General features: G+C 38.2%; 2 protein-coding genes and 1 non-coding gene across 5 annotated transcripts; 2 read left to right on the top strand and 1 right to left on the bottom strand.

The window, feature by feature from the left end:
* The first annotated feature begins 13,050 nt into the window (after nt 1-13,050).
* On the top strand, nt 13,051-13,123 carry TRNAT-UGU (transfer RNA threonine (anticodon UGU)). Its single transcript has one exon. It is a non-coding gene; the product is annotated as a tRNA-Thr (tRNA).
* Nucleotides 13,124-80,833: 67,710 nt separating this feature from the next.
* TTC8 (tetratricopeptide repeat domain 8) lies at nt 80,834-123,682 on the bottom strand. Of its 2 annotated transcripts, XM_066188634.1 has the most exons (15): nt 123,490-123,682; nt 115,098-115,127; nt 111,928-112,048; nt 107,719-107,782; nt 107,417-107,576; nt 106,570-106,659; nt 102,788-102,832; nt 96,320-96,405; nt 94,208-94,295; nt 90,502-90,612; nt 87,772-87,911; nt 86,357-86,531; nt 84,965-85,087; nt 83,100-83,183; nt 80,834-81,447 (listed from the first exon to the last, which is right to left on the bottom strand). In XM_066188634.1, exons 1-15 carry the CDS (start codon nt 123,595-123,597, stop codon nt 81,331-81,333), a joined length of 1,542 nt encoding a protein of 513 aa, XP_066044731.1. In that variant the 5' UTR covers nt 123,598-123,682; the 3' UTR covers nt 80,834-81,330. The 2 variants fall into 2 exon arrangements, with proteins under 2 accessions (XP_066044731.1, XP_066044732.1); XM_066188635.1 differs by lacking the exons at nt 86,357-86,531; nt 87,772-87,911.
* An 11,516-nt stretch (nt 123,683-135,198) lies between these two features.
* On the top strand, nt 135,199-231,120 carry EML5 (EMAP like 5). Of its 2 annotated transcripts, XM_066188630.1 has the most exons (43): nt 135,199-135,525; nt 154,622-154,781; nt 157,179-157,277; nt 157,841-157,909; nt 161,112-161,297; nt 168,485-168,620; nt 169,974-170,175; nt 171,301-171,438; nt 172,151-172,407; nt 174,352-174,564; nt 175,490-175,657; nt 176,990-177,096; nt 177,530-177,648; nt 183,240-183,426; nt 185,205-185,310; nt 186,549-186,642; nt 187,713-187,813; nt 189,740-189,942; nt 191,053-191,164; nt 192,135-192,262; nt 193,924-194,065; nt 195,840-195,992; nt 196,817-196,948; nt 198,228-198,316; nt 199,033-199,209; nt 200,070-200,271; nt 201,947-202,073; nt 203,629-203,643; nt 210,791-210,869; nt 211,895-212,024; nt 212,717-212,815; nt 214,686-214,706; nt 217,553-217,726; nt 218,666-218,874; nt 220,850-221,007; nt 222,936-223,050; nt 223,571-223,759; nt 223,956-224,128; nt 225,414-225,576; nt 226,471-226,574; nt 228,069-228,222; nt 229,034-229,134; nt 229,451-231,120. In XM_066188630.1, exons 1-43 carry the CDS (start codon nt 135,329-135,331, stop codon nt 229,485-229,487), a joined length of 5,925 nt encoding a protein of 1,974 aa, XP_066044727.1. In that variant the 5' UTR covers nt 135,199-135,328; the 3' UTR covers nt 229,488-231,120. The 2 variants fall into 2 exon arrangements, with proteins under 2 accessions (XP_066044727.1, XP_066044728.1); XM_066188631.1 differs by lacking the exon at nt 203,629-203,643.
* The last annotated feature ends 4,435 nt before the right edge of the window (nt 231,121-235,555 follow it).

The following is a 235,555-nucleotide window of genomic DNA, read 5'->3' as shown; positions in this document are numbered from 1 at the left end:
ACTGATGTAAATGTAATTGGGACAATCTCGTTTGCCTACAACGCTATAGCATTTTTTAAGAAATACTTTGGTGACTGTTCTCCTGACCATTTAGCTTCTCAGCATTTTTCCAGCTCCAGGTAGTGCAAGCTTACACCAGAGAAGTTTGGAAAGCATGCTAATACCATTGAAACTGTGCAGGGGTCAGCTGAGTGTTTGTACACCAAGCTGGGGTGGAAATCCTTATGACCCCCTTGTTTCGAGAAGGTTTGACTGGCAGGTGCTCTCTCCTCTCTTGCCCTGTGCCAAGTCCACAGCTCATTTCTGGCCAGGTCAGCTTTCACACTGACTGGCAACCTCGCTGGTATTCCAGGTCCCTGGGGCCTCCCCCACACACCCCTGACGGGCAGTCCTGCTTTCAGGTCCCCCTCAACACTGGGAGAAGTGGGGACATGACTGCACCCTTGGACTGCTCCCTCTGGTACCTGGCTGCTTGGTGACTTGGTAGAACAAGCCATTTTTCAGCCTGCCCATCTTCCTGGCTGAGGTTTTCCCATGAAGAGTCCTTTACACCTTTAATAGGAAATTTTGCAGTTCCACTCCATTTCATATTTCTGTTTGAGAATTTAATTTTTTCATGTAGTTATCCAAAAGTAGTTATTTAGCTTCAGGACAGGAATTCAGGTAAGAATGAGTGATCAAACCTTTCATCTCCAACTCCAACTTTAAGCTCAGGTTAACCTGCTCTTGCTGTGTCTGGTTATAGCAATCAAATTATTAGTAAAAATATTAACTGGTCTAATTTGAATCAGTGTAAATGACTGGTTAATACTGTAGGCATTATAAGAACCCAGTGACTCCAGCAAGAAATTTATACGGGTTTTCTCCCATAAAGTACACAGGAAATTTACATGGATTATTAATAAAATAGGGAGCATTTGGCACCTTTCAGAAGACAGTGAGGTTGGTAACAAAGCTCCTTTCACAGAATATGAGATTGATTTGCACTGCAGGAATCAGATTGTGAATGCTTGTTGGCATAATGAACCTGATGGCCTCACATCTACTTCTGGTGGAAAGGTGTGCAAAAGCTGCACTTTGCACACTTGCTGGAAGCTGTACCAAGAAACTGAGAACTGAAAAAGTAAATGAGTGTGAAGGTTCAGATCCGGAGAGGAGCTAGATTTGCCTGCATGGTGTGTTCAGAATTGTGTCCAGTTCTGGGCTCCCGTGTACACGACAGACATGGACTTCTCATGAGCCCAGCCAAGGGCCATGAAGATGATTCAGGGACTGGAGCACCTTCTATTGGCTAGAACTGTTAAGAGAGAGACTCGGAGAATCCATTTGGAAACAATCCTGTGCAATGTGCTCTAGGGTAACCCTGCCTGAGCAGGGAGGCTGGACCAGATGACCCCACTGTGATCCCTTCAACCTGACCCTGAATCAATTCTGTGATTGTGATCTTACCAGTGCATATAAACACCTGATGGAAATGAATGAAAACAAGGGAGCCAGACTCTTAGTAGTGCTCAGTGACAGAACAGGAGACCATGTGCACAAGTGAAGCCCCATCAAATTCAAACTGAACACAGAACTTTTTTTTTTTTTTTTTTTAATTGTGAGGGGGGTCAAACAGTGGCAAAGGTTGCCCAGAGAGGTTATGAGACTCCATTTATGGAGGCATTTGAAACCCAACTGGACACAGTCCTGGGCAACTGACCTTGCTTGAGCGGAGGGATTGGACTAGATGATATCAAGAGGCCACTCCAAACTTCAACCTGTATTCAGCTGCTCTTTAAATTCAGCTGGTACATGCCCTATCATCCTGTCCACATTTGCAACCAACAATCTGAGAATCACTTTGCCTCTTATCTCCTTGCAGTGGTGCCAGTGGAGTGCCAGGAGCCCAAAGTGTGTTGTTCCACCCCATGCACTGCACCTCAAAGGTACCCAATTCCTACCTCTGCTGGTGCACAGAAGTGCTTCAGTACTGAGAAGCTTCAGAAGCTGGGTACAGAAAATCACAAAAATGGGGTTTACACTGTGTTACACTCAGGTTTCAGAAACAGGGATTCTTTTGTTACTCTGTCCTGGTTAAACCTGGAAAGTGACCTGAGAACTACTGTAGGGACCAGCTATGTGGGTTCAACAGCAGCTGCTGCTGTTTTCTATGAAATGCAGCAGGAGAAATATTAAACAGTGGCATGTTATCTCCACAATAACTTAGTGGTTCTCTCTGTCAGGGAATCCGGAAGTTAAATTATTTCCTCAGACAGAGATATTCAAACCCAAACCTTTTGCTGCCCCAAAGCACCAGCTACAAAGCTAGTCTATTGCAAAGTAGAAGCATTCTTCAGTTTTCCTGTTGAAATTACTCAAGGCACTTAAAATAATTCATACTTCATTGCATCAGACTTGGAGGATGACAAGCTGGCCTAAAATCAGAAATTTTTGCTTGGATGCACAGCCCTTATCTAAGAGTTTGTCTTGTAAAGCATCTACCTCAAAGCAGACTGCAGCCATGTTACTGGGGGACTCCTGTGGGAGGCAGGAGCTGTGAGTATAAATCCTAACTGGAAAGACATAATCAAGACTTTGCAGCACCAGAACTGGACCAAACTGCTCTGCTAAGCCTTCCCTTTTGTGGTGACCATGAACCCTGCATGCATGGTGTGAATGTTGCTGCAGCTGTTGAATTCTGCAGCTGCAGGGACTCCATGGTGGAAAGGTACACACTTAAGAGACAGCAGTTGCAACAGTAAATGGCAAGTGCCTGAAGTGTCCTTCTGGATCGTGGCTTTGGCAGCTTTACCTCTAGTATATTTCCCCAGATCAGAGCTGAGGAACTTCATTAGAGATGCCCATGGAGGAAGGAGGGAAGAAATTATATTGCAGTGTGGTATTGCTGTATTTGCTTTTTCAGTAGGCTCTAGTCATTAGTGTAGTCACAACCCTGGAAATTCACTCAAAGAAGATATCTGAAGGAAAACCTCTTCCTTCCTGCACACTAGACATACACAAGCAGAGGTTTTTTTTGATGATGCTTTCAGATAAACAGCCATCACAAAGCCTCAGTTTCATTTTATCTCCATTTTAGCTCCAGGAAAAAATTGCTGCTTCTGCCTGCAGCCTAAACAATTCACTTTGCTGCCAAGTGCCATCTCAAAAAGAGGAACAGTATAAACTAATTTCATACCTATTCAGTTCAATAATAGGTATTGTTCTAACTATACCGCTAGTGATAAGAGACAGAACAGCTTATTTGCCATTGCTAAGCAACTGTTAAAACAGTGTGTAGGATTCAGCCAGCTCTAATGGGCTGATAGAAATCAGTGTCTGAAGTTCTTGTTTGCATTAGGAAGTCAACAATAATTGTCCTTCTCTATTAACATGCATTTAATCTGGCTGCACCAGATTCAATCAGGATTCTGTCTTAATGGTGTTTGGAATGGTCTGCTTTCCCTTAGAAAAAAAAAATATTTAACCATAATGCATTGACCTGCTTTAATCCTCTTGTTTTGTTTTGATGCAGTGATGAAGGCAACACAGGAAAAAAAAAAAAGGTAGTATGAAACACTGTGCAGAAATAAAAGCTGATGATGTGAATGGTATCAAGTGGTAAAATAGAGTTTGAGGCATTTAGGTAGGATTCCATCAATCACAAGACAGCATTTGTGTTTCAGAAGCAAAGACATCTGCAAACCCCCTATACATTTGGAAAAACAGAATCTAGGCAAAAGAGATATGCATAAAACCATGGGATTTTTTTTTCCAAGCTTAATTTATGAGTTCAGATTTTAGTAATTTCTGTACATAATTTAGGAGAAGGGATTTTGGGGGCTCTGATCATGCCTTACTGAGATAAGGAAAGGGCAAATGAATAAATGCAAAGGAAGAAATGTTGCACAAGAGGCTCCTGCATTCATAAGCACTGCTTTGTGGCTGCAGAATTATTTCTGTGACCTAAAAGGAGACTGCATTATTATGAGAGGATGATACCTCCTTAGATGCTCTGTTTCCTGTGTGAAAGTAAAGATGCGTGAGTAAGTAACGTTGCATAAGGAGAGGGACTGGAGACTGAGTGATGCTGGAGGTAGAGATCTGTACTGGTACTCAACACTGCTCCATTGCTTTTACTGGTACATAAACATATGATTAACACTTATGCCTGTCGGCAATCCCATCACATTCATCAGAATCACCACTGTTTCCTGTTAAGTAAAAGCTTAAATGCTCTGTTGGCACAAACTGAGAAAATCAGCACTTTTGTTCCATGCAGGTGAAACAACATTGCCTTGCTCAGCCCACTGTGCCTCACACCATGATTTGCAAGAGACAGATCTTGGTGTAACAAAGCACAGAAGAATAAGTGCTTTGAAAGACAGACTTCAGCCGCTTTCTGAGTCAGAAAACTAACTTGTCACATAATGATATGAAAATGTGGGGTAAAAAGTTGAGCCCGTCCCTCCGCGAAGCTTACGGCAGTGTCTGAGTCACCACAGGACATGAGAAAGCTGCCGGCAATGGCATGCAAAGCAGGCTGGATCTGAATTCTCCTGTTATGTAACTCCTGCGTTAGCATCTTCTCTGTTCCATATATAAACCCAGAAAACATTAAAAAGCTGTTGCTGAAAGCAGTGCTTTTATTTATTCATTCGTATGAGCCACATGTGACTTAAAACATTAGATATTTTCCACACAAGCTTTAGTACAGGACCAGACACTTTCTTTGCTGGTATTGATGAGCCCATTTATTTCTGGACTCATTAAAAGGATGTTTGCACCCCCTAGTGTATAAGAATTTGCAAGCAATCAGATTCTTCTAATAGCGTTAGCTAAATGAGGATGTTTAATATTAAATCATAATAAAATCTCCCTGTTACAATCTTAAGCAACTTCAAGGCAAAGAATCACAAACTCAAACATCATCTTAGGTGTAAACCCTCATGTCCCTGACCTCAACAACTGTAGGACCTGAAAATGAGTTCGACTGAGTTGGATTTTTATCTCACTGGAAGATAGCAGTGATTTACAGTTCAAAAATGAGACTGTACTGAAACCAGAGAATTCAAATCCAGACCCTCCTGAGACTCAGGGATGTTGCATCCAGCATCAGCCCATTACTGAGATAATGTCTGTAGCTGTGTTTCACTGAAGGACAGATTTCTTTGGATTGAACTTTACTCCAGTTAACAGAAACTGTGAAAATGAGAGGCAGGCACCTAGAGAACTTTTCTCCAAGAACTACTGCCCAAATTGTCACAGGTATGCAGACCTCTCAATTCTGACAATGGTCCATATCCCGCTGTTTGGATCAAGGTTTTAAAACACTTGAAAAGAATTCTCACAGTGGATTCCTTTCTCATTCTTCAGATGTGACTTCACTTATGGTGTTAAACAAGGTAAAACCAGTCCCCGAGATGAACCAATTGTATTTCTCTTGCTGGGATCCAAAGTGGCAGTTCAGCTCCCTGTGTCCAGTGTGAGTCTGGAACCTGAGCAAAGCCCAAGTGCTCCTGGAACACCCCAGTTCTGGCTCCTGGCTGTTGAGTGTGGAAAGGGAATGGTTTATGGGAGCACTTTCTGGTGGGACTTGCATTGACTTTAAAGGATTCACTGTGTCACCCAGACTCCTGCAGCTTGGCCTGGTATGTGCTGTTTGCTGACTGTCACTTGTGTGGACAGGCTCTGATCTGACCAAAATGCACACACATGTTTTCAAGAATTCCCCTGCTCAACCCTTTGCTGAAAACAGGATTTCACCATTTCCCCTGAGGAGTCCGAAACCCAATCACTGCAGCCTTGGCAAGTGTCTGATAATCAGAAATGTGATACTGCCAAGGAAAAAAAGCAGTCTGTTTTCATTATCCAAGCAGAATTAAATGTAAAAAGCAAACAAACTGCATAAATGATGAAAATTACATTAGATTTTTAGATTTACTTCCATTATCTAAGTAGTTTCCTATAATAAATGTATTCTAAAATATGACTTTCAGCCACTGGTATTTACTATATTAAAACCAGACTGATTTTATTTACTGTACTATGCTTGTCAGCTCCTCCAAGCCACTTTACTCTGGAATTTGAAATGAATTCTTTGGGCTTCCTTTCAAAGGAAAGAAACTTGGCTTTTTGTCAGAATAGTCACAGAATTTGTCAGTAAGTAACAACCAAGATACTGCCAGGACCTGTGATGATGACTTCTGTCAGGAATTCTTTTCTTCCAGAGAATGGAGTCAGCATGATGTTAATGAAGAGTTCTTTGTGTCATTTGTGTAAATAAATAGCAATAATAATGTAATACATTAAAAAAACATCCAGCATATCACTGCTAAGGGTCCCCAAAGTATTACATTTCAAGGTTCAGTAGTACCAGTGTGATATAAACCAGGAAAATGGTATAATAAGAACATGTTTTAAAAATTACATAAACGAAGAAAATTATACTGGCTAGTGCAGGTGTCAATTTTAAAAGCAACTCTCCACCCATATTTTGAAAATTAAATTGATCTACTTTAGAAGCTGAACTAGTTACTTGTAAATGCCTTTTTTTTTTTTTAATTAAAAGCCCAGATCTTTCCATATATATTGTTGGAGCCTTTCTTTTTCATTAACATTACTAGATACTCAGTACTGTGATTTTTGTGGGACAAAATTTCAGCTGGAAAACTACTGAAGTTCACAAACTCTTCATTGTAATTAAGAAAATGCTAGTACCATGTGTCTGATTTCTAAGAACAGAAAGAAAAAATATTTCCTTCTGCAGATTCCACTGAAGTTGGGCTGCGATGTTACTGCTTGCTCCTGGCCCCTAATTCTTTCAGTGGCTCATGAATATAGGACTGGGGTTCCTGGTTACAGGACACAGAAATGTTGAGTCAGGCTGAGGTTCAGGTGTAGCTTGACTTGGAGATGACAGTCATCACTCTCCCAGCTTGTCCGAAATGAGTTGGTGCAGAAGATACCGCAGTTTTAATGTTGCTGGTGATGCAATAGATGCTGCTATTGATGGTAAGCGAGCGGGAGCAGGAGACTGCTTGAAGTTTCAACGACTGGCCCAAGTAAACACTTGAATTCTTTTCCTACCTAAAACTGAGATGTTTTAGCTGGACAAAGTGGTGGTATTGGTACAGAGTCTGTCACTGGGATACAGAGCTCCTAGGTTTCAACTAGAATGGCCCCAGGGCTCTAGATAAGCCGCATAAAAGCACTGCAGATACGAATCAAGAAGAACTTTTATTATGTATAAAAAGAAGTCTTGTGCAAGCCAGCAAAATAAGCCCATCACACCTGTCATTTTTCACAGGAGGATGACAACATAAAATGTAGGTAGAGAAGTGTGACACACAGCTTTCCAGAGATTCAGATGAAATCAAATGAAGGAATGGAAGATGTGATAATTGCCCTGCTCCAAATAGTGAAAATAACAGGAATTTGTAGCTATGACATGGTTTGCCATGAAATATACTGGTTATATTGAAATTCCGTATAAACTGAAATGGTCTTTCCTAGTCTTCCAATAATGCCCAATGTTTTTTACAAAGGAATGTCAGAGCGAGTTGTTTCTACTCCTTACAACATTGCACTGTGTAAAATTAAAGTAGAGATGAGACAGATTCCTGCATTGATTACACACCCAGGATTGTCCGAGATCATATTCAAGATTTTGATGTTTTTTTTCATTTTTAGGAAACCCCGATCCTATTTGTTGTTGGTGAGATACTGAATTTCATTTAATAACTTGTTCCTGTCCCTTTTGAATATCTAATATGATATTTTATATGAATATTAGGGTGTGTATGAATACTGTTCATATTACCTGCTTCAAGAAGGCTGAAGGATCCAAACTTCTGCAAAGATGCAAATACTTGGTCATATTTCCCACAAGCCTCATGCAGCTATTATTCCAAGACGCATCATCTTAAAGTCCTGAAGAGAAAGCACTGTGGTTAATGCAGTTTGGCAAGTCAGTGTAATATTCCCTGCATTACCTTCACGTGGTTTAATGGAATGAGAAGCATGCACTCTGTGTCAAGGAAAATTACCTGGTGACCCTTGCTGTAGCTTGATGCCTGTTCTTAACTGGATAGCTATGAAATGGTGTGGAAAATCTTATATGAACTCCACTCCCCCTGGCTCTGTCCCATAGGAAACTCATTTCCTATCAGCTTTTCTATTAAAAAAAAAAATCTTGCTTTGGTGTTTTCATTTGCTACAGTATCACACAACAGAGCTCTCTGTTGAGCCTTCCTCCTGGCCTACCCCCCTGATGGAAAGATAGACCAATAATGGAAGTGAATACAGAAAAAAAATAAATACAGGGAAATGCAAAAGATACTTTTTTTATTGAAATGAGAAGCAAAGAGACTGTTGCAGTCCCTTTTTGAAGGAAGCAGTCTTCGTCTGCCCTCCTGAAATTCCTTCTTTCCTCAGAAAACAGATTTGCAGAGTGAATTTTTTAGATGTGTAATATAAGGGAACTCAATTTTACCGCCCTGCATGAATAAATAGATTAATTGTGAGTGACAGCTAGAAAATGAATTTCATGTTCTTGAAAGACACTGGATGATGTCAAAATCCTCTGTTGATTCACTTCAGAAGAGCCATCTTGGTCTTCCAAGAACCTCAGCCCCAACCAAGGGTTCAAACTGGCAAGCAGTGTGCAAGGCAGATAATTTTATTCTTTGGCTCATCTGTTCTGACTGCCCAGAAGATTCCCAGTCAGTGCCAGCCCCGGCAAGTGCACACAGAGATGCAACCATCCAACTTATCACTTAAGAGCTGGTTCTTCCCCTGCTTTGGTGGGGAATGTAGGCACCTGGTTGGGGCAGATCTCTGGAGCCTCACATGATGACGCTGCAAACGCATCCCTTTGCATTTCTGCCAGGAAACTTATTGGTCAGACATCTGCAGCAGGGCTCCTGCAGGACCCTTCTGCTTTGGTACCTCCCTTTCTGTGGGAAAGAGGCAGCTGGGTGCAAAGTACTGGGAAACGCACTGTCACACACTGCTGCCTCCACCCACAGCCTTGTGCTGTGCTCCCAGCCCAAGCCATGGTGAGCTCAGGAGCAGGAGCAGTCCGTGCTCCATGGCACAGGCATGGCTGCTGTGTGGTTAGGTGTGACTAGACCTAGGCTGGAAGCTTTCAAAGCTGGAAAGCTGCATACTGGCACATCCGACACAATAAGGGCTAGCACGCTGCTCATGCACATGGATGCTATTTTTGCAGCATGTTGGACTCATTAGGTGGGAGAGTCAGTGCATGAGAAAGGTGGAAAACAGTGAAGAGACAGGTCCTCAGCACCTCCCTTTGATGTCTCCGATAACATGAAAAGGAGCCTACGCCACTGTTCTGTTACAGTGACATTAAAAAAATCAAAAAAGAAATGGAAATCATCAGCCATAGAGGACATCCCTGCAATTTGGCTGTGCTCCTGATCCACAAAGCTACTTTTCTGGTTTCTCCCATTAGCCCAGCTGCAATATGTGCAGAGGCAGATTATGTATCAGGCCAAAATATTAACGTTCACAGCATTAATGCTTTGGAGCCTTTAAAATGAAGAGCGCCAACAGAAAAATCTTTTCAATCCTTTCATATAAAATCCCATCATTCTGAACTGACAAAAATAAATGCAGTGAACTTTCAGTGATATTGCACCATATAAAAAGGTTATTAAAAATGTATTTGAAGGACTAGCTTTGTCAATACTAATGCACTGAAGAAAGGGAGGGCTTCCCAGTTCAGGCACTGATGTACAGACATAGTGAGGGAGTGATTACTGCAGTAACAGAATCTGCTAGCTTTAAGTTAGACAGCATTTTTAGCCTTCATATGCAAAGAATCGCCTTCAATTATAAAAAGACGAGCCACTTAGTAATATTGAGGCAAACTAAGAATATGTCTTTAAAGAAATTCTGCCAAGTAGATATTGGTTTGGCTCTGAAAATGTGTTTGAAAAATGGGGTGGGAGAGATAAAACAGCAGTGTAGAGGAATATGGATAGGCATGTAAATGATTTATTGGTTTATTTGATTCTTATTTCCACAGTAATCAGAAGGGTTTTTAGAGATGATCTGTACACTCCCTAAAGTGATATGAACATAGCAACAAAGTGTCGTGCATGAAAATTTTAAAGCACAAATGCCTCCACTTTGAGAACTGGGTCCACTCTCTTATCTTGAATTCAGACACCTCTCACCGTGCCACTCATTTTGGACTAAACAACTATTTGATCAAGATTCAGTATTACTACTATGGGGTATTGGTGCTTGTCTTCCAAGACCAAACGAGAACCAGTCAATTTTGTTTCATTGATGTAAATGAGTCTAGAACAAAACAATAATAGAGAAAAAAGGCCAGTGTTTCAAACCTTTACATTCAGTCATTTAAGATGATTATAAGAGGGGTAAGAATTTATTTTTAAATTATAATTGTGGGTTTTTTTTTGATAATGCTCCCTCTGAAGAATACTGAAAACACTCTACTCCTCCCACTGGTATGTGCTGCCACTTCCAGTTTTGTTCTCCTCAAGTATCACAACTGGTGCATTTTTTTTGGTGTTTGAGGGAAGATGAACATCTTTGACTCCAGGAGTCAGTCCCTGATGAAGTGAGAAGATAAGTGCCACAGTCCTCAGCTGTGCTGACAGCTCTCACACAGGTGTTGTACAATCCTGTCTTTCTGAGCCTCAGCTCCTAAAGAAGCTGTGTTCTGCATTGCTTTCTTTTCAGTGCACAGTAGTCTCCTTTTCCCACGTTAACTGAATGAATGGAATGCCCATTAGCTCTTGAGGCCTGTGTGTCTTAAGGATGGAAGGGCTTTAAATAATAAACCCAGTACAATTGTTCTTGTTCAAAGAGGGTCCCTTTGAACTTCAGCTGGAATGTCTGGCAGCTCTTGCCCTAGTGGTGAAAGATCCATCCCCATCAGGACTTAAAAACCCTTTCTGGAATCCTTCCTGGCTCTTCTGCCTTCGCAGTTATGTGAGGCAGCAGAAGAACACAACGGTCATTTAGAGACAACAGTGTGGTAACATGTAATAGGTTTTCATAAAGGATATTTTTGGTTTGGTTTTGGACTTTTTGGGTGTTTGAGACTTTCTAAAAATAATGTATTAGTATGTTCTGGACTTCTGTGCATTGATGCACTTGCGTGACAGTCTCCAGCAAGGATTTCATTAATGTTTCCAAGTTCATAGATGGGCATGTGGTAACTCAGGCTGAGCATGAAAAGTGGCATGGGGGGAAAAAATTGCATGGTCTTTTGCAAGGCAATGGCATTTTTCTGCTTTCCAGGGTGTTGAAACTAATGACAATATTATCTTAATAGCAAATAATCTGCAGACCTTTAGTTTGCTACGATATAGTGCTCTTAAACTTCCACTGCATTACACACGTGCAAATAGGACACGCGCACATCCAGAAAAGCATTAAAGCTGCCGCCACTGGCAGTCATCACAGTTTTGAAGACTGAAAAGTCTGCAACCTGGCTTAGTATTGAGCATATCTCAGAGGAGATGTCCCTAAATTAACACAGCAAATAATGTATGATTAATACATACATCTGTAATTTTAACATGAGTATCTTCGTCATGACAACTAGAAATACAACTTAGACTTTCTTGTTATTCCCAGAGCTAGCAGAGAATAGGGGAAAAGTGCTTAGTGGATTTAAACACTTAATCTTCACTGAATATTTTCACAACACTTCAAATACACATGCATGTAATGAGTCTCATTCAACAGAGAAAATGGACCTGCCCCCTGTTCTTCTGATGACTGTATCTACCCTCCAGCTGCCGCATGGAGCTTTGTTTTATGAGTCAGCTATAATTTTTCAGTGTTTATTTCAAATTTCACTGATGTAATTTATTAAAAACTATCAGGGGGGTTAATGTGAGAAGATACTTTGAAGGAAAAAATCTTTGGGCAGAAATCACGTATTTACACATCTAGTGCCCAGGATACTGCAGACCCTGATGCTGCTGTAGACTTAAGAGGTTTATTTCCACAGTGCAACATTCTTTGTTCCAAGATTTTGCTACGCCAAGCCAGGTTTTATCCCCCATTGCATCCTTTTCCCATCCACTGATCCAAGTCTGAATTCTACATAAAGAGATATTAGCACAAAATGAAGACAGGGCCCCGAATATAGCTTTCTGACCGCAATAATTTTATCCGCCATGAAGTTCTAAAAAAATGTTCAGGCCATCATAAATCATAGACCTCTGGCTAATGTGTGCTGTTAGCAGTGATGATACCCAGCACCAGCACTGGACACCAGCGGTACACTTAGACGAGTCCAACAGCACGGCTGCCTTCCACCTTTTAGCTGTCCGCTGAAGCTTGTTAGAGCTGATCTGCAGGCACCAGGTGAGTGAACTACCCAGAAATCCTCTCTAGGGTCCATACTTCAAGGGTCACTCAACAAGTGATGCTCAGAGGCCCCGGGGAGCACCTTTGCCCCGCAGCAGCCTTGCTCCAAGTTCCCAAGAACACCCAACCTCTGCAGAAAAAACCCCCACTCTTTGTTACGACAGGGATTTTTTACTCCTGGCCGGTACAGATAAGGCTGTATGTCAGACATTGGCCCGCCTCCACACCGTATTTCTTCTCCGGTGCCTTTGCTGGCTGGGCCGGCCGCGCTCATTCCAGCAGCTTTATTTCCTGCTATTGCAGCGGGCCCAGGGACCCTCCTGCGGCCCGGGCTCTCCCACGGAACGGCGGCGGCCGCCGGGGAAGGCACGGAGCGGCACCCCGGCGCGGGCGGGGGAGAAGCGGGGCGGGGCGGGGGGACGGGCGCCCGCGGGCAGAGGGGACAAACAGGGCGGCGGGCGCGCTCCCGGCGAGTTCCGGCACTTTCCGGCGGGCCAGGAGCGGCTCCCGGCGGGCCGCGGGCTCCCCCCGGCGGCGGCGGCGGCGGCGGCGGCGAGGCCGCTGTGCAGGGCGGGCCCCTCAGGGGCCAGCGGAGGGCGGGACCGGCTGCGCCAGGCCCGGGGCGCCCGGCAGGGGGCGGCGGGGAGGCCCGGGACCGGTCGTTAGAGACAGCCGGAATGCATTTGGAGCGGCGGCTCCATAGCTCAGTGGTTAGAGCACTGGTCTTGTAAACCAGGGGTCGCGAGTTCGATCCTCGCTGGGGCCTGAGGGTCTTGTTTTGTTTTTTTGTTAATTTTTTTTTTTTTTTTTTTTTCAGAGTGGCACAGCTTCTGGCTGCACCCACGAGTAACGAGCCTGATTTTGGGTGTTTTGGTGGTGGCGGACTAGAGCATGCGTGCAAGCTCCGGGGGCTTCCTGTTAAAGGAAACGCTTTGGAAACAAATGCGTTCTGTAAAACCTGAATGTTAACATTACTAGCGGTCGCCAAATTAAACTCATGGCTGTGCTTCGTGCCGGCAGGAGGTGGCGGGGGGGGAACAATAACCTCTTTGGGAAGCAGCGTGGGAATGGCTGAGTAAATATTTGCACAGCTCATGTCACAATTTCCCTGATGGCAGCTTTGGCAAAATGCTGTTAGGGGTTTAAAAGGAACAAATTGCCCCTGAGTGGAGAATAAGCTGGACAGGATTATCTGAATCTTCACAGCTTGTCAGGCAAGCCAGGCTGTTGGTTTAGTTCTGTGCTGGAGGCTGGACAGCGGAGGTGCAACGATTCTTTGCCCTCTTCCCCCCGCCCCTCCCCCCCGCCCATTTTAGGGTATAGGAAGAGTTAGAAAGCTCCACACAAACCGCCTTGAGCACAACACTTCAAAGATATGCATTTGGGTTTTTTTCAGATACCCTGTCAGCAGGGTGCTTGGTTTCCAGCACAGCAAGCACGACAGCAACCGTTTTGGCCATCAGAGAGGACAATTAATCCCGGCACTCCGGTGAGGGGGAAGGCGCAGGCCCGCAGCAGCCCCGGCCTCAGCGCATGCGGCGCCGCTCAACACAGGCAGCTGCCCGGGGTGCGCCTCAGCGCGCCGGAGCTGCCGCCGGGACCGTGGGCTGCCTCGTAGCACTGCAGCCCCTGTTATACCCTCACGGCTCCCACGACAGCTTCTCTCCAGCCTCCTTCCTCAGCTGAGCAGAGATCAAAGCTGTGAGGATAGGATGCATGCGGGTGGCTAAGTTGCCATTACTGTGGTGCGAGGAGGCAAAGGGCTGACAGGATATTTCTCCCTTATGATTAAAGTTGTGCTATGCCACGAGGCATACATTTGAATTTGCTCTGCTTTGGGGTACTTACACATAGGGAGACTACACTGCGTCCCCACGCCATCTGTGAAAACAGTGCTTGATCCGAACCTCAGTTTTACCACCTACCATCCTACACAATTCCTTGGTTCAGCGGTCTTCCCAGAGTCCTTGCGACAGATCCGTGGAGGTGGTGCTAAAACCCATTCCTTGGGAGGATCTGTTCTCTCCGGGAGCTCTCGTCAAGGCTGGGTACAGCGTTTCTCCGCTGGCAGGGAGCTGGGTCTCCCCATGACCAACCAGCACATCGCTGGGATGGTACAGATGGCCTGCAGAAGTCACACGTGTACTTCGGGAGGCTGTGCGGACTGCCTCGGCTGCCGCAGGACCCTCCAGAACTAAAATGCAGGAGCTCCTCAAGCGCTGGGCCCGGCAGGGCTTCCGGCACGACAGGGAAGACCAAGCACCAATGCTTGGCTGCAGAGTTCCCCAAGTCCGCGAAGCACCATACGGACAGGGCTCGGCTGTGCCCTGGAACTACACGTGTGAGCTGCCACGGGTGCTTTCCGGAATGCTCGGTGTGCCCTGCGAGGTTGGCCTGAGCCCCGTGTGGGCACTCGAGCGGCGCTCCCCCCCGCCAGGCTGCCCCGCGGAGCCCCGGGCGCTGCCGGGCCCCGCGTTACATAAGCGGCGGAGCACGGCCTATGTCGCCGGAGGCCTCCAGGGGGAGAGCCAGCTCCTAGGAACGGGAGGAAGGGAGGGGAGTCCGCTTCTCCGAGCGGGCGGAGCGCCTCCGCAGCCGGGCCGTGGTGCCGGGCGCGGCGGCGGCGGCGGCGGGAGCGCGCTGCCCGCGGCCCGCAGCGCTGGGCGAGCGGCGGCGGGGAGAGTCCCTGGGGCTCGGGCGCAGCCTGACGCGGCCGCCGCCAGTCCCGAGGTTTTTTGCGGGTGCGATCGAACTTTCATTTCCAAAGAGGTTTCTTCACAATCAAACAGGCCCTATTTTAAGGTAGCGGACTTAAGAGTCCTGGCGGTAGTTCTGCTGCCCCGTGCACACCGCAGCGCGGGTGCCGTGCTCCTGCCCGCAGCCCCGGGGAGGGCCGGGCTGCAGCGCTCCGCTCCAGCCTTCCCCTGGGACCTGGCAATGCTGCCCATGGCAAGAGCCATCCGTGCCGCCTCTCCTGCCTCCAGTGCATCCGCGCACGGGCGTGAGTGGAAAGCAGGAGATACACCCAGGCCTTCCTCCGTGCTGGTCTTCTCTGCCTTCTCCATCCTCCGAGGGACACCTCTATACCGTTCCCTGATCCCAGCCAAGGAGTGAGCCCAAAATCTCCTTCATCTTCTACATGTGGTGTCATCTGCACTTCATTTCTAGCAATAAAGGAAGCTTTATCAGTAACAGTTGCTACTGAAGGTGAGAAATGTGTCAAAGCTCTGCTCAAAAACAATGAGGTGACCTTCACTAGGTCCAGTGATGCAGTCATTAGTCATGTCATTAGAAAATGTCTGTACATTAGAAAATGTTTGTTTCTCCAACCTGTGGTGAGGAGCCTGGATAGTACTAATTATGTTTCCATTTTGGACTGCTAGGTGAGCCCCTGAGAATTACCACGGCGTCTAAAAAGACAGATACCTTGTACTCTGCAAGGCATGTGTACTCAACAGAGATATTTCTCCTTGTTATGTTTTTTCCAGGAAATTTATACCCATCTGCTCAGTTCAACAGCAGGAGGCCTTAGACAAGAAGAGACTGTTTACTTCATGAGTCTACTGTTTTTCTTTCCAGATATGTAAAAGAAATTGATACATCTAAGCATATTTTACTGCAGCGTGATACAATTTTTGACAACGAGAATAGGGAATCAAAGTCAACGGCGGTGAAACTGGTTTTGTCAAAATAACATATAATGAGATAAACACATTATCAATATTCAGCATGCCTTAATATTGTGTAGATGCTGCCAAAACAACATGAATTTCTAAAGACCCCAAACAACTCTCTCATACCCAACTTCAAGCACTTTCTAAACCTAAGATTAGTAAAGAATGTTTCTGTTTGTTTTTTCAAAAAAGAACTAAAGCAATTCCCACTAATGATTCTGTATTTTCTGCAAGTGCTTTAGTTTGATATCAGAATCTGGATTTATGCCAATGAGGTAAAGCCAAAATTGAAAGTTCAGGGTTTTTTGTTGTTGTTTTGTTTTGTTTTGTTTTCTGACCTAATGCAAATACAACCATGAAGGTGGTCTTGAATGCACAGTAAAAAATGTTTATTTCTACTAAGCTAAGGTTTTAACAGTAACACCAAAAGGAAAAATGTGTTTGTCTTCAAAAGATACAGTGTTTAATTAGACACTGCTCTTTTACTTGTGTTCTTCTAGCTGCTAAAACAACACAAGCTGTCCTGCTCCTGGTCAGGCTCTTCCATGATGTTCCAGACTTTGATGCCAGACCTCCCATCTTTACAAATTTAACAGCCCTGTTACTTTGTGTGGAGTTCCTTTCACAGGTTGTCATTAACAAATTTACAAGAGTTGTTTGAAGGTCAGTAGAAAGAAGTCTGCACACCACAATCACCAAGTCCAGTATTGATCCAGTATGGTATATCCTGACCTCCAGACTGAGCTATTTCCTTGAGCATTTTCCTCCTTGTCTACCAAGGAAATTCTCCCTTTTAAAGGAAGTAACTAAGATAGTGCTGTTCAAGATGAGACTCAGGCCAAATGCATCCCCAGATGAAGTGGGAGCTAAATGCAATAGAACTTTGAATGATGATGCAAGGCCATCTTCACAGGGGAGTAACATTAAATAAATCTGTGCTTACTGGTATTCTTGGCAAAGGACTGTGTTTCTGAGCCAGTTAGCTATGGATGGAGAGACAACTAATGAACCCACCTGGCTTCTAGTACAGACATTATTTACTGTGATGTTAGCACATGGAGAAGGATGCTTAAAAATAATGGGGGCCTGTCTGGTAATGAAAAAATGCAGATGAATTAAACCATTCACTCTTTGCCAGCACAGTGACTGTTGTGTTTTAAAGAAAAAATAGTGTTTTCTGTATTTTCAGGAAGCGTTTCCTAACCCTTAAAGAATAGAAAAAAAAGCAAACAGAAATGTCTTGCAATTCCCCAAGATTTTTAACTGACTGCACAATATGTGGTACTAACCTTGCTTATACTTCAATATTGGTGTTTGTCTTTAGATTCTGAAGGTGAACTTCACTAGAGAGATGTTGTCTTAAGATAAAACATGGCCTTTTTCCATGCAGTTTGTAATCTAATGATGGAAACACTGGCTTCTGGCAGTACAGAGTGTAGGCATGATACAATGGGCTTGAATATAAAGAAATACATACAGCAGTAGAGGGTCCTTTAAAAATCTTGTGTGTGTGTGTGTAACTTATTTTGACTTGAGAATGTCTGAAAAAGAGCAAGAGAGTTTGAGTTTAGAAAGGATGAAGCGCTGTTCATTTAGAATCTATGTATATTATGTAGAGACAAAAAGTCCCTCCTGACCTCACTAAACTTACTGGACTCTTCAGGTTATTACAATGTTTCTGGCATTCAGGTGTCGAAAAAGTTAGCATGCAAGTAGAATTATTCTTAGGGACAAGCTGAAGTTTAAATAAAATTTAGAACTGCGACTCCAAAGTGTTAGGAAAAAAGAACAGATAATTCAGCTTTCTTGCCTGCTTCTCTTGGACTGGTTCTCTAAGTGTATCCGTAAATTAATCCAGAGATTGTAAATAGTGACTCTTTACTGTGAAATAAAGCTGAAATCAACTGTGTCAACTTCTGTTCGAAGCAGAGAGGCTGCTCTGCTGACAACAGTGCTATCAGAACGCTACCTAATGCTCCTTATATCTGACTGCCAATCTGCACATATCTGATTACCTTTCAGACAGACCCAGTACATAGGCTTCTCATAAGTAAAGCATATTTGTTCCTTCTGAAGATAAACGCAGGACTTGTTCCTGCTGGTCACCAAATTACAGTCTATTTTTGGACAAGAATGCTGTTGCTTGCAATCCCCTGCTGTGTTTGTGAGGCTTGTTAATGACCATGGTGCCTGCACATGTAAACAAGCACAAATCACAATATGTTTGTTCCCTCCTGACAAGAGGTTATGAACACATCTGCTCATTCCTGCCACAGAAAGAGCCTTAATCCATACCAAAAGCCATTTCTAATAGAATTAGTACAGGGCAGAACCACAAGGATGACTATTTCTCACTGCATGTATAGAGGCATGTCTCTACCAATGCACTAATATTTTGTTTGATTGAAAAAACACATAATTGAAAACTTGTACAGTTGAGCTATGCAATTACATGACTGTAAATATGACCACCTTCTTCTGAGGAGTCCTCAAGGCAAGAAGATTAAGGGGTTTTTTAAGTGTTTTATTTGCAAGTAAACAATAGTTTATAAACTATTTATTGTTTTATTTGCAAATAAACAATCCAGCTATCATTCAGGGTGTTATTTGTAGTATAACTGCTTCACTGCTTTTTGTCATTACTCAGTTAAACTGTAAATGTTTTTAGTGAGTAAAGAAAGTTTTGCATTGTGGTACAGAGAACCTTTAGTAACAAACCCTTCAGCCAGCAGGCTGCTAAGAAGAATTTGAGAAAGCTCTCCCTACTTTTTTGTTTTGAACATATGGGAGTTTTTCTATTTTTTTTATATTTTCCCTTAAGTTTAATGAGTTTCCTGGGCTCTACAGATCCATTGTCCTGTAAAGCTGATAGAAATGCTGGTATATTTTGCTCCTCTTTCAATGAATAATAGACCTCATTCAGTGTTAAACTTTACAAATGGCAGTCACAGTGCATGTGCAGTAGATCTCCAGGGCAGTCAGATGTGTGTGTGCCAGCAGACTGTTCACTTCACCTTGCACAAAAGGGTTGTTGGTTGTTTCAGTCTACTAGATTTTTCTTTTTTTAACTCTTAGTCTGGATGTACTGGGGGAAATATAAAGCTTGTTCAGATGTTATAATTAGCTACTTAATAACTGCAGGCTCCTTACCAGCAGGACAGCAGGAACAGAACTGGAACATGCTGTCATGACTGTTCTAAAATCATCTGGTTGCCCCTTGAAGACATTTCTGTTGAGTGCTGGCGTGAGCAGTGTGTCTTTACAGCCTTCTCTGTGTAGTTAGAGGATAAACATGCCTGTTTAAAAAAAAAAAAAAAAAAAAAAAAATCAGACTTTTCTGTTGCTATCCATGTGATTTCCAGAAATGGTGAAATACCTGAGTGAGTTTTAACTTGTTCACATCAGGTACCAATATCTCGGAAATGCAGCAATCTGGAGTTCAGGAGCTTGACATCTTAGTCAGTGTCCAGCACCGTGGGCTGCTTTTTTTTCAGCTAAGCTTACCCTCTCAACTTTGCCCCAGCTGTAACTTATGGCTATTTTATGGAAGCTTGAGCTTCCTGAATCCAATGTGCAGCCTCTGAGCCCGAGCTGGTCCTTCTGGACTCATGCTTCATGTTTACTTGTTCCAGATCTGAGCCATGGAGAAACCCAAAATGTGGACCTTGTGGATGGCAAAGGAGTCAGGGTTTGATAGAAAGCTTGAGTCCTGAGCAATCACAGCAACAGAGATGTAGCTGGAGGCAGTTCGGTAGCTAAGACATGCTGGAACACCACTGTTGCTTGTTTAGGTTAAAAATGTCACTCAGCTAATTATTTCAGTGAACCATAGAATCATAGCATGGCTTGGGTTGGAGGGGCCCTTAAAGATCATCTAATTCCAACCCCCCTGTCATGGGTAGAGAGACACCTTTCACTAGAACAGGTGTCTCTCAGCCCCATCAAACCTCCCTTGAACACTTCCATGTGTGCAGCATGCACAGCTTCTCTGGGCAACTTCTGTCAGCATCTTGCCATTCTCACAGGAAAGAATTTCTTCTTAATACTTAATCTAAACAAAACCCTCTTTTAGGTTAAAGCCTTGTCTTGTGATAAGTCCCTCTCCAGGCTTCTTGTAGGACCATTTATGTACTCGAAGGTACAATAAGGTGTCCCCACAGCATTCTTTTCTGCAGGCTGAACAACCCCAACTCTCTCAGCCTGTGAAGCTTTTCAAAATGTTTTCCTGTGAGATTATTATCATTACATTGCTAACACAAATAGCCCCCATTCCAAGTTCTGAGCAGCAGAGAAGAAATCTTAACACAGGGCCAAGTCTGGACCTGATAGAAACTGTGGAGATAAACCCTTGACATTAGAATCAGGGATTTTTAATGCCTAATTTTCAACATGATTTTCATCTCTCTGCCCCATTCTGCATAGCATGCTTAGCATAACCGCCTGTCTACTCAATTCCCTTCCAGGCACTTGGGGAAAAAGCAGACGGCTGAACATTACAGGTGTCCTTCATAAACTGGGGGTGTTACAGTACAGAGCCTCACAGAGAATGGACAGGCTGTGTTCCAGCTGTGCTTCAGGGATGGGGGAAGCTTGCTGTGCAGCTGTGCAGAGGAATTAGTAACTGCATTCAAGCACAGTAGCATCAATCATGAAGAATCAATTCCTGCACCTCCCCTCAGAGCTGCAAAGTGCCAGGGGCCAGCTGCCCTCAGAGAGAGTTGATAAACACATCTGAGGGAATGTCAGACTGGTTCAGGCAAACCTAATACTCCTAAAGCACTACTGACAGAAGCCTGTATCTCATCCAGCCCTCAGTGATGCTGCTGTAACAGCTGAAAACCTCTGATCCAGCATGTCTTTTATCCATTCTTCCATTCTGCTCTGGGCTTTCTACACATCCTTGCTCTCTTGGCTTCATGCTGCTTTGACCCTTCATTTGCATTTATCTCTTACTGTTCTAATCTGCTTTTTAAAAGCCAGTCTTTAATTTATACCTCTTTGTTGCTTTATCCCACCACAAAAGCTGTTACATATGCTCTTTCAACACACTCTTACAGACAAGTATGATTTTTTTTAAATGCCCTCCCAAAAGTAGGTAGATTTTTCTGTGATGATTTTTCAGTTTTCTTTTTTCTTCAAGGCATTTATATTCCAATATTCCAGCATTTCCAATGCCATTTAATATTCAGCTTGGCTTTTGTGCTTCCTCAGGGTTTCAATTTCCTTTTGGCTAAGAAAGAGAAACTAGGTGAAGATGTAATGCAGCTGGACAATTAGCCACTAAAAATAGTTTGCTAAAGGTCTGGGCAATGCAGAGACCACTATAAATATCAGATTTGCAGATGATGTGGATTCAGGCTGAGTAGTGTACTTAATCCTCAGTGCTCTGCTGAACGATTCACTAAGGCTGCATTTTAATAAACATTCCAAACCAGATATACTCTCCTGCTATCTGTAATCCTCAAACTTTCAGTTGGACTACAGAATTTAAATTAGAAATAAAATCCTAAAATAAGATTATTGTCTCTATTTTTTTGTCTCATAAAAATGATGTAATATTTTCTTAAGTCAAAATGATGTCAGCATCAGTTATGTAATGGTAGTTGAATTAGAATGTGGTAAAATTAAAGTCCAGTGGAACTTAGTGACTAGGATTAGAGATCTGTTTTGTTCAGCCACGCCTTTTGGTTAATTTCATTCAAATGGAGGCCATGAAAATTCACCTACACTTTGTGCTCTGTGGCTGCATGCTCAGTCAGAATTTTACTCATACGTACCTGAGAACTTCCACCAACCTCCTCCTGAGGAAAGGCTGGCTAGAAGCATCTAGCTGAGGACTTGAGCTTTCAGCTCTCAGTGGTGACAAGTCCATTAGTGCATATGTAAATAGTGTATGGATAGAACTGCACTGACACCAAATGTCAGTGAAGTGCAAGACTAAGAGCAGGAACAAGACTAAGAGCAGGAATTACACTGTAATTCTACTGTAGTTTGACACAAGCTTGATCTGTTAGGGTAAGTTAAAAGTTACTGCTTTTTAGCTTGTGACATCAGAGTGAAAAGTGACAAATTTCTGTTCTACCCAGAGTGCTCGTCTTTGGTTATCTCATGCCCTGAATTTCTGACATGTAGTTTTGTCAAAGCTGCAGATGATTTCTAAAATTGTTTGGATTCCTAAAGATCTCAAATAAAAATAATTTAATTAGTGAAACTGTTGGTTGGGATTTTTTTTTAAAGCAAGGTTATTTTATGTTTCTTAAATAATTCATTACCTTTTCATGCACAATCATTCCTGTTTCACTTAATATTGCATCTCAACTTCCTCTAAAATTTAGCTGTGCTCAAAAAAAACCCCACCCCAATATCCCTTAGAACATTTGCCTCCATTTTCTGATCCTACAATATAAAATCATGTTTTCTAATGCTAGCTAATAGATTTTGTCTTGAAAGAAGCATGAAATTTCTAATACATCAGAGATAGCACCAAGGAATTTTGTGATAGGAAAGAGTGATAGTAAGAAAAAAGGAAAAACAGAACCTTGCAGTGTATTTGCTGAAACCAGGTTTTTTTTCCCTGAGGCTTCCAAAGCCCAATAACAATGCAAGGTGCCACCTAATTCAAAGATCAGACCTATTATCTTGATAAGGCTTAACTACTGAAAAATTACTGAAGGATCTAATTACAGTGGTTGTTAGCTGCATTCCAGATTAATATTTGTGACAATAAATTTATTATCACTTAAGCTTTAAAAAGTCACCAACTAATTAGTTCAGGAGAACTATTCAAAAAACTGTCCTTGAGATTATTAGAATTAAATTCGTAACATGCATAGTCTGCATTTCAAGCTTAAATTCTAGAGTAGCTTACTCCACACAAATTGGCAAATGCCAGGACCCTGCAGTATTGTAGAGAATAGACCAGAGTCCTCTTGCCCTAAAGTTGATGAAATAATTAATTGTAATTTTAGCCAGTCACAGGAGACCACTGAGATTGGGTGGACAAAGAGAAAGTGGTAGAGAGGAATGTCTGATGAATCTGTTACATCCAGACATCAGACACACATTTGCACTAATACATTTCTGAGCTGCATGTCTTCCCTAATGAGGTCTCAGCAGTGGTGTCATCAACAGTGAGCTGTGTAGTGCCTCAGGGGCTGCATCTCTCTATTGCCTTGACATTCAGTCAGTACATAGCACAGTGGGGAAAGCTACCTGTCACCTTTATCAACTTAGCCTGTGGTACAAGCACTCACAAGCCGTTTTTACATTAGCACTTCTGTCATTGCTCTCAACAAATGAGGGAGAAGACAACGGAGAAGATTTCTTCAAAATTCTAGAAGTGGACAAAAGCAGAGGCTTATTTTTTCCTTTCCCCGTGACCTCTTGACTGCTTTCTAATATCTTTCTGCTGAGCTACTGCCTCTTCTGGTGCAGTTCCTTTCTATCAGAGAACCACTTTGGCTGGATGATAACCTGGCATAGAAGTTTTAGGCTCCTATCATTACTGTTCTTCCCCTCTGAGCCCCACAGAACCACTTATATTTTTTGTAAAGTTGTTTTGGTAATGTGGTTTGTACTGCTATGATGAGGGATGTAAAAGCAAGTTTGGTACAATATGTTGCTGTTGATTCAAATGCGGGGAATACTGGCTGTAGTTCGGACCATGATGAAAGTCCTCCTTTCCCTACTTTTCACCCTCATCAAGCTGAGAGCAGGAATGTAAGAAGCCAGAGACATCAGAATACTTACTCTTTGGCATGGGAATTTGGAAACTTAGAATCATAGAACATGCTGAGTTGAAAGAGACCCATCAGGACCATCAAGTCTAACTCCTGGCCCTGCGCGGGACACCCCAAGAGTCACACCATGTGTCTGAGAGCATTGTGCGAATACTTCTTGAGCTCTGTCAGGCTGATGCTGTTAACACTTCCGTGGGGAGCCTGTTCCAGTGTCCAACCATGCTCTGGGTAAAACACTTTTTCCTGATATCCAACTGAAACACTGTTGCCTGATATCCAATCTAAACTTCCCCCAGCTCAGTTTCATGCTGTTTCCTTGAGTCCTTCACTGGTCACCACCACAGAGATGAGATCAGTGTCTGCCCCTCGTTTTCCCATCATGAGGAAGTTCTAGACTGCAATGGAGTCTCCCCTCAGTCTCCTCTTCTCCAGGCTGAATAGAACAAGTGACCTCAGCTGCTCTTCACTTGGCTTCCCCTAAAGGTCCTTCACTGTCCTCATGGCCCTCCTTTGCATGCTCTCTAATATAATGTCTCTCTTATATTGCGGTGTCTTAAACTGCACACAGCCCTTGAGGAAAGTATCTGCCATGACACTTTTGTCTTAACCCATTGCTAATACAGGCATACTTCCTTTGTGTTGTTTGCTTTTGGGTGAAATCTTGCCCATTTTTTTGAGTGTCCTCTGTGGACAAGGCCTTAGGTGACTCTTGCTAATAACCTGATTCCTGTGACTCCACAGAGGCCCCAGGCAGAACCTGTAGATCAGTTTCTACTTGAAGTTAGATCCGATAAGGTAAGTTATAATTTAAAACCCTCCGGAGGGAGACATGACTCTTGCATAGTCTAGTAATTGTCCCTGACCTTGCTTATTGAAAGAAAATCACCAATAAGAAAGCTGACTGAAAAAGAAGCATTTTAGTCACAAAATATTTATTATTATTAAAGATGTAGTTTTACTTCATGGTAAGAATAGAACCTACAATTTGATCTCTGATTTTTAAACAGGAGAGAAAAAGTCTTAACTGCTTTTATTATTAAAAGACTGTTATTGTATAATAATAAAGAAGGTTAGAAAAGTCTAAGAAAAATACATAAAAATATAGTGAACTATATCCAGATGTAATACAGGGCTTAGGCACATGTGAGCCAATCCAATGTGATCCAATTAACTATGGCAGCCTGTCAGCTGAAGTTACTATAGGGGACTGCATGTATGCCTCACTTGCTCAGATAATTGCTCAGTTTGTGTATGTCAGTTGAAAAAGATCACTAACCTAGGAATATAATAAGTAACTTACTGATATTGTGTGTAAACAAATGTACATCTCTTTTAAAACAAATATACAGTGCAAAATAATGTGTGTTGTGTATTCAAAAAATCTCCTCATTCTTCCCAAGTCCTCTATTTTATAGTCATTTCATATATATCAAGATTTTGGACTTGTAGTGAATGACCTAAAAGTATCAACTCAGTCACTGTGGATTTGTATAAATATATTATTGTACAATCTGTGAATTGGTGAGTATTTTGATAAAATTGCAGCTACTTCAGATTCTAAATTGTAAAGACCAGCTGGGTGAACTTACATCAGCATGTGCCTCTGCCATCTGGGACTGTTACCAGACATTCATCACAGGGCTGGTACAACCAGATTGAATTTGTTTGCTGTACCTCAAGGCCATGAGACAGGTATTTGTGTCCTTCGTTTCTACTGACATGTTGAAGAAAATTATTTTTGAGGTGCCCTCTGAAAGAGACATTTTTTTCTACTTGCCAGAATCATGGGATCTTCAGACCAAAGGGTACCAGGGAAGAGAAACTCAAGCACAGCCAGATAGCACAGTGATGTAGCACAGTACCAGTCACTATTTCCTAGGAATAGTTTGGTTTACAGATGGGATAAAGCTGCTAATTGCATTGACAGTCAATGACAATCAGGGTCACTGGAAGACAGTCGTGGCTACTTTGCCCTGACAGCACCAGTCGCCTGCATAGGCAGAGAACTGGCTTAGTGGCTGCTCTCTGCAGAGATTTCTTATTGCTTCCAGGTTGTTGTGGGTGAACCCTCTGCCTCGAGCTTCACTGGTTTGTTCAGTGATAAGCACAGATAACGTCTGGCACACTTCCTCTGCACAGGGCTGCACTTGCTGCTGCCAGGAAATCACCCCTTCCCATTAGAGATGTGCTGGGAACAAGAAAGATTTCAGTATTTCAAACTGCAATTGAGAATAATATTGAAGCAGGTATTTTCCACAGCTGGTGGGCTTATTTTATGGTGATATAATAAAAGCCATATTCCCTGAGTTTGTTTGTGAGGAGGTTGTCTGAGACTGCCACAACTTCAATAAACTGAACATCCATTATGTTTACTTGCCTTCCTCCACCCAAAAAGGCAATTTATTCTGGAAAGCCAAGTTATTCACTTGGAAAGAACTTAGCTTGATTTAACACACTTTATTTTGATAAATACAAGCTGGCTGCTTCTTACCATGCTTATGTCTCTAGATGCTTATACACAGATTGTTTCATATTTTGTTGTGGTATCATTCCAGGTATTAAACTTGGACTGACTAGCCTACAGTTTTCCATCTTTTCTTTTTCCTTTTTTGTGGGAGAAAAAGAAAGTCATACTATAGTCATTCTGATGAGTCCTCTGTGTGTCCTCAAAGTAGTTCAGATTGTTTCAATTATTTCTTAATCTTCCAAGGTGGATTTCAGCAGACTCCGTTATCATGCACATGTCGCAACTAAATATCTGCTATCTGTTCTCTCCTAATTCTAGCTGGTGTTCCACACCACTGAAATGGGTTAAGAATCTGATCACAGATACTCTTTTTATGAAGGCTCAGGCACTGAATACTTTGTCCTTTTACATTCCTTCATAAATTTTTTCACTATTCCTGCTTAAGACCAGTGAAATGTTCTCGGTCTTTTATCCTGACTGTATTTATAAAAGCCTTTCTCACTTTCCTTTATGCCCTTTGGTGGTTGTCTCATTTTATGCCTCAGATTTTCTGGTGTTATCTGCAAATCACTTTATGTTCAGTGAGCATTTGTGTTTCCATTTTTAAACAGTTAATTTTTGATTTTCAGGTCATTAGTAAGCTGTTGATGTTCTTGATATAGAGCATTTACAATACATCTTATCTTTCCTCTGCAGAGAAATAACCTGTGATTCTTTCAATATAGAACATTTCTATTCCAAAAATGGCAAAAGAGTACTTCAACACTGTCTGAACCTTTTTTCCAATTTTATTTTATAAAACAGAAATTGTAGCAAATCTCTCCAGTTTCAGAAGAATGTGGATTTTGACAGACTGCATACAAGACTAAAATAAGATTTCATCAAACTTTTTGCAACCAACTGCTATTTTGATATCAGTGCTTCAAAAATGTACAACATCCGCAGGAACAGGGGAAAGAGGAAATAATAACAGTCTGAATATATCTAACGTGACTAGAACATCAGATAATGCTCCATTACAACAATGCTATTGAAGACTTACTGACAATAGATATCTGGCAGAGAAAGCCCTTCTTGCCTTCTTGCAGGATAAAATTGCATGTGGGAGATCCATATCAAGGAGCAAGAATTCTGCCCTAAGGCATTTCCACAGGGAATGCAGATCATTAGGACTGTGGTACCAGATGGCATAACTGTAAAACCTCTTTTATATGCCCTAGTTATCCCTGATAATCTGCCAGGCCAGGTTTAGATGTGAACTGTGTACAGTTTTTCTGGACAACTCAGAGTTTTTTTTTTCTAGCTAAGGTGGTGAACTTTCTTATGTGAGAAAGTCCAACTAAGAACAAATCAGACAGTGAGAACTGTCAAAATAGTGGAAGATGCTTTTTTTTGGAAAGAGTAGAGCTTAGGCCCAGTAGATGTATATCTGATTTTTACATATTGTCTGTGGAATACTTTCCTGATATTCTTTATTTCTTAATTTGGATAGACTGTAACTCTAACATTTTACAGTCTGTGTTAGTTAGATTGCTATTCGGGAGGTTTGCTCTACTTCTGAACTGAACTGCAGTGATGAAGCAGGCTCTGACCCACAGCAGACCCTGTGTCTTATTTGGCATGGCAGAGTAGTCATTTGCTTTCCCTTGGGTATGTGGAGCCCCACAGTCCAGCTGTCCTCAGCCCACAGAGCTGCACTGACTCCCCAGCTAGGTTAAGGTCATCTGCCCACAGAACATCTCCACCCTCACCTTCATAGATAGTCTGATTAATAATTGCATCTTTCAAAGATTGGAAGTTTCTTTAGGTTTTGTGCATCTTTATAAAAGCTCTTTTAAATTCAATCAATTTTGCCAGTGGATATAGTATATGAGATGGGCAGCTCTAAAGACATCCCATGGCCAAAACCTGCAAAATCACCTCTAAGTTTTGCTGTCTCATTTAAGAGAACTTTTAACTCTCATAATAGTCTTCAATAAATTAGAGCCCTCCTATTCCTTTGGCTAATTCCAGAGGTTTGTCTGAGACTGATTTCCCCAAGGATTTTCTTCTCGCAACTATGCCACTTCCAATTCTCTGGATGGTTACAGCAGATAAGCATCATTAGCAAATCAGTAGACTTTGGCAGGCTGTCTTCATTTTCCTGCTAGGGCAGCATTATGCTGTCACCAATAGTCCATCAGTTTTCTCAGATTTCACAGCAGACACTGAGGCGCAGCTCTCATCTCTTCTAAATGAATTATGTGATCCAGCTGGATCCAGTCTTCTTGGAAGAGCAGATCCTATGGCTCATTTTGGTGACTGGGGGAAGGTGAACACCACCAACTCTTGCTGACACTACCTCAGTCCTGGCAGTGACTGAAGAAAATGAAATATATATGGGCACTTTTGCTGTGCAGCTTGGCAGGGCAGTACAGTGCTAAGGGCCTAGGGCAGTGCACTCTGGATAGCTCTGGCAATGGAGAGCAGTACACTCTGAGCAGGCTCCAATGGCTTATTTCTCCTTTCAGGCTGTACACTGTACGTGAGCCAAATGCTGAGCTCTTCTGATGTAATCAGAAGTATAGGGTAACAAACCTAAGTAAGCTTATAGCCATATGGACAGTTGATAAAGTCAGACCAAGTATATTGGTTTATACAGATAGCTCAGACTGTCAAGAGAACACTGTATGACTGACAGAAAGCAAACGATATTTTTCTCACAGAGAATCAGTTGTTTGATAAAAAATAAATACTTCCAAACCACACAATACTCCCCACAGGAAATACATTATGTGTCTAGCATTCGTTAAAATGTACCTAACTTAACAAGTGAAAACATTTGTATGACTGAGGTGTGAGCAGTAAGTGTTAATGATACTGATGTTTAATTCTGCTAATTCTCAGATTAGTTATATGCTGTGGCTTGTATCTCTAAAAATACAGAAGAGATGTTCTCAGTCAGTTTGATGAGGTGATGGTACATAGCTTCCTGCAATTCTAACAGGCATTCCAGGACAGGATGTGTTTGAGATGTGCTTAGCTAAGATGCTGGATGAGCTAGAGGAACCTGCAATTCCCGCCTCTTCTCCTGTGCCAGTCCCGCCTTCCATCAAAGTGCCTTCAAACTGCTTCATCCAGGGACAGCAGCAGTGACAGCTCCTCTGATAACGACAGGTCATTGGACAACTCCGAGGAGGAATGAGCGCAGCAGTTCCTGGAGCTCCAGGAGCAGGTACCACGTCTGGCATGGGGAGTTGGGGATGTCCAGTGGGTCCTTCTGAAGCTTGGTGGTCTCAGGGTCGCGGCTCAAAGCCATAGACTTACCGGCTGTGTCAGCTGCCAAGGGCTCCAAAATTGTTTGGTTTCAAGAAAAACACAAAGAAATTGGTGCTTTTCAGCCTGGTGCTTCCTAGGACAATGCCTAGGACACAGACATTGGTTCCCAGTGGCAGAAATTTGCTGCCTGCACTTGTGTGTTATCTTAGCAGTTGGACTTGGGGACACGGCTTGGGTGTGATGATTGTGGTGTTCGGTTTATGTTGGACTCTATGGTCTTGAATGTCTCTTCCAAGCCAGATGATTCTGTGATTCTGTGACTCGTGTTATGATAGATACAGTCACTTCTGAGGGTATTTGGTTTTTATTCAGGCACTCAGCCTTGCAGATGCACTTGAGGCGGATTGACATGTGACACAGCTCATGATGTGGTGCGTCTTAACTCTGAACTTTAAACCAGCTGTGTCAGCTCACTGCTCAAAGCAGCTGAAAATAGCAGACTGCCTAATAGTTTAGTCCAGATGGGACTCAGATGAGTTTCTTAGAATCATTGGCATCTCAACTGAAAAAAAGTCTTGCAGATAATCAGAAAAAGATTGAAAGATCAAATTAAAAAAAAAAATACAGGAAGAAATTTGAAGCCTTTTGCATTTCTCTGACTGTAGTTTATTTACTTTTCTGAGATATCTTGGATTGGTTGGTCTTTTTTTATTATACTGCACCCCAACCCTATCATGTGTTAAAATACTTAGTTATTAAAAATATATTTAGATATGAAAGTTAGTACATTGTAAGTGCTCAAGAAAAACATCAAAGCTGCATGCAGAAAGATTCTGTCTGATTGCCAGGATTACACATTGTGGTAGTAAAGCTAACTTGGGGATTAACATGAGAGAAATGTCAGCATAGAGAGTAAGGTCTTGAAGGAAATGAAAAGGATGATTACATAAACTTGGAAGATACTACATTACTGAAAACATTCATTATGCCTGATTTTTGTTCTAGGTCAGTATCTAGAGCTTATGCTGAGGCTGGTCAGGGTCACCTGGTTCTGTGAGTATTGCTCAGTCTTGATTTAAGTAATTCAGTTGATAAATTTCTGATTTTGTAGATTGTTGACTTTGCTCTTAGTTATGCTTGATTATTTTCTAGGAGAGTTTACCTCTGGCTGCAAATACAATTTAATGCAATGATAAAAAGTTTTTTGTGTGCCTCTGCCAAAAACTGCATTGTGCTAATACTAAAATACTCTTCCCTGTCTCCAAACAGTCTCCACTCTCTGAGTGGGTACTTTGAATTAATTGTGATATTAGTACTCTGGTATCCCTGAACAGTAACTGAAGATCAGCAAAGTGAAGGCAAAGGGTTTTGGCATGGTTAGATTAAATACAATGTGCAGAATATGCCACGTAATAATATTTCTAATAAAAACATTGGAGTATGGGTCTCCACTGGCTGTTGAAAATCAGCTGCAGAAAACATGAATAGTGTGCATTCCAGCTCTTCCTGACTGGAGCCATCAGTTCTCCATAAATCTGTATTACTTGTCATGGATAGAGCTCCTCAAAATAAGGTCCCCCAGGCTGTGCAAGTGGTACATAATGAAACCACACCAATTGTATTAAGCCTACAGGTACTTAATTGTATGACTGAGATGTATTAATACCTTGTTCACAAATTTCAAAAGGTCTTGTCAAGGCTCTAAAGGGGGGAAATGATGCCTTAAGTTTTAGCTTTCATGTTTTTCAGATTCTGTGCTGCCTAGGTGTGTAGTTCTGAGCCTCATATTAAATGCCAGTAAGCCCTCTTCACAGAGTAGGTAGACAAAACAAATCCTTTTCCTGCTTGAGGCCAAGGACAATGGTTGCAAGTTCTCAGGCCCAAAAGCATAAACAACAGTGGACTGAAGAGAGAAAACAAGAAGGATGGGACTTCACGATCTGAAGCTGTAATTGGACAATTAACCCAAATAAGCAAATGGACCAAAACTTATAAAAGTGTGAGTCCTCGTGACTGGTCATCCATTTTGTGACCATTTTGGGTCCGCCTTGGGTGTAGCCCTGGCCAGGCTCTTGTACAGCCCAAGGAGTACCCTTAAAGGCCTTTTAATAAATACCTACTTTATTCTCTAGCTCTGTCTAGTCTCTGTTCCATGTCAGCCTTCCTAAGGTTTCAACCTTGAAAAGTTCCATATGATGAGTTTTAAATCCGATGCCCATTGCTGCTGCTCAACTTGATGCTGGATTCATTGCTCTCATGTGCAAAGGGAAAGGAGCAAGAAATAGTGACTGACCTCAAAAATATCCTTCGTGATTTATATATAAACCCTGTACCTCCTTAGTTATCACTAAATTTCACAGGCAAAGAAATAAGAATACTTCAAATGGATTTTGTTACTTGAAAGAACCAAACCTCTAAGGATTATCTGGCTTGGTTGGCTTTCCCTCACTTTAGAATCTCTAGAGCTGATATTTTTTTCAATTTGTAGCTGTTAGATGATTAGCCTTGATCACTTTGGAAAGCAGTGTGAGACTTTTCATCACAAAGCCTGTCTCCAAGTTTTTAGGGTTTTTTTTATTTATAATAAAAGCCGGTAAGAACTGCAGTTGAAAGAAAGGAAGAAAAATGATTACAGTATAAATAAAATAAAAATTTATTCTTTAGGTTGTCTTTGCAACACAAGTTTGAAACAATTTTGACAGAGCATTTAAAGGCATAGGAAATAAGAAAGTGGAAAATATTGAAAATATTTTGTCCTCAAGTTATTTTTGACACAAATGCAAAAACAAGGAAGAAATCTTGTTTATAGGTTAGAAATTAATTTTTACGCTACTATGCATTTCCTGTTTTTTAATAAAAAATACTGAAGAAATTATGCTGAGCTGGTGAAAGGACTTGCTTTTGTTTTGTTTTAAAACGCTGGTAATTTTTATTGCCTGTTTTCAACAGAATATCACAGAATGGGTTGGGTTGAAAGGTCTGGTCCAACCTCCCTGTTCAGGCAGGGTCATCCCAGAGCTCACAGCACAGGATTGCATCCAGGCTGTTCTGGAATATCTCCAGTGAGGGAGACTCCACAGCCTCTCTGGGCAGCCTGTTCCAGTGCTCGGTCACCTGCGCAGCAAAGTTCTTCCTCAGGTTCAGGTGGAACATCTTGCGCATCAGTTTCTGCTGCTGCCTTTTGTCCTATTACTTGGCACCACAAGAAGAGCTTGACTCTTCTTAAACAAAAACATAAAGTTGGGGGAAAAGGTCTAATTATTGTTTTTGTTCTTAAAGGCTCAACACTCCACCCCATAAAGGAAATGCTAAAAAATCTCCCCCAGTAGGGACAGTTTGTACCTGACATCTCGATATGCTCAAGGTTGTAATAATATCTTATACCTTTGTTTTATTTGTTGTGGGAAAATGTTGCTCCCCAGTATTTTATCTTTCACACTTTGATATTTGAAAATTGAATCTTTTTTTCTTCTCTTTTGCAAATCAGTATAAAAAGCCTACACTAGCCACATTAAAATTACAACTGTTTACTTGGCTTTTCTGACCCTCTTCAGCATGAATTAGGTGAAACAAGCTTGCTGGGTCTGGATTCTTGTTAGATATCATTAGATAAACAAGGTCAAGTATGATTAGCTTTTGATTAAGATGCAGTTAAAGAAAATGTAGGATACTGCTGAAACTTTACTAATGTTGAGGCTTTTTTCTCTTCTCAGCATAGTACCAGTTCTCCAGAATACTGGAGAATATACTCCACAAGACACCAGAATACTGAGGTCAGTAATGGCAGGCTTCAGATGAGCACCAAGACTACCTCTCCTTCCCTAAGAGGAGAGCATTAGTTTGATGTGTGGGCCCATTTCTAATTTCTGTGTTTCTGTCCTGCTTGTCTGCACTTCTCACTGTTTCAGTGGATCACAGTATTGTTTTCCCTACCATGTAATGCCTTGTGGAGTGGCAATGTGAGCTCTTAAATGGGCTGTTGCTTTTCATCTCTGTGGGAGCATCATACTAGTTAGATGAAGTTAGTTGTGAATTTATGGAATCCTTTGGGAGTGTAAAGCTCTCAAGCGTTATAAATATTTTTGTAACTTACTGGAGTCTAACATCTCTGATGCAGTTCTGATTATTTACAAAAAATACCTGCAAAATAATATTTCTGTGAATTAGTTTTTGCTCTTAGTTCAAGCTTATTAAAATCGTACATCATCACAGAATTTTATTTCTAGAATTTCTAAGCTTTTCCTAGGATGATATCACTTTTTACCTTGGCAGTTTCTGACACTGCTGTTGTTTCTCCTCTTTAATTCCCCTACTTCTCCAGCCTCTGCTAAAACTCCATGCAGAAGACTTTCAAACAAATTACTGACCAGATTTCTTGAGGCAATATGTCTGGGTTTTTTCGGTTTAAGATGATTTTTTTCCTTAGGTTTATCCTGAAAGATGAATGACTCTCCTATTTTTCATTTGTTTGTATTTTATCCTGGTGGGATGGAGTGATGGGAGAAATGTGCTGTAAAATGCAAGATGCTAATATTTTCTCCACTGGATTTTTATATATACCTAAACTGATGCAAGGAAACAATAGTTTTCCCTTCCAATCACTTCCATCCCCTATCCCTTTCCTTACTAGCACTAGGCTTCTTCCTTGGCAGTGTGTAAGCTGAGTTTCTCAGTGGCTGTGAGCAGCTTCAGGCACTCAGATGGTGAAAGCACTGTATAACCTCCCAAAGAGCCTGCACATATCCTGGCCAATCCACCTGTGGTAGGGCTGTTACTTTCAATATTGTCAGCAAATGCTGGGAAGTACTTATTGACTCAGTGAGAGTTAAATTGTTCCAAAGCTCTATAAGCTGTTCAAAACAGTCAACTTCTGACCTGCTACTGCTCTGAGTGTGGAAGTCTTACCAATATGAGTGAGGGCTGAAGTTTATGAGCCTGTGAAACAGCACTAAGACTTATGAGGGAACTTGTGTATTTCTACCGTAGACAAAAGTAGCCTAGAACATTTTCCGAAGACGTATCCATAACCCAATGCCTCGTCTGTATTAATGTGCATCAGGAGCTGAAGCCATTTTCCTGTGCACTTTGTGCAGTGTGTTAAGGAAGCTTAGCCAGTGCAAGCAGCTGGAGTGAACTACTGGCCATCAAAAGGATTTAAGTTGCTTTAAATAGACTGGTGGGAATCTGAAATACTTTAATTGCCTAGCTTGAAGCAAAGCTTTTGCAGTGTCTGGATTTATTTATATTCTCCTCACATCCTCTGGAGCAAAAGATAATGATAACATTTCCTTCTACCCCACTAACTTTACATAATTATTGAACAAAGGTTTTTGCACATGTGCCCATACTTAAAGCATGGTGACAGGACTGCCTGTGCAGATCTGTTCACTAGAGTAAATAGGAAGTGAAGAGTCAGCATTAGATACATAGTTTATGAATAAGCAATATGTGGAAAACAATTACTGTTGGGAAAGAGTAGGTGGTTCATTTTAAATCTTAAAGTAAAGAATTTGAAACTATCCATTAGCTACAGCATGATAGGTTTGTCCTGGCCTTGGACAAGGGTGATGGCGAGGTGGAAATCTCCTTGATGTGAGGAAGGCACCAATGTATTTGATAGGCATTATGTAATAACTGCCTCTCTAGTGTCTACCCCAGCCTTGTTTTGGTTATTTCAATGACCTTGTTGAGATGCCAGCTCAGTTGCTTTAGTGGTTAGCATGATTTGAACTTGAACTGCCTGATGTTTGCCTGATACAGGAAAGGGTTGGATGGTGCTCTGGTCGACCCAGATTCCAGGTCCCAGTGTCTGAACTCTCAATAAAACACACACTGCCCTGCATCTCCTGCTCCCAAATGTGGACTGCTGAATTTAGCAGCAGGAAAACATGGATGAGGGGCTCTTTTTCTGGGCATTAATAAGTCTTACAGGCCAAAATCTACTCAATTTGGGGTCTCACTCATCCCACCAACAGCCTGTGTCAGCCCCCTGGGGCCATGTCCCAGTGATGCTACAACCCTGCTCTGCTCAGCCGTGGGTCCTGCTGAGCCAAGGATGTTCCTGGTGTCCCTGGTGTCTTGCCTCTGTCTGGGGCAGTGGGATCAGCCCAGGCTTCCAGGCTCTGCCCTGCTGCCCTGGGACCCCCCACACCACAGGGAGATGTCAGCTATGGCTGCACCCCACTGTCTGCTTCCACTCCCACTTCCAGCTCACACTGGGTTTTCTTAAAAAAATGTGAAATGCAGCAAGGTATTTCTTTTTACCAGAAAGGTCAGCATAAAGCACATTTGGGAATATTCTTTCACTCCTTGCATGCAGAGAGATCTCCCTGTAGGATGAAAAAACTGTTTCTCCTGTGGGGCTGGTCCCAATCTAAATTTGCATATCTGTATATGTTAATGTCCTATTTCAAGACCCCCCAACTCAGACCATTCCTCCATGTATTTTTTACTTTAGTGATCTTTAATTTAAGTTTTTCCTTAGTTTATGTCATCCACAAAAGTTTGAACTTTTAATCCCCAAGGGGCATCCTGGAGTGTGACATGTCAGGGTCCTGCTGACGGTGAGGGAAAAGCTGGAGTTACTGATTGTCTTGGTCTATTTTGCAACTTTTTTGGTGACATTTTATCTCATTTTATCAGTTATTGAGACCTAGATATTTCCAAGAATTTTTCTCACTGTCCCAGAGTTGTTAGGTTAACAGAATTTTTAAAATACAGCAGCTAATTGCTTTTCATACAGCTATAAAACCAAATGTAGTGTTAGAAAGGATGAATAGGACTCACATTCAGCTGCTGCTTGCGTATTAATTGGCCATAAAGAAATAAAATTTTATGTGCTCTTACTTGCAACAACAGGCAACTGTGAAAAAAGGCTTCTTAGATTTTCTATGTTTATTACCCTTCAGCCAAGATTTTTAGAATATTCAATGCCTATGTGCATGATACAGCAAGTGGGCTTTGTGATTATCATTAATCCTCTTGAAAGCTGGACATTTGGAGTGTCCATGATTAAAAACTCTCAGTGTTGTCTTGTCTATTATGTTCTGTTTCTCAAAATGGCAGAGGTTCACAGAATTAGTATAAAGAAAGCACTCAAACATCTGCTGGTCTGATACAATCTAGGACCAGTAAGTCCTTCTCACACAGAAGCAGCCATCCCCATTTCTCACAGTTCTGCATCAAATTCAGATAGTTGGTTCTTTCAATGACAAATGAAGCTAGAACTATCAGCAGTCACTCACTTGCCTGACCCATCTGTTTTGTTTGCCCCTCAGTGGAAGAAAAATTAAAATGGCATCGTAAAGACCTGGTTAATGTATTTATTGGTCTCAGATACCTGAAAGCATCCAGGGCACTTCTGGCTTCTGATGAGTGTGAGTTCATCAGTGATAGTTCTTCATCTGGAAATTGGTGTGGGTCTCAGCTTTGTGTCTGTGTATGGACATGTGTGCACATTGCATCTGCAGTGTTATACATGCAGCTGATTAAGCATTTGCCAACATTTCTCAGTACTGAGATTATTAATCTGGGACCATGAAGAATAAAGAGGAAAATCATGGTTTAAAAGCCTCTCAGTGTGGTGTACAGTGCTTAAAATTACCCTCTCACTGTTTGTTCATTGGACATAATACTGACAGAAACTCTCAATGTGATCTGTAACAGAGAGCAGTATTAGGCGTATCACTATAAAAGGTAGATTTCTTATGCTACATTTTAATTCAAATTTATTAAAAAGGCCTGAAAATTTCAAATGCTTCTGCATATGTATTAACTTTTAAGATCAGATCAGAATTCGGTCTGGTGGTTCTGACTTAGTGCATTGAATGACTAATGGGGTGAAAATCAGGAAATCTGGGCTTTCATCCACATTTTGCTGTTTGTTTTTCTGATTTTTTTTTAAATCTCTTTGTGACTTAGTTTCTCCATCTCTAAAAAGAGGAACGTTTTACTTGTCCATATTTGTAAAGTATTTTAATACATCAACTAAATTTGGTCCATCGATGGAAAGTTTTATTTATCATCTCTTGTTCAGTGCCAGCTGCTCATGGACATTTGGGAAATGGATTAATCAGATGCACTGGTGCATTTGTGAGATTATTTTTGTGCAAGAACTAATTAAGAAACCTCAAAATATTTCTGAAGATGTTGAAAGAAAAATAATGTAAAATTTAACAAAGGGCTGAAGTCTCAAGAGTGTAATAAGCAAATCTTGAGGAATTTAAAAAGTTAAATACACATGATAAAGTTGACCAGCTTTGCACCTCAGTTTCTTTGTCTGCAGAATGGGATTAAAGAAATTAATGGCTTCCCTATTAAGTAGTGAGAATTCAGTCATAGCTACCCTGTATGTCAAGGATGCAAAAAAAATTGATAATCATATCTTTAGGTTTTTTAAAGTCACAATAAGATGGCAGTAAGAAACTAAGACTTCCTTAAAAAAAACAACTGGCTTCAAATGCATAAATATTTACAAAACTATTATTGGCTTCTCCAGGTGATTTGTTCCCTTTGATATCCATGACAGAAATAAGGTAGACTTTTCTAGAAAGAGGATCAGTTTATTTTTCTGATGCATCTACATCTAGTGATGTTGGTTTTTGGAATTCATATGGGTAACAGTTGGCAGTACTCAGACAGATTTATGGACCCTGACAACACCCAGATGTACACCAGGAACAGCAGACAAGCAGCAAAGGCTGCAAGTGAATATATAATGAAAGTCAGAGGATACAGTTCATGAAAGCAATTGAAGGTATTTGGATGAAAATCCACTGACCTTCCTGCCATTGGTTCCTTTTGACAAGTGGCAGACATCTGTCTTACCCCTCCTACCACTTTGCTGCATGTCTCACAAACACACTGAGCTGTAGGAATGAAAGTGTCAGGGAATTTCAGCCCAATCCATTTAGGAGTTAACTCATGGGGCATGTGCATTTTATTACAGCTAGTTTCATGTAGTGATAATGAGCAGCCATGTGGCATTGCAGCCTACTCCTTATTTAGAGCATAAAACAGCTTTATTCCTGCAAGGGCAGAGCCAAGTGTTTTACAAGCAGTCTGCATATTGCAAATGAGCTGTTTCCATAATTCCAGCACTTTATAGTAAGAACTGAATAGCATAATTATAGGTAAGGAAGTGGTGGTGTTGGGAGGAGATGATGGAAGTGTTTTTCAGTAAACAAGCAGAGCTGAGAGCTTGCATCCTCCTGCTGCTGGAGCTCCTCAAGGTCCCCTGAAGCCATTAAAGGAAATCTTCAAAACTTAACACATGATGAACCTATGCTGGACAAAAGCATGTAACATAAAATGGAGTTCGAGTGTGCCTGACCCCTAATTAGCTTAGGAGATGTGGACAGGAGTCCTCTGACTGGAGCTCAAGGCTGGCAGATGGCTGCAGCCCTCTGCAGAGTCAGTAGCTCTGAATAGATTACTTTGGAAAATGAAATAAAAATCAGTAAGAAGTAGGGAGCGACAGGGTTTTTCTTTTTTTTGATACAGCAGCTCTGGTTTGGATCGATAAGATAGCTATACTGGGCTGTTTTCTTCTTTTCACACTGAGGAAAATTTGAGGAAGGCTGTTCTGTGAGCCTGCACAGGTGCTATGGGGTCTTGTCTTGTATCCAGTAAGAAATAATTTGACAATCATTTGCTCCTGCACAGTGTATAGAAGGGATATGTAAATACATATTTACATGGAGAGCGTGAAACTAGAAACTGTTATTTGGACATGTCTCAAGATATGCTTTGTAGACAGACAATGTAATATATTGCATAAAATGTTGCACCAGTTGCACTGAAACCCGTGGTACTCCTCTCTGAAATTATTTTTTCTTGTCACCATCTCCTGCCTCATTAGTAAGAAGTTAATATGAATATGTTTATAATGTGCAGAAGGGGCTTTTCAGTGGTGTGAAGCAATTATGTATAATCCACATTGCACTGGGCGTTTAGCCAGCCAGGGTTGTAGGCAAGTGCCGTATGTCATTTCTCAAGTACATGATACATCATTGCTTGAGACCCAAGCATATTTCACCACACACATTGCCCATCCATGTCTTGTTTTTGTCTGTGTTTTCTGCATGTTTCTTATTGCAAGCTCTCTGCCTTCTGTTCTCTTTGGGAATCACTTTGCTGATTATGGATGGATACTATCAGCACAACCAAGAGTGGAAATGATGCCATATCCTCATTTAATGTAAAATTGAAGGTTATGTTTCTGAGATTGATCTGTTATTGTGATACCCAGGAGAGTTCTGCAAACCCAAGAAATAATACAGCTCCTTCATTAGCAGATTAGAAAGAATATCCTTCAAAGCAATTGCTGAAAAGAATATTTTTTTCCTCTGGTCTACATTTTCAGGTGTCTGGTATATTCTATAAGATAAAGACATAACAGTTCTTGTTTATCTGCCTATTTATTCCTTTGCAAATTCCTCTTTAAGAAAGCTTTGCAGTTCATTAGAAGGTTTATTACATTATGAATGACCAAGTGATTATTTACTTCTCAATCACCAAATAAATCCATGAAAATGGACCAAACAAATAGGGCCATGACATTTTGAAATGGAATTGTTTTGCATTGAAATCACAGTTGGATTTCTGCATAGGGTGTTCCACTGAATCTTCAATAAAATACACTTTGTGGATATGCTTCTCTGAAAAAGGTGATGAATTACCATTGCAGTCTTGGAGACAGAAGCCTTTTAGCCAGTAACTGTGTGGTGAGTGTTTTCTGCCAAGATACTGGAAACTCAGAGTTCTACCCTTTTCAACAGGACCAAACCCAGGTTTGCTGGTTTTCCTCCTCTCTGTTCAGGTAAGCCTCTGACTGACCTGTTTCACTTTGCATAAATAATTACCTAGTTCCTGAATCTGGGATTTGAGGTGCCTTCTTGAAGGTAGAAAGTGGTTCTTCCGTCTGGCTCCATGGCTAGAAGGTCCTGTATCTTCACCAGCATCATCCTCCCAGCTGTGCTGTGGATGTAGCCATAGAAATCTGGCCAAACCTAGCAGGTTCACTGGCCATGCAGAGGCAGTCTAGGGAATGGCAGAGAACATGAACTTTCCTTATTAGGTAATTTGTACAGATTTGGTGAGTGCGGGGAATTACCCATGTTTGAGATTGCTGCTGATACTGCCAATTATACCAGTTTGCAAGGTACAAGTTACTTGAATGAAAGAAAAAAATGTTAATGGAGTCTTACTTTGCAGTTTTGAATGGACTTTATATTAATCCTAATATTGATTTATAGTAGTTTTCTACTAAAACTTTTAAAATCAGGTTCAAGGAAAGTACAGATATAATTGGAGAAAGAGTATTATAATTAGTACCAGAGTTTCAAAGCAGTTGAAAGAGGCAAGATTTTTGATCTGGAAGTTCCAAATAATACAAATACAACTCACTTTTAGTAGAAAGATAATTGATAGACCTCTGCTTCTCTCCTTTTTAAGTCACTGTTCCATGCTTTGCAGTAAGAACTGTATATTTGCTGAAACTTTAAAACTGCCCCCAGTCCTAGTTTTTTCCAGAGGCTAAATATGTTCACTTTAGGACACACTTTGGAACAGCACTTTTCCTTGTCAGGGTGTCCGTAGCTGTGGTTTGAGAATGACAGCTTTCCTTTATTTCAGTATTACAAAACTAAATTCCTTAACATTCACTGCACTTGGGCTGGAGGTGCTATAGAAATGCAACCCTTGCCACAGTCATGCTAAGGGATGAACGGTATTTGGTACTGCTCATGATGGGTTTTGTGCATTCTGAGGCTGGACATGGTTCAAAATCTGTCCCCTCAGCTGGACTTGGCTGTTCTTCCTCATCATCCTCTCCCTTCAGGAGTGTTTGGTTGCGAATCCCAGTCTCCATTCCCAGTCTGTATCCCCATTTGCTGCAGAGGAAATGTAGCTCACTGAACTCAGTTTTTGCAGGCACGTGTCTAAACTACTTCACTGAGTGTGCCCTTACATTACATTCCCTGCTAATTTACTGGTTACCATCAGCTCCTTTTCTGGTGTATTGTAGCACAGCTAGGGAGGGGAGGGAAGTAGCAAATCTGAGGCAGTATCAGCCAAAGACTCCAAATTTTATATTGCTACTGCGCAGGAACAAGACACAGCCTTGTTTTAGTCAGTAAAGGTATCTTGCAGATGGAAATTCAGTGCTGGTGATGTGCTGTATTCTTATCCTTAGCTGAATCTTAACTATATAAACTGACATGTCAAAATGTAAGTATAAGCAGGATCTGAGACAGCTGCTGTTAGGTTTTTAAGTCTATCTCCCAAGTTTGAGTTCAGTGCAGGACAAAAGATATCCAAGTCTAAATATATTAATGTTTTACTTGTCACAGATGTAAACGTTAGACATTTTCTTTTCAGAATATGGGACTGTGCATCAGTACAAGTCATTAGCTGTAAACTCCTTTACTTTATGCAGCGTCATTTGCTGCTGGATTTGCATACATTTTTTCTAATAACTCTACCTGTCAGCTGCCATGGTTTCTGCAGTATTTTCATATTTCACTGTTCACAGTTAAGAAGGCTTATGAGATCTTGGCTCACTTATCAGTATTCAGTGTGGAATTGCGTTATTCCAGGATGGATTATGGAGGCACAATCTTTTGTTCTAATGACTTCATTGCAAGTGACTAACAATGTCTTATCAGTGACATTTTGTGTAGCTGTACGGTATGTTTAAAAAATATGATTTGGGGTGTGCAGGGGACAAGACACCAACATTTGTTTTATTTGTATTCTAGGACACAAGGGTATTAAGGAGAAATGAAATGGCAGCTGCAGCTGTTGTAGGCATTCCCCAAAGGGATAGAGCTAATAGGATATATGTCTTCATCCACAGCTGAGTTAATTTTGAAGGTGGAGGATGAAAAATGAAACTAAACGCTTACAACAAAATCTTGGATAACGGGGGTGGGAGGAAGTAGCCGCCCTCACTAATCTGTGACATCATTGTGATAAAAAAGGAAATCTTTCCGCTAGAAATCCTAAAAGAGAAGATTTTGTGAGGCAGCTGAAGTATTAGTCTGCCTGAAAAAAAGAACATTTTGTGGAACTGTATGTCTAATGGACAGTGTTTAAAATCTGCAGATACTGTAATATAGATTACTGGAAAAGCATTGCTTAAAAACTTTAAATCTTTTTTAGGCCTGGCATCAAAGTTGAAAATTGTATTTTCTATGTTCATGCCAAAGATGAAATGTGGTGATAGCTGTACAAAGCCACAAAATCTACAAGAGAAATTTAGCCTTTAGTCAGGCCCTAACTTCATTCTGACTAGATATATATTCTGCCTGTCTTCAAATATGGTGCCATTTTTTTAATGGAGCAGAATGTAACTTTTCATTTTTGTCTTTGAGAAGCTTTCAGTCTGTCTCCTAGATCTCATGGTTTATTTCTGTCTGGAAATTTGCCAGGTGCAATACTGTGGAGAAAAATGCCTCAAACCTTTATTTAATCTTTACTTATCTCTCCCACACAAAGAGCATGATTCACAGCAAAATGTCCTCATGTGCAATGATTTTTCCCCTGCACACTGATGGACTTCAATGTCTTGAAGCTGCTTCTTTGCTGGAAATTCTGAAAAAAAAAAAAAAAAAAAAGTCTCCCAGAGGAGCAGATTCTCTGTCAGTGATGATGTCATGGGTGTAACATAGGCAATACTCTGATTTACCACTTGGTATGCTAATACTACTCAGAACAGGTCTAGAAAAAAGCATGTCCATCTACAGCCTGGCTCTCTGAGGCACAGTCAGTCTAATGCACCATTCAGTTCCTGAAGTTCCTTTTTTAAACAGACTGATACTTAAGGAGCACCATAACCTTGTCCTCTAACGATTCTGACTAGAGGATTTCCTTTTTATCTCCATGCTCTGTCTCCATAAACCTATGGAAATGCCATGTTCTGCTTTTACAGGGAGCTGTCCAAGTAGTCTTGGGTAGAATCAAAGCAACAGATGTGTTTCCTGAATCAAATTGTAGTTGTTTTTGTGAAGTATCATTCCATTTGTTTGCTGAGGTGAACAAAAAATATTTGCTCGTGCTCATTTGATCAAACTATGGGGATTTGGTTTTGAATTGTATTTTTCTGTAATATCAAAAATGAGTTGCATTGATTCAGTGGCTGTTTGGGTCAACTTTCTTCTTCTGTTGGGTCCCTGAGGAAACAGTGCAGAAACTGGTGCTAAGAGCTTATGGAAAGAGAGGTCATGCTGTACCAGGAAGCTCATATTTTCCATTGGTTCCCCTCCAGTCTTGGGAACACGTCATGTTGGCTAACAGGAAAGTTTTCCATTGATATAAACATTTTCCATTCTTTTTTTCCCCCACCATTGTCACTTTCTCCATCAGCATAATTCACTGTACTAATTACAATATAATTACTTACTCTAAGTTCCTTATTAAACCCACTTCCTTCTGTTCTGCAGGAAAAAAAAAAAAAAAGAAATAAGATATGCACCTTAAAAGTAATCTCTGAATATCTGAGGCAATATTCTAATGGATCAGCAGGTACAGCTGCAGAGTGGGACTTACCCAACAGGGAAAAGAGGGGGTGTTTCTGATTTCAGTGAGGCTGCAGAGCTGCTCTGCACCATGGAAACTCTTATCTCAGTCCTTGCAGTGTAAGCAGTGAAGGATGAGGTTGTTAAAATGACACAAATTATCTCTCCATTGGAGTGTGCGGTTGAGTTTTTCAAGCCCAGTGATCAGAGGTTGCAGTAGCTCCGTGTCAGCAGCAGCTTCTGCAGCAGTACTTGACATTGCATGGATAAAAACCTCCCAAATGTACACACTTTCCAAGGTAACCACTTGTCTTTCTGCAGCTGAATCAAAACTCTTTGCAGGGTAAGAAGGCAAGGGAGAGAAACAACAAAGCAAAGAGAGAGAAAGCAATCAGTAATCCTGAAATACTTTCCTTGTATTCTGGTAAATTGCCTCTTGAGTTTAATGGGGCCAGGTCTGGATTCTGGCTGGCAAGAGAATTGTGCCCAGATATCTGAATGTAAAATTCAGTGTCATGTGATACTAAATTGAGAGCAGCATTTCTCATCATGCTGCAATCCCTGTTCTTAAATGTTCTTGTTTAAAAAAAGGATGTATCAAGACCAGTTACTGATATAGCACCCTGCTTGGTTCAAGTTACCGTTTTATTAATTCACTGTAATGAAATAATGGGAGATCATAACAAACCTATCCACTTTTGGCACCTCAGGCACTTTTCCTGTCCTGGTGGAGCTTCACGGGTAATTGATAGTGGCAGTTACAATTTGAAGATAAGTGTCTTCAAACAGTGTCTTTGAACTTGTTCAGGTTGGAAAGCGCTTTCAAGAGAAGGAGTATTTTGATAAAACCTACTAAAATTATTTTTTTTTCCCCTTGGAAAAATGGAGGAACGCACTCACCTTGCTTCATTCCCAGTGCTACACTGTCTGTGTTGCAGAGGCCAGGAACTCTGTCAAACACTATCTGCTACAAGACTGGAGCCATCTGGAATGAAACTGTAGTGCTGGCAGAGAGGAAGGTGAATCCTGCTAGATACTCATAAGATTCTGTAGAATATGGGAAGAAAAGCAACAGGGCAGAGAGTGATTTGAACCTGAATGTGATCTGTTCTCTTCTTTCCCCCACTAATTACGGAATAATTTCAGCAAAGGTTTTAAAGCATGAGGGGTTTGGGGGTTTTTGTTGGGTTTATGGTTTTCTTTTTGTTAACTAGTGACTTTGAAAAGTAACATTTATGGTTAAAGCAATCAAGAGCTGCTCTGCTCTGCTACTGGTTCACCCATTGGCTTTGTGTGTAATGGCAAGCAACAAAACCCATTGAATTCTGCAAGTTATTCATAGTAATTATCATCCTGTGAATAGGGCATAATACAGTATAGCTTCTTGGAAATCATTATGACCAGGCTTTACTCAGAATGAGAACTGATTATTTACTTAAACAGAATATCTGTTGAAGTAACCCGTACAAACCTTTTGTTTTTAAATAGCCTGCATATTATGTTCTGTTTAATGTTTTGGCTCTTCCTTTAGGGAAAATATAAGGAAAAAGTGTTTTAAAAACTGATTAGCTCCCTCTAGTATATTTGGTGATAGCTAAGACTTTCATAGCTAGAAATTATCTTTGTGCTCATGGCAGACAGAATCAGGTGCAGGTAAGCACAGCAGTTGCCAGATTTATCCAGTGCTTTTTCTGTGAATGTTTTTTCAAAAGACAGTAACCAAGCATTATAAAGAATGATTGCCTTACCAAATAGTGCAGCATGATGAGAATGGAAGTTGAAAATAAAACTGCTGATGCTATGGGTCAGCTGTCCACACTATGCGCCTTTCAGGGGATTTCACTCCAGTCTATTTCTAGATCAGTCTCGAGAACTGAGTTTGTGTTGGTGGTTCGTCCATTGACCGTCGAGATTTCAGGTTGTGTGTGCCAAGACAAATTTCTGGTGTGACCAAAACTACAGTAAAGTGAGCATTACTGAGAGTTCCCTTCCAAAGTGCTGTCCTGAGCTGAACTTAAAGACTACACCCTTCAGTTGATCCTGAATTAGCAGTAAGTATTTGTGGAAAGTACCCATTAGAGGACTGCGCCTTTTCTGCTAAGTGTAGAGGAAGTATCTCCAAAAACAGCCTATGCACTCTAAACCTCCCCTAAGGCCTCTGAAGCAGAGGAAATCTGCATTTATCTGTCATCTTGGTTAATTCAAACAGCAGTTATTTGGATCAAGTTGTAATCACTCCTTCCCGTAATGAACACAGATATTCAGATTGCCAGATGGATCTGAATGAGCGACAGCCTAATTATGGCTTACCAAAATAATAATAAAAAGCTTAAGTGGAAATATTTCTGCCCCTCATCTACAGTTAGATATAAAAAAGAACAAGATAGGACTTGATTTCTCAAGGAATGAGACCTCAGACCACTGTGTATCATTTGAGCCATGGATTCCACTACATGGAGCCTTAATATGGTGTTGCAGAAAAGTGTGATATTTGCATAGAAGGTGTATGCTACAGAATTATCTATCATGTCCATATATGTTCAGTGTTTATACAATTTCCCCAAAAGACCTTTGACTCGGTAGCCTTAATTAGAAGTACCTGCTCATTGACTAATTGCTAGTATTTGTATTTAAAACTCATCAATTCTCATAGTGATAAATATCCAAGACCATTGAGCCAAGAGTATTTGTAGAGTATGAAACATGACCCTTTCCTAATAAGTGGAGGTAAAACTGCAGTAAACAAAATATCTTAAGAGTTATCTAGAAATCTGCACACAATCCAGTATTGTTAATGGGTTTGCATCTTCTGCTTTATTTGTCTGATTTGACAGAGGGTTTATTTTCATTGCAAGGATGCAGTTTCTCAGCAGCTTCTGTTTCTGTGTCTGCTTTAGATGAAAAATACCTGGCTTTGCTGGAAATTCTTTGTCTTCTGTCTCTACCACACTCTGAAACATGACAAGAATGAGGAAAGCATTCATACTCACTATAGAACACCATTTATAATGAAGTTTTCAGAAGATGAGAGGTGGAGAAAACCACTGCAAACAATGGGCATTGACAGGAGCCAATTAGGACTTCAGCGAAATTCAACTCTTTTTTTTCCTTATTTTTTTCTTTTTTTTTTTTTTTTTTCCTTTTCCCTAGCTTGATAAGAATATTACTCTGAGAGCAAACTTTCAGACTGATCCAGACATGCAGGATAGGGCAATGCGTGGAAAGAACTTCAATGAGACTGACTGAATATTCCAAAAGGTTTGTATTGTTTTGCAAATTAAGTGTCTGTATCATGAACCAAAGGCAGTAAGTACATCTTAAAGGTGCTGATATATAAGAAGGCTGTATTTAAATGCAGTACTGATGTCTATAGGATGTAACAGTGCATAAATAATTAAATAATCTCTCCATCTTGTCAAGTGGTGCATGTATTGCTCTTGGCTATATTAACAATACAGAGGGTGTAGGCTAGAGGAAACTGCTGTTTCTGGATAACCCTGCTGTATTTCTGAACAGGGAGAGCTTTCCTCAGAGGAGATATTATCACATGCTCATCTCAGCAGACTGTCTTTCAAGCCTCAGTGAGCCCTAAGGCTCCTCAACAAGAAGGAGCTGACAATAAAGCACTGGTTTCTTAGGTGTGCTCTCTTTCTTTCTTTGCTATCTTACTTGCACACTTTAACTGTCTTGTTTTCTCGGGAATAATTCAACTTCAGGTGCTGTTTAGGTATGGGAAGTTGCTGGTGTGTATATATAAGGAAACCAAAATGTCTTCTCTGTTCTAAGATGGTAGAAAGAAATAATGAGTCATTATTTGTCTCTTTTGTTAAACAGAAGTTAAGAACTACTGACTTCAGGGGTTCACAATGATACAAAAGTCATAGCTATTTTTTTTCCTCTTTTTTTTTTCATATTTCTAATTTGTTCTTTTTATCTTAGTTACATGACAGCCACTTTATGCCTCAAGCTCCTTCATGTCTGTAAAACAGCTACAAAAAATTGCAGTCTGACTTTTCTCATCAGCCAAAATCCCCTTCGTCAGATACTACCCTGACCAATGCTCTGAATGGCAGCCTGCAGCCTGGGAGCACAGGAAGGGGGTGAGAAACATGGGGATGTTTGCAGAGGTAGGGTACATTCTTCATATAATTTATCATCCACCTTGCCTTGCTGATATTGCCCTCTCCATACTGCAGAAGACAGCTCTACTGTAGTTTGTCTAACATGGGATGGATCATCTTGAGAGCCCCATGTCCCACGGTCACAGTAGTAACAGACATGAACCAAGAGCTTCTTTTGTTTCTCTGCTGTGCTTCTCAGGGGTGGCTTGCTAATAGAATTTTTTTGTGATTTACTAATGTTTCAACATCCTTTGGAAGTGCAAGGAATGGTGAAAATGCATTGCCTGTAGCCATAACCAAAATCCATGTCTCAGAGGAATTCTCAAAAATTATACATTTCACTGAATGACACACTTCACTCTAAGAACAACTTCAACTAAGGAGACAATCACGCTTCTCTTGCAGCTCTCCCCAGTTTCCCAGTCCTCAGGCATAACAGCTCAGGCCCACAGGTGTGCTTGTCAGCCCTCTTCTCTGCTGTTGTGTGCCCCAAACCTGGAAAACAAAAGGTGCAAAAAGGGCAAATGAACTTACCAGCTCAGTTTCCATAGGGGAGGTAAAAGAAGGGCAGAGGAAGGGGAGCCCTTATAAATGAATTGTGGTTGGCAGTGTTTGTGCTGCTGCTGCTGCACAGGGAAAGTTCTGCCAGCTCTTCCTAGGCTTTATACTTCAGTGGTGAAGAATTGCTAAAGGTCAAAAAATATCAGAAAGCTAAGCCTGCAAGGGCAGAGGTTTAGTTGTAAAATGCACTGTGGTATTATTCCATCTGTACTTTAAGGGTCTCTAGATTTTGAAAAGCTATAGGTGTGGTTCCTTCTGATATACCCCCACCATATTTAAATGAATTTGGAGGAGAGATGTAGCAATACCTTATGACTCATTCTCCAAGTTTAGGACAATCTGACCATGATTAATAATTTTCAACACCCTTTACAATGTATACTGTAATGCCACTTCAAGTTCACAGCTTGTTTCCCACCCAATGAACTGTAAAGTTCCTGATGTTAGAAGATCTGTGCTCTCTGATAGGCAAGACACACTCTTGGGAAGGCACTGGAGAATGTCCATTGTAGCAGCTGGGGGAATCTGAGAAAAGCGTTTAAGACTTATTTGTCCCAAAATTTTTAATGATAATGCATTTCCATTCCTGGCATTCTTCTACAACCCTATCAAAAACTGAAAATGAGGATGCAGTAACAGTTACTGACTGTTTCACTACATACCTTCATGTAAACAAGAACAAGAATGTACTTCGGAAATTTTGAACAATAAAAAGTGCTTGTAATTTATTAGCTATTCTAATGAATTGTGTTGCTATGAAGAGTTCTGAAAAGGCATAAATTGTCTTCTGATTTAAAATCAAGTATATCATATATCATATATCATATATGAAGGCTTGTTAGTATCTGTGAGCACAGGATTTCAAATTGCTTTAAGGAAAGGAAGTGTTAAATCTTTATAAAAAATCTTCAAGGTAGGCTGCTTTTGCCAGTTACTCTGAAAGGAGAGAAACTGAGGAGCAAGAGGGCCATGCAACTTGTTCATTTGCTGAGGTCTGAAGAGAAAGACAGACTTAGTCTTGTATTTTGACCACATGCATTTTCAGCAATTTTAAAGTAGGGTCTGATATACCCCAATAGAGTTTAAGTGTTGTCCTGTCTTAGAGATTCAGGAGGTGTAAGTTAGGGCATGGAAATTCAACTCCCAGCTTTAGCTGTGGCTATCAATTTGTGAAACAGTTGTGGGTCAGAACATTTCTGATCCTTGCTCTAGAGCAGAAAGTCAACCACATCCTGTGCTACGTCAAAAGCAGCATGGCCACAGGCCAATCCAGGTTACTGTCCCCTTCTACTCCACTCTGGGGAGCCCCTGAGTACAGTACTGTATCCAGCTTTGGGACTCCCAACATAGGAAGGATTTGGTCCTGTTGGAGCAAGTCCAGAGGAGAACCACAGAGGTGATCAGAGATCTCGAGCCCTTCTCTGGGGACAGGCTAAGAGTTGGGATGGTTCAGCTTGAAGAATAGAAGGTTGTGTACCTTATAGCACCTTCCAGTACCTAAGGAGGCCTAAGAGATGGAGAGGGACATTTTACAAGGGCATGTAGGAATAAGGACAAGGGGTAACGGCTTCAAACAGAAAAATGGCAGGTTAAGGCAAGATAGTAGGAAGAAACTCTTTACTGTGAGGGTGGTGAGGCACTGCCACAGGTTTTCCAGGGAAGTGGGTGCCCCAACACTGGAAGTGTTCAAGGCCAGGTTGGGTGGGACTTGGGGCAACCTGGTCTAGTGGAAGATGTCCCTGCCTGTGGAAGGGGGGTTGGCACTAGAAGATTTTTGAGGTGTCTCCCAAAGCAAACCTTTCTATGTTTATCTGATTCTCTGCCTTGTGCTGCTAAACCAGTCTTTCCCTCTGAGTGGCCATGCCCCTTTCCCCTTGCAATTATGATGATAAGAAGATGAAAGAAATAAGAAGCATATAGATGAATTTATGAGTGTTTCCAAGTCACCATGTCTAGATGTGCACCTGAACGTGTGTCATCTCAAGTTGACCATTCCTGGTTGTTTGCCAGCAGATTTCCTCAGGCTGCACTCCAGCCTCACCACCTGGGCTAGAGGCCAAATACATATTCCCATTTTCACTACTGCTCTTTTTAATATTTTCTTATTAATTATCCCTGTTTTCCACTAGAGCAAGTGGAAGGTGTATGGGATTAAGCAATATGTTCTTCAAGCTCTAGAGCTGTAGCACATGATAAGAATCAGGTGCATGGAGAAGTGCTATTCATGCTACAGACCATGAGGGATTGGCCCTGATGAAGGTATGGTAAAAGAAAAATTAAAGAAGCGTTGTAGGGGCATCTCATGAAATTATTCTGAGATATCAAGGACAAGGAAAGCAGTCCTACTTGAACCACACCTGAAATTGTAGGGGTGAGTCAAGTTAAGAAATTAGGAATGTTACAGGTCTGTGGTGTTGTTCCTGACCCTGATTCTGAAGGACTTACTCTCCTGCCATGTTATTGTTCACCAACAGCAAGACTGTTGACCTCTCAGTCAAACAGGACTGATGCTTGTTCCTTGTTTCTTCAGGAACCACCACTTGTTAAGGTACCAAGAAAGAGAAAGAAAATTTAATATCACCCTGTATAATCTTCATTCTTTGGAATTGCAGTCAGTAAACATGGTCTGAATTGACTTAATTCCTCATCTGGATGTTCATCTGGATTTCTAGGAGAAATACAAACTCTGATTGTAACAGATTGGCTGGGAAATCCAAATACTAATTTTATATTTCATTAAGATGTATGTCTTTTCTGGTGCCTGGACCAAAGCTTTGTCTCTTTCTCTCTCATTCTTTGAATGAGGAAGTTCTTATTCAGAGCTTATCATCCAACCAGAGCTATACACCTCAAAAATCACATTTTCTCGTGTATTTGTCATCCCAAAATGTCATGAAAATAAGAGTAGTTACTGAATGACAGGTCAGGAAATTAATTCTAGACAAACAAAACACTTTCTTTTTTTTTCTTTAGAGATGGGACATGCTGAGACTGTCATTCAAGTCCTTGTAAGTAAGGAATACTCAGACATACTGTTTACTGCTTATGTCATGTCTGAATCTTCCCAACTGAAACAATCCTGCTTAAGAATTATGGTTTGTATGCCAGTTAGTTCTTATACTTTATTCACCTGGCTGGAAGCACTGTCAATTGACGTTGTGGATGAATAATGTAACAAACTTAAAACCATGCCCTCTGGCAAAAAAAACCCCAGCTTTCCAAGGCAAATGGGATGAATCATCGATAAAAATGTTTAGAATATTTAAAAGTATGCCTGAAACCACCTCTGCATAAGCTTCCTTTAGCAAATCAGAAACTGTGGTAGGATTATTATAGCTAGGCCATGTGTATAAGTTCTTCAAAGTCAGTTATTACTGACTGCTACTTGACTAGATGACATCAAAATGACTTGTCAAATAGATAGGGAATAAAACTAGGGAAAAACTGGCATTAATGAAAGTCTTCATGCCTGCACCCTTGTTCCCAGGACAGAGAGCTAAACAGCATAGAAACTTCATGGTTAGTGCTTTTTGCTGTATTTTGATGGCCATGGGCATAGCCCAGGAACTTTAATGCCCCAATAAACCTCTGTTTCTCATGCACATTTCTACATGTGAGTTCTGCTGGCAAGGGATGAATTCTACCAGGTATCAGACTTCAGCCTGAAAACTGAAGAAGCTGAACTAATTTCTTTTATATTGCTTTGCCTACCTTGCAACACTGAATCAGCTGGTATGTTGTAGTTATCTGTAGGATGAGGCAAACCAGACTGCATGAGTGGATAGGTCTTTTTAAGCACTGTATTTCTGAAAACCAAGAAGAGCAGCAAATACCTTCTCTCTGTATTGTGCACACTTCTGCCTTTGAGGAAAGGAGGAGAGAAGAGTCAACTCAGCATCCACTTTATTAGGTAATCTTATTTCACTGTCAAAAATATTCAAGTCATGACAATGTTACACAGTCACATTAAGAAAAATAGTGTTCGTATTTCAAAGACTGTCTCATGAAGATAATCAATTGTAAAATCTTGCCTGTTGTGTTTTAAGGGAGATTGTCCATGAAAGAAGGAAGAAGAAAAGAGTTAGCTGCACTAGTAGCTGGCTGCAGTCGTCTTTCAGCCCTTTTCTCCAGGAGGTGAAGATGTTGGCAGCGGGGACTGTTGTTTTCTATGCTCCATAGGGACAGTGAGCAGGATGTGCTAAGTGGAGAAGCCATACCAGTTTTCACATATGCTTGACAGAGGTTTTCTTTACCAGCAGAAAATTCTGAATGGTTTTCCTGATGTTCGAAGTTATGGAGAAAATCTCTTGCTCATTCTGAATCTACAAAACATGCACAGTCATGTGCATATGTTGGGCAGTTCATGGCTGCTACACAAGAGCTTCCTCTTCCCTTTGCAGCACAGTTGAACTATGATGGTATGGTGGAAAAAGGCACTGATGTAGCTGGAAGTTCCGGCAACAAATATTGAATGTTCTTTATACCTTGCCCAGAAGAGAAGGTGAGTTTGAGTGTGTTTCTTGAAGCATGTGGAATGCACTTCACTACAGCACCAGTACTCATCATCATAAAGCTGCAGCTTTAGGCAGTACTTTTTTCTTGATGATCATAATTCAAAGCTACAGAGAGATTTTTAGACTATCTGACAACAGTAGCAAAAGCTTAGCAAGAGCAGGAGCTCTTAGATGCCTTAGAGCTTTCTTTTGAGCAGGAAATCAAGAAAGGTGTCATGTCCTGAGCTCCTTGTGTTTGGTGATTTCCCTGACCTTGCAACACAGTCCAAGAGAAGAAATATCAACTGTGTCCATCTGCTAGATAGCATTAAAGGAAATAATAGGGATACATTTTTTTAGCAATGACATGTATAGGATGCAAAATATTTTGATACTTATCAGTAATGCTGTGTCCCAGTGATTCCACAATCACTCTTCTGCCTAAGTAAATAGGTATGATTTCTGGATGTGTCTGCAGACTGGGACTGACCTTCAGACTGTGGGATAGACCTGGTACCTTCTATAAAGAGATACGTGTTTTGCTTGAGTTGATTTGATGGGATTTGCATCAGGGCTTGTGCTGTTGGGTCAGTACTGAAGCAGCACTGTCCACTTTGATGTCCTCCTACTCTGGCCTCTGGGGTTTCAGAACAAATTAATGCATCTCGTCAGCTAGGAGAGATGTTGGTCTAGAGTTTTGTGGGTGGATTTCCTCCCAGCTGCTCTGGAGCTGATATTTTGTGAAATTTGCTGAGTCTCTGAACTGCGTAAAGTGCTAAGAATCACTGGTAAATTCTAAACAAAAAGTAAAAGTGAGGAATCCCCCCAAGTCCCCAGAGTTACAGGGCTGATAGCAATGAGTTCATCATGTCAATGCACTTCATCTAAGCAGAATTTGGTTTTTTTCTCATCTGTGTTTGGGCATGAGAGAGGCTCAGGATTTTTTCTGGTTGTGTAAAAAGTGTGTCATAGCCAAATAAAATGAAAACTACTCTACACGTTGAGCGTGTTGGGGTGCATGTGGTTGCATTTGGAACGTAACCACACTGCATTCATGCTCTGAATACTACCCAGCATGCTCCTCCTTCTGCCAAGAAGCAGCTAGAAGTAATTTTTTTCTCAGGTATTGGTCTTGTTAATGATACTGAAGGTATGTGGATGGTTGCTGAAAATATTTATTAAATCCCATTGCAGTGGGACAATGAAGTTGTTCAATGCCAGTGAGATACGGCATAAACAAAGCAGCTGTGTTGGAGCAGATGATCAACATCCTCGAAAGCTGGAAGCCCAGGTATTCTGTCGTCTCCAGAATGAAACTGTACTCCAGATTGCTATACTGAAGGAAGTGATAATGTACAAATAGGACATCATTCCACATTTTCATCATTTTCCTTTTCAAGCATGTTACAGGTGTTTGTTCTGCAGTCCTAGTTCAAAAGCAGCATATGTCCAAAACCCACCCAAAGAGCAAGAGTTTCCATCTCCTAACTGTGCTGTAGCATATGGCTCCTTTGGGATTTTCATGCACAAAATGCGACTGAATACACTGGGATTCCTGTCTCATGTCCCTTACAGATCCACAGGCTAGGAATGAAGAAGGAAGATATGTGATTGCTCATTGCAGCTCTGACTGCCTTTTGCTTCACTTGTGATGGTTCATGAGGTCTCTCTTGGTGGTATAGTTCTAATCTAGGAGTTCCAGACAAAACCATAAATACTGGCGTTTGGACAACTGACCCAATAAGGAGAGGTGATAATCTCCAGTGCCATGGCAGTAATTGGCAGGTTTTTGTTTTTGGTTTTTTTTGTTTGTTTTTGTTTTGGTTTGGGTTTTTTTGTGGAAAAAACATACATATAGACAATGCTTTCTTTGATGACAAAAGCATTTGGAGACATGCCCAACATGACAACAGTGTTCAGCGTGTTAAAATAAACTCCTTCTATTCTGTAACTTGGCATAGATCTTATTACCTAGTGCATCAGGTCACATCAGTGTGTGCTGCATGACATGATGTGACACAGCTTGAAAGCAACTGACACAGCATTGCCTCTCCCCACCACAGAGACTTATATTGGATGCTCAGGCAACAGCTGGTGGAGTTATTAAATCCTCTCTGTTACCTGCAGTTAGGCAAGTGACCCATGCTCAGAAGCATCTTCATTTAATAGCAAATTGTTATTATTGTGCTGGTTTAAGGACAGGGTTTTCTTGCAGGGCACTTTAACTGCCATTGCATCAGAAACTCATGTTGGGCTGTTGAGAGCTGATGCACAGCGGAGTGCTTCAGAGACAGCCCAGCAGTGAGTGTGGGAAGCATGCACATACTGCAGGATGTGCCAGCCCATTCCCACTGATTTAGGCAGTTACAGTCCTCTACAAAAATATTAACGTGACAGGTATAAAACCAAAAGCTTCATGGCTGTCCGCAAATATTGAGAGATTTGCACTGACTTCTTAAGCCTTAATGCTAAACCATTGCAGAAAATAAATTTTGTGAAAACTGGGCTAAGAGGGCACCTTTCAAAAATAAAGATCTTGGGAAACTCATTGAGATAATGAGCTCAAGGTGATTAGGCCAATCCCTCTTGAGGTCACCAGCAGTATTAGAGCCATAATCCCATTGATTCAGATTATTGTATAGTTTTGCATTTCAGTAACTTCTAAGTTGTATGTTTTTAAGTTATGTCTTACTCTTGTTTGATGGTATGTAAGACCTCACCAGAAGTCAAGGGAGAATATTGTTCAGACAAAGAAGATGGTACCTGCTCTTATCACATGAAGTTATTTCCAGACTCTGTAAAATTTCAAAGTCTGCAAACTCTGGAGAAATTGTGTCGAGATTGGAAAATACAAGAAAGGGGTGCTCCTGCTGTCCTCAGGCCATGTGTGTGACTCGCTGTGCAGCTCCCTGCTGCCAGCCCTTGTTTTGTGCTCTGGAGATCATGAAAGGAAGTTGGTATTTTTCTAATCACGAGCACCAGATTCAGCGCAGGGGAAGAACAATGATGGGGAGCCATTGGAGAGCTAATGTTGGGTTACTGAAAGGGCTCTGACGACTATTTTACATTGAAGAATGAATTGAAACTTCATGGTTGGAAGCTGGAAGAGGGTTGTGGCAGGATTGCTCTGAAAGCCTGAGGAGACCTAGTGGCTAAATGTGCATGTAAAGCAGAGTAATGATGCAGTCTCCATGGCAGCATCTCAGAATTGTACAGTAATATTTTGAAATGTAATATAGATTCTAATGTTTCAGTCCTAACCCATCAAATCAGTTTTACTATAAATACCCACACTATCCAGTCTCCAAAAGAACTAAGGCTGACAGTTATTTTAAGCCTGCCCCACCAAAGACAAAAATGCAATTTACATTCCCTGCCAAAATACACTCCTTCAGTGAGGAGAACAGAAGGATTTTGATTTTAGGCAGGCAAAATCAAGGAAATACAGAGATTACAGGTGGAACATGATTTCTACTTCCTCATACATCTGGATTATGGCAACCTTCAATTGCCAGCATCTGAAAACACTGAAACTCTGTGGGCACGTGCATAGGAAAGCTTCTTCCATGACTGGCTACACTACCAGTCAATTCAGGGCACAAAAGGGCTGCTGAATCTGTCTGAAGCCACCACCGTTCACCATGGTGTATAACTCGGAGCACATCTGAAAAGGCAGCTGCTGCTCTTTGCAGACAAAACCTACAGGCTTAAATATACACCTAGTGAAACAAGGGACCCCAAGCACTTTGCTGAACCCACTAGCGTGTCAGTATGTGCCTTTGTGTCTGAGGAAGCAGGTGTTGCTCCCAGGTAATGGGGAGCATTTGTGAACACCCAAGGGACCAATTGGATGTCCTCAGTGATGGCTGTCTGGTCTCCATGTTAACAGCTAGATTCCATATAGTCGAACAGCTTGACTGAGAAAAGATGCTCTAATGAATACGAGTTGTGATCTGTGTCTCCACCTGACTTCATCATCTGTTGAGGAAATTCACAATAATCTTATGGGAGCTGCTGAAAAGTTGTCAAAGTTGTCAACTATCAAAGAATGGCAAGGGTGGGGACGGTTAATGAGGGTGTATTGAATAGCATGGGACCTGAGTAGGATGTAAATGGTATGGAATAAGGCGTGGAAGGTGTGGGTTTTGGCTGGGGTTGAGTTAATTTTCTTCACAGTAGCTAATATGGAGCTATATTTTAGATTTGACTGAATACAGTGCTAATAATACAGAGACGTTTTTGTTATTGTTGAGCAGGGTTTACAAACAACCAATGCCTTTTCTGCTTTCTGTGCTGCCATGCTGGTGAGGAAGTTGGGGGTGCATGGGCGGTTGGGAAGAGACACAGCCAGGAGTGGTGACCCAAACTGACCATAGGGATATTCCAGACTATATGGCATCATAACATGAGGGGAAGAAGGAGAGTGGTGAGGGACATCTGGAGTGATGGAGTTTGTCTTCCCAAGTCACCATTACATGTGACAGGGCCCTACTCTCCTGGAGATGGCTGAACAATCTGCCTGCCCATGGGAAGAAGTGAATTAATTCCTTTATGTGCTTTGCTTGTGTGTGTGGCTTCTGCTTTCCCTGTTAGACTGTCTTTATCTCAACCCATGAGTTTCCCAGCTTTTATCCTTCTAATTCTCTCCCAGTCCTGCTAGTGTGGTAGTGAGTGTCTTTGTGGGGTTTAGTTGCCAGCTGGGGTGAAACCACGACAAAAGTTATCATTGGAAAGCATGCCCATATTCCTCACTGTGCAAATGTATTTATTATGCAAAGAACTATAACTCATTTTGAAGTTACTTGCATTTGTGCATTTGCTCTATATACAGATAGATGCTACTGGGTCTGAAATACTTGCTTGTTCATCCCAGACTAGATTTTCTAACCTCACTCCCAATTTTCACCTTGTGTGCAGAGCACTTGGACATCTTAACCCTCGACTGCTCTTGCAGACTGGCTGTTTTGAAGCCCCTCTACGAAAAGGTTTGGACAGATATAAAGTAGTGTCCCCTATAAACATAAGAAACCCAGTCTTATCCTCTGATGGAAAGCAATGGTCTACAATCTGTCAGTCAGGCATGACAGCTCTGACCCATGCTAGAAGTACTAATTAAAAAAAAATTAAGTTACTCGTGCTCTTGGCAAGTTGCAAATACTGCCATCTGTAGTAGCAGTTACATCAGTGGTGCCAGTATTTCTTTAGAAATTGAGAGCATTTTATTCTTTCCAACACCCAGAGAAACATTAAGGTGTTGCTAGCAGCCCTGTTGCTAATTACACTTAGAGCTAAAGCAAAATGAAATAAGCAAGTATAGCATGAGATAATTACAAGGAATGTCAGATAAATAAGAGAATAATCAATAAACAAGTGTTTCTAACAATTGTCTCTGTGGAAACCGGAGACTCTTGTTTTCAAACAGAGGTACCAACTCAGTGATGCAGATGCTGTGCCAGAGCCAAGGATCCACTGAGTACTCACTGCCCCTTTCCAGTGCAGTCATTGTAGGGTGAGGCCCATTTGTGGAGGGCTTGCAAATAAATGAGAAAGAAGGCAGATGCTTGTCTGTGTGAGGTGCTGGGATTCAGTCCATCCAGAATCAAGCTGCAGCCATCTCTTGATAAAATATGGCATCTGGATAAGAAACAGCAGGAAATTGCACAGCTGTTTCAAGACAGTGTGGCAATCATTGCCCAAATTAAGGGACCCACTCTTGGCCATGATGCTTTAGAGAATGTCCCTTGGTCTCCCAGAGGTCCCATTTTCTATCTGCTGACCCTGTGCAGGTGCTCCAGCCCAGTGACACCGTGTCCCAGGCCCCAGGCAAGGAGGCAGGAGGGGTGAAATGCAAGTGCATGGTGAAAAGTGAAGGACAACCTGATAATATGGAGGTCACTGACTGGGATGTGGGAGCAGCACAGATACCCACCAGCACCAGCTGATAGTTACCTTTACCTGGGGAAGAAGAAGAGGAGGAGGGAGAGGAGGCGGAGGGAGAAAACTCATGGTACTGCATTTAAACGTGAGCCAAATCACCCACGGTCATTTTCAGACAGAAAATTTAGATGTGGTCTTCAGTCTTTTCTATTTGTACCACAGATGGTGAATATATTACCCAGCTTGTCCTATTTTTCAGCACTGACTGTAAGTTTTCTGCACATATTTCTGCCTTTGCAGAAGCTCCTGGTGCAGGTGTTAATTCTCCCCAAAACCTGAGCTGGTTGGGAGCTACTGTCACACCCTCAGGGATGAAAAAAGTGAGGCATATTGGAAAGCGAGAAGGTCACAATTTCAAAGCAATTCCATGCCCCTCCTGCTTCTTAATAAGCCCTATTTTTAAAATCTTCTTTCTCCACAGGGGTTGATTCTATCTTGTTATTTGTACAGCTTCTGGTATCATCAAGTACAAGTGTGGAACTCATGGCATTAGCATTGTATAAATGCTTCAAAAATGTTCATAATTAAAAACAAACAAGATTTTTTTTCTCTCTGTTTATGTCTTAAGATCATCTCTTTGACATGTTTTATAATTAAAATATATATAGCAGAAACAATGATTAATTAGAAAAAATTACAGGTTTATGAATCCCTGTATAAACGATAAAAAACTGTGCAAAGATGTTTCACAGTTCCAGAAATACAATTATATATTTCTTAATCTTCATCTTCTTAAAATTATTTCTTAGTCTACAGGTCAATCTGGAGCACTAATATGCTCAGTCAGAAAAGTCAGTTGATCAAAGCAAACCTTAGCTCCCACTTTTACATTAGAACCTAAAAAAGAGTATGTTGATTTAAAATAAGCAGGCACACCCTAGAGGTAAGTATGAAATGTACAGTTTCATATAGGACTGAATTTAATATGATAATATAATATGAAATACAATGCAGAAAATACCATTAATAATTAAAACCCTTTTCTAAAAAGTGCTGCCCATTTTCTGTTTATACATATTTAAAGAAGGGATTTATTGTTCACAAAAGAAAAACAGTGAAAATTTATTCCAGGTTTTAGTTGTTGAAGCATAGTAGAGAATTCAAGGTAGACAAATACATGCTTTTTTGGTTGGCGGGGGCTTTTCTAATGTGTGATTTGTGAGCCTTAGAGAATTGTTTATTTTAGGACAAGTCAAGGACTGAATCACAGGGAGTCACTTTTTATTTTGTTTTACTTCATTTCTCTCTGGAGAAATGCCAGGACAGGCAGGAATCCCGTTCTGTGGCTGGTGCTGCTGGCTGCTTGGTGCCTCTCATTGGGAACTGGCTCCCAGCCCCAGAGTGCCAGGTACAACTCGCTGCAGTGGGTGTGGAGACCAGCCTGTGCCACTGGGTCTTCTAATTAATTCATGGTGCTTCAAGGTCCTCTTTTCCAGACACCAGCTGTTTCAGGCCTCTCCTCTGGGATATCCCCTTGAGGGAGGGTGGGGATGGTGTTGGGTGCTTCCCCGTGGTGTCCCTCTGCCCTCCCTGTAGAGCGAGGAGGCGAGACTGTGCTGCAGCTCTCTCCATGCCTCCTGCACCCATCCTCTGCCCTTCACACAAACCTCTGGAACCCCATATGAGCCCATCTCTGCTGTCTTGTAACTACAGCCGAACACCCCTTCTGGCCTGGGGAGGGGTAGCAGCTTCTCACCCACAGCGCTGAGGGCATCACAAGAAATTCCTCTCACTTCCAGATCCATACAGGCTTTCCTGGTGAAATCAATCAGTGCCCATTGACCACAAGTTTCTTACAGACCCAGAGTGCCTGGCCCAGGTGGGGTTTGCATTTTCTGGCTTGCATCATCCTACTCTGGGCTTTGGGCTCTGGTAATGGCCCAAGGAGAATTGGTGTGTTTGGAATTCCATGTCTCTGGTGGAGATGCAGCGTTCAAGCATTAATTTGTTCTGCATGAATTTGCACAGGAGGCGAACACAGGGGTCAGATTCTGCCACGTTGAATCATGAGGGCCTCTTAGTTCTGCCTGCCTGCCTGCCTGCTGATCAAGGTTAATGAGAGCTGGCAAGCTCCAGAGGCCCAGTTACACTGCTTTAAAATCTTTCAAAGGCCACACGGAATATCACGAGTAAAATCAACTGTGTTGATCTCACTGGAGTTGCATTTGCTTGCCTCAGTTGTCAGTTTATCTGTTAATGAAAAGATAAACCTGGTGATGAAATAAACCACCTTTTGTAGGTCAACACTGACATAGGCTGAAACTGCATTTAAATAGGGATCAAAAGCATTTGACTAACAGACTGTGACTTGTGTTGCACTTTCTATATTGCACCTTCAAAATCTGCAGTGCAAAGAAAATTTTAGAATTGAATTAAATTTCATTCTGCTGTGGCTGACATCAGACACCCTTGTGACATGAGGACTTCAGAGATCAGTCTTCCCTTCGCAACAGAGATGTTGCAAAAAAATCCACCATTAAACAGAATTCTTGCTCCATCAAATAAGTTTACACGGCAACTTCTGTGATTCAGTATGGCTCAAAGAGACAACCCCATGCTTCACACCTGTGCTGAGCTCCTCGAGACTGTGTTACTGAGCTGCAGCCCAGTGACCCAGCCCATATTCTTACAAAGACAGCAGCATTCAAGTTCAATAGCCCCGTAACCATTGCCTGTGTCCTGCACACTCACAAGTCACAAGCCCCTAAGCTCTTGCTACTGAGGTTTTTGATGTTCAGCTACTGCCCATGCCTAAAATAACTTCATTGGTACATGGCTGTACATGCCCATGCTTATCTCACTTCTGTGCTTGGATTAGAAATCAGAATCTCTTCAGTTTAATCCCTGTGAACCATGCACCCACTGCCTGGCAGAGCTAGTACAGATAACTGCTGTCCTGAGAGCAAGATAAAATTTAGATTGATTTATTTCAAACCAGTAGCAGTATTGCTGAGTGAAGAATTGGGAGGAATCATCCACATTTTCTAGAGATTGTAACAACAATTTTAGTGTTGTCTGTGCTTTAAAAGAACAAGTCCACTGCCTGTTCTGAAAAGGATGGCTCAGATGTTTAAGTCCAAAGTGGGTGCTGAGCTTTGAATACCGAGTTTGCATTGAAGTGCCTTTCAGGGGTGAAAATTAGATTTCTGTCACCCCTTCTCAACATTTCTGCCTTGGAAGATTCTCCTCCTCAACCTACTGTCTAGCAGGAATCCTCTTGGGAGGTGTTTCAGAGTCCCAGTGCACCTCAGCAGAGCCCATCAGGTAAAGTCAGTCAGGTCTTGCATCCAGAGGATGGGGAAGATAGCAGCAAAAATACCATGTGGGAATTCCCAACAGAGTACCTAAGGGCCAGCTGCCCTCATCCTGACATCAAGGCAGGGCAAGAGAATAATCCTCAGGGCTACATGAGGCTGAGAGGTGTATTTTCACCTGCTGGGCAGAAATAGCAGCACCAAGTGACTGCAGAGCAATGATGCTCTGGGGGAGGGGATTCATGCTGCTGGATTAGCTACTCACCACTGACCTGTCCTCTCAGGCAGTAGGCTGCCTGTCGGCTCTCAGGTACTGATCCGAAAGAAGGTGTATGGACCTCAAACTATTTCATGTCTCAGCATTCACGGGCGCTGCCATCACTGCAAAGGCTCTGCAGCAATGTCAGGTTACCGAGAGTCCATGTGGGAGGGAACAGGGTGCTACTTTGCAGTCAATGTTAATGCTTTTGCTTAAGCATAATCCAGCTGAAGGTCTTTTCAGTACAGCAGAGTTCAGTGGAGGACTAGCTGAGTGTGCTGGTTCAGAGGGCACTAATGCAATTGTGTGATTAATTTATGTCTGCACTTTTGTTTGCTGTGCAGGCTGCGGTCAGTGGAGATGGGCAGCGGGATACAGTCACTCCTCCAGTGCTCCCTGTGCTCTCACAAAGATGACTGCTGGCCTCTGAGAGCTCCTTTGGAGCAGGGATGAGTCACTGCCCAAGGGTAAATAGTGAATTCTATGATGACACTCACGTTTGAAAGACAGTGAGGTGGAACAAACAAGGTAATTTCTTAATAAATATTTCTTTCAAGGAAATGTATTTGGCTTAATCTTTTTTCCACTGATGTTAATCAAAAGTTATGCATTGAAAAATGCATTGCAGAATTTGTAACGTATTTTGACATCTGTGGATGAAAGGTTCTAAATAATAGCTAAGGATTATGTATTCCTCAGTGGGAACATGAGTTAGCCCGCTGGATAAATTAATAAACACATTGTTATGTAAGTATGGTAAAATGCTGCTGATGCTTCATGATTAAACTTGACATGCTGACAAAAGGAAGCTGAGGATTTGGTTTATTTTATTTTACATTTTTAAAAATTTGAATTTTCAAAAATTTCATACTTGTAAGGCTTGCTTGAAAAAATCTCCAAGTATTTTCAATTTAAAAGCATTAAACTTCCAAATGGGCGCAACTATATTCAGCTCTGTTTCACAGGTAGAGAAATTGAGGTATACAGGAGATCACCAAGATTTCAGTGTCATGGGATCTGTGAACTACAGGCTGCACCCCTGGTCATTACAAGGTACAGAAAGAGATATTTAATTGTTTTAATCATGCGAAAACCTCAAAATAGTCTCACAAAAAGAAAGGGACCTACCTGGTGTAAGAATGTCAGAAAGCAGACATTCTTTCCCGAGGTATCTCCATGAACACTGCAAGCATGGGAGATCCCAGCAGGCTTTTATGGCTGTGTGGGTGGACACAGGTCCCTGGCTCAGGGGGTGTCACCATTAATCCCACCCAGCTGTGTTTGCCCTTTGAGACACTGTGCAGCATTGCTGGCAGGTGCTAAAGCCTGTCCTTGCACTCCAGCCCCAACAATGCAGGTCTGCTTAGTGCTGCTGTAATTAGGCCAAAGACATTTCTTTCTCTCTTCTTCAACTGAGATCCCTGATCTGATCGCAAGCATTTGTACACTGGTCCTCACTGTGGTGCTCAAGAATCATTTAAATACTCCATGTGGCCCCAAAACTGAAATATCCAGTACTTAAAAGTGGTAACTAGTGATAACACATTTACAAGCATTAGACTGTGCTACATAATAGATTGGTGTTTGTTACTAAATGCTGGAGAGTCTAGTATCGAGTATTTTTAACATTTTTAAAAATATTTGTAAATATTATTATGTATATATAAAAAATTAAAATTACAAATTTTCATGGAAGTGGTTCTTTTACTGCGTGCCGCCTACATCATTTCAGCAAAGGAAGCCAATGGAAATGTCTAAGAATAAAAAGTAGTTATCACTATCTTGCAGTGCTTTTGTCTTAGTCTGTATTGTGTTTACTGCACTTTCAGCAACTCCAGAATCATTCTCCTGGACTTGGACAAAGTAAAGATTAGAAGATCAGTTTTCAGTGAGTGATAATTTCCTTCAGAGCTGAAGAGGACTTAGAGTTTTTGTCTTTTTTTCTTCCTTCATTTTTTCCTTCAAAATTAGTGATCTGTAACTGAAAGAGTTTAGCACTCTGCCTTCTGTTCTGTCCTGCTCTGCAAAGACTACTTTTGCTGTCCATGCAGTAAGCTGTCAACCTTTTTAAAGGGATTTTTTTTTGTAATAGTTTTATAAAATGTGGATGTACTTTTGTCTACAAGGTCACCTTGTAGAAGATGAAAAGAAACCAGTCACATTCGTAAAAAATATCCTTGGGAAATAAGGTCTGTCTAGTACTAGTGCTCAGGAATCTGCTTGTTCCCCGTCTTTTTGAACTGTTTTATCCACTTAGATGACTCATGAGAACAAGGACTGTCTCACAGACAGTCCATACCTAGCACAGGGAGTACCAGTCTCGGCTGAGTCAAGGGCTCTTCCATACTGAAGGCAATTATGTGCTGATAGAGCTTGCTAGCTATGAAACAATAACACTGAGATCAATCAGGTTGATAACTAATCTTCCTTTTCTTTTCTTGGATACAGATAATGCAGATTCTGCCTTCCATTGCTCCTCTGGTATTAGTAGGAAGATTTATTTAATACCACAGGAAATTAAGCCAAAGATGAGACTGAAATTCATTTTAACATAGTGAAGACTTTGATACTTTTGCAAGTGTCTTATACTGAAGACTTAAAGCACAAGGAAAGGGTCATGTCAGTGTCATGGGCAGTGTCAGGGTCACCTCCAGCTTGCACTGCATTTGCTTGGAGGTAAGGAAGTATAAAAACCAAGGGTGGGATAAAACTGAGCATTTCTGTAATGTCTCTTTACGGGAGAGGGGGATGCCTTCCCAAATGCATCTTGTCTTTATCTCACCATTGCAATCAGTGGTGTCAAGTGTGAAGAGAGTGTCTGGCACAGCTGGAGATGCCTCCTGGAGGTCACAGCCTGTGGGTTGCTGCAGACAGCCGAGGCCCAGCTGCCAGTTTTGTCTTAGCATTTAAACAGCTACTCTCTTTGGTGTGAGGTGTTCCTCACTGGACCCAAAACCAGCAGAGAACAGTGACTCCCTCCTCATGGTACAGCTTCTACTGTGCAGCTTGCTTCCCTGAATCTTACTCTGTTTATTCCTTTCCAAAATGATTGCAGACAGGAAGCATTTACTTAAGAAATATTGTTAGTAGGATAATCTCTGTGCTACTGTCCCTCTCCCAGTCTTGGGAGACCTATCAAGTCTCCTGCTCGGCCCTGCCAAGCATAACATGTGCCTGTGTGAGACCAGTCTATTGTCAACCCAGCCTGTGATGCTCCTCTGCCATTTCCACCTCTCCATTTCCCACCTCCGTGTCTTCCCGTCTCCCACCAGCCCCTTTCCCGCAGAAGCCCCATCTGGTCTCCCTGCTCTCCCCTTCCCGCTGCCGCTCCCACTCCGCCTCTTTCCCGCGGGGCTGGGCTCAGCCTGGCGGCTCCGTGACCTTTCCAGCGCGTGTAGTGCCGTGTGTGCTGTGGGAACATGCTCCCCATCACGTGTCAGCACAGCCACAGCCTCTCATAAACTTTTGACCCTTGCTTAGTCCTCTGCCGTCCCTGGCAGAACCAAGGGCAGGGTTGTACGCCTGGGTTTAGTTACCAGTGTCTGGAGACTGCCAGGGAACAGAGTGTTGCAGCTCTGATTACACTTACATGGAAGAAAAATGCTCTTAAGGCAACAGCTGCTATTTTATTTTTTTTTAATAAGCTCTTTCTCTCTCTCTCTCTCTCTCTTTTTTTAATTTTTTAAAATTATCTTTATTATTATTTTTCTTTAGGTTGCTTTAGGATCCAAGTGTGAAAGGCTATACCCCTTGAGTAACAAAGATAGCATGATGCTTCCTGAGCTGTGTAAGAAGTCCCTGCTATGCATAAAGGCAAAAAAGAGCATAGAAACAGAGAAAGGTGGTTGGCAGTCCTTTTGGGGGAGAGGATAAAAGGCAGAAGTAGCAAGTCCATATGTCTAAACTGGAGATTTAATGATAGAAATTATGCCTTCCCTGAGTCCAGCAGAAGAAAAGTCCCTCCACAGTTGAAAGCTGTGCAGAACATTGTCCATTGCTTTGCTCCTACTAGTAAATAAATAAAAATTACTTTCCAATGAGTTCCAGTGCAACCTTCAGTGCTTCAGTCAGTGGTTTTCTTTTTCTATTTCCAGCACTGCAGTTGTGCTCAAAACAATTTATAAGCTTCAAAGACTTGCTTAGAAAATATTTTCAAAAAGCATTATCCTTTCACACAGTGTATTTGTAACACAATCATGTTCTTAACAGCTCCTGTCACATAATTACGTCAACTTCAGTAAGTGATTTCTTTGAACAGCCTCTCACACCAACTTGAGTAATCTCATAAGGTTTGGCTGTGCTCCTTTATCCACCTCTCCTTGTTCCTTTTCCCTGGACGTGTTTAAAAAAAGACTGGATGTGGCACTCGATGCCATGATCTAGTTGAGGTGTTAGGGCTGGGTTGGACTCGATGATCTTGAAGGTCTCTTTCAACCTACATCTTCTGTGATTCTATGATTCGGTGATTCTGTTTAACCAGAGCATTAATGGGGAGGCTGAAGCCCAGGTAAGGTGTCTTTCTGCTTCAAAGTCTTTGACAGAGGATAGTGAGATATGCTGCCTGCAAACAGCAGTTTGAATACGTGTCTCCCAGTAACAGAGACCTCTTTTAGTTGCTTCTTTCTTGGACTCTGGCACTGCTTCCTTTAAAAGCTGCAGCTTCTTAGCTGTTGTGGGTGCTGCCAAGCAAAAGTCATGGAGATACAAACACCCCTGAGTGCATCTTCTTGAGGAAGGATAAACCCAAGGAAGGCTAAACCAAGAAATGGCACCCATGCTTCTCCTCACCTGGATTTAAAGCCTAGATGGCCACCAGTCTCTCCTATGCTTGTGTTAGAAACAGCAAGTCGTAGTTCCCTCAAACCCGATGGTAGCCTGGTGTTCCCCAGGGGCTGCCATTTGCCATCAATGAGAGAACAAGCTCAGATTTCATTTGAAACCAAATCTACAGGACGTTTCTTGCTGTTACAGAAGACAGAAATCTCCAGATTACCCAGAATATCATAGATGCAAGGAGCTTTCTATTTACAGTAGCTTGATTTTGGAGGCGAGGCTGACTCAGGACTTTCTGTGCTTGACTTGGCAAAGCCCACCAGCTTGCACCAGCCTCAGCCTCTGAATATTTGCCTGCTTCACTTCAGACATGTATCCCTGCAATGCAGATTGTAGAGAGGACACATTGTCATTTATTTCTTTTCTCCTGGAAAAATATTTTCCTTTTGTATAGTTGAATGGTATCTAAATAAACATTTACTGTATTTTTGTGTCATTTTGAAACACAGGTTGATTCTGCAGAGAGTAGCACATAGCATTCAGTGTTTGAATTGTCTATTTTGCTCCATCTGGACTCCATAGCCTTGAAGCAAATGTGCCACATCACAGCATAAACTCACTGTGGAGATATGAGACTAATTCTAGTTACTGGATTGAACAAATTGTGTTTACAAAGTAGTTGTTTGATTATTTTAATTTCTTGTCACATCCTGTTCTGTGTAAACTTGATATCCCATTTTTTAACAGAACAGGTGCCACAATGACTGTGGCATTTAATGACTGTGACACAGTATCTCATTACCCTAAAAAAATCAACAAAAAGGTTTGAAGCTTATTGTCGGCTTTCATGACAGAACTTGCAGACAGAGCAGGAAAGTGCAGTCAGGTTCAGGAACCTGATGAGGAATACAGAGAAATGTTAAATAAATTATTACTTATGCATTATTAAAAATAAGTCACACTTCTATAGCTCCTCTCAGATAATGAACTAAATCCATTTATTATTAATTTCACAACTCCATGTAGGTGAAGGAATTATACCATGTTGGTTTTATGAGCAAAGAGCTGAGACTTTGACATGTGAAGTGTTTAAAAATAATGTAGTACCAGGAAATTGTCCTCAGAGGACATTCCAACAGGTAAGTGAGGTAGGCAGGCATTTGGGTTGGTTTTCCAAGTTTTAGCTTCTGCAGCTGGGACCATGTGTCTGTCCATCCTGGATCTGATTGGAGTCTGGTCCAGTGGGGTATTCAGTCACTGGGGTACTGATCCAGCGCCTCTAACTCCATGGGACTGGGCTGTTGAACTCATCATCCTGAGACTTGGAGTTGCAAAAAGGACATTTCACAGTGCAGTGCTGTGACAGGTTGCTGAGGACTCCTGTCACTGTAGTTCAAACCTGAAAAATCATAGTGCTGCACAGCAGGGACCAAAAAAAAGGCCATAACACAAGTGCTGATTTAACTCATGGATGGGGGAGCTGCAACTGCTGAGACTGGAAGCTGTTATGCCACGTGCTGATGGGAAGCAGAAGGATGGACTTGTCTGAGCTGCTGACACGCATCGAGGAAAGCATTCAGCTGCTGCTGAATCCAATGGAAAATTAAAATCCTACCCCAAATGATTTTCTGACATGGTATATTCCCAGAAAAAGCAATGACATTTACTGGCGCACTGACAATAACATGAGCGTTGCACATAGCACAACCAAGTGTTCTCTCAGAGCTGAAGTCAACTGTGCAGCCCAGATTACTTCCACTTTTGTAGACTGCATTGCAGAGTGCTGTGGGAAGCAGTATTTTGGGAAGCGTAATGAGTAGATAATCTGAGCCCGTGAATGCAGGAGAACGTGACTTGCCCTCCTTTCCCCTGCACTGCTTGGGTTTGCAAATGGCAGGTATATTCTTTTCCCAGCTTTCAGCCTTGTTTTATTTCTCATGGGCAGTTGAATCAAGTTGCACTGTCCCTGTGGTATCCTATGACTGTGTTCTTTATTGGGCAGTGGCAATCCTTCTGTGAAAAAACACATCTCAACCTTTCCTTACATCCCTGCCCTTGCCCAGATGACAGTATCCTGTGGTTGGTACCTTCTGCATCTGCTCACTGCATCACACAGGGAGCAGCAGTGAGATCCTGAAGGCAGAGAATGCTATTTTTGGTTCTGCACTTTAAATATGAGCCTTTCTTTCTTCTCCCAAAATTGTGTTTATTATCAGATCACGTTTCAAAGAGGCAATGAATTTCTGCATTTAAAACACTTCCCCAGAAAGTGGTGGGCTTTCTTGATAGAGAGGCAGGTAGGAAGAACCTGTTCTATTTCAAATCTACCTGTCAAATTATGTTGCTTCCTTCTCATGTTGCTGCTTAAGCTGTTGCAGAGGCTTGTTCTGACTGTATTTGGCAGAAGATCCATGGAAGTTGTCTCCAGCATTGGTCTGTGAGGGGCCCAGGGAGTGTCAGAGAGAGGATAATCATGATGAATGCCCACCTTCTCCTGGGGCCAGCAGGCCTTCTCCAGGACCTGAGATCCAGATGGTGACAACAGGTGATTTGCTATTCATTTAGCAGTAGAAAAGCTGTCAGGACTCCAGCTGCTGATGAATGAACTTCAATTCTCACAAGGGGCTTTCTATTTTCTGACGATAAGTCCTAGCTGCACTAAATAAGAAGTTCTCTTCCTCAAAGCACCCTCCTTTTCACAGGAAATTTTTTGTTAGCCCTTGTTCTGCAGCCTTCTATTGACTTAAGGGTTACATATGCTGCAAAACCTGCCCATAAAATGGATTGTATGAATCACAGAATCATCAAGATCATTAAGTCCAACCATCAACCCAGCACCAGCATAATGTCTCCTTAACCACATACCTAAATGTTGCACCCAGAGGCCTCTTGAACACTTCCAGAGATGGCGACCCCACCACCTCCCTGGGCAACACATTCCGATGTTTAACCACTTTCAGTGACAATTTTTTTAATAATATCTAATCTGAACCTCCTCTGGTGCAAATTAAGGCCATTTCCTCTTGTTATTTCACTTGAAACATGACAGAAGAGACTATCCCCCAACTCACTACAACCTTCTTTCAGATAGTTATGGAGAGCAATAAGGTCTCCCCAGAGCCTCCTTTTCTCCATACTAAACTACCCCATAAGGAACTGAGCCACTCCTCATAAAACATTTTCTAGACCCTTTACCAGCTCCACTGCCCTTCTCTGGGCACACTCTCCAGCACCTCTTTGTCCTGTTGTGCAGGGCCCAGAGATGAACACAGTAGTCCTCATGCAGACCCACCAGTGCAAACACAGGGACAATCACTGCGCCGCTGGCCACACTATTGCTGATACGGGTCAGGATGCCATTGGCCTTCTTGCCCGCCTGGGCACTGCTGGCTCATGTCCAGCTGCTCTTAAGCAGAAACCCCAAGGCCCTTTCTACTGAGCAGCTCTCAAGCCACTCTTCCCCCAGCCTGTAGTGCTGCATGGGGTTGTTGTGATCCAAGTGCAGAGCCTGCCACTTTGCCTTATCGAATCTCCCCAGTTGTCCTCAGCCCATCAATCCAGCCTCTAAAAATCCCTCTGCAGAGCCTTCCTACCCTCCAGCAGATGAACACTCCTGCCCACCTTGGTGTCATCTGCAAACTGACTGAGGGTGCACTTAGATCTTCTGTGGAAAACAGTGTCAAAGGCTTTACTGAAGTCCAGGTAAACAACATCCACAGCCTTTCCCTGATCTGCTGAGCGGGTCACCTTGTCACAGGAGATTAGGTTGGTCAAGCAGGAGCTGTGTTTCATAAATCCATACTGGCTGGACCTGATCCCTTGATTGTCCTGCACGGACCTTTGTGATGGCACTCAAGATGATCTGACTCCATAACCTTCCCTGGCACTGAGGTCAGGCTGACAGGCCTGTAGCTCCTCAGATCCTCCATCCACCCTTCTTATAGATGGGCATCACATGTGCCACCTTCCAGTCAACTGGGGCTTCCCACTGTTGTTTTTTTTTTTTTTCACTAGGACTGCTGGTGAATGGTTGAAGGTGGCTTGGCAAGATCTTTTGCCAGCTCCCTCATTCGTCTAAGGTGCATCCTGTCTGGGCCCATAGACTTGTGGGTGCCTAATTAGCATACAGTTCACTCACCATTTCCTCCTGGATTATGGGAGCTTCATCCAGCTCCCCATCACTAACTCCCCCCAGGGTATCCTGAGGGCAACTGGGTTTGTATTGACAACTGAGGCGAAGAAGGCATTAGGTACCTCGGTGTTTTCCTCATCCCCTGATACTATGCTATCCCCTACATCCGGCAAAGAATAGAGAAGCCCCTTGGCCATTTCTTTGCTGCCAATGTATTGAGAAAGCTTTTTTTTTTTTTTTTTTTTTTTTTTTTTTTTTTTTTTTTCCCTTTAACAGAAGTGGACAAATTAAATTTCAGTTTGGCTTTGGCCCTTCCAATTTTCTCCCCAATAGCCTCACAATAACCTTGTAGTCCCCCTCAGGTTACTTGCCTCTCCTTCCAGAGGTGATACACTCTCTATCTCTCTGAGCTCCAGCCAAAGTTCTCTGAAGATTTAATGAATATTGAGATATTCTTCATAATCTGGTGAACAGCCAGCTCTTATCTCTGTGTGTATGTGGAGGAGCATGAGGAGAAGTCTATACCAAGTAATGGCCATATGAATAATTTCTTTGACACAAAACTATTTTGTTTTTTCACAAAGTCTTGTATCCCTATGAAAACAGAAGTTACTCAGAGAGCACATTTTGCCTCTGGGGCAGTATGCTCTTCTCCTATATTTGTTTCTCATTTTCTAGTAACAATCTTATTTACTTTATCAGGATTCATCATTTCTAATCACTTCTTAGAAGTTTTCTGACTCCACCGGCAATTATTTTGCCATCCTGAACTACACATTTTCAGAGTGAACAATAGACGTATATATACTATATTTTGTAATGAAGATATGGCAAGAAAACATTTTTTTTTTTTAATAAATAGAATGGGTGTAAGGTCTGAACAACAGAAAGAAATATGGGTTTGGGATTTGATTGCAATTTGAGCAAGTGAAACATGACATTAAGATTAGAAGAGAAATATTTGCTGAAAATAAGAAAAGGTTATCTCAACTTTTTGGAATTACTAGATGGTATTCAAAAGAGGTATTTTTATACACACCAGGGAGCCATACAAGGTTTATGCAGATTTGACATTTTCCTCTTTCTTCTCTATTTGTATCTGGAGCCCAGGGTGAACAACCTCCTTTGTGTTTGCTCTTGTTAAATATCTTTTTCTGGGCAGCTGTTGATTCAGGCTCTGTGAATAAATAAAATGAAGAGGACCTCCTGCATGATTCAAAAAGAAATGCTATTTTCTGAGCCCCGACTTGCCATTTGTGGTGTTAGCATTATCTTATTAGACAAATAAATGGCCTCATTTCCCTCCTCAAGAGCACATTAGCTTTGCACTTCCAAAAGCTGCAGCAAGTGAACTTTCCTGACATTTATGGGAGGTGATGGCAGGCGAGGGAAGATGTTGTCTTTGTCCAAGAGGAGGAGAAGCTCTGTGAGCCCAGTGTGCCTGCAGCGCTCCAGCTTCATGCACAGATTTTATTCTCAGTGCTTGTGAGTGTTACTGAGGGAAATCAAACGCAAAATCCTTAAAGAATTCTGTCTTATCATCCCCTTGCACACTGCCTCTCACCATTAGGGAGGACTGTTCATGGGAAAACCTCAGTGGTCACTGGGTGCAAGCATTGAAAAATGGGGTCAGCTGACAGAAAATGCATTCATTTGTAATAATTATAATAGCAGCAACAATTCCATGAGCCTTATTTTACATGTATGGAAATGGAGACATGTAAAAGCACAATGTGCTGAAGCTGGGAGCACTAGCTGGGCCTCAGATGTCTGATCTCCTCTTTCCAGGTCTCTCTTCTAATGACTAGACCAAATTTTGTGATCCCAACATGTGATTGCTCCCTGATATTCTTTATTAAATATGACTAAAACTTGTTAGGGGAGCTTCACGCAGCTCTTTGAGGTTCAGGAATCCTCACTGACCCTCAGTAATATTTGTGCTGCCTCTTGAGAAGCATCAGGCAGTTTGGATGAACGTTCCTCCCTTAGCAGCTCAGTGGCTGTGATTGTATCTCTTAGCTCACACAAGCCCTGTTTCACATCCCATTAGCATGTTCAAAGGCTACTGCACTTAACTCCACCCTGTGCCGATGTTTTAGCTCCTGTTCCTTTTGGACAGTCCAACACAAGGGAGGAGGATGGCGAAAAGGATAAAACGTTATGCCACTATGTAAGGAGACATGAGAGCTGACAAACAGAAAGTAGAATGGATGTTGTGGCCTCACCAGACATGGAAGAAGCCTGGGAAACCCTGTGTGAGTCATTTATACCAATATGCCCCGTGGAAAATATTGCCCCATGGCTGTAAATCTGAACCACATGTTGAAGCCCCAGTGTCATTGCTCATGCAGGTTGTGGGGGCTCCCTGGCTTGGCAGCTGCTCTGCTGCAGTGAATGCGCACTGTGGAGGGGATGGGACTGGAAGGTGTGCGGATAGCATGTCTCAGGCTAAGCAGGGGTGATTTGACAGGACTGCTGTGAACTCAGCAATCTCTATCCTCACCACACATTTTAGAAACTGCAGACATTTTCAGTGCTCTGGAGTTTGCAGTGTGTTAGAACAGGAGGCAGTTGAGACAGATAAAACTAAATACTGCCCATGTCTACAGCTGTGGCTTTCTTAACCTCCAGAACACAGGAAAAGACATCAGATTAAATACAGGTTATCAGGCTGAAAAAGAATGAAATTCCTGTTAGTCAGCATGATCAATTAAATGAAATTTAATTTGCTTTCCAAATGTATATACAGGACAAACCCAAAGCCTCCAGATGACAAGCCCAGACAAAGTGGACTGTTCTCATTTCTCTTCAAGTAAATGGCAAATCTGAACAACTTCCAGAGTTACTGGTACTTGTGTTGCAAAGCTGGCCCTGGCATGGTGACAGCTCGAGCGGATGGAGATGGAGCCTGTCTGAAGAGTGCATTTCTTTGGGAAAAGCCAGGCTTACACATTCAGCAGCTGGAAGAGGAAAAGAATATTTTGGGGTCATACAGACCAAAGTGCCTGAAAACGGAATGTGAAGTCACAGAGTGCAAGTGCAGCAAGGCAGGATGAACACATCCTGAGAGAAAAAATGAAAGTAGGTCATATTACCTGAGAAAAGAGGAGGAACCACACTTATCATTCATTAGCAATTCCCAGGTTACTTGGCATCTCAGATCAATTGTCTGGTCCAAGGATGGATTTCACAGAGACCAGAATGATTCCCATTTTCAGGTCACTTTTAAAGAAAACTCAAATTTAGCAAGTATTATTTCAGAAACTGAATGAATTTCTTACATTAGCTGTCTGTCATGTGTCAGCCTGGTGCAGCCACACAGCCGGGCTGTAACCCCCAGGAGAGGGGGACAGCTCTTTCCTTTCCTCAGTGGCAGCAGTTTGCCAGCCAAGGGAAGTGGCAGCCTCCAAGCCTTTGGGAGGTATGCAAAGCCTTGGGGCACCCGCATCTTCTTAACCACTTTATTTCAAGGGTAAGACAAGCCTTAAAACAAGGTCCTGGGCTGTCGAGGTTTTTATCATGTGTACCTTTAGCTACTTAAGGCTTAATCAAAATCTGCCTTGAAGCTTATCCATGTAAGAGAGCAGATCTGACTGCAGCTGGGAGCACTACAGGGTGGTTGATTTCTCCTTGCCTGGTGAGATGCACTCAGCCTGAGAGTGCTCATATTTCTCAGCAGTTATGAGGGGGTGTTGTCTCTATGATTTCTCTGCTGTAAGAAGTTTTGTTGTCTAAGTAGAGATGGAAACATTGGATACAAACTCCTGAAATCAGGATTGATGAAAGAAAATTGTTCTACTATACAGGTATAATAATCGAGTGATGGGAAGCACACCACTGACACCTGCTATGGATATGCATGGAGAAAAGAGCACGAAAGAAGCCCTCATCTTTCTTGGTTTTAGCTCCTTTGCTATTGTTAAAACAGATTTGTTATACTCCATATCTGGAGTATACTCCATCTCTACACACCATATCTGGTGATATTTACTCCTGAAGGGGCAGAAAAATGTTATGATCATGTCTAGCACTGACTTTCCATAGTCACAAAGACAAGGATGACACTGCTCCCAGGAGCATGGCACTCTCTGGATCCATGGAAGATGAACAGATTTGTGGTACACCACAAACTATTTGAAGCCTGTCAAACTACCTGCTGTGGTCTGAACCTGAACTAAAGTGGGACTTCCAGAGGAGAAAGGAGAATTTATTTATAGTATGTACATCTTAGAATCCCATGTAACAAGAGTGTTTGCTTTTCCTCAGGGTGCTTGAACAGACCTGTATGGGTAAAGTTTGTCTGTTTGCACGTTGTTATAAATTATATTGAGCCGCAACAGAACCTAATCCTAACAAAATTGGCTATGTTGCTATGGGATAAATGCCAACAGACCCAAAGGTGCCTTTTAGTATTACATGAAAATATTGTTTCCAATCCAAGTAACACTTTTCTAGCTTTCTCTTACTCTTTCTCATTCAAGAGATTTGTGCCTGAACTACCTTGTTTTCCCAGAAATTACAGACATTTAGCCTGAAGGCATTTTGCTTACAACTTCTGTTACTTTACAACATATCATTGGCTTATGTTGCAGCACAGTAGTGTTCACCAAGATAACATGATATGAAGTTACAGGTGATGATGTGACATGAATCATAGGCTACCCCAAGAAACAACTCTCTTTTCCCTTCAGAATTAAATACCTGTCATTACCTAGGCTTTTCCCCAAGAGTTTTAAGTTTTCATCTAACTGGAAAGGTGTCTATTCTGGCAGTAGTGGGTTTTTTCCATTTTAAAGGCACTGGAGCATCTGAAGATTCAGTTTAATTAGAGTCACTTTCTGAGATGGCTGAGTATGTCTAACTTTTTTCCTTCAGGTGATGATGTATTCTGGTAGACTGTATGAGACTTGACACATAATGCCAGTGGTTTGAAAATTTGTGGACTTCGCTTGTAATTGCTTAGAAGTTAATGTCTGATAAATACATACACTTTGGGTAATAAAGATTATAAAGACTATCAGGGGTGTGGCTGAAAAGTGTAAAGAATGTCAGTAATTTATAAGTAGCCACATTTTATTTACATTATTATTATTATATTATTTATTTTATATTTTATTATATTAATTATTTTTTGCTAATAAACATATACCCCTGCAAAACAGGATCTCCCATTCCACCCACCCTTCCAAGTGTCCTGTTAGACTGGGGACTAATGTACTCTTGGAGAACTATTTCCTTCACCGTCCACAGTAACTCCCTGACTTAAAGACACAGGCTGTTTGTGGATGTCTTCCACATATGCAATAATGACAGCCATGTCTATACTGCCGAGATTTTTGATAAATGTGGTTATCTGCTTATTAGCCTACCTTCCCAGGATTTATATTGAATTTCAAATCTTACATTCATTCAAGTAGCTGCCATTTAATACCTTAACAAATTTATGCTTAGTAATGACAGCATGTTAAGCCTATCCATCAGACATTGCAGGACTGCAGGCAGAGAAGTCAGGGGCTTTCAAAGTTTTTTGTACTGGGCCTCCTCCATCAGTATCTCTGGAAAAACTAACAATTACATCTTGAAAACTAGGACAGGTACGTGCATTTGTTTTTGTTCTACCGATTCAAAAAAGTGTCAGTGACCATATACTTTACAACACTGTGGTTTTATCTGAACCCTAAACTGTTGTTTTGTGGCAATTCCCAGGAATAAAAATAGTCCAGGGCTGCTTTTAAATTGGCTTTTGGGTGGTATCTCATGTACCATCAGTCTAGTCTCTGGATGGATGACCCTAGGTTAGCATGATCTAAATTTATGGCTGGAAAGGATAATTAGTTAACGTGTAATACCTTTAAAGGTGCTTGGTATTATTGAAGTATAGAGACTTAGAAAAATATGAAACTGACAGTAGTATAAAATTATACCAAAGCTAAAATGTAGAATCTTGGCAATTACTTTATGGTTATGTAAACTGAATAAGCTGAAAATGAGATTAAACTGTTGGGGTGGTCTACTTGCTGGAACAAAGCTTCTTGGCTCTTAATGACTTTGCCCTTTCCATAGTGCTGAGCAAGGTTTGCATCCTGCTGCTTCTTCTTGTGTCTCATTTCTAATGGCTTCAAAGCTTTGTCACACTGTAATTGGTTTCACTGGAAATACCTGTCAAAAAGCAAGCAGGAAATGGGGAAAACCCCCCACATTTTTAATGGGCTGATGTATTCTTACTTATACACAATTAACATATTGCACCATTTCTTGGGAAGAGTTTTTTACAATTAACTCATTGACTTGATATTTTTTACATATTTTATTCAGATTTAGTATCTAAATAGAAAATCTTTTTCAACTAAATCCTTATGACCTTTCAGTCAACTAAACACAAGGAGAAGGCTGTGCACTAAGCAATTGCTGTAAGTAATCAACAGAACAAAAGTACATGTAGTACTTGTACAGCTCCTTCAGTTACTCAGTGTAATTCAGGCTATGTGTATTTGATAATTTTGCAACAAAAATTGCTTTCATGGCATATCTTCCAGATTTAACCTGCTTACAGATGTTTCTGAGTATTTGCAGCTTCTGAGCCCTCATTAACTGTAAAAACTTCGCTATTCAGGGAAACTATCTGAATAGTTTAGATGGTTACACCATCTTACCAGCACAGGAATTCAAATTGCTACTGGAGAGTGACTGGAGATACAAGTCTGTAAATGACTTGAATATCAAATTCTCTTAGCTTTTGCTTTATTCATCTTCTAAGGCACAAAGAGAAACCTAATTTTGTTTTCATTTGCAGAGAAAGGGGAGTTTTGCATTCTACACTCGGCATATGCTCTCTTGTTCCTCGTGATGGTGGGATAGCAGTAGAGCACTATAAAAAACCTTTCACAAAACTTGATGCTGCTCCAGCAGGTAATTGCTGTTTAAGTACAAAATAAGTTCATTAGAAGAAACTCATGGCTTTAAAAGCTTGACTTATGTCATACCAGAGACCCAAAAATCTCTCCCTCTAGCCTACAAAGACAGGAAACAATCAAAGAAAAAGCCCACCAGCAGTAGCAATAAAAAAATTGGATCATTATCCAGTCATACACTGACTGAACTGGCACCTAATGGCAAACGGTCTCTGACTTGCACAACTTCTGAAGCTGCTTTTTGCAGCCAAAATCATCCACAACTCTTAAGTGTGAATTGTGATTAATTTCAGCCACAGTTTTGTGGCTATGACAGCTGTGGCTATAACATCTAGCAAAAGAATCGAATTCCTTTAATAACCTAACCCTACATTATGACCTTTTAATTGGATCCATCCATTAGAAAGACCCCAGCAAGATGGTCAAGAAGGATAAAACTGATGGCAACAGCCATACACTGTACAGGCCTTTCCTTCAGGGACACAGAAACTTCAAGACTCCTCAGACATCTGCTTCAAGCTTCCTTCTAGGCAGCTTTGTTGTAGAACTATCAGCACTGTAGATTAAAAAAATTGTGGGTTTTTAAAATTGTATTCTATTCTCTACTCTGAAGAGGCTTTGTAAATGTTGGCCAGACATACATGGAGCTGTGCTACAGGTTAGAGGAAAAATGATTTCTGTGTTACAGAAATGCTGCTTGCAGTACTAAGGTCGCAGCACTCCAACAGGATCCTGCAGCAGGGATGAGCCATGGCTTGGATGCATTGTGGTGTTCGGTGTCACCCTCAATTAACCGAAGGTGCTTTGCCCCAGGGGATGTTTGCTGTGGCTCACACCGAATTAACACACAATGAAATCGAAAGAGTCTTCCAGGACGAACAGCCTGCTGATTCATCTGTTGTTGCACTGTGCCGCAGTGCTCATTACCACATTTGATTTCACTTGTACAGTGCTAATTGTGAAAAATATACTGTCAGACCCTTGCTTTGGGGCACGAAAGATCATCAAAGCAAATTGCTGCTGCCTTTTGGGGCAATCAAAATACACCACGTAAGATAAATTTGGAATGGCTTGCAGATGCTGCAGAGTAGGGAGCTAAAAAGGATTCCTTAACATACATAGTCCTTTTCCATTTCGATCTTCATACATTTCCCAATAGGAAAAGAATAATAAAGACAGATCCATGTTGTAAGGGGCACCGTTTGCTAGAAGAAAAAGAGTTACTCAGAGCATTAACCTGAGCAGTAAAAACAGTAAGTGGCATCTTATAAGCACCTATTAGGAACTATCAAGCAACCACACTGGACTGAAAACTGAAGCAGAATTACTAATTTCTGTTCCAATTCATATAGAAATAGGCTTATTTACTAGGCAATTTGAAAATTACTTTGAGTTAATAATATGGCATTCAAAAATTCTCAACAGTTGTGTTTAAACTGCTAAGATAATTTTCTTTTCTGGTACCTTTCTAAGTTTAGTAATGACAGCTGGAAAGACATAAATACAGCAGATCAAAGGATGGAACTTCCCTCTAAATTCTTGCATTTTGGCAGCAAGTAAAATTTTAACTAATGAGGATTACTGGTAACTAAGATTCCCTTTTAAATAGTTCGTGATGAATTTCCAATAATCTAAAATGAAAATGGCCAAAATAAAATTCCATAAAAGGTGCTGCATCTATTCAGCCAATAATGCTTTTGAACTTCACACCGTGTGACAGCAATTAATGAGTGTTTCTGTCACCTACAGAATGCTCCGTGGGGGAACCTGTGGGCACACTTCTCTAAGCTCCCCAGCATCCACCTTCGCCAGCTACAAGTCAAAGATGAGGGTGGAGAAGTAATAAATACTAAAAAAAATGACATAAGATTCATAAGCATGTTTAGGGTTGTCCCTTAAGCTAAGACATTCTCCTAATATATCATAGAAACATGAAAAGATTTCAAAGCTCTGTTTCAGGATGTGCCATTTCAGATTGCCTTAACATCCCACATTTCTTAAATGTCTTTTTAAAAGGTCAGGTTCAGAATTCATGTAAATTTATTCCTTTTAGCTAAAATACAAAGTATGACAGAAAGTCTTCATTTGTTGTTAGTAGTGGTATTTCCTGGAGTTAGATTGATCCAAATATTTATTTAGCAACTGTGTTTATGTGGTAGCACATGTAATCACCCCATCGATGCCGGGTTCTCAACTACTAGTTCTTAATTTTGCAAGATTCTAAATACCCTTCTCACTCACTGAGATCCAGAATAAACTCCCTCCTGGGTAGAGAGGAGCACATGCATTTATGTGATTCTGAACCAGTTCTGTGGAGTCTCTCAAAATGTTAAGACTATCAACCCAGGTTTTCATGGCATTAAGGATTTAATTTAACTACATAAACAAATAAGACAAACCATACAAACTGAATTTATTTAACTCATAAATGGAAAGGAATATAATAACTTTTGCTTTACATATGTATTTAAAATTCTTTTTAAGTATTTTTATTTTAAACCCTAACATTCAGTAAGAAAGTATACTATCAATAGCCAACTTGAAAACCAGTTAGGAAGAATTTTTACTCTGTTTCATCATAGATTGTCACATGGGAATGTTTAAAACCAGGTTTTTTTCTGCATAAATGTCAGAAAAAACCCCCTCTTCTCTAATCTCTTGTGTACATAGGTGCAAAGTTTTCTTGCTGCATTTGAATAAGTGTTATCTTTTAAGATGATAAGTAATTGAAACTCAATCTTTTCTTGCTACTCAAAATAACACAAGCTTTGCCACAGGAATGCATTAAGTATAGTTCATCTACTTTGAGCTGGTGTTCTCAAAATGTGTGTGGGACATTTGCTCTGGCTAACTTCTTACATAATAAAAAATTTGCTCATCAGAGCATAGCAAAGTGCTCTTTTAACTGTTTGAGGAGCTGCTGTGTATCAACATGGCCTGGAAATGCTTCTTCAGACTTCTGAGCCGCTGTGTAACTTCTTTGAAGATCTCCAAGCTGTAAGAAACACACAAACTAAGTTTGAAAATCCCAGCACTTCATTGTTTGCATCATGTATTCTTTGCATTCTGTGCAGTACATTTCTAATGCTCCCAAATTTTAAACACAGCTGATCCGAAGAGTGAACAGTCAATATAAAGACATTTGGACGCAGGATTATGTTGCACTTACATCAAGGGATGAGAAAGACAGAAATGTGATTTTAATGGGAGGGATGCTTCAAGACATCAAGGTAACATATTTCATTTCACCCAACTTCCTGGAGAATGGACAAGGCACACACCATGCCCAGTGCTTGAAGTAAGGAGGAATAAAAAATAGAAGTTTCACTTTTAAATTCCATAGGAGTGCTATTGTATAGCACAAGCAAAACACAACCCATCAGGCCTCTGTAAAAAAACCAACTCAGTGATTTCCTGCTTCCTCACAGAGATTCACAACAGTGTTAGAGAAATAATGATGCTCCTCAGTTGTTTTAGAAGAAATTGTTCCCTACTTAGAGAACTTGATTTTTTTCCCTGAATAGCCATAATTTTTGAAAGGATTAAAAGGAAAGCATCTCGGGAAGTGAGTTCAGCAAAAAAGAACCCAAATATGTGTTACATCTCGTAAAAGTGATCACTCCTGAACGGAAAGGGAGGAGCTATGGACAGCCAGGAGGCCTTTTTTGCCTGTGCATCACACAACACAGAACTTCAGCACAGCAAGAATTCTCTGAAGGAGAAAAAGCCAAGACCCCAGCCAGAGAAGTCATGTTTTGTAAACCATGGCCTTGCACTGACTGTAAGGATTGCATTACCCCACTACACCAACACCTGGCTGATGTGGCTGTCTGTCTTCTCCCATAACCTGTGAGAGTTCTTTGTGCAAAATCTACGTGACAAGACATTTGCAGACTAGGATTTACTCCCCAATCAGCAAGTAAAAAATGCAATTATGCAACACTCTCTTGTGTTTCACAATGGACAGGATACGCTTACAAATTAATGGGTTATTCTCTTCCTGATGCATGTACTTCAGCATCGGTAGGAGTGGAGCTGCCCACACAACACAGAATCATAACAGAATCATGAAGGTGTAGGCACAAGCAAAGGAGCAATTTTTTTTCTTGTGAAGAACCAAGAAAAAAATTTGTACAAGTTTCTCTTATTAACAGGAATGTTGGACACTGTTAATACAGTGTCTTAGACACTCTGGATGAAACTGATCATTAACACAAAGAAACCAGAGACTGTAAAGCTGAAAAACCGATTTTCCTTTTGAGATCAGTAAGATACTATCACTAAAGGATATTCTTTCTAGCATTACTAATAAATCATATGATATTATTACACTTCACATTCTGAAACAGCTTATGACTGTAAAGACTGTAGATGGAATTGTTAACAAATTGTTCATCTTCCAGGCATCTGGACAATTATAAAGTTACTTCATAGCCAGTTGGCCTCATTTATTCCCAGAAGCAAACATTGGAATGGCTACTTTGACACACTTCTAGGTATGAAAGTGTAATTTAGCATTTTCCTTGAGTTTACGCACTCTGTATTCTTTTGTGTTATCTATATGGAATTCTCAGTAATAACCACAAAAAGCCACCTGCCTCACCAATGGCTCAATTTTTAGATTACAAGAACAGGATAATGCATTACCTTCTCTGAGAGTATGGCAACATTGAAATGAGGCTCATACATGTGAGGTGCTAAAGATGAAGCGGTCTGCAGCAAAGCTCTTGCCTATACAGAGAAATGAAAAAATCATATAGTGAAATTTGTGAGGGAGATAACAAGAATCTAATTAAATACCCATAATCCTTAGAAGAAATCATCCCATGTTTTCTTTACTAAGAAAGCCATTTTCAAAAAGGTTACATCAATAGTGCAGGCATAACAGAGTCAAATAACATTGAAATGAATAACGACTCTTGTTTGAGTCAGGAAAAAAAAATTATAGGGACATCCTCAATTAAGCAATTCAATTTTAAGCCCTGAGGATGATATATCAAGTAAATGGAATAAAACCTAAAGTATTTAAAGAACACCCCATTGTATTTATCTGTTGTCCCTGACAGCTCTGTCTTAAACATCCCTGAAACCATAAATTTTATCATATAAATGACAGCTTACACACTCAAACATTTTAATAAAGTTAGGGGTTTTTTCTCACTAGCAAAATAGAGGCATAAAAAGGTAAAACAAACTAAGTATCAGAATGTGTAGTTTCATGCTGTAAATCCAATCCAGAATTAAGGTCCACTTATGAAACATTTTACTAAAAAATGGAGAACGTAATGGGGAAACCTCTGAAACGTTTAAAAACAAAAGTAACTGCAAACTGTGGCAAGACTGAGCTAGGAACTTACTAAAACTTCCTACATCTGAAAAATCTGAGTACATGCAACAGTTCTTGTGAAATAACATTGTGAAATAAAATCCAAGATAAGCAAATTATCATCCCTTCTTAAATTCTTCTGTGTATATTTTTATTGCCAAGATAATCACAATTTTTAATTATACATGTGATACAGAAGAAAAGTGAAAATTTTAAGCTAAAAACTGAAGTAGACAGGAAGCTATACTATTGGAAAGGCTCTGCAGTGCTAATTATGAGCAATCACAACTTCCACAACTGAGGGTATGCTCTACTAGGGAATTAAATGTCTATAATTTTCCTTATTATGAAACTGAAACTAAACCCAAAGTTTATTTGTCACTGGAAACATCCAGTGCTGGGTTCATTTCAGTGTTTCCATGGTAATTGCTAGGTTATCTGGATAAAGTTAAAGTCTAAGAGAATTTGCTCTTAAAAATGGTATTTATAATCTATTTTAGCTCCACGATGTATGTATAAATCCATCGAATATGCTTTCTCTCATAAGCCAACAGTAGTTCTGTCCAAAACTGTCCAAAACCACATATTCATTTTCCCTGCATGTTTATAAAAATGGTTACATTTATTCCACCATGCATGTCAATTATACGTCTAAGCACAATACACTTTGTATAGTCACATTAGGCAAGATGAACCACCAAGCTTGATGTGAAAGTATTTATCAAGAACCTGTTGCTTTCTGACAAAATTCTAATGCAATCTCCTTGCTAAAAAAAGCCCCAACTTTCAAGAGCTAATCTGATTTCTCTTTTCTGCTGCCCAACAAAAGTATGTTATCTACATTTATAAACTGAATATACAGTCAAAGTTGTATTTTAAGTGACGATTACAGTGTCATGTGGTTTGCTTTGAGTATCAATTTAAAAAAAATCTCAACAACTGCAAAGCTATTAGAAACCTTGCTTGTCTTTGATGATCCATTTGGATAATATGCCAAAGAATAAGCAGTTTAATGGGAGATGGCATGACAATTCAGAGCTTACACTGAAACATGTATAATAGTTATCCATGTTTTCTGCCTGTAAGAGTAAGTTAGACATTTATATGATGCCTCAGAGAAATGACAGTTGTTATATACAAAATGCCTAAATGAAGCATTCTGCTTAGGCTGAGATTCAGCACTGACCTGCTCGGTGTGACCTTTTCGCATTTCCAGCACAGCCAAGTTGTTGTACGCTTCTGCATAGTCATTATTGTTGACCAAAGTTAGCTTGAAACACTGGTAAGCCAGATTCAGGTCTCCTATGCCCTAAAAGTAAGACTGTGTTTTGATTTGTGAAAAGATTGGAAACAATATGCATCTGTTTTGGTTTTTGGAGTATCTTTTCACCTGTAAGTACTACAATGGAATGCAAATTACAACAAAACATGCTGATCAGAAACATATGTGCTTTCTTCCCAGATCCTCTCCTTATTTTTTCCTTATTCTTTCTACAGACATAATCATTTCTCTCCAGCACAAACTTCCATGCTTCAAGTGATATTCACTTCATCTAATTTAACTTTTAAATTATTAAAGTGTCATCTAAAGATTATGCTATCTGCTACTGTCTATAGCAGGGTAGGCAAAACTGAGATGTCTGCAGAGAGGAAATCACCTTGCCTTTCTGTCTCTACACATATTTATGTTAAGGGAGATTCACTTCTCAGATGGAGCAGCTGACTACTATTACTGTAGTGTTAAGACTGACACTGACACAGCATCAGGTTAAACATCAAAAGTGACAAGTGCTGAAAAATACAGGCACATCAGTTCAAATTTCCATCTTTAAGGCAGTATACGTCACTGTGTTTATCCTAGTTGCAGTACAAGACAAACAGTTGTGTTTCCAACTCAAATCATTATCAGCAATGGAAGACAACTCATGTGAAAAAGCTGTCAAAAACTATTCAGAAACTCATTCTGGGAATGTAGCTAAAGAGAAATCCAACACAACTTCTTGAAGAACATCTGCAAAAATGGGGACGACTGTAAGAAATTTTGTTTAGAAATTTAACAAAGTTTATCACACAACAACACAATATTTCCCTAGCTGCTTTTAAGACAGAGGAACATACTTTCTCAACTATGACCCCACTTAGTGTTTTAGTCTTGGCTACTTGGTGTTGAATGCATATTTTCATGACAAGGGAATCAGTCTAAATTTCCATGTAAAACAAATAACAGCTCCTAGAATTTTTTTTTTTTTTTTTTTTGGTCAGATTAGCTTGTTTTGCAGCCAAGGCCTTCAAGGCCTGGTGTATGCTGCAATCTTTTTAGAAAGATGGGAAGGTTACAGACAGTGAGGAGTGAGCATCTTTTAGAAGGAGAAGGCCACATTCTGTAAAGCACAGAGTTTTTTTCTCTTGCTGCTTCTTCCTTACTGAAGGGCAAATAAACATTCCATCTATACTGGAGTTTATCCTGTACACTATCAAGTTTTGTATTTCTAAGAAGGGAAATTACTCCTTCCTAGCTATTTTTTTTTTACATTTTTTTATTGTATTTATTCAGAAAGATGGTTAATATTTTTCATACCACAGCCACGTGTCCCAAGTTGTACCACACATCTGCTGTCTCCTCCTCATTTTCAGCCAAAAACAGTGCCCGCTCAAATGAAGATAGTGTCATATCATATTGCTGGGCATAGAAGCAACAGAGGCCCAGATTGTTAAAGAGCTGGCAGTTATAGACACCCATCTGCAGGAGCCGTCTAGATTGAAAGAAAACATTTGTTTCATTTTTTAAAATTAATTTCAAGTAGGAGCTCTACACTAAAAGACAAAGTTCTCTGCTTTCTCCCTATTCTGAGAAGGTGTAAAAAATCGTTACAGTCTTACACTTGTTAGTTTCATGAAGGGCAGTGCAAGGTATTTTTTATTGGAATCACAACTGTGCAAAAGACTGTGTAAATTAGTAACTTCTCTCTTCTTGACTGGGTCATATGATCTGACTTTACTGTAAGACAGAGATGTCTTAGCAGACTTTCTCTGTTTCCTCTTCACAATCCCTCGACATCAATCAAGCTGTAGTTTGTTGCAATTACTTTATATAACTCTCAAGACTTCAATTTTTTTTCTTGATTCCCATCCTTCAGTACTGCTCTAACTAGTAATAGTATATTTAGGTGCGGATCTATATTAATCTTACACATCAAACATAACTCAGATTTTTATTCACATTGATATTGTTTAATGTGTCTTTTAAAATGGAGATGTATTATAAAAAATTCTGTTTATTAACATTTATAGGAAAAACAGAAAGGCTATGAGGGCCAGGGAAAAAGAGGGCTGCTGTCTGCATCATGACTGTGAGTTTCTGAACCTAAAGCCTAAAAGAGCTCAAGTCAAAGAGAAATGTGATGATAATGCTCTTGCTGATTTAACCTGCTCTTAGTGAGAGAACTTCAGGCTCCTTTGCACTCTGACTATATTGAAATAAAAATCAAGCAGCAGTGTTTAAAACTATCTTTTCATTGCTTTCAGTAAAACACACAGGAAGCCCAGCCCACATTCCAAGTCAGGGATTTTGTGGTCACAGCTCCTGGTCATGTCAGGTGGAGTAAGGGCTAAACAGGAAGTCCTTGTGCCTTCTGTATTTCTGCAATTCTGCAATTGAATTTGAGGGTAAGATCCACTGTTCTCAAACTGCCTCATGCCAGGAAAGAACTTTCCTTGTTTTTGGTTGAAGGGTAACTGTTTTGATAATCTTTATTGATACTTCTACATACTCCTCATGTAATGATTACAAGTTTGCAGTGATGTACTTATCCCTGTTTAAAAAGATACAAAAGTTGATAAGCTGATTTTATGGTAATATTTTCCCAAATGCTCATTCATACTCCCATGCTAATCTCCTAATTAATTTTTTTTCTACATTACAAAAATCAACCCTTTATATTACCTTCTCACATATTCTGTTCCCCCTCCCTCCCTCTCCGTAAGTACAGATACCTGTAAAACCGCAGAGCTATCTCAGGTTGGTCTGAATAAAAATGGTTACTGCCAATGCAGGCGATGGCTTCCACATGAGTATTGTCTTGTTTTAAGACGTCTTTATAGTACTCTGCAGCCGAGGAGATATTGCTCATTTCCTACACAATTGCACAAAAACTCCAATTACTTCTACTGTTTATCACCTATTTTTAATATGGAACTTATTAAAATGTTAATCTGCTGAGTGCTTTATCTATGCCCTGTACAGTACCTAATTGAGATGAATCTATGTTCTTCAAGTTCTCTGATCATACCACTGAACACCATTGTTTGGCATCTTCACAAGCAACACACATATCCATGGGAGGAATGCATATTGATTTATTAGTAATATCTTTACCTGAAATTAACTCTGCCACAGCTATAAAAACAGTTTTATTTGGTTTTTATTTTTTAGGAAAAGAGATAGCCTGTTGTATTGAGTTTGGAAGTCGAAGGGGGACTACAGGAGTGGCTTCTGTGAGAAGCTGCCAAAGCTTCCTCCACATCCAACAGAGCCAATGCCAGCTGGTTCTGGGATGGACCCACCATTGTTCTAAAGGCTGAGCTCATCAGACAAGGTAGTTACATCTCTGTGATAACATATAACACATTTAAAAAGGAAAAAAAAAGTTATTTCACAGATGTAATTGTGGCCAGAAGAGAGGAGTGAGAATATGTGAGAGGAACAGCTCTGCAGACACCAAGGTCAGTGCAGAAGGAGGGGCAGGAGATGCTCCAGGAACTGGAGCTGGGATTCCCCTGCTGCCTGTGGTGCAGAGGGGCGTAATGAGGCAGCTGTGCCCCTGCAGCCGTGGAGGTCAGTGGGGGAGCAGAGATCCACCTGGAGCAGGTGGAAGAGCCCCATGCTTGAGCAGGTGACCCTGCTGTGACCCTGTGGGAAGTCTGTGCTGGAGCAGGCTCCTGGCAGGACCTGTGGCCCCATGAGCAGAGGAGCCCACACTGGAGCAGGTTCACTGACAGGATTTGTGACCCTGTGGGGGACTTGTGCTGGAGCAGCACCAGGTGCAATAAAACATTTGCCCCTTCTTGCACAATGTCTTGTGATACCCAGTACTGTGCAGTCAGTTTCCCAGCATGGTAACACAGAACAGACTGATTTCCCCAGACAGTGTTTCAACTATTTCCAGTGCTTTATAAATCAACTCATTAATCCTCTGAACACAAATGAGAATATAATTTCATATGAAAATCTATTATGTGCCTTTGAAAACAGGAATCACGAATTTTCCAAAACTTGTACTATCTAGGATATGACAGTTAAGAGAACTGTATTGTATATAAATATATGCTTGGATGTGTGCTACTTGGAAGATGAATTAGGGTAAACTCACTGCTGTAAGTGACAGTGCACTGTTTCTGAAGGGTGCAAGGCCCTGAGAACCCTATCCCATATAAGAAAAAAATAAATTAAAAGATCAAACTCACTTCTGTGTTTATACAGGAATAATTTCTACCTGTGTGCTGTAGATACAATGTGCTCCCAACACAGCTAAAGAATAAGATTTTATATAACTTCAGCAGTGTATTTAGCTATCAAAAGTGAAAAAAAGGATTTCTTGTGATTAAAGGAAATAGTAATACAGCAGTGCCTTTAAAAATTATGCTTTTTTAAAAACCAAAAGTGCTCTACAACTCTTGGTGCTGTCAAAAGTTAGTGACTGAGAAGAAAAGCTCTGATTAAAATGCCTGATACGTATGTTCCACTTGTATTCACAAGTCTATGTAATGAAAGCAGCCCTGTGTTGCAGTACAAATCTTTGCTAATGAAGCTATAATCCTGCACTCAAGTGTCAGTGAAAAACTAGATCCTATCAAATATATGCTGCTCTTTAGTGATTCCTTAAAGGGTTATGCAATGTTATGTATGGTTCTGCAAAATACTATCCGTATTAAAAACTATTCAACAATTCAGAAAAAAAAGCCTCCAAAAATTATGCAGCTGTTTTCTTCTTGCTGAAGGAGAAAAGGGATTTAATATGAAAATGGATTAAGGCTTAGGGGTTAGATGAGAATGATGAGAACAGGATAGAATGCCAAGCATGAATATAGACAAAAAAAATCATTACTTTGGTTTTAACATTTGTTCTGGAATAGCACATTACCAACTTTTAGTGAAAAACAATATGAAGTCCACTGTTTGACATGAAAATATACACTTTCAAAATATAAAAGACATGGTTACCATGCTAAACTGAAACTACTTTATAACTAATCCCCCTTAATAAAACATTTACTTCCTAACTAAGAAACATGCACATTCTAACTGTTCTCAGAGCGTTCAGAAACTAATGGTAACACATAGTGCTAATAAAAACAACACAGACAAACTATTTTGCTGTTTAATATTGTTAGTTGGTGACTTGAGCAGTTTTAGTATTGTGAAATATATATAAAATAGCAAGGACAATGTCTGGACAACTTGATTTAATATGGACTTGCTTCTGCATGCCAAGGGCAAATGGGATCTCACTGGTGTGATTAATGGTTGAAACAAATAAGCCTGCGGGGGTCCCCTGACATTACCTTGTTACCTTTGTGGAAAGTTACTTGTTTTGCATTAGTGACACTGAAAATCAGCACAGTTGGTTTTTGATGACCTTACACTTATATTCAACTATTGACTCTTTTTTTCTTGCTCAAGCAGCTAAATTTGGCCCCTATAGGGATTGCATAGTGGTTGCATACCTCGTAGATTCTGGCAATTCCACAAATAAGAGTCACTTCTCCAGGAAATCGCTCTAACCCTTGCTTGAAAAGGTTCAAAGCTGTTACAGGCTGATCCAAGCGCAAATACACCTAAGCAAATAAAAAGTGTATATAGATGTCAAATGTCTGGCTTTTATACATATTCTGCTGTTTAACAAGGGAGATAAATAAAAGGGATGACACCTCCATTTATGCAGTAAACCATTAGCTTAGATGATGAATAATACTGGGAAAATAATGGAGTGAATACTGAATAAATCTGTGTAATGAAGATAAAATAGGCTACTTAAGACAATTAAATTTACCTAACAGCATGTATACATTATTAATTTGAATATTACTAATTTAAAATATCTTGTTATTTATTATCATATATAATATACTTTGACACTGAGGTGAAGGTATCACCTTGAATATTTCCCTGTTTATTGTATTTTCAAAAACTTGTGTTTAGGCTTGAAAGAACTGGATCTTCAGGTTGATAGTTGGAATATCAAAATCTTCTACTTAGTCAAATAAGACTGCACTGCACAGAGCAGTGACACTTTCAAGTTTCCTTACTGCTCAACCAACCTCCCGTCAAAAACAATAAAATCCCATGGAAAGAGGGCATTTTTGCCTCTGTGATTTTGGCTTCTGTGTTGATTATGAAAACGTGCACTGCGGATAATAATTGTGTGAGAACTAGACATCCAGTATGTCCAGTGGTGATAGGGACCACCTCAGCAGCTGCCTGAGAGTACAACTGTAAAGCCCTCCTGCTGTGGGGTATGGTAAACACAGCTATAGCAAAGGGAAAAACCATATGCTTTGGGAAACTAGATGGCTAGAATGATTTTTCTATCTCCCACTGAGTGGAAAAGGATTTTGTTGGAGAAATAGTATATCAATCAGTGCTAATACTTGATACTAATGAAAAAGAGAAAGAATCTGTGACTGGTATCCTGATACAACTTTTTGTGATGAAACATAAGACAAATACCAGTGTTACCTGAACACCTGAGAAACCTCCAATCATGATTTCTGCTTTTGCCCTTGAACTTCATGGACTTCTGACTGCCAACAATCACAACTGTACATTGTAATCCCATAGATATATACTGCTGTAGACATTTGCAAAAAATTCTTTCCTATGACCACTCAATGACGTTCTTAATTGTAAAAGAGCTGACAACTGTGAGTGTCTTCCAAGAAAGGGACTACCATTCCAAGTTGGTCATTGTCAAAATGAAAAAAATACAGGCTTGTTCTGCTAATGTTACTCACATTTCCTGTATTAAGCTAGAAACTAACACCTTCTTGTGAAAATCTATAAAAGACCAAGGGCTTTGGAGAGCACGGTACTTACTAAATTAGAACTGCACTAATCACATCATTAACCATGAATGATGCATCCAATTCAAAAAATGGACAGTGTGAAACTCCCCTAGATCTGCCCCTTTTTTACATTATCTTTGTTTATGAAGTATGTTTTCTGAGCATTAATGACTTAAATCTGCTCTATTGCCTTATCTAGAGGTTTTCAGATCCCAACAGCAAGGCATTATTTGTCAGCTGATTTTCAGCATGCCAAACATGCATGGATATTGTCAAGATGCAAACTGAACAATCTCCCTGATAATGGTGCTCAGATGGTGTTTCACCTTATCTAGAGGTTGACTCCAAAGATGCATTTGCTACAGATGCTAAGACCACACAGCCATGGTACTCTACTATGTAATTCCCACATCCAGTGTGATATCACAAGGTCCAACATCTCTGTAGACAGTTGAGTTGCTCTCTAGATAAGTGGCAAAAGAAATTCAAAAACAGGTGAGGCAATTTCCATCTACTCTCAGTTGCTTTGGGGAGACCTGCTCTTCAAAAGTACAACACCTCTAGTAATTATGGTTTATATACTAAAAGCAGAATAGCTCCATTCTCTTTTTGGTCTCTGGCTTATCTCTTGTAAAAATATCACATTTCTAGGTCTTTGAGGTCTTGAAATACTTTGTAACTTTGCAGCAGGCCCTGAATGCCTTAAAGACTCCTACTTATTTTTTTCTTTTGGTCTTTTATATTTTTGTAAACTACATGTCAAGGGAGAGATCGCTTTCAAGAAAATATTATTAAAAACCCAGATAGCTGTTGCAATAATGAATATAAACAGAACTAACTAGTATCATAGTATCTGCATATTTCCACAGAACTTTATGCAGTCTTATTATTTTTTAATGGCTGCTTAAGCCTGATTTTTCCAGTTCTGTTAAATTGAGCCATATCTCAGTGCCTTACTCTATTGTCTGTCCACTGACAGTCACTAAATCATGCTGTGCAATGTTTTATACTTGAGCAAGCTGGTCTATAGAGTGGGAGGTGGAAGTTCAAATGCAGCTCCCGCCTGAGCTAGTACTGGTGTAGAGGGATGCAAATCTCCTGCAATGAATCACTGTTTGTTAATCCAATTACTCTGCCAATTTAATAATTCTGTGTAGTTCATGGAGTGAGTCCAGATCAGGGCCAGCAAGATGATTAGCGGGATGGAACACCTCTCCTGAGAGGAAAGGCTGAGAAAGTTGAGTCAGCCTGGACAACAGAAGGATGTGGGGTCACCTAATTGCAGCCTTCCAGTACCTGACAGGGCCCTACAAGAAAGCTGAAGAGGGACTTTTTACAGGACAAGGGGGAATGGCTTTGACCTGAAAGATGGTATGTTTATATTAAGCAGTAGGAATATTCTTCACTGTGAGGGTGGTGAGGCACCAGCACAGGCTGCCCAGAGAAGCTGTGGATGCACCATCCCTGACAGTGTTCAAGGCCAGGTTGGATGGGGCTCTGAGCAACCTGGTCTGGTGGAAGGCATCCTGTCCATGGGGGTGGGGGGGGATGGAGAGGGATTGGAACTACATGATCTTTGGCATCCCTTCCAACCCAAAACATTTTGGGATCCTATGCATTTTGTAGAACGACTTGTGATAGAGACAGGAAAATTAATAAGCTTCAATGATCTTCAAACACAGTATTGAAGACATGTCTCTTGATATCAATGATTATCATTTAAATACAAACCATAAATTGGCCAAGAAATGTAAAGCACATATGAATATCTGAATTATCCACTAGCAGTGATGACTTTTGGACAGGCCTCTGACAGCTGGCTTAAGGGGACTGATAAAGAGAAACTGGTTTCATCTCCTTCTAGGACACGATGAAGAAAAATGCAGCTTTAGTTTCTCACAGGCCATACTTTCTTGAATGTTTTAGAATCTAATGTGTATCCTGTTCTGAGACTCAGCTGTGCCACTTCCTTTAAAGCTTTTAATGCCTTTATTTTGACAGAACATTCCCTGTTTCAAGGTCTCTGATTGCTTCCTTTAAGCTCACTTTGTTTTGATTTTGCTTGTGAAACTAGGATTTTGAGCTTTGCTCTTTATTTACAGATTTATTGCATTCGTTTCCTAGGAGACCACATATAGCCACACTGTTCTTCATACTGGAACTCCAATAATTTTTCTAGCTACATAATCCTCACTGGAGTTTAGAACAAAGAATCCAGTAACATAGGAGATTTTTAAAAATCTTTTTAAAATCTGGGAGCTCTAAAATAATTTCATAAACTATTGACTTCCATTGCAACTGTTGGCATGTATTGCCTCAGGCATGGAGACCATACACTTTTAAACACCATGATGTATCTGTGACTTACTTTTGCCAAATACAAGATCGTATCAACCATGTCCTGCTGCTTAAGGGCTGACTTAAATTGTTTTTCAGCTTCACGATATAATCCCAACCTATAGAGACACATATAGAAGGTATTTGTTTATTGTGTTTTTTTAGTATTTTTTTAAAGCTTATTAAATAATGAACCATTTCAAACTAAATCAAACATAAACTGCCTAAAAGCACATTTTATGACTACGTATTTGTGTGCATGTTAACAAAACACATGTTGTTATATAAAGAAGACAAAACAACCATTCAAAACTATTAAAAAGACAAATCCATGAAATTTGGCCCTGTCTTACACATGCAGCCTTCTGGAATGGCTGAATGGTGAATAATGATGTTATCGTATTCATAGGAATTCCTCCTGCTCTTAGAACAGACAGTAGAAAATGAGCAATTAATGTCTCAACTCTACCCAAACTGTTTCAGACCAGAATCTCCTCACCCATGGTAAAGATCACACAGATAATCTCCACTGTGAATGAACATCACAGGAATCTATTTCATCTCAAAGCATTTGTTTTGCATAATTACAGTCAAATGTTTTGCACTAATCTATTAAAGCTACATAACTACAAATTAAGAGGACTGTGCAATTTCAACAACAGAAAATGGTTCATTTTCTCATATACAAATTGTCTTTTGCTTCCTTCAGCCAAAGAGCACATACACACTGAAGAAACACAAAACGAAAACAGAACGAGCCAGCTAAAACAAAGAAACACAGCCAATGGGGTCATAAGGTATTTTGGGATCCTGGAAGTCCATGTACCTGCTTGGATGCATTAGTCTCTATAATACAATTTATAAAAATCCTGGAAGTAATGAGTGACCTCTAAGCTCATGTATTGGGTTTGCAAGAGAAGGTTTTGGTAGCTGGGGGATTCAGGAATGGCTTCTATGAGAATCTAACATGTCCCCTGATGTGCGACAGAGCCAAATCCAGAGGGCTCCAAGATGGACTCATGGCTGGCCAAGGCTGAGCCCACCCATGATGGTGATCGTGCCTCCATAATCAGCATAGAAATAATGTAACATGCAGGGATAATACATTTAAGAAGGGTGAAAAAACAGTACAATGGCAGGCAGAGAGAGAAGTAAGAATTTGTGAGAAGAGCTTTGTAGACACCAAGGTCTGTGCAGAAGGAGCAGGAGGACGTGCTCCAGAAATTCCTCTCTAGCCCTTGATGAAGACCATGGTGAGGCAGCTGTGCCCCTGCAGCCCATGGAGGGCTAAGAGGATGCAGAGATCCACCCGCAGCCTGTGAAGGAACCCATGCTGGAGCAGGTGGATGCCCAAAGGGGACTGTGACCCCATGAGATGCCCATGCTGGAGCATACTCCTGGCAAGAACTGTGGCCCCATGGAGAGATGAACCCACACTGGAGAAGGTCTGCTAGCAGGACTTGTGACCTGGGGGTTCAAGAGAAGAGTGTGAGGAGTTCTTCCTCTGAGGAGGAAGGAGCAGCAGACACAAACTCCATTCCCTGTCCCTGTGTGTTGCTGGGAGGGGAGGAGGCAGAGAAAACAGGGAATGAAGCTGAGCCCACGAAGAAGGAAAGGCTGGGTAGTTGTTTTAAGAATTGCTAATATTTCTCATTATCCTACTCCGATTTGATGCTTGTGTATGGGGTGCCAGCCTGAGGCCTCAGCATATTTTTAACTGGTACTTCTTGGGCAACGTAATTCTGGCAGAAAGTATCTAACATGAATATTTTATTCTGCATTATTTCATCAATCTGAAGCCCTTATTGACAAGTTATTTCTCAAACTGATACTGTAATATTTATTTTATGTGGTCTGTTTTAGCAATAGTTTTTTGCATTTATTAACTGACTTTACAAATAATTACTTTAAAGTCCACTTATAAAGGCAAAATTGCAACTAATTCAGTTACTCAATATGGATGCCTTTATCTCAAGCAGTGGTTTCCATGTACATTAAAAGAGATTTAACAGTAAGCACAGCACTCTCCAACAAAAAACATTTTCTGAGCTATTTTTCAGTGTTCAGCATTGCCCAACACACCCAGCAGTACAGATCCTGTGCTCACAATCACTCACCAGAGAAGAAATAAACAATGGCTTACCTATAGTAGCACTTTCCAATTTGGACTTTCCACCACCAGTCCTTGAATTGTGCATGCTCAGTGGCAAGGGCTGCCAAATCTAGAGCCTTCCAAAACAAACCCATCATCTTAAAATTAATGTTTACTCAAAGAAAACACGGTAAAGATTTTTTTAAAGGGAAAATTTTGAACAAAAGTCCAGTTAACTTGAGGTGGAGGCATTGCTTTTTGTTTATTACTTTTATAGTTCAGTGCATAAAATAGATGAAAGAATTATTTGTCCATATAAAAATAAGCAATCCAAACAGTTTCTTCTAAATCAAAGAGAAAATTAATTTGATCAGACTCCTGCAGTGCCACTTCAGAATATACTGACTATTTGTTTAAGCACAAGCAATTTTCCCAAGCTTCCCATCCCTTTTCAGTAAAGCTGTTAAAACCAAGTAAAAATCAACTGAAATAAATAAGTTCAGTCAGTTTGAAATACTGTAGAAATTTTAATCTCATTGCTAATACCAGGTTGCCATCACTTCTGGAAACTCTCAAATGTGTACAATCAGAAATATTTCTTCCTTTAAAAAGTCTATAATGTAAACAATTATTTTATTCTATTACAGCAAAAACAGAGAAATATTCTACAAAAGAGATATCTATTGAAGGTGGTGGAGGTCTAAAATCTCTTTTATCTGGTATACTGGAAAAGCAGGTAAGCTAATCAATGTGCTCTGATCAGCCACCACAGCCAGAATCTATGGTCTTTCATGTTTTAGCTATAATTTCAACACCTCTGTCAAAACAAATATATGAATTTTCTGTACCACAGCCTACCACAGAAGCACCTGTGTTTCTCTTTTTAAAATTTCATTTTGTCTCAGAACATATCAAAGCCATGTTATGTTTGTTATATTTTCAGGATATCATCAGGAGGGTAAAAAGCTTTACCACAGTGTTTTTGTAACTTTATAAAGAACCAACCTTTCTTGCCTGCTTTTTTTGGTAAACATTTTGCAGACCTCAGAAATCAGAAACAAGTTATCTATTAGGAACAGTACATAAAAGTTCTGTGCACCAGTCACTCAGTAGCTGAGGAAGAATTAATTCCAGGAAAAATTAATCTGAATACTGAAATGCTGTAAGAGCCCAATTTAGTGACATCTACGCCTACGCTGGATTCCTATTCTTTCTGCTAGCAAAATGAGGTTGCAAGTAGTCAATGGGTTTAGATCTGATATAATGAAGAAAAGTGAGTGGAGCTATGACAATTTAGACAAGTTGCTCTCTTTAGGCTTTGTGAGAAAGAATAATTTGTTTTCAGTAGCAATTTAGGATAAGTAGTTGCATCAGTGCTGTCCCTAAGAGAAAGAGACAGCTGTCATTCCCTGTCTCTGTGACAGGAGAGAGAAAACTAAGGTAAACCTACAACTCTGAATTCACTATTTCTTCAAGTTAGGTGGAATCCTTGAAGGCCTTAGATGGCAGCTCTTATCTTGGCTGCCCTTTGTTTCTTAATCTCTTTGCAAATTACCCAACAGAGCCTTTGGATGCTACAACTATACTGGGGAATAAGCTTGCTTCAAGATAGAAATTGTCCGATACACTTCCAGATAGATTTGTCCTTTCATATGAAGGTATATAAGCAATTTTATCCCAGTACTGGAAAATCTGTGAAAGTAGTTGATGTTAAAATACTCGTTACTTTTGATGCATTTACAACTGTATAAACAACGTGGGCAACTGTCAAATACCACACCTGCTTCTAATGCAGCAGGAGCAGCCACTTCAGAGGAGTAAGGATCATCCTGCAAATACCATGTTCCAAAGAGCTTTCCTCAGAGTTCTCTGATGGCAAAGGCTCAAGGAGGAGGACTGAGTGTCAGAAAATGATCCCTTCTGTAGCTACACATTCAGGTTTCCTTCTGGTATCCTAATTGCTTCTGATAACTATTTTATGCAAGGCTAACAATTTTGTCTGTGATTGGAATATGGGAACTAAGACTGCTTCAGGCTTGGTAGACAGTAACATCAGCAGTTTATCTGTCAGTGCAGATCCTGAACTCTTCCTGGGATCTTCTACTAACATCAAGAAACACAGCATGACTTCATTTTCAAATTAGTTTATGAATTCAATCCTGGTTTTATATTTTCCAATTAATGAAAAAGGAAAGGAATAGGAACATCCTCTTTCTGATACTTTACAGGCAATTACAATGACTTCAATCAAAAACTACCAAAGTTACAAATACTTCTAAAAAGTGTTTGCTTGAGAAGGCTTTGTGCATGTTAATACTTAAAAATTTCTGCTGGTATTACAAAAAAAATCTTTTGAAAATGTGGCCCTTGAAATGTTAGTAAATGGATTTAAATAGTCTTTTAAAAGTAAAAGATTTCAACTTACCACATCAATACCAACTGCTAGCATATTTAAATTTCAGTTTGCTGCAAACTTTGGGTTTTTAATTGTACAGTTTGGATACAAATCAATGTTCAATCTGCACAACATGTGAATTTAAAAGCAATATATCAGAGCAGCAGTTATATGCCTGAACGCACTCCTGTGCATTGCTGGTGTACAGCAGCAATAACTACATTGTTAGCTTAGTCATACTGATAACTGAAAGGGAAAACCAGGATGGATTTGGAATTGGCAGATACTGATACATCCTTTTAAGGATTTTTGATTGAAATACATATATCAGTTCAAAACCGACATTGCTTGTCCTGAAAGTTTTAAAAAACTTTAGGATATAACTCATCATCTGGATATACTGATGAGCTGAAGTTGTTACTGTCTAGAGCACTTAGCATACTCAAGAATGCAGAATACATTTCAACAACAGTCTTAACCCTGGGAAGCTTTTCAGAACAAATTTATTTTACTGTCACTTCTTATGATTGTGCAAATAAAAATCTTTAAAAACTGATACTTGGTGGATTTTCTGTTTCTTTTTTAAAAAAAGTTTTTCTTAAGGAATGAAAATTAATGTAGATTCTTTACTTGTATTTAGCATGATTCTTAGTTTCATTTTTTTACCATTACTTTCCTTAGCTAATCTGTCTCATAACGAAGACTTCCAAACTATCTACCAGCTCTAACGCAGTATAAAACAGCCTATAGGGTTGTGGCAATTTAATATTATATTGCAAAATTAAATTGATAAATATATAATTGTTTGAAACAGTAATTTCATACAGAATATTGTATGCACCTAGAAATTAGATAGATGGAAACAACAGTGAGCATTTGCTACTTCCTTCATGTGCTGTTGAATGGCAGTAATTTTCCCAGCAACAATTATTGACTCAAGTCTTATTTGTAGACAAACCAACACCAGATAGTCTATAAGATGGCTGAGGAAATGACATTAGCCACAGTCAATTTAGCGCAATTTATTTTGGAGAGTGTCTTCTGGATTTCTATATTTTGTAGACCTAACATAATTCCATTTTAAATAGATCTCTATCAGAGAGTATAAACTACAAAGTATTGAGAAGAACTAAGGAAAAATGCAAGGTTGTGACTTCTGGTCACAAGTATATTATTGTACAATCGTTGTGCGTCCTCAGGACAAAGTGTTTTGTCATCATTACCCACCTGTGAATAATGGCAAAATACAATGTCATGGTCTACCGAAGAAAGTAGCAGCAGAACTATTTCTGGAAAAGTCTTTGAAACTGCCCTGTGCTTACAGCATTTAGCCCATAAAATGGCTTTTAGAAATAGCTCAAGGAGTACAGAAAGTCAGTTATTAAGTATATGTGTTCAAAAGGAAACAAGTCAAGAACAATTATGGATACAGAAATAGTATTTTCTTCAGACAAGTGTTTAATTTTTCATTACATAAGACAAAAGACTTTTGAATATATTTTCAAGTGCTGAGAAGCTCAGTGCTTCTCTGTTCTTCTTGCATCCCCACGTTTCTGATAATTGATAGATTACAGATATATTTAGTTTTAATTTGAACCAATTTCCTTGTACCATTTATCCAGTTGAATGCACACTGATTAATGGCATTTCTCAACTGAAATTGCTGAGTCTTTTTTTTTTCTTTCTATATACTGGTTGAATATGAAACAGATGATAAATAATAAAACTGCCTTTGTTTCTCAAATAATAATGCAAATGAGAACAGTACAAACTGTTCCAGTTCAGCATAATGACAAAGAAAGGATATTGTCACTACTGCTTAGTTTTATTTGCAAAACTGCAGGAAGTGGTATTCTATTCATGTAGAAAGTCCAAAGTAAAGACTTTTCAAACTTAAGTCAATTTCCCAGGCTTCCAAGCCTTTCAAGCTCTTTCATCTCATCTCACGCAGAAAAGCGCTGGGTTTTAAGAATATCCATCGTCACAGAGCAGCAAGAAATACAAAGATGCAAGAGATGTCAGTGAGTGTTCTAAGAAGTGATGAAGCAAGAGCCAGATCAACTTTTAAAAGTTAACATATCTGCTGTTTCTCTGATGAACCCTAAGTGACCAAATTCTTTTCAGGGAGATGCAAGATATTGAATTTGGGAAATGCCATTGCTAGGAGAGGTGAATAAACAGTGATGAAGCCACATTTTAGCAGGCATTAAAGTGTTTCTTTTTTTAAAATAAAAATTAATGCAGATGAGGTTCAGAAGGAAGAGAGAACAGTATGGAGAATGGAGTTATATTGCAAATGGTGTAGAAAGCACATAAGAAAAGAGTCAGTGAAAGCAAATGAGAGAAAGCAAACTGAACAGTTAAAAAAAATCTCTTTGGAGATATACATTACATGATAAAGACACCTCATTCTGTGGTGTGTGAATTCAATCCACAACGATATTTTTTTCCAAGAAGATGCAATCATTAACCAAACACTGATCTCTCTCTCATTACACAGTAAATAGTAGTCATTAAGCTGACACCTCTTTGCTTACAAGTATTTATTCAAACGGCTCAGGTGGGTAAAAAAATAGAGACAGAGCTTTTCCTGCAAGACAGTGATTTGGGATTCTCAGCAAGGATTTCAAAATACATGGAGAACAGTGCAAAAACATCTTCCAATTTTTTTCTGGAATTCTTGAAAAATTACTTGCATTATATGAATCCATGTCTAGCCTACAGATCCTGCATGTCATTAAAGTGTAGACACGTGTAGCATCATATCAAGTGACCCTTTTATTCTTAGTGAACTGGACTTTCAGTAACAAACATCAATTTTTAATTACTAGTTGGCTAAAACCCAGGCACTTCCTTCATATTCAGTATTGGATATATAAATGTTAATTTCTATTTCTCTCTGACATTTCTGACACTTGCATTTACAGTTTCAATGATATTTTGGATTAATAGTGCATTACGATTCAATCCTCTTATAAGAATGCTATGCAATAAATTGACAGTGTACAACTATAATCATTTGATACTAGATTAAAATGCTTCGCATAGCAGTACATTTGGAAATTATTAGGAGCTATGTCAACAACAGCAAAATATTTTTGGTGTGTATTGTTGATTAACTGGAGAGGTTAACTCCAGATCTAATTGCACACCAGCCAGTAGTGTTGCAGAAAGTTCAATAACTGTTAGTCAGCTATGAATTATTGACATAAACTTCTTTCAAACAAACTTGAACATTTTGATTCCATTTCAACAGGGTGCACATATCTAAAATAGCAATGAAATATATTGACACTTTATTAATTCCACAAAGAGATTCTTTCCCTGGGTGAACTGCCAAAAAAACCTCTGCAACATTTATCTCTTTCTGAAAGTTTAAATAATATGTACCCAAACTTGATCTTTCCCATTCAGAGAAGTAACTTAAGAACCACAGAAGAAAAATTTTGGATAAATTAAGAGGGAAAATATAATTAGAAAAATATTTGAAGAACAAATATTAAAGACAATCATATCGACAATATAATCTTTCTCTTGATGTCACAAAACACCTGAGCACTACAGATTTACATTTCTAGAAAAAGTATCCAAAATCCTATTGATATTTTATTTTTGTGTAGTTTCACCAAATACATTTTCTTTCTATTCACCCAAATGCATAAGCAGTCATCTCAGGAGTATAAAATGTCAAGTGATGTTCAACAATATCTGTTTTGTCAGGTATTTTCACCTTCCTCTGTTAATGGACATTCATTTGTAACTTATACTAAAGCCTCAGGACTCTGAACTTTCTAGGGAATTCAGCTACCACTCAGCCTCCAATAAATTCGGTTAAGATTAGGTTAGATTCAGAGACCTTGTCATTGATAGCTGAGGGACCCAGTTTTAAGAATCAGAATGTTTTGTTTCTCAAAAGAAGATTGCAATCTATATCTTCGTATTTGCCAGTTATCATTCCTGACTATCACCCCTGCAAGAAAGGATTTCTCCCTCTTAAACAACTATTAATGCTTCACTTCTGTACTTGTGATGTTCTACCTGGATCCTTACTTTAGCACAATACTGACAGAAATAACTGAATCATACATAATAAAACCTGAAAAAGGAACATATGAGTTACTTACATTTTTTACATCATTTTCATGGTGAAAGATATATTCAAATAATGCCTGCCAGAAGAATATTTAAAACATTGTTATATTTGAAGAGAAAAATTGATAATATTCTTTTAGAGGAATACATAATCTTGATTATGCCAAGCAGAAATTAATTCTTTGGGAAAACAATTACATTCACACATAACAAATGCTGACATTTACATTTATTTAAGACTCCAACAGACAAAAATTATAGATGTGCTACATTGTCATCACAGGAAAGCATCTTAATTCCTAATTTGTTGCAAAAGATTAGTGGAATTGCCTCCTCTCTGGTGCTTATTATCACTTAAAAACAAAAAAAAAAGATAGCTATAACCTCAAAGTGAATATATACTTGAGAATCTAGTACCATTTTAATGACTTTTTAACTGTAAAATCAACCAGTGATCTAAGAAAAGCTTTTTTTGCAATGGACACTGAGGTGCTTACATACTGCTAAACCTACTTAAATTAAACACAGGTTTATTAAGAATGCAAGCTGAGCAAACTTTGCCTTTGGAAAAAAAAAATCAAGCTCTACGATGTTTTGGGATCTGTAAATTTTTTTTAAATTATTTTTAAAAATTGTTAGTAAATGATAAATAAATGCTAATAATATTGTGCTTCTGAAACTCAAACACACCATCATAATTCCAAAGCTTAAAGAAGTCACATTCCTCAGCTGTGCTGTGGTTTTAACTGCTTATAAGCCCACAACAATTACCCAGCAAAATAACTGCAGCTTTATTTTCTCCTGCATAAAGCTAATTAAGTCATACTACCTTGTAGCTGTTCTGCACTAGAATATTAGATGAGTATATATCAGGTAATGGGGGTGGCATTTTCAGTGAATAAAACGACATTGAAAGACACTGGATAACTAAATGGAGACTGGAAGCCGGTTCCCAAAAATGTATTATGGGTGCTAGTAACACAAGGTTCAATTGAGTTGAACCTTGACCTTCTTCTGCATCCAAATCTCACGTCTTAATTGCTTCAAAAGAACAGAACGTTTTTCTGAATTCATTTAATTCATTCTAAAAAGCCAGGAGAAAATATTGCCCTATGAGGAACGAAAAACAGAACAAGACCTCAGTCTCCTAAGGGCTTCCATGACCCTTCTGCCAGATTTTCTTCAACAAAATTCTTAAAATATTTACCTTCAGGAAACTAGAGAATTACTAATGAATTGTTGTATCTTGTGAGAAAAATAAACCACAACCTACTTTTCATCTAGTTTTGGTTTGAAAAGACTCTGAACAGATGATTAAAAGACATTTAAGAATTATAAATAGTAACACATTTATAAGGAGCTTAGATTAGGTAGATAAGAAAAGAATAGAAAATAAAGAATTAGTGGGACGTTTTCTCCTCTTGTTCAGTAACAGAGAAGTATTCAGTAAAAGTGTGTAAATCTAAAGTGACAAAAAAAGATGTTTTCTTGCACAGCTGGCATGAGGAATTTACTGCTGTTATGCACAGACTCTGACCTTCAAAAGGATTTAAGTGACTAAACATTCACTTGGATAAAAATATCTAGAGTTATCTTAACATGTCTATTAAAAATCCACAAGCTAAAAAAGATAAAACTTTCTGTTTCATACCAGAGAACAGTTGCTAACTGGGATTTACCAGAGGCTTTCTCTGGTGACAGGTGATACCTTATATGTCTACTATGGTGTTTCCTGGGTAGTCTTTAACATGGTTAATGCTAGTCAAAGAAAAGCCGTATTTCTGTATACTTCAAAACCTCAGACAGATAATTTAACTTCAAAAAAGATAGTGAGGCTACTTTGCAAGCATATAAGAAATATGTAGGAGGCATTCGTATACAAACATGAATAGACTGGCTAATTATGTGAATTCAATAGTACAAGGTTTATGACCTTTATGCACTGGGAGAGGTGACAGCTCAAAAAGTTTCAGAACTTTAATCAATTATTCTTAACAGAGAGTGCAGTCTGCATTCTCATGCTTTGGCTTTAGCCTTAATGCTGTTTTGTTTGAAAAAAAGCTACAAATCCACATAGCTCCAAATTTAAACTTAGATTTTACATTCTGTGTGAAATGTTAATGTCATAATGTATTAGCTTCATAATAATGACAAGTACACTTGCTGCCTATGGATGCTTCTATGACTGCTAATTTACATTTTTTGGCTTAAGCTTCTTTCCATACGAAACTGAACGAAGACAAATCTGCCACAGGAAATGCTAATTAAAACCCAAAATTGTTAAAAATATGTATGTTTCTCATTCGTGTGAGCTGTTGTTGAGAATATTTCCTCTGAAGGCTAACCTACCTACTTAAATAGCATGTAGTTAGCAAACACAATGAAAAGCTAGCTGTCTTCAAGCAGAAGGACTAAGCCTGGTTTTTATGGATGTGTCTTGTGCTTCTTAATCCTTCCCAGGTTTCTTACATTCCTGTAATGTAAGAAATTAAGTCTGGAAGAATCCAGACTGTAATGGATTTATAATAATGTGTCTGCTGGCTGATTGCCTCCAAGGACATAACTGGACAACAAGCAAGCAGTATTTTTTCAGCACTGATAACGAACTGATTTGTAACTGCGCTCAGATGTTAGTATGGAAGTCTTCTATTACCTCACCAGACTAGAACTTACTATCCTTGATACCTATTTTTCTGCCTAGCTGGGTTAAGAGGCCAAGGGACAATGATGCAAGCAATGGGTGAAGGAAACAGTGCAGTTGCACAAGATCTATATCCTTTGAAAACCATACTGAAATGCAGTGCCCAACATCAGTCTAGATCAGGCTTAAAAAGCAAAGAAATTTCCTGGCTGCTTATAAAAAACTGTTAACCAAAGTTTTGGACTGGAAGAGCTATTTCCACCAGCACATTATCAGATACTGCCAGTTTTCTTAACAGTGTTCACCATTATGTTTCTCAAAATTGACTAAATTCATATTGGTTTGTTCACCTTTAGGCTGAGAGCCAAATATAGCTCCTTAGAGTGTGTTTGATACCTTGCGCTCCCTAGAGATAATTACTAGATACATTGTGCAAAATGAGCTGTTGGCCTCAGCCCAACAGTTGTTTTTTATGAACGCACTATGCACAGAAAACATGTTCAACCCACAGCTCACTGGTTGTGTTGGGGAAAGATTCAACTGAAAGGCAACAGAACGATAAATTTTCACACAACTTTCAGCTCCCTGCCACTCAGCTGAAATCTGTAAATTGGGCAGATAATCTGCAAAAAACTGTTCTACTGTCAGATAATTTCACTGACCATCAATCAGATGATCTTAACTGAAAATGAAGAAGTATTCTGAACAAAAAAAAGGTACCTTTTTACATAAAAGGTGTTAACTCACACCATAAAAGCAAAGGAAAAAATCCAAACGTGAACATTCTTACACCAGGACTGCCATCTATTTGTACACAGAACGACATTTCCAGATATTAAGGAAGGTTCTGCCGTTTTTTGATCCTGGCTTCTTTTTTTAGTTACCCTTCATCACTCCCAGATGCACAGCTCAAAGTTATTTACCAGTGGAATATTTTTTCCTATATGAATGTTTTTCCTAGGTTATACTTTCACCATAACCTCTTTAGACATACCTTCAATTTCAAATCTGGTAAACCCTGACAAAATGTGAATAACACACTATTTTTCTGAGGGTAATATCTAAACCACTGTTCATCACTGTTTTTATCCTCAATCCCATGTACAGTTCCATTAGAATGACACCAGAAAACAAGAAAAAGATATCACAACACTAACTAAAATTGTTACATACCTTTGCCAATTTGGGTTTCTGAGCATATTTTGTTAAATTCAGTCGAGACAGATTTATGAAAGGGCCATCTGGATTTGTTAGCATCGAAGCCTGAGGGGGAAAAAGAAGCTTTTTAATTGGGAAGATCCCCTACACTTTTCCTGAAGATTTTCAAAATAGTATTAACATACAAAAAACCCCAAATTCCAAACAAAACATTTGTAGATTTACTGCTCTACTGTGCAGTATGGACTTTTCCTTTTTCTTCTCTGTCTCTCCCCACTACTTCCATGCAGTGCCTAAGCATGTAGCTTTGTAGTTGGGATACATAAGCAAAAAAAATCTTCAAGAAATACTTAGGAAGATTAGTTCTTACCTGCAATAGAAGATGCCATATTTTGCCATTAATGTGATTTTAATATGTATTACATATTCATGCTGGCTGCTGTTTATTAATTTTGCCAATAGAATGGGATAAATTAGTACAGACTATTCTTGTTATCTTTTGAAGTGACAGACAGAATGCTTAGCAATTGTTTTGTAGTAGACACATATAGTTAAATCATGTCACAGCGTTTGCATGGCCTTCCATGAATAAAAATGTGTCTTAAAGAGTACATGAATTTAGAATTTATAAGAATCCTGGTGAACTTGTGAATTTATGTACATTTTTTTATATAAACAGACTAGCAAATGCACAAGAAGTTATCTTTTCAAATTCTATTTTGAAAATAATTTTAAAATTTAAAAATACTCGCCTCCTTCAACCTTGAGTTTAGATGCAGCTCTTAGGTGAACTGCAGAGTCACTGTGCCTGATACTGTGACAAAGAAATCTTCCATTTTGGGAACAGCGGCAAGCAACTCACCGTGCCCAGCCTGACATATCCCCCAGAAGCACTAGTGATGGGACGAGCTGTGAGAGCCGTTCGAGGTGTTCTGATTGCCTGTTCCATGGTGCTTGGCCGCCCACTTTGCGTGCTGGGTCTCACAAATCCTGTGATAGGTCTTCCTGATTGAGTTACTGGCCTGAAGATGTTAAGTACATTATCCTTACTGTAAATGGTATTTATTGATAGGGAATTTAAACAGTTATACGTGAAGCATTTCAATTTCAGAAGATTTGTTCATTTTTAACTCACCACGTTTTTAAAAATAAACTATCACATACCTAACAGCTGGACTGGGGCCTCCACCTTGGCTAGTTCCAGGAAGTTTCAAAGATGTTCCCGGTCCTACAAAATAAGAGGATTTCTCACTTCACTTTGAGATATTACTCCTTTGTCCAGAGGACTTCAAACATGATTGTGTTTTACCATAAACAGTAAGCCAGAAATTTCTTTACTCAAACTGAGGGGACAAAGAACTAAACAAAAAGACAAACCCCAAATATTGCATTTTACTACAGATAAATTGATAGGCTATTCCAAGAAAGTTGCCAAACAATGAATATTGGTTTTCTTTCTTTCACCCTCTCCATTCTCTTCTCCATCCCACCTGGGGGGAGTGAACAAGTGACCGTGTGGATGCCTACTGGGATTGACCCAAACAATTCTCAGCAACATCTTAGAAACATCACACAGTGCTAAAGTAAGAAAGTTGCTAAACAATGAGACCAGGTTAACTTGAAATGGTGTATTTTCTATCTGGCACCCAGACTTGAGTAAGTGAATCTAAACCTTCACCTGCAGAACAGATGGAGAATGGTACCTCATGACATTACTCCCTGATAACATCCCCACCTACAATTTAGAGCACTGTGAGGTGTGAACTCATCCATACCCAAAGGTCATCAATGAGAACACTGAACCAGCTTGAGCCCAGGTGAACTGACATTTGATTCAGCAGTTTTTCTAACCTGCTAAGGGAATGTCTATAAGATGGTTTTAAAAACTCGGTTAAAAGCAACATATGACATCTATACCTTAAAATCTCTTCACTGCTTGTTACTATGTACAGAAAGAAATGAGATTTAAGTTGACACAGACAATTCTTGACAAACCACTGTTACTCATCTGCATATTTTCTATATACTTATAAACTGCTTTCATTGCAAATATTACCAAGAACTGAAGATAAACTGACAGGTAGACAGTTTCCTTCCTTCTTTTTCTCCCCAAGATAAACCCTAAGCAGCCACCTGACTACAGCTGTATTTAAAGTTAAATAATACAAAAGAAGGTATTCACCATGATCTCCTTGGTAAAACCAACTAAATATGCAATTGGTGCTAAAATACATAAAAAACCCTAGGATTCTCTCTCTCTTTTGGCTGGACACATTCAGGATTTCTATTGCTTACTTGCCTTTTATAGCCTTTTGAATCTTGACATTCTTACTCCACAACAGAAAGGGTGGATAGTTCACACAACACAGTTTCTAACATGATAGCCAGGGCACTCTACAGATAAATGGGGAAAGTGCCTTTCAACTTTTCAGACTAGCAGAAAAATTTATTACTCTTCCAGTTTATGATCTCTTTTTAAAACTAGTGCTGTAATATAAAAGAGGCAAAACATTAAAATTCCTTTTTTCAGACATTTTTTTTTTAATGACTACAATTGTTTTGAGTTTTTGGTGTACTGGGAGAATTGCTTACAGGGTATAAGTTCCTCTGACCTCACCACAGGCAACTCAGTCCTTACTTTGCGAATCCCAGGCCAACTAGCTATGAATAGATGTAAAAGGCCACAGCAGTGCATGTGGCCACTAGAAGTGTCAGAATTTAAGAGTGACATCTCAGTAGTTTAACTCGCCAGTTAACCAAACAGCTGTGATTATATGCCAATTAGTACAAGTTTCTGAAAAATACACTGCCAAGGTAACACTTTTAAACATGATTACAATATTAACTGAGAAAATTAATGGTGTTAATCGTCCAAAAGTAACATAATGGACTTTTCTGTAAAACAATGCTCTAGGACATTTTTGTTAATAAACAAGATTGATGGAAAATTAACACAGCAAAATTATTTAAAAAAAAAAAAAAACCAACTGGTGGAAGAAAGATTTCATTACAAATACACAAAGAGGAACCACAGAAAAGTAGCCTTTTCCCATGGATCCTATACACTTTAGTAATTATTTAATAATGCACAACTGACAGCAAAGTCATTTTTAAGAGAGTTTAATCTGGAAACTAAAATAAGGGCAGATGTAAAACTGAAATGGATATGTAGCTGATGCAGAAAGATTTAAACTGCTTAGTAGGAAAAGTATGGACAACACCAATAGTAATATGAGAGGTGTGGCTACAGTTTTATGTTTGTGAAGTATGACTTTAGTGAAGGAGGAGATCCTGAAAGATCTGCCACAGTGAAAGACCCAAGTCAAGATCAACTACAGCTAACACACTTTAACAGCCAAAGAAAAAGCCCACAGTCAGTAAGCACCCATTTTTATTAAGTTATATGCACAAGTGGAGTTATCAGAATCACAGAATGGTGGAAGTTTGAAGGAACCTCTGGATCTCATCTGGTCCAACAATGCCCAGGACCCTATTTAGATGGCTTCTGGATAGCTCCAAGGAGGTACACTCCACAGTCTCCCCGGGCAGCCTGTGCCAGCTCTCATTCACCCTCACAGGTAAAAATAAATTTCCTGATGTTCAGAAAAAACCTCCTGAGTTTCAGTTTGTGCCCTCTGCCTCTGATCCTGTTACTAGGCACCACTGACTCTGTCCTCCTTGCAATCTGTTTAGCGATTTCTGTGCTTACCTTTTATGCAAAAGTGTAACATTAGAACACCTTAGATGTATAAAGAAAGGAAAATCAAGGTGTAGAAGAAAAAGATGTTTTCTGTATGTTAGTGGAGCATTGTCTGGTTTGGTGACTACAATAGACAAGTGGATAACTGGAAAGGCTTAAGAAAAGATTTTCAAGATTCAATGCAAAAATTAAAAGATACAGCTCAGAATGAGAAGATTGTTTAGCTTATCAAAGAAAAGATCACTGAATGATTTAATGACAGATTTAACTATTTACTTTGGAAATATACTTTTGAAAATAACTACATATCGGGCATAAAATGTTCACAAAGAAGCAACAGGTAGTGGAGTTATAGTTGATAATTCCCACTAAAGATATGGCACACTGATAAAAGCTAGTAAATTTAATAATTTACAAAAGACTGCAGGGCATTCTTTGGAGAGTTCATATGCTTCCTGAAAAATTATACACTAACTCAGGCACACCTAGCAGATTTGAAGCACGGCTATCAGTCTTATGTCAATGATTCAGAAGGGCAGGCTACACTATTGTAATAATTTTCCTTGGTTTTGAAATCTGTGACATACTATCCAGAAAGTCACCATTTTTTCAGTTCCAACATAGTACGAATATTTTTTCAGAATGCCTTATTTCTAAATATACTCATCAATTTTTTTTTTTTTGGAAGATAATCTCTACCACAGGGGACACAAAATCAAATAAAACTCTGAATTTTATTACTATGGTGTTTTAAGACAGATATATATATATAATTAGTTGATCACAATGTATAAACACATCTCCAGTACTGCTTGACTGTGACTAAGCATGTAATGAAAATTTTAAAAAATGTAATCAGAGAGATATGCAATTGCCCATATCCATACAGACAAGAAAAGCTTTTAACACTTCAAGTATCAGTTCTGGCCTATGTCCAGTTTTCCCTTGAATTCCTTGACATGGTACATGGTAGAGAGGCACGCTTAATAAATTTCATAAAATTTTCCTTGTAGACTGTACTAAAGAAACAGAAAAGCATACAAATAAAGGCAAAAAAATAGTGGAAGACAACTAATAATTGTCCACTTGGAAGGGAATTGATGAAGCTGAAAAAGAGTTGCATAGAAGAATCAATAGCAGAGCTGAAGAACTGCTCTGTAAAGGAAGAGAAAAATGAAGCAGAGAAAAGCAGAAGAAAGAAAATCAGTTCAGATATGGTTTGCAAGACATGATGCCAAAAGGTGATATGTGACTGTTGTCTACACTACAGGCATATGGATAAAATTCACAGTACACCATGGGCAGATTTTTCCTCTAGTTTCCCATAGTGCCTAAAGAAGCCAGAAAGGCGTGAAAGAAATCAACATACTGATGGAAAAAGCAAGTGACCACTTTTATGCTCACTACATTTCCTCAAATGTAGAGCAAAAGCTGACAAAACACAGTCAAGCACAGTCTGAACTCTTGTCTGACAGGCCTAAGTACTACATCAAGAACACATGGTGTACCTCAACATTGCCATGCAACACTAGAACAATCTAAAACACTGTTTTTACAAGTACTAAATGCTGTATCAGGTCACCTCAGTTTGTATTATTTTATGGCAGATGACATAAGAAACTGCCAAAAGAGCTCTTGTTGAGTCGATGTATTTAAGTGAAAGTCAATCTTACGTGCAACTTGAGCAATGGCATTTTCATCCAGGATCATCTCTGCAATTCCTTCTTGATCCATATCAATTTCATCCACATACACCATTTCTGTCAAAGCTCGTGTTTTCAGGTTCCAGGCAGCCTGAATAAGGATAAGTAAAAAGTAAAATATCTTCAAAACACTAAGTAAATAACCTAATCAGCAATTTTACCATTTCTTTATTACTCCCTTCACAGTTTTATTAGGTAAGGTATTGACTTAAAACAGCTGAGTATATCCATCTGTCTGATGGAGGTATAAAAGGGGACTAAGTCCTATGTTCAAAGCATCAGATGTAAAACAGTGTACAAATAAATATCCTAGGCATTTCAGATTATTCATAATCTGTATTGGAACTGGAATAAAAGATACTGGAATATAGTCATATAATTCATAAATACTTAAATAAATAAAACATTAATAAAATGTATTGGAATACATTTTAGTGATGTGAACTGACAAATTACTCCATCGTATGTCTTGGAGGATAATCTGAGCAAAGTGGAAAGGCAAGCATAACTCTAGCCTTTGTGACAAGCTTTGTGTAGACTGTGAAGACACCAAATCAGTGGGGAGAAAAAAGAAAACAAGAAAATCAGCAGCAGCCATATAGAAATACCAACAAAGTAAGTGCAGGTCCAACCACTTTGACAATTTGATATGCTTGCAATGTACTCATAGAACTGGCATGATAAAGGAAGTCACAAGACCAATCCCTGATCTTCCATCAGATATTGAACAGATCATCATAAATTTTTCAGAGTAAAAATCACTGCCAAAATAATTAGATTTGCTTCCTTTCTAACATGGAGTACAGCAATCTGGTGGAAAAGCATATTCAATATTGGCTAAGGAGTCCTTTCAAAATGGAAACAGACTGCTATCTTAATAGAAATAAAGGTCAAACACAGGGAAACGTTTGTTCCTTAAGTAAGAGGTATAAGATCTGAAATTCAGGTTTATTTAATAATTTAAGTAATAATTTAATGAGACACTTCTTATTCATTCTGTCTCTTCCTCTACGCTTCCCTTACACTTCTATGCAAATTTCTATCAATCAAAAAGAAAATGTATCTAAAGATACTGAAATATTTAACTATTCTTTCAGAAAGTGCTTTCTTCCAAGCAGAAGTAAGGGAGGGCTTCAGCCAGATGATTCAACCACAATTAGAAATCTTCGCTCAAGAATGAAGAGAAGGGAATTCAGCAGGATGATCTGAATCTAGGCCAGACAGTCATAATCCAGATCTGCTTTATTTTCTTTTAGTTTCTTCTTATGTAGTGGTATGACAGCCTTTAATTAATGTTGAGATTTCTCTTAGATCTTCAAAACCTTTAACAGTTTTTCATGATTCTGTGAAGTATTTAGTTTGTTGAATCTTTAATACCTTGATGGTACTCTGTTCTTTTCAAAGACATGTAAATCTGCAGTCAACATAACCATGTCTATACTGGGAATAGGCTCCAATTAGAGCTCTTGTTCAGCCAAGCACAGGCTAATTTCTTACTAGAAGTAAGAAAATCTGCCCATAGTAATGATCTTTTCCTGGAAATTGGAAGTAGTAGCTCCTCTATACTAATTGCTAAAACTGAGGTCAGTTCTTTTCAAAGGCATAAGTATATTATTGTGATTTTTCCACTAACTAACAAGCCAAAATGTGTTTTTAAAATCAACATGTCTCTTTGTCATTGCTGGATAAATATCTGTCAAAAAAAAAATAGATTCTTTAGGCATCTCTTCCAGTCTAAAGCTCCTAGTCCAAGGCTTCACAGCCAACAAAAAATTCAAATATCACACAGTACTCCTTAATTAAACATCTGTTTGTAGATTACAGATTATCTGATTTCTCTGTGCAGGACTGACAGTTTTGTTTTGTGATAAGCACCATGTCTGGAGCTTATGAAGACAAACTGCATTTTTATGAAATAGCATTTATATGGTAGGAAAAAGAAACTAATTTGAGACAACCCACATATTCACAACATAACAAATTTAGCTTGCTTAATTCATAATCAGAACAAAATTTACAATACCTAATAGCAATTAAAACGGTACAGAAATGTGATACAGTATATAAGTATGCAGTATACAGTATGTAAGTCTAAACTCCAGAAAGAAAAGTGACAAAGTGTTTTTCACTCAGTTTATGAGAAGTTTGTAACTGAATCAAGTATTTTCTTCCTGTTCCTGAAAAGTCCAAAAACCAAAAATATAAACTTAGTATTTAAATTAAAATGTTTTCTCTGAACATGGTAACAGTTTTCTAAGAGCTTGTATTCTCCCATAATCCTTTCTATCATAATAAATTTTATTCCATACACAATAAAAACACCAGAACTACATTGTGAAGGGTAATAATTACACTCAAGAAGATATCTGGTAGTGTTTCAGTGAAACCATTCTCTATGTAAACAAGTTGCATGAATTCATGGAGTGTAATTAAAGACCTGTAAAATATGTTATAGAGTTGTATTCAAAGATGCTATTTCATATTGCATTTAATCTCTTCTGACTGTGGGCTGGAGCCAAAAGATGCCATCTCATACAAAATACTATTATTATTGCCATTGCAATAATCTAGAGCTAATTGTGGGGAAAATGAAAATTAATTAATTATTCTCAGTCTTCCACCACTTATGCAAATCATCATCATGCACCTACAAGGCTACCAGACTCTACACAAGGTAGGCAGTGAGCCTGAGCTGCAAGAGCAGGAAGAGCACGAGTAAGAGCCTACCATTACATGCATTAAATGAAACATGAAAGTGAGCCCTAAGAGCACAAACATTGTTCTGTCTGTGAATACATGTTGTTTTCTTCCTAATCTCATCTGCAGATGAAGGTCATTCAGTACAAGGTAGACTCAATTTAGCTTTTAGAAAGCACTGAACTGCTGCATAAAGATATAGGAAAAGTATAAAGATATAGGAAAAGTATGAGAGAAATAAAATTCTATCAAATATAAAAGCTGCCTGTTCAAAATATCAAAAGTCTTCCCCTTATCAAATGTAATGCCTTACCAATAACAAAAAGAAAAAACAAAACAAAAAAACTTTTGAGAACTTAACAACAAAACAAGTATTATTCAGTGTATCAGAAATTCTTCCCAATGATTGCTTCTAATAATTGCATTTATGGAAAGAACTTTACCTGAAACACAGTGTATTCAGAATCAAGCTCCTGAAAAGAGAGAAAATAGAAACTGAGGAATGGAAATGCCAAACAATAAAAACAACAACAGAACTGCATTTATATTCTGTGATGACCTCATCTTGCACAAACATTTTCTCTCTGATGCATATATCCAAATTTCCATTTTATTACATTATCTCAACTTACATACATTATGATGTCAATGTCACACAAACAATCAATGTTTTGCACAATGAAAGTAAAATTGCAGAAAGTAAAATTGCAGAAAGTAAATTTTTCTGATACCTTTTGCTTTCTTGCTTCTGCTGGATCATCCTAGACAAATCTTAGATTAACATTCAAGCATTATGAAGATGAAAAATGATAGATTAAAAGAAAATGAACATGGAAGATGTATGTACATCTCCTAAAAATTAATGAGATTATCACACCATGGTCTTTAGAATACATGCTTAATAAAATCCATTTTTGTACACTTTTTTTAGCTGCTGCTGGTGATCGGAATGATACCACTCAAGAAGACAAAAGAAAATTTCAGCACTTTTTCATGGTACTTTTATGATGAAAATGACGTATTCATTGCATTTGGACAGTAATATTGCAAGTGGAATAAATGCCAAATTAACAGCCTATTGCACTAGCCAAAAAACAAAACAAAAACTACCAGATTAAGTTTACTGTAAGTGAAAAAGCTGGAACTTGCATCTACTTGAAAACTTCTGGTAAAATTGAGTAAATACTGACACGAAAAAAATGTAGGTTTATCACCAATTAATGTGTAATAATCATGCTTACATAATATTTACACTATCCTTCAGGGCTTTTGCTGTTCACTTCCAGGGACTAGGGATGAGTTTTTCTTAATGTATTACTTTAGATTTAGACAAGGAAGGTGGGAGATAGATGTTACTTTCTCTAAATCACTATTATTTTCTTTGTAGTGTCAGATCATTTCTGCTCCCAGAGTCAGTGAAAAATTTCTTGCATATCTGGTATTGTGTACATATATCACAGTTAAACCAACTATATCAGACTGAATACACAATCTTCAAGTAATTCAGACTATAAAGGGACTTCTGAAGATCTCTAGTCCAAAGCCCTCAAAGCAAGGCCAGCTATGAGGTCAGTTGAGGTTGCTCAAAGCCTTGTCCAATTGGATCTTGAAAACTTGCAAGGATGGAGGCTACACGATGCTACTGGGCAACCAGTTCTACTGTTGACTACCCTTATTGAGAAATGCTTTTCTTCATATCGAGCCAAAGCCTCCTTCACTTCCCTGCATTATTGCAAGTGGTCCCTGGCTCCATATTCCTGATAACCTCCTTGTATGTATTAGAAGGCTGCTATTAGATCACACCAATGTCTTCTCCCAGCTCAATCACTGCCCTGCTGCTGGCCTGCTTTGCAGCCAAGACACAGAGCTGGCTTCTGTTCCACCAGGAGAATGGCAATGTCAAGATCAGCCCTCTGTAGTTTGAGACATGGTCTACTTCTTTCAGTAAATTCTGACAGCAGGGACCTCGAATACTGGTGAAGGACATCTTCCTTCTGCAGTGTACTGGAATTTGTGGCCTTTATAGGATTGTATGTGAAGCCAAAAAGTTGTTCACTGGTGTTGGAATGCATAACACATCTTACATATTGAGTATTCTATGGAACTAAACATTAATTCAGGGATTAATCACAGTTGACTGTGACGTACCTGGGCCTGACTAAAGCACTGAAACTGGCTTTGCATTTTAGTTGTGTGATTAACTATTACAATTCTTTTATGTATAGCAGTTGTTTTCTAAAAAAAGAAACTATTCAACTTTCTAAGTAATAAAGGACATTGAGATATTTCAGCATGCATTTTATTCACCCCATTGTGTCTGAGTATTACAGCACATTTGAAGATGGTTTTAAGAACATTAGGTGGTCTCCCATACCATATGTGCAACAGTAACTAATGAGGACAAGTTAGGAGTAATATGTCAACACTAATACAAAAACACATATGTGTATCTTACTTTAGCCACTGTTCATTAGTTTAAAAAATAAATTAAAAATCAAATGAATTTACTTATGTAGGAGCACTTATATTACTATAAAATTCAGAAATTACATCCCTCGTGATTTTGGCAAAAAAGTAGAGTAGGTCAGTAATACTAAAAACTATTGCACTCCTATAATTGTAGGTGAGAGTATGCATTGTTAATACAAACTAATACATAGTTTCACTTTTTGACAAGAAGTAACTTTGGATTTTAAATAACCCTCAAACAGATAACTGGACCCTTAGATTAAACAAAAGTATGGCATAGCAAAAATTACATTAAAATATAATATTCTTTAACATGGGTGGATGCAGCAGTTGCTACACATGCAAGTAATCCACAGGAACTAGATTTCAAATAAAGAGTTCTTTGAGAGGATTAACAAATAGCATTGCCCTGTAAGCTTGTCTCTCAAAACAAAAGCTCAAATTTATTCTTCGTTTACACATAAAGCTCCCTTGAAAGTCAAAAGATTGTAAAAGCAATGAAGGAACTATTTAATCCACATCCCCAAATCCACTGAGGGCACTTTAATATTAAAATGTAAAATCAGTTTATTTGAATACCAAAAATACTTAGAATAATTAAGGTTTTTGATGCTTATAGCCTGGAAGAGGGAATATATTACATACCTTATATTATAATAAGGCTTCACTCTTCAATTAGTTTCAGGTGAGTACAATTTAATACATGCAAAATATTAAAATTATTCTATTCTGAAAATGTTCTTCAAATGATTAAGAGCAGAAACACAGAAAAAAAAACCAAAACCCCAAACCTTTACCCAGGAACAATGACTTCACTCTAAGTGTCAGTATTTTCATGCATAAACTTACAGTCTCTTACACTAATACGTGATTTCTGTTGAAGACGCTTTTTCAAATCAAGTTTGATGCCCAATAAACATAACCATGATAACTTTATTATGATCTTACAAAAACAAGTATGCAAATCATAGCAGCTGAAAGTTCAACATGGGAGAAGAAAGGATGAATGAACAAAAAGCAAATCCTCATAGAAGACCATTAATCAAGTTAAAGGAAGAACAAAGGAAGAACCCTGTACGTCTATTAATTATATTACCTAATTTTTTTCTATTGTTAAATTAGAGCAGGCCTCATACATGGGTTCTGTTTATTGCCTTGAATCTGACATATGGAACACAAAGAGTAATCAGATTAGGTGACTAATCAGGATGATCAACAGAGACAGTCCTGGATTGTATTTCCTCTAGGTCAAGCTATTACTATAAACACAGAAGACAAGGCCTGTTTGCTTATAATAGGAAATAATTAAACTGAACACCAGTATTTTACTTGTTTCTATGCCCAAATGCTAGTTACACAAAATAAAGGTTTTATTTATCCTGAGATAAGAATATCAGCACAGAAGTTAATTCCACCAATACCGTTTATATTCCTAGTTCTTAAATGAAGAAATGCACAGGATATTTTATAGGAAAAAAAAAAATCAATCTTCCACAAGGTGTAACTCAGTAGCAGTTAATTATTCTTCTATCACAATGATATTTATTAAGAACTCTTCAGGAATACTTCATTGATTTTAAAACATTTCAATTTTGTCGTACACTTTAAGAGTTCAAAATTTATAATGGCACAGTATTTGATATTGCTATGTAAGAAAATTTCTGATTCATGCCCCGTTAGCTAAAAGGTCAACAAAGTACTTTAAAAACCTCCGAGGGCTTATTGCATCTGGTGACAGGACTCAATGAGAGTCCTGCACCAATGAAGACAGCCTCTAAATGTATGCACATGTGACTATTGACTGGATCATCAGAAAAGTTATTTTTAAGATCTTTATATCATCTTTTGCCATGTTCTTAAAGGAGAACTTCTTGTCATTGTTATACCTTTGATACAAACATATCCTGAATACTAAGCTATAAGTACAGGAAGTGGTAAATCAAGACATAGGTCAAGATGTACTGGTCAAGAAAATTTCTTACTACATTTTTAAGCATGGTGGCAAAAATGCACCTACTTCTAAGGCTATTGTAAAAAGCTGGTTTCAGCAGCCCGTAGCTCTAGGACAGTGCTGCAGATGCAATGGAGCAGGAGTGGTGCTATCATTTAGCAGATGAGCTGGGAAAAAAGTGCAGGCTTTCACACAGGAAACACTTCCCAGTTGGGCATTGTTAGTCTCTTGCTTTACTTACCTGCTGTTACATTACATGTCTTAGAAGGGAGAAGGTCAGTTGCCTGAGCAAGAAAAAGTTCTGACCTGTAAGAGTCACTGTTTAACTTGACGTGGGCATGTCTTTAAAAGACACTAGCTCCTGTAGCTTAAATTATGCCCTAATGTATGGTGTTCAAAGAAGTGAGTCCCTGAACAGCGACAGAGGCTATTGTTCCTACAAGATCCCTCTTTCCCCAGTTGCAGAGGTTGGGAAGCACATGCTTAGCAGAATATGGGACAAGAGGATAAGAACAGATGGCACAGTGATTACAGCGGTTGAGTATTCCCTCATGCTGCACAGCAGCTCACTTAATCCAAACTTTCTGCAAGTGCTGTCATTTGTCTGTCTGCTTTCCTGGTGCCCAACATGACAAATCTTGGGTTTGATTTGCAGAAGTGCTGCCATTAAGATTCTGACCATTAAATCTGCTAGAATTGCTATGTGCTTTTTAAGCATTATAAACCACACTTACAAGGTTAGGTACCAAAAATGATGCATACTTTATTTTGGATAATTTGCCAGCTTATATTAAAATACTACTAATGTAATTCACACAGATGGAAAACAGCACAGCACCATTTTCTGGTAGGTGGCTGAAAACGAGGGAATTAAAGTTCAATCAAAATATTTAGGAACTACTGATTTCATTAACATGCTATTTCAAAAGTAACAGATACCAGAAATCAAAGCCAAACTGCCTGAGAATGATCCTGGATTCTCAGTCAATGTGGAAATAAAAATAATCATAGATCACTTTTCTAATATTCACAACTACAGCAAATTAGCAGATACACTACTACAGGATAAATTCAGAATAATGTAAAATAGGATTAGACTAGGCAAGCCAGGAGAGTTAAGTAATGTATGTCACTTATTTGAGTTCTAATTACCTCAGTATTCAGCCTTGTATCTGAGTACCTTTCAAAGGGTTTAGAAAAATAATGATTTTGTTAAATGCAAGATATAAATGCTAAAATCCATAAACATTATTAGGTTTTTCATCCTGTTGTATTAAGTTAGTTCAAAATAGTTTGTAAGGTTTCAAGGACATATAAAATACATTCTTGAGTCATGTTACTACTTCGTTTACTCCATGCCTGAAGTTTAGCAGGGTAAAGAGCACGGACTGGTACCTATAAGTACCAAGTGTTAGAAAGTGATGAGCTGAAAGTGCAACAACACGGATAAGGAAAACACCCTTACAAATGAGAAGCATAATAATAAAATAAATACAGGTTTATCTGGACAGATAACCAGAAAATATTAGTATTTTAGGCTGATTACACTAAAAAGGGTAAAATCTAAATATCATGAACACAGTTGACTGACTTGAGAGAAATGCTGTTCCATGTCAAGTTTGCCATGAATGTTAAAGTGATATTCTAATTAGACAATCAAAATATTATAATTAGACTATCAAAAAATGTTTTGTTGAACAGATTTTAGGTGTAATATTTTGTATGTTGAACTGGTTTGAGTTTGGTTCATGTTGCACTCTTGAAAGTTATTTAACCAATATGCTGGTTTCTGCAACAGGCTGTACCTCAGTGAACAGGTGGTATAAATAATGGTACATCTTCTCCTGTCAGGAGTTGTGCTTTTTGTCTGGACTTAACAGAGAGGAATGATGGAAAAGAGCTGTGTAGCCATTCCATAACATACCATGAATGGCAGTATACTCCATGATCCTTCTAAAACAACATGGATTTCCATTTATTTATAATCTCTCCACTTATTTTATTTTTTAAGAAAAACTGTTGTTCCTGACATGAAATACTTCTATAGTATATATATATAAAATCCACTTTTGGTGTCTGCAAACTTTACTTGAAGAGTGCAGAATGAAATCTTTTCAGACAAGGACTAAAACATCCTGCCACGCATTTTTAAACTTTACAGAGAAAGACTGATATTTCCCAATCTCAAACAGATATACTTTCAAATATATTTGTAAGTCATTCATTCACGCTTAAAATGAGCTATTAATAAGGATTCCTCACGAAGATTATATGAAGCAAGAACAAAACTAATCCTATTTCAAGTTTGCCTCTCTTCCATCTGAACTTTCCAGTAGGTTTGAAGTGTGCTGCTGCTGAAGAGTACCTTTTTCACACAAAACTCTGAATAGGAACATACTTCTGAAATGACATAGTGAAGTTATAAAATCTGGTCATTTGCATGCAACCGTGGACTGAAAATTTTTTCAAAACAGTCATGAAACTTGATCTTAAAATGCAGAGACTTCATGTAAGACTTCTAAGAGCTTATGATTTGATCTGGTATAGATAATGTTCACAACCCCACTCTACACCACTTCTCAAAGGAAATTATCTTAAATGTTTTTCCTCTTTCATTCTTATAAAAGATGAAGCTTATAGGCTGGTGTGAACATTTCATAGGTGATCAATTTTTTTGTCTCAAGACAGAATTTGGAAAAACTCTCATTTGCTGGTATATAAGGTCCTTGTTCTCTAAGGAGGATGTGTACCTTGTCTAAAAAAAAAAATAAGTACTTAAATGTTTCACCATGTGTGATCTATATTTGGAAGAAGGAAAACCAATTAGGATCTACATCAGAGAATCAGAGAATGTGAAGGATTTGAAATGGACCTTAAAGATCATCTAGTTTCACCCTGCCCTTGGCATTGACAGGGACATCTCCCACCAGACCAGGTTGCTCGAGGCCTTATCCAACTATATCCTCTCATTGCTGTTTTGTTCATTTCCTCCTAAGCATTTTTTCTTGGCCTCACACATATTCTATTCCTTACCAGTGCTATTGGAAACAGCCCAGCAGAAGTCTGGAGTAGACAGGTATAACAATACCATTTTATACTTGAGCTTAAGCATAGAGTAGAAATGCGGTTGTCTTTACATTCCCATGTTGAGATCATAGATTGCAAAATGTTTTTACTTATTAAAAACTCTATAAATTAAGACCAACAGAAGCATTATGAGCTTTACAACTTTTATTTACTGTTTCCTGTGCTATTTCAAGTGTTTTTTTCACAAATCAAGTGTTATCCTTCCATATTCAAAGACTACATATATAAAGACCCAATAATGTAAATACATATCAATAATACAGCACTAGCATGGAATTAATACTGAGTCCCATTTAGGGTTCAGGAACAACGTTCTTGGAATACTTTCTCCACTAAAAATGTTTCTGCCGATGGCTCCTGGTTGGTCCTATACAGTATAAAACATTTTTAAAAAATCTTTTAAATATCTATTGTAAACAAGTTCAAATAATTACTGTGCTTTATATTGACACCATTGTGTGAACAGGCAGCTTTCTTTAAAGACTTGTCCTTTGTGATAAAAAGGAACTGTGCTCAAGATTCTTAAAACATCTGTCTATGGGATGCTCTGAAAGACTTAGAAATTTACTGTAAAGTGTTTAAGATGACGTCTGTTCTATTACTGTTTTTTAAATATGGCATAAAAAATGTTTACATGCATGTAAACATTAATCCAGAAACAACTTTCCCAAACCCTTTGCTCTCACAGAAGGGTGAGAAAAAAAGCAGGTATTGAAAAACATGTCCTGCATTTCCAGAGATTCTGCAGCTGGAAGAAGAGCAAAGAGAGAGAGATGGAAACACCTCCTGTCCCAAGGCAGGGGTCGTAGGTAAGCCGAGCTGAAATGCATGTCTCTTAATCCTACGTGATTTGGACCATACAGCAGCTATGATATCTAAACATCAGTATAAAATCGACAGGAACATCCCTAGGAGGCCTGATGTTTAATCTCAGCTTTTCATCCTTGAACTCTGCAACATCTTGAGCGCGTTCAAGTTCTCGTTGCGAAGAGCCGGGCCCCAGAGCCGCCCCGGCAGCACCCCGGGGCAGCGGCGCGTCCCGCAGCACCGCCGCCCCCTCCCCACCTTGGGGCCGGGCCGGGGCGGCGCCGCCGGGGCGTGTCTGAGGAGGAGGCGCAGCGCCGGCTCGCAGCTCCCGGCTCGGGGACAAGGGGGAGCGCGGAGGGGCGGCGCTGCCCGGCCTCCTGCCCCGGGAGCTCGGCTGGGCCCAGCGCTCGCCGACTCGCTGACGGGGGTGGCACCCGGCCCCTCCGGCGGCTGCAGCAGGCACCGAGGGCTCCCGCTGCGCCCCTCACCGCCGCCGCCCGCCGCGGCCCGGCCCCCGCTACCTGCTCGCCGGGCGGCCTCTCCAGCAGCTGCGAGCAGACGTCCGCGCACTCCCGGAACTTCCTGCGCCTGAAGTAGCTCCAGGCCTGGAAGAGCGGCTCCAGTCCCATCTCGCCGGCGGGAGCGGCTCGGGAGGTCCGGCCTGGCCCCCGGCGCCTCCCGCCGCGTTGCCGCCGAGCGGGGCCGCGCTGGCGCTGCCGCGGAGCCGCCGGGCCCCGCCTCGGCCGGCTGGGGCGGAGCGCCGGGGCCGCGGGGAGGTGGCTCTGGGCGGCCTCCGGGGCCCTGCCCGTCCCGGGCCCTGCCCTGCGACCCCGGGCGCGGAGCCGCGACCCTGCTCCTGGCCGAGCCCCTCCCTGCCAGCGCCTCTCGTGGGCCTGCTGTACTGGTGACTGACGGCAGGCTTTGATCTCGAATACAGATCAGTAGACTTCCGGTAACCCGACAGTCCTTAACTGTTGTCATTTTCTGTCCTGTTATCTAGAGGAGTTAGAATAAATGCCTAAACAAGAACAATACAGCCCATCAATCCATATTTGGGTAAAATGTCCTTTAGAGCCATGGAGCCCTGGTTGAGAAAAGTACAGGTTGCTGTGAACAACACTTTTCAGTCTTGCAGACTCTATCAGTTCCTTCAGTTCATTAGTTTTTGCAGGGAAATTTTCAGACTGAGATATTTAGAGATTTAAAAGTTGGAATACAATTGCTCCTAGTTTATCTATACTATAAAATGGTGAATGCAACCATCAACCAAAGTAAAAGAAAAAATCCTAAAATTGTTTGGAACAGTATACATTTGTGGTATGAAAATCTTTGAGGGATGAACACAAACAAGATTGCTAAAATCACATTGTTGCCATTTAAAGAGATCATTCTGGTTTTATTGCTTTTGTCTCACCTAAACTATCAATTTGTCCAAGATGCATGAAATTAATACTCAGGCTAACAAGATCAGTGTCAGGTGTAAAGATGGAGGAGCAGAAGTGGCAGTCGCAGGACTATGACTTATTCAAATATAGGAGTAAGTGGCTTGAACTGAAGTAGCAGTTATAGACAGCTTTGCTTTGGTTGTCCTGTGAACAGTGCACAGGTCTATTGGGTTTGCATGGCAAGGCTTTGAGTGAGAGTCCATACGAGTGGCTTCTGTGACAAGCTGCTGGAAGCTTCCCCTATGCCCAAGAGAGGTGCTGGCCAAGGCCAATGGTGGTAGCACCTCTGGGATAACAACTTAAAAAGGGAAGAAAAAAAACCTGCACAAGTGCTGCTCAAGACAGGACTGAGAATATGTGAAACAACTATGAAGGAACCAAGGTCAGTGAAGAAAAGGGGAAGCCGTGCTCCAGGCACCAGAGCAGAGATCCTGCAGCCTGTGGTGAAGGCCATGGTGAGGCAGCTGTGCCTCTGCAGCCCATGGAGGAAAGCAGGGGAGCAGAGGATGCTTGAAGGAAGCAGGTGGATGCTTGAAGGAAGCTCCAAGGAAGCTGTGGAAAGGTCACAGTCTTCTGAAGTCAGATGGGTAGAGGCTGCCATATAGCTTCTCAGCAGAAGGAAGGGGAGGATGGTTCTGCAGCAATTTTTGTTTGTTATGCTGCTGGAAAAGGTATTCATTGCACTTAGTGATCAAGCTGAGCTAACGTTGTCCTATGGCAGCAATTAGATCAACATACATCTTCAGCTTTTTTATGATGAGATTTTGCAGTGTTGCAAATGACAGAAAAATTAATTTTCCTTCTTTCCAACCACCCCCTGAAAGGGGTTTTGTTCTCTGTTTGGTTGCAGATAAGGAGGGGTTTTTCAGTTTCTATGTGATATATTGAGCCAGAAAGTTTTTCTCTGGTATTGGCACACAGGTCATCCTATGCATATCATCTCTGAAGTCTTTTCCACTGATAATCCTGCTTTTCACTTCCTGTGTGGAAGAATATCCTAAGCTTTCTAATATGGGGATTCTCATTTATATTGATTATTGAAATACCCAAATTTGAAATTTTAACCAGTATTTTCTCCAAATATTAATCTCTCTGGGTGGCCACATTCCACTTCTCTAACTTACTAAAATCCTGGAATAGAACACAGAGAGTCCCTGTGGCTGTCTTTGTGTGTTCTGTATGTCAGTCCCCATCCAGGGTAACTGCATGGAAGCTAAACAGCGAGAAATTATATTCAGGTCCTTCTGGAACAGGCTGCTCCAGTGTGGGCCCCCCCTGGGGTCACAAGTCCTACCATGAACCTGTTCCAGCATGAGCTCCTCTCTCCATGAGGCCACAGGTCCCGCAGGGAGCCTGCTCCAGTGTAAGTTTGCCATGTGGCTGGAAGTGTTATCTATCACAAGATAGCTTTTCAGTGGCTTGTGGGAAATCAGTGGTTGTTTTTAGTACCATTAGTAGTGCTTCAATCCCAATGTTCAGGAATTACTTTTGCCATATTTATGTATAGAGTGTGGAAAAGGAATTATTTTGAATATGCTTTGTTTCTTTCCCAGGGCTCAGGGCTAAGACACTGTTTGCAGTTTGCTAGAGCTATCTGCTTCTTTCACCCACTCTTTCAAAATGAGGAAAATTAATTTGGGGAATTATACCTGAGATGTACTTGATTTCTAGGAGAACAAATTATAATTTTTCTGTTTAACATTGACAGAAAAAAAAACTCCAGAATTTAGTTATTGCAGCATCTTGGGAGAGGTTGTCCAGGTGGAAAAAAACTTTTCACCATGCAAAATGTTACAGGTAGTGGAACATTGTGCGATATTATGAAAGGTGGAATTTCCTTGGCTTTAATGCAATATAGCCTTGTCTGCATTTTTTTACCGAAAGGTTTGTAGTTTAGTGGTTAGTCCTTTCCATTACCTTAGATAAAAATGCTTAATTGGTCATAATAATCAAATGTTCTCCAGCTATAACAAATTCCTCCATGTCTATTGAGTCAGTGCTATATTGGCACAATGATAGGTATGTGACATAACTACAGAAATCACCAGGGTTTCTTAAAGAAAAGTCATGTGCTTGTCTTGTATAACTATGCACATTCATTGTATTAGAGGTGACCTGAACTTAGCTGGGATGTTTTGAGTGATTATTCTCATCCTCTGTAAATGGACAGGAAATTAAGTGGTGCTGCTTTATTTACAGTTTGAGTATTGTGGTGATATCACTGTCACATAGGTAATTTGAACCTTGGCTTCATTTATTTGAACAAAGAACAAAATATTCAGGTATTAGTAGTAAGTGTCAGTTCCTCTTCTGTCTATTATATGTTGACTTTGTCTCCCATGACTGTAAGTCTCACATGTGAGTTTTCTGTGCACCAATCCATCAGACTTATTTCTTGAATTAGGAATGCTAATACTCAGCCTTATCTGTCCTCATGAATGTGCATTCTTACAATAAAACCAGAAATAGAACCTAAAAATAGATCCTAAAATTCCATTGATATCTTAAAATTTCTTAGGCAGCTCTGAGGAGAAATGTCCGGTATCCATTAGTAGCTAACTCATTTAGATGCAGGCTACTGCTTCTGTCAGTTACTCATGTCTCTTGGGATACAAGATTACAGAAGAAAGATGTTCTTTGCAGCTCAATATAATTAACAAGGACTTGAAAACAAATGTTGAAGTTGTGACGCATCTACCTGCAGATTGCCTCAGCTGGAAATGTCTTGCTCACCTCTGAGCAAAAGTTGGCATCAGGAAAGTTGACATGCAAAAAAGGTTCGTTCTGGTGAGTCAGATACCTTTGGTATCAGGAGAATTGAGAACAACAGAGCATAGAGCAGGATTTGTTTTTTGTTCTTTGAAGGAACCCAAATGGGACTACAGATCAGGCCATGCCAGGGGAAGGCACACAGAAGTGGCAGAAAGGCAAAAAGAGAAAGTTCTCTCTTTATGTGCTATTTTCAGCAAGGATTCTGACATCTGAAGCTGCGATCACATATTTGCTTGTAGAACCCATTTCTTGCTGACTGTAGAAAATTAAGAGATGTCATGCAAATGAAATTGCATTAAGAGTAGAGTTTTGTTCTGAGGCATGGATTCACCGTCTGGGAAAGCAATTTATAGTAACAGCTTCAGGTTTCATTCTGTGACCGGCCAAGACAACAACATGCATCAATAGCAATTATTAAAATCATAAATAAGAATTACACTGTTTCTTTCTTACCCTACATGTTATCTTAATCATGGTTACCTTGGTCTAGCTGAAAAGGGACCATCCAGAAGCTGATAACAGAAATGAAGTGGCAATAATGTTCAGGTCCTAAGCATCAATCTTCCTTCGTAGGACTTTATGTCTGTCCTCTGTTATTTATGCATTGACTGAACCCACTCTTTGTAATCACACCCACACCTCCTTCAACGTACAGAATGAATGGGATGATTTTCAAGTGAGATTATTACCTTTCTTTTTATCTGTAGTGCTTCATATGAGGCACTATTTCTTGTTTGATGCAGATGCTCTGTATGCTGTGCTGAATATAGATTGGTGTTCACAACACTAGAAGAAATCAATGCAGCTACAAAAAAACCAAGCAGAGGCCTGTGAAAAAGGCTGGCATGTTATTTCCAGTTAAAGATAGGTTGCAAAATATTGCAAAGGATCCACTGATGGCTGGATGTTGAGCTCAAAAATACTTGGACTTTACTATTTTTCTTCCTTTTCAAGTTTAGAGCAGCTAGACTAACACACTTCTTTGCAGTGGATCCTAAATATCAAGGTAGGAAATGCTTACTAAAATTAGTAAAAATACTACTAAGCTAGCAGTGATGTCTGGAAATCTTGATACAAATTGTTTTGGTCATACAAATCTGTGTATATAAATGCAGTGGAGAAAAAATACAGATCTCTTGGTATTTAGCCTATTGCATTAATCACAAAGCCATTCCAGGATCATCATTTGTTATGTACCTGTTAGCTCCCACCAAAAAAAAAAAAAAAAAAAAAAAAAAAAAAAAAAAAAAAAAAAAAAAAAAAAAAAAAAAAAAAAAGTAGGTGCCCTACAAATCTACTTTCTTCCTTTTAGGAGTCTTAGTCTGTTTTATTATTAGTTTATCATTTTTAGAGCAAAAATGTGGGGAAAAGATCTATTTTGAAGATGAAGGGATTTTTATGAGGAGTGGCTGTTTTATAAAGCCTTTATAAAGGCTTGTGCACAGTGTGTTACACAAAAAAGATATATCATGTAGCAGTTTATGGCCCCTATTTTCTTTTACAATTGGAAGCACTTGAAAAAAACTGTTTGCTGTCCTAAAAGTAGGCTTACTTCAGCTGGCAGATTGACTGAAGTGCAGTGTGACTCTATTCCAGTCCTTAACTGTTCTGTTCCAGCGCTTAGTTAAATCTGGTAGCTTGAAGTCATACAATGAAATTAATTAATTCCAGGTCTGTATTCCACTGCTTAATAGTATTATGTTACTTTTTAAGTTTCTTGGCATTGTGAGAGTTAATACTGTTACTTTATTTGATGTTTAAATATTTTATTTCCCTCAGTTCTTCTGAAAATTTGTATCATTGCTAGTAAATGATGTCATATTCGATAAACCTGCAGCATTGTATGTTGATGCTATGTAGTGACTTAGAGTTAAGATGCTTCATGATTCCTTTTGACAGCTAAGCTTTTTGAGACCTTTTGCAAAGTCAATACTGTGCATTGTATTTTGAAATCCTTGTCAACTACTGTGTAAAAGGAGGTCAGCTTGACCTCACAATTTTGATCTAATAATTATCATCAGCCAACTGAAATTTTGATTCATTCTCCAAACAATTTTAATAACATGTTTTGGGGCTGATCATTCTACACTGTCCTAGTTCTAAAGAAAGGATTTTAAATGGATATAAAAGTTATGACTGTGTGGAAAGGTGTTTTTTCACATTGTTTTTGATCATATCATAAAATGGTGCCTGAGATAGCTGTCACATAAGTAGAATTTAAAGTAAATTGCATTCTATATTTAGTCATTAGTCAACAGTTGAAATTGATTTTAAGAGTTCAGAATCAGATTTTTATCGTAAGTCTATTGATCGAAAATGCATTGGGATTTAACTACTGTCCCTTTATGTGCTGCATTTAAACCTGTTGAGGCTGTCATATGTTATGTCAAGTGCTGGTCTTGATACAAGTTCTTCAAATCACCTAGATGAATAATTTCAGTACACATATAATTTTACCTCAAATGCACACTAAAGAAAGCTGTTTAGATCCAAGTTGAGTGTGCATTGATTAGATCCATGGTATGTTAACACAATGTCATTGCAGAAAGGAACTGAGTGCTCCACTGAGGGGCATCAGAATGCATCCTGGTGTCAGTTTGTTGGCAGTCAGAAACACAGTAATTTTTTCATTATCTATAGACTAAAAAGAATTTTTTTAGTGGACTATTCCCTTGTGCCAGCTCAGATTTTAGGCCCAAAGCTCATGATAGACATTTTAAGAAATAATAAAAATGTTAGTATTTAACTTCTGAGACTAATATTAAACACTATTTAACTACAACAACTTCAGATGGAACTAAATGTAGAAGTTCATTTGAGGAAAAATGTATGCTGTGATGGAAGTTCTTGGACTGAGATTTTTGCTGATGAAATCAGAAACCCTTCTTTCACTTTGAAAAGAAAGGATTTGAACTCTGGATTACCCTAAAACAAGGTCTTATGTTTAAAAAGTCATAGCTAAGGAAGGACCATGCAGCTCTCAGTATTTGTGTTCCCTCTGCAATTTCAGCTGATATTGTTTACTGATGTACTTGCATCGCTTCCAAATGTCCAGGAATTATTGTTTTCTATACTAATTCTCAATTAATTTAATTTCAATAATGTTTTTGTCTTCTTCATCCCTTTGCCACACTTAAGTGGGGAAACCATTACCTGAAGACATTTCTAAATCAAATTTCTGTGAATAAATGTAGTGTAGCCTTGGTTGCTGTCCGTATTGTGACATGTTCATTGTCTTTTCAACAGGGTGCCTGTTTCTTCCAGTGCCTAGCATGAATGTTTATCAAATGAATACAATTCCTATAATTATCAAGGTATAATTTAACTAGCAGAAACAGAACAAAAAAGTCTGTAATATTTAATTTTATACATATATAATTATTACATTTTAATGTCACCTATTATATAGAGTTCATCAATCAGTACCAAAAGAAAACATGGATTTGTAGTTACCATTAATTTATAATAGAGCTTGCTTTTAAAATGGTTATAGAATTCGATGATGCTTTGACATAGCACATGATTTTAAAAATCAGTTTCATTTTTCTCTTCAAAGCATGTCACCTATACAATTTTAAAATTGTCAGAATTTTTGGAAATACAGTATAATGTACTGATGGCTTATTGCTCTTTAACTTATCATTTTCCAACGCCTTGTTATAAAGAATCCTCCTTAGGTGACCATACCCTGTACATGCTCCTATCCTGTGTTTCCCAGACTCTTCTGTGTTGAGACGAGATGTGAAGAAAGTAATAACTTTTCCTGTGCCATTTTCTTATCCTTAATTAATTCCTTTGCTTTTTGATCACACAGTAGACCTACTGATTATGTCAAACCTTCTTGTTTCTAATGTTGCTCTTTAAAAACCCTCTGCTGTTAATTTAATAAAATAACTTAGTTCTTTAAAAGATTTTAATAACTTACATCTGTGTATGTTGCTGACATGGTATAAAATGTCTCATTAAACTTTCCTTTTCTGAAGGAGAATTAACTCACCTAATGTTTGAGTTTGTGATGCTGTCTTTTTTCCTCAACTTATTATTCTTATCCAATAGTAAACAGGCCTTTGTGATCCTACATGTTTGCCTCAGTGCTGTTAAATGGCAGCAGGTACCATTTCTCTCTCATAAGTAGGTTTCTTTGTTTTGCAAAATATCTTTTTCAGACATGTTCCCATAATAGACTGAGACCTTTTAATCCCCAAGAATGTTGAAATTAATGTTGTCACTGTTGTTCATCTCTTTCATATTATATAATTACTACTTGAACCAGCTACTCTGTATTACTTAGGACTTAACAGAGAATAATCCCTCATCTTGTGTGCTCTGGAATTAGCTGTTCCAAGAGCATTTGTTTAAGAAATCACTTCTCTAAGCCTTGTTACATTTAGCAGAACATGAGATACATTGTAAATATATTTGCAATATGCTAAGAAGTATGTTTTCCTAATAAGTACGCACTGTGAAACATAAAAATGCCACTTGTGGGATTTCATTTAGAGAGGTGGTGTCCCTGTGTCACTGTGTACTAATGAAACATAATTTTCAGTGATGTATATATAGGAATATATAGAACATAATAGGAAAGATACAAACCCCACCACAGGCAGCTATGGCAAAACAGCCAAACTCTTGTGAAATACCTTACTGGAAGAACATTAAAAAGTCATTTTTTTTCCCACTACGGCCATAGTGGCAATAAGGTGTACCTGACCCTGCCATTGGCTCAGCCGTCAGACCATGGTGTTGATAACACCAAAACCGTGGGTTTCGACCTTTTATGGGCCATCCACATAAGAGCTGGACTCGATGATCCTTGTGGGTCCCTTCCAAGGAGGAATATTCTGTGAACCTGTGAAGTTTCCTTCCCCTGCGAGCACCGCCGGCCCGGTGTGTTCCGCCGGCCGCCATCAGCACCTCGGACAGCGCCGTGCCCGGCCCGCCAGGCTCGGCCGCGCGTCCCGGACTGCGGCGAGCGACCGGAGGATGTTCCCTGCTCCACAACAGCTGGGAAAGGGCTGGCCGTGCTCGCTTTCTGCATCTCCCGAGAAACAGAAACGACAGGGACTGGTGTCTGAGTTCTGGGGTGAATGTACAAGGTATACAAGAATGCCACGCTGATGGAGCGATACTGTGGGGCCTTGAGGCTCCCAAAGCATTGACTGCCCGCTATGAGTGAATGATGAGGGTAGAGACATCCAGAGGCCACAGGGGTGGTGTGTGTCCGAGTGGGAATGCTAGACAGAGAAAGGAGAGAAGAAGAGGTTGTTACACTATGCTGCTTCCTATTCCCATCAAAAATAGATGCCAAAAGTGTAAAATTCCACTTGCACCCCTCATGCATCAGCATAAGGTTTTTACACTCAGACAATGAGTAGTTTTCCTCGTGTAATTTTCTCTGAGGCATTGCCCCATTTTAGAGATGGTGGTAAATTCCTGAAAAAATCTAAAGAAAGTGCTGGCTGTTTGTGTGGTGAGTGTGATGCACAGCTGTTCCTATCATCACATGCATGTGTGTAGTTTATCTGAGTATGGCTGTGGGTTCTTCTGTTCATTACAAAAAATATGATCTGCAACTTCCAGTTAGATACAATATCATTTTATACAATATTAAATTTTAATATTAAATTTTACAATATTAAATTTTCTTCCTGATAGTTGTCTTTTTTTTCTCTTCAGTTTTAGTTTTTGAACAAGTGACTGAAAACAGCCTTTTCATTTTCACCTACCAAGTACTCTCTTGTTCTAATTTCTGAGTTGCAAGTAAGACAGCAAGATTAACAAATTTAGTTTCACTGAAGTGAATACTGCACATTAGTATTAATGTCAGGATCTCTCAGGAAATCCAGAATTTCACTTTAAGTAATAATCTAAGAAAAAAAATTATTTATAGAGAGCAGAAGAAAGTAAATACATCATAATCATAATTATGGGTTTTGTACACTCAGGTTTAAATATATATTATATGGGCAGTAAATAGAAAATTAATGTATTCTTAATTTATACCACAAAAATACTCCCACTTTGAAATGGGCTTTTGCAACATCAGAAGTAAAATATATCAGCTGCTTATGTCTGCTGATAATCAATCCAATTTCCAGAATGAGATTAGGCATCATTATAGACTTTTTCTCTAACCACCTTTCCCATGGGATAGCAACACAGAACAGCCATGCAGAGTTAACATCTGATTAGAAAGAATAATACATTTTGCAGTTCTAAGACTAGCTAGTTGGGAATTTTTCAGTCCATTTCCCCTGGTGTGTTACTCCTCCTGAGACTTCCCGAGAAACTATGGCTCCCCAAGCTCCAAGGTTCTCCAGCTGTTTAGGAAGCAAATAGAAGGAGAAAAAGCTACTTATGATTTTCTGAGAGTAAGATTTATCTGTTGGTTAGTATATATATTTGTCATGATTAGGGATTAAAGTCCTTTTCTTTAATTCAAAAAGTTATATGTTTCATGGAAGGGTAAGCTTCCTTGGGTAAGTTTCACGCTACTTTAATTTCTCTACAGATTTCTGTTCCATGCTGTGTTGTTTTCATTAAATGTGTGGGACTGAAGGCTGCATCTGAGCCTGGCGTCACAAACACTGTCATTGTAAGAGCTTGAGAAAAATATTGTCTGTCAGTGTTTTACACTGTGAAAATATGTTAATATAAAATTAATGGACTGAAATGCTTAAATGCATGCATTTTTACAAAAGAATTATTTTTCTGAAACAATTTAAAGACTAATAAAATATTAAGTTTATGCAAGAAAGATTTAAGAGAAAAAACTCCCTCTAATTAAAATGAAAATAAAGTAGCATGGAAAAATGTCTCCAGTACGAACTAACTAGTTAAGAGTAAATGTTTTGTGGGAGAACAGTTAATATGAGTAATAATATAGTGAAAGAGCAAAAGAAGATAAAGAAATGGAGATTTAAAAATAAATCCTAATAAAATAAATACACTTGGGAAGCCAAACCTGTGCTGAAAGTAATAGGAAAAAGATTTGGTTTATTTTAAATTGTCAAACCAGACAGTTACCCGGGAGCTTTTCGAACAGGTATTCAACTCTTTAGCACAAAGCTGTCTGCATGATCATGTACTGTACATTTGTTTAGCCAGCGAGGTACTCTAGAGAGTGACAAAGCTAAGGGGGAGCACGTTTTCCTGACCAAAACTCTGGACCTGGCGAGGGGTTTCCCCGGCACTGCTGCCTCATTCAGCACGGAGAAGTCGCTTCCACGTCTCTGAGGTCGGAAAGTGGTGACTTTGCCATGTAAAACGCTTTCAGAACAGAGACTGAAAAGTTGTGTATGGGGAAATTAGGGCATGAATGGGGAAGTAACTTTTGTGTGGTGCATGACTCAGGCGGTGGGCTGAAAGGGTTAACTATTCGTCATTAAAAATTACAGTTGACATTTTCTTCTCGGATGGCGGGGAGCTGGCGTGCCGGCGGTCCCCAGCGAGAACGGGGGGTGGCTTCCAGCGCGGCTGAGAAGGGGTTGCGACTCTTCCAGCGCCAGTGGCTGCCGAGAGCCGGCGGCGATGCGCCGGGGGAAAGGCAAGGGACGGACATGTTCCCCGAAGGGGCAGTAAAAACAAAAACCTCCCTAAACTTGGGGATGAGGGAGAGGTCACAGCCTCTCTTGAGGAGGGGAAAAAAAATATAAAAAGAAAAACCACACGCCACAACGCGCTGTGGCGAAGCGCGTTCCCGCCCGTTCGCCGCCGCCACTCGGTGGCCGGTCCCCGCTCGGTCCCCGCTCGGTCCCCGCTCGGTCCCCGCTCGGTCCCCGCGGCGCCCCCGCCGCCCGCCGGGCCCGCCCGGCCGCTGACGGCGCCGCCCTCGGCGCAGGCGCATCCGGGACGCGGGGGGGCCGGAGCGGCGCCGCGCCCTCGCTCCGCGTCCCGGGCGGTGTCTCAGCGCAGCCATGTCTGGCGGCGCGGGGCGGCGAGGCGCGCTCGGGCGGCGGCGCCCTCTGTGAGACGGCGGCGGCGGCGGCGGACGAGCGGCGGCGGCGGGCATCCATGTCGGCGGGCAGGGATTAGCGCGGCGGGCACCCAGCCGAGCGGAGGGGGCGGCCGGCCCGTCGCCCCCTTCCCGCGGGGTCTCCGGCGGGAGCGAGCCGTACCCGGCTGGCGGGGGCGGGTGGACATGGCTGACCGGAGCGCGCCGAGCTGCCACCTGCGGCTGGAGTGGGTCTACGGCTACCGGGGTCATCAGTGCCGCAACAACCTCTACTACACGGCGGCCAAGGAGATCGTCTACTTCGTGGCGGGGGTCGGCGTGGTCTACAGCCCCCGGGAGCACCGGCAGAAATTCTACCTGGGGCACCAGGACGACATCATCAGGTACCGCTGGCGCCGCGCCCCCCCGGGCCGCATCCCGCCGCGGGCTCCGACCCCCTCCGGCCGTCCCGGCTCCCAGCCCGGCTCGTCCCCCGCCCGCTCCTCCCTTCGCCCTGGAGCGGGCGCGAGTGTCCCCCCTGTGCCGTCCCGGCCAGCGCCGGTGATGCGCGTCCCGCCGGTGCTTTGGGGATCCGGGGTGCGGACCGAAATACATCAAGGACAGTCAGCGGTTCCTCACCGCCCCCCCCCCCCCCCCCCCCCTTCCCCGCGCCCGGGCTTCGCCGTGGGTAGAAACAGCCTGGAAATGGCTTTTAGTTGTCGGATTTAATCAGCCGTGTTGTGTGTCCCCCACTGCCGCCGGTGTGCGGTGCCGAAACTCGTACGGGCGCCTGTGCCCGGCGCGGCAGCCCGAGGGTCGCCGCTCCGTCCCCGGCCGCCCCTGAATGTCAAAGGGCCGGCGGGAGGAGAAGCAGTAATCGCGTGTGTGCCCCGGAGCACTTGGGCTGCGGAGGAGGTTAATCTGTAGCAGGTAGACCTTTGTCTGGTGTTTAAATGGCGACGATTACATGGGGAATTAGTGGCCTGCCTGTAACTCACGCAACTTTTAGGGTAATCTTAAAAGAACAGCCTTTCTTGAGAAGCTGAGGCTTCCTCTGTAGCTCAGTAGCTCACTTGAGTGGGAATGTTACCAGGTGCTGAGTCCTTTAAAAAACTACAAACTGATGTTGCAAAAGAAGTGTGCTGGTACAATTTCTTATATGTCTTTCCACTCCAAGGATGCTTTTGTAAGCCTAGTGGTGTTCTGAGATCAGTGAGAGAATTTGAGGAGATGAAGGGCAGATGTGAGCCTGAGTCATCAATCTTTTCCCTTGCAGTAGGTGTCATTGCAGATGGATTTTAAATTCTGATTTCCTTTGGTCTTCCTGTTGGGGTAAGGGCTAGCAATAGATACTTTTGTAAGTCTTTTGTATGTTTTACAGCACAAATTTTTTTTTTTTTGTGATGCTTAGTGCTCCAAGGCATATCTCTGTACGTGTTACTCATGAGTAACAGGTATTGCCTGTAGAGAGCAGAATTGATGTTATTTCATTTAAGCTTTTAGACACACTAGAAAACTTGGTCATAATGGCCAATTTTTTCTTTTGGTTAAATCTTCTTGAAAAAATTCAAATCGTTATGAAGTATGGCTATGAATGTTCTCAAGAAGGGTGTCACTTTCGTAGGATATTTCTCCTTGGTGCTAAACATGTGAAAGAAAACCTAGTCAATGTACCACGGTAGAGTGTTGTACTAGGCGTGTTGAGTCAGGAGTTTGGATCGCTACAATTTGCATCACTTAATGTTTTAACATTCTCACTTTAATCCAGGAAGAACTGTTCTCTTAAGACCTGCGAGCCACCTATGATGTCAGGTGCTGCGGGAAATCCAGATCTGCAACTTGCTATTGTGCTAAGGAAGCCGTGGCTCACTGCTCGTTCTAAGGTCGCGGCAGTGTAATATTACACATTTAATACCATGTATTCATGAGGGCTTCCGAATGACACTGTTTGTTTCAGTAGCACTTCTTGTAGCATAAGAATTAAAGGGTTTGAGCTACAACTGGGCAAGTTTTCCGTTTGCGTGTGGTAACAGTTTCTTGCTCAGTCTCTCTCACTTTTGGTACAGTGTGCTACATTTGGCTAAAATGTGACAGAATAGTTTAGACTAGTACTAAACAAACAAAAAAACCCGCAAAAAACCCCAAACCCACAAACCCAAAACCAACCAACAAACAAATCTGCTGTAAGTCAGCTAACTGGAGAGAAAGAGTATGTCTGGTTTGTGTGAGTGTGTACTTCGATTTGGATGGTACCGTGGCCCAGCATAGCAGAGTTTCTCCTGCTCTGAATTGTATTAATGTGAGAATATAATTCTAAGTATGATAAAGCATTATAGGTTTATGCAGTTAAAATTTTGCATGCTTCTGAAATGCAAAAGCTATACAGAAATATTACTATGCTTAAAGAAGAATGCTTGATTTAAAAGCAGAGTGGCTATTTCTAATAGTATGAGTAGCCTAGCATTGGTAAGTCTTTCACTTGCTACTTTTCCTAAAATGCAATGTGGTACCATTTCAATGCCATCTCACACTTTTCCTGATTAAACTTGGGTATCTAAGCATGTTAGTTCTTAATGTTTAAAGCAGTCATAGGAAGGTCAAATATTTTTTAAAAAAACAAACAACAAAACCCAAAAAGCAGGTGCAAAAATGGGATTATATAATATAATAATCAGTGTTACTAAATTTTCTTTCTGAAGATAAACTCAACTGTTGTATTGCAAAAGAATTAATATATTTTGTGCTCCAATAATCTCAGCAAGTATTGTCTGAATGCTGAGATATTTAGGACTTTTTAGTGAAAGCAGTGGGAGGATTAAGTGTCTTTTTACAAGTATGAGATCTAATTTGTGAAAGCAGTTCTGGAGTCTGAAAATCTTATGTGTTTAAAGAATCAAACTTTCATGAGCTTAGCACCATAGCTACAAGGACTAAGCATAAATATTGCTCACTACATGGTGATATTATTAGTACTCTTCATTATGAGAACTTTTATATTGTTACCGTTCTTTGGATGGCATTGTAATTGTAAACATCAATCAGGAGAGAGGAACTGCAGTTCTTAAGTCAGAGACCATTTCTTTAGTGGTGGAAAGCAGTATTGGAGTAATGGACAGTCATAGGACATTTTCCATTGGAAATTTCTAACACTAGCAGCGAGTTTTTGTTCTGCTTTGAAGTTTTACCTACTTTTGTTTAATGAAACCCTGTAAACCTGCTGTAAGATTTTTTAAATATGATTAGGTGTTTTAACATAATTTGTTTTCAATATGAACGTCTAATCTTAATTTTAATCATGGTGTCCACACCCCAAACTCCTCAGCCTCAGTTAAGTGTATAGTAAAAGTAAGAGAGCTCTCTTTCAGTCTTTCGTTCCTCAGATCTATTGTAAACTCTTTTGGACAAGAAGAAGATAATTAGGATCATTTCAAACATCCTTTATTATTCTGGGGTGGGGGTTTTTTTGTGGGTTTTTTTGGTTGGTTTTTTTGTGTGTGTGTGGGGAGGGGTTTGTTTTTTTCTGTTTGTTTGTTTAATTTTTGTTTTTTAATTTGAACAATCTCAACTGTAGTCCATTTTTAAAAGGACTTTTCTTGCTTGCTGGTGAGCTTTTGCTTTTTATGTTTGTTTTTTATCTCTTCTGAGGATTACTTTCCAGAAATCAACTGACTATTCTGGAGGATAGGACAGGATATTTTCAATCTTACTTGTCTCCCATTTCTTATGCATTTATGTATTTTTATTGTTGAGGTCCAGGATGTATGCGAACACTTGTGGAATGTGTCAGATGCAGAAATGCTTTGGAAATTTGTGTCTTTTGGGAGTGCAGATAACTGAGTTTCTTTTTCAGATAACTGAATTTCAGGAGTAAGTAAGGAGAAAAATCTTGTACATGAAATCTCAGGTGACTTGCTTTTATCTGTTACCAGCAGCATAACTGGGATGTCTGCTGTGTTTGTGGAAGATAAGTTCCCCTGTCCAACCTTGGCTGTGCATGTGCAGGAGATACTAATACTGAATGAAAATGCAGCTTTTTTTCTACAAAGCTACTGGTTTCAAATGTGTGTTCTCTGGGATTTCATGCATCACCAAACTAGTTTGCGAGCTATAGAGTGGTTTGCTTTCTGGTAGCTGAGGAAGAAACAGTATCTTGGTGTGTTCAGGTTAGATCTTAACTTTGTTCCCTCCATCATTTTATTGGTTTAGAGGATCATAGGTTATTTAATGTTGACTGATCTTCACATGTCAGAGAGACCTTAGGGAGATTGTATATAAATCTGATCTGTATCAAGACTTCAGAAGATGCCCCCTCAGAGTATTAACTTGTCATACTGTAAAACTCATGGTTGTGTTGAGGCTCCTTATTTGTCTGGGCTAGCTAATGCATATTTATATATTTTATTTTTTTGATATGAGAAAATTGGAAACCCTGAACTTATCCACCTTTTTAAATGGCTGTCTACTGGCAAAAGCCTTTGATATCACTAGGACAATTGTCTATGCTGATGTGCTCCAAGGAGACTGCTGACATGCTCCGAGGTGACTTGTAGAATAATTTTTCCTTTTCATGCCTTTTTTTTTTTTCTTCTTCTTCTTAATGCTAACCCTGTGACCATGGGTTTTTTCTGTGGGCTTCGAAGTAATGTAATTTTACTGGGAATTAACTTTTCATCTGACATTGATGATGCTATTGAAAAATCAAATCAAAAGGTTAAACCCATACATCTTTTTGAGAGCTTTAGTAGACTCAGGAAATGTTTATATTCTGATTTCCATGATGTCTGTTCTTGATTTCAAACTTTAGCACTTATTTGTAATTTTCCTTTTGCACCATTATCTTTATGCTGACACAAAACAACTGCACAACTGTGCCAGTCACAGAAAGAAGAATAATTATGTTTCTCTGTCAGAAGGAGACAAATGAGGAAGAGTTGTTATCTCTGTTCTACTTTTTTAATATCCATTATGTGAGCTAGCTGGCAAATAATAGTGCTTTTGTATATTCTTCCTAGAACTTTATCCCTGTGATTACTTGATTAAAATGTTTGTGGTACATTTAGGTTTTATTGCTTAAGGTAGTAGCTGGCACATTTTATCCTAGTAAGAATTCTTCAGTCTCTGCTGATAATTGTATTTATGGCTCTGCTGTTGAGCAACCATAGGCTGTGTCTAATAAGTTAATTTCTCTTCTTGTCTAAGGTCTGTATATTTTTCCTTGTCTTGGACTAAGTCAGTGGAAAAAATCATGCATCGTCTGCCCTAGGACTCATGCAGTGTTCTGCTTTTAGGGCAAACATAACTTAAAAAATTATTCAGAAGACACTGAAATCCTCTGCTATTAGGAGTTCTGGTATCAGAGACTAATCAATACTCTGCTACTAAGACAGAGGAGAAATAGATGGTTCTACTTTTTTTCTATTTGGTTGAAATGTAGTTCTTTTCCCCTTTTGTGCCCCTCTGTGTCCAAGACTGTAGAGAGGTAAATTGCATTTTTACAGGGAGCAGAGTTATATGCAAGACAGGTAGAAAGAATGGCAAAGCATTTATCTCTATTTTCCCAGAGACAGGGTTTGGCTGTTCCTAACAAAATAATTTGCTTGTCTAAGCCATGGTTTTTCTTAAGACACATTTTCCTATTGCTGTGAGCTCTATAGGAATTACCCAAACTTTGTTTCCCAAGGAAAAAAAAATAAGCACCCAAACCTCTGGCCACTAAACTGTGATCTTTCCAGGCACTTTATTTAAGACTGTCATCTTTTTATATTTCAAATTTCAACTTCATCTACAAGACATTGTCCTGCCTGAGATACTATGATTTTGTTCCTGTATTCCAAGGCAAAATAAACCATTTCATTTTAGTGTCAACATTTCTTAGGTTCTAGTAAAAATCAAAACCACTAAAATCATCTCTGCTCTCTGGTGTTAGGGCTGTCTGCCAACTCTGATTTGTCTATTTATTGTTGCACTCTGAGTGTTAGTGTAACCATCAACATCTAAGAAATTGTTGGACTCTGTCAGCTACTTTCTAAGACTTCTCCTAGATAATGTTCTCCAGGAGGCAGGTCCATCTCTCCTTCCTCTGTGTGCCTGTCAGCTGTGGCTTGTGAGCAGAAATTCACTAATCACTGCTAGTGCAGTGATTAGTCACATCCTAGTTTTGAATGGATGATCTAAAAAGATCTTTTCCTCACCTTCTCTTTTTGTTAACTATGCATTGTTATGACTTTGGATGACCTTCTGTTGGATGTTTTTAGTAAAGATGCTGCGTGTTTCTACTACCTCATTGAATCATTCTGCCTCTCTTTGATCCCTTTTCATTAGATTCTAGTAATAATAATAAAAAATGAACAAAAGAGAATATCTTCTCAGAAAAAGAGCCAAACAGGTTTCACAAGAACATAGAGGGAAGTTATTTTGTTTCCATGTTTTGTGTTCCCCCAGTAGTCTGGTACCTTAAGAGTTCTCAAAACCCCTCAACAAAGGGTTGAAACAATTGAAAGTTGGGGTGTCTGCTGTCAGGTTTATTGTCTTGTTCTTGTCTGGAATAAATGGTGTATGTTTCTGACCTAACTCCAGATGACAATCAAGCACAAATGTTAAGAAATGGTTACTAAGTACAGCTACGAAATTTTGCAGGGGAAATTCTATTAATTGGTTTGGCACCAGATCTTTGAATTTTCACTAGGAATTTAATGATTAGTTGTGTATTTTGGATTTCAGGGAATGTAATTGAATGAATACCATGGTTGCCACATAAGGAAAAATTTCTAATTGTTGTGTGCAACCTCTTGTGTTTTTCGAATTATGAATGTGACGGAGGAAAAAAAAAGCTTCAGCGTGTTCTGGTGAGGAATTCTTTGTATGCACTTGAATTCTATACAGTCCAGATCTTTCTTTCTAGAAAAGAACTCTCTTCTTTATTCATTTGCAGAAAGGCAATCTCCCAAACTATTTCAATAATTACAGCCATGGAGAAGGCCAGTCATCCCTCTTGGTAGCCTCTAATAACTAGAGGAAAACAGGAGTAAAATTCATTTTGTAGTTATGCTTCAAATGTGAAATGGATCATGCATAGAAACACCTCAAAATGTAGCTTGTCTAATACTTAGGAAGCGCACAAGGTGAATACTATCTGGATTATTAGGTATGGTGTTAGGAAACCACTCTTTGTTCTTAAGTCCCAAAGAGGGTCCTTGACAGGAGTATTTCCCCTTGACTCTGTGCTGTCCCTGGAGTGCTGTGTGCACTTCTGGGCGGCTCAGTATAACAGACATGAGCGACTACTATGGAGAGCTGATTGAAGGGCTGCAAAGCTGATTAGGAATCTTGACCATCTCTCCTGAGAAAAGGCTGAGAGAGCTGGGTCCATTTAGCCCAGAGAGGAGAAGGCTCAGAGTGCATCTGGTCAATATATATACATAACTGAATTGAAAGTGTAAAGAAGATGGATCCAAGCTCTTTTCAGTGGTGCTCAGTGTCAAGTCAAGTGACTTTCCAAACAAAAAACAATACCTGTAGGCCCATGCTGAATAGTAGGAGTTTCCAGAATTGGTGGTTCAGTTTGAAAGCTTCAGTGTTTTGACTATAAACATTATTTATGACTTTCTTCCCACGTGCAAATTCAAATAAAAATCATTTAATGTAAATCTAGTTAAGGAAATAATTTTTCATATAGTTTTTTCTTGAAGAAAAATAGACATTAACTATAGATCATGGGCTTTTGGTATGCAATAGAATGTTTACTGTGAAATGAAATACTTTTAATAGTATTTTCTGTAACAGAGCAAACTTTGGGCTGTGTGCTGGTAGGTTGCCGCTCAAACATGACATCTGGGGTTCATTCTCCATTCACACTTGATAAGGAAACCATGTTCTGGCTTCAAGGGATGAAAGCAATGTAGTGCAGAAGTCATGTGGTGTGCCATTCTGAGAGGTCAAATACAGGCACCCAAATCACTTTAGCATGTTAATTCACAAAAATATTCTACTTTGTTAATAAGCTGTTAAGGCATTTTTCTTTTCTGAATGTATTTTGAGGAATCGGTTTCTCTTTTTCCCTTGAAAGTTTATGTTTCCAGCTGAAAAATCATTTTTTTTTCCTTAGCTTATTCTTTGGACCTATATGGTGTCATGGGGTTTTTTTTTGTTTTTACTAAAGATAAATCAATTAACTCACTTTATCATCTCCAGATGATCTTTTTGAGCATACTCAGTTTATTTCCCTCCATGAAAGAAGTCATGACTTAGAACCCAAATTATATAATAATTAAACTAAGCAGTCCTCCTATAAGCCTCTAGCTTCAGTATCTTTTGTCTATCAGTCAAAAAGGCATTTCTTACAGCAGAAGCAATTACTAGGACAAGGTGAGATAATTACCCTGCTGACAATTTTATATTGTGGTTCACAAGGGCAAAATCCCAGTTAAGCTCTTTCCAGCTTTTCATGCTAAGTGGTCTCAAATTGTCAAATGTGTAAAAATCTGAAAGGAGGATTTGGGTTCATATCCAGATCAGGGGGAGAGATGAAAGACAGTGATGTGCCTTCTCCCTGAGGAAAACCAAGTTTTCTCAGTAGTTCTAGACCTGTTCTGGAACACGTTATACTGTCTGAAAGATGTTTATTGAGGGATTTAGTGTTGAATCTTCATAACAAATCTTTTTTTACCAAGAGTTTTGTAGATCATCTTTTAAAAAATATTTTTCTTGGATTTGGTTTGATAAAATGAAAATATTTTAGGAATACAGAATAAAAACTTTCCTGGATTCAGTTTGAAGTGAGACTAGAATAAGCCAGTTGTTTAACACACCTGCATCCTATTGAAAACTATATTTTTCCTAATGAAAACTACAAGAATAGACATACCAAAAATATCCAACCAGAACTGGACATTTGAAACATACTAGAAGTTGATTAAAGTAGATCAACACAGCAAGGAGCTACAGGCTTAGGAGCTTGCCTTCATGCATTGTGCTTTTCATAGCCAGCAGTCACATCACCTTCTGATCTGATTCTGTCAGCACTCACAGGCAAGGTCAGGTCAGGTTAATACTTAAATGGGAAAATGTCTTGGTGCTGTAGAAAATGCATTTCTTGATTTGGTAGTTGGGTCTTTTTCTCAGAACTATTGCAACAACATGAGGCTCTAGGACAATGTCTGAGAAGAACAGGAGATGTAACCGAAAGCTTAATAACCAAAACCCTAAAAATTTTGAAGTATTTCTGCAAAAATTTTGGGGTCTGCCCTAATCTTTTAGTTTTTCCAAATTGCAGTCAAAAAAGTTGTAATTCTGCTTGCCTAAGTTTTCAGTGGTTCAATATGTTAGTCATTCTCTTGATGAAGGTAGGAAAGTAGATTATGTTCCTGGTTGATTTTTTAATAGCATTATGGGGTTAACATACTGTGTTTGCAGTGTTATTATGGTAATGGTAGGCAGTAACTTAGCATGTTTCAATAAAATTGAAGTGTTAATTTTTTTATCTGCCTCTAATTTTTTTAGATTGAAAACCATAGTGTTTGTGTTCTGTATGATGTATCAAAAAATTAGTTTTGATTTTATTGTAATTAATAACACAATCATTGCAGACTTTTTAAAAAATATGTGTGCTTGAAACAGAACCTGAAATAATTACAAAAAGATGTTTCTAGTTTTATGTCATCTATATTTTGGGGTTTTTGAAGTTTAAGCTGACATTGACATTAAGCTAAAACCCCGTAGAATTTAGTCTTACCTTTTATAATATCTCAACGGTTTTTTTTTACTTCAAGATATAGTTTGCCTAGTTTTTCAAAATATTATTATATGACTTACAGAGTTGTGTTTGTGATTTGAGGCAGCACTTTTGTTTGGCATTGACTTTGAAGGAAAAATAATCTATTATTCATAAAAGTGGCAAAGGTGTCTAATCTGTACTGATAAAAAGTAGTCATATGCTCGCATTAAAATTTAGATTTGTTAAGATACACTTAAATTATAATGCTGTTATAATGTGATTAAGGAAATTGGTTTATTCACAATATATTTATTTGACTTGAAATAAACTATTGGTTTTGCCACGTTCACGTGGTAAGCAAAACTACTGGGCGCTTGAAATACCTTGACAAGAAAAATAAAGCTGTAACTTTCCTTGAACTTAGGTGGCACAGTGAAATCTCTCTTAAAGATCTCAATAATTTGGTTGAATGTTTAACCTAGATGGTGTTGAATGTTCTCTTCAAAATACATGTAGTGAAGACTTTTTGCCCAATGAGATTCTGGTGTGTCATGTGGCGTAGTTTGCGTTTCCCCTGGTGTGACAGTGAAGTGCCTTACAGAATGTTATAGATACATACAAATCACCTTCATTAGGTGCTCTGATTACTCCACTGGCTGCAAAAGACTTCCATTTCTGCAGGAAATACCCAGTATCATTATTTGCATTGCTGTTAGAGCTATTACCATAGTAATAGACTTTGAAAATGCAGTGCTTGATTTGCACAAAAAAGGTGAGAATCAGCCAAGATTGCTTTAACTCTTGGTAGCAAAAGCTATGATTGTAATTTTTAAGCCAGATTTATGATGTCTATCAGTTTTATGTTGCAAAAGATAGAAACCACAAAGAATTCCTCTGTGTTCACCATTTGATAACACCACTATTACTCTGCATTTAAAGCAAAATGTCTTTGTGAGACCACTTCTGTTAGAAAAACAGTTCTCCTTGTTATTTTACCTAGCTGCTAGAGGATACCTGCATTATTAAATCCCCAAACAAATACTATATCTTTTCTTCAGAATAGCTGTCCTCAACCTAGTTGCAAAAGACTGTCCTTTAACTGGGAATCCTCATTGCTAGTGAGAGGCTTCCAGCTGGACTCCTTTTCATTTGAATAAATTCTGTAAGATGGTGCCTGATGCTTATTCTTCTATGAAAGCCCTGGGTATTCAGGTATTACTTCAGAAAATACAGTGAAAAATCCTTCCAACCATTTTTCACAGGTTTCTAATTTCATTTCACTCTTTGATCTTCCAAGCATTTTCAGAGGAGTTCCTTTATAGTGCCTGTTGCTTTGGGCTGCAGACAAGATAGATCAAGACTTGTAACTGTATGCAAAAGTCAGTTTGATTTTTTTGCTTTAAAAGCACACATCATTTTAGCAAAAACATCAAAAAAATCAAAACCCCAACAACAACAACAACAACAACCAAACAAACAGCCCCCCCCCCCCCCAAAAAAACCCCAAAAAACCCCTCCAAAAACCCACAACCCAAAACCCATCTCAAAACTAAATCTTCTCATCCAACAGTGATGTCCAACTTCTAATTGCTCAGATATTCTTGGAGTCATCTTTGATAAACAGAGGCTCCTTTTTGGGGGGGCTGAATTAAAGAATCGAGAGAAATGTGTCCAGAGAGTGAGTGGCATATCTGGAGAGAATAATGTCAGTGTGAACAAAATGATCAGCTTTAGAGGTACCGGCAGTAGTACTTCCACTGCTGGTTTAGCCAGAGTGGTGAGAGATTGCGTTAAGGGAAATCTTTCATTTGCTTTTTACACTGTGTTGACTATAGAAAGTATTACACCTTAAACTTCCTTTGCCTTCACATGAAGTATATTGATAAGATATTTGGCATAAAATGTCAATAAAATGCTTAATTCAGATGAAAAATTCAAGTGAAAGGAAAGAAACAAAACCGAGGCAGAGGACCAGATCTAATAATAAGGAAAATGTGTCCAAGCTGAAAATCACGTTTAGGAATTGCTCTTAATTACATTAAAATCATTGTGTTCTCACAACGCTCATACATTTCACTCCTGATTACTTAATGTAGCTTTTACTTTACCTCAACTGAAAATGAAATTGTTAGATATGACGTATTTTTATAACAATGTTCTAAAAGAGTGTTTTACTGCTTTGATTCTTTCTATTTATGTGGTACATTTCTTGTGACTATATCCAGTTGGATATTTTAAAAATATCAGTGACCCTTCAATTTTCTGAACCATAGGGTAACTTATTTCAAGAGCAAAGCTCCTGTAAATGTCAGACTGTGGTACAGGTGCCTGCAAATCTTATATATACATGCCATTGGGGGAAAAAACCCCAAAGTGTATTTAAAGGTAAAAATCACTTAAAAAATTTTATGCATTTTAATTGTGGTGGTTAGAGGTCTCCATTTTATCAAGACAGCTTGCATGCAGAATGAGTGGATTAATTCTATGTTTTGGTTAGCTGACAACAGTATAAACCTTCTCCTGACTTTTAGAACTATGCTAATCCCTGTTCCCTGTTTATAATCCCTCTACAAGAGCAAGCAAGGTGAATGATGCTTTATCTTAGATCAAGACAAGGCATCTGACAGCATTTGGAAATTGCCTGAAGAGTTATTGTGGCAAGTGTGACATTTTAAGTGAAATAGCCTTCTGGAGTACTTGGGGAAAGAAAAGGAATATTTGAAGAACTGGTAAATGTTTGGTTTGGGTTTTTTTAGATCAAGGTTGCACGTTAGATGATATTTGTGTTTTTAGTTACAGGCCCCTCTTTTGCCTACTGTTTTTTCAATGCTGTTTCTTCTGCCATACTAATAAATCACCACAAAAATGAATAGCCTTTGAAACATTATTCAGTAATAATTTATAAATAATCATGATTTTGTCTTTTGCAGGTTACAGCATATGCTTATGAGAATGTGTATTACATTATATTACTTTCCTCATTGGGATCAGTATTTTTGAGATAAACATAATTTTTAAGCAGAAGATTTGTATTTTCTTGAAAGTGTTACACATGAATGCTCTTTATCCATCTTCTCCTTTTTATTGGTTTTCAGTAATTAAGCTTGTGAGCCCACATGGGCCATATCTGTCATTGGCTACCAACTACACGCTGACTCCTGAGTCCCTTTAATACTCTCTAGTTTTCCTATGCTTATTTCCTGTTTTATTTATGGTTCTGGTACATGTGGGATTTTGTTTCAGGAGATGGTCATTTGTGTAAGTACTTTTGTGGCCTCTGTAGCATTTTTGTAGTTTTTTTCTAAACAAGAGTCAAATGTTGTCCCAATTTTAAGTGGTATCCTGGTTCCTTTCGCTTTTCTAGGTGCAAAGTTAGGTGCTGGGATGGTTGATTTGCCACAAGTGTTAGAGATATCCTTGACTTTATTTTTTCTGTAGGAAAACACCTCTGTTGAGCACCTGCAGGACAACTGTACTAGTACTTCCTGATTTGTTAAGGGATCTCTTCTGGGTCATCAAATCTAGTGACCCAAAGGAGCTGGCCGCCTGCACTGCCCCCCTCCTAAGTTACTGACGGCTGATTGCACTGTCTTCTCTCCACAGATCTTGCACTTCTGGTTTCCTCTTTCCTTTTCTCTCCTTCTCTTTTCATTTTGTTTTGTTTCCTTGCTGCTAGTTCTAGGGGAGTCATATTTGACACTTCATATGTGATAATGGTTTAAATAATTGGTCTTAAGTCTGTGCATTGTCTTGTGAGGAAGGAAGGCAGTTGGATATTTTTTTAGGTGGGATTGTTACTTACCTTCAGGCTCTAGTATGTCCCATTATTGTACCACCAGTTCTTTAATACGAATTGTTATTAGAGAATAACAGGACATTATCTTAACAAATTTATCTCCAAATGATTCTGGAGTATATGATACTTCTAACTTTCAGGTGAGAAGATTTTTTAGCTAGGAACAGGTAAGTCTTCTTTTTCAAGGGGCATATTAGAAAAGAATTTTTTCTCTGAGATTGTGAAAACCTGGTGATTAAATTGTCAAGATCATGTAGAACTTGTAAAAATCCAGCAACCCTACTCAGTCGAACCATGAGTTCTCCTATTGGCACTAGCAAAATCATTCATATTTGAAAAGGAGAGGAATATCTTTATTTTTAATCAGTTTTCTAGGAATTGTAACTTACTAGAAAGCTGAAGTCAGTCCCTTCTTCAGCAGTGGGAAATGTGACATTGAAAGACAAAAATGGGCATCTTCATTTAGGGGCTTATAGTTCCCAGAATATTTTACTCAGTTCTCATATTTGATGAGTTGGGAACTTCACATCAGTGTTGCTTTACTCACTCTCTAACTTTTTCCTTCTCTTTGAAGTACATCTGGTTTCTTTTTTTTTCGCCCCCTCCTTGAAGTTCAGGAACAAATAGAAGCCCAAAGCAATCTTTAGGATTCTCTGAGTTGTTTATAAATGTTTCTTGTTAATCTAAAAACATTCAGATCCAAGAGAGGAAAATATGGAATGGTAATTAGATAAACTGCAGCTGGGAATTACCCATGTACAGTGTGAGTTCACCGTCCCTGTCTCCACTTCAGACTCTCTTACTTTGAAGTTGGATGCTTGTGCAATTTAAGGAAGCTTCAGAAAGCTTTGTTTGACATTATTGGCTCTGGGGCAACAACTATATGGAAGGCCAGTAGTGATGCTCCATGATGAATACTGCTTTGTTTTCTCTATGGAAAATAAGTGCTCTGACTTGATCTGTTTAAACTTTGATGAGAGACGTTTGCTGATTACAGGTCTTTCTGCTTTAAGATGTTAAATAGTATGACAGAAATGGTTTGTAGCTTCCCCTGTTTTTCTTTCTGGGAAATATGGCTAAGTGACAGCAAATACGAAATGTATGTAAAATGTCTGTAAATGTACCATGAAAATATTTTGCTTTATTTGAGCATAGAAACAATTTCACACTTGAAATTAACTCTTAATTAATAGATGTCTGAGATGCTGTTATTTTACTGCAGTATTCTTTCGTGCATTTTTACTGGTGCCCTAGTTTTATGAAGCTCAGGAGTAGTCACATGAATATATTCTTGGATTTTCATCCAATATTGTTGCTAAGGAAACATCATCTTTAATACTGTATCCTTGTCTGCAGCTTGTCTGTATTAATCAATGCCTGCTAATGCTCAGCACAAACCAAGTAAAGATGAAAAAAAAATATTAATTTCTTTAATTATCAATTAATTTATTATTGACTATTCTCCTTCAGGATCCCCTGCCACTACAAACCTCACACAAATTGGAGGGTCTTGTCAATGTCTCTAGTCTCATTCTATGCAGACACAACATGGACAGGTTTTTTTGTTTTTTGTTTTTTGTTTTTTTTTTATTGGCTGCCATTAGTATTTAATATAATAATCTAATGGATCTGGTCAAAATGTTGGGAAATGCTTGCATATTCCCCTAAAAGGGAGAAAGAACCTTTTCTGTATGCGTTAAAAAGAGGAGCTTGAATGAACTAAAGTGAGAAATATCCCTTTTCAGTATGCGGTTAAAACTCTACTACAGCGTTTCAGCCCAATTTGAGTATCTGGCTAGGAAAAGACCTGTCATTCAGACATATCAGTGGAAACCGCAGTTCACTACAAGTCCAGCTATTTGGTTTGTTGCAATAGTGACTGGCAAGTTTTTTGAATTTTCTATTTCTGAGCTCTTCTGAGGAGTGCCAAGTTCTAGAGCCAATTTAAAAAATTAATTAGATCTAAAAGTTTGTTAGCTTATTACCTGCTTTTTTTTCCATGATCATGTTTGCTTTTTGGACAAATATGTTCTTACAAATCTGCTTCTTCAGAGACACTACATTAGATCTAACATCTGTTGTGGAAAAGCCCAGGTCGGAAAGGCCAGAGGCAGACAAGAAGGCCTGAAGAATTTGTCTCATTAGGAATATCTGTTTCCTTTTTTGGACAAGCAGCAGTATCTCATTCATCAGCTTAGTCATCCTTCAAGGACGAGGAAAGAAATCAAGCACCAGTTTACAGTCTAGCTGTGTGGGCTAGATGTAAGCGCAGTTTCAGCAGTCTAACCTGGATAGGTCATACCAGCTCTCATTACCAGGGTAGTAAGGGGAACATGAGTTCTCTCCTTCTGAGTGCAGTAAAGGGAACAAGTGTCCTTTTCTTCTGAGTGCAGAGCTTCTTATACCACTAAGCAATCTCTTCCTTCTCCCTAAGACAAAAATAAATGCAAGAAAATACTTGCGAGGGACTGTACCTAAGCCCACAGGTCCCACACTAACAGATCTGAAAGCTGCCTTTAGAGCTGAGCCATACCCATACTTTTCTGCCTGATCTCAGGAACTGAATGGCAAGCAGCTATTGCAGATACCATCCCAATAGCTGTATGATTTTAACTGTAGAGGGGTGTTGAAGATCATACCCAGAGTACCCAGAGGCAGCTCGAACTCATTGTTTGATCCTGTTAACTGCATCTCACCCACAAGTTTGTATAGTCCATGTATAGAAAGTGTTTATTGTTATTTGTTTCTGGGCACCCATTCTAGTTAAACTCTTTCTTTCTGTACTAGGAAGCTATTTAAAGTGTTTTGCTCAGGGCTGTTCTAACAATGAACATTCTTAAGTATGTGAGTTGTATAGATGCTTCTAATCTAGAGGTTAGATCAAGATACTGTATTTTTGTATTGATTGCTATGCTTATAGGGTTTGCTTGATCACTCGTAGTCCAATGAAAGAACTGAAAAGAGTCACCATATTGTGTAAAATTGGAATCTAGTCCTTGATTTTTCATGATGACCCAAAATTTCAGATCCATAATTCTGCACAGTACCCCATGGGATTAATAATAGCCAAGACTTGATTATTAAGGAGAAACATTGTCTTATCACGTCTCATATCAAAATCATGTAAATATATGTAGTAGTTACTTAGTTCAGTGTTAGTAACAGAAATAGTAGTCTCTTGCCTTCTTCCATGCTTCTCTTTTTCATCTGCTCTGATAGCCTGTGAGATAGAATACTTACAGGTAATACTTTTAAGTTGTCCTTCCCTCCTTAGTCTCTAAGAAAAGTTTAGGGAAGGTGTTTTCAGATGGGTGTTTCTTCAACCACTGCTAACAACTTTGCTAAATACTTTCCCTTAAACTCACCATATTTGCATTTTTTGAAAAATCTTGCTGTCTTAAAATATTTATTGTACATTTATTTTCTTCTTCTTTCAATGACATTCTAGAAAAAGTTATTAGCAGTTCATTGTAGAGACTGAAGTGATAGGAGGACATTGGTAATTCTACAGTGATGTCTGCTGTGATTAAAATACAGGCTTTGGATCTCAATTTCTGCTGTGTTACTGTCCCATATCAAGGTAGAATTTGAGCGCAGTTGTTTAAGCCAGTATTTTGTATTGTGATGCAGAAAGGACTAATACTGTGATACTGCTATTAGTTGTAATTTGCTATTTATTGATTAGAAATAGAGGAAACCATCTCTGTATTCACCTAAGATTCTTCGAATGAAATTAGTTGGTATGCTTGGGCTAAGGACAATGTTCTCCTTTCCCTTGGTAGTGCCTATACTATTGTCCCTTCCATCTCTGATGTATTGTGTTTCTCTAAAGACTCTTGGCTTTGGTTAAAATCATGCAGAGCTAAGTTTTGGTTGCTATAAATTGTTCTGTAAGGTGTGGTGTGGGGATGCTTTTGCATGTATGTGTGTCCATGGTGGTGTACGAGTATTTTATTTTACTTGTGGTGTGGTTTTTGCTTGTCTAAAAATGCGCTATGCACTTGTAGCACAGATCAGGACAGGATTGAAGAGGTGGTGAATCAGACATGAGACTGCTGTGTTTTTTCTATTTTCCTCTTAATTTCTGTCTGTTTTTTTTCTTGCTTATTCTTTTCACTTCCTTTTTCAAATTTCTTTATTGTCCATTTGGTCTAATTGCTCCCTTTCTGTGGTGCCATTCTAAAAAACCAGACCATTTTTGGTGCAGCATCTTCTCTCCCCCCAGATGCTTTTCCTTTTTCCTGTGAGTACACCATCTGCCTTTGTGTGCTCTGGGAGATGTGCAGGTGTTAGTCAGGATTAGGTAGCAGAACTGAATTGAAATGTGGTTAGTTTTGCCGCCAGCTCCTTTCTGCAGCGTTTTTTAATTGTGAAGTTGCTCTGTCAAATAAACAAGAAGGGAAGAACTAGGGAAACAACTCTGGAAGTGTTGTGAAGCAAAGCGGGGAAGTATTGGTTACTTTATCCTGGTGCTGAGGATAACAGGGAGTAGCCAAGAGCAGAAATTCCCATAGCAAAATGGAAAGGCTTTTTACATTTTCAACTTTGAAGTTAGAAGTTCTGCTCAGTTTTGCATGTAGAATTTGTTAAGCAGTATCAACCAACTGAACTGCTGTTTCAAAGCAGAAAAATATATAAAAATGTATTGTGTACTATAGTGTAACTTTGTAAAACATTAAGCATCTTCTAATGTGGTTTTCTTTTGCTCTTTCTGTATATAGAAAATGTATACATCTTTTGAATTAGATTTTTTGCTGGTAATTTCCTGGTTAGCTTTAACCTTGCAGTTTTTTGTTTATATTTATAGACTTCCCTTGTCTCCACCCTTTGAACTTTATCAAATCCTGTGTTCAAGTTAAAGATCATCTTACCTTTGCAAAGTGCTCAACCTTTCTCCTTTCCAAATCGTTTGGAGAAGATAAATATACTTACTGCATGTTGTTAATGGTTCTGTCCACCAGTCTCTCAAGATCATTCAATACCCTGGGATTCATTAGGCTAGGAAATTTTTTAGCCAAAGTAAACAGCCAGCTTTGGAAAATTATGTCTTCCTGACTTCTATGTGGTATTTCTACATAATTTTGGACTGCTGTACCTAGTATGTGTGGAATGTGATCAAGTAGTTTGTTTTGGTTTCTCTTAGAATATATTTTTACTTTTCTGTATTGTGAAATTTGAATCCTCAGACCTCATGTTCTCCCCTACAGCTTGCTGGCATAAACAAAATGAAGAAATATCTTGCTGACTAGAGTATTTTCTAGCTTGGTCCCAGATTTGGCAAAACAGTTCTGATGATCCTCAAGTGAACTCTGAAAGACTGAAATACAAGCTAGAAGGAAATTCTCTACAATATCAAAAATGTGAAGAGTTAATAATTATTCAAAGCCAGCTATTCCCAATTGTTTTATATTAAAATAAGATATTTAAAATAATCGCTCTTAAGTTTAGTCATCTGAAGTTGCCTCTAGTCTAAGCTAGTTGTGCTTTGGGTTGCTGTACAATCAGCAGAGAGACAGCTCCAGAAAGCTGTCCTCTCATGAAAAGGACATCAAATACTGTGTAGAATAAAGAATTTGTGGAGATGTACCTATCTCTCTGCTGATGATTGATTTGTAGATAGTTAAACTCTATTTTCCATTTTCTATTGTTTGTGTTTTTAAGTTTTAAGAAATGGAAAGAAAGGAAAAAAGGTATTTCTCTCAGTGCATGAAAATCTGACCAAGTTTAGTAAACATTTTTAGACTATTGGCTATTTTGTAATTAATTTAAATGTAGAAGGCTTTTGAAGGCTAAATTCAAGAAAGATGTTGGTATGTACTATATTTAGAATTTCACAGCTACTGTGGAATCTGTGATAGAAAATGACTTTTTATTATCTAGTATCCATGGGAAAATATTGTAAAAGATTTTTTTAAGGAAAAAAAATAATACAACTAGCTAGTCAAGACCAAAAATTTCATGCAGAAATATTTTATATGTCTTTTTTTGGCAGCCTTGCTTTGCACCCTGAACGTGTGTTGGTGGCAACAGGTCAAGTTGGGAAGGAGCCATACATCTGCGTGTGGGATTCATACACTGTGCAGACTGTATCTGTTCTGAAAGATGTTCACACACATGGTATAGCTTGCTTGGCCTTTGATTTAGATGGTCAGGTATGTAATTAATATTCTTTTTTCAAAGTTGAATAAATTGTTTATCTATTAGAAATTTGTCACATAGTTTTTCTTAAAAAAAAGAAAATGTATTGTCTCAGGTTTTATCTGCTTATTCTCAAGTTGGGGAAGATAAAAGATTACATTACTAATGAATGCCAAATATTTTTCATTTGTCAAGAAAATTTTAACTTCAAGAGCTTTTTGAATAGAGATGAGGTGGTAGGGAGGTTCTTGTAGTCTGTGGGCCAGAGTTCAGGGTTAGACCAAATGGCTGGAGACAGTGGATGTCCCCTGTGCAGTGGCATGTCTTGTGCCCAGAGGGCTGGCAGCCCTGTTGTGTTACTCATCTTGGACCCCTTCAGGCAGTATACCCTCCTCTGTCATGCACTTTGTTTCACTGTTGGCTCTCCACATTTTGTTTGTTCAGACTCATGTATCCTGTATCTAAGAGTCAAGGAAAATGTTTCATTGGATTATAATTTTGTTGCTTTTGAACATTCTCTGAGTAGCAAATTGATTCCCAGAGTTGCTGCCTATAATAGGAATCGTTTTTACCAGACAACTTGCTTCTCTGAGTAAAGAGACTTTCTTGACTGATGTATTAGAAATGGAAAATTTAATGGTTATATTTACATGTTAGGTAGCAGCTGAAAAGGTATTAACTGAGAAAATCCTTTCTGGAGATGTAATTTCTTGGTCTGAGAAACACTTCTTTCCCTCCCACTCAGCCTTGCAATGTGATACTCAGATTTAGCTATATTCTCAGTTCCTTTTCCTTGCTAAAAATGTCAATGTTAGTTACTGCTGTTTTCTCAAGTGAGGATCTGTTGTAGAGACCAGTTGCTGTCCTTAAGGGAATATCAAACGGAGCTGTGTTGAACCCAAGAGGAAAACCTACCTGTAACTTGTTTCTGTTAAAACATGTTGTAACTGTAGGGAAGTTCTGAGTTTGTTGAAATGACCTCTTGTTGTTTAGGAAGTCAGCTTCTAGAGTCAATTTCTTTCTAGAACAAAGTTTCTACTTCACAGCGACATCTTTTCTCTACATTCTTGTAAACTTGTGTCCCTCCCTCACTTGAATGGCCTTCATAATTTAAAATCAAGATACATCAAAATAAGATTGAAATACCCTAACTTTTCAAAGATGGAATAGAAAGGTTAAATTTTGTAGTATTAATAAATAGGAAGCATGGATAGAAATTGTATTTAACTTGTTTATTTTTCTTCTCCTATTCTTGGAGTTTTTCAGACAGTAAAGGAATTATGTTATTTGGAATAGGTTTCTGTCTTGGGGAAAAAAGATTATGATTCACGTTTGGATTATTTATTTATTTATTTATTGCTTATACAAACTCACTGGATAATCTGTGTAGAAATTGAAGCTAAATTTGTCTTTAATGTAAGTATTAACTGCTGAACAGTGAAAAAAGCTTTGCCTAAAAGATTTGAAAAACTTTCATTTATCAACAGCAAGATGGCACAATTCATGCAAAACCTGAACAAAAATACTCATGTTGTTTAAAAATCAAACGAAATCGCTCAGCTTTTTATTTTTTTTTAATTCAGTCCTGGTAGTCTTTCTGTTGAGAATTTCTATAGCAAAAATAGCATTTTGACTGGTTAACAGTGACAATACAAGTTGCTAATTTAGTCAATCAGTTGTGTCAAGAAATCTGTGCAAGGTGTCTTCACAGTCAAGACAAGACAGACTGCAAAGCACAGGAAGATCTCAAAATTTTACTTTTCTTGATTTTTTTTGAATATTCTTTTTGTCCATCCTAGTTTTACAGTGTAAATATTTTCAAACTCTTTCTGAATAATAAAGACTTAATGAAATTATGTTTGAGGCCTTTTAAACTCTGGTTCGAGAAAGTATTCGGAAAGAAGTATTTACTCATATGTGTCTTGAAGAATCAAGCAAAGGACTTTCAAAGCATTTAGCTGTTTTTAATCTTTTGTTTGTTTCCAAGAAGATTGAAGAAAATATTTTTCTTTGTATCTCTTGACCTTGTAAAATAAATCCTAAATTCTGCAAATTACATGTAATTAAAGATAAATGCAGTTTCATTAACTTCAGTGATTATTCCTTTTTTGCAAATGTCTCTTGACTGCAGCTTGCCATGTGTGCTATATATAATTTTATATATTAAACATTATAAATCAGAAATATATTGTTGTCTAAGAAGATCTTTATGGTCCTGATATTGTACCTGAAAAGATGCATCTATGTAAGCTTTGATGTAAGATATAGGTTATGTTTTCTTCTGTATCAAAAGGGAGCTATTGCTTCTATCTCAAAAATGTTACACATGTTTTGCAACTGATTCAAAATAATGACTTTGGCTTTCATTAATATATTGAGTTATTTTTATTTGTTTTATTTGTACACTTTAGCGTTTAGTCTCAGTTGGTTTGGATTCGAAAAACACAGTTTGTGTATGGGACTGGAGAAAAGGAAAGTTGTTATCAATGGCTCCTGGTCATACAGACAGAGTAAGTATAACTAAGTAGTCTGAGCATGAATGTCATTTTAGTTTATTAAGCCATGTCTGTATATACATACTAGACCTATGTCTGAACAAAAACCATTTTGTTTTAGAAACTGAATTTGCCTAAAGGCTGATATGCATAAAAGACATGAAGATATTTAAGATGCCTGCATTTTTTTCTAGAATAAAATATGTAACTCAATATTTATTTGTGTATGGTTTGTTGAGACTGAAAACATGTAGGGGAAGTGCAGAATTAATGCACTTCTTAGACCCTAATCCCATATGGGAAATCAAAATGCAAATAATTGCTTAATTTTTTCTAGTCTGTAAATGAAGCTTAATGTTGTTTTACAATGTGTTTTAATTACTCTAGGGGAAAAAAGCCAGAATTATATTTGGTATATATTGAAATTTCAGTATGAAATGAGAGGATAAAGCAGTCTTTCCGATGGACCCATTTAAAGGATTTCAGATTTCCTGTTAATTTGCTAAAAGTTTTTACTGTTTTAACTGTCCTGTGCTAGAAAGGCCATCTCTGCTGACATCCTTGGTGTTTTTGTGCAGATATTTGATATTTCTTGGGATTTATACCAGCCAAACAAGCTCGTCAGCTGTGGCGTAAAACACATCAAGGTAATGAAATAACTTTTCATTTACAAAATATATAAGCTGCAGTAATATATGCTCTATAAAGTATATAAAAATAGAATCTAAAAGGAATATAGAATGCTAATGTGGAAGGCCTTGTGTAAGAATAATATTAGTTCTTAGAACTGCAATCATCCTGCAATCACACCTGACTGCACTAGAAATGTTAAAAGATCTGTATAGTGATAAACAGACCCTCTCTACTCAAAAGACTTCATGCCCTTGCAGAAGTAGTGTAGTAGGAATGAAACAGTTGTCGGTAGCATTGTATGTAATGTTTGTAATATAATTTAAAGTTTCGGTTCTCTAAAACATGCTGTTTGAAATCCGAAGTAGTGTAAGATAGGGTGCACATGTTTAAGGTGACTCCAGGTACTCAGGTTTCTGAATCTTGAACAGTGAAAGAATTGCTGCACTACAGAGGTGAAATGAATTGAAAAACAATTTCTTACCATTTAGAGAGAGTATGGGGAGACAGTGGAAGGGAAAGGAAGAGAAGAAGAAGCATTTTTCTCTCTTTTAATTCTTTTCCTTGCTTGTGTTTGTGCCTTTGTCATTTGGAGCACTCTGTACCTGTTACAGGATTCATAATTTGGACAGTTCATGTCTTTTTCAAGCATGCTCTGTTGGGTCCATGTAGCAAATGCTGTGCAGAAACAACTTCTTTTTCAGGTTTAACTTTGTCAGCAGGATTATCAATGATTAGGAACCGTGTTTCATGTCAGTCAAAAATCACTGTCTTCTCCCATGCACGGTTTTCTGTGTTACCACATAAGAGCAGTAGATGGCAGCTTGAAAGTTCTGTATTGCTGTTGTGTGTAGGTTCCCATGGTGGGGAAAATGTATTGCTTTTTATACAATGAACTTTTGAAGTAGTATGTATTAATGGCCTACTAATGGAAAAGGTCTTAAATCTGTTGGCTAGATTGCAAAAGTCTGATTTGGCATAGTGTTTATTATGTCAGTTACAGAATTCCATGAACTTGCTTAATTATGATATTTTATTTTCTACTTCTCTAAGAGGACTTTTATGCCAATAGTAAGCTGATATTTGCCAGCAGTTATTTAGTATATTTAAGATGGCTTTATGATGTCAAAACATATCTATTTAGATAAGCAAAAGTTTGAGCAACTTTAAGGCTCTACAAAGCCTTTCTAAATAGCAATATAGTTTAAAAAATAATTTCTGTTTCCTCTGCAAAAACATTATTGAAAATCAGAATTCTAGAGGTATTTAGGCATTTTGATCAGGCAAGAGATTTTGTTGATGTGTGTTTTTCCACACCTTCTTTTTCTGTCAGATATCAAGAATTACTTTCATGTTTTTAATACTATTGTATTTTTTGCAAATTGTAATAGTATTTAATCAAGTTACATAGATAAATCCAAGTGAACTGATATCGAAAAATTACTTTTCTTAGATATATCACCCGCTTCCACATTGGAGCTAGGTGTTTGAATATGAAGTGACTGTGTAGTTGGTTCATAAGCAACAACATGGTTTATGTCTTGAAATTTCTACTTTAGTTAAAAAAATACTACTGTCATGGTTTCACCCCAGCCAGCAGCTAAGCCCCAACCAGGTGCTCAATCACTCCACCAATAGCAGGATTGGGGAGAGAATTGGAAGGGTAAAAGCTGGAAAACTCATGGGTTGAGGTCAAGACAGTTTAATAGGGAAAGCAAAACCTGAACATGCAAGCAAAGCCCACCAAGGAATTAATTCACTGCTTCCTATGGGCAGGCAGGTGTCCAGCCATCTCCAGGAGAACACACATAACGGTGACTTGGGAAGACAAACTCCATCACTCCAAATGTCTCGTGCTGTTCCACCCCCACCCCTTCTTCCCCTCATATATACTGAACATGATGCCACATGGTCTGGAATATCGCGTTGGTCAGTTTGGGTAACTTGTCCTGGCTGTGTCTCTTCCCAGCCTCCCATGCACCCTCAATATCTTCACCAGTGTCACAGCAGGTAACCAGAAGAGCCCCTGGCTGTGCAAATTGTGCTCAGCAGTAACAAAACCATCTCTGTATTATCAACAGTGTTCAGCCAAATCCAAAACACAGGCCCATAGCAGCCACTGTGAAGAAAATTAACTATCCCAGCCCAAACCAGCACAACTAGTTAAGATATTGGGATTTGTCTTATCAGTACTAGTTATTCTAATCAGCAATGTTATTTTTGAATTACAGTATTGCAGGTACAAAAATCTATTTGTGGTAACTTTTTACATTATCCCATATTAATTGAAGTCTGCTCAGAATTTTGAATTGATTATTGGTAACAGAGTGCCTTACTGTGAAATACGGTTCCATAAACTCATATGCAGGAAACTATCTGCTGAGACAATGTAAGAGTAACCTGTCACCAGGGATACTTTTGTGTTTTGCATTGGATTACTTCAGCAGCTTCACTTTCCAGTGCACGTTTATATGCTTGGACAAGAGGTTTTGAAAGGAATATCCAAGTGCTTCTTGTTTGTAGAGATCTCAGAAAGGACAGTGTTTATCTGAGGACTGACTTGGCAAGGATTGTGCGCTGACAAGAGACTTTGCATGTCTTTAGTTCAGGATTCGTTGGTACCTGTTGGGTGACCTAGGAGGGAATTCACACTCGTGTGATTGCTGCAATTACATACAAATGGTTTATTAGGAAGTTCTGAAAAATTTCTGCCTCTGATGGCTACTTCGTGTAATCCATGGTTCTGATGAGAAATACATCTACAATAAAACCAGCAGCCTTCAAAGAGAGCAAATAGTCTTATCAGAAATCTACATGCTTTGATGGCATCTTTAAATGTATAAAGGAACATAATGTACAAATGCAGCGTTTTCAGCATGAAAGTCTTACATCAAAGAAAGATAAAATAATTCTATTCCAAAATGCTTTTCAAAAATACCTGAAAATACAACTGACTTACAAATTATTATTTGAAAGTATTTTAGTTTGATTTAAAGCTGAAATCCCAAAATTCCTTCCCAATTACTCTGATATGATGATTTTATGGAAAGATAAAGTTGGCTAATAACATAAAACATTATTAAACTGGAGAACTATGGCATGGAAAAGGGGGTGAATGGTGATATCTTTTGCAGGGAAAGTATTTCTCTTTCTGATGTTCGTATTAAATTATGAGGTATTAGCAGAATAGCCATCTTCCTAAATCACTTTATCTTACAGTTCTGGAGCTTGTGTGGCAATTCATTGACACCAAAGCGTGGCGTCTTTGGCAAGACCGGTGATCTCCAGACTATCCTGTGCCTCGCCTGTGCAAGGGATGAAGTGACGTATTCCGGTGCACTGAATGGAGACATCTATGTATGGAAAGGGATCAACCTTGTGCGGACAATACAGGGAGCACACGCTGTAAGTGTATCTCTCTAAGTTCATATTAAATGTTAAGTAGATTTCTGGAAAGCTGGAAAGGGCAATGCAAGGTCACCTTGTCTGTGCTCCTAAACCATTTCAATCATATTCAGGATGTCTTATTTGAATTTTTTTTTAGAACAGAGTACAGCCTTGAAAAGTGAAGGTATCTCAGTGAAAGCTTACTAAAAATTTTTCAAAGTGCTTGGTAATATTTTCTTTGAATTTAAATGTTTATTATGAATATAAAGTGATTATATTTTTGCTCTGTAGGTTTTAATTACATTTCCCATGTTATTTCAAAGCACATGGGTTCGTGATTAAAGTAGGCAGCAAAAAAACCCACTTTATGGCTTGCAGTCTGATTTATGCATATTAAACTGTGAAAATCCTCATTACTTCTCATTAGGTAATATGCAGGATTTGACTTCTAATTGTCCAAGTATCACTTGAAAACAAAGCCAACCAGTTTCTGGTTGGTTTAACCTATGAAGCATGAAACTGCTAAGGTCACTTTATGAAGCTATATGCCTTGCTGGTTGAATGTTAATTTTTGTTTTGAAAAAGCATTGTACCTTCTTGATAATATTTGAAGTTACCATATTAACAATTTAACATGGTGTGAAAAAACAAGCATATGAATTCTGATATTGCAGCTTCAAAATTCTAGATAAAAATCAATAACTGTTAATGATTCTTGCTTGTAAGAATGTGTTTGTTTTAACTGACCTGTTGGTCTGGGTGGCCTGACATTTGTAACTGAAGTGGAAGAGTCACTCTTTGATTTAATCAGGTAGAATGGAGGAGATGAAGCGATGAGTGTTATGTGTGTGAGAAGAGATCTTGGTTTACCAAAGATTTAGAAATAAACATTCAGGATGATTGCAGCTTGTTGAATGAACTAATAATTCAAAAGTGATTGGAGAACTTATTCAGACAGCTGTATAATGACACTGTCTCTGGTTATGAGCAAAGATAAAGTTATGAAGAAAATGTGTGTGAAATGTATCCCAGACTATATTTTGCATTGGAGATTTCTTTATATACGTAGAAGTATATGTGTATCTATATGTATATATAAAAATTGCAGATAAACACACACAAGCTTACTGTCCTGTATGCATCTGTAGAAATATTAAATGTATTCAAGAAGGCCCAAATTAGAAATCAGGAAGGATGAGGGAGTATTTACGGTGTGGAGTTATCCCTGATTCTTGCTCTGCAATTTCACATCTGGTTTCAGTCTTCATAATAAGCGTTCAATAGTGTTCTGGTTTTTTCTGTGTTTTCCTGAGGTGATTGGACATTGCGTAGGCAGACCTCAATTCCCAGAGGAAAGAGTGCACTTAGTCTCCTGTCGAAAACTGATGCCAAAATATTCTCCCATCCTGTTGGTGCTGTGGGAGACAGCTGTCCTGCATATTAACATACTTTTTACTTGGACTATTTAGAACAGCAACAGTTTATTTCTCAGAATAATGCAGTGCTTTTCAGCTGTTTAAGTGTGAGATGACACAACTGATAAACATAAGATGATGAGAGCTTGTTGCTCCATTCCCTTATGTGCTGTGTCAGTTCTTAGTTGGCCATAAGATCAAATTTGAAGTGTAATAACATCCTTCTCTTCAGTAACATCAATGGACGGAGCTCAGGTGACCTTGGAGCAGGTCTCATCTAGCCTTCTATTTTTGGCTCTGTCATCTAGGCTCAATGGAATTGTACTTTGCAGTACTGAAAATTAAGTAGGGACACTAGTTCATGTCTTTGAAATTCGTTTTTACAAGAGATTAGAGTCACTACAAATCTCACCAAATTCAGGGGGAAAAAAACCTCAATAAAATGGATGGAAACTTCTTTCCAACAAAATAAAACCATGTTTTTCAATAAAAAATTACCTTCAAGGATAGTATTGATAGACTAGTCAAAGCCAAACATTGAAACTTGGAATGACAGTATCTCTTTAGCCATTCTGAAATATTATCATGATATTTTATGGCTACATAATTTAATAAATTATTGTACTTAATTTTATTAATTATAAATTATATCCTTCTTGTCTGAAGAAAATGCAAGTGTAAGTAACAAGATTTATGGTGTATGTATATTGTTGAAGGGGCAGTGTGCACATAGTAGGGAATTGATAAAATTTCTCTTTAGTGTGCTAGTGTTGGAAATGTCATCCTTGCATACCTGTTCATCATCCTGTATCATTACTCCTCAACAGCTGTGACATAAACTGTAATCTTATTGAAGGAAGATGTCTCAATATTTGCATAAATACCATTATTTTCTTGAAGCATAAATAGCAGATACTGGAAAACAGTTTCTAAAGCACATTAATGATGTGGAGAAATAGTCCAGCCCTAGATTTATTAAGTAATTATTAAGAAATTTTCTGCATTAATATAGAAAACCTGTTCTTTTCAAAGATTGATTCTCTTTGCGGTAGTTGTCTTAGCTGAAAAGACATTTTTCATTTTAAGAGTAATTCAATATGAAAAATAAACCATGGTCTCCCAGTATGAGCAACCAAGGAAACAGATCGCAACTTTAACGCTGATAAGCAAAATAAGAATTCTTAATTCAGACAGATTATCTGTTTTCTGTCTCAGCAATACTAAGAGAGAGGAAAGTAGAGTTTCCTGCAGATTTCTATCTGAGTTGGAGTAGAAACAAAAAGTTGAAAGCACCTAAGTTGAGGTGACTGGAGAATCAATTGGAAGAGGATTAGGGAGTTCACTTAAAATAGAATTAGGAATGAAAAGTAAGAAAAGATGCAAACGACCACAGAGTTCATGTGCATGGAACAATGGATAACAGTGGGAAATTCCAATTCTAGATTTGCCTCCTAAATAATAATCCTAATAATAAAAATTTTAAAGGGGAGAAAGAAAACAATAACATGAAAGCATGTGTAAATTCACTGGCAATGGTAATACTCCATGAGGTTATTTGTAGGTCATGGATCTGGCTCTGGAAAGTTAATAAATACCTTGACTAATAAAAAAAATCTTTTAATAGATGTCTTGTTTGTGTAAAGAACATTATAGAATCTTCCACTTATCACTTTATATGTTCTAAATTCAAGGTACTCCATGACTATTAAGATGTTACTTGGATATTGAAGCAAAATTGTATGCTTAGTTAAAACACTGTAAGTTTTAAAGATTCTTGAGTGCTATGCTTTTGCCTTTCATAGTAAATGTACATAAGACGCTTTCTCAGCAGATGAATAATTAATTTTCAGATAGTCTTTCAGAGGTACACATTAAAGTTGTGTGGATTGATGTCAGAAACTGAGGTTAAATAACAGGCACTCTGTTAAAACTATTGCACGCCTATGTCAGTTGGCTGAATACTAATTAAATATAGATGGAAACAATATAATGAACTTAAATGAATGGTTTTAAGCTAGTATCATGTACCAACACATTAAGTCATGCAGTATTTTCTCCTGCTGCTTAGACTAGTCATTGGTTTCAAAGGTAATTGTCCACTTCTTTCAGTCAATGAAAGATATAGACAACTAATTAAAATTTTTATAGTAATATGCACATTTTAAAACTGCTTTAGGGATGATTTGTTAGACAGGAAGATCACATTTCACAGTAGTGTCTCTCCACTGTAAACTCACTGGCACCTATCTTAAATGTTTACAATCCATTTCCTTAGTGTGCAGTATATATTGGGAGAGACAATGTCTCAGTGTTGTCCAACATGTGTGTTGCTTTACATGCTTTACATTTCTGTGTCCTGTTGTGTATCTGGGAGTAAAAAGGAGACACTGGAGTTGGTTTTGTGTTGGTATAGTGTCTCTGTTCTCCATGTGGCTCAGTAGTAGTCAGTTACTTCTGAAGTTTCCATATGATCTTCCAAGTTTGGTCCTAATTATAGTTAGCTGCAGTCAACGTGTTTTAGGAATTGCATAGCCAGAATTAGAGTGGTGGATTTTATGCAAACCTTTAGCATTTAGATAAACTGACACTTGATTTTTGTCCGTTGGGGGCAAGATAGGTCCAGCAGCAGTAGAAAACCATAAACTGCTTCATTTGGAACTTGTTGGATTCAAGGAATGGCTAAGTATTCATGCAGGAGGGATCATCTGTCAAATTCTTTTTGTCCTTCTCCAGCTTTCAACTATAATTTCTGGTCTGGGCACTTATTTTTTTATTTGCTCCCATTCAACTATTTTTTTTCGAATTTGAAGGAACACAGATGTGATACCAGCTGGTTATGCTGGAAAAACAGGAAATAGTCAGCATTCTGAGAAAATGTTGGTTGATTTGAGATGTTATTTCCAGAATTTTCATGTTCATTAGGAAGTGAAATGAAGAATTTGTAAAAGAAGAATGCAATCTGTGTGCCAATCTTCATAAGTTATAAGACAGACGTCTTTGATGTACACCTTTTATTTTTATTCAGAAGTACAGTCTTTGCAGCTCACATTCATTTGGATCTAAGAAAGTCAGTACAATTGTTTGCCTCTCATTACTGCTAGAGGGTTTCTAACCATCAAGAATCAAATTATGTTAATGATAATTTCAGGTTGAAGGATTAAAGAAGCATGAAGATTCCAAAGTTGATTTCCATTAACCATCTTGTCAGTTTTTAAAAGGAAGGATTTACCGGCCAAGCTACCCCAGTAAAGAATTTTCCCTTAAAGTGTGAGCCTAGAGCCTAACAATTATATGAAATGTAGCAAAGCTCAGCTTTTTCCATAGATACTTACAGTCCCTATTAATGAGGGACATTTTTATAGTTTTCATCTCGTTCTGTTATCCCAGTGGCACAAAGACTGAAATGTGTGTGTCCCATTGCGTTTCAAGAGATTGAGCAAGCACATCTGCCAAATCTCCTTGACAACCAGTATGTCCTTTTCAAGATAAGGATATTCTGTGGAATGGAAAACAGATTAATGCTGGATCCACTTGATCTCATCTTGAGAGCATTCTGCCAGCTCCCACATTGCCAAATGTCTGATTATTTTTTTAATACTGACTAATTAAATAATGGATTTTGGAAAGAGTTAATTAGAGAAAAGAAAATAATTCTATTATCAAGATTGCATTCCAAAAAGAGCTCTAAAAGACTTAAACTTGGACAGAGTTCAGCACATGCTACAAAATGAGCTGGAATTCCTCTAGACTTTTATTTATTCCATGGCACCTAGAATCATGGAATCATTAAGGTTGGAAAACGCTTCCAGGATTAGAGTCCGACTGTTACCCTGGCACTGCTGTGTTCACCACTAAACCCTATCCACAAGTGCCACATTCACCTGTTTTTTGAACGTTTCTTGGGATTATCCCTCTAGGACTTCCCTGGGCAGCCTGTTCCAATACCTGGCAATCTTTTCAGTGAAGAAATTTTTACTAGTATTCAATCTAAACCTCTGGTGCAACTGGAGACCATTTCCTCTCATCCTGTCAATTGTTACCTGGAAGAAGAGACTGACCCCCACCTGGCTACAGCCTCCTTTCAGTCAGTTGTAAATAGTGATAGGGTCTCCCCTGAGCCTCCTTTTCTCCAGGCTAAACAACCCCAGCTCCCTCAGCTGCTCCTCATACGACTTTTTCTCACAATATGAAAGGTTAATGCAGTAAAACAGACAGACACACATAGAGAAAAACAAATACAGTTTGTGCTGTGTTTTCAAAAACCTCTAGGCTCCTAAAGAAACAGAGGATTTTCAAGATGTTAGAGATAATGAGAATTAGCCTTCTAAGCTGCTTATGATTTAAAAATTCCACTACATTTCTGTTTAGACAGTACTGCTCCTGAACTTGTGGCTTGTTGTGGAAGCCTCTTTCTTCAGAATGGACATGACATGTCAGAAAATTTGAGTTCTGTCACCCTGGTCTTTCAGTTTTGATTGTCATTTGACATTCTAGCAGGCTTCTTTTTTTTGTGAAAGCTGAGAGATATCTTTTTTCTTAACATGAAAAATTATATCCTTGTTACCTGATGCTAGAGAAGCAATCCATATTTCATTATGAGCAGTTGATTATGATATTTTTCTTAGCTGTAATTTAAGAAGAAAAACATATTGGTAGCAGATAATAGTCATGAGTACCTCAGAATTCTCACAAGTCACACTGTATCCTAATTTGTTCTGTGAGTGTGCAACTTTTCTTTCCCCCAAAAGCCAATCTCTCCTTCACAAATTGCTTTCATCTTTGCAAATAATGTGCTTCATTACTATAAAATCTGGACTCTATCTAAAGAACTGTTGGAATTTTACTTCTTTACAAAACTGAAATTTCAGACCAATATTATAGAAGATATGTGTATATTATTGGCTGTTCTATTTCTTTTGGACAGGAGTTAGAGACAGATTTTCTCTTCGATTGTTTCTAATACTCTCTTGTTTTCTTTTGTCATAGCTGAATATTACATACTTTAAATAAATATAGAGCAATTTTTTAAAATTCTCATAGGCTTATCAGCTAAAATTGCCCTTTCAGTAGATTTGCTTACTGAAATGTGTGAGTTATTTCTGAACATAAGGCTAATGAATTGTGTAGATAATTAAAAAGAACCTCATAGCATGTATGCCATTTAGATACGTATTGTTAAATCAAATATAGTGGCTATGTGGCTGTAGTATCTTTATTTTAATACTACATATATCATCCATGCCTCTTTGTTATCCTGAATAAAACATGTATCAGGTGAGTTGAAGAAAGTGGTTTTGTTTCCTGATGTTCGCCTTTAAAATAAGAATTCATATTAATTTTTCAATGGTGTAGCATGATCATTGTTTTTCTTAAGTTTTATTTCTAGACTTAAATTTTAAATCAATCTTCCTTGGTGTAAAAAAAAAAATCCCAGGGGTTTTTTTGCTGTATAGCAGCTGAGTACTAGCAACAAAGGCCCTAAACCAAGCATAACAGAAATCATGGGAAATCTTCATGCTGACATTGATTAGAGTTGGACCAGGTCCTAAGGGAAGAGGATATGAAATTAAGCTCTATCTAGCGATAAGAAGCAGCATCACTATGATGATCATCATCAGAAGGAAAGCATTCCTGCAGCAATTCTCTTACTGTTTATCACTTGTTGGTAATTCTGCTTGTTTTGAGTTTGTTTCCATTTCTGACTTGCATGTATTTGAAGCTTGTATTAGTTGCATGCTGGTTTTCTCTAATCTGTGTATGTTGTTAAAAGTGATTTTCTTCTCTCTTTAGGCAGGAATTTTCAGCATGAATGCCTGTGAAGAGGGGTTTGCCACTGGTGGCAGGGATGGCTGTGTTCGCTTGTGGGACTTGAATTTTAAACCAATTACTGTGATTGATCTCAGGGAAACAGACCAGGGATATAAAGGTAAAGAGAAGTTTGTTGCTTTCATTTTACCAATAAGAAAGGAAATTTGTCAGTGTTTTGAACAAGAAAAGGCTTTAAAATCCAAAACCTTGTTTTATGTACGTTACTATGGACTATTTGCAGAAATAGAGTAGATCATGCTCCCTTGTATGAAGGTCATAGTTACTTTTACAAACAGTACATATGATGAGGATGTAGACACAGATTTAATTTTTTTTATGCACGTTGTTTCTAAAGCACAGCAGTTTTTAACAAGGAACAGTAATGCTTTAAAAGAACTTGAGACAGTGAGATCTGCAGTGTAAAAACAATTGAGTACAACAATTTCACTTGCTAGTTATCCAAATTTTCCATAAAACTATTTGGATGTTATCTATAGTTTTGTGGAAATTAGAACACTGCTTACTTGTAACTATGACTTCAGTTACTGTTCATGTCATGCTAAAATTTTGCATAACATGTTTCAGATATTGTTGCTGTAATGATTTAGGATAAGAATACAAACATGTACTGAAGCACTAATGTAACTTACAATATTGCTTTTTTTGGCATTTGGTTTTCTTCACCCCCAGTCACTTTTGTTATATTCTAATATCTTGCCAAGAATTTGAAAATGTGCTAGAATGTCTGATAGCAATGAGATAGCAATACTCAGGGTCAATACATAACTGATTACAGTGAAGTCTTTCTATGCTGTAATTGACATGGCATTCCCACCAAAACTGTGAAGTATTGCAACAAGAGGGAATACATCTAATTTGAAATATGCCCAGCAGAGTGGCTCTGCTTTAAATTTAAATTTACTCAGCTGCTGCCTCTCAGTTGTGATGTGTGTAGCTGAAAGCTGTTTCATTCCGTTTCATTCTTTCAGACGTGTTCTCACCTGCAGTTTGCCTCCTTTAGTTCTGATGTAACAGACTCTTACCATGAACTTTGGACCTGTTGAATGCCCATGACAGAGAAAGCAGATTTTTAAAAATCTTTTCTTAAATAAAATGAGTTTCCTGATTCTTTTCCCTTCACTCTTTTTTTTTCTTATATACCTCTGAGGATTGCCTTTATGACCTGTCCTCTCTCTCATTTTCTTAACTGCATTTTCTGCTACTCCACTGTCTTACCTCTTGGTATACTCTATATATTTCCTCCAAGTACTCACAAAAAGAGTTTACGTTCCAAGGGCAAGTATGCCACTATCTATGAAATAGATAAAAAGAGTGAAAGAGGTAAACCCAGGAATTAGAGAAGGGGTATGGATAGGTCTCGATATTTTCCTGCTTTTATGCTTTCTCTTTTGCTTTACCTTTGTTTTGCAAGTTCTGAGGATGTATCTCTCAATAACGATCTCTTCTACAGGTCTCTCTGTAAGGAGTGTTTGCTGGAGAGGAGACCATATACTCGTTGGGACACAAGATAGTGAAATTTTTGAAATTGTGGTGCATGAGCGTAATAAGCCTTTCCTGATAATGCAGGGGCACTGTGAAGGAGAGCTGTGGGCTTTGGCCGTTCATCCTACCAAACCCCTGGCCATGACTGGAAGCGATGATCGATCAGTCAGGTTAAATTTTGTTTCTTTGTTAAACTGCATACAATTTTATACAATCAACTCATTTCTTAGGTAACCTAATTGAAATGTATACATTTTAAAGTTAGTAAAATGTGGCATTGATGTACTTCTACAGTGAAGTTCTGCAGGAAATTAGTGCTCTCCAGTAATAAAATACAGTGGAAGTTATATATTTCCCAAATATATTTCCCAAAACCCCCCATATATGAAATTTGGAAACATTTCATTTAGGCCAACATTGAGCACTCAGAGACAAGTATCCTTTAAGTCTTACCTTTTCGGGAGTTATGTTAAACATGCACAGCTTACAATGAAAAAAAACTGTGATAAAAACTTGCACATTTTACTCTTACCATATTTACTTTTCCAAGTGATGCAAATTAATTTTTAACATGTGAATTTCATCAAACCTAGTCCATGCATTGTAAACAGAATATAAATTCTCAGAAAGTACACCAAATTGCTCCCCCTTCTTGTTCATCTCTATTTGTTTGGTCAAAACCACCTTTTCTTTCTTATAAGTTAAATGTGTTGGCATTTTTGTTAAATATATGTAGTGTAACACACGTACATCTGAAGTGTAACACAGTTAAGCAAATCAGTAATTCAATTATTAATATTGAAATATTACTCTCAAATTCCAGATATGATTGTAAATAATAGATTTAATCTACGTTGTTATAAAAACTTACATATTTTAATATTATTAGTTATAAGGAGTTATCAATGACTTTTTAATAGGAAAAGTTGTTTATACTGATCAAAGTCTTTAATTGTTACTGAATGTTTCTGGCTAAAATGATTATCAAAATAGTGGACTTTTTGCAGGAGTGGTCTAAACGTATGTATTGCAATATGCTATCATTTTTTATATTCAGAAAATCAAAATTAATCTGTCCCCACATTTTGTCACTAGAGATATTCCCACCATTTAAAATATAAGCATATTTCTTGCTGTGTGAAAATTCACACTTAGGTCTTAGATTTTCATTGTGGAAAATTACTTTAAAGTAGGGATGCTGCCGTGTCCAGCACTGTGCAGAAATTGAGGGCTTCATCTTACCTTTGACAAAGCTGCACACCCATTTTACACTTGGAATAATTACTTCATTGTAGGATCTGGAGTTTAATCGACCATGCTCTGATTGCGCGGTGCAACATGGAGGAGCCCATTCGCTGTGCCGCAGTTAGCACTGATGGGATCCATCTTGCTCTTGGAATGAAGGATGGCTCTTTCACTGTGCTTCGAGTCAGGTATGCTCCGAAACTACTAAAAATACATTATTAATATTTTTTTAAGATATGGAATTGATATTTTGGTAGTCTTGTGGCCATGCATGGGGTCGTTTGCGGTTTTGTTTTAAATTGTGGAGGGTGCTCAGGTTTTTTAAATGTGTGCTACATATGTTCATGTTGTTCCTTAACAACCCATTTGGAAAAGTATATTGGTCTATTTGAAGAGAGTGGCTGTGTTCTAGGAAATGTTTTACTTTAGAGTTTAGATTTATGAATTATCCTTGAATTACTGAGAAATATATTTTCATTACTTCTGAAATTGTTTTCATGTGTTGGAATTCTGCTGTCAGCACATCATGCATACAAAACCAGGACTGCCTTGTGCTGCTGTGATCCCACAGTTTTAAAGGGGAAATGAGATTTTTGTCTCATGTCAGTGAAGTTTCCTTCCCTGGTGAATAAAGATATCATAATCTACCTGATGAAATTTTCTTGTGGACCCAGTTTGAACAGTTCCATTTGTTCACTGTCCCTCAGCCCAGTGAAGCACCTTCTTGTGTCACTGTTTCCTTTTCCATGAAGGCCTAACCAACTCTAAAAACAACAGTGTTGTGTTTGCACGTAGGATAGTTAGGTTCAATTTCACAATCCTGTTCATTTTTTAGACTGGGAACTTGACAGTGTGATGAGGCTCTTCTCTACTTATGACATGCTTTCTTTCATACTGCAGAGATATGACTGAGGTTGTTCATATCAAAGACAGGAAAGAAGCTATTCATGAACTCAAATATTCTCCAGATGGGAATTTCCTAGCTGTTGGTTCCAATGACAGCTCTGTGGATATATATGGCGTTGTTCAGCGATACAAGAAAGTTGGGGAATGTATTGGATCCTTAAGCTTCATCACGCATATGGATTGGTCTTCAGACAGTAAATACTTACAGACCAATGATGGCAATGGAAAGAGACTTTTTTACAGAATGCCAGGTAAGATTCTGAGTTGCCTTCATGTTATTTGTTACTTATAACAGAAATAACAAATAGTGGTTTTGTAAAAAAAGCCAAATGTAAATCCTGGTTCAAAGCGGGGGGGTATAGAGGAAGTTTTTTGTAATTTCAGGAAAGTATTTGCCAGTATGTGAATAATTACAGCCTTTTTCTGCCAAAGTTACTGAAATATTTTTGTCCTTATAGGTTTACTCTTCTTTCCAATGCATCTTTTTATACTAGAGATGCTGCCTTATGATTTGTTTTGTTTCTCAAAAATAAATTTTTTTCTCCACTTTTCTTAGAAGAATTAAGATGCAGCATTTAAATTAAATTTTGCAATAGCTTAATATCTGTTCTTATGGAGCTTGGATATTAAATGAATTATCATTTGATTGCACTGAATGGTTTTTAAAATGTGTGGAATAATCAGTACTTTGCAGCTCAGAAGAGGCATTTGCTTTTCTATAACTATGTTTGCAGCAGACTGAGGAATTCAACATAAAATAGCTTTTACAGTGAGGAACTTTGTGACAACCTCATTATTGCAAGTGTTTTCAAGACCATTATTTCAAGTGTTTTCAATTTTCTTGAAAACTTGACTGAAGTATCCCGCAGTCTTGAAATAATTTCTGTCAAGGTAGTCGCCTCTGTAGAGGACATATGTACACATTACTATCTTAAAGCTTGATGTTTAAGTAGTCCTTATTAGAATATACCAATAGCAGTATTTATCACAAGGCTCGACTTCTGTCTGTTGCTTATACTCTTTACGCAATATTCTGTATTCTTCCCACTCATCTTTGTAGTATTTATATTTGTGGTAACTGTGTATTGTCGCTTCTTTTTATATTGTCCCTTCATTCTTATACAAGATTTATTCTTTGCACTGTACATTATTCATAGATCCTAGGAGCTTTTAATGACTCTCTGCTGAAGCATCTAGTTCTTTCTATGTACAATTTTGATTCTGAATGCAAAGGAAGATATGTAAGAAAAGATAGTGAGAATTTAATTAGACAGTAACAAATAGACACAGGAGAAGCAATTTGAAATTATATAGACAGCTTTCAACCTGGAGTTTCTTCATATGTTAGCATGTGGGGTTGTGAAACCTTGTTTATGAAAAGGTTAGTAGATTAGAGGAATCTCCTGGATATTTCAAAATAATGATCAAATTGTGTAACACTTGAAATTCCAGTGTGAATTAAGGAACTTACAGTTGTCTGGCACAAGACCTACAGGATTTAGTTATGGATATAACCAGTATTTTTAATCACTGTTTACGTGGGTTAGTGATTGAAGTGAATTGTTGTCCTGCTCACCTTCTGCAGGTGTGTGTTCAGTGTGACTCACAGCTCTTGCCTTGACTTGCACCGTTCTTGCATTGCTTCAGCCCTTGGCTTCTGGCCTTTCCAGAATTCACAGTACTTATTTAGTGCGCTTTTGGTCTGACTCAGTTCCTCAGCTCTTACCTTGTGGGATTGGATCAATCTCATTACAGTAGAGCTGGTGTGAAATAATGTAACAAGGATCTAAGCGCAAAATTGGTGGTTTTAGTAATTTTCAGTGGCCAGATGTGAGTTCTTCAGTTCTTGCTTTAAATAATCCAAGTTTCTACTATCATTCAGCAACGGATTTTTTAATGAAATTTATCTTAAAACAATTGCATGTATTTTTGATAAACATTTTAAAAATAACAAAATCTCAAGCAGATACCAAGAAATAATAAAAACTATAAAGTACCAGACCTATGATCTTCTGTTATATAGTCTTAAGAAGTCTTCTTACTGATACTATTGGCCATAATAGGTAATACTACATCAGAAGTCAGTTTTTAATTTTGTTGCACTTGGATTCGAGTTTTAGAGAATTTTTTAAAATGTCACATTCTTTAAAATTGCATGAGTGAATATTGAAAAATACCTCTTATTTTTTGCTTAGGTGGAAAAGAAGTAACAAACAAGGAGGAATTGAAAGGCATTCAGTGGGCATCATGGACCTGTGTTTCTGGCCTTGAAGTTAATGGTATCTGGCCCAAATATTCAGATATAAATGATATAAATTCCGTGGATGCGAATTTTATTGGTCAAGTTATGGTTACAGCTGATGATTACGGAATAGTAAAGCTGTTTCGATACCCATGTCTAAGAAAAGGTAGGGCCTTTTGAATTCAATTGTATGTATATTTTTAATTATGACTATTGTGTGGCTATTCAAGAAAAATGTATTAGAAGACTAGAAAATGAAATGGTTTTTAATATCACTTTTTTCAAAAAGAGTTTAAAAACATGGGGGATTATCAGTCTTTAAAAACAACACCCAAGACATTTTTTTAAGTACATAAAGCTTGAAGACATATCCTAAGATCTATCCATGCAGTTGTAGCCAGCATTAAACATGAATGGTATCTAGAATGAAGTTCTTCAAACAACTCTGAAACAATGAAGCCTTTTTGGTATAAAAAGATTACTAATAATGGAGTGGTGTTAGGAAGTTCATTTCAGTAACTCATCCAATGATTGTGTGGTGGTTATGTAGCCATGAAAACATTAACTGGATGTAGCTGTACTACTACTACCTGTTCTACTGCTAAACGTGGGAGGAGATGAATTGCTACAAGTGCTTAGCACTCTGATTGTACATTGGGAACCCGTGCTACAAGGATGTATATGGGGGTGTTTTCACAGACCTAAATATACATGATTGAAATAACTGTATTTTTTCTAAGTAGAAGTAATAATTGTCAAAATCTTAGTTTGTAAAAAGTAAAATAAAATTAATGCAGTGAAGTTCTAAAAATCTCTGGTACACCTCATACAGCATTATCATCTGACTTCTGTTGTGTTTAACTTAATCAAGTTGTTATATTTTGGAACCTAAACTTAAAAATGTATCTTATATGCATATTAAAATCTGTGAAAGCTGCAAAAAGTTGTTGTTATTGATTAAAATACCAGTAGTAATTAGAATATCTTTATTGAACACTACTTTTTCTATGGGTTCCTTAATATGATTTTCTGAGGAGCTTCTGAAGCATGTATTTCACAAATATTGAGAGAGATTTCTATTCTTGTTCTAGGAGCAAAGTTTAAAAAATACCTTGGTCATTCTGCTCACGTGACAAACGTCAGATGGTCGCATGATCACCAGTGGGTTGTTTCCATTGGAGGAGCTGATCATTCTGTCTTTCAGTGGAAGTTTGTCCCCGACCGCAAGTTGAAGGACACTCTTCATATAGCACCCCAAGGTAAGCAACTAACTGAAAAAAACACCAACAAAAGGGTGGAAGGCAGGGAGGCTGAAAGAGAAGTATATTTTTTTTGGTGCCAGTATTGAAATAAATATTCAAAATCGTCAGTCTGCACAATTAAAACAGTTGTTGTTCTTTAAACTTTGCAGGTGCCTGAAGCACCTGATAGAGTCATCTAATACTTGTCACTACCCTGTTGTCCTGGTTTGGCATTAATTGATCTTTGGTGAAAATGAAAAAAAATCTGTGCACTGGAATTTGGCCAATGGTCAAACCATCTCACCTGTGTGTTCAGGCTAGCAGGGGTATGAAAAACCCTTCACTGCTGTGCTTCCTTTACAGTGGAAAAATTTAAAAGTTCAAATCATAGATACAAATTTCTGAATTCTGTACATATTATCCTTTACTAAATTGACAACAGCTGGGTGCTCAGGTCTCACTGGAAAAATATGGTTTTATACTAATTTGTTTAAAGTTTTGAGGTATTTAGATTATAATTTAAGTATTATAACCGATTCTTATTTTTTTAAAAGCAGAATGTAGATGTTTAATGTTTGGGAAAAAATGAAGGTCATGTTTCCACTAGTGACTAATTAAACAATTATTCTCATGAGTTTCCTAGAATCAAAACAGTTAACTGAGTGCCTCCCTTAGAAATTCCTAAAGGAACTTAGAGAATCCTTTGGGGAAATGAGAATATAGAGTTAAAATAAAATAGGCTGTTTCACCATCTAATTGCTCAGATTGGATGAATATGTATCAGTGTGGATCCAGCAAACAGGTAAATAAATACAGATGCAGTGGTGAACTTGTCAGTGACATATGCAGAAGGAAACAATAATGGGCTCTTCCTACATGTCAAACTTCATAGGGCCACCCTTTTTCTCTACAGTCACAAAAAATTTTGCCTCTTTCTTCCCATCTATAATTTTTTTCCTTACCCCCTAACCTATCTGAAGAATTTCTACTTGCATCAGTGGCTCACTTAAACATAAGGTTCTTCTTGGACCCTTTGTTAATTTTGTGCAAATCTCAGTTTCTGCTTTATAGTGATAATTTCATTATCTTCTTTTTTCCTTTCCTCCTAACATTAAAGCTGATGAAATAATTTTAGTCAATAAAAACTAACTCACTCCAACACCCCAAATTATCATATTTATGGCTTATTTCTTATGTAGCAGCAGAGTTGTTCCTATCAATTATTAGCAGTTTATGTTGTAGTTAACAAAAGCATTGATTATCAAATCACAAATTTTAAGCAGTTCCTTTAAACTTTCTGGCTTGTAATTTAGGTTGCCTAATGCTTTATTTCTGTTCTCTTGGTGACAGAGAGTCTGGTTGATTCTAATAGTGATGAATCAGACTCAGATCAGTCTGATGTTCCAGAGCTGGACTCTGAAATTGAACAAGAGACTCAGATCACCTATCGTCGACAGGTAAAGATTTTAGTGTTAATGGTAGTTGGAAACTTCCTAGGATTTAAGTTGGTCATTTATGAAGATTGTTGTAATCTCAAAACTGGGGAGACTGCACAGGAACTGACCAAAACCTTTAGAATTTTTTTTACCTGATGCATTCAAAAGATCATGGTTATTAAAATAAAATTATTAATTAATAATTAAAAGCAAGATGTTGATTAATATTAATAAAGAGAAAAAATATGATCAGAACTTTGCCAGGGTTCCAACACAGGTAATCCTAGAAAACAATTTAAAACCAAGTTGCACTATATAGTCACCAGCTACAGGTATTAGAGGGTTTTTCAGTTATGTCAGGATAACATTTTCCCGAATGATAGCAGCAGCTGAATTCTCAGAAACATGTTTTTCTGATGAGTCTTTTAATTTTGAAATATGCTTTCTCTTAAAGGTTTACAAAGAAGATCTACCTCAACTTAAAGAGCAATGCAAAGAAAAAAGAAAAAGTGCAGCTTCTAAGAGACGTGAGCGAGCTCCAGGGAACAGTATAAGACTACATTTTGTTCATGGGTATGCAAACTAGGATTCTTTAAAATCTACAAGCAGACTGTTTGATTTTGTAGGCTGGCATTTATAATTTAATAATCTGATCAAAGACTTTTATGTCTGTTGCTTTATGATTTGCTATTTTTATTTATATCTGTAGAGATAAATTTACACTAAATAAATAGAAAGCTTTGATGCCAGCACAGTAATTCTACACATGAATTCAGAAGTGAATTCACACTCAAACTTTAGCTGGTACTTATTGCTTGATTACATGTGACTAAATAAAGTATTCAGTAATCTCACCCATACTTTTCAGTATCTGGAAAGCAATAGTTCTCTTTCATGTATGATTTTGATAGCTAGCACAGAAGCTGTGTAGTTGAAGATGACTGGGTTCTGGACAAAGTCGTGTTTCTAGCAGTGATTTATTAAAACAAAAAAAAAGTCTAATCTTTCTATCTAGTCTGAAACAACTTCCATGTTCCTCTCTTAGTTTAGGAATTAAATATAATTCTTAATAGGTATTGTAAGTTTGTTAAAAATGAGTTTATTCTCTTTTTGGAGCTAATTTGAGTAGCAGAATGACTTTTAGATGCATTCTTGAAATCTTTTGATTTCATCATTAGGATTAGTAGGTTCCCATAATTCTTCATAAGTGAAGAATTTTTATCAGAAAAAAGATGTGGTGTTTTAAAGCAAACTGGTACTAGATGTTACTGCATTAGAATAATGATCAGAAATATAAATTCTCTTAAAATAAAGCAAAACCAAATCTTTTATTCAAGTAAGACATTGCAAGTCCAGTTTTCCTTTCTAAAGATACCTCTTTTCAGGAGTACAGCTTCTTTTCAGGTATAACTAAATGCAGAGAGGAGTTACTGACACTGTCTTTATAATGACACTTAATTTTAGTTGGGCTCCACATGGAATGCTTAATAAATTAATTGGCTAACAATAGTTGATATTCAAATCAGCAATTTTGTCTGCAGAAGATATGTAGTCTGAGTAGTAGCTTTGGAAATAATGACAACTGGAAGCTTGGTACAGAGTTGGGTTTTTTATTTCTCTTTTTGGTGCTGCAGAGTTTTCAGCTGAAGATTTTTATATCTGTATAGAAAATGTATTAAGATGGGTAGCTGCTGTATGTAGTCTTTAAAATTTGGTCTAAGAATAAAACCAAATGATCCTGAAGAAGATGTAGCACAAGCAAGGGCCCTGGATCTTTGGTATTATTGTTATTTCCTTCACAACAGAAGTGAAGCTTGACCAGAATATCCAGGAATGACCAGAAGTAGAATGTCCTGTTGAGTTCTGTCTGGTTACCCAATGGGCATCAAGAAAACTAATGAAGAATCCATGCTGAACTACAGATTTTTCTCAATGTCCAGGCTGTTAACTTTAAAGTGACCCACATCCAAGTGAGTAATAGGCATATTCTCTGATTCAGGACGTCTGCTTTGCTTCATCTTTCTTTAGCTGCAATGGAAATGTCTTGAATTTTTCTTGAAAATGTAAGAAGTGGTGCTTTTTTTTAAATTAGGGGAATCAGAAGCTCTTTTTCTTTTATTTGTTTTTGAGCTTGTTGGCCTTGTGTTTTAAATTTGTCAGCTACCTTGAAAGACAAACTTTTAAAAATCTCTTGATAACCTGTAAGAAATCTCTTAAACCTCTGGTTCCTTCCTGTTTTGGAAGGGAATAAAATTCAGAGCATGTGAGCCAGCTTCTGACTAACATGGATGAGGAAAGAGCTTCTCTTAAGAGGTTCAAATGTGTCTTTCTCTGAGAGGTCTGATGCACGATCAAAAACAGGTTGCTAAATTGGTGTACAAATCTGGCCTGTTTTTGACTATTCCTGTGTTTTAATTCTGCCATGTCTTTGGCAGTGTGGTGGTTCAGAAGCATGAACTATTCAGAAGAACCTTTTTCTTGGACTCAATGCTTATTATGCTTTCTTTTTCCTGGCAGGAAAAAAGGATGCACATGTAATACTCATGCCCCATATTCTCTCAGAGCTGTGCTGTTGATTTCACAATAATGATTTTTTCTATTTTTGAATATTCATAGAATGATTTTTCAATATTCAAAGTATTTAAGCACAATCTAGTTTGAGTTTCAGGATATTCACTGAACTAACTTTACCATAAGATTAAATTTGGTAACAGTTTCAAGATGACATGGGAATGCTCTGTAAGGAGAGCCTTATAACACCTTGCATGGATTCGTACAAGTACCTACAAATCTGGAGGGAATAGCCTATGAGTGGGTCCTCTTAAGAAAACTATTGCTATGCAGGATATTAAAAAAAAAATGTCTCCACCTTTGTACTAAATACTCTGTTCTCAATTGTGTTAGTTTTGACATTTGTTTCTAGAGATTTTTGGGGAAGGGTCGGACTACATGTGGAAACCTCCCCCATACACGTTGAAGAGTAACATGCAAATTTTGAAATGCTTACAGCATTAGACAAGCTATGGATATAGACTCTTTGCCCAGAGAGGACAGTACTTGTGAAGTCGCTGGTTAGTTGGATATAAATGTGTAACTTGCACGTGTGGATAGGATTCAGCTTCAGGTTACAGAATTCACAGTGATGTGTCCAAAATGAGACGGTTTTATGTGTATATCTGAACTTCCATCACAGTCATGGGAGATCCAGTTAGTAGTCAGTGGAGCAAAAGGAGTGATTTGGCTCAGGTAGAATGGCCAGCTGAGCAGCCCTGCAGATTAAACTAACTGTATTGGCTACAACACTGTTGACTAAAATGTAGGAATTAATGTATCTAGAAAACATGTGAACAGCTATGTTTACATGTTAATCTCAAATTGAATGCAGCCCCTACTATTCATGACTTTGGTAATGGCAACTTTTTTTTCCTGTGTAGCACTGAGGAAGCTACATCTTCTGATAGTTACTGTCATATTAACTTGAATCAATTCTGGATAATTAACTATGGCAGAAGGCAGTCTTATTTTTATTGTGCCTTGATATATATTATACTGGAACTACAATACAGAACTTGCTTTCATTATTATTTAATTTATAGTTGCTAGTCAGGATGCCTTGTAAATGTCTTTGGTTTGTTTTCTGCATGTGAATAAATTATTTCTCTTAATGCTTTTTCAGAGATTAGTTAGTAATCTCAGTTCTAAATTGGTTTAATAATACAGAGATGTATTTTGGAACTGTGTAAATATTCTTAGGGAATGATCTTCTACATTGAAATATGCTTCTCTTCATTGCTGTTTAACCTAGGCCCATCACTTCCCTCTGGTGAAAAGTACCTGTATTGTCAGGAGTTAGTAAACTGGCACGTGGGAAAGACTGAATATGTTTAATTTGGTGACAAAGAGTCTTTGTTGACACTTCTTGATATTTTGGCAAAATATGTTGTATTTGAATTGTAAACAATTGATTGTACTCATTTTTGTAATTACTAGAAGAAATTAACTAAAATTAACTTCTATCACAAGAAGTTATGAGTAATAAGAATGATTTTCCTTGCATCCTAGATACATTTTGGATATTTTGAGTAGTCCTGTGCTACATGGCATTAATGTACTCAGTTTCACTATGTTTAATTTAGGCATAGTTTCACTATGTTTAATTTATAGGCAATTGTTTTGATGAGCTGGGAAAATTCTGGGTTTCTGGATTGCATGTAGAAGGACCTGGAACCCTTTTGCTGTCTTCACACCTTTTACTTTTATAGGTGACTACTAAACTTGCAAGAAATTGATCGATGTCCAGTATTTCTTCCAGCATGCATATTTTCATAGATGTTGGTTTTTGTTGTTTTGGTTTTCTTTAATATTCTCCTTTAGGGTGCATATTTGGCCTTTTTTGTTTTTTAATTACTCTCTGCTTGCAAAGGAAATCCAGTATGTTTAGCAGAGCACAGTGCAGAGTGAAGCACAGGAAAATGATGTCTTAGCAACAATAGGTTCAGGTATCTTCTTTGTCACTGTGCCTGCCTTTATAATCCCTGCCCCTCACCTACTGTTGTCATGTACTTAAAACGGTGATGTTGCATTCTGTGATACGTTATTTTTTGTTTTCTTTCTTCATAGTTACTGTAGGTCAACGTGTATTCTGTTTCTTAAAAACCTAGGGGCTGTACATCTAAGAAGGCTGCAAGCAGACAGCACTTAGGGTTAGGCAGAAATCAGCTTCAAAACATCTGCGCATGCTGCTGCAGGGGAAGGTTGTTAGTGAAGGATGTGGGTGGAGGGAGAGCAAAGCAGGACTGAAGAGCCTGCACTTGCATTGTGAGTGAAACTTCTTGGTCACTTTGAGAAGAGCAGAGAGCAGACATAGCTGAGCCTCAGATCAAATGTGAAGAGAGATTCTGCTAGAGACCTTGAAGGGACAGTAACTCAGGAAACACTGAAAAGTTGCTCGACTGGGACCAAATATGAAGTTAAGAATCTGCTGTGAATACCAATCTAAACAGTGACTTGAAGGGAGCCTTATGTAAAAGCTTTATTTCTGTGCTATCACAATTTTTGCTGGGCTTTTTTGTGATCTAATGAGACCCGGCTTTGGACTTTACAATATGGCAGACAGAACTAAGCTGGGATGAGAGGCTGGCAGACCCGATGGCTGTGCTGCCATCTGGAGGGACCTGGACAGGTCTGAGAACTGGGCAGGCAGGAATTTCATGATCTTCCAAAAGTTTGAGATGCAAGTTCATGAAATACAATATTCTTCTTCTTGGATTATCTGCTGGTCTGTTTAAAAACTTTGTGTGGTGATCTTAGTGATTTTTCTTTAATCACATACAATGACTGAAGTGCCATTTTGTGCAATGCAGGTGAGCCAGAAGAAATACATTACATTCAAATCTGCTCCAAGTATGTGCACTGTTGTTGACCAGGAATGCATAGATCTAGTGTTTATGAACATGGATCCATGGTTTTTGGAATATTCGTTAAACTAAAGTTGGTCAGCTGCCTTACAGATTAATTACTTCCCCAGTGCATATGGTTGCACTGTGTACATAAGGAAAGATGTATATAACTTCATGAACTTCACACCTAGGAAGAAATGAGTGTACTGAGATAGTGCATACAGATCTCAGTTGGGAATTAGCCTACTCATGCCAGTTCCTGTATCAATAAGAAAGCAGACAGGTTTTCCTTCAAAATAAGAAACTGTTCTAGAAAAAAAAATTATGCATTTGTTTTCTGTTATCAAGTTTCCAGAAACTATCATGTTTTGCTGCCTGATTCTTGAGCAGTAGGAAATTGCCAAAACTAAAACTACTGTGGACATTTTCTACTTTGCTTAACTACATGTTGCATGCCCAACTTCTCCATGTGGTCTGAAAAAATTGCTAGCTATTACTTTCTCTTCTTAATTAGCTGCGGAAAGTAACAATTAAGTGCTGCTTTTAAACTAGTGCTTGTAGTACTGATGTCTGAATAGTAAATTAGATTGATAAATTGGTGTTCCTTTAAGAATGGGAAAGTATAGTCATAATTTTAGAACACCAAACCAGTAATTGGTAAGTAATACGAGTTTTACATGGACTAAATTCATCCAGCATAATTGTATCTCAGTTTCAGTATGTGTGTTTATGACTTTGGTGAGCAACCCTTTTTTGTTTAATTAGTTACAGAGGCTACGACTGCCGGAGCAATCTCTTTTACACACAGACGGGTGAGATTGTGTACCATGTGGCAGCAGTGGGAGTGGTGTACAACCGCCAGCAGAACACACAGCGCTTCTATCTGGGTCACGATGATGACATCCTTTGCCTTGCTATTCACCCCTTAAAGGACTATGTGGCAACAGGCCAGGTAGGATTCGTGGTTTTCTGCCATAATAACAATCTGAAGTTGTTGCTACTGAATTTAGAAAGGCCTTGGAGGTCTTGGTAGAAGAGCGCCCAGTCTATATTTATTCACGTGAAGGGCTGCATTTCTGTTGCAGATGGAATCATGGTTAAAAAGTGACAGAGAAGTGTTTTTACAGTTATTTATATTATGGTAAGAGTCTATAGTCCATAGCTTTTCTGAACCTCATTTAAGACTAAGAATAGATTAATATTTTTTATTCAGCATTACGTTGCAGCTTCTTGATAACAGGTGGAGGAAATGTGCAGATTAAACATAGTTTTTAATATCCTGTTTGTGAAGTTATTAGCATTGCATTCATTTATTGTTTCATAGTGTGAAGTGATCAATTGTTGTTACAGTCTGACATTCCATTTTAATGCATTGTTTTGCATTATCACCTATACACAAACTTTGTACTGTTTGTGCATACAACGAAGGAATGTATGTTGCTCAAGTTCATTTTATAATACTACGAGTTAATTTTAACTAGGTAAGTAATAGTTAATTTTATCTTTTGTCAGGCAAAAGATTTAAAGTATTATACATTTAAGGTATTATTTTCACTCATGTTTTCAGACAAACAAGCCTTCTGGTAAATATTTATACACTAGGACTTGAAGGTTTGAGCTGATGTTTCAGGGTTGTTTATTTATGCTTATCATTTTTATCATTGTTGCTCTTGTTGTATAATGAATTGGTAAACATGTGAACTGAATTTTTAATAGAAATAAACTTTTATTATGCTCTTGATTTCTATAAAAATATTGAGATTAACATAACTCTGTAGCTCAGTTAAGAAATTAGCCCTAAATATAAGAATTGAGTGGATTTAATTTTGGAGTAGTAAAGGCTATGAATAAAAATGTCCCTGAATTTACGATGACTTATGCTATCAGCAGAAAGATACACTCCATTGTATACTGTTGTATACGTACACATTACATACCGTTGTATACTATGTTACATGAAGAAACTAGGTAGTGCAGTAATCAAATTCCTCATGCCACCCTGGTTCAGATCTTCCTGATAGTGGATGTTCTGAAAAGCTTTACAAATATCTCATGATAAGTTTGTGACAAAACCAAAAACAGATCCTAGTTTTTCTGAGCCTTAAATGCAAGAGAGTTGTTCTGGTTTTGCAACCTTTTTATTTGTGCACTGTGGTGCAAAACCCTTGGAATAGCAAATAATCTTTTAAGTACTGGCTAATAGTGCTTTTGTACATAGTTGAAAAGAACAAGCTATTTCTTACCAGGTTTTTTACCTACATTAGTGCATTCTAGTGGAAATTACTGCACAGGTATCAGTGTATTAGAATCTGCCGTGTAATGACACCAGAAAATAGCAGAAGTCACCTTGATTTCTGAAATGTAGAGAAGCTGACATACTAGCAATAAAAATAACCTTTTATTTTTAGACAGGGAATGATTGATGAAAAATTGATGGAATAAATATGCTACAGTGCAATCAATGAAGGGTTTTCCTCCCCCCCTCCCCCCCCGCACTACAGGAAGACTTCAGTTAATTGTGATTAATGTGCCTAAGTCACCTGGGAAATGGTCTTTGGGAAGCAGCAAAAGGAATAATGTTCTGTTAGCCAGACAGCAGTAGTACCAGGAAAGTTCTATCACTGTAAATTTTTTTAAATACTTTTTGAAGTATTCTTAATACTTTTTAAGCAACTGTGTAAAATAACTGAGAAATGAAAAAAAAATGGCTGTGAATATGTATACTTTCAGGTTGGTCGAGATTCCTCAATACACATTTGGGATACAGAAACAATAAAGCCACTCTCTGTATTAAAGGGCTATCACCAGTATGGTGTTTGTGCTGTTGATTTTTCAGGTAATAAGTATCTATTTATTTATTTATATTTTTCTGTGTAAAAATACAAGGTAATCAGTTCTGTTGAGAAACTGGGGGTCCCCTGAAAATTTTGTGTTAAAAATATTCTCCAGTGTTCAATGTCAAATGAGAGACGCTGTCTTGAAATGAACATTCCTTAGAATGACCTTCTTTGGAGTCTTGCACATAGGAAGTGCAAGAACAGCTACTGTCCTGTTTAACAGCTGTGCACTTCAGAATTTCATTGGGTTGTAAAAGGCAGGTGCACAGATCTGGAGTGTTGGGTCTGCTTTACAACTGTCTAAGAAGATTTTTGACCAAATTGATCTGGTGTGCGATTTTCTCTTTTTTAAATGAAATCCCAAAATCCATGTGGGTAGCACACTGATCTATTCACGAAGTCCAGTCAGGGAGTTGTTCTAGTCAGAAACACAGACTCTCTCTCCACCTTAAACTAACATAAGACTATCAGAATAATGCCTTGAGATTTTTACACCCCCTACATTGAATTCCTGTACCAATATTAAATTTCCTCTGCTCCACTAGCTTCAATTCATTCTTTAACTGTTTGGATTTACTGGGTAAGATCTCTGAACTCACAGCAAAGATGTGTGATCACAAAGATGAATGCTTTGTGGTTTTTGATGATTCTTACTTTTGTTTCCCCTTTTTCAAGATATGAATCTCATTTCTCAAATTCTGGCATGGATATATAGCAATTCCAAAAATGGATACATGTCAGAAGGTCATTGATTTTGAGTGAGCACAAAGAGCGTGTCTATTGATGGTTAATGTGGAATATGTATCAAAACGTTTTTCCAAGGCTTCATAGTACTACTCAGTTTAAGGGCATTTCACAAATATCATGGTATGGCGTCAGTGCTTTCCGGTTCAGAAATGAACAGAGATTTTCAGAGTGAGCATGAAATTTTCACAAGAACAACCTGTGGTGAATGCTTTTGTGCAGCTATGTCAGCAGCTAACTGAGCAAGGGATTTAATACAAACAGAGAGCATCTAAGTTCAAATTTGAGACAGGATAATTTAAAGTCCTACACTTCATCCAAGTTTAAAAGCAAACAGATGAAAAAGCATGCCTCTAAAAAAATCATATGCTTATTTACTTGTTTGTACATTCTTCTTATACTATTTGTGAAGTAATAATATTTTTAATGTGGTTTCTTATTATTGCAACATAGTTATCTATCTACTCTCTTAATAATAAATTTATTATTCTAGCGGATGGGAAACGATTGGCTTCTGTTGGAATAGATGACAATCACACTATTGTACTCTGGGACTGGAAGAAAGGAGAAAAGCTTTCAGCAGTAAGGTAGGAATTTACTTATGCTTTAAAATCTGAACTTAGATTTGCTATCAAATGACAGTAAGGAAAAAATATTCATTAAAGAGTAAGAGTTCTCCAATAAATTAGCAGTTTCTATTATGTCAGTGATGCAGGCAATAACATTTATGTCATGTTAAAAACTTTCTGTGGAAGGAGTAACTGAAGGTCTGATAGTCAACAATAACTATTGCAGTGGCTGCTCAACTAGTGAAGAAAGATGGCTTAGAAGACATTGCTTTGTTCTGAAATATTTTCTTTAAAACTATGCACTTCTGTTTGCCCTCTTAAAGATTTGGAAAGAAAAGGTTTGGAAAGAAACTGTTTCATGCTTTCAGCCACTGGTTCATCTAGTCGTCTGAAAGGACAGAAAATAAAAGATTATTGCTGCTTTTGAACAAGGAGCAAAAATTAGGGGCTGGGGTTTCTTCTGCATTTTAGTAAGTTCCGCATTTTCAAGTAAAGAATAACAACCTGTAAGCTGTGCTTTGTATAGACTGAAGCAAAGCTTGTTTTATAGAAGCAGAGTAAGAAATCTAGAACACAAGAGGTTTTAATGTTTTTAGAACCAACTGTAATTTCCATCAAAGATACAGTAGGAGCATACATTTTGTTCTAATAAACACAGAAAAATCAGCTAAATGGTGAATGACAATGGCAGTTTATTTTCAAAATAAGTGAATTAAAAACAAGATTTGTGACTTTACCCCTTTAACAGTCATTATGAGCTGTCAAAGATCTAAATGCCATATACCGAAACTTAATGCAAATATATTTTCTTTTGCAAAGAAAATGCCTCTTAGTCCCTCTTTGAAGTAACAGAATTATTCACCTGCCTTGGAAACTGAAGGGTAATGAAAATAGAGCAGGACTCAGTATGTTGCTTCTTTAGCTTTCTACTTCCTCATTATAAACTATTAGTAATGATTTGAAAGTAAATGTTAGCAAGATAGAGCAGGTATACATAAAAATAAAACAAAACAAAACAGAAAAACCCCTCCCAAACCTCTTTTATAATAATAATACTTTTATTTAAATTATTTTGCTTTGCATTTCAGGGGAAGCAAAGATAAGATTTTTGTTGTTAAGATTAATCCTTACATGCCTGATAAATTGATTACAGTTGGAATTAAACACATGAAATTCTGGCGAAGAGCAGGTAAGAACACTTTTCAGAATTTGAACATTTTCTGTTACTGACGGTATAACTCTTGCATCTCTTACTGTATGTTTCATGCATGAAAGGCAAACGTTTTCTCTGTATGTCTCTTAGGTAGTGTTGCCCTAGCAGTAATACTGTTAATTGGCATTATGGCAGTAGTGGAAATTCTTTTTAAGATAAATCTGCCATGGAACTAGATCTACATAAGTAGAAAAGACCCTGCATTTTCTACTGTCTGTTTTTATATATAATAATAATATAGTATATCTGAAAATTTTACAGTGCTGCTCTTAAATCATAGAACAGTTTTTGGAAGAAGAACCTTTACAGCACGTATGCTGTAAAAGGGCGCAAGTATAAATAATATTAAGGTTACAAAAAATTCACATACGAAATTCAGATAAAGTACTTGAAGAGGACACATCTGCCAGTTGAGAGCTCTTTGACTAGATACCTCTGTTGATCTTGAAGGTTAAAAACCAAGGTTTTTTCTGCTTGAGAAGTTTTGAACAGTGAAAAACCCATTCCCTGATACTTGTGTGAATGTCATTGTTTCACACCTCTAATAATATATAAAGGCATATGTGCTACAGAAGACTTGCTAATCTGCTAAGAATGTTCTAATTATTCATGCGGAATTTATGTACATTAACTCATGAGTCCTGATAAAGATTAATTGTGTAGAGAAAACTGTGATGAAAAAAATTACAGTTTTTCTCAGTTCTAGCTCCAACAGAAATTAATCAAGATTGCCTGAGAGCAAGGTGTTGGTCTATGTAAATTATTAATTTTTGCAATTGAGCTTTCTATCTATAGAAAGAACAAAGTGTTTCAGAATATTTACTGAAAGAGCTACTGTAAATTATTTAGAAAGAAATCTTAACTATGATAAAAGCTTGGAGATGGCGATTTTGAAGAAAGAAAGGAAATTGTTTAAAACACACCTTTGCTCTCTGGCACTGCTCAGTCAGAGGAGTCAGATTCCTCTGATGCTGCAGCCCATCTGTGTGAAACTTCAATGGCACACTGGTGAGACTCTCCCCCCCAGGAATCACAGTCAGTAGTGTTAGTGTGAGGAGCAGAGTGTCAGTGCACCTGAACAAATGCCAGCTTTCTAAAATCTACAGTGCAGCAGGTGCACTTGGTTGAGAAGCGACACAAAGCAATTGCTCTGGACTAGATTGTCATCACTGCCTAGTGAGGGCAGAGGGGTTCCAAGACCTGACATCTCAGTACAAGAACAATACGAAGTGTCACATCCTGAGGGACTTCTGTTTTATACCACATGAAATTTCCCTGTTTTATGTCATTGTGATGATATAAGTCTGTCTTTCTTGCCAGAAGTTACTGAGTGCTATAGCTGCCAAATGATGTTAGATATAAAATAATTATAAAATTTATAGATCTGTAACACTTTTGTTATCTGTAGGCTACTATAAGTAAACCTCTAAAATAAAGTTAAAAATCCTCTCACTGGACATCATGAAAAGAGTGGGCTGTGAAGATCTAAACTTTTCTTTTTCTTTCCAGACTATTCATTAGGAATTTCTATGAACTGTGTGTGGTAGATGCTAATTTTTTTGTTTAGATGCAAGTTTACAAATCCATTTTATCTATATATGTCTATGAGGCTCTATGTGCATGTTCAAATCCGGATTCAAGTAGTAAATTAAAAGCAAGGTTGGGTCTTTTGGGTTTTGGTTTTTTGTTTCTTTGGTTTTGGTTTGTTTTCTGGTTGGTTGGTTTTGGTTTTTTTACTGCAGTGAAAGTTGACAAATAATGACATTTATTTTGTGAGATCTCTTCTCATTTTTTTGGGGAGCATGGGTGGACTAAAAGAAAAGGACTTGTTGCTCTGGTTATGTAGTTCTTGTACTATAGTTCCAAGAAGATGTCTAATGACTTGTTTTTGGTCTGAACCAGGAGGAGGACTAATTGGGAGAAAGGGCTGCATAGGTGCATTGGGAAGAACTGACACAATGATGTGTGCAGTATATGGCTGGACAGAAGAGATGGCCTTCTCTGGAACCTCCACGGGGGATGTGTGTATTTGGAGAGATGTGTTTCTCATAAAAACTGTCAAAGCACATGATGGTCCTGTGTTCAGCATGCACGCATTGGAAAAAGTAAATAAACTGCTCATTGCTTTTTTTATGTCTGGACAAAAAAATCGATAATAAAGCTAAACCTTTCCCAGACTTGGGAATCCATGTCCTTATTTTCATTACAGAAAAGCCTTGTGTGGTCTGGACTCAAAATAGTGTTTTATGCATTAGTGCAAAATAGTGTTTATGCAGTCTCTTATTCTTGTTATGTAGCATGCTGTTTGTCAAACCCTTGTGGTCAGTGACATCTTATTCAGTAATTTTCATAAACTCTTACTAAATAAATAACACTAACTGATTTAAGCATCAGTAAGTTCAATGGAATATGTGAGCTTGTGAGAAAGGAAGAAGACCATACTTGTACTATTTTGTGCTGTAATTACTGTCTACCCATAGGCGAATTCAGTTTGTAGATCATTAAGTACTTTCTCCAGATTCTTGGCTTCTTTTTAACCCAGGAAAGCCTTTGAGCATGTGCTTAAATATGAGTGTTCCAGTTAGATTATTTGTGTCTTTAAAGTTATGTGTATGTTGGTGTTTTGCTAGGTTAGACCAAGTCACTCCACCTTCCAATATTTCCATTTCAGAAAAGTAGCATTGGACAACACGTGTTATTCATACTGCAAGAACTGAGTGCTCTGAAGGAAAGAACTCATTATTTCTGTATTAACTACACCTGTTGCTTCTTTAAATACCTGTATATAATTTTTAAAGACAGAATGGCACAAATCTGCATATATTTGAAAAATATAAACAATAATCAAATTTTTACAAAAAACAAAGTACAAAGTCTGGTTTCAAGTAATGAGAAGAAATGCCAAAGGGATATGGAGGCTAAATATCAGGGAAAAACACTACAATATGTTGGTTACCTTTTTTTTTCCAGAATGGTAGAAGCATACAGGTTAGAACTTCTAAATCTGTGTACATGCACTGTACAGAACTGTGCTGCCTTCATCAGGAGGAGAAATCACTCATTTTGTTGCTCCTGTTCTTTTCATCTCTAACATCTGTAGCTCTGTGCATTACAATGTTGTATATAGTCCATTTTAAGTATTGGCAGAAATCACTGAAACTTAAGGAAAGAAAACAATCAATTATAACAAGTGATTTTTATTTCTTTTCCCCCAGGGATTTGTTACTGGAGGAAAGGATGGGGTAGTAGCCCTCTGGGATGATACCTTTGAACGTTGTCTCAAAACCTATGCCATCAAAAGGGCTGCTCTGGCTCCTGGATCCAAAGGTAACACAGAATTAGTCTATGTTTTGTTCTACTTTTTAAGTATTTTCTTTAGAAATCTTTGTGAAATTGCTTTCCACAGTCAGAGGAATCCACATTTGACATAATAAATACTAAAATTTTTTTTAAGCTTTATTGATTCTAAATAAGTAATTTTTCTATTGGGACAGGAGTCATGTGTTGTAGGGTCTATTTGCACATTTGGTGGCTGCAGGTCATAATGTTTAGTTTACTATTAGCCTAAATTAATTGATCTAGTTGTTAGTTTTCTGTAATCCAGGTGTTTTCTTGCTTCGTTTTGTTTTTATTAAAGTGGCAAGCAAAAAGCCTATTATATTTTTGATCAGGAAGTCTCTTACCTGATCTTTTTTGTTTCAAAGAAAGGAAGGAAATCAGAACTGTGGTTAGTTTTGTAAGGTATTAGTGGTTAATTTTCTGTAAATGCATATGTCTTTTGAAATAATTAAAGAACAATTTCATTTCTATTTTTCCTGTTTCTACTACTTATTCTTGATCTTAATGCTGATTTACAGTTCCCTGTATTTTCATTCTGGATAGTTTTTTTCTTTTTCATCCCCCTCCCTTAAAATTATGTTTGCTGTGTTCTAAAGTACATGATTTGATTTTCAAACATGATGAATGTAAATACTCATTAATAAAAACATTGTACTCCAGAGTATCTCATTCTCATAGCTTCTTTATAAAAAGCTAGAATTGGAGGTACCATAACTGGCAATATATATTTAGCAATATAGTGTTATAATTGATGCTTCACGTGCACAGAGTCAGGCTGGTTAAACTTCTTGATGTATTGCCAAATCCTCCCAAATGAATCCAGACGTTGTTTTGTGCGGGAATGTTTTCACTGTTATTACTGAGTAGATTTTTCTATAGTGAGAATGTAATGCAAGTGTGAAAAATCCTCTTTAAGGCAGACTTGAGAATCCTATTTTCTAACATTTTAATGTTCTAGGTCTCCTCTTAGAAGATAATCCTTCTATACGTGCCATATCGTTAGGACATGGTCATATTCTAGTAGGCACAAAGAATGGTGAAATATTGGAGGTGGATAAAAGTGGTCCAATAACTCTGCTGGTTCAGGTATGTGTTAAATATAAGTCAAATATGTCATACCACTAACGTGGTTTTATTTCAAGTGTTTTATTCAAGTAAAGACTTGTGCAATAAGAAGCACTTTAACTACTAATGAAGTTAGTGAGTTAGTATCACTTTTAATTAGACTTAGACCATTGTGACTTCTTAGTGAGCAAGATAGAACATAGAATTTCATTACTAGTTTGTTCAATGAATTCATCCTTCCAAACAGACCAAGATCGTAGATCTGTTTTGAAAAAATAAGAGAAGTGAGTGTAATAATGGGTCCTCCTCCAAATTCCTTATTAACTCCTCTTGAGTACTAATTACTCTTATTTTTAAAATTCTCCTTGGTATTTGCTTAGAGATTTTACTTGTAATTATGTAAAAAATTTTGCCACACAAACAACTGCATATTTTTAAGCTTGACTACTAAACAGATTTTTACTTAGGATCAACATAATATTTTCTTTCATAGTTAAGTAAAAATCTCTGGATTCTCTCCTTTCTGAATGGCCAGTGCAATAGATAAAGAACTGTATTTGTTAAAAGAAAATATTAGAACCTAAGGTAAAGAAAAAACCTAGTTCATAGAATAGTTTGGGTTGGAAGGAACCTTTAAAGGTCATCTTGTCCAAACTCTCTGCAGTAAGCAAATAGATCAGATTGTTCAGAGCCCCATGCAATGTGACCTTGGATGTTTCTGGGGATGGGGCATCTGCAACATCTCTGGGTAAGCTCTCCCAGTGTTTCACCGCCCTCGTCGCAAAAAATTTCAATTTTTCTATGTAGCCTGAATCTTTTACCTTAAACCCATTACCTCTTGTCCTGTCCCTACAAGCCTTACTAAGAGGTGTCCCTCATATTTCTCTCTTAAGTACTGAGAGGCTGCAACAAGACCTCCCTGAAACCTTCTCTTCTCTAGACTGAGCACCCCCTCCTCTCTCAGCATGATTTCATAGAAGAGGTGCTCCAGCCCTTTGACCTTTTCTGTGGCCCTCTTCTGGACCTATTCCAACAGGTCCATGTTCTCCTGTGCTGAGGAGTCCAGAGACAGACGCACTACTGGAGTCTGATCAGAGTGGAATAGAGGGGCAGAATCACCTCCCTTGACCTGCTGGTCACGTTTCTTTTGACACAGCCCATGATACAATTTGCTTTCTGGCTTGCAAGAGCACATTGTTAGCTCACATCCAGTTTGTTGTCCACCGAAACCTCCAAGTTCTCTTCAGGGCTGCTCTAAGTCCATCCTCTGCCCAGCCTGTGTTTTGCTTGGGATTGCCCTGACCCACATGCAGGACCTTGCACTTGGCCTGTCCAGGTCCCTCTGGACAGGATCCCCTCCCTCCAGCGTGTTGAGCACACCATTCAGCACAGTGTCATCTGCAAACTTGCTGGGGGTGCACTCAGTCCCACTGTCCATGCCACTGACATACCTGTGTGTGAGGATTATTTTGCAGAAGTTTTCTGTAGTACAAATTACTATAATTTTGCAGAAGTAGGAGAGTGAATTTTTTTCAGTTGTTCTGTGTTTTTATTCAGATATTTATTATCCTCTAAATAATGCATGTTCTCTCTCTTTTTATAAAAAACTTTCTTAAGTGCCTTTAATTATTTCATATTTCAATTTAAAATAAAAAGAAATCTGATTCATTGTGTTTTTCCAGGGTCACATGGAGGGGGAAGTTTGGGGTCTAGCTACTCATCCTCATTTACCTATTTGTGCCACTGTAAGTGATGACAAAACCTTAAGAATATGGGATTTATCTCCTAGCCATTGTATGTTAGCTGTTCGCAAATTGAAAAAGGGTAAGATGCTTAGTATGAAAAAATATTTACTGATTCAATTGACATTTGCAAGCATTATGAATCTTTTGAAAGCAGAACTTGAAATCAGAATAAATTCCTTTCTTTGCTCAAATTATTTTATTAATGCTATGTTTGTATGTTCATGTATATATATGAGCCCTTAAGCGAATGAATCTGTACAAAAAAATCTGTGTAGTACTGTTCTGAAGATTATTTGCAGTTGTAACTTATTTAAGTCAGTGAATTAACAATAAAAGTTGAGTCAATTACATAAATGCTATGTTGCTTATAATGATGCAAGGCTTTTTTGAGACTGAACCTAGAAATTTTTGGAAGAAATCTTAGAAGAAATGCTGACATTTTCTTCTTTGTGAATGTTTGAAGGATCTTGAATGTCAAGAAAAGAGAAGTCAAAATATTTACTTGTTTAGGAAATAGTTAAATTCTATTTTGACAGATGGATAATCTGTTTTAAGTGACATCCTATAAGGTGATTTGTTCAGGATTAGATGAGACTGGCCCTGACAAGCTTCTAATGCTACGTATGCTCTGCTAGATAAAGGAATACCGTAGGCTTTTTCTGTTTGGCATTCAGTAAAGCAGTTTGATTCAAACATAATGGGAAGCTTAATTGAAGATGATTTAGATTGACAAAGTAAATGTAGAAGAGTTTAAAGCTCACACAAGCAGGGATTAAACAAGAAGTGTCTAGTTGGTGAACTCTTTTCAAGTTTTAAAGCTGATATTTCATAATATTTTTGAGAGTACTTTTGGCATAAAAAGACTCTGATGACTATTTGCTGATGAGACACATTTTGAGATGCTTTGGCAATCTTAAAAAGTTCCTGTGTACTGTACAGAAAAAGATGGATACTTCTGCAGACTGAGTAATGGAATTGAAATAATATTTGTTAATGATAAAAGGCAAGATCCAGTGACTGTAAGAAAAATGTCTGTGTAGGTCAGGAGTAACTTAAATGGCAGTAGCTCTGGATGTTGTTGAATGCAGGGTGACAATTACATGTGATAGCAAGGTATTTTTCCCAAGACATATTGCAGTATTCATGTAAATTACAAGAAAAACGTCAGGATATTTATGATGTGCATTTCTCATCTGTGATTGGCTGAATGCAATTAAAATAAAGTTGAGAATGGAGAAAGGAACTACAGGATAGTGAATGCAAAGCCTTGTGCTGAGCCATCTAAGTAAAGGATTGCTGTCTACAAGTTAATCAGAGAAACAAATAGTAGGGGAAAATGTTTATGTTAACGGAGAGTTCTGGCATGAAAATACATCTGCATCAGTTGACCATATATAAATTCAAATTGGAAATTAAGCTGTGATTCAAACAACGTTTGGCATGTTTGTTGGAAAGATTCTATGGCTTAGTCTTATTGTTTGTGATAGCAAATGACTGAATTCTGTGAATCCAGAGGGTCTTTTCCAGCTGTGTTCTCCTTAGCAAATGGTAACATACAGGCAGCACCAGATAAACAAAAAAGGAGATCAAATTAAAAATATACAGACAATAGTGATTAATCTGTATTACTAATGTAGAACAGATGTCAATTAATATGCAAATTCTAAGATTCTGGGCCTATGTACCTGTTCATATGCTACCACAGCTTGGAAATTATTTTGGCAGCAGCTGGAAAACTTTTTTGGAAGTTTTATAGTATAAGAATAGTTTTCCTTTACTAATGGAAAAATAGATCTGAAAGAAGGATAATGCACTGTAAATGTATCTGAATGCAATTTCTTTATTTCTCCTAGGAGGCAGATGTTGCTGCTTTTCTCCTGATGGAAAAGCATTAGCTGTTGGTCTCAATGATGGAAGTTTTTTGATAGTTAATGCAGATACCCTGGAGGATTTGGTCTCTTTCCAGCACAGGAAAGATGTTATTTCAGAAATCAGATTTTCTCCTGGTAAGTGACTTTTTTTTTTTTTTTAGATGAAAATTTTATAATCAATGTTGTTCAAGCAAGGCTTATGACATTGAAGAGATAAAAGTAGTAGAGATTTGTGGTACTTTTAGATGTAAAAAATAGGTCAGGAAAACTAATACTAACATTTTGAAAGACCATGGTGTGAAGTCCTGTGTTGCTTTTTTAAGGATCAGATTATTGGAATAGGTTTGCTTATAGTAACCTCCTGAATACAACATTCAGTTTTAAATCATGAATATCCAGCAGCTCCCTAGGGTTCCACTTTCTGAGCTGCATACATTTGGCACATCACTGAGGTTGCTGTTAGCTAATAAGAATACTTGAAATTGATGTGTCAGAAACTTCTGGCAACTTTTTTTTTCTTTTTTTCCCCCCCTAGCACCCCCAGTGAGGCTAGGGTGTTTCCAACATTTTAGCTCATATTTTAGGATTTCAAAATGCATAACCTACTTCAGTTAAAATACTCATCTATTGGAGAATTTTGGTGCAAATTACTGATACCAATTCTCATACAACATTACTTTCTGGTTCCCTAAGCCTTACCATTCTCTGAATGCCATAAATGCTTAAAATTTCAGCAAATGGTTTTTATTGTTTGAAAATTTAGTGATATCATAGCTGTACGTTTCATGCTGATTATGTGATATGGAAATCAATTTGCTGGGGAATATGTATAAATTAGCAAGCTGATGTCAAAGAATTCAAAGTTGCACATAGCTAAATTCCAGAATTTACTTGTGTTTAATATGCAGAGCACTAAAATTTTTTTGAAAATATTTTGTGTTTGTACTGATGTGTTTTAGGGGCTGGAAAATACTTAGCTGTGGCATCATGTGACAACTTTGTAGATATTTACAATGTAATGAGCAGTAAAAGAGTAGGAATCTGCAAGGGAGCCTCCAGCTATATCACGCACATGGACTGGGACATAAGAGGTAAGCAGCATTCATTGTAAAAATGTACTGGAAGACTGATTACATTGTAGACTAATAAAGTACATGTATAGTATGGATTTGTGGTATCACTGGCAGATTTCATTCTTCAGCTTTTGAATATGCTCTCACAGCATCTGAATAAATGCTGTTAAACACATGATTTTTACTGCCACATAAATATTTAGAAGTTGTGCAATTTGAAGTTAAATGGTTTTTCTCTATGGATTGGCTGGTTTGGATTTTAAAAAAATCTTTCCTGTTTATCATTTGACTTCAGTTAGTGATAGAACAGGGGGAAGGACCTGAAGGTGGAGGAGGGTATGTTTAGATAAGATATTAGGAAGAAATTCTTTACTATAAGTGTGATGGGGCACTGGAAAGGGCTGCTCAGAGGGGCTGTGGATGCCCCATCTCTGAAGGTGGTCAAGGCCAGGCTGGACCGGGCTCTGAGCAACCTGGTCTAGTCACCAGGGGTTGGAACTAGATGGCCTCTAAGATCCCTTCCAACCCCAAACATTCTGTGATTCTATGTTGCTAATGCTTTAATAATTTGCTGTACAATGTGGCTGTATCTGTAGCTCAGGAATATGTATCCTTGCTGTCACACACAGCAGAAAGACCGGATTTCCTGTGTTCCAGGGTATTAATGTGTGATTATTTAAAATATTGAATTTAGTCCTGATTGATTAAAAAGTAAGGCTGTGCAATTGTGCAATCTATTTGTTCATGTTCTTATTCCTCTACATAATCACTTTTGAAATGGTCTGATTTATTTTGAAAGAGTGCTGTAAATTAGCTTCCTTTGAGAATTTTGAAAAAGAAGAGGGCAGAAACGTTGGTGAGAATTTTCCTCAGAAATGAAGTATAAAGGTGTAAAGAAGTCTCCTGCTTGGGATCAGCCAAGGCAGCATATGTGCTTCTCCATCCCAAAAGCACATGCATCAATAACCAGTTATCATAAAGAAGCTTTGAATTACACCCAGTACATTTTGTCTACTATCTGATGGCACAGTCATAATAAGGAGAGAAAAGTGATGCATTAATACAGTTTTCAAAGAGAGGAGAAAGGATTGTGAATTTAAGGTGTCAAAGAACTTGGATCTCTTTAGAAGACCATGCTTCTGGATCCATTATTTACGTATGCAGTTTCTTCCAATAGAAACAAATAATGGATGCAATGCTGTTAGCAATAAAAAATTCAAACTCACCTTTCTTTTTTCCTTCTGTAAAATGGAATCTTCTGTGTTAACAAACAATATGTATGTCATATGTTTTTTAGGAAAACTTTTGCAAGTCAACACTGGTGCTAAAGAGCAGTTGTTTTTTGAAGCCCCTCGGGGGAAAAAACAGACTATTCCGAGTTTGGAGGTGAGGAACTGTACTGCCTTCTTAACTCATTTGCAAATTAGAGTTATGATAAAGCCATCTATACTACATAAGAGGGAATGATGTATAAAACTGTAATTTTAAACGTCTAAAATAATGAAATTTGTAGGGGATTTCACATTTTTCTCTTCTATTAAGAAACAGACATTTGGCTGATTTAGTTATGAAAATCTCACTAGACTTCTATGAGTCTTTTCTGGTACCTAAATACCTTTGAAAACCTATTGCAGATTACTTAACCATAACCATGCTGTGGAAAACCTCATGTTTGTCTTCGTATAGCAATGTAATACAGTTTACATAATACATATACACAAGAGTAGTACATTGTAGCTATAATGTTGTTTTGTTTTCTCAGATATAGGGCAGAGAGCAAAAATGGATAATTTCCAAATGATATTTTCCATGGTATTGAAAGGCAGTGTTGGACAATATAATTTGTTTTCTTTAGCCTGAAAGTGCAGCTAAGGTAAAACCTTTCAAAATACTTCTTTAGGTTTTGGAATTGAAAGTTCATAGAGGTAAAATTACAGGTCTCAAATGAAATTCTGAATGGTAAAAAGCCAAATGATTAATATATTAAAATACTATCTTTTAGATGTGATGTATCTTCCAGTGCAAGGGCTTTCTCTTGAAATTGGATATGGAATAAAAATGCCTAAAAAGTATGCTCTGTCTCAAATGGGTTGTTTTTGTAGGTAGAAAAGATTGGCTGGGCATCATGGACAAGTGTTTTGGGCTCCTGCTGTGAAGGGATCTGGCCAATAATTGGTGAAGTCACAGATGTAACTGCTTCATGCCTCACTAGTGATAGTAAAGTATTAGCCACAGGAGATGATTTTGGATTTGTGAAACTGTTTCGATACCCTGCTAAAGTAAGTAATTTTCAGCTGTTTATGGAAAATATTTTTTCATAAATCTGCCATTTCAAAACTATGAAAATTAATCACTCTGAAGAAAATAATACTTTTATATTTTTCTCATTTTGATCAAAGAAAGCATTCAGTATTAACTGCAGTTTGCAGTGCATAAAACTCGCAATGAGTAAGAATGATCCTTCCAGGTCAGACTGTAGAGCCATCTCATCAGTGATGAGCCATCTCAGCAGTGTCCTGCTGAGCAAATGAATAGGAGAAACTTTAAGAATGAAAATGGTTTGGAAGACAATGAGCATGTCTTTCTCACCTAGATTTTATTCAGGATTTTAAGAACCTTCATTTTGTCCAATAGTAGTAATTTTTTTCTAAGATGAAGACCTTTAAAATCATGCATCATAGAAAAGCCATTCCAGAAGCACATTGTATTTTTACTGCTCTTCAATACCTCTACTTTTCCTGTATATTTGGTGGTAAATGTGTCTTCAATTTTGAAATGGTACCATGATAAGGATGGTAACAGTTCACGAGTACTGATTCAAAATATTCTATGTGTATTTTATTCCAACTCAGATTATTGTCTCTCTTAGGAAAAGTGTTTATCCAGTGTTTATTGCTGGAATCAGTTTATAAACTAACTCTTTCACGCTTGATAGGAAAATAAGATTAACATTTCGTGAAGTTTCTATAGGACGGGCACTTGGCAAATCGTGTGTTACAATTATATGGAATACTAAACAGCTGAAGCATGAACTGCAAAGAAGTTAAGATGATGTCATTGTGCACCAGCAACTAATCTCATTTTTTTTTTCTAGCAGACTGGGTAAATTTGATCTTTGTGGTTTTTTTCTCTTTCTCAGGGAAAGTTTGGAAAATTTAAGAGGTATGTTGCTCACAGTACCCACGTGACAAATGTCCGTTGGACCTACGATGACAGTTTGTTGGTCACTGTTGGAGGAGCAGACACCTCCTTAATGCTGTGGACTTATGAGATGGAAGGACATCGGGATAGCAGGCAGTGTGACAGTGAAGAGTCTGATCTAGATTCTGAAGAAGATGGAGGTCAGTAATAGTTTATACAACTAGCTGGATTATGCTATTTCAAGAAGACTTTTATTAAAGTAAAACCGGAAATTTAGAAATAATTTATGGATTGTTTCTATCTTAAGTAGCAAATAATCTTCAAAAATGTTAAATAAAATTTGGTTTTGGGGAAAAGATTGATAAACTGCTGTGAAGAAAATGATAATGAGGTGTTTCAGTTACTGCTTTGCGTCAGAGTACATAGAGAGATTCTTGATATCTTCTAAATGAAAAATATTAAGTATTACGTATACATAGCTACCCAAAATCTATATTTAAAATAGAATCATCACAGTTGATATTTGGTTACTAATTCTAAAGAAATTATATTAAAATCTGTATAATGTGAGATCATCGTTATCTTGATGTTATAGCATCTGCTTCCATAATATGGAAACATAGGAAACTGAAGAAGACTGGTGTTTATATGTATTTATTTCAAGGTCACAATATCAGTTGTTATGAAGTGTTAATTCTATTTTGTAGCATTAACTTCTGCTGGTTTTTCCATACTTCTCTTTTCTTTTTCATGTTACAATTCCAAGGCTTTATGAGCCTCCATACTTGTTTTCTCTTTTCCCATGTGCAATTTTTCCTCCTTGTCAGTTCCTCAGTGTTCAAGCATTTTTAAACTATCACTGCTACTTGTTAAATAGTTCTGTGTAATGAATTAACTTTAGTTGTCACTAAAATGTGCTAAATAACGAAAGAAATTCATTAAATAGTAAACATTCATTGGAAAAAAAAAATTATCACTTTCTTCTTAAAAGCACTGAAGAATACATCCACAAAGTAATTTAATTGCCTATAGGAGGACTTGTCAACTTTAACTTTCACAGCCAAAAATTACAATCTTCAGTTTCTGTTTAGCTTCTGCTTGAGACTTGTTAGAACCTCTTAGCCCTGTAGTCTTCCCTAGGCTCTGCTGCTTTACACAGAACCCTCTTAAGCTGTGTGTTCAAAAGTACTCTAGAAGAGAGCAATGTCTGTGAAGATTTACAAGAAATGACATTGACATCTTTATCCAGTAAAGTTTCTCTTGGTCAGGTCCTATTAATTTCAGTTAGAGTTAAGAACTATTCACCATCACATTGTAGGCATTAGTAGTCTCTATCGTTGAAAAAACAAAATAATGGAGAGTAAGTAAAAACTCTGTCACAACTTGGCTTTTCCAACATGTTTATTTTACTATAGTAAACATCATCTTGATGATGCCTTACTGTCCCTAAGCACTGTGTAGGAACCTTGTGCAGACCTATAGATTCCATGGTAATGGATGGATCCTGGAACTGAGAGCAACCAGGCACTGAGTCTTACAGGTCTTAAGGGCAGGTGTCAGGTAGAGAGGTTCTTCGTTAGTGATTGTAGTTAAGGCCAACAAGCAGAAATGGGGTAGCTTTTAAAGTCCCTTTATTCTTAAATAACTTTTTTTCCACAAAGATATTGTAGGGAATTCTTTTTTTTTTAATGTCTTTTATTAACAATATTCATGATTCCCAGCAACTTTCTCTTTGTTGTCTATTTACATTACTAATAATCCATGCTATAATTGTTTTTGTAATCTAGTACATCATTGAAATCTGCACAAATTAAGGTTAAATTGCTGTTCTTGTACCTTATTTTGGTTTGATACTCTTCCCTCTGGTTTTGTTAGGTTATGACAGTGATGTGACAAGGGAAAATGAAATTAATTACACCATCAAAGCCTTATCAACAAACATTAGACCAATGTTTGGAATTAAGCCTCATCTGCAACAAAAGGAGCCAACCTTAGATGAAAGGTAATTAATTAATTACTAGATTACAATTCTAGCCAAGAAATCAACCTGAAAAGATAATAGTAGAACAAAATTATATTGGAATATATAATTCTTAACGTAAAAGGACATGTGTAAAAAGAATCCAAATACTTCTTTGATGAAAAAAAGAAAGGTTACCCAAAGGACTAGGCTGTATCTATTTTCAGAGAGCACAAAAGACTACAAACTATGTATGCATATTTTTATGTTTGGGGATTTCCTTGAGATGATTGAGTTTTTTGCTGGTATTTAAAAACATTTGTTTTGAAACTTAATTACTGACTGGTAGTTAGTGATAACATTGTAGGCATGAGCATGTACAATTGTTTTAGTGAAGGACAGCTCTCTATTTTTTGGTTCTGCCAACAAACTGCTCTGATGAATTCAGCTCTAATTGTTCCTTTCATTGTTTCAGTCTCTACATAACTTCCACCTTCCTTTGAAAAATTCTGGCCAAAGTGGTTCTGCATTTTTTGTTAATGAATCTTGGAAAATGAAGTTGGTTGCTTTGCAGTGTTAATTTTATATCTCGGTTCACTATTGTATGCTTTAGAAGAGAATGGGATGGGGAGCAGACTACAATAAACCCAGAAAATAAAGTAGATGCAACATAGTGAAAACGATTTATAACCTCTAGAACATTATCTGTTGTAGAATCTGCAGCTGAGCACGGGACCCTGAAAGTTGTTTGTTGTTCACAAAATAGATGTGGACAGGATATGTGAGGAAAAAGGAAGGAGGGATTCCTAATACAAAAGTTGGGGAACATTAATACTGAAGAGAGGGAAGTGAGGAAAACAATAGGGTATAACAGGGTGTAAGGAGATGGTGAAATTGGAAAGTAGAAAGTTTTGCAGGAGTGTGAGGAGTTCTGGGGCAATGCTCCTGCCTCTTTCCTGTGAAGATGTACAGGTCTGTGATACCCTTGTTGAGAAATGCAGTGTGACTTTTGTGGGAGTTTCATATCGTCTTTTGTTTTTAAGTTGTGTTGCTGTTGGAGAGAGTGGGATGCCTGTGTATAAAGCTGTGGTTTCCTGTCTTGCATTTATGAGAAATGGTCTTTCTCTTTTTTAATTAGATATATTTGATGTGGAAATCAAAAAGAAATAGTGTACATGGTATGAAAATGTTGATTAAAGATTTTTTTTTCTTTTTCATGAAATTGTAAACCTCTTGTGTTTCTTTCAATAACTGTTTCTGGAAGCTGAGTGAATTATGTTTTTCAGTTTCAGATAAATTACTAAGAGAATTAATTCCTTAGTAAGGTAGTTAAATTGTGATTCAGAATGCAAAAAAGATCATAAAAGAATTCCATTACCTGCATTGTTGAAAAGTTTGGGGCCCTAAAACTTCAAAGAAATTTTTTTTTGTGCAGAGTAAAACCAGATTATTGTTACTGTATGTTTTTTAACTTCTGTTCTGATGTTACTATTGTGTAAGATTGGTAAATGTTTTAGTCTACTGTTGTAGATACTAATTTTTTTTTCTTTTTCTTTTCTTTTTTTTTTTTTTCTCTTTGTTTTTGCTTCCTCTGAAGGCAGGGGGTAGTAAGGTAAGCTCATGTACATGAAGTCCAGGATTAAGTGCATTTTAATATCTTAAGTTGCTTGGGAAAGTAGTGACAATTTGCAAGACAAGTGAGGGGTTTACCTCTTTACCATTAAATAGTAGCTTGTTAATGGGTAGAAAAGGGTTAAGGGACAAGTAAGTGCAGTTCTCACTCTGAGCTGACATGAGTGAACGCTGGAGTATTTGGGAGGAGGTGATCAAACCTCATCCTCCTTTCCTCAATACTTTGGAGTGGCTAAGGAACAGCTTGACTTCAGTGTCTGAGTCACTTGCCCCAGTGCTTGTGGGTGTCTGTAACACACAGCTGCTGTCTCACTGTGGTTGTAGAGGTCCAACATGGAATAGAGTGCAGTGAGCACATTGCACAGGTGCCTGAGGTGGCTCTAGCAGCAGCATCATGCTGGACCTAATAAAGCTCATGGGTGAAGGGAACATTACTGCCTTGGCTGCCACGTTTTGCCAATGCACCTCTACTGCCTGAGGATCTGAGCTGCTGGGTCCATGTCGTGTTCATGTGGGAGTCTCTAGTGTAGGTGCCTGCGTTAAGTTATGAACTTGTGCACCTGCTCCGTTCAGAATATATGCATATGCAAGAAATATGCTGTTAAGTTTGCAGCACAACGAATCCTTAGGCTGTTAGGCCACCCTTCAGACTTGTAGACTGAGCTGCCTCCGTGACTGGAACTTGAGATTTCATTTAGATTCAATTGGTCTAAGATTTGCTTGCAGTGTTAAACACCAGCTCTACTAATGATATAGTATTCTCTAGCAGTGAAATTACCATGCTATATCATTGAAATGGGAATACTTATTTTAACTTCTATTGGAAACACAAAATGGCACTGCTGTGAGGTAGCACTTAGGTCTGTGATTTGAATTATTTATCATTTCTGAATAATAATGTTTAAAGATAATATTCTATGTGCAAAGATGTGTACTGTGTGTCTAATTTGGTTGTGTAATAGCCTTATGGATACTCAGCAGCACAAAATGCATTTGAAAACTGTTTCTATCCTTTACTAAGGGTTCTTTCCTAGTATGTTTCTGGGCTAGGTAAATTACTCAGAAAAAAAAGTCCATCATGGTTGATTTTGAAAACGCTTCTGACTCAGCTACTCCCTGAACTGCACAGCACTGAAGGTTGGGAGATGCCTCTGGAGAGTAGTGCTCCATTCTTATTCTGTTCTTACACTCCCTGAAGTTGGCTATTTGTGGCTGTGAAAGGGGCAGTGCTGTGATGTATGTACCTTACAGATGAATGGCTGTACCAAGAGATCACAAAATCAAACAACCAGGAATTTCAGTTAAAATTTTTCACCAAAAGTTTTAAAGATTTGCAAGTAGATAGAACCATTACTTACTCCATGTTCTGAGATCTCTCGCATGACAAGATCCCAGCAGCTTATCTTTTGAAAATTCTTTTGGTGTTCCTCATGCACTCCCAGATATAATTCACAACTGGGTGTTGTGGCAAAAATGCCTCCAATTTTATTTATTTATTTAGTTACTTATTCTTGAGGATTTTTTGTGTGTATAGGGACATATAGACAGATGCAAAAATAGATAACCTGTTTTAGATCCTTATGTATTCAAAATGGGAATCAACCTAAAAAAGTATTTAAAAACTAGTCCTTTACAGACTGAAATGTGAAGAGGTTTGTTTGTTTGTTTGTTTGTTTTGGTGTCCAATACAGACAGTAAATAAATCTTAATTGTGCTTCCAAGGGAGTGAAAGAGGAAGGAAACTATTGAAATGAAACATTTTTAATCCAAAGCTCACAACTATCAGCTTGTAATTACCACTGAAAGAGAAAATCTGAGATTTTATACAGACATCTTACATATGTGTTTTGGATAAATGAAGAGAATAAAATTTCAGTTTTCTGTTTGCCACTCGAGTGACATGTGATATGAATGTAAATAATACAAATTCCAGAGCTCTTGTTGTAAAAAATCATCTTTATCTTCTCCTTTTCATTTTGTCAACTTGTGTGATTTGGGAGAAGGGAGAAGCCAGGTGTCAAAATGAAAAACTACAGCAAGGGACTTTGCACTAGCAGCTTCTTCTCTCTATTTACCGTGTCCGCAGAATAAATTAGTTTACAGGAAGGTTTAAATTTAACACTAACTTAAAACCCCCCAGTTTTCTAAAACAGGGCTTTTTGAAGCTAACATTTTTGCCCATTGGAATGTACATTAGTGCAGGGCATTAACCTTGGGATTGAAAACCCTGAAATTTCAGACTTCATTCTTTCCAATCATAAATTTAGTTATTATTAATTACTTATATTACAAGCTGTAGACTGGAACAACATGATGGAAAAGAATGGTCTCCCTTTACCAGTTAGAGATAATTATTTTAGCTCTCAGAGGTGAGCTAAAACCCATGTCTTTGAAGAAGTGAAAAAGCTAGTTACCAAAGTATCAAGGTTTACCAAATAATCTCAAATTTGAATGCAAAGAAAAGAACCTCTTCACTTTGCAGCTAAAAAGGAAATGTCTAGAGAAATGATTGCCTGGTTCAGTGATGAGAGTTGGAAGATTTGCATTTGGTTTATGATATGTGTAGATTGGTTTTATCAACAGAGAATCCAAGTAGGCCTTACTTTACTATGAAAAATATTTGGAGGTGTTTGAATTTTGTATTCCTTGAAGAATTGCATGCTATTGACTGCAAAACCTGTTCAAGCTACATTTGGATTTTATTGTGGTAAAGGTTTAGCTGTTTCCTTTATAAATAAATGGTGCATCAGTCTTGCGCTGCAAAATTTAGTTAAAACTAATTAAAAGACATTCAGTAAGACCCATTGTTTTCAATATGGGAAAAAATCAGTCTGTGAATCGGTGAGTTGTTAACGTTGTGTTCTTAATTTTCAGGATTTTGTTTCACTAAATTATTCCCCAAATTATTTTGCTTAATTTTTAAGTGAAAAAACTAACTAGTGTTCACCTTGCCACAGTGAAGTTGCTTAGTGGTTCTTAAAAGAAGAGCTTATCATACCAGTGGAAGTGTACCAGCTAATCAAACTAAAGGGTAAAGTGCCCATGCATATACAAATATTAGGAAATAATCTGTACATGCCCATATGCTTTTTAATTATTAACAATGGTTTTTGGCTAGCCAAAGTATAGGAGTATTCCATCACACATGACTGAGGAAACCTATCCAGGGCAAAGTATCTTCAATCAACATAAACTGAATTAAGTAGTCATGATAAAATAGTACATATCAGTAGTGCTCAGTAACCCATCACAATCTCTGATTAGCAGAGATAAAATTATTTTAGTATACAAGGATGTATTTTTGTGACCGAACTTGAACATCTGTCTTTAATAGAGAGTTGACTATTCCACCCATCAGCTTATTTCAGGAAGTTAAACCTACACAACCTTTCTTTGAGTTATACAGGTGTTGTGTATGCTGACTCTAAACACTTGGTACAGTTCAGAGGTTTTTGGTTCTGCTTCTGCTTTTTTTCTCTATTTACAGTAGAGTTATTCCATGGAATGATATTCTCATGCCAACACATGTTCATAATTCTCATTTAAGTGAATGGGAGTTTTCTACAAATAGTAGATTTATCTAGTCTAAGAAGTGAATAATCCCCTTGTAAAAAGAAGTATACAAACCAGGAAGTCTGCAATAATTATCTGTATGAATAATTCACTGGCACCTAACTTTTAGCCAAACTTGTATAAGTAATCCTTTTCTCTTTCCCATCTGCTGCTGAAAAGAGGTTCCAGGTAATGCTTTTATTTTCCTATCTAGTCCATCTTTTACTGCCACTTCCCATTTTTCTTAAAAAGCCATCTGTCATGTTGGGTGCCATGCCATGCACCTATCACTCTTCAGAATATTGCTGCATGAAAAATCTGAAATTTATATATATTCATTGTAGTTCTATTTCATACAATAAGCCAGATAGAATTTTACCTACCAATATGAACTCCAACTCCATGAACTATTATACTTTCCTATGTTTCCCAAGTAGTGTTTTTCAGTAATATTCGTTAAAATATAAAGGTTAGCACTCTTTCCAGCCCCCTAGTGGACAGCTGTTTTGCATGTGATGATTTGACGGTCTCACCTGACATGACAAGGTGTTACTAAATTATTTAAGCATTAGATTCCCTGTATCTGCATGAGGGAGTATAAACTGGCACTTACTGCTCATAGGACACATGAAAATAATTTATATATATATATAAATAATTATTTTTATATATTATAAGTAATTTTTGTCAAGAAGCAGTATTTACAAATGACAAGCTTTCGTTATCTTCTAATGGAAACCAGACCTCAGTAAAGTTTCACAAATGACTTTGAAGAACTTGCCAAGAGTAAATGGAAAGGAATCCTCCTTACTTTTAAAATTCATTCTATACTTCATGCTTGCCAACACCTTTTGGGGAGAGCAGTGCAAGGAACTTCATGCTGAAGAGTAGTGCCAAATCAATTGCTAAGTTCTCTGCAAGTCCCCCTAAGTATGAAGTGCAACTTTGGTGCCCCACACAGGAAGGGACCTTTTCTTTTGCACCAATAACTGTTAAATGCTCTATAAAATCGTGCCCCAAATAATACTTGTATTTTTAAAACAGAAATAAATATTGTAAATCACACTGTTACGAGTTACCACAGAACTTAAAGAATTGGTGGTAATTTACATATGCTATAAACCAGAAAATCATTCCTTGTTCTGTTAGTAACTTTAGATACTCAGTAACAATGAGGAAAATATAGAATGAAATACATCATACAAAAATGGGTAGTAATACTTAAGTTATGTCTAAAACTGTGAAGGAGGTATTTTTTTTGTTTCAGAAACTACTTCAAAATGTTTTTATTCAGTTTTTCTGGTTTCATAACAAAAGTATTGAAATACATATACCAAATCTATTTTAATTTTGAAAATAAAGTACCAATATTGAGGTATTTACTTTCCTTATGATAGATGGCTTCCCCATGCTAAAACTGACCCTATCCATATGTGAATTCACCAAACATGTTATTCATGCTCTCCTTCCCATCTTTTCCACACAGTTTTTGAGCATGCAGCGAGTTATGCTTACAGGTATATGACCACTGTGTGTTGTATATGCCATTAGTCACTCTGCTGCACATTAAACTGCAAATCAAACGTATTTTCAACTTAGCTGCAAATTAAACATATTTTCAGCTTTCACACCTTTAAAAAGCACTTGGAAAATGTAATTTCATATCCTTCAGCATTCCTGTTTTTAAATGCTCAAATTGTTATCTTGAAACTTAATTTGGAAGAGAATACAAATGTGCTTGTAATTTGTGTTCCAGTTCCACTGTTCTGGATCAATATAGAATTAGTCTTTCCTGGAGAGATATTTAGATAAATTGTTTAGGTGACCCGTGAGATAATGCAGCTGAGTGAAAGTTGTCAGGTTTTCCTGACCAATGTACATTCACTTTATTCTGTTGAGTGGTGATGTATGAATGTAAATGTATTCTAATGATAACTTGAGGATGATATCAACCTGTATTTGTATCTGTAGAGCATTTAAGTATAGATGGTCTTCTCAAGCAGTTGTAAAATGTGAGATTGTTTTACCTCTTCTCCCATTCTATCACAAGGGATTAACAGGCAGCCAGTGTTACAAAACCACCACATTCTAGAACCAAGCCACAGAGAAATACTCAGTTCTGGAAACATAACCCATCAGAACCATGTCCTTTCAGTTTTTACTGCTTTCATCAGACTTCAGATATGTTCTTCTGCTGTATTTCATTTTTCTGCTTTTTTTCCCCCCTCCAACTCATTTTTCTCTCTGTGTTTCAGGGACATAAGTGAATTAGGGCCAGTGTAGGAGAGGAGGAAAGAGAGGTTTGAGTGCTCTGTGTCAAATGTGAGGCTGATAAGTGGAGGGAGGGCTTTTTATGCTGTGTTTTGGTAATTTCTAGAAGAACAGTAATGAGACTGTTGCAGAGTTGTCCATGACAAATCAGAAATTAAAAATATATTCTCTTTGGAAGCATTCTGGAGTGAGCTGGTTTTGTATTAAAATTAGGTAGGGAAAATGAAGAAATGAATCTAAGAAAATGGTATTTTATTTGGTTAACTGAAAAAAATGCTTGTCAACTGACCTTCAAAATACACAGTGTACAAACAAATCATATTGTTCTGAGAAAAGATAGTAATTATTTTGAATCAAAGTCATCACTCAAGAGCAGACATGAAGTTAGAAGTACTTCATACTAAAAAGGAATATGAAAGACACCTATTGCTTTATGTTTGATATTAGTTTATTACACTGCCTACTGGATTAAGTAATCTGGATGTCACTGAATCTATACATAGAATTTATTTTTAAACAAATTGCTCCTCTTAAAGGTCAAATTTAAAGGACTGTTATCACAGCCACAAATGCGGTATCTGTAGAATCAATGCTCCTGCAAATTACTAAGAATGGTTGCATATATTTAATATATAAAGCTTATTTGATTATGTGATTCTTTCTATAGATACAGTTGAATGTAATGTGAAAGATGTTATAGGTATTTGTTATACATATCTAATTGAGATTTCTTAATTATATCTGGGCTATTCAGAACAATGGAGCATGAGTTATGGCTATTACTCCTGCATTTGCATGGTCTTGGTTTACTTCCACATAAGCTTTGATCAATATCTCATTTCAGTTATGTAACACTGAATGGGCAGGTGCGTCTGGAGTTCTTTATGAACTATTAGAAAAGCAGGAAAAGTTAGGGGTCTGCTGGAGGCATGTGGGAAGAGGCATTATTAGATGAATCAGGTAAGCCTCTATTCAGTAAAATTCCTGCAGACAAGATGAAAGTACCTTGAAAACATAGCTGGAAAAAGCTAAGAATATTTAAAAAGTGGCCAGTCATTTTAAAACAAGCTTTTGCATTAGTCCCATGGATTGTTGAAGAGTTAGAGAACCTAATATGTTAAACAAAGGATTTTTTGGTTTTGTCTTTCTGCTTTGACAGAGGTATTTCTTTTAAAGATGAATATGAATGTAAGTTGAGTATGCCAGGGCTATAAGATTTCCCTATGCATTAGCAAGTTGGAAGGTACTGTTAGTATGGAATGGGTGACGGACAGCCTTCTCTTATTCACAGTTCTTTATTTCAGACCACCAGTTAGTAGGGCATTGCCACAGCCGGAGAAACTTCAGACAAACAATGTGGGGAAAAAAAAGAGACCCATAGAGGTAAGAAAAATGTTGCTCTTCTTGTCTTGTAGGATTTTGTTTTGCCAGAAACTGACACACCTGTGAACACATTGAATGATTGTTTCATTCGAAATATATCAAAGGTGGAAATAGTGAATAGTGGGTAAATAGCAGAAAAAGCGGGAGAGAATTTTTTCTTGTAAATAAAAAAAAATTCCTATATTTCTTTTTCTTGCAAATGAAATGGAGTATAATTAAATTCTTAGAAATAATGAAACCTTAGAACTGGCTCTAGAAAGCAGGATGTCTTGTTTAGATAACTGGATTGTTAAAGGGTGTATTGTTGCTAATAAAACTAAGCAATTTTTAATTCCAGTGTTCTTAGAATTTATTTAAAAACTTCATTTTATATTCATCACTGATAAGAGTTTTAAAAATAATTTTAAAAATTCTATTAATGGTGAGTTTAGCTTTGCCAAATGTTTTTTCAACACATGGCAATTGCAAATAAATATACCAATTTTTGATTAATCTGCAGGAAAAATTTCATCTAACCTTGGAAAATGCAGTTCTTTACCAACCCAAATATTGTTGATTCTGCAAAATATTTGGTGTAGCACATCAGTGCTCTAGAAGTTTTAGGCTGTAAGTTAGGTTTCTAGTTGCTGGCTGGAATTAAATAGTGGACCAGTGTTTGTCATTCTTTGTTTCTTCGTGTCTCCTGCGTTAAAAGAGCTTTATTCTTCACTTCACTTGATTTATTGATGTGCATGTGTATAAGTATCTCTTTCAGTGTGTATATATATGTGTGTGCGCATTATACGCACATTCTGCAGCATCCCCCTGAGAGGTGTGAAGGGGTGACACTGCTGTGTGTGACAAGAATGAGCAGCTGTGTAAACTGACAGGGGAGGCAGGAGCTCAGTTGCTGTTGGTTTGAGATGTCGTTAAACTCCTTTAAAACATAAGGACATAATTTAAAAAAATTAAATCCTACAGAAGAATGGGAGGTTCATAACTGCTTTAAGGTTTTGTGTGTCTATTGATGTGACTATCTTTTTTAGGACCTAATTTTGGAGCTGGTATTTGGGTATCGAGGCAAGGACTGCAGAAACAATGTGCACTATTTGAATGATGGTGCTGATGTAATTTATCACACTGCTTCTATTGGGATCTTGTATAATGTGGCAACAGGTAGGAGAAAATCCGCTGGAGGGAAAATGTTTCTTTGCATGCATGGAGTTACAGTTTATAAAGTAATTAATATGCTTTAAGCATTGTAAAAGTATGTGGAAAAATATTATTTGTTGCTAAAAATTCAGTCTGCAGAAAATATTCATAATAGCTGCATAAGCAAACAAGTGTACTGAAATGTTCCTGGTGACTGAACTTTAAAGGAAGTAAAGATTTGGATTTTTTGGTATTAACTTTCTGAAATTTGCATGTTGAAATGATCACAGAAACTAAAAGAGCTGAATCATGGGGTAATTGTAATTTATTTTTTTTCTAAGAACAAGTTAATATTTTTATTTGGTTTACTTTTCAGTCATCTGTATCACTTATATTCCTTCCCAATAACCCAGTGAGTTTAGATAACTTAGACCTTTAAAAAAGTATACAATGCCATTTGTTTCTGAGATAGTTAAGCAACGTGCTGTGGAAAACTTGAGGGAATGCTTTGGAGTTACTGAGTGCTGTGTCTTGAAGTCAAGATAAAAAATTAAGAGTTTCTGTTTTCTGGTTTCATGCTTCAAAATGCAACATGACCATAATGCTGTTTTCTAATAAATATTATAAAACTTTCAAACGTTAGCCATGTCTATGCGTGTATAAATGTTTTAATTAAAGTTGAACTAGGGTTTGATTTTTTTTTTTCTTATTTTTAGGCTCTCAGTCATTTTACCAGGAACACAACGATGACATTTTGTGCCTCACTGTGAATCAGCACCCCAAGTTTACCAACATAGTGGCAACTGGCCAAGTAGGTATGTTTGTATTTTTGTAAAAAGAATTAACATAACAGCATGCAATCAGGGCCTTGTAAATTCATGATAAACCACAAAAATATTTGATTATGCTATCTCCGTTTGTACGAGTGTTACTCAGTTACCTGTCCTCTTTATATGTTCCTTCGAGTGCAATTGAATAAAGTTGACGAAAAATATTGAGGCATGAAAGATTAAACTTATCTTCTGTTTGGAGTATTATCAAAACTATTTTTTCTGAAATTGTAAGCCCCATTAAATTAATCTGGCTGTGTTGAACTATCAACTTGTGTTAGACCTTCCAAAGAGTCATAGCCCTTCCAAAGAATAGAGCTAACCTTCATTTCTTAAAATACATGTCAATCTTATGTAGGTTTTACCTCCTCAGGTAGATTTATAATACCTACTTGGTGGTTGGATATGATATAGCTGTAATATTCCAGGCAGAACCAAAACCCTAATGGGTTCCCTACAGATAAAGGGAGATTTAGAGAGAAAATGTATAAATATATTTCATAGTGACATTAAGATCTATGAACAAACCAGGTTAAAAAAAAAAAAAAGAAAAAAACCCCATTTTGCATTAACATAGCTGGTAGAATTGCTGTTTCTCGATTTTGTAGAATAGTGATTTTTGTAGTCTTACAATCTGTTGTAGTTTTCATATCTTCCATTGGTTCTCAACAGATTCAAACCCACCTTATTTTCTTCAGTGCATAGAATACAAAAAAACCCTTTATTTCAGTCAAAATAGCTTTTTTTTTTTCCTTTAGGTTTGTTTTAGAGGTTTCATGTAAATCCAATCAGTTCTGCAGAGTTTATTACCTGCTTTCCTGAGTCTTTTGGATTTTTAGGTGCATTTCACATTACAATTGACTCACTGATAATACTAACTGCTTAGCTAAAATAGCTTCCTTTCGTGGTGAGTTTCTTCCCTCACATAATTTTAAACATATTTTAATGGAAATTATTTAAATGGAAAAAATCATCAGCAGATTTTTGTTTATGGTTTGATTGCAAAGAATATTTGCAGGAATTACAAATGTTTTATTGTCTTTGAAAATTTGCTTTTGCATCATATTTCTTAATCTGGCCCTGTTTGCCTTTCTGTGAAGGAGAATTGTGAAGATTTTTCTTCTGCAGTGTCCATCTTACCCAAGACAAAACACAGGACTTAATCCTTCTTTTATTTTCATAAACATTTCTGTGTCAACTAGCAGTAGAACAATTTTAACTGTGAATTAAGGCATACAAATCAGGGACAAATCAGATGACACCTAAAAACTACAAATACTTTTAAGAAGAGAATTTAAAATAAGCTGGAAGTGAAATATCTTAAAACAGTGCTTATTTTTTGATTCTGAATTGATGTTAAGGAGTGTATATACTCTATAAAGAACATACTGAATTGCTGCTACTTTTCCTGCTGATATAATTGGCACAAATAGTGTCACCATCATGATTTAAATCTTCAAAAGATTTACTGGATCTTCAGGTATTCAAATGCTACTTCTTAGCATTTTTTCCCCTACTTAATTTGTTAAAATATCAATGACATGAAAAAATATGCTTTTCATTTACTTTGGCTGAGAAAACCTAACATACACCAAAACTAGATTTTTGTGTTGTAGCTCAAAATGGAAATCAAAATATATTCATTCATTCAGTATAGTCATTCTATGATTTATTTCTGATGTGACCTCCTTTTATCAGTAATTGCTCATCTTTAACAGCAGTATTGGTGCTGCTGTAATTCAAAAAGATGACAACAAGGTGTGTGTTAAGAAATTACACTGAATGTGGCTTATATTTTCTTTAGCATTTACCTTATTTCTGATCTAATTATTTTTCTGCTGCTTTTCCATTACAGGAGACTCAGCAGATATGTCAGGTAAGGGAAACAAAATTTTAACATCTTCAGGTGTAGTTAGTCTATCTAGTAGCCATCTGCAGCTTTATAGAGCCGTAAGTGATGTGAATTCATTTTTAGTTTACTAAACCCCGTGCATCAGTCATATTACTGTCAGGACTGAATATAAGTTAAAACAGCTCAGCATACTGTAAATATAGAAAAATTAAAATGTTAGAACACATTTAAAACTACTCTTGTTGAAGCATATTCCCTTCTTGCTGCTTAGTTATTAGTGAGTTCTATTACATACTGCTACTGTAGCATTCCTGTGTGTGCTTGCCAGTTTTGTAGGCATGTTGGGGCTAACAACATTTGGTTTAGACCTTCAATTGAGTGTGATTTTAAATATGCATTTCTAAGGTAAATTCTATTGAGGAGGCCTAGGTGACTGAGTGAAAAAACTAATCACCTTTCACATGTATGTACAATTGTCATGCAGTTATTACCACTGATCGAAAATGCTTTTTATGATGTCAGTTTAATTTTGGGTCTTTGACATTTTGACAGTCTGGACTGAGATATTTTTTGTTAAAACTTTTTTTTCAACTGTAATTCTAAAAACTCATCACCATCATGTGTGAATGAATTCATTGTTGAGCAGCCATAATTGTCTGTCTTGTGAAGAATCTTCAGAGATGCATAAATGTGTGGTCATGTGTACTAGAAAGTGTAATAATTTTCATGTGGATCTAAAGCTTGTTCTGTAAGAACAAATGTATGTTGACATCTTCAATGTGTGTTGACTTCTCTTAAATATGGCAAATGGTGCTTGCTCTAAGGATGGGAGGAAGAATATAGGTGCCTTTTCCCACACTTTTAACCTGTATTTAAAAAAGCAATGATGATACGGATATTTATATGAAAGAACATCTTTAGTCCTGCGTATGGTGCCTGGACACTTGCCCTGTGTCACGTGCCTTTTCCTACTGCAACTTCAGTTTGAGCTTGTGTATATTACTAAATTCTGTTGTGACTGCCTGAAATGAGCACTCTTTACTTTTTTTTTCTTTCTGGAACCATTTGTCTGGAATCCAAGCTGCTGCCTGCTTTCATTAGAAAGTTGAAAAGTTTTACTTAAAATTTATTGATGGCTATTTGGCATCCTTCTCACCAACAACTTTTGCTTTTTTAGTTCCAATTTTCAGTTGTCTACAATGATGCAGAAGTTCTTGAAGCAATAATATTTTTACTAGACTGGAATGGCAAATAAAGTTTCCTAATGACTGGGTATAGATTCGATCCACCTGACTAAAGATTTTTTCTGTCCTGCCAGCCCATGATACCTTTATCTAACTGCTCCCAGAAGGAGATGACACCTTAGAACATCTCTTTTGTGAAAGTGTTGAGTACAAAGGCAGGCTTCAATGTTAGGACAGAGACCTTCAGAAGGATTCCATCACACAGAAGGACCTAAGAGTCTGTGTTTTCTGTCTTGCAGACCTTGCTCTGAAAAATTTTATCAGTTCTTATTCAGGAAAACTAGGTGACAGTTTTTGTCTGCCACTCAAAACTTCTGGCCAAGGTTACTGGGCCAAAAGTGCACAATTCAAGGGTAATACAGAGTTTTACGAAGGGGAGTGTTGAAGAGTGAAAAACAGTTCAGAGCCATAATAAAGCTTTCCCTTCCCTCAGCTTCCCATAAAAACAGCAAGGAGTTTGCTGTCGATTTTTGGGAAGTTCTTGTTGCTGTCATCTCCTACTCTTTCTATTTTAATGGCATGTCCATACTATGCTGTAATAACTCTCAAAAGGTAATGATTACACCATATTGCTGCCATGAAAGGAAATTCCAATGGGAAATAAAAGAAATGAGGAAGTAGGTTCTAATGACTGTTTTGGAACAGCTGTGAAATTGTGCTCAAAAACTGAGTTTCATGTGGCTGAAATTTTGCCTAAGTCCTTTTGCCTACTGTTTCCCATCACATGCATGCCTTTGAGGGCCTAGATTTAGCTGATTAGAAACACAAAGCATCAATCCGAAAGAGAATTTAGTTTATGCGAATCTGAGTCTATGACAAGTGCCAGTAACCTTCAGACTCTGCAGTCAAATTTATTAGAGAGAAGAAGTGAAGAAGTTTGAGAATCTTACTGTCCTGGAAATGCCTTAGATGCTGCTCAGAGATTGTAAACTATATATGGATTGCAGGGTCTTTTGAGAAGGCATTGCTTTGGGGGAAAAACCATCTGTCATCATGGTAGAGATAATCACATAAATTAGTAGCGTGGAGAGACAGCTTTTACTGCAGAGAGCTTGCAGTCTGAACAATGCAGACGAAACACCGATGTTCTTCTGCATGGGTAAGCAAGCCGACGGTTGGGCTGATGTTCTCCTAAGAGGGCAGGCATTTCAGACAGGTGGCCATCTTGTAGAAAGGAGATTTTGGCCCGTCACTGTAAACTGATTTCTCTGTAGTTATCAGTTGTCCAAAAGCCCCATGTAGAAGTTACATTCTTGATAAGCAGCTTTATGAAGCTTTTTGAGTTAACATGCTGCTCAATGTCTTACTTAGAGAAAAACAGGAGAAGACACCTTGCTTTTAGAACTTCTGTTGGTGCTTCACAAGTCCCATACCAAATTAAGCTACAAGTTAACATCTCTGGTAATATAATGAGGCCAACTTGTTCATCCAACCTAATGATACTGTTTGTCATAAATTGGTTTCCAAAGGGAGGCCAAAATCTCCTTTCTTTTCTTTCCTTTTTCCCCCCATCTGATCACAGTAATTTTTGGGAAGTGCTCATTAAAAAGTAGTAACTGCTTCAATAAGCAAATTGTCACACATTTTCAAAATGAATACTAATGTCATGTTTTTATATTTGTCTAGCTACAGCTCCTTCTATTCACGTGTGGGATGCGATGAACAAGCAGACGCTGTCGGTACTGCGGTGCTACCATTCCAAGGGCGTTTGCTCAGTCAGTTTCAGTGCCACTGGCAAACTGCTGCTGTCCGTAGGGCTGGATCCCGAACATACCATTACCATTTGGAAGTGGCAGGAAGGTAGGAAAGAGATTGGTTTTGTAGAAGGTGTTTACACTGTTAGAGATATGTCTCCTTGACTCAAGAGCAATCGTAACATTAAAGCATCGGCCAAGAGATCAAAAGTTATTACAATAAATGCTGTGCACTATGCTCCGTGCAACAAGATCTAAAATAGATGCGTTTACCTGTTCTAGTGACTGCTAAATATATCTCCACTGAAACTATTGTGTAAAGATCAAGATAGTTCACTGATTTCCAGTGAGAATAATGTAAGGTTTTCTTTTTAAAAAAATTTTCATCATTATTATCATTATTATCATTATCATTATTATCATTATCATTATCATTACTTTATTCTTCTCTAAAATCTGATTACTGACTAGGTTGTCATACTCTTAAAATTATTCCCAAAAGTTGTAAATTGCAGAAATGGGGCGCAAGAACAACTCCTCTATGCATATGATTTGTGCCTTGAGCTATACTACATGTTTTCAGATCAGCTTTAATCTGTATTCCTAACTTAGGCTAAAGAGATTTGAGCTCCTTTCCTCATCTCCTTTCTGCCTGGCAAAGCCATGCCCAGATTATGGATTTGATTCTCTAGTCTTAGAGGTTTACTTCCTCTCTCTTTGGGGGTTGCTGTTGATCAACTAGCAACTCTCAGAATTTTAAAGATCAGTTATTAAGTTAATAAAAAGTGATATTTCACAGCTGGTCTGATAGATTCTGTGGGGATGGATGCAATGTCAGGTGTGTATTTATACAATCTTAGGTAGGATGAAGGATGTGTGGTCAGAACATGCCTGTGTTCATCTTAAGGGTTGATACACATTCAGAATGGCAGGTAAGGATCCCAACTGAAGAATCTTCATATGTGTCAAAATTATTTTTACAGTTTTAAACCAGAAATGTGTATTTTTCTCAGAAAATTCAAAATGTCCATTTTCTTTCTGCCAGGTGCCAAAATTGCCAGCCGGGCTGGTCATAACCAGCGTATATTTGTAGCAGAATTCCGGCCAGATTCAGATACACAGTTTGTTTCTGTGGGAGTAAAACATGTCAGGTTCTGGACACTGGCTGGAAGAGCTCTCCTCAGTAAAAAAGGGCTGCTGAGCTCCATAGAAGATGCCCGCATGCAGACGATGCTTTCTGTAGCTTTTGGAGCGGTACGTACTTCAACAAACCACCTCAAAATTCATAAAAACAAGCTTTTTTTTACCCTTCTGCTTTTATTCAGTTCAGTGAGACTTTTGTAACCTGCTGATGAGTATATCAGTTGTTTTGTTAGACTGAGTTTAGCATTCCTAGTACTTATGCGCTAGTTAGAACAAGTAACAGCTTTCTTTAGAACAGAAAGGATGAGACTACGGGATTGGTATGTTTTCTGGTGAAACAAACATAGATGTTTTGAACTGATAACACACTGCTTGTTATTTAATCCAGGTAAAACAAAGCTGAGTCTAGACTGCAGGAACCAAAGAGTAGAAATGAGGCTGATTTTATGCCCACCCGGAGGTGATTGTTTTGTAATCTGTATGTGCTACTGCTCATGGGTGATCAGAGCGCAGCATTATCCTGGGGCATTCGTTAATGTTGGACACTGCTAGACAACTGCATTAGGGGTTTCTTTTGCCGTGGGGGTTTTTGGACGTGTGCAGGCCATCTTACTAAGTTCCACAGTACTGCTGGTCTGGAATTGCACTGCATGAGCAGTACTCATATCTGAAGTGGTCCTTTGCTTTGGTTGCCTGCATTTCTGTCCTGTTTGACCATCTGCTGGTTGGGTCCAAACTGAATTTACACCAATTTTGATTTTTGAAACTCTAACCGGGCTGTGGTTTCCTTTTTTTGCTGCACTATATCTCTTTCACAGTGTTGTCTGCCTGATTTAGATGAAGGTCTTACAAAAAAACCAAGAAATTTTCCAAATGATAACTGTTATTGATGTCCAGCCCAGGCATTAGTCAGGGGTTTGGGAAACCTCTGTAAACTTTCTTATGAAGAGACAGGTTCTTAGTGTGAGAATTAGGCTGTATGCTGTATGGCTGAAGTTTTGTATGAGGGTTGAGGATGCAGAGCTTTCAGGGGTTTTGTGAAAAGCTGTGCAAACTGAATAAAGCCAAACCTGGTGCGATCTCCCTGCTTCTGTAGGGAGCAGTTCTTCTGATCCCTACAGAAGAAGTAGTGTAGGGACTCCTTCTACACTACTTCTTCTACAAAATCAAGGAGTGTTCTTCTTGATTTTGTCTCCAAAGGAGCTGGTTCAGCTCTCCCTAAACAGAAGTTGGAAACAGCCCAACAGTTATGATGTGAGGATGATCTGAGGATCTGCTCTCAACTTCATTTCCAGTCCTCTTTTACTTAGAGCCACATACACGCACCCTTAAAAAAAGGATGTAGAGCATCAATCCACTTCAGTCAAGGAAAGTGTTTGTGCCACATGTGTACAAATGCACTGATACTCTTGAAACATGATAATACTACACATGATACTGAATTTGAGGATTCATCTAAGTTACTAAACCAGTTTTGCTCAATAACCAGTTCCTGTTGGAATCCTGATAAATAGCCCTTTAATTTCAGAGGTAATTAAATTTATTTTTTACTACCTTTCAAGAGCAGGAAGCACAAGTAAACAACAGAGAGCTTTTAATTCTAAGTAAAGTCAAACTCTTTTCTTCCTGAACTAAAGATTACTGTAATCATGTGAATCTCTTCACCTAACCTCAAAAATTACTGCAAGCATAATATATAAAGCAAGGAGGTGCAAATTGGCTACTTGTGTAGAATGTCAGTATTTACTGTGGTATTCTATTTTTTTTGCCACACGTTGCAGACCTCATGGGCTGAAAGCATTGATAGCTGCATGACTGAAGCTTAAGTTATTGCATTTTTTTCTTGGAAAACGAAAGGCAGTGATTTTCTTCAAGCTACAAGAAAGCAGCTTTCAGAATTCAAGAAGGAATTTAGTAGCTCATTGTTTTGTCCTTAGAGGTCCTTATTGTCTCTTCCACAGTTTCCTCTTCTGCAGCAGCAAATAAAAGCAATTTAGCCTCTAAATGCAAATGGTGTTTATTTCTGAATGTTTTTCTTCCTACCTTACTCAGAATCAGATGATGAGTATATTTTTCCCCTTTTCAGAATAACTTGACGTTTACAGGTACGATCAGTGGAGATGTTTGTGTTTGGAAAGATCATGTGTTGATACGAATTGTGGCCAAAGCTCACAACGGACCTGTTTTCACCATGTACACCACACTAAGGGATGGTTTGATTGTAACAGGAGGCAAAGAAAGGCCGTGAGTCTTCTTTTTTCTTTTTTTTCTGCATGCACATGTACTCTTTAAAAACGGTTTGGATTCATACCATCAACACTTGTTGTAACATTATATATAGAAGAGTAGTCCCTTTCAGATCCCTGATAGGTGTTAAGAAAAAGAGCAGCCACCAACTCCAAAGTGCAGGTAACCCCATATGAGCTTCAACTAGCTATTTTTCCCATTGATTATAAGAGAAAGCATTTAGTCTGAAATTTAGAATCCTAGAATGGTTAGGGTTGGAAGGGGTCTTATAGATTTTCTAGCTCCAATGCCCATTTAGCTTTAAGCAATAAAAAGTTGCCTAGTCCTTGGGTTTCTTCTTTCACTGAAAATGTACTGAGATTGTTAACCCAAGTAATTTGCACAGCTGTGATTAAATACGTGAATGATATATTTCATAGCAGTATGATGCACAACTTTTTTCAAAGGAAAGATCTGCTTAGTTACGATGGCAGAGGCAAGCTGTCTTCTCTGAAATCTAAGGTACAGCAAGGTTCTTTGTTTCTGGGGTTGCAAGCAAAATATCTCCTCCAGCATTTTAATTTTTTTAGTGCCTTCCTAGTTATAAGAAAATGCTTCAGCTGTAATATAGTCCATCTGATGACATGATAGTGCCCCATTTTGCAGCACACAGGCCACTTATCTTTTCATACCCAACTGAAAACTTACTTCTGTGTTTAAAATATTTCCTTCTACTATTTATAAGTGTTGTTATTTTATTTGGAGGCTATTCTCTCTACCACTTAGCTTCAGAGGCTCTTAATAATTAGTATTTGACCTGAAACAAATAGTAACAAATAACAATAAGAACCCAGAGTTAATCTCCTATGGGAAAATGAAGTATTGACAGTATGCAAAACAGATTTTCATTTAGAAAGACTGCATGCTTTTTTCTGCCTTAGTTGTAGTTCACTAGCCTGTTTTGGTAAAATCTTCTTGCTGAGTATAATGATCAATCATATGCCAAAACAGTGCTAGTGGGAAGCAAAGAAAATACTATTTCAAGGAGTATAAATTTTAAATAGTTATAATTATTATTAATTATTAATTATTAATTATAATGAATAATTAGTTATTAATTATGAATTAGAATTCATAATAGTCCTTTTATTAATACTACTACTACTACAAATCAGTAATTGTGATTAAACATTCTGAATTCTTTGTAGGATTATTCAGTAATCAAAGCAGCTCGATATTGTGGAACTTTGTATTTTTCTTTCTTTTAGGGGAGATTGAAGACAGATAAGACATGTCTCAGCTCAACTAGAAATGCCAGATTTATCACTGTTTCAATAGACATTATCTCCTTTTTAGAAACTTATTTTATTTCAAAGTGTTCTGCACTGAAATACTAGGGGTTTTTTGCCAGTGGGAGGGAAATACTTAGTGTTTTTATTATTAAAATCTATTAGTTGTGTGGTTTTTCTGCTGTATCTGTGTAATTTATTTTACAACAGTGAAAATAATGACATTTTCACGAAAGTGAAAATCTTCTATCATTTATTTCACAGAAGTAAAATACATACCATTTCTGTTTCTCTCAGCTATAATTTGAAAACCTCTGCCTGTCGGATTATTGAGATTGTGGTTTGCACACTTAACTGTTCTTTTGACTAGACAAATTCCCTCAGAGCTACTCATTCAGACTAAGTTCAGCAGCACCCGTCTTTCCACTTGTTCTGTAAAGTAGGACAGTGAGGACTTGGAATCAGTGTGTCTTGCTGGGCTGTGAGGCTCAGCATGTTAACATCAACTGGTCAGTCAAATTGAACCTTTAACAATGTAAAGCATACTAAAATACCTCATCTGCAGTACCGTACATTAAATAATGTAGTTCTTTCATCTGTTAGTTGACCTTTTTGTGCCAGCTGTTATGTTCATAGTTCTTCCTGATGTCTTCATAGTTCAAAGGAAGGAGGAGCAGTTAAGCTATGGGACCAGGAGCTGAAGCGATGTCGTGCCTTCAGGCTGGAGACAGGACAAATGACGGACTGCGTTCGCTCTGTTTGCAGAGGCAAGGTAAACAAAGCAGTCTGTCTTTAAAAGAAAGCTTTTATTATAATTATTAAATTATAATTTTATTATAATTTGTGGGTTGATGTCTAAATATCAGATAAATTAGTTCTGCTTTTTATTATAGCTAGTATTTGAAATTAGAAACTAAGCTAGAAGGTGACTACACCTGATATTGTGGCAGGAGAGCATCTGCTTTGTGAGATCCCAGTCTTTCTTAGGATAATATTCCATATATATTTTTATTAAAGACTAATTAAGGATTTCTTTTCTATTTTCTTTTCACACTTCAGATATCAAATATCAAATGACAAGCAGTAACTCAGCCAGCATCATGGTGTCTACAGAGCTTTGTACTTTAATAAATCAGAGGAGTTTAAAAAATAATTTTTCTTTTGATTATTTAATAACTTGACTTAAGCAAATTTTCTTGACAGAACTGTAGCTCTAGGTTATAATTTAATTACTGTTCATCATGAGTGGTTAATGTATTTTATCAGAGATAATTCTTTCACTATTTTTCAAGGGGAAAATTCTCGTTGGGACAAGAAATGCTGAAATAATTGAAGTTGGAGAGAAAAATGCTGCATGTAACATTCTAATTAATGGTCATATGGATGGACCCATCTGGGGCCTAGCAACACATCCATCCAGAGATTTTTTCCTTTCTGCTGCAGAAGATGGCACAGTAAGACTCTGGGATATTGCTGAAAAGGTAGGTGTTAGACAATACTTGTTTAGGAAAAAAAAATAGACTTGTGATGGTGTTGCAGACTTGAAGCTTGTTTTTTACTGTATTCTGAAAATAATCCATCTGATGCTGTTAGCATGTTAACAAACTATTAGCATAAGATGCTTTTAAAATATGGACAATTAGTAATAGTTACTATTCTGGTTTTCTTTCTTCACAGAAGATGCTGAACAAAGTCAGCTTAGGACATGCAGCTCGTACTGTTTGTTACAGCCCAGAAGGTGATATGGTAGCTATTGGCATGAAAAATGGAGAATTTATTATCCTGCTTGTGACCTCTCTGAAAATTTGGGGGAAAAAAAGGGACAGAAGATCAGCAATTCAAGATATCAGGTCAGAAAATATAATTTGTGGTGTATTGTGGTATGCTAGAAATCCCTAATTTTTTATTATTTTTTTTTTTTTTTAAATACAATTCTCTGTTCTGAGGAACATTGCAATGAAATTTCAGAGAGCTGGAATCAATGAACAAATTGTGGAGTTTGTGTGATTATTCTGGTACCAGGAATAAAAAAAGAAAGAGGAGGTACATGAAGATGAGAGATAGCATCAGTCAAAACAACTGATGGTGTGGACGCCAGTGAGGAGTGGTGTTCCCTGGGGCTGGTGTTGGGAGTGGCACTGTTTGACATCTTGGTGGCAGCAGGGACAGTGGGATTGGTGCCCTCAGCAGGTTTGCCAGTGACACTGAGGGTGTGGTGCAGTCGACACGCTCAAGGGAAGGGATTTGTAGGAGGTAAAATGAGATTAGAAACTTACAGATGAAGACTGGAGTGTGAGAGATAACGGAAATGCCAGTCTGTCAGTTTGCTGTTTGTTGTGTTTATTAGAAAGGAGTTAGAAGTAAAACTTTGCCTCTGTTTCCTGAGTGGAGGAACAGACTGTTTCTTCTGTGAGATAAATTGGTCGTAATCAGCTAAGGAAAGTTTTGGAGAGCAAAGTGTGATGAGAGAGAAACAAAAGCAAAGAGAGACCTTGCAGGAGAGTTCTGATAGAAGTTAGAGGGTTGCTCGAGTTGGAAAGCTGTCCCAAGGTATGTTTCAGAGAGAACGGAAATAAAGAAACTTCCCTAGTAACACAGAAGTGGCTTTGAGGGATTTAGCTCAGGAAGCTACTGAGTTTCAAGACTTCAAAGGAAAACTGGAAGAAAGAAACAAGTGTGCAAAGATACATTGGGCAAACAAAAGGTTTGATTTACACCTTTTTATTCAGTACATTTCATCTAGGAACTCTGGCTTTTCTTCAGTTACAACACTTCAGTTTTCCAGTTTTTAACCTTGTAGGTATAGCATCAGGGAGTCAGTGTGTCATCCAGGAGGACGTCACAAGCTGTTAGACTATGAGATGGTCATGAAATCAGATAATGAGCAGAGTTATTCAAGAGATGTACCCAGTTCACTTACAAGTGTAATCTGTACCAAAATAATTGCCACCTTCTGCTGGATATGCATTCCCTGAAAATTTAATTTCTAAAGTTATTTTGCTTAGCAGACTGAATACTCTGCCTCCCTCTAGTTCTGGATAGCAGATACTTGAAATGCACATTTCTGTACTTCTTAAATATTATAATCTGTTGTAAGTGCCAACCTGTGTTCATGAAACCCTTTTATCTGTTCAGGTTTAGCCCAGATTCTCGTTACCTAGCAGTTGGTTCCAGTGAGAATGCAGTGGATTTTTATGATCTGACTCTGGGTCCCACGCTAAATCGAATCAGCTATTGCAAAGATATCCCAAGTTTTGTGATCCAGATGGACTTCTCTGCTGATAGCTCTTATCTCCAGGTATCAGTCATTAATTGTTCAAGGTATTGAATCGAAAACATACTCGTGACAGATACTCTGCAAGTATTCTCCTTGCAACTTCTAAGTTTCGTAACTAAGTGTTGGAGTATAATGCTGTCATTAGACTTACTTTGTTGTAGTGGCAAGTGGATGCCTTTAGTTTTGAATAGTTTTCCTGGAGATCAAATACAGAAAATAAACAAAGACATGAGAGGCAGATTTCAAACCTCCTGTGGTGTGTTTCCCAGCTTTTTTTACCCCTGATGCTGATGGGCTATCTTAAAAGAGGGAGGAGTACAGTCTGTCATTCTGCAGGACCTGGGGACCTATGAATTCTTCATCTCCCTGACCTTCATGATGGCATTACATGTCTTTTTAGTGCTAGACTTTGTGGAGCAGCACCAAAATCATGGTGTTGCAACTTCCAACTATAGGAGGGCTTAATACATTTCTTAAAACAGAAATGAAGTAAATATAACATGCTTTCTATATTTTATTTGCATCTGAAAAGAGAAATAAGCTTCTCTCATTATCATATCAATATTTACAGCTCAAGAAGAACACCTTTATGTCCATTTTAAAGATAGGAATTTATTTTGCTTTATTTGTATATATTCACACACTAACACATATGTGCAGAATGTGAGTTGCTTCAGTTATTTTTTACTAATTAGACATTTAAATGTTAAGATTTCTTATGCTTTCCCACTATTTTTTTATGCTTGTCTAGATTTCTGAGAATTTTCAACTCATTGACTAAGTTTTCTCAATAGCTGTTATTTTCTAGAGTAAAAAGTAACTGTCACAAAAATGCTTTTCAAAGCCCTCTGGAATTATACTTTCATATTTTGAAACCAGTTAATGTATTGTAAATTCTCTGTGGTCACCTCAAAGGTCTCTACGGGGTCTTACAAAAGGCAAGTGTATGAAGTGCCTTCAGGAAAGCAGCTTGTGGACCAGGCTGTGATTGACAGAATAACATGGGCTACTTGGACAAGGTAAATGTTTCATCTATTTACACCTGTTAAAACACCTGGAACTTCCAGGAGAAGCACCTACTATTTAAAAGCATATTTAATCCCTTCAGTCAGATATTTTCTTTCAATGTCTGCTCTGGCAGCAGCTTCCCTAAACACAGCACAGCAAAAGGCAGCACAGGGCAGATTCTCTCAGTACACAGGGGCTGTTTATCAAAATAGTGATGAGAGTACAGCTCCAAACATGAAAAGACAATACACAACTAGGGTAATTCAAGTTTATTTACAATACCACACTTATGGTATCTGTATAAGTTGCTATTAACATTTGCATATTAGAAGGGATGCAAAAGTACTTTTAAATACCTTTAAAGTTATTATATTTCTCTCAAGATACTACATGAAATATAATACCATATTTTATTTTTTATTTTGCAGTTAAATAATTTGGGTTTTTATTCTATGAAAATCTGACTTTCTGTGCCCTTTTTCAGTCTCTGTTGCATCCTTTTAATTGTTGTTCTCTAATTATCACCCTCAGACAAAAACTGAGAATAAATACTTGAAATTTTTCCACATTTGAACCACTTTAAACAATTATAATCCTGACTATTAGCTGCCATACAAATAAAACTATAAGCTTTTAAAGGGCTCTGCAAGATTTATTTTGATAGATTTCTGGTTTTTGTTTGGGTAATCAATTTTTGTCATCTTTTTGAGACAAAACCACGAAACTGATATTTCGTGATCCAATTCAGTATATCTGATGTAAATCGTGCCTTTTTTCATGTAGTGTTCTGTGCCCTGAATTGGGGGGAAAGAATCACAGAAAAAATCCCAAATCATTCACTTATTAGCAAATGATAAATTTCTTGTTTCTGTGCATTCCTGGAAGTGTGCATATACCTTGTAAGCAGAGCTGAATAAAAGCCCTTTTAAAAGGTTTTGCAAAGGAAGTTTTCTGGACTCTTAAAATAATTATGTTTTCAGGGCAGTGCAGGGCAATTTTTCTTTCTCTGGTTATAACGATGAATCTTCATTGGACTCAGAAAAACTTTTCTTTCGACTGATATGAAAACACAACAGAAGCAACAGAATATAGTTATATACACTAGAGAATATTTTTTTTTTATTTTCCAAAAGCTGAAGCTTATTCATCTAAGGCTTATGCCATGGTGTTCTATTTCTAATTGTCCTTTGTTTTGTTTTGTTTTTCTTTTATTTTTGCAAATGCCTCACTGGAAAATAGTACTATTGATTTCACTTCTGGTTCTCTCACATTGCTGTGGGCCACATTATTTTGGGAATTTTATCACTGAATCAGTTTCAGGGACAATTATGGAATGATTCAAAAATTAATTACAGAATAAAAGCTATATAAGGTGTGCATGTGTGAGAATGAAATGTAAACATTGCATTTTTATAGAACCAGTTAGAATATGAGATCAGCTTTCTATTTCCTGACTCTTGTTTTTGCAGTGGTTTTCAAAAGAATTTCTTGGTCTTCTGTTTCAGTGTTCTAGGGGATGAAGTAATTGGAATCTGGTCCAGGCACGCTGAAAAAGCTGATGTGAACTGTGCTTGTGTCTCTCACTCGGGAATCAATCTCGTAACAGGCGATGATTTTGGCATGGTCAAACTGTTTGACTTTCCATGTCCTGAAAAATTTGTAAGAACGAGTTTTTGAATGGTTACAACAGCAAGTACTGTTGATACTAGGATCTTGTCTTGTTTCTCTAGAAGACATATGATGAAAATATTTTCTTCTCTAAATCTGTAGCTTTTTAATAGCTCCTTAGCTCTATACTCTCATGTGCATCAGAGTTTCCCTACCATTTTATGCAAGAGTTCAACTACTGTTGATATTGTCTGCCAGTCTGCTTTAGCATAGTGCCTGCTTAATGAAAATCTCAAAGCCCTTAGTGATTTCCTCGTCTCTGATCCATTCGACAGATGAGGAAGATAGCTGGTGATTTTAGTCTCATCTGTGTATCTTCACAGATGAAGAGTTTACAGGTTTTTCACTAACACTGTTAAATAGTTTCACTGTTTTTTTATAATTTTAATTTATAATGTCTTTTTAATTTGTTTTCACTGTTAATTTTCAAGATTTGAGACTGCACAGGGTAAACTGCTCACACAATTGCAATGAAAATATTTCTTTTTCAGTGTGAGGAATTTTACACAAAACTTGGAAGTTAGTCATGTGACAAGATGTATTCAATATTATTGCATTAGCTTGAGCATTCTTTCCAATTTGCAAGTGCACTCTTACTGGCTGATAATTTAATCTGCACTGCAGCTCAATAGTAGGTCTCCTTCAGGAGATCTTTCACATTTGATAATCTATGTAACTTTTGAACGTTATATAAATATGTGAGGCAATAAAAAGGTAGATAAAAACATGCACGCCTTCTTTGGTTTAGGAGGGTGCAGAATATTTAGACTCTCATTCTGTTGTTGTTTGGGGTTTTTTTCAGGCAAAACACAAACGATTTTTAGGTCACTCTGCCCACTTAACTAATATTCGATTCACAAGTGGAGACAGATACGTGGTCAGTGCCGGCGGAGACGACTGCAGGTAGGTGTCCTTGTCATTACTGTCAGAATCTACACTGGACATGGACAGACCATAACAATGTAAAGCTCAAGTTCAGCCTTCAGCCTTTTATCCGTGTGCTTGCTTTCCTGTTCATCCATAGAGAAAAACATACTTGTGACAAAATAAATATCCCAAATGTTAATGTGAACAGCTAATATTTGATAAGTTAAAATGTTCACATGAATATTCAGAACATCATACCTTTACTGGGAATTTCTTTTGCCTGTGTTAGCCATTTCTTCTAACAACATGTAGGTTTCTATATCTCATATTTATTATCTTTTTGAAAACACAGCTTATTTGTTTGGAAGTGTGTGCATATGCCTCACTGAGACAAACATGGAGACTTGCAAAGAGGAAACTGCATGAAGTACCAGGCATGAAATACCCAGGACTGCAGTGTGACATTCTACTGTGCCCCGCATGCGTAAGAAATGACCCAAGACACAGAGCAATCTGTCTCTGAAAGACAGGACCTGGAGTCTGCCAAAAGGATGGACTGTCACAAACACACTGAGGCTGCTAGGCTTGCTTCAGTGTCAGATAATCTGGGTTTGTATTCCACTCACTGCCAGATGTTGAAAACAAAATATGTGGATGAAAGGAAAAAGTGAATTGTTAATCAATGTACAGTTTCACAGCAAGTTCTTGGGGTTTTAATCAAGAGATGCTATTTCTGACCTAGTGCTGTACATTGATCTATTTTCAGCATGAATGTTTTTCCTTTAAGTTTTGAGGTCTAAATAGCATAGGTAAAAAGAGTATTCCATATTTTATTACTGAGAGAGACCATATATTAACTCCTAAATATATAGTATTTTAATAAATGTTTAATTATTATAATGGAAATTATATTTCTATGGCTGGTCAAAAGGAAACATCATATCTGATGAAGCAGAAAATAATAGAGTTGATTCCTTATGACTGAAATATTTCTGTATTTAGAGGCCTGGGTCACAGTCATGTCTGGTGAGAGCCGTTGGATATGCATGATCTTCATGGCTAATTTAGTGTTTTTGTTGCACTTAAACATTAAATTAGTTCTATGAGCAAAAATAGATTTGCTCACTTTGCGAGTGCCTTGCCCACTACCTAAAAGTCTAACTCCAATTTTTGCCTTGTGAATAAAAGTATTCTCAGTGGAAGAGAGATTATTGCTGTGTTACTTGACTGGGCTGTGAGCCTCTCTGCTGGAAATGAGGACCAGGGTGAGGATTTTGTAGTCTTCTTGTTGATAAAGTTTGGGATGTCAGCAGTGGCAAAAATAGGATTTCAGAGCAATATGAATTGATTTTATTTTCTCAGCATCATAGGGGAGTTTCAGAGAGAACTTTCTGAGCATTATATTTTATACATTTGAACTTTTTAATAGAGTTAGGACTAGCTGGGAGATGTCTCTATACAGATTTCTCTTCTGATTGTAAAAAATGTCCAGTCATCTGCTTCTTTGAATGGACCTGCTGTCATTCGAGCATTTTTTCTATCCTGCAACGTAACTGAGGTTCTAAGTTGGAAAAACATTTCAGTGATAATAAAATCCTGAACAAAGCTGTGTTTTGGGTACAAGTGAGGAAGATTTTGTCAGCCGTTTGTCTAAATCATGTCAGAGAGAAGCATTACAGACAGTTAATTTTCATACAATAATACTAGGGATCAAAAATCACTAATTATCAGCACTGCTCTCATTGTGGTATTTTGCTGGGAACAGAAAGCTCTCTTTCTGTGTAAGCCAGCATTGCTTTGACAGTGGCACTTGTTTAGGTCAGTCAAGAGGCTTTGGTATTTTTCATCTCTTGCATTTTCTTATGCCAGATGAAAAAGAAATGAACCTCATCTGTTCTTGTAATCATCTTGGGTGTGTGTTGGTCACAGAGGGAATGGGAGGGCTTGCAGGTAGAAGAGAAGAAGGAGAAAAGTTATAGAGCCAGACTTTTGTGCTCTCCTTGTTATGTGGTATACAGAACTAGTTACCCAACTGTCTTAGGTAATATATTTTAAATATCAAGCTATAACAAATTTTTATTTTAAAGAAGCTGATGAACTAAACAGTTATCAGGTTTCTCAGCACGGTGGTTCTTAGCAAAGTCTTGACAGTCATGCAGCTGCTATTCTACAAGAACAAAAACTCTGAGGATTTGGTCATGAGTGTACAGGGAGATTTTGGCATCAATGATATTGAGTTTAGGGAAATTGGTTGTGAGAGTTGTGATTAGACCTGATGTATCTCATAACCTTGTTTCCTGTCTGTCTGTTGTACATGAACATTAGTCTCTGGTGTTTGTATCTTCTCTTTACCAGAGAAATGATTTGCAGTGTGGTCTTTTATGGCTGTGATTCTATCCCTTATTAAACACATCTGTGCAGGACTTTTGGACTTCAAGTAAGGTTTGTCCTGCCTCTGTTTTAAAGTTGCCTTTCATTGGATCAAGATGGATGACTGTTAAGAGTCACTCATAGTCTGTCCTACTCAGACTGCCCGATCAAAGTCCATATTTTTCTGTGTCTGAGTTTTCCTCACAAAATCCTAGGCTCTGTGAGCTCTTCTGTAGGTCTTCACCCAGTGAAGGAGGTCTGTGGATCAAGAGTGTTTGTTCCTCGAATCCGTGTCACTGATCCTTTTCTCTTCTCCTCCCTCCCCCTACCCCCTTCGTTAATGCTGTGCCTGTCCACTGATAATTTGTCCATTGGTGCTTTTCCCTTGAGGAATCCCAAAGGCCACACCAGAGCTGAAGGATGAGCAAAAAGGGGTGGGAGGGATCTGGCTGAGGGCTGCAGCCTCCAGGTCTCCCTTGCTTCTTCACTCTCTTCCAAACCTCACCACTACTGTAAAGGGCTGGGATGGGAGCAGGAAGCTGAGGAGCTCTTTAAAAACTAAACTGCCAGCATTGTTCCTCCTCTTGCAGCCTCTATTGGTAGCCATTGTTATCCCTGGTGAAACTGCTCTGTGGTTTGCCAGGTAAACTGGGGGCAGCCAGCTGGGGATGAGCACAAACGTTTAGGAGAAGAGTGAGCAGAGCCCCAGTTGTAGTTTGGATCATAATGTAGCTGTGATTCTCTGCTGAAGTGGAGAGCTGGCTGTCAGCATGGTCCAAGGTGGTAGCTTTACGGTGTTTTTGGTCTTTTTTGTCTGTGATGGTGCTTGCTACTGTGCCTCATTTGCTGTTTACATTAAATGCTACTGTAGTAACTTGCTAATTGTTGCCACCCATGCTTGAAGCATGTGTACATGGGAATAAGCTGCCTGTTCTGATAGGCAGTGGGACCTCAGGCTGGATGCTCCATGGAGAAGTCAGAGGATGACAGAACCCTGTAGGATAGGTCAGGGAAGAAGCTGGAATATGGAGGGATTAGTGACAGCCTTTCAGCTGGAAGCATCCTGTGAGAGCAGGAGGGGAGGCAAAAGTTCTTTGCATAATTTAATCACTCATTGTGGACAATTTTTTACAGTAGCTTGTCTTTTTGGTTATCAGCAAACATTCATCTTTGGGATCTGTAGTCAGCAATATTTTTGTAATAAAGGACATTAACTAGAGAACTGAGTAAAAATAAAATGACATTTCATGTAATAAAATGAGTATGCCCTTGAAGGCTAATAAGCATACTTAGAAAAAAACAGAATAAGGAAAATCCAGCTCCTAGGAGCAAAGAAATAAAAAAACCCACACACATTTAGAACTGAAAGTTTTCATAGTCCAGGAACTGAGGAACACAGTTGGGAATTAGGTCAGAGAGAGCAAATTAGCCAAATATGTCTAATCATTTAGACTTGAATTTTATTTTTTTTTTTAATCTCAAGAAGGTAGTCAGCTCATATGACTTTCTTATTTTGCTAGGGAAAGCAAGAAATGCTGTGAAACTGAAGGATAGGATTTCAGAAAATTAGGGCTATTTTATCACTTGATGACAACTGAGGAAAAGCACACATTCAGAGCAACTTCTGACTTTGCTCTTTATCAGGGTTTTCAGTGCTAGCAAGATTCATTTCAGCATAACTGAACTTTCTACCAGTCATGTTAATGCTGACCTGGAATTGTGCCATCAGAGAGCAGGTCCACTGCAGGTGAGACATCTCCTCAGTCTAAAATGAGACCAAAATTAAGGACTTCAGTACCAAGAGCAGGACTTTGATAGCATTCAGGAGAGGCTTAGTTTGAAACCATGATCCAGTTCTGTCAGCTGCTGCCTGAACCACCTCAGCCCCACTGTTCGAGCTGCCAGTTTGCCAAGAGCCCCAGTGCCCTCGAGCCGCCCCGAGCGCTGGCCGAGCAGCACCTCCCCTGCCTTGGGATCCTGCCCAGAGCCCAGCCTGCATGGGCTGGCCAAGCTGGGAGAGTGTCACAAGCAAAGGATCTTGGCTTCAAATACAGTGTTTAGTTAGGCAAGGTGACATGTTCCCTGTTTTGTTATCAGTGTCAGAGTTGTAACCAGCCTTAATCCTGAAAGTGTTTTTTTAAAAAAATTCTCTTAACATAAGCTATAGACAGATGTCATCTTGTCAATGTTTTGGGCAAAGTGGAGCATCCTGTAGACTCTACAGAAGGAAGTAAGACTGCAAATCACAAAATGAATTGCCACGTCTGTGATGTAAACACTCCTAGTAGCATTGCATGTGTATGCTTTTTAGTCCTGATTGGTTTTTTTAATGCTTCTTTTCAATCTCTCTGTTTTTCTAAAATTTTTAGCAGCATTTGATTTCTGCTCATGTGGATAGATCCATGTGCTTGCCAAAGCCTGCTGTCATTCTTTATACCACTCTTTGTTGGGTGATTACACGAAGCCCATTTATTTTATTGGCCCTGGCTTCTGCTCTTCACTTAAGTTTGACTTTAGACTTGAACTTTGCTTGTCTTCTTTTAGAAATAAAAATAGAATACTTTTAGGTGTCTAACATGCATAAAAGCCACAATAGGTTTCCTTGCCAAAATCATTTACACCTAAGAAGTACTAGGTGGTTTTCTCAGTCTGTTTGATGCTAGAACAGGGAAACACCATCCTTCTCTCAGTTTACTATCAGCAAACCAGTCAAAACCTTGATACCTTGATCTAGTTTTTTTAACTGTGAGATCAGCAATCCAACCCATTCACTACTACTTCGGAAAGGAAGAGGGAAAAAAAGCATGGAACATGTGTTCTCTTCTCCATCCCTTTGTTTAAAACAAAACAAAAAAACAAAAGGTATAAGCTCTTAGCATGATGAGAGTAGGCAATTCTTCTAATTTTCATAATGTTTATAATTTCCTCTTCTTTTTGGAATTATGGAACATAAGGTGTAGGGAGCAGTAAGAGGAAACCAGTAAACAAACATGAAGAAAAGGCAGAAGGATACCAGAGAAAGGAACACTCAAAAATAGGCAAAGGCAAGACCAAAGAACTGACGTGGGTGGTGGTGAGTGGCAAACATCTTGTTTCAAGTGGGAAGCATTCAGTGGCTGCTTGGGAAGTTTAAGGACTGGAGAGCAGCAGAGTGCTCAAGGAAGAGCTGCAGGCAATTTTGGTTGCTCTGCTTTTGAGAAGATGCAGCCACTCCCACTCATTGCTGCCTCCACTTCTGTACCTGTGGGACACCTGTTTAGAGCTGAAGTGCAGCAGCAAACAGCAGGTTACCCACAGCTGCAGTGCATGCAGTGGGACAAAGAAAGTGCTATAAAGACAGAAGTGCTCTGTAGTACTGAGAGCTCAGGCAAAAGAGTTTAAGGATGCATTTTAAAAGGCTACTTATCTTTCTGCCTGAACCAAACATGGACTAATAGGCCTCTCTGAAAATTTTCTTTCTTCAAACAAAAAATATTAAACCAAAGAAATACTATACTTCAGAAAACTCTTCTTAACCAAGTTGTCGCAATTACTGCCTCTTGTTTCTTTCCTATTCAGCAGTTCTTGATTCTGTTCCCAGGCATTCACAGCATTTAAGATGACAGACATGAAAGCTGTGGGCTCTACTACATTTAACTTGAGGTGTGACAGCAAGTGTAGTCTGCATAGGACAGTTCAGATCCTACTTGAGTCAAATTTTCCTTCAGCGGCTCCATGTCATGGGCTTTCAGATATACAGGAAGTCAGGTGAATGTAATTAGACCCAACAAATACATCTGAGTAGAAATAAAGTTAGTTCTTGATTTTATCCCAGAGTAAACCATTACTAAACAAGGAAATAATGATGGTAAACTTTATATAAAAAAACAATCCAAACTCATTATAGTTACTGGTTAGACAACTGGACTTTTACTTGTAGCAACTCTTTGTAAGAAACACAAAATTTGTGCATGAATAGCTGGACTGGTCTTTCACCACCTGCTAGAGGGCAGTGGAGTTTGGGACATGAGAGGCAGGATGTTCCTATTGCTCGGTATGTTTGGATTTCTCTTCCATAAGCCAAAGTAGATGTTTCCTTAGTTTCTGT

This window comes from Chamaea fasciata, unplaced genomic scaffold, assembly GCF_029207755.1.
Source record: "Chamaea fasciata isolate MVZ Bird 193981 ecotype frontalis unplaced genomic scaffold, bChaFas1.0.hap1 SCAF_7, whole genome shotgun sequence".
NCBI classification, from domain to species: Eukaryota; Metazoa; Chordata; class Aves; order Passeriformes; family Sylviidae; genus Chamaea; species Chamaea fasciata.
The sequence above is the reverse complement of the archived record's forward strand: the minus strand, read 5'-3'. Positions and strand labels throughout refer to the sequence as shown.

Coding starts and splice junctions, on each gene's coding strand:
- TTC8 (XM_066188634.1), bottom strand. CDS start 123,597: ATGGGACTGGAGCCGCTCTTCCAGGCCTGGAGCTACTTCAGGCGCAGG. Junction 102,833..106,569: donor AGAAACCCAAATTGGCAAAG/GTATGTAACAAT, acceptor TTCTTCTGGCAG/GCATTATTTGAATATATCTT. Junction 86,532..87,771: donor ATAGCTCTGCGGTTTTACAG/GTATCTGTACTT, acceptor CTTTCAATCTAG/ACGGCTCCTGCAGATGGGTG.
- EML5 (XM_066188630.1), top strand. CDS start 135,329: ATGGCTGACCGGAGCGCGCCGAGCTGCCACCTGCGGCTGGAGTGGGTC. Junction 196,949..198,227: donor CATGGACTGGGACATAAGAG/GTAAGCAGCATT, acceptor TATGTTTTTTAG/GAAAACTTTTGCAAGTCAAC. Junction 210,870..211,894: donor AAAAAAAGAGACCCATAGAG/GTAAGAAAAATG, acceptor TATCTTTTTTAG/GACCTAATTTTGGAGCTGGT.